This window comes from Chlamydotis macqueenii, chromosome 7 (genome assembly GCF_036417535.1).
Source record: "Chlamydotis macqueenii isolate bChlMac1 chromosome 7, bChlMac1.mat, whole genome shotgun sequence".
Taxonomy (NCBI): domain Eukaryota; kingdom Metazoa; phylum Chordata; class Aves; order Otidiformes; family Otididae; genus Chlamydotis; species Chlamydotis macqueenii.
The window spans coordinates 10,935,851-11,201,710 of NC_141562.1; the positions used below are offsets into that span (position 1 = coordinate 10,935,851).

General features: G+C 42.4%; 2 protein-coding genes across 3 annotated transcripts; both read left to right on the forward strand.

Annotated features, from left to right (window-relative positions):
- Positions 1-41,358: 41,358 nt before the first annotated feature.
- CABCOCO1 (ciliary associated calcium binding coiled-coil 1) lies at positions 41,359-87,376 on the forward strand. The gene is made up of 8 exons (XM_010129286.2): positions 41,359-41,394; positions 41,815-41,927; positions 44,422-44,591; positions 47,843-47,987; positions 53,005-53,077; positions 83,162-83,284; positions 83,709-83,849; positions 86,666-87,376. Exons 1-8 carry the CDS (start codon positions 41,359-41,361, stop codon positions 86,741-86,743), a joined length of 879 nt encoding a protein of 292 aa, XP_010127588.2. The 3' UTR covers positions 86,744-87,376.
- A 36,730-nt stretch (positions 87,377-124,106) lies between these two features.
- Positions 124,107-241,140, forward strand: ARID5B (AT-rich interaction domain 5B). Of its 2 annotated transcripts, XM_086752592.1 has the most exons (10): positions 124,107-124,183; positions 124,404-124,667; positions 137,873-138,098; positions 172,635-172,865; positions 205,782-205,894; positions 212,057-212,261; positions 214,630-214,682; positions 222,387-222,484; positions 234,640-234,838; positions 238,738-241,140. In XM_086752592.1, the coding sequence occupies exons 1-10, from the start codon at positions 124,163-124,165 to the stop codon at positions 240,886-240,888; spliced, it is 3,561 nt and encodes a 1,186-aa protein (XP_086608718.1). In that variant the 5' UTR covers positions 124,107-124,162; the 3' UTR covers positions 240,889-241,140. The 2 variants fall into 2 exon arrangements, with proteins under 2 accessions (XP_086608718.1, XP_086608717.1); XM_086752591.1 differs by lacking the exon at positions 124,107-124,183 and having other exon boundaries at positions 124,374-124,667.
- The last annotated feature ends 24,720 nt before the right edge of the window (positions 241,141-265,860 follow it).

Sequence of the window (265,860 nt, forward strand, 5' to 3'; positions counted from 1 at the left end):
CAAACTCTATTCCACTGTACCCCTGCAAGTCATAAACAGTAAGAAGGCTGTAATTTCTCAGGTGAGAGAGTTAAACTGCAGTGAGTGTCAGCGTGATTTATAGATCTTAATTTGTTTAGGCAAAGGGCAGTGTGTCTTTGTGTCATGTATAGGTTGTGCATATCTGCAGAGACAGTCAGGATTTGGCTTTACCCTGTATTCCTGAGTAACTCCGTGCTCCATGCTGTTTGCCTTTAGCAAACATTCTTCACTGTTTTGCATTAAGTATTTTCAGTGATTGATAGTTTTCTTGTTCTAGGATTGATAAATGTGATTCTGCTTTTCATCTTGGCCTAAAGGGACCCTTGATGGAGTGGTGCTTTTAGGGCTGTTTTTTTCTATAAGCTTTGAAAAGAGATTGAAAGACTTGATGTTGAGTCACTGGGGAACGCGAGTTACAATGTGTGGCTTGGTCTATCACTCATTATGTGGCATAATCAACTAAGTGACCAGTTCTGATGGGAATAAAAATCACTGTCAGTTTTCTCGGAGAACATCAGCGGATGAATATCCTTTGGCAGACTTCTAGCTAAACTCCAGTTTGAGAAACAAACTATGCTGTCTTTATGGGCGAAAAGCAAAATGATGGGATGCTTGTAGAGAAGCAGCGGAAAAAAGAGCAGTGCAGAGAGGGCATCTGTCCGCAGGTCACAGCAACCATTTTGCCAGGTCTTCGGTGGTAGTGGTTTTTGAGGTCGTCACTAACAATAGTGGTTTGAACTGTAGAGAAGCACATCTGCGAGGTGAGATGCACAAGATGTATGAGTCAAACCGATGGAGTCTGTCCCAGCAGCGCGTTACTGAGAAGGGAGCAGTGAGGGAGGGTGTGCTGATGCACAGTCATTCCAGCACTGGTCTGCAACACACATCAGCAGTCACTCCAGTCATTGCCTCCTCAGCAAAAGGCCTGCAGCACCCCAGCTGTTCCTGTGAGCCTCCACTGCCCCGGTCGTGGTGGCCAGCCCAGCCATGCTGTGGAGAGTCAGCTACTTCCAGAGACCGCTGGTGAAAAATAAACTAGGAAAAATATGAGGTGGACTTGTTTGAAGGTAAAGGGCCAGGAAGATAACTAAGGTCCTGCAGTCCCTTGCCTGCAAGGGAAATTTGATGTATGTGAGTAAGTTTGGGGGTAGTGAGCTTTTTATTTGTTGTGATATAGGGTTCAAAAGAGAATAACCTTTTTCTCAAAGCTCTTGCCATGTATCTAGAGTATAGTTCTATGGACTTCTGTGATTAAAAAAAAAAAAACCACCCACAAAATCACTAGGAAAAAATTAAGTCTCAACATAGTTAAAAAATCCCAAACAAACCAAACCAAATGAAAAAGGGTTCATACTAGTGCCCTAAAACTGAAATATGTAGATCTTGGAACATCTGAATATAGCTTGGGCAGTGTTCAACATAAGAGGAAACAATTAAATAAATAGATATTAAGGCTTAACATATAAGATGCTTATTTAAACCAAAACATCCAGGAAAACTTTAGCAATGAAAGTGAAGAGCATTTAAAGGAAAAATATCCCTTATCAAGTTACTAGGTTAAAAATCAAAACTTCTGATGATAATATAGCTTTTGCATCATAAAAATGTAAATGAGAAGTATTTATTGCTAAGCCAGTTTAAAGGCTCAGCTGAACATGAAAATACACTGTTACACTAACGAAAGAAAGTTAGCCGTGTCGCCAATGGACAACAACTATAATTCTTCAAGCTTAAGGTGGCAGCTTTGCCTAATCCCTGTAACCTCTTCCTTCTGTGCTGATGGATCCGGCTTTCCCTGCTGGCCTAAGAAATCTCATCTCTCTTGTTGTGAATTAGGAGGGGAAAAAGCAACCAGAGAGGTAAAAAACATTGATTACACATGAAAGAAACAGTGACTAAGGTAGCTGCTGGTGACGGTAGCAAAGCCAGAATGTAATGAAAGGTTTAGTTTCAGTATCATGCAAATGATATAAAGCATATAAACAACAGGACTGAAATGAAAGTATCTTGAAAGGGAGGTGGGCAGGGATGAGGAGAGTGGGAAAGAAAGTGTCTGGTACATACCACACTAGCTTAAATGGAAACATTCCCCAAAATAATCCTGTTTCCCCTGTTTGACTCACTTGTTTTTCATTTTTCCTTTTGCCCTCATCCTTATTTTCTGCCTTAACTTTTTGTGTTGGGAGGAAGCAGGAGTCCTCGGCAGCCCCACGGGCTGCAGTTATTCCTGTAGTACTGTGATTGCTTTCTTGAAAGAGAAAAGTAGCGTATTAATGCAGGAGATACTCCGGGCCACAGGAACAGTGGTTGTCGTGTGTGGGAGCAGTGAATCTCAGCAGCTGAGCCGTGTGTGTGTTTCTCATTTCCCAGGTGAAGGGACACCTTTTCCAGTATTAATTGAATAGTGGTGATTAAAGAGGATTTTCGGGTTAAATGCAAGTACTTCAGTTTCCTGTATGCAATGGTGGATATGAATTTCTAGTGAGTAGCTTGCCATCCATTAGATAGCAAACAAGTTTGCCATGGAAGGAAACAGCATCTTTTGAACCTTTTTAAATTGTCAAACATGTGTTGTGAGGTAAATAAAAGTTAAAGAAAAAAAAGTACTGATAGAAGTTATAGAAGAAACTATATACAATAGACATCTCCAAAGATGGTTTTGTTTTCTGGCATTTGGATTTCTCAAAGTAATTTCTTTCAAATATCAGTTCTGAAAATCTTTTGGTATGAAATTTTAAAAATGCATCAAATTTTGGAAGTTTCCCAGTGGATTTTCATTTGGGGAATGGTGTTATTTATGTATTTACTTGTCATGAAACTGAGCTGGTTTTTGTCGCAAGGAACAAACATTGTGGTCAAGGGAAGGAAAACCACATTTGCATTAGAACTAAGTAGTATTTGGTGTTATTGACTCTTTAAATCCAATAAATCCAAAGAAAAATATTTCAACTATTACATCTTAATGCAGGACTAGTAGGGGGGAGCATGTTACATTTGCTATTACTGGCAAGCTGTGAAATAACTTATACATCAATTTATGTTACTTTAAGCAAAATATTTCCAGGAGACTCTTTTAAAAAATAATTTCATTCCAATGTGCTGCTTTTTCCTCTAGAGCGAGTTTTGCTAAGGTATGTTTTTATATTGGAATGGGAAGGCAAACTTTGCTAAGAACAGTTGTTGCTAAGGACAAGCTTTCATGAATGTGCTCACATACATGAAAAATCAAACCGATTATTATCAAAAATAAGTCTAACATCACAGAAATCAGGGCAGCTACATAAGATAAAGCTGGGAGGTGCCACCCAACCCCTAAGCCTGTGAACAGAATAAAAAAAAAAAGTAACACACATGTGAAATGCCGCCAGTTGGACTCTCTGTGGGTTTACAGCAAGAATGGCCAATTTTATGCACGCTTTGAGATCTCTGTTGTTCCTGTGCAGGTAACATGGGGCTGGACACTGAGCTGGTTTGGCACAGGCCAGCACCTGACTCAGGAACCTGGCGTTTCCTCACCCTGACAAGGTGCTGAATTTATTCCCGCACAGAGTGGCAGTTCCTTTTCCTGTTCTTTGAGTCTTGTTGTTGTTGTCCTAACAACAGTGCAAATCTGACAGAAACTTCCATATGGGCCCACCACTCTTTGGCCATTCCTGGTTTGAACCAGTGCAGCTCGAGTGATTTCCACTGACCTGTATCTTCCCATGCTCAGGCTGTGTCTCAAGAATCAGACAAGATGAATATTGGTTGCTTAGTGTGCTACCATCCCAACTTTTTCTGGAGACTGAAATTTTACTATATATAACACAGAAAAGTGGAATGTAAGTCCTTTTTGCCTTTTTTTTTTTTCCACTGTAGCCTTTACCACTTTCCAGAGAAAAGAAGTTAAAATGACCAAAATGAATTTCTTAAAACCTTTAATCAAAGTATTGGAATGAAAACAGGGAGCTTTAAAACTCAGAAGTCTTATCTGCAGGAGGCAGCTAATATAATCTATTCTTTAAAAAAAAAAAATCATATCAAACTGTTGAAGTGAATTTTCTTAGGGAAAGGAATTAAAGTGAAGTAATAGCTTAGGGCCAAATGCACTCCTTAACATTCCTTGACTTTACAGAGAGGCAGGGCAGGTGCAAAGCAGCCAAATGATTACAGAAGATAAGAGCAGCAGTGGTTCAGGTCTGTGGCCTGCCACTTCATCTCAGGATCCAGCGAAAGCCTCTTCTGACTCCCTCACGTTTGATCTTTTAACAGGAACTGGGGAACAGAGCCAGGAGTAAGGATACTTAGCAGCCCATTTCTCTCACAGCCTTTAATTGCAGAAGTGGCAGATCCCGTTCCCTCCAAACTCTGCGAGGCCACTTCAGTCCTGTGCCTTTGGAGGGGAGATGAGGAGGGATGGGGGCTGCTGTGGGAGGGCAGGCAGAGCCCTCTGGACAGTGAACCAAGCCAAGAGGTACCGAGATACCAGGGCCTGCCAAACCCAGAGAGTAAAACTGGGGCTGTGTGTGTGCAGGATGAGAATGTAGGCTGTAGTTACTGTAATGATTTTTGTCTCAAGATCATCAGTAGCAGATAGAACAGCTGATGGAAATGTGATATTTAATCAAATATCCCAATACTTTTGGTTGAATGCAGTCTCTATTTGAGTAGGGAGCACCATGCTGAACTAGTTATCTTAACCTTGTCTTTCATGCACTGCAGCTTTGGCAGGCCAGCAAATAGCTCAGTAACACCACCTGAAATATCCTGGCATATATATGACAGCTCATTGAGAGAATATCCTGTAAAATTGATGACCTGACTCCATTACTCAAGAATAAAATTGAGTTGGTGTAGTGAGGTAAACATTGGTAAGGGTGTTTGGATGCTGTTACAGGAAATGAAATCCTCTGCATATATGGCAGTATTTATTTAAAATTTTGTGTGCTTCAATAGGAAATGAGCTCATATTAATCTTCTCTCTACAGCGAGAGGAATAGAGCTCCAGAGAAACTACAGCAGCAGTCTCCATTGTTTTCCATCTTAAAAAGCCAGATCCCTGTTGCATTGCCTTATGCTTCTGCATAGGATAGAGAGGGCAAAAGCCCTTTGAGATGCCCTTTCTGCTTGCAGGCTTACTTGCCGCAATATTGTTAGCGGGGAGAAAGTTGGGGAATCAAGAGTGTTCTTGCTGTGTAAGGAGCAAGAGCTCGCTCCCCTCCTCGTTTTTAGCAGTGGAGATTCACCCTGGATCCGGTGCCATAGCCCAGGCACCAGCATCAGGAGGGTGGGCTGGGAAAGGGAGCTCTTCTGTGGCAGATGAGCACAGACAGTATTTCAGTGCCTCACACCGGCCACTTCTTATGGAGGTTTGCTACTCCTGTGGCACGGATGTTGCCTTGGTCAAGCTCCGTGCCCCAAATCTCTAGTGTGGATTGCCCCAACACTGAAATTTCTTTTCTTTTGTTGTTAGGGAGCTTTCAGCAGCCAGTTCCTTTGCCACACTCCTACAATGACAAAACACAACTTAAAAAAACTAGACTTCATAAATTATTTCTGCTCTTGGCCTGGATAACTTGCCCTCATGACTCTCCTCAGATGTTTGGCCAATAGGACTTTTCTGGCTGCATCTTCAATGTCATCAGAAATAAAAGTACATAATGTATCACTCGGGAACATAGACATTGGGTAAACTTGGGACAACTCTGGACATCTTTGGGTACATGAATGAAATTGATGTTAGTTCTCACTTACTAATCAGTCTAAATAACACAATAATACAGAATTAGGAGGAAAAAAAAAGCCACATTTGTAACTTACTTTCTTTATTTCCACCCTAGGATCATCTTTCTGCATTAAAAATTAGTATCTTTAAATGCCTGTCTTGATCTGGTCCTGCTTAAGTGAATAGCAAATTGTAAGTTGGAATGGAATATAAGACTTGCTCTATTTCTTATCTTGAACTCATTCATATACTGCACTTTATTCTTCATTCATATGACTTTAGTGTCCAGGACCTGAAATCTTTTCCCCAGCAAAACATGGCTATCCTGTACAGCAAGCTATGGTTCAGGAGAAGTTTGCAAGTTTGGACCTTAAAAGGGAAAGCAAATAGTGGAACGGAAAATGGTTCTAGAGGTAATTGGGTAATACGTATTTGTCAGATATGTTAAAGTGACTTTTTACCTCCCTACTGTAACACTCAAAAATGTGGTAGTGGAGAAATTATCTTATCCTGTTTCTTTATTCCTAGCTCAGTAGTTGTTTGGTTCCACGATTTAAAAAGTGCTTTTTCACAGAAAGCACTTATCTAACACATGGACACCATCGCTGTGGTGACCAAATGCTTCATAAGCGTAAGTTGACTTTTTTTTTTTCACAGTAGCAACACCCTTGGTTGAGAAAGTTCTCAACCCTGCTTATTTAGCAGGTGGAGAAGAGGGAGAGAGAGAGGAAATGAAGAGCCTTTCTTGTTTTTCTCAGCTACCTGTTGCTGAAAAGCCAGTTTTTCCTTCCCTTGTCTATAAAGAGGCTGTGATTTTCATAAATGCCAGGAGGATCTTTCCTTTCCTTTCTGTGTGGTGGCAGAAGCTATGATGACCCAGCAGGGACACGGAACACGAAGCCACCAGCCCACCACCATTACTTTAAAAAGTGAATATTGAGCCTGGTGACAGTGTGGGCAAATGGGGCTGTAAAATATCTGGCCTTTGAGACTGAGATTGAAACTGGGAATATTCCGGTTTAACCAGGTTTAGCGTTAAAATCAAGTAGTGAACAGGAATGAAGGCAAAAGAGATGTTAGCTCATGCTCTTTCTTCCATCCCAGCAGCACCTGCTGGCCAGTATTTTTCTTCTAACATTTTTTTTTTTTTTTTTTTAGTCTACATGTTATATTAAAAACATACCTTAGGTTCTACATCAGAAACCTTATCTGGTGGTTTAGTAGCCACCGTTGTAAGTGTGACAGTGAGCCACCTTGTCCTGGCCAGGTGGAAGTGCACAGAAGCCCAGTGTGTGTCCCGGTCACTCTTGACCAAAATGCTGATGTGGACGTTGCAGCCAAGGCCACGTCTGCAGAAATGAAAGAGCACAAGTGGAATGTGTTCTGCATGTTAGTGAATTGTTACTGAGCTCCTTTTATCTTCCAAAACAAAGAATCTGGCCAATGACCTCCGTGTTACCATTTAAAACAACCCACCATGAGAGGTGGATCACCAGCTAGAGTTTCTCCTCATGGCTGGTGGACTGAGAGTATTTGACTGTACAGCCAGTGTTTTTACGCTATGTCTTTTCTGTATAAAAATATGAGTACACCAAATAGCTGTAATTAAGCACTCTAATTTTTTTCCTGAAAGCACCAAAGTATATAAATATGTATCCAAAATGTATTGTAAGTGGGTTACACATGTTTCCATTATGCTAACAACAAATACTTGATTTCTTTAGCCCTCTCTTTCTCTTCAACTTTACTTATCTCTTCATAGCAGATTCCTAAGAATAATGCAACTCTGTTTTCCAACCTGTCTGGAACCATGCCTTTAATTTTGTTTCCTTTGCTAATGAAAAGAAAAATAAAATCATTTTATCAAGCTACTGATAAAGTACAGAGAGCGTTTACTGTAATTAGGACATTGCATTACAGAAGGGATCTAAAGAATCCTGTTAAATGTCACTGCTCTTAGCAAAGAAACTGCAGAAGTTGAAATGGAAATGGAATTTTGAAAAGGAGAGTTGAGTAATTTACTTAGCTGTTCAGTCTTGTTCACTGAGGTACTCATGAGCTGTGTTTTAATTTAACAAGTTGGCTATTCTTTCTGCTGTAAAAGATTAGGATAATTCTTTGATATAAACCAGGTAATTCTATACTTGCCTGCTCTTTGTTTAACAGCTGTTACGCCACCCTCCATTCCTTTTGGCAGCTGGCACAATGCAGGTAACGACAAGGTGCATGATGACGAATACCTCCATTGTCTCATTTCCTAATGGTTTCACATGCCAGATTCTTCAAACCAGGACAGAGTAAACCCAGCACTGATCAGAGTCTAATTCTCAATCCTTTTGAAGTTTATTTTTAAGGAATATAAATTTCCTTCAGAATAAGTGCAGTCTTTCAGTCTTATCTATATGGATGTAGCCTATGGCATTAATTCACTGGACTAGGTACCTATTCTCTCAGACACAAGAGCTGCCACTGTTGATTGGATTGCAAGATTGGAGCCTAAATAAGAACCCCTGTATTCTAGAGAGAGGAAATATTGTATGATGAAGATCTACTGATCTTCTACTGATTCCCATTTGGGAATTAATCTTGCAATCAAATTGAATACAGGATTGGCTCTGAAACCCCCTTCTTATATCTGACACGTTACGCTAACCTACATTTCTAAGAGCCAGGCGGCTCCTTCAGGAAAGCGTACTCATTGTTCTATTGCTGGGAGTTGGCAAATACACAATGGTAAAGGCTTGGCCCTGGCTCCTTCTTTCCTTGCCTCAGAACTGGTGAGAGCAAGCCTGGCCTACGCTCGAGACAGAAGTGATTACATAGTTGATGGAATGGTTCAGATAAATTTTACTCTGCTTACTCATTCACCATGCCTGCTGTAGGCTTAGCTGAATTCCTCACACCTTGGCTGTACGTGTGAAATCCCTCATTCTGCAGAGAGGAATTTGACCTTCTATTCTTACTTTCCTCCACAAGCAAGATTATATCCTCTTGTTAGCACAACTGTGTAGCCACATAAGAGCCCCTGAGCAATGCACAATGTGGAGGTGGTGATTTTGTTTAAAGTATTTTATGTTTTCATCCCTTATAGAAACATTTCCTTAGATGCCAAACTGTCTGTATTTTATAACAGAAAAATCAAATGCAGGTTGGGTTGTGAAGGAACTTATCCCTGTAGACACAGAGTATAATACTGAATATATCAACTATATCTCTCCACAATATGTGCAGAAGTTTGAAAGAAAAGGATCAAGCAGTTCTTTAAAGTTCAGATCCTGTAATCGATAAATTTTCATCTGTCTCCATCTGCTCTCCCCCACCTGGTATCTAATGATCTCTAAATATCTTTAGACAGAGAAATGCATTGTAGTATTTTGGACTGACCTGGTTTGAGGATAAAGTACACTCAGCAGAAGAAACAGGAGAAGAAGTGAACAGAACACAAAGGCAAACGTTCGGGGGTAATCAAACATGCCATATTTGTAGACGCTCGGGATGTCAGGGTGAAATAGATTATGAAAGCATTAAGATCTGGCAATTAAAAGGGAAGTTAAGAGTGTTTTTTGATAGTTAAACATTGAAACTTTATTGAAAAGAGGTTGGGTTTGTAATGAAAACAACATCTGGCTGCGATTGCTAAAACTTGATTGCAAGAGGGAAAACTGAGTGATGTTATCTCACGCTGACTGACATTTTAAAAACTTGAAAAAATGGACATTAACAAGGAAAGTTAGACAGATGTAGCAAAGCAACAGCTGCTGGAGATGGACAAGCTTTCCCTGGGGACACATTGCCAAGGAAAAATAAAAGCCTTATTCTGATTGCCTGCTCCTGCAAATCAGCATTAGCTCCACTGAAGTCCAACCAGTTGTGCCAGTTCAAAACTGGCATAAGATCAGAATCAGGTACTGAAAGCTAAGCAAAGTCCTAGAATGTGGCAAATTTCTATCAAGAATCTAATTAGTTTGGCATTATTGTCATGTGTAGCTGAGTTTGTAACCAGGTTTATTTTTTGATTGATGAACATACTCAAATATTGGCAGCATGGTCAGATATTCCACCAGGTGAAACACCCAGGGGACTCTTCTAGACATACAAAGCAGAGAAATTGATAGGTACAGATTCCTCCTCTTGTACAGTATCTTCATGAGAGAAAATCAGTGCTTACCTATTCTCAGGGATATTTGGGGGTAAGATGGGGGCAGAAGGAAGATGACTCGAGCCTGCTGTGCTCCTCATCTTGGTGAAGGCTCCTCAGCAATAGTTTCCACTGATGGGGAAAACAGTGGATGTTCTACAAACCAGGATTGCCTGGTTTTGAGGCATAGCTAGATCCCCAGCTCTGGAGCACTCCAGGTTCTGCAGCCCAACGTGTTCATGCCTGTGCCTCCAGGCTGGAGGTGTGTGGGCTCTTGGCAGAGCCATTGGTCAGGTTCTGGGCGTGCTGTTTAGACTAGAAAACAGGCATGGCAGCTCCCTGCTGCTGTCAGCAGTTACAGACCTGACACCAGTATCTGCTCTGCTGAGCTTCCCTCAGTGTGAGGAACTCCTCATGTGTATAGGAGTTTCATCCCCAGCTGAGTTAAACTAAATAAACAAGTAAATAAAGTCTGCAAACAAGAAAAATATGCTTTCCAGCCAGCCTTCCATATGACTTTTTTCTAAACAGTTCTTTTGTTTTATAGGCAGTTTTTATTTTTCACTCTGAACTGTGACTGTGTGTTACTGGGGAGCAGTTTCTTAACATCTTTCTTAACTTACTCTAAAGAGTATGGGTGGGGGCTGCTGCATTCTGGTGAATAATCCCTTATTCTCTACATCATGGACAGACCCTGGCTGCAAGACAAAGAATTAGGAGTGAGTGTGAGCAGACTTATGAAGCTGTGGTAGGGAAAGGGGCATACAACAGAATTAGGAAGGGACAAAGTACTGGCAAATAGAAATGGATTTCCAAAATAATCTTTTAAGAGGCTGTTGGCAATGAAAATGTTTTAACACGGTGTTTTGTTCTGATGTGACAAAAAAAGCATATGCTCATAGCACTCTGATGCAATTCAGAAAGAGAGCAGGAATGGAAATGGTTGGGAGAAGGTCGATATTTAGAGGAGAATTTGCATGGTTTGCTTTGCATAGCTATCTTGCATTGGTAACTGAAATCAGAAACACACACACATGCCAGTTCAGAGCAGTTTCTTATGTCTTCTCTCCTACTTGCTGGAAAACCATACGGATCCTAGAGAGGCTAGCCCTCCAGCACAAGCACAAAGCTAGCTGCTCGGTCAGTGACAGTACCCTCTTCGTGCTGTCCCACAAGCACAGGCTAGCAGCACAGAATATAGTTCAGTTCCATTTTATCTGCTCTCAGAGAAAACCCAAGATTAAATAAGTCTCACCACTGCTAACTATTGTCTAACAGAAGAAAAGATGAATGCTCTGCCTCCCTTTCTCATCAGGCAGTTAACCGTACGCTTCCTTTGCCAACGATACGTACTTTGTGCTTCAGCAAATTTCTCTAAGCTGACAGGAATAGAAGTAATGTGTCTCATCAATCAGGCTTTCATCCCGTTTCATCAGACTTCTTAGGCTTCTTTTTACTCCTGGCTTTCTGATTTGTTTCTGAATCTTCTATCTCGCCCTCTTAGACCTCCTCCAAAGAGCGTGTTGTACAGTGGTTTCCTACTACAGAAACTAGATTTATGGGATTTATAGCGTAGGGGGATCTGCTTTACAGTGACCGTTAGCCCTTGGGTATCAACATATGCTTTCTATGCTAAGAAAAAAAGAAAATCTATTCACTTTTTGTATTGTGTGCTATTGTTCAAAGTGTGGTATCAAGATCAAGGGGGTCACTAAACGGAACGCTATCGCATAGTCGTGCTTTCTTGCTTTACAGACAGAATAATTTCCAAATAGATTATTGGCCCTGGTGAGAAATAGCTAAAGTGTGCACAAACCCTTAGTAAAAGATTCTTTTCAGGAATCATCCAAGTAGTTCTGAGGTTTTAAGTGATAAGGCAATGGGACAAAATGAATCTCCTCCCAATTTGGATCCATTTACGCTAATTGATTTTAAATCTGTTTTGTGATACCGGGATGCAGCAATCATGTCTGGAGGCCTGGCGCTGATGTTAGTTTGTTGTTTAATGCTGTCTGGAAGTCGGCCTTTTCTGCTTCTCTGAACTTGGGGAATCTCATCTTAAGGTTTATCACCTTCACAGAAATGTGCTGTAATTGAGGTTTTTGTAGGGTGGGGTACACATGTGGGAATCTGTCTGGTCATCTCAAAACGTATTAAAATGGCCAAGTGTAGGTAGCCCAGTGTGTGCTCTCCCCATCGCCCTAGCTGATGCCTAAGCAAATGCCAATCTGGAAATCATAGATAGGTTTCCTCTCCGTGACCCCAATACCACACTGGCGCAACTGCCTGGAACTGGCTTGCATCCAGTTGACCTGAAGTGCAACCAGAACTGCTTGTTTCCACAGATCTACCTTTACGTGCTCTTAAATTTGCTCTATGATGGAAATAGGCAATTTTGATAGCAAATATCACTCATACAGTGATATTTCAAGTCTCCATATTCTTTCTGACATTGCACATTGCCTAATCATTTTCTTGGCATTTACAGAAAACTCTTTTTCTCTTTATCCATATATCAAAGGTACCCAGTTCTGATGAATTCGAATTCATGGCTCACTTGGCCTTCATAGGAATCTAAAGAAATGATGGCTGCTCTTGAAGCATAATTTCAGTATTTAGTTGCAATTCCAGTTTATTACAGCTGGTGTCAGTCATAAATTCTCTCAGAATTCCAGCTCTAAGTGGAAAGCTCATCAAATTATTGATTTCCATTTGTTGTGTTTAGTGTCTGCATCTAAAATAGTTTCAAAACTTCTAAGTAGGTTCTAGGGAAAAAATTCCACTTCATTTCATCACACTTGAAACATGGAGATGAGTCTTGCAAGATCCATAATACATTGTCACCCAATGTTTGGAAGCAGTTTATCACTTCTGGCTAGTCTTCTGTTTCATGTACTTGAGCTCTCATCCCTTTCAGAAAGTCAGCATTTTTCTGCTTGCAACAATCACAGGGACTTTTTTTTTTTATATGAAGGTAGTGATGGATATAGTGTCAGATTGCATTTGATATTGCAGGTTGCAGTGTTATCATTGGGGAATTTACCTGTGCGATAATATAATTATTATTTTTTAAATTGTTTCTTAAAAGTTACTTTTTTTGTCAAAGATTACCCTTTGCAATTTGAGCAATGTCTAAAATAATCCTTGAGCTGAACTGGAGTGGCTTGCTTATATTTAAACATTAGTTGATAATAATTCTGTTCATCATGTACATCTTTACATAATGAAGTGCTTTGGCATTCATCTCGTGCAGTTGCATTTGCTTTTTGATGACAAACTAAACTGTCACCGGTGTGTGTAGCATTCCAAGTGCCCTCTACCATCCCAGCCTGATTTGCTTTGAACTTGCGTGGTTGTATTTTAAAGCAGGAATATAATGTTAAAACATTTATTGGAAATACCAGCTTCTGAATACTTAACCCTTCCCAGCTGGAATACCTGTGGGTTAAGTGTGGTTTTGATGTAAAGAAGTACTGCTTTCCTGTTGTCTCTCAAAGGACTTGCTCCCACAACTGACTTTGACCCTGAGTTTGCAAGTCCCCACTCTTCTTTCCTTCTCATATCCAGTGATCTGTGACAATAGAAATAATGTTCAACCTTGTTTTGTCTTGTTAGCAGCATGTGGTTAGAATATTGTAGTGCCACCTCAGCAATATTTTTACACTTGTCCCCTACTGTCTTGGCTGGCTGCCAGTGTGGTGATTTATGCTTTGTTTGCCTCCAGATGTGATTATTGCTCTTCTTTCCAGAATGGGCTATGGGAATGAGTTCTTCACAGATTAAAATGCTGGAGCTCTCCAATCAGGGACTTGCTTAAACTAATTTTCAGTGAAAATGAACATAAAAATTCCTAAAGGAACAGAAAACACCTGGACAAAATTTTCATTTCAGTAAGTTTTGAAACTGGGTCATCTTGGCTTTAAATGATGATGTAAGCTAGCAGAGATTCAAAACATATAATCTCATCTCTTAAAATGCAACCCTGGGCTGCATTTTCTAATCAAGGGAAACTTTTCTTTGACACTTACTGTTTTTAGTGAAAACTCACAACTTCATGGTGAAAACAGCTTAAACAGAACATTTTTATAAGCCTTTGGTTTCTTTCTCCTTTCACTTTAAAAATTACTTTGATGCCCACTTTAAGCTGTGTTGAGCTTCAAGGAAGTCAGAATGTATATTCTTAATCAGTGCTGCATTCAGAGCACTTGACCTTATAAATATCTCATGTTTGAAGTAAGACTTGCTTTTCTCCCCACCTTCCCCAAGTATCTGCAGATAACCATTGTTGTCTAAACAAGTTAAGATCAGGCATGTTGGAAGCGAACACAGAACTAATCATGCTTTAGCAACCAAAAAATAATAAAATAAAAAAAAAAAGATTAGTTTTTATCCTTTTATGAAGCTCCCCCCAATATACATGCTCCTCAGTTTCTTGGTTTTAATGTGTATTGCCTCTGACTTTGGTATGAATGATATACTAGCATGGTTTTCCGTAAGATGGAAGAAGAAAATGCATTATTAATTTGGAATACATATGAACATCTTTAGAGAAAATGACTTGAATTCAGACATCTGGAAAATGAAAGCATTATGTATTGACCCTGCGTAATTTGCTGTGATGCTGGTAATTTCCTAGTCATTTGCCGTGGTACCAGTGAAGAGAGTGTTGTATTTAAAAACAGAACTACGTATACTATATTATTTAGAACAGTGCTCCTAACTCAGAAACGACTGTGGAGAACCACCACAGCTATATCTAATCAAACAAAACACATTCCAGTTCTGTTGCCTTTAAGTGCACGGGGTCAACTTGTATTCATTTGCGAAGGCATCTTCACTTCTGTAGCAACAGGAGGCAGATCCCCTGTGGAAACCCATAGCAGTTAGTGCCAAAATGCCCCACCAGCTACAAGAAATTGGTGCTTTTTACAGAGTAACTGTAGCCTGTTAGCCTCCTAGAGTCCCCAACACAAGGCAAAAAGGACTTTTAAAAATTAAATACGAAACTGAAGAAAAACATGAAATAGCAATATGCATGTCTAGCTTGCAATTCTTTTTATTAACAGCAGAATTGTGCGCTGTTTGTTCTTTAGAATCTGTTTGTTCTACCTTCAATTATTTGCTGAGAGCTGCTCAGATCCGGCCTCCGTGTCATCGTTTGTATTGCACAGAAACATGAATAAAGACTGTCAGGCTTTGATGTGTATGGCAAGTCAACAGTGCAGTCGTTGTAAGTACTTATCAAAAACCCCTCCGTGTTTTCTACCAATGAAGACACAACAATTTTTGTCCCTTTGCTTGTTTTTGTCGCTCCGTGGAAGATTCCTGTAAAAGTGACACTTATTTGTCAGCTGGAAAAAATAATCTTGTCAGGTGTTGTTCTTAATTATAGATTTTGAGATTTATGAAGTTTACATTTTATTTTTCACTTCAGGACATAATGTCTCAAGCATAAAGTAAATTTTATAGCTAGCATTGCATTTTTACGTTTTCTTAGTTTGGCAGTTGCCTTATAAAATTCCTCTGCTTACAAGGAATCAGAACTAGGAATATTCCTTCCAGAAAGCAGAGGTTTGGACAGGTAGACGTTTACTGAATCCCAAAATACAGTTAAATACAAACTATCTTAATCTCTTTATAGGAGAATATTAAGCTGACATTGTCAGTTTAATTTAATCAAAGGAATAAATGTCCTGTTGCCCCAGGGACTCCAGGAAAAAGTATTTTGAGTTTTGGTCATTATGCCAGGCATAATAGTCTCTTTTCTTCTGAATCAGTGTTGTGATCTTAAAATAGGAAAAGCAGCAGCGTACAGAAAGTAATATATTAAAAAACCCTGTACACTTTAATTTGAATTCTCTCTACTGGACAAAAGCTCTGAGACAAAATAAAACTACGGTAAAATTCCAGCACTGAAAATTAGGAGATCTTTGTTTCTGTATCTAATACTGTTAATCTGTCAGCTTTCATTAGACCCACAAGTTTGGTTCTGCGCTCCTTAAAGTTGAAAGCAGTCTTAATTGAACAGTTGATGCTGATCTCAGAGTTTAAGACCAAATCTGCAGAGACTAAATAGGTTTGGATACCGAAACACTTACGTCATAGATATATGCAGGTTTTGGAATTACACATGATTTCTGCTTTGTGAAGAGCTGGCACGGTCCAGGAGAGAAATCATTGGGTTAGCTTAATTGTTCCAGCCATGCCACATGTCCTTCTTTTTAGCTATGACCATCCTCTTCCTCGCAGGCATTCCTAGAGATTGAAGAGATGGTTCCAAGAGCTGTTGCAGGGCCATGGGTCCCCTGGTTCTCTCCCTGTGGGACCCCAGGCACTGTCAGGAACAGCTTCAGGCAGAGAATACCTGGTTCTTGGCTGGCTTGTTCCTGCTTTCAGTGCCTGAGAACTGACCCGGTGTTGCTGGTGCTCATTATCTGCTCCTCTCAAAGGTTCCCCACCATAAGTTACTTCTCCATTCTTAAAACTAAATTACTCCCTTATGCTATAGGGTTAACCTGCTACAGCAGGTTATTTTCTTTAGAACAGGTCTGCAGTGAATTTCTGAGATGTGTACTCATTCATTAGGTGGTGGGTATTAACTCTGGTATTACTGTATTTAGATTCTCACCTACAGCCCATTACTCTGATACCTAATAATAACCAACAGCAGTCAATCTCTTTATCCCTTTTATTATATTTAAAACAAACACAAGAAGCTAACTATGTTGCTGCTAATGATATGTGCTATAAAGCTTCAACTGTATGCTTAGTGCAAAAAAAAAAAAAAAAAAAAGGAGCCACACCTACAACCACCCCCACATCGCCAGGCCCATTGAAACAACATGAAAAAAAACCCGCAGCTTTATATAATGCAAAGATTTCTCAATTTGATTTGATCTTATTTATTATTTGATCCTATTTGTTTAGGGGTTGGACTAGATGACCTTTAAAGGTCCCTTCCAACCCAAACCATTCTATGATTTCCAGTAAGTTTCACAGTCAGGAGAAAAAAAAAATAGTTGATCTGATTAAAGCATAATAATAATAATAATAAAATCGAATGGATTCATTTGCATTCTTCTATCGGTTATCTATGATTCATACTTGCATCTTGAAACACAATACATAGATGAGTCACACAGAGAAACAGCCTCTGCATAGGAAATTACACTGTCATTTTAGAGTAACATTGCTTTCCCAAACAGAAACAACGATGAGCCACTTGTAATCACAGATAAATCTTCATAGAGCTGGAGCACTCATTTAGAAAACACACTCCCCTCTGTGTCTACAAAACCAGAGCATGATTGAGAACGTATGGAGTACACAGTTACTAATTCCCATAGCTCTGGTGGTCCTGGGAACCTCTCAGGCTCACAATTTACATTTTTTCTAGAAACAAGATATCTTAAAGGACAGCTTGAACTTTGGTGTCTGAGTGAGCCTCCTTCCAGAGCTGTTCTCTCTATCTTGGAGCTGTATGTATGTCTGAAGTCAGGTACTTAGGCATCAGACTTCGTGTCTGGTACGTGCAAACCGTTTCAGAGCACACACTTAGCAGTTTTTACAAGCGGCTTGGTGAGAACTGCAGTGCCAGATGTATGTGCCAGGAGAAGGTCCCTCTGAGGTGGAACTGCCTGTGTGACAGCCCATGGCTGTCCCAAATTTGACAGAAAGGTGAGCAGTATCTGCCTGAAGAACTGCGGTTGTTGAAGCACACTGTCTAGGGGAGATGGAATTACTACTTCTAATGTAAGACCTTTGATGAAGCAGTGTCCTTTGTACATTAATGTATCCTCTTAAAATTCTAGAGGCTCAAAGAATAGCCTCGTCCTCTTGTGCTCTTCTGGACAAGATCATCATTTAAGACAGAAGGAATGAAGCCTAAAAGCTTCCTAGCTTATCCAGGATGCTCTGAATATTCCTGAATGATGGAAATGGTAAAGAGAGAGGGGGGGGAGGGGGGGGAAATCACACCAACAGCATCTGCTGACTGCCAAATGTGTTGTAATTCCCCAGCCTTTTAAATAAATGCTATTCATATGCATTGCAAAGCCTGCAAGAGGAGGAACTAAACACACCAAGATTTGAAGCTCTGTACTCAGGAGGCTGGGTATTACTCAGACTGTGGTTTCTGAGTCCAAATACAAGTGAAACACATATTTTCCCAAATCCTGAAAACACAAGACTGCACACCTTTAATCACTGTATATCATTTACCTGATTGAGTTTTCAAAGCATTAGTAAAACTCTCAGAGGGAAAACAGACATGAAAACTAGAGTGTATGCATGAAATATCAGTGATTATGTTATATATGCATCTGAGAATTTTGCTTTATTCAAGTTAGGATCTAATCCAGCTCCCACTAAGTCAATGGGAATTTTGCCAATGAAAACAATAGTAACAGGATCTGGCCAAAATAATTTAATCCACCCTCTTCAGCTGCTGTGCTCACAGCAAGAATGTTGCCATTAAGAAGTTTATATGGACATAAATACTCACTTTAATTTCCTAGAGTTTGTCTACTTGCTTAAAATTGCATTTGTGATTAAAAAAAAAAGCAACACAGTGTATTATGGCTGCATTTTAATCACTATAGGTTCAGGAATAAATAGAAAAACAGTTTAAATATTTTATACAGATTATATTGCAATCTTGAATTAACAATTCATTTTGGAGTTGTTTATTTCTTTTTCGTCCTCTGGTTTATTTTTCTTCTGTTAGTTCAGGTTTCCAAGCTACAATGTGAGAGTGACTGTGATGGGTCTGGATTTTTTTCTTCTATAATTGCATTCTGGAAAATTGTCACTATGCATGTTGCATCACTGAACCACATCTTGCTTCACGCTGCAATTCCATTCCAGGAGAAGGAAAGGTTTAGGAGTGTATCATACGGAGATTATTTTTAATAGACCACTACAAACCTTTGGAGGATGCAAGACACTAAGATGGGGAAGTCTCCAATAGCTGAAGAGTTTCAAAAGCAGCATTCAAAGGTTTGCAAAACCAGACTCTCCTTGTCAGTGCTGCACGTTGCCCATGAACCTCATCAGGAGCTGCCCAGGTTAGGAATTGCTCAGGTGTAGCTCCTTGGCTTAGAACTTCCTCAAGGAGGAGAAGATGCCTTGTTTGGAGACCCTGGTGGCTTTTCCCTCTATGTCTGGCATCTATTCCAAGCTGACTACACTTGAGTAGCTCTGCAACTCTGTGCAATTCTTTTTCCCCCATTTCCAGGGCACAACACAGAGTGGTGCGGTGCAGCTGCACTCAGCCCTTCACAGAGAAGGCGAGCGCTGATACGCTCCAACACAGGCTTCAAGATTTGTTAGGAGTGTTGAGAAAGTGTAGTTTTGCTGTTTGCTGGACATAGAAGGGAAGAGCTTGGGAACCCATAGGGGCAGACCTGGAATGGAAATGGGTGAGTGAGGGGCTGTGGCAGCTGCTTTTCCTGCTATCCGGCTACTGCCTCACTTTACGCCCTGCACTGTGCCCACCTACAGACACTAATGCAGGACCAGGTACGTTATGCCTCCTGAAATTGCTGTAGGAGCGCTCAGGATTTGCAATAATTCTCTGGTTTGTTTCCGTGACAGCTTGGGAGTGAAAGGAGGCAGAAGCAAACCAGTCGGTATGCACAGTGTCATTTAAGAGTAACCCGTGTGTCTAATCCTTGCACTTTCAGTGGCCGTTTCCCATTCCAGCTAACCTCAGCAAGGAGAATAACCTTATCTTCCGTGCCTCCCCACCTCTCTTCCCTTATTCCTCCCGATGCCCCCACAACCTTGTAATATCATCTTGTCCTTTGTTACTAAAGTTGGGTGCGGTCTTAGTGGTGGTATCCGAACCCTTGTAGTCTTTCTCTCTGCCATTTCTGCTGACTTTGGTACTGTGGTGCGTTTTTGCTTTCCCCTCCAGTCATGTCTAGTCTTGGTTTCTATGACTATCTCTATGCTGCGGTGTAGGGATATGTGCATTAGCTATGTGGGTTTTTAAAACATTAATATTATAACTGCAAAGGCTGTTACCCGGGAAATATTTGGATCATTTCACAGTGGATATCTGAATCCTATTAGTGGGTAGTGAAGGTTATGAAATTCTCGTATTCTCTCCTAAAAAATATTTGGAAGGATTTTATGCGTCTCTGCAAAACCATTTAATTCTGCATTCTGACTATCTGGTTATAAAGTTGATTGTGTATTAGATTTAGTTTATGAAAAAAGAGACAGCACAATTCAGTGGGTTGAATTAAAATTCTGAATAGGAAATGTGATATAAAAACATTCCTCCTGGATATATTGAGTTATGAGTTCTGTGACTGAACATTATTTTCTATTTATATATAGTGAATTATTTATTCCAAACAGATTAATTACAAAGATGACTCTGAAAACAAAACAAGATCTCTCAACATATAGTTGCTTGGTTTTGGGTTTTTTTTTTTTGGGGGGGGGGGGGCAGAGGGTGTGTTGGTGGGTTTTTTGATTACCTAACCTATTGATAGAATCCATGAATCTTTATTATACTACTTAATGGCCTGGAAACACATTACAACAACGTAGTAGCTTATTTATAGCCATATAAAGTTGAATTACTTTTAATGAGACATTTGCATACAACTATTGTAATCACACTGAAATGGAACAGCTACCTCAGCACATTTTTGAGAACTTTGACTGAAGGAGTCTGTGAATTTCCCTTTGCAGCTGCTGGGAAAAGTAAAGTTCTGAGCGGTTCTCCAGGATGCGGTACCTGCACTACCACTGTTTCTGGAAGGAGGGAGCCCGTGTTGTTCCAAATTAAACTGTAAACACCGATTCCCCAGAGAAGTCCAATAGACTCAGTGCAAAATATGAGTAACTAATGTTTTCATGGATGTCAGCTCTCATAGTAAGTCTGTTTTCTATTTCAATTAATATTTCGCATAAATCAGTGTCTCAGTAAAATAAGCATACCAGACTGAAAAGAACACAAGGCAACTGTAATTAAGCCACATGTTTAGTAATGTGCTGAACAAACAATGGAAAAAATTACTCCTTTGTTACTAAATCAATTGTAATCAACCTCATTCCGCCCACTCATCCACCTCTATGAGGGGATAATACAGCTGTAGATATCGGGAACAAATCCAGCAACTAAATTAATAAAACAAAATTGGAAGTTCAGCTACACGTGTTGGCATGAATGTATTACTCCCTACAGCTTTATCTCTACAAACATCTTTTTGATCCCAGAGGGCACTTAAAAATACATACTATTAAAAGAAATATAAAGAAATTACTCAGCCTTGTAATTATAGCATCTTTTATGGGTTTGTCTGCCTGTTGCCAAATAGTTCAAAATATGGTGGATTATTGCTAACAAACTATTTATCTCCTCTAGTCAAATATAACCTATGGGCTTCTATTGCTTTAATCTATATAAAGTGAATAAGGCTTTCAGAATATCTGGTGTTAGTTTGCTGTCAGGCAGCTTGTCAAGCTCAAAATGGGTCACATAATAGAGGGGATTTGGTGGCGTGGTGACTGCCATCAAATGGTACGGGATAACCAGTCAACGTGATTCTGCCACTCTGCTGTAAATACAACATAGCACAGGGTCATCGGTTATCAAACCTTCCCCAAAAGACGTGGCAGGGGAAAGGCATTTCCTGCCTACTAGAGTGAGGGGGAAGATGCAAAGGGGTGGGTTTATCTTCTGTAGCCTGGAGCCAAAATTACATTCTTGTTAGCTGCATGGAAGGCTTGGCTGCTGGCTGCTTTGCTGTGGTGTATCACTTGTTCCTGCCAAAAAGGAGTGATGCTGATAACTAGAAAAGCACAAAAAAAAGTGACTGCTCTGTGTCCGTGTGTTTGCAATAAGGAGGAGAGCGAAGGCATTGTTTAAGGCACTGTTACTCACGTACCCAAGGCAGCAGTGCTGCACCCATCCAGACGCCAGTGTGAACAGAACTGGACCACAGACTGAACCCTGACATTAAAATCTCTCGTAACACACAAACATTAGTGGAATACACACACAAAAGCTTTTACGATCCTTGCTAACTGCAACAAGGGAAAGTCAGCTGAGTTACCAGTGACTGTAGATTTGGTTATCTAGCAAAGGGCAGTATGGTATGAAGTGTTTGGGATTTCATCTCGGGTGAAAAGCTTGCAGAAAATGTGCTTAATGCTTTTCTCTTATTAACCTGTAACTATTAGTCAGTGAACTGTTTAAAGAGCTAAGTGCCATTTAAAAATAAAGGACATCCCCTTGCCAGCTATTTAGTATTCTTTGAAAAGTAGAGATGGCTTATGGGCATGAAAGAAAACAAAAGAAAGAAGCAAAAGTTTCAAATTCCTGGGCTGAAATTCCCTGGAGATGCTTATTCAAAGAGGGGAAATACAGATAGCCAGAGCCTGTTCCTACAGAGAACACAAAACTGCATTACTTTTCTATATTTTTCATGTAAGATTCCACTAATCAGGATTTTTGGGATAAATGAACATCAGCTAAATCTTAATTTGTGCAGGCTTCCCACAGAGTAGAGATTATTAAATCCAATAAATACTTCACACAAACATATATATGCAACACTAAAAGAGTAATTCTTATTGTAGGAAAAAAGCTTTACACCTTTACTTGTGGTTTGAACATATTAATGAAATACTTCTTAGTAGATCCTCGTGAACTTAGACGATATCTAGAAAGTGTATGCAATTATTACATAATGGAATGAAAAACTTGAAGGAAGTGGAGACAAATCTTGAAAGAAAATTCAATTTTGCCTGAAAGGTTCAGATAGCCACCTTTAGTGATGTTTAAAAACACTCTGAGGTCTAAGTCACATTAATGCCTTGATGCTTTTTTTTTTTTATGTTGATGCCTATTTTTATGTTGAAATCACTTTTTAAAACTCTGTTAGTGGCTTGACCAAAACCACAAAAATGAGTGAGAGGCAAAGTTAAGAGCTGGAAATGAAAGTCCTTATTTTGATTTTTAAGATCATTCTGCCATAACCAATCTGTGTGTGTACTGGACTGATATTGTTCCAGCTTTCTTGACTCGAGAGATATACAAATATTACCAAAGTGTCTTGAGGTGCCAGTAGGTTCAACTTTGAATGTTCAGTGAAATTATGCCATAAGAGCTGCTACAGTAACAGCTAGATAAAGAAAACATTAAATTACAGAGAAAGCAAAGTAGCCTGGGAGAGTTGTTAGTGGCTGTGGCTGCGTTGCAGATCTTCAGTGGGAAGTAGAACAGGACAAAGGCCCTACAAGCCCATTGATTTATTTCAACGTTGTTATCTTATAAGGTAGTTGGAATAACATAGAGCACTCAAATAATCCTGGCAGTGGAACACAAGGCTACTCCCTTGGTGTAGATTTGCTCTTTCAGGGAGGGAGTTGGGTGCAACAATGCAGATGCTGCTGCGCTCTGGAGAGACAGGTTTACTGAGGAGCAGCAGCTGGTCAAGGCAGGAGCCCAGATGAGTTCATGATTCCGTACTGGATAGGCGTTATAGGCAAAGGGTTAATATTAAGCCCAAGTATTCTCTCCAGAGCTGAAGTCATTGCAGAGTGAGTAGCAGCCTGCCACTGCTTTCATTCCACCTTTTCTTTATTGGCAAAATGGAGAGTATGTGAAGTAAATATTGTGACCATAGGAAATAAATCCAGGTGAACCAGTATCTACAAAGTTACCATATGGCAACTTGTTTGAGACATCAGTTCTGCGAGCTGGTAGAAGCAGTCACATTTGGTTTGGTGTCATTAGCTGGCACGGGGCCGAATGCACTGCTAGCAACCGCTTAGTGTTACGTTTACAAAAGCAATGCCAAGAAGTGCTCACTCAACTGAAGGATGGGAGGCTGAACAGGATGTGAGTCAGGCCCTGAGTCAGCTGTCCTCTAAACAGCCAAAAGCTGCTTTATCATTGCCAACACGCTTGAGGAGTTCCTAGCGCTCCAGAGGGACATTGGTTACTACTGGGGAGGGGGATGCTGGAGGAGCCGTTGTTCCCTGCCACCCTGCTAGTGGGTGGCTGTAGGGCCACTGTGCCACAGCCACAGCTCCTCTTGGCTTTTGCAAGCTGTACTTCAACCCATTTAAAACTTTTCTGTGTTACGGTGGTACAGGCACTGTGGAGCGAGGGATGCTCAGGGGAGCATCTGCGTCTCTCCCAGCTAGACTGGCGGCTGAGATGTGGGCTGTCGGCTACTTCCTAGGAGTGGAAACATTGTCCTACTGAAATCACACAAAGCTCAGTGGTCTCACAGTGTTTAAATGCATTTTAAGTAGAGTGAATCAAATGGAAATAAAGGCTAAAGAGAACAAATGTTGACTTCATCAAGATTTATAATATGTCAAAACTCAGGAGAAAAATTTGCAGTAATGACCTAGCAGATGAAAATAAGTTGCTTTGCATTACTAATGGACAGTTTGCATTACAAAGCCTCTATCCCATATTACACAATACATATACATTATATAACGTCCTCCCTGTCTCAAGTGGATAAATAGTATTAGCATAAAGCCAAGAAGATTTATGGCAAGAATGAATCTCTCTCTATTACTCAGACTACGTTCCTGTAAGTATTTTTATTGTGTATGAACTACTTCACCGGCCAAGCTAATTCCTGGAGTAGCTCCCTTGGCTCCAGTGGAAGCACTCCAAAGATGATTTTGTAGCTGTACACCAAAATAGGTCATACATTGAATAGATGGATGTTATAAAACAAAGTACTCATGCTAATTGGCGATGACATCATCCCATCACCCCAGAGCAAGTGGATTGCTTCTAGCCTCTGTTACAGCTGTTTCTATCAAAGGCTAGTCACTTCTTTATTTTCTTTTTCTATTGTTTGTATGCTAAAGCAATTAGCCCCTTGAAAACTATTTTTCCTTTCATTTGGAGACAGATTCTATTTCTGCTTATGTTTTTAGTGTTGCTAGAAGCTGATACAACTTGCTTGTTCTGATAGAAGTGTACCATTGTACTTACACTGCCTGTCACCTGGCAACTGAAGATCTCAAAGCACATTACCAATCTCATGCCTCATAACACTCTGAAGGTAAACAGGTACTTTTATAGATATTTAATAGGCAAGAGAGGTTAAAACTCTGTCTTGCCTTGAAAATTCTAATGGGTTTACAGTGCTTGCATGTTGGGAATGGTCCTTGTGTGGTCACATACCAGTTGTTCCTTTTGCTAGAAATCTAAACATTGCTTGGTGGACTATGCATCTAGACAGACTTCATGTTGCGGGTGGAGGTTACATCAGCATACTGATGGTTTCTGTATGGTCCTGGATCTGCTGCAACAAGCTGTTACATTTCTTCCTAACGTGTGTTTCAGATCACTGCAGAATTATCACATCATCATACAAATGATCGATGCTCTTTTGAATCCAGGAGGGAACCAAATATAAAAGGAAACTGCATATGCACAATTTCAGAATTTTAAATGGGAGCTGCTGCTGAAAGGCTCATAGGAAAATGCTGCTACATGCTGAGGTGAGAAACATGTCCTTATAGTTTTAAAACTTCAGATCACATTTTTCCAGTGAGCTCAGCAGCATTAATCAAGATTAAAAAAAAAACCCCAATGTTGTGTTAATTATGCATGTAGAAAAGTCCAGGAAATGTGGGAAATCTCAAAATTATGAGAAAGAGTTTGGTGTTCTATTTCATATTTAATTTCCTTGACACACCTCCATAATTAACAAAAAGCTAAATTGTGTCTGAACTTTTTAAAATGCATATGGACTGACACTAAGTAGGAACGTTTTCAATCTTAAAGGAATAAAATTGAGAAAATGGCAAGCAATCAGAAACAAAAGTTACATTACATGCCTAACTATTGTATCTATAGTGGCCACTACTACTCCTATTATAATACACAAGAGAATTTGAAAGCATTTAGATTTGCTTTTTCAGCTGACAATCTGCCGCAGGTGCTGCGCCATTATAAATAACTATTCAGCTGTTATGCATTATTTTCTAAATCACTATTTTGAACCTGAAGTATAAGCTGTACAACCCATAGATCAAATCTAAGAAATTGGCTCTTGTTTACAATGTAGTTATTTTAAAGGAAGAAAATACCCAGGAAATCAAACTCGCAAAGAATTTTAATTATGCTACTTGTTCCTAGGAGCAGTGTTACAGTTTTACATTCCAACACTGTGTGCATGGGAAATGAAATACACAACACCTGTTAACAATACGTACTCTGATGAATGCTTGGCTAAAAATTGGTTTCTGATTTTTTTTTTTTAATTATATAGGGTGGGGAGAAAGAGGATTTAGTTCATTCTTTCCATAACCAGACAAATATTATCAACTTGGTGTAATGATTTACATTTTATTAACATCAGATGTAATCATATAGAGAATTTTTTTTTTACAATACAGAAATAATTATGATTACTTTATCATTATGACATGAGTGATAATGGGATTCATGAATAGCAGCAAGAGGTGTAGGTAAGACTGGAAAAATGGTTTCCATTATAATCTCCTACATGTAACCTCTGATTTTTAGTTTTTATTTGGCATCAAAAATTTACATGGCTGAGTTCAACTTAAAAAATGCTTTATTTGGATTGCATTCAATTTCTCTATATTTTCAACAAAATAACTTTTCACCGTGGCTACGAGAAAAAAAATATTTATCCTATACGTATATAAGACATTGACTTACAGTTTATACTGTAAAACACAGCAGAGGCAGTTAAAATTCAAACAGTCATTTATCAAGAGTAATGTGTTTGTTGGCTTGGGCAGCATGGAAAAGGTAGTTACTTAACAGTAATGTGCGATCTGTGTGATAGTGTAAAAGCAAGAGGTAGAAGAAAAATTAGATTGTGCTTCATAGACTTAAGAGAGAAAACTTCGTCAGTTTTGGATAGGAAAGCTTATAATCATCTTTTGAAGCTAAATCTGGCTTTGGAGCTTGATCTTCTTTTCATCAAAGGGAGTTTCAAAATTTACATCAGAGGAAATAAAGAGGAAGAAATCACAGTTGAAAGAGCATCCTTGATCCTCCATTTTTGGGACTTTCTATTTTTACTGCATTCAGGCTCTAATTGCTAATTTTATAAATAAGTAAAGGCTCAGTCCTACCATCCTTGTGCAGGCTGAACTCTGGATTTTGCTGTAAATTGGTGAGCTGCTGTCCTGCTCGGGCGGCTGCATCCTGACTGGGGATGACAACAGGCAGGTGAGTTGCTGGTTCTGAGCAAACCGAAGGGCTGAGGAGAACAACTGGAGGTATTACTCATGCAGCCTAACAAAGCCGTGTGCTTCTGCAGACAAATGCTTTCGCTGCAGGGTTCCCAGGGAACAAAGGAAGCTGTGGCCTTTACAAAGTACCCAAATGGAAGAAATACTTGTATACAAAGTCTGACTCATAGTTCATGTAAAGAATATGACAAACTTTTTAATCTAATTCATTAACTCTAAATAATGTCCTTTCAAGTGCCATCCCCAGAAGCAGTTTCTATGGGAGCTATTTTTTCTCCTTTTGCCACAGATTGTTTTTAAAGAATTATGGGAAATGACAACAGTAGAACCAAAGTTCGATTTTTCACAGATGAAACTACAACATGCATACAGTAATGTAATCCAGTCAGACAAGTGAGTAAATTATATCTTGGTTGTAACAATGCACTTCTTGCTGAATATCAATAAGGATATGTTCTCTTCTTCAGAGTAAAATACAATATTTGCTGTAAGCGTAAATGGTTCTGAATGTCCCTGCCAGTATATGCACAGATGCCAAACAGCATTAAACTGGAGCAGAATCTCATACGTTTCGTTTGTGAGGAAGAGGAAGACTGTGTTCACAGATGTTAAAACAAGGAGGATGATTCATTTACATTGCGTTACAATAATGAAGCTCCATTAACTTCTATCATCTTCCTTCGAATTTCTATTCAAGTAAATGAGAAAAGCATAAGCTCGTGCTCGAGGAACACTGTCAAACAGCGCACTGAGGTTTTCATTCTGCTTCTGAATTTCCGAGGATAAGCATATGGGTAGCTCTTCTCCCTATGGACCGAAATATGCCATTGTTCTGCATAACTCAACAGTCGCAAGTATCAACAGAGTATGGCTGGGTGCTCAAGCTGTGGCAAAGACTGGTTGATGTGAGCTGTGCCCCATCCTTGTCTTCCTTTGAATTTTGAGTTCCAAGATACCGAAAAACTCTAGAATGGGTTAGAAAGGCTTAGAGTAATAGACTTTCACTCTCCAAGAGGCTAATTTTAGATTCTGCCGCAACTAAATAAAAAAAAAAATTACTTTAATAAATATCTTATGGAAGCATTTGACTCTAGTTCTAGATGAAATCCATGACTGTTCCTTATGACATCACAGGCAGAGCTGGTGTGCAGTTAAAGTTATATTCTTAGCGCAAATATATGTGCTGGCCTCAGGTCCTCTGCTCAATGAGTTTTATTTTTACTACGAGTAATATACTTAAGCTCTCTAGAGCTCTGAAAATTCATTTTTTACATGCAACTACATAATCTTTTTGGAGTGCATATGGACATTAACTCCTCCTTGCAGCTCTCTATAAACATCTGCTTGCACAGCAGATATTTCAAATTCAGAATCCAGGAAAGAAAGTGCTCCCAGGACTGATTACTGAATTATATACCCTTTTATTTTAATGTACTCTGCCAAGATGAGTCCGTAATCTCAGATGAGTCAGGGAAGAAAAGGGGAAGGGCAATAACAAACAGCTTCATTGTAATTTTAACCATATTGCCTAGTGATCACAGAATAACCTTTATGCTTAGATATTTAAGGAGACTACATGGATGCATTCTTCCCAGGTGTGCTCATCCACTCACTGGGATTTGTACTCTGTGATTCCAAGCACACAAAGGGAAGACACATGTGCCTTCTACTCCAATGTTATTACTTGGTTCTGGTGGCACAGACACTTAGGATTTTTTCACTAGACTGCACAGTGACAACTTTCAGTCTCTTGAATAGACCCCACTCTGCAGAGTGGAGATACAATGGCCATACTGACTCTCTGGGTATTGCTGCTATAGTTGTGATCCTGCGCCAAGACATCACTTAAACATTATGTTATGTCCCAGTAATTCAGGCTTGCCAGTCCATATTAAATAAGTAAAGAAATACCGAGACACCTTGGAAGCTGTTTGTATAGTCCAGCAAGCAAACTGTTCACAAATGTACAAAGAAAAAATACAGTTAATTTAAACTGGAAATAGCGACAAGTTTAAAGTTGCACACAGATTCAGGCTGGCATAAAAGTCACAGGGCATTTTTATTTATTTATTTATTTTCAAAAGACGGTTTTGTAAGCTGCAGTATACAAGCTGACTTGTGTCTTGGGTAATTATAGTCTCTCTATTGAAAATCACCCTGTAATTTCAGCTGGATGTATTTTTTCACTTACTGCCCTAAACTGTTATGTTATTCTAAAAGCTGGTTACCATCATATGGAGAAGGTGGAAAAAAAAATCAATAGAGCTTCACAACAAAGACATGAAAGAAGTAAAATATGAAATCTCTGAAAGAAATGATGTTCCCATTTGGAGGCAAAAGGGCAAGGACAATGGAGTCAGTGAATTTATATTCTTTTGCAGGTTTTGCTATGTTATTAAGATGTAATAATAGTTTCAGGCTTTTACTTTACACAGTTGTGCCTATCTTCTTTGGTCTGCCAACAGAATGAAACAATAGTTCAAACTGAAAAGCCAAGCTTTGACTATCAAAATGAAATTTGAAGACAGTTTGCCCAAAAGACAAATGTCTTGTCTTCTGCATAGAGTTTAATATTCCAGTTCACAGAAGTTTATGCAAACTTGTAAAGACTAATGGTAGTTTATATCTTTAGGCGTGAGATAGAGGAGATGGGAATCTGAGCTCAAAAGGTAGTCCAAAGAAATAATATATTAATTATATAAAAACAATATGTATATATGTTTAATATATAATGTATATATAATATATGTAAAATTGTATTTAACAACTTTTATCCTTGACTGCTATTATAATATGTTTTGTTGTTTAATTTGGGTTATTCCTTCAGGTAGTTTTCCTTACTACCTTAATTGGCATGTTCTGTACTTCTCTTACTCAGTATTAAAGGACTGTATTCTTTCTTATGCAAAACCTGCACTGAGTAGGTTGATTGAAGCTGAGGACATCAGCTTGTCCGCTGAAGAACATACCTCTCCATCAGAGAAATGATGCTTTCCTATGTGCTCTCAATAAACCCAAAGACCTATATTAAGCTTAGGTTAAATTATTTGATTTGTTCATTGTCACCAGTGTACTTACGGCTGTAGAAGGCTTAGAAAGCCGATTCCTGTCCCAAGGGGCTAAGAGTCACTCAATGGTCAGTGCTGTTCTTTTCTCTTGTCTTGCATTTGGGAACTCTTAGTGGATTGTCCTGGTCTGAATGCTGACTGTGAGAAGTCCTTTGGATCCTTTGGATCTACAAAGATTTGGGGTTTGGTTTAGCAATTGGTCACCTTAGGGGTAGGTAGACTAAAATAGCTGCGCTCTAAATTATCCATATTGCTTTATCTTATGCATTAGGTCTCATAGCTTAGATTCTTGAACTAAAAGGTATTTGGACAGAAAATCCTAAGCTTTCTTAGTTCATATTGATAGCATACTGGAATGTTATATGCACATTTGCATTACTTCTACAATGTAATACATAGTTAAGAGATTGTCTTGAACTACTGGGTTAAAAAAAAATAATATTTCTTCTTGAAGTTCTTGTTGGCAAGAAAAAGTACAGGTCCCCTGGAGATGGACTACATGTCCTTTTAAGTCTTTTCTATCTAATTTCTAGGATTTCTCTGAACCTCAATTCAATTTCTGGGCATTAGGTATAGCAGTCTTTTGGCTAAAATCAAGAACAGAATCAATCTAATATTTACTTTTATCCTCCATTGAGTCACTTCTATTTACAGGGAGAGGATAATGGAGTCATTGATAGAATACATGTTTTACTTCTTTTGTTTCTCTGTATACCTGTATTGTTTTGAATAATTGGAAAATTTATGTTTTTCTGAATTTAACTTGTACTTTCTTACTGCTGAGCCAAGTACTAATGTTAAGAGTCTCTCAAAATCACTGTCAAATCACATGGAAATTTTGCCTACCTATTAATTAAATAGACAGGGAGAGATTCTGAACTAGATTGTATTGAAGAATGATGAGCTCAAAGCAGCAGCATCCTCTCCCTGAGTAACTCGGGACTCTGTCCATCTTGCTGCTGGTACACTGAAGCAGTTATCCTCTTGTACTCATATCTTACTTTAATTGGAAATTGCCTGAGAAATGGCAGAATTATCTTTTTGTTTTAAAAACAAGTTTCTCTGACAAGCTGGGATTTATGTGTTTCTTTTTCTAGTACGTAACCATGCCCTGAATTTTTCTCTGAAGATATATGATATGTAAAACAGAAGAACATTACCTAGGGGGGATAGTGTTCCCTGGATAGAGTATCTGTGATGAATGTTATAAAGGAGCCAGGAGAGGATGATTAATTACTATGTTAATGCACCTACATACAATAATGCATGACTTGTTATTAAGAGCCACGTAGCACTAATGTACTGTTCCTTTCACAAATTATCCGTTTGTTTCTAAGAGGCTTAAACCCAAATACTGTGTGCAAGATCTCCCTATGTGCCCATGGGTTTTTGATCCTTGTCCCACAGGGCAAGAATTTAAGCAAGTTATTGTCATGAGGGCTGGCAGCCAGGGGAGCTGGATGTCCATCTGATGTTTTAACAAGCAAGGCTCCACTAGGCATTTCCATCTGCTTTTCCTCCTGAATTTGCCACCGTATAATTATTGTGCTTGGTGATGCTTAACTAAAGATGAATGGAAACACGTTTGGATTGAACGTTTTCATGGGATCTCTATTAATAGGAGGGCGTGTGAATAGGCTTGGAGTTTACAAAAACTTCGCATTTTAAAAGAAGGCTTCTGAAAAATCATTCATTTTCTTGAATTCGTAAACTTCATCTACTCTGAAATGCAAAGACCTCTGCAAACAAGTAACAAATCAGAGTGAATCACCTTGGTTATTAAAACTGGAGGACTCAGTGGAATATTCTGGAGCCCTCTTGCAGCTGCTCTTTCTGCTCCAATTGCAGGTGGCCTTACACCTTTAATGCCCTGGAAAGCATCACATGCAGCTCTGACCTTCTTTTCTGCTTCTGATATAGACTTGGGTGATGCAGGTGAATCTGCTCCTTGCCCGAAAGATGTGATCTAGTGAAGAAGAGGAGGAAAGTATTTCTAGGAAGACAGCAGTGTAGTTCATTGTGCAGCCTGGAATTGCTATATTAATGATGCTTCCCTGCATTATTAGCAAAATTAAAAAAAAAAACCATGACCTGATAAAAATTGAGGAGAGCAAGCAGCTCTTTGCCCAGCCCCTGCCATTCCTGTGTGTAAGTGGGCCATGTGGTGATCTTTAACAGGCTAGAGGTGGCCCAGGCACCATGAGCTGAAGAGCTTTAATCAAAGATGGAAAGGAGAGGAGGAGAGCATTCCCTCTGAGATACTCATGTGCTGGGTGATACTGGCTTTAGCAAAAAACCTCAGAAACCTGAACTATGGTTGCCTCTCAGGTAAGTAGAAGAGTCCTTACTGTGTAAGGCCAGATTTTCAAATATGCTCAGTTTAAGTTACACGTGCTGGAACCAGTACTTTCAGGGAACCTTGGCATCTAACACAGCTACGTCAGTGGAGAAGAAGGAGCTCCATAGCAGGAGCTTTTCTCCTTCTCTGACCTGGAGTGTCTGTGACCATTAGTAATCGTATAAAACTACGATGGTTACCTGTAGTAGGAAAGGACTAGATCAGAGTTTTAAGATCACTAGTTCTGTGATGCGCTTTGTCCTGCATTTGAAGGAAATTAAAAAGCTGCCTGAAGTACTCGTGTGGATACAAATGTGGGTTTTGTAAACATGAAGGATCAACATGAAATTAGAAGGAATGGCTTAGCATTACTGTTGAATTTTTTTTGTTGGTATCTTTTTTTATACCTAACCTTTGTGAGAATGACTATCTAAAAATTTAAATTGAAAAGTAGGAAGTTTAGGAGCTCACTACTGGAAATGTGGGCTGAGCTTCAATCAGCCCTCAGCTTCAATCAACCTACTCAGTGCAGGTTTTGCATAAGAAAGAATACAGTCCTTTAATACTGAGTAAGAGAAATGAAATTAGCTCCTCCTAAGGGCTTTGAGCCTTCATGTCTTTCACATTGAAAATGTTCATGGAAGTCAGTGGGCATTTTCAGCACCAGAGGAATGCAGAGTTAAGTCCAAAATCCACCTGATACCGACTAGGTAACATCAGAATGAATGTATACAATGTTATATTGCATCCAATTTAATTTCCCAGTTTTTACACTTTACTGCATTTGATGCTTGCAGCTCTGAATAATGTTCTTATTTGGTTAGATTTATATACGCAGTAAAAGGGGAAGTAACTGCAGCTGTACTGCTGTCAGCTACAGAGCACGGCACAAATTGTAGGAATTCACAGTGTGGGCTCTACAGAGAGCTAAGCAATTCTTTAAAATACTATGAATAATTCTACAAAACACTGCAGAATCCAGCTCTCTGAACCTCATTCAGATTTCTGACTCCTTTTGGAAGTATGATTGGTGTAGATGTATCAGTGATGGTCAGGATGTTTGAGCAGGAAGAGGAGTTATGTACATGTTGAATCTCAAACTATAAATTGGAATCTTAGTAAGTAATGGGCAGGTTCTCATCTCTTGTGACCCAGCTAAGACACAAGTGCTGTACTTAGTGGTTTGCACATTTTAAGGAACTGATGATGACAACCTTCAGAAAGTGGCAAACTACTCTGAAACAGTAGCAGACCTTGAAACAGCTGCAGAAATCCCAGGAGGTCCTTGCTTTATGTGGGGCACTGCAAAGAAATTGTTTTGTCATGCCAACTCCATCAGCCCATCAATAAACTTTGCAAAGTAAGTTAGCTTTTTCTTTGTTCTCAGTACTGTTCATTCACCAAATGCTTGCATTTTACTGGATCTTGCAGGTAAGTGCTATTACTCTGAATTGTTGCGGCTGCTGTGAGTTTCTATGGAACACAAATCTGACAGAGAAAATGTTTCAGCATAGCTTATTTTATTAGTCTTCCATGTTTAAAAAAAAATTTAAAAAAGAACAGGACAAAGAGGAGAAACAAGAAATGCTGATGTGTATCTTAATGAAAATGCAGTTCAGTCTCTAAGTCTTCTGCATACTGTAGCTTGTAAATTATTCCTAAATTGTACATAAAATAGGAACATTTAAGTCCAGATCCTTAGCTGGAGTAACTCTGTATCCCTCCATTGATCCCAACAGACGTGCTGATTTACGCCTGCTGACATCCGAGCTATAGTAATTGGTGTTGACATTCTTGGACTGTATTTAGGCTTAGCTATTTAGTTTGAACACGGTTTTCAAGAAGCTGAAAACACTGGGGTGTTGTTAGGGTAACTGCAGGGATAACTGCATGATTCTGTCCTTATAATTGTTATTCAAACAATGCTTACAGTAGTTACTGGCACTATGTGAATTAGGAAAATGGTAAGATCTAAATTTAAACAGGCATGGAAACATTGCTTCATGGTGCGTGATGTTCCTATGCCGTTGCCTCATAAAGTCTCTCCACGCAGGCCTTGAGGCGGCGGTCACTGGATGCGGAAGGCAGACGGGGGCATTGGCCCTGAGGTGGCCCGGCTTTTGGTGCACAGGAGTGCCCCAGGCCCCCTCTGCCACCTTCTCGCCAGGACTGGTCTCACAGACACCATGGCATTGTTTGTAAGTATGCCATGTCCTTAAGCTCCTGTGCCCTCCTTACAAACACCACGCGTGGTGGTTGCTGTGTGAAATGCCATTGTGACAGTGATTGGCAGGACGTGTGGCAAAGAACCGAGAGGAGGGGGTGGAGGCATGAGGCAGAGGGATCCCTCCTCGTGCAGGCTCCTTTCAGAGTGGCACCCAAGGGACCTGCAAGCTGTGTCCTTCATTTTGAAGGCAGCTCACCTGGGCCCCGCCTGCCCCAAGCCCCGGGGGCACCGCTGGGCTACTCGCAAGGCATCCAGCACTGAGGCTCGCCAACCTCCTGCTGCCGTGGGCAGCCTGCGAAGGGGAAAACCCCTGCGCCGCCCGCCACGAGGGAGCGCTGGAGGGAGCCCACCGGGGAAACAAGATGGCGCCCGGGCAGGGTGAGGGCAGGCGACAGCTTCCCGCCCGGGGGGAGGAGCTCCCCGCCCCGCCAACCGCCCGGGCCTCGCCCCCGTTCCCTGGGTGATGGCGACGCCGAGCCGCGGGCAGCATGGCGACGCCGGAGCAGGTACCGCCCGCCGTTGCGCGCCCGGGCCTCCGCACCCCTCGCCCGCCGGCGTCGCCTCATCCCGGGGGCCGGGGCGGAGTGAGGGGCCGCGGGGCTGGCGCCGCCCTGGCGGGCGCAGGCCCTTGCACCGCAGCCGGTGAGGGCCGCACCGACCGCCCACCCCGCTCCACAGCTGCCAGTCGGTTGCAGATTCTCGGGTTTAAGTGTATGGCTGTTTCTTGGTGTATTCGCGGTGGTAGGAGTCTCCTGATTTCTGATGGCGGAGGGAAAGGGATCCATATTCCTTTCCAAGGGTCCTGAGGGGTGGAAGCGAGCTCACACTTTGCTTTCAGCAACATTGTGATTGTATTTCTCACCTTTCCTTGCTTTAGGTAGCCAGAGTGCTGCAGCGGATTTCATTAATCCACCTTGTTCTCCTTAATACTTGTTTTTTTTTTTCCCTCATCTTTGGCCTCCTCCATATTTTTTTCTTATTTTCCTTTTTTTTGTGTGTGTTGCCATTTTTGACTTGGTTGACAGAGGTGTGATTTCTGACAGGCAGGCAACTGATCTCATGCTAGACTTCAAGAGAAATAGAAGAATACAAGTTATTCTTCCTAGGAACATATGAGGTGTTGTGTCAGCTCAGAATTTCTCCCTCAAGCCTGTCTGTATAGTTGTAGCTACTACGAGATAATTTTCATCTGGTTGAACTGCTTTGTTGCCTTCGATGGCCAGGGAGTTACTGTGGCTGTTGTGGAAGTGATTAACCGCGTTTAGCCAGTGTCATGGTCGCATCTGTTGGCACAAAACTACCCTCACAATTGTACAAAAGCTTAACGTTTAGGTTTCCTTAAATGAATAAATCCTCCTCCACGCGAAATGTATTATTAGATATTCTAAATGCTTTATGAAAAATATATGCGTCTTTTGCAGTGTTCTCTGTTAGTGTTCTCTGTAAATATTGTGGCAGTTGGAACAGCGTAACACTGGGGTAATGCAGTCAGATTGTAGTGGAAGGATGCAAGGTGTACTGTATGGGAAACGACAGGCTGTCAAAAATATATTGTACATCCATTTGAAATGTACTACTGAAATTTTCATCATTTTTACTTCATGGCTTTATAAAAGGAATCTTAAAAGGAATTCAGTGAATGGGTTTTTTTTTTTTTCATGTATTTTCTGTTCCTTATGTGTTTAACTTTACACATGATAACTTACCTTTGTGATATTTCCTACTATCCTTTATGATTTATTATTATTCTAAACTATGTGGAATTGTGTGGTTTTGAGTTAAATTACATAGTCTCCAGTTTTGGCTGAAGCTAGCTTTGCATGGTTTATATGTAAGCTGTAGGGAATGCTGTATTCTGCCACAATTTTTGTTATATTGTTTCTTAGACCTTGAGAAAAATTCTTTTGATTTAAATGGAATATTTTTGTAATTGTTCCGACTTGTAATTACTTTCAGCAGAAAACATGTTTGAAAGTCTGAATCCTGATCTTAGCAAGGCTTGCCTCTGCTTTATTTTTAACAACATTTTTTCAGTAAGTAGTCTGCAGCTGTGAAAACATGAGTAAAATTTCACGTCATAATACATTTGATCATCCATAAATCTTGGGTTTTGTACTGTGTTGAATCTTTGAAACGTATTTTGTTATTAAAAGGACACTATCAGCATCTGTTGTTTATAATGGTTCTCTGAAAGCTTCCCTTCCATATAAGTTTTATCTTTTGCATTTGATATATCTGCATATTTCTTTTTTAAATGTAGCTGAAATTAGTGTTACTATTTTGATTTCCTTATTTGTTTGACAACACAAGAAATATGACTAAAAGTAGCAACTATTGATTTTAACTTTCTACTGTGGGAGTGGACACGTGGGACTTTTTAAAAACAAACAGGAACAGTGAATGCATTTCTGTTTCTGCCTTAACTATTTATGTAGACTGCTTCAGGATTTTCTGCTTCTGCTGAAGTATTTGACAGCTTGATAACAAAACGCGTATAATAATACAAATAACAGCCTGTGTTGCTAGTGTGGCGTGGTTTTTTTCGTTCCCATTTTGATTGAAGTTGTAACTGATACGCAACACTCTTTCAGGGTACGTCTGCACTGCTGTCAGCAGTGTTGCTCTGACAGAGGTAGCTGAGCTAGCTTTAAATGAACTAGCTCAGGTATTGGAAACTATCTAGCTGTGGCAGCAGAGTTTAGTCCAGTCGAATTTCCCTGATGGAATGAGGACAGGAGGATCTCGGGTTCTTTAAAATTCAGTATTTGCTGTAATTTAAGACAGCTGGTAAGCTGTTCCTTTGTGAGTATATTTTTGAAAGTCATGATTTTGCAAAGCATCGTGTTGTATTGTCAAACAAATGCAAATAAGTAACATCTTCAGCCACTGCTGAGGGCTCATCCCAAAGGGCAAGGTTATTTTCCTTCAGGAACACTGGTGCTAATTTCCATTGTTGTGTTTCAAGGTTTTGCCACTCTGGAAAGGCCCTCACCAAAAATGCAGACAGTGGGGCATTTTTTCTAGCCAGGGATGACTCACTTGGGGTTTGGGTCTTTAGGAGAGTGTTCTTCCCCAGCCCCCCAAACACAGAGGTTTTTTGCACTTTGCTATTTAACTGTATCATTCTTCTGCTAATATTTTCTGCTTTGTAGTGATTTGTGAGCATTGGAAGGAAGATCTCATTCTTTTGCTTTAGATTATCTGGTTTAATATTTTGATTTGATGCTGCTGACAAGAGATGCCCAAAGCCTTTTGAGTAACGTATAGAACAGCCAGAAACATATTATACATTCAGAACAGCTAAAAATTATTTGAAGCAAAATAAATCAGCAACAAATAGTTCTCTAATAGTAGTCTGTATTTCAATAGGTTAAGTCTGCTGCTGGGAGTGTTGGGAGGATTGGTTTGTGGTTTTTTTTCCCAGCACATGAGGGTAGTGTTACCAGAATTAACTCACCTTGGATCACCTCAGTCAGTCCCCACAGTCAGCAGTAAAATGAATGGTAAATTCTTAGACATCAGTCAATGCATATATAAAATAACTTCTCTTTGAATTTTCAGTGGTGGTTAAAGACAGCAATCAAAAGACAAAACAATATTCAATCAAAATAATTATAAGCTTTTAGTCATGTGTGTGTGTAGGTTCTGCCCAAATCGAAACTTCTCACAAATATGGGATTGTTCAAATGATACATGGACTTTCACTAGTTTTTAAAATTAGAGGAAAATTGATAATTTTAAAAATTAATTTCTAAATTATTTACTTTCTGTCCTGTATTTCCTTATCTGTCATTTGAAACAGCTTTTCTTATTATCTGACACCTGTGCTTGTTGTAGTGGACAGCAGTGCCACAAATCCATCCTTATCATGAGCAGTAACAAAGATGATAATGCATTGGTGAGGGTCGTTGCTACTGGGAGTATTGTTACAGAGCATAGAATCATAGAATCTTTAAGGCTGGAAAAGAGTTCCAAGATCATAAATTCCAACCATCAGCCTAACACTACCTGAGTGATGAAACAGTGAAATGGGAAGGGTTCACCTGGCCATGTAAACTGTCGGATTTTGATGTGCCGGTTACAGATCCTTATCTGCAATACTGAATTACAACAGCTTGAATATCTCTTACGTGTAAACTGCAAACTTTAGTTGTTAAAGAATACGTTTGTAATGCTAGAGGATCTTTAAATGTGTTGAAAGAGATTATAGGTGACTGAGTGCAAGGCACCTGGAGTTATTTTTAAATAAATTTTTGTAACCTTCTATAGTTTGTGTATTGCTATAATACAACGCTACATTCTAAGACTTCAGCAAATTTTCCCAGAGGTCTCTCTTGCTGTTTGTAATTCCGAGAATGATGTGAGCCTTAGCATCAGCATGTTAAGTGCGCTGGCCCTGACAATATCATGTGGGTTAGAAAGTTTCATACTGTAGTAAGCCAGGAAGATACTGGAGGCAGGAGAAAATTCCTTTTTGGACAAGCTTTTTCTTACATGATGGATGTTGTCTGGTACCTTTCAAGAAACAGTGAGGAATAAGTTTGGGTAGGATTCTTGGGAGTTCAGATAAAAAGTTGCTTTCCAGAATGTTCAACTTTTTGCCTACTAACCTGTTCCTTACAGCAAGACATTTAAGCAGTGGGAGGGAAAAAAAAAGACTTCTGATGCACCTCTATTTACAGGGCTACTGCTGGGATCTTGAATGGTGGAGGACTGTCGTGCAGGTGGTTCTGAGTGTTACGGGGGGATCTTTGTTCTCACTCACACCTGGCCTGTAACCACAGAGGAGAAACTGGAAGAAAGCTTGACGAGAACAAAAACACTGTGCCTTGAACTTTCTCTGTGCTTTTCTTTCTGATACAGTACTAAATTCCTCATGCTATACTGACAAAGTCCATCTGGGGTGATACCAGTAAAATGTTAGCATTTGGCCTTATAAAGAAGTGTGGTCAGTAAGGTGTTGACTGACTGACCGGTAATATGTCATTTATATAATGGTGCAAAAATACATAGTAGTGTATCCTATATATTGGACATCCTGAGAGAAAGAGATGAAGTGGTATTAATTCACTTTCCAAAGCATCAGTATCAGTTATTCTTTTAGTTCAGCTCTCACTACTTTTAAAGAATCTCTTGTTCAATGAATTTCTGCCACCACTGGTCTCTTCAGGAAGGCATTCGTATTTTTTCCTGATATTTGGAAAATATCTTTCAGTAATTGTATAACGTTAGCATGTTGCACTATTCATTCTTGTTTGTTTGTTTTCCCTAGCTATGGCATGCAGCTTCAGTTGTATCAACGTTACTGACTGTAGGAGTACTTCTTATTGTACAGCATGAATTCTTGCTAATAAAAACAAAAGCAAACTAATGGAATGCTCCTAACTATGTGAAGGAAGCCATCAATTACTTCATTCCTGTTATTCTGATGAGACATTGTGTCTGAGACTGACTTCTTTACAATAATAATCTTTCATGTTAAAGTACAGGTGAAAGTACTCCAGTATTTCATTAGAGGAGAAAAAAACCTACTCAGTTCCACTAAATGTTCTTTATTGCTACCAGTCTTGTTGCATCACTCTTGGATGTTGTAATTCAGCTGCTCTGAGTTTTAATACATCTTGCAGTTTGGTAGCAGCAGGGGGAGTAGTGTAGCTTTATTTGGGGGCTCTCCTTGACGAGCGCTAGAGTTAGTTGATTGTTAGCCCAGAACAATGCTGTTCAGGCTCAAAAATCAGCTCATGTTAGGAAATCTTCCACTTCTCTCTCTTTCTAGGTGAGCTAGAAACATTATTCTGCTGGCTTTGTCTTGCTACACTTCTGTAAAGCCCAAGTCCCACGGATGTAAAAGTGTACCTGCTACGAGTACTTTTTTACTCAGACTTTTTTGTGCCCTGATGCAGAAGCAGGTGAGGCCAATTGGGGTCACAGTCATGAGGCTGGAAGGGATCTTTGGGACAGGAGCTGGTTCAGCTGCCTGCTCAGAGCTGGGCCAGCCCTGCACACAGACCAAGATTTTGTCCAGTTCAGTCTTGAAAACCTGCAAGGATGGAGATTCACCTTTCTGGGTAACCTATTCTAATGCTTAATATATTAATGGTGACATATTTTCCCTTGTGCTGTCCCATGCTAATGTATTGTAGGTTCCTTCTAACTGAAATATTCTATTCTGTTCTGTTCTATGACTGTTGTCCTTGTTCCCCTGCCATGCATCTCTGTAAAGAGTCTGGTTCATCTCACATTTTATAGTGTGCTTTGACACTTCACTTTGTTGCCTATTCTATTGTAAAATGGGATTTTTTTTCCCCACTATTTTATTTATTTCATAGATTTCTTACTGAAGTGTCTAGTTTAGTGGTTTTGGTCAGTGACACACACCAAATAAAATATCATCAAATGTTCCTGTTTTTTGTAAGACCAGTGTGTTGTGGGTTCATGCTTAGTTTGTTATCCCCTAGAACATGTACGTCCTTGCATTTCCTATAAGGAACTGCCTTCAGTATTACAAATGTACAGACCTTCCCTGAAACAGGAGTGTCAGGTCCTTGTACGTGTGTAATTGTGTTGCAGCAAGCATCTTGGACTTTTTTTTTTTTTCAGTTAGGGAAGGAGTCAGCGTAGACAGTAAATTTGAAAATGCAATTAAGTACAGGGTGGAGAGCAAATAGCACAGTGATGTGTATGTGTACTCATAATATCTTAAGCAGACACTGATTTTAAAATTTAATTACCATGCAATCTAGTATCATGTTGGTCAAATCTAAATGCATGCATTTTTTGGCACCTTTGTATTTCTATTGTTTTTACTTGCAAGTTAATTTAATCTTGTGGTGCACATAATATGTCACTATGTTCCCACATGAATTTAAGATAAAAATATTATTTTCCATGTATCTGCCTGGCTTTTCTCTAGTGTAAATGTGTTAGGGTATTGTGTTGCTGCCATGTAATTATAGCTGTGTTACATTTTTGGCACTTGTTAAATTAATCCCTTGCATACTTCCTCAAAATAAAAATGTTATTTAGATAAGTTACTGACATAATAAAATAAACCTTTAAAAATTGTGTTCCTGTATACATATGTGTGTCTAGGAAGAAGACCGAGTTCAGGATGCCATAGGTGGAAAGAAGATTATTAATCGGACGTTTCTTTCTCTTTCCCAAATTACTGCTTTGTCAGAACAAAAAGTAGAAGGAGTTCAAAAGTAAGTGGCAGTGATAACAATGCTAGAAACAATATAATAATGAAATAAAAATTATAGACCATTTGTTAATTTATTTTGTGATGAGTCATTACTCTTTAATTGTTCAGTTAAATCATTGATATTTAATATGACTCATGAAAGATAGGAAGAAATGCTATTGATCTGAGATCCACTTTGTTTTACTTTATGTATATCCTATATCTCCTGATTTTTCTTCAGCTTTTTTTTTCCACTGATATTTCCCATTGCTATGATTTCTGACTTTACAATAGTATTAAAGACACTGTAAATGAAATAACCAGGATGTAAATATGAAGAGGCCAATACTGAGCTTTTTTAATAAGTCTCAATTAGTAACTTTTTTTGCTAAAACATTTAAGATTTTGTGCTGTAACATGAGTTATTAAAAAATCAGAAAGGTTTTAAAAGTTCAGAAAGGAATGGAAATCTTAAAAAGGTATTAGTGGGTAGCCATTATGGTGCACTGGGGAAATGGGAGGCAGCCAAAGACTTCTGATGTAAGCCCATCTTGTCTTTCCTGTAGCAACACTCTCCCTTATTATTAGTGCTTAATAGCAGCTAAATTTAGGAGGCCAGGAGGTCAACCTGAGACTGTAGACTTATATTTTAAGAATGGGTTTTTTCAGAAGTGCCCGAATTATTTAAGGGCAGTTGTGTCCCCTAGCAAATTGTGATTAAATTGAAAGCCAAAGTTTCTTCTTAGTCTCAGCTGATCACATACATATTTTTATATATATACACACTGTACAAGTGGACTGTAAAGTATATACTGCATCTGACCAAAAAGAGAATAGTTACGGGGTATATTATGCACTCTAAGCAGTTTAGCAGCAGCACTGAAATTTTGTTAGTTTACCACAGTGCATCAACACAAGAGCAGTTTGAAGGCCACAGGTAAAGTTAGAAAATCAGAATAGATCAAAATTCTCATACTGAATCAGATGTCCTGCGTTCCCATTTATCACAGAGTTTTATACTGCTGTTTGTCTCCGTAGGACTTGAGCACCTTCCATGAAGGAAGAAATAGCAGTTGGGGAACTAGGAAATCTAAATGCCCCATCATTTCCCAGTCATTTCTAGATACTGTTGTCAGTGACGTGCCTTACAGAATATTGAAAAGACGAGTACTGGCGTTGTTAGCAGCATCAGAGAAAATCTAAATCCCTGAGAATCTCTGATTATGAAAACACTAGAGTTGGCAGAAGCTTCAGAAAGAGAGGATATGGACTGTTTCAAACCTTGGAAAGTTCAGCTGGCCACGTTCCACTTCTATTTCAGTACACAGTTAAGTGTTTTTAACTGACTTGCATGTGTACAGCTGTACAAATTTGTCATGCAGAACAAAGGAATACATGCTTTAAATGAAACTGATTGGATTATATGCTTTACTTTGTTAGCTATTGAGGCTTTAATTAAAAAAAAAAGAAACTCATCTTGTTTGACAGTCTCTACTGGCTTGGTGAAAACCCTGAAAAAGTAATAGTTGCCTATCTGTAAGTCTGAAATTAATGCCCTTCCTGGGAAGAATGAGAAGCAGGACGGGAAAAAAGACTTTGCTCTTTTAGAGGGGCCTAGAAACTGTGATCACAACTGGCACCTGTAATATCAGGTATAGTTAAGAAGCCAAGGATTGTTTAAGTGTAAAACTTAACTACTTGAGACATGGCTGAAGTTATACTGGAAGAACTGCAAACTGAAGACCTAGCCCTGATCCCCTCTCTTTATGTGGAAAAATGTGCACAATTATTTTAAAAGACATAACTAATGCTATGTTTGGATAGAGTAGACGTAAATGTGTCAGCAACAGCATGGTCTCCTGCAAGGGAGTCTATTTTTTCATTACTTTTTCAAGTTAAAGTAAGTGGAAAAATTTCCACAGTGTGCCAGTAAAATGTGATGAGACTGCTCTTAAATATCTTGACCATTAAGAAAATGGAATTTAAACTTCTAATATTTCAGATACTTTAAGTAATTTTATATTATTTACATTAATTTTCAAATGTAATTTTTCTTTGGAGGCTACGTGAAAACTAATTTTGTAAAGGTAGCAAGATCGTTTTAGTACTGTAAAACGATCTCAGGGTGAAAGAGTGGTTGTAGAAAGTGGAGACTAATTGTTCCATTTCATGCTACAAACTCCTTCCTGAACAAACACTGATTTTTCTCTTGAGAGGTTCAGTGTGTTTCTCTTTCTTTTTTTTTTGTAATGCTCTTATTTTTGTTATTTCATTAATCATATCTTAACCATTAAATAGTAACTGTTGAAACCTCTTTGTTTACCTTTTTCAGTTAATATGTCCTCTGATAATAAACATTCATATCTACAAATTGATGTAGCTGAGTTCTAGGAAGATGTATATGTCTAATATCATAATTGTAAATATTACAGATGTAATTACCAGCAGACTAAGTTAAACTTGGAATCTGTAATTTATTTTTAAATTTCATTATTTTACTCTGCAATTTCTTCTAGAAAGCTGGAAGATTTTCTGAATTTTAAACAATTAAAGACTTCTTTGAAAGAAGCTATTTTGCTAGATTATTATACTGCAGGTTTTTGGTGGGCTAAAGAAATGAATTTCAGTCTCATACAACTCTCAGGATTCATGGATCTATTAAATTTCCTGTTGGAGAACCTCAGTGGTAAGTATAATTAAAAATGGTAAAATAAATATCTGAAGTGGAAGGCAAGAATGTTTTCCCGTCATTTTAATAAAGTGATATTTAATTACAAGTGGTTGTAAAATTATTTATTTTCCTCTTGAATGTTGGCATGTTATACCTCATACCTGAAAATTATTCTTATTGGCAGATGTTAAACTTTCATTAGAGAGGACTGTGGTCTTTTTAGAAGAATATCCCTCATTCTTTGTTTGTACAGTACGTGGTCCTAAAGGGCCAGGTCCTGAAGAGACCTCGTCTTTGCTATAGTAAAATAAATAATAATTACAGTAGAGTGAGAGCAAGGAGCTCCTAAATTCCAATTCCCGCTGTCTCAGTGACTGACTCACTGTAGCCTTGGGCACATTTCTCTGCTGTTTGAGATACTCAATACATCCTGTAGCATTACAGCAGGTGAATTACATCTATTTTATCTTTAGAGGTCAACTCTCAGGCGGTTTTCTATATGGCAAATGCTGCACTTGTGGCACAAAATATATTGGTTAACTAAAGATTGGTGAGGGAAGTAAATTGGCGTCACTGCTAAAGATGAAAAATGACAATGAAAGGACTGTAGCTCCTGTGGGTGTGAGGAAGTTTGCAAGAAAGCATGTAGCTTGTGTCTAGTGGGAACAAAATAGCCAGAAAAAAACAGTAGCAGCATCCTCTAAAACCCATTTTTCAGAGCTCACAATGCTTGCTTAACATTCACTTTGAAGGTGATTATGTTGAGAAAAGTCCATCCCAGAGGAAGAGCAAAAGAACTCAGTGGTTCCATTCAAAGAGAAGATGAATATTTAAAATCAAGCTCATAATAGTTGTTATACTGTTTCATTGTAATTTAATTCAAGGGCCTTTCTGACTTGGAATTTTGACAGAATATGTACGTGCTTTATGATCATTGGAATTCCAGTTGTCCTTCCTGTCTCCAATGAAAAAGTATCTTAACATATGCTAACTATATTAATATAACAATGGAGAAGAATGGAAACATGTCAGAAATTAGTTTTACGAGACTGTATGTAACGCATGTGTACTAGACAGGCTGGTAGCACAACCGGTTATTAAAGCTGACTGACATTTTTCAGGAATGTGATCTTAGTTGCATAAAGCTTTGCCAAACTTTAACTCTTTAAGCTGAAATTTTCCATAGCAGTGTCTGCCTCTGATTAATTTTTATATATAAAATTACAGCTAAAACAGTTCAGTGGGCTTGCAGAGGCTGTGGCAGGAAAAAAAAAAAGTATTATTTTGTGCCTTTTTTTTTAACTGCTTTTATACCCCTATGCTTTGAAGTAAAGACATAAGGTTTGCCAAGCTAGTGTTGTGAATTTGCTTTTTGCTGTCCTGTGAAAATTCATTATTTGGCTGAGATACATGGCTTTTAGGGAAAGAATATGCAGTTTGTAAATGCTTACAGGAGACCATTTATATTTTTTTCACAGCTAAGTTCCCTGAATAATCCATCTTATAAAGTATGCTGTAGCCCAGGGCTGAGATGAATTTCCTTGTGATCACTGTTCTCAGCTGGTGCAAATTCCAAGACCAAACATTTCAACTAAGAGCAAAATGTTCATGTCTTCTGTATTAATGACCATTTCCTTTCCCTTCCCTACACTGGACCCAAGTGGCCTGGAGAATTAAGCTGATTTGACCATAATAGCAAGAATAGCATGGAGCAGGAAGAATGGATTTAGAGGAGGAGGGTAGTGGAAACTCATTTAAGGATGGTAAAGGAGAGAGGAAAACTGAGGTTTGGAAACTGGAGGCTTTGGTTGATTTGGAGCTGGAATGAATTACTTTTGTGATCTGATTGATCTTGTATACATTGAGGGTAAAGTGCTCCTTACCTCGTAGAAGTGCTGTGAGAGCCTTCCTGGGGGAGGTAGCTGGGCCTGAAAATCGGTTGTGCGGAGGAACGAGAAAATTTGGACCAGCAGGTGACAGACATGGGCCTGGGTGTTGTGACTTCTCGTGATCTCGTTATGTGTCTTTGCTTCCCTACTAACTGTGATATTTATGCGTCTGTTGCTCTTTTTGATTTCCCATGGCTTTGCTTCTCTTCTCTTCCTCCTATTCATTCTGTTTCCTCCTCATCCTCGATTTTTCCTTCTGGTTTCTTCCATTATGATTATTTATATTGTGCTAAAATATATACTGAAAACTGAGGTGAAATTTTCAGAGTTTTGATTGCTGTAGCACTAAAGGGCAAAGCTATGAAGACCAGAATCTTGTAAGTTTTAAAATTTGTTTTCTGTACAAAGAACCAAGGAGCAGATCAGTAGAGAATTAAAACAATAAGGAAAATAAGTCTTTCGCTACTGATGGATATATCCCCATTATCTACTCTAGATTTTTTAGACTTAAAAAGAACAAGTAAATTGTGTTTGAAACTTTTTTAAACTCCACCATGGTTTTAGTGATGGTGCACACTGTAAGCGAATCAGAAAGGTGAATCTTTTATCTTTTCTTTTTAAAGGTTCAGCGAACATTTATATATTTCAAATTTTACTCTTTGTCAAGACAGTTAACAAAAATAATTTAAATTTTCATTAAAAGCAGTTTTGGCATTTGTTTTTGATTTCCAGGGTAGTAGTTAAAGTAGTAAAGTGGTTAAAGTAGTTATCCCTTTTGGGGGCGGGGGGGGCGATGCAAAAATGTCTCCAAGTTTGATGATACATGCAGAATATTATGCATATTCATGTTTAATCAATTGTGACTGTAAGCACTTAACCCAAATTGTTACCCTTTTTAACATCTGCTCCTGTGTTACTGGTTTATATTGCAAGGAGCACAGTTAGAAGAACAATCTTTTACAATGCATAAACAGCAGTAAATTTATTTTAAAGATAAACATACTGAGCATCTCAAATTTACATACTATTCTACCTGTGGTTATTTCTGTGTAAGTAAGAGGCCAAGCTGTGGAATTTTAAACACCCGTTATTGTGATCCTTGCATTGTGAAGGTGGATCAGTGATTTTGTAAAGAAATTTTGATGTACATTTTATTGATAAGAATAATGGCAGCAGAAAAAAAAATATTTGCTATTGCTTTTGAAGTTTCCACATGGCTGGTTTTTGGTTTTTTTTTTTTTTTTTCATGGCTACATTCTTTCTATGTAATGTAACATCTTAAACTTTAAGAACTCTTATAATTAAACTGTGCTGTAAAGCCCCACCCCAGCCTATCATGTTTATACTTTGTTTTTGGTTTTTGGGATTACTTTGCAGACAAACATATGACCTTGGGAGATAATTTAAAAGAACTTGGAAAAGCAGTGGCTGGAATAGGAGAAACTGATACAGAAAGAAGTGGTGACTTGAATGTCTTCAGCATTGAGCAAGCCAAAGCAATAATTGATTACTTGAATATCAGGTATTTATTTCTACAGGATACGTTATTTCTTATTTGAATAATTTAATGTGGTGGGAAAATGGCTGATAAAATAAGTTAAAATTATTTAATTGCATATGTTCATACTGTGCCAACATACTGCAATCACCACACTTAAAACATTAAAAAGAAACAGGAATATGCAAGTGACAGTAAAGATCTGACCTCAGATGTCAAAGTCCTGGAAATAAATTTAGACTGGAAGTTTATCAAAATGCAAAATTGTGCTGAAAAGCTTCCTTCTGGGTTTTGTTTTGGGTAATAAAAGGGAAAGGGGAGAGTAGTGTATAGAGAATATTCTTGGTTTGCTGTTAAAACATTCTATTTTTAGATTCCAGTTGAACAAAATCCTAGATCTTTTCTGTAAATTTAAGCATTTGTCTAGACTTGAAAGCTGTAGTGGACTTCTTAAGTGATTTGAAGTGATGTACTTTACAGAATTAAGGCTATGGTCATATGAGGCACAAAAATGTTGCGTTTCAAATTTAGCAAAAGTTCAAGTATCTACATGAAAAGGTTTCATGACAGGTCTCAACTTTTAAATAGAGACACAAAAAGACATGCAAACAGCAGTAATTCCGTTATTTATCTGAGGAAAAAAAATTAAGGGTCTGATAGCAGCCAATCACACCTTTCCATATAAAGTCTTAACTACACAGTAATGTATGCAGACCTTTCTCCACTGAAGTGCTGTAGGTAGGACAGTGGCTGTGCTCTTACACCACTGTTTCCAGTACATGATGGACACAATGATTCTCAAGCTGTTGTATCACCCATGAATGTCAGGGGCAAGGAGATGGAAAATGGAAATGGTACTACTGTAATATACATTTGTGCGCTGTACTACATCTGTACCTTTCAGCCTATTTTCTGGCCTGATGGGGGTTAAGAGGGAGAGATTTTGTGGCAGATGGTGTAAAAAGCGAATGAGGTAATGACTGATCCATACATAGAATTGTTGGGAATTTTCTGACTGTTCTTTTGCTAAGAAAAGTTTAATACATCAAAGAGGGTTTTTAGAGTGTTTTCTTGGATGCAGAAAAGTATTTCCTCTTGAAGAGAGACAAAAATACTAGGACAGCTGATAGCCTTCCAGTTTAGACGACTCAGGTTTAAATCCCCACTCTGAATCTATCAGAACTGATTTCTCTTACATTTGGGCAATAAAGTTTGTCTCTCTCTTCTGCTCTCTCATTTTTTTTCTTTTGTTTCTTTTTCTTGGAAAATGTAAAAAAACTTCAAGTTTTTCCCACATGAAATGAGAACATCTTTTTAAATCTCAAATTTCTGTAGTCAAGGCAGACCAATGTCCTGCCAAGTACTAGCCCTAAACTAAAAGGAAACTTGGCATTTAAGATGTCTCACTCAACTTCTTTTACTTCTCCCTTCCTGTCTGTGCTTTTTGTATATTTATTTGGAACAAATGTTCTTTCCAAATAGCATTTCTGTAGCTCTTCTGTAAATTATCCATTGAAAGGTATCTTGTCCATGAAGTAATTCCTTCACAGTCACAAGAATTTCATCCAAGAGATTAGCTGCTCCATCTTACTACCACCAAAATATTGACTGGGTGGGAGTACACTCAAGCCACAAGACTTCTGCAGCAGAATGGTATTTTGGTCACCAAATATGTGGTTGTATGTTCAAACTGTTCAATTTATTGCATGCATGTGCTGTTGCAGGGTCATGGATATATACCCATACGCTGAAACGTGTCATATGTGTCCAGTTTCTACAATCTATTATTTCAATCATTTGAGTATTTAGTTTTTTTTTTTTTCTAAATAAGAACTGAATCAGCACTTTTCTTATGCTGCTATATTTTGAACTTTATAAACTCAGAAATAGGTTGACTGAGTTTTATTACAATTCAAATTAACATATTCAACACTTTTTCTTGTTCTTAACTTTTTTTGTTTAATTTTAAATGATAGGCCTATAGCTTTTTTTCTACTCAAGATAGTATGACATGTTTTATTCAGATCCCATTTTTACAGGTGAGTTATAAACCCATAGTGTTTATAATGGAAATGGGCACAAATGCTTAACTGCATTGGCACAAACTGTGCAGCAACTATAATGACACCTTCAGGTTTGGTGGAAGGTGACAGATATCATCTTTTTATCTCGTCTCCTTGGGGAAACACACATCAACGTAGCTCTTGACATTTTCTTTCAGGAAGCAGTGGAGCTAGGGAAATATGTCATTGTTAATCACCTTCACGTTCTCATATGACATCATAAGAGGGTCTATTCTTAACAACCTTACTTGCAATAGTAATTATTAATTGCAAAAAAAATTGGCATGTAATCTTTTCATTATTCACAACAGATACAAACAAAAAGTTATTTTATGTAATGCCTGACAGAAGAAAGCAAGCTATGCTGTTGTTTGAGAGTAACTACATGATTTGATTTAAAGAGCATTAAATGGGGAATTCTTTCCTTGATATAGGATTAAGGGTGCCAGGTTGACCAGAGTCCTGTTTAAAAATAAATAAATAAAATTCAGAAATTACAAAAGTAATGAATTCTATTTTGGGGAATATTATAAATTATCTGTACCTGTAACACAGTCCATAAAGACTATCATAACATGTTTAGAGGGAAATTGAAGAGCTGATTTTCAGATGCTGTAAATCTGTTTCCTTTCCAAGGCACTGGAATAAATAAAAGGAAAAAAGTTTGAAAGATTAAGTTCTGCCAGTATGATTTGAAAGAGAGATATCTTATTTCTTGTGTGTCTGTAATGTTCATAATTTTTTTTTTGTCTTTTTCAAATAATCTCTTGTTAGAATTCTACCAAATAATAGGTGTGCATGTGAGGGGACACATATTTTCATTAATTGGTGTGAGTAATTTCTAGGTTAAGTCCTGAAGTCTGCTTAAACATAATTCCTGTATCGTTACTGAAACATGGCAAGAGTTTTGTTGAAGTACTGTGATAAAAATGTACTGCAAATGAAATGGCAAATATTCTAATAAATAATTGCCTATATGCTTTAGGTTTAGGGGAAGGGAACTTGTAGTTTATGGTAGCCAAATTTCTTATGCAAGTTGGTAAACGAATTTGGTTTTTAACTAATGGTAATTGAATGACTGAATTAAGTGTAACTATAGAATAAAACTTTTATATGGCACTTAAAGAGCCAAATGTTCAATGAGGCTGCCATAATACTTCTCACCAAATTGGGAAATGCATCTGTACATATGTGCAAAAATGTCTGCGCCCGTTTGGGTAAAACTGTGTTTGAAAGTTTCACAGGTGCATTTGGCTAACTGCTGGAAATGTACTGTTGTCACGTAAGGGAGGCAGGCTGTGCTGCCGTTTGTCTCCTAATTCTGAGTTGCATTCATGGGCTGGAAAAACCTCTGCTGTACATTAGTCGGCACTTTAGCACTGCTTAAATAAGAGGAAATTATCCCTGGTCTGCAGTATTTCGTGGAACCTCTGGTACTGTGGCAGTGTGTAAGTACTGGTGGTGATTCAGGGAAGGGCAGTCAGCTAAAATAATGTGTACTGAGCATTGACTTCCGCAGCTGGCTTCCCTGTTACCTCCCAGTGCCAGGATTGTATTTCAGACACCTACATCCCACCGCAGCAGCCTCTTGCTTTTAACACAGGTGGCTGGTCCAGCCCTTCTGCCAGCTGTGCCAGAGTGCAAGGCTGCAGAGTGGGAGAAAAGGCTCAGCATCGCGGGGCAGCCAGCCAGGGTGGCACTGGAGGGGGCTGGCTTTCTGAGAGCCTCGGGCGGTGCCGTGTCTCAAAGAGCAGCCTGTGCTGGGCTGTGTGGCCAGGTGCTGGTACTGTAAAGACATTTTCATAGCATTTGCATGATAACCTGCAGCTAGTAGCAGTGTCTTTAACATTCGCTAGATAATTACATATGTTGGGTGTAATAGGTACTTTCATAGACTCATAGAAGTATTGAAGTTGGAAGAGACTTCTGGAGGCCATCTAGTCCTGCCAGCAAGCCTCAGTGTTCCAGATGTGGTCTTACAACTGCCAAGCAAAGAGGTATTGCCATCCCACTTGATGGGTCTCTTGAGAAAAGTGCCCATGTCCTGTCCTTAGCTGGAAAGCACAGGAAGCAGTTACAGATGTTCCCTGCAAATACTGCTGTATCTTTCATGGGTACACCAGGCAGGAGTGTTATAAACTCTTGGAATCATTCTTCAACCTCGACTTGCTATGAAATCACAGAGCTGTGTTTTAAATCATATGTCAAAACGACATGACAGAAGCCAGGAGTTCTGTACCGTGATTTTAAGACAACAAGTAATTGTAACAGATGGACTGTGACAAACCCAACCTTTGATTAAACAAATGCCATATCATTGATCATTAGGAAAGGGAACAAGGAAAATTATTTAAAACATGTGAGAAGGAAAGCTATATATATTTTAGGGAAGATAAATATTTTAGGCCATTGAGAAAGTCTTCTTAAAGTTACTTTTGTTGTAATACACAGAACTCCAGTGTGTCAATCTAGTTCTTTAGTTTTTCTTTGAGGAAATACTACGCTGATTTTGAAACATGACCTTGAGGGAATAAATGCTTCCATTCTTTGTTGTTTTGATGTTCCAAGATCAAACTTGCTCCCTGGACTGGCAGCCCATCCTGGAATCTGAAAGCTGATTTGGCTTTATTTCCTTCTTGTCCACTATTGCTGGTATTAAAGGCATAAGTATCCTGGTGATAAGTGTTTCAGGAATTACTTTTTTCAGAGTAGAACTTTGTCTTCTCAGAGTTCAATTTCATAAGGACAAAGTGGATGTGTTTTTAAGTATCATACTGTATTTTTTTACACCCATCTGACAGTAAATTCTGTAAATTTAAATATTCTGCATATAGTACCTGCAGTTAAACAGCCTTTTCTTTTTAAAATTTTGAGTATGACCATGCTGGAGAGGAACTCTTAGTTTAACAGAATTTGAACTATTGTTACTTTTCCAAAGATTTACAGCTATAATAGTACTATATTCTCTTGTTTTCCAGCTTGTTCAAACACTATAAACTGTATGAATACCTCTTCCACACTCCTACAGAAGAACTTGTGATAAGTAGTGAGGTAAGTCATTTATATAGATGGAACTCATTATGCAGAGTTATTTAATGAATGCACAGTAGCATATGTTTTATATTGCTCAAAGCAACTTCATGTCAACATTAGTGCATTACTAACGTAAAACGGCTGATTAAAGAATACAAGTTAGATGTTTTGATCCTCATGTTCAAAATTAATTTTGGATTTCAAAAAGTGTAAATGCATTGCTTGGTTAAGATGTTAGTTGTGTGAAATCAGGAATACTTTTGTGTACGTATTTATAAGTTGATGCATGTAATTTGAATTAGTAATGCATGAGTCTAAATCTATTTTAAAATCAGCCATCAAAATCAGAAAAGGTTGTGTACCAAGCCTGGTCTGACCACAGTCCTAATATTTATGTATGCATGTGTATGTACAGTTTTGTTTCTGCTGTAGCCACCAACAGTTAATTATACTGACTGTAAAGAAACAAGCTAGCTAGAAATTCAGCGGTTTGAAGCATTCATTTAATAATAGTGAATTGGTTTGACTGTAAACTTTGTCATGTACTCTAACTTACATGTGAAAAAATACATAGGAAAATACATTGCTGCAGGATGTGGCCTTTAATCAAATGGACAGATTCAATTCATCAAATAAACCTTCCTTTAGCCTGATTATGTGTTTTGAGGGTATGTGTTACAATACATTGAAAAGAATTTACATTTATAATTTATATTAGGGGACAACTGGTTGCTCAGAGAGACACGGTAGTGGAACTTTTGATGACACTTATATTTTAGCTTATCAGCATGCTGTGAAGTTAAAGTTAATGTGCTGGAAAATTTTATTTACACTTTAAGCTGGTGGTTTCACTTTGTGAATGATGTGGGATAATTTCTTCCCGTGTTGCTTTTAAATGACCATATTATAAAAAGAAGGACTTTTCTTGAGATGGGTGGAAATATTTGGAAATTATTCTCATCATTTGTAAGGTGGGTTAAAATCCCAGCTGTGGTGAAATCACTGACAAAACTATCATTACATAAGTACAGCAGGACTTCAATGTTACTGTGTTAGGGCTGTTTGTTTTTTTTTTATTAGCTAGTCAGATCAATGGCTGGTTAGCACTTTCTAATTGGTAAAATTATTTTTAATGAGGCTTTGATTAACTAATTTGTTGTGTAAATTTAGGTAATGTATCTTATCAGTTGTAGACTAGCTTAAAAGAGATGTCTTTGTGTTTTCCTAAAACCCATATCTGCATGGCTGAGTCAGTGTGTGCTGTCCCTCCCAGACACGGAAGAGGGGCTGCTCCACACAGTCTGTCTGCTGGGCAGTACTGCCTCTGCTGAAGGGACCGCCTCCGCTACGGAATGGCAGAAGCATGTTTCTGTGGATTACTTTGGTGATGATCCATCAAAGGAGAAGTGCAATCTACAATTATAACTGTCCAAAAACCTTCATGTCAATTTTCAGCCGTAACTCTTTTACGGCTGTTTCTTACCCATGCGCCAGTTCAGTTTAATCCATCTGTTTTTGTGTCCTGAGTTCCATGGCAGAAAGTAATTTGTCCAACCGCACTGCAATGCTGGAGAAAATCAATACTTATATTCCTGTAGAGTTTATTTTGATAGGGTGATGCATTGGTCATCAATAAGTAACAGGTTAAGGCATTGAAGCTACACTTAGAAATTTATGGCATTATTTGCAGTTGCTTTATGTGTTAAATGTTAAAATGTGATGAGAGGTGAATCCAGCATAGACCTCAAGTTCTTTTGTTACAACTTTGTTATATTTAGAAATGCTGATCTGTAAAGGAGATCATTACCTTCTATCTTTGCAGTCCCTTAGATGGACAGCTCAGACCCTGAGAAGTTAGTGGGGTGGATGTGGTTGGGTGTGCGTGGCTATGGCAGGAGCACACCTGGAGCTACCTGCTCTGCAGCATATCTGCTCAGGGAGAGGAAGGGGGCAGGAGATCAACTGGGAAATCTGCCTGCTGAAAGTAGTCGATAAATCTGTGCTGAATGGCTGACGACTGTCTTGCTATGTAGATCAATGTCTTACAAAAAAAAAAAAAAGCCCACATAAACACACCGTGGCCAACAGCTGGATGTGATCCTTACTCTAAGCTGAATGCTGCTAATGGCTAACAAGTTTCCTTTTAGCCTCAGCAATAAAAATGTGTTCTTTTGGAATGGGAGACTGTAAATTGTAATGGCCAGATTTGCTCAAATAACAAGGACCATGGTGTTCTAAGAGCTTAATTACAGTATTATCTTCTTTTGTACATGAAGACTTTGAGACAAGTCAGTGAAATTACTTGCTTCAACTGAAATTATTTGCTTTGACTGAAATGACTTGCTTTAGCTCAGTGAGTAAATTTGTGCTCCCCGTGTGCTGAAAGTATTACCTACTGAATAAAAGTGCAATAGCCTAATGAGAAGACCTACTTCTTTAAAAGAGATGCAGCTACAACAAATAAAAGCAGTACTTAGTGTTGTAATGGATATCCTTTTAGAGAAACCGCAGTATGTGTTTTCCAGAGAAATCTTATAGCAGTGGATTGTAAACTCATTGGGTTTTATTTTTTCTCTAGCACAGGCAATTATACAGTGTTCTCAACCAGGTTTCCTTTTTGATCTTTCGCTGCAGTTATTTCCAAATGACCCTGTCATTTCCTGTGTAGAATAAAATCAGACAAGAAAAGGGAAATGACTCAAAACTCAGTTAGATTATGCATCCAATATCTGTGGCCATGGCACTTAACAAAATTTAAGTTACTTAAATGTGGCACATAATTAGTGGAGCTTCACAGTCTGATTAATATTCTGTGCTTGATGCAGCTAGCATAATAGAACCAACTTTGTAAAATACAGACAGTATTTAAGTCTTAAAAAAAAAAGTAACAAATGCCTGGGTAATTTAAATATATTTTTATGTTGGCTAAAGCCTTTAAACCAAACTGCCTGAGGTGATCATATTCCTAGGAAAAAAAATAAAGAGGTTAAAACTGAAAGACATGAATGCTTGGTTAGATGATAAAACAGACATCATGCATCTAACCTACTTTGGCAGTATTTAAAATTTAAAACTTTCCTTTCTAGCTATCAAATCCCTTACTTCTCCTTCATTCCATGTCTACAAAGACCCATATATTGTGTATGCATGAATACCTGTTAGAAAACATGATGGTACAAGGAGTTACTGATAAGTGTTAAGATTGCCAAGTAAATTTGTTGGGTTTTTTTTTCTGTTATGAGCAGTTCCCCACATTCAGAACGATTACAGAAGAGGCAGTGCTTTAGCTGCTCGGTGGCTGTGATCCAAAATAAAATGCATGTAGTGCTAACATACTAGAGTTCTTTAGGAATACTGTTGTTAAAGATACTGTTTTTTCTTTTTGCTTGTTCTGGAGGTTTTACTCTGTAGCTGTGATTTAGTACACCTATATTAGCCTGCAATTTCAAAGAAAGCAAAAAGAATACAGACTAAATCTTGATGTGCAGGGATTCAGTGGAGCAATTCCTATTAACACGTCAGATTTTATAACAAAGGTTTAAATTGTTAATACATGAATTTTGTAGAAGTTTTTATTCTTTTCTATTTCTATATTAATTTATTTTGCTTTGATAGGATGATACATTACAGCACACCTTGTATTTTTTTTCTTATGTTTACAAATTGTACTTTATACTGCAGTTGATGTTTTTTCTGCTCTCTGTTGTGTATTTTTGGATGGAATGAGGCTAAGGTCTTTTGGGATTATGTCTGCTTTGAAACATTTCCTAATAAAAATAATGTGGTTGGTAAATCTAGTTTTATTCCTAGTTGCTTTAGCTGGCCTGATGGAGTAATCTGCTATTTTATGGCCCAGATGACTAGCTAAGTTTGACTTCTTGAAATAGTAGTGTACAATGTAATTTTCTTTAGAGATGTCATAGTGGGTCAGGTTGCAATAAAAATATCGAAGATTAAGTTTAATAGCAGTACAGATTCAGTATTATAGCAGTCACTAGATATCATCCTCTGTACTTAGAGTTCCAAAACATTTTCCATTAATGTCTTCTTTCCATGTACTCCTTACTTGCTGAAACATTAAGCTTTCGGACTATGTCTGGTCTTTATCCAATTGTGGGTTGGTTTTTTTTTTTTTTTTTTTTTTTAGAGTTTGAACAAAATCCCTTCTGTGTTTGAATTTAAGGGGGTGGATAGGAAGAATATACTCTTTGAAAGCGAATAAAGCTTTTTTTCTGATTGCAAAAGACCTGAAGTCTGGGACTTGACTTTGATATGTAATCCTCATTAGGTGTTGCATATTTAGAATGGTTGATCAATCATTGTTTAAACAAATTTGCTCAATGATTTCTTGAGAACTTCATTTTAAAGATGTATGAAACCAGAACATTTCCGAAGCATATCAGTTCGAACTAGAGAGATTCGTTCCCCAGCTAATGGAGTGCATGCTTTCAAAGCCTGAAGGTTTCAAATATTTCTAATGCTTAAAAACCACGGAGTTGATTTTCTGTAGCTTTGTTTTGTAAATATCACCATGGCAAAGGCATCAAGACTGCTTTGAAGGAAATAAGAGCATAGGACTGGAAGGAACGTCTTCAATTGTCAGCTCTAGTGCCACTTTCTCATAGGAAAACATAATCTTCTTCAGAAACTTGTCAAACTCTGGCTTTAAAAAATTAACCTTTTTGTCTTTACTGTTCCAGTTAGAAAGCTGCCCGGGTGCCTGGTTTCTGTAATGGTTATGAAACTTCTAATTTCCAGTCGAAGTGTATTCATGACAAGCTCACATGCGTTTGTCCTTGTGCCAATTTGTGCCAGTATTGACCTTTAGTTCTTATTCCATTGCGAGTGTTTATTTTTTCCACTGTATAACGAGACAGCAATCTTACTGTCAGCCTTCATTTAGCTAAACTCGAAAAGCCAGCCTCCTCTAATCTTTGCTTTTTAGGTAGGCTTTTGATACATGCATTCTTACCTACGGACCAGCCTCCAGTCATCCTGTTGGCCTTTTTCTATAATTGTTCCACTTTAAATCAGTTTTGTTTGAACATAAGTGACCAAACTGCACATAATATTGTTGCTGAGATAAAAGCAAGGCCTTGCACAATATCAGTACTGCTTTCTTGTTCTCTGCTGGGAGTAGCCGACATGATAGGTCCTAGATCAGTCACACATTTTATACCTGTATCGTGTGACTGTCTCGTCACAGCTCTACTGTTCTAATTCTCCTTTATTACTGTATTTTCCAGCTGAGGTAGTCCCAGTGCACAGTAAGCTTTAGAAAAATTATGTCCCTACAATGTCACCTCACAATTTGTAATTGAATACAAGAGTGAATATTCTTCAAGGTCATTCAGTCCCATCTGTATGGTATTCCTGCCCTCATGAGTTCATGTCTTTCTCATCTCTTTTGCATAGAAAATTGGTTATCTTATTAAATAAACTATGAAATAAGTCTGGCATCATGTGTCTTTGATAAACCAATGTTGTGTTATATCCCATTTTTCTTTAATTTCCATGTCTTTATTTATTTTTTCCTTCAAAACATGTTCCTCAAGCTTTTGCTGCTATGAAGATCAAACCTACAGCTTCAGGAATAGGTTATTTTACAATTATGAGTGTTTAAAACTAGCAAACTGGTACTTGGTCTTTTGATGTCTGAGGGGAAATTTTTTATGTCCGTTACAGAAGTGTGTAGTACCCAAGACTGGATTACTGAAGTAAACAGCTGGGGAGCCAGTGGGTTTGGTGACTAAAATCACTGATATTCGGTCCTTTGATCTTGAAGTTTGCTATGGTTATAACCAGAGAGATCTTGAAGGACTTGTGATTAGTCTGACTGGAAAGCAGGGTCTGTTGGAGTTACATGTATTATTACTTGAAATATTTTAAGCATGTCTTGCCCAGTAAAATCCACCCTTGTTTTTCAAAGGCCGTCTTTAGTATACTCTGTTGCCAGTAGTGGAGATATTCTGAACTTTAACGGTGTATGCTTCCATGTAGGTCATGTGCTGATGGTCTTCTACAGCTATTTGAACATTCCTGAGTTTTGGTAGCTGAACTGTGCTGCCCTGAAACTCCAGAGAATTCATACGCCGATGCTGAATACTTTTGCAAATCTTCCTTTAGAGAAGGATTGACAAAATGTTTTAAAAATTATTTTCTTAGGAAACATCAAAAACAAACCAGACCCACTTTTTAATTCAGTAACATGCGTGAACTCATGAAAGTAAAACTTAAGGCATGAAAAACACTGAATAGCTGACATAGGGTATGCCTTCAGAGTGCGGAGCACTATGGTTCTGACCCAGCCAGCGGTTAAACAAGTGCCTCTTTTTAAGCAGTTGGGAACTTTTATTTCAATGGACCTATTCATATATACAGAATTAAACTGAGAAGTGACTGGGGTCACATTGCTTAGCACCCTGGAGGATGAAAAGCTAAAGACTCTAGAGCAAAAAAAAATTTTGAAGCTCATCATAACTTTTTATTGCGGTTGTACACTTGACAAAGCATCACATTTTTTGACTGTGTGATGTTAAATAAAAGAGAGACAGAAGAAAAAAAAAGCTTGAATTGTTGGCAGTAAAACATTTCTGGAACTGTGCAGGAATTAATATATACCCAGATGTGCTGAGATTTTTAATTATTTATTTAGAAAGTGGCTTAATTTCTGTATGTGTGTGTGTAAACATACATAGTTCTGATAACAGCACTAGTGGCTTGTTTATTCACTGGAATGCAAGTCAACGAGAAATTGCAGGCTTTGCCTGGAAGGACAGACAGTATATTAGTGACAGCATGTTTCTGCTACTCATCAGAATGTCACAAGACCCAAATGACTAACTGCTGTATCAGCAGACTACAGTACACATTTAAAAATATTTGTCAATTGGTATGTAAATTTTAATGGAAGACTGGCAGAAACGTATTGACTTGGGAAAATTTTAAAGTGGTTAAGTACCTGAAGGTAGACTATTAGGTTACAAATTTTGTTTTACTTTTCTAGTAGTCTTGAATAGCTTATTCTGTTGATGCCCTTTGGGAGTTGTTGTTTTACTTGACCAGCATAAAACAAAATAGTTGGAGCTGAGCAAATATCAGTTGTTCTTTTTTTCTTTTCAAAGAAGATTCTGAGATTTTTGCAGTTTGATTTAATTCCAGTTTAAAACAAAAAAATAAACACTTTTAACATAATTGTTTTTACATGTCTCTGTTGAAACTCCCTCACTCCAAAGCAGACCTCTTGAAGGCCCTTACAGAGCCCACACTCCATCCTGGCGCCATACAGCATAGTTGGCTCTGCTGGAGGAAGGTTCACGTGATTCTGGGGTCTGCAATGTGCCCTCAGCTGTCCATAAGGCATGTTGTTGGGGAGCCAGGAATCTAGAAAGCACATTGCCAACATGGTGAACTGTATCAAGAGAGCTTTGTAAGCAAACTGGTGAGAACCAGGTAGGCTGCTGCTTGCATGTTGGTAGAAAGTAATTTGCAAACTCCATCCTAATTTTTTAGGTAGTTCCAAGAATAATGTTTGTAAAGAATCTGCCAAAAAAGGGCAGATTTTCTCTGATTTATCCCATTGCATTATGTCCACTGCAGAACAATACTATTTTTTGTTAAACTCTTCCACGTAACATATAATGGATCAATGAGTTATTCAAGAAAGTACTTTTATATTTTTCTGGTTCAAATGTAGCTTTTTTTTTTTTTTTTTTCATTATTGTTTGCCGACAGGTACGGTTTGTGTCCTTGCTGGTCCAGTGTGACTTACTGGAGACTGGTTTGCCAGAGCAATTGCCCTGTTTCCAAAATTTCCAGCATAGTTTTTGTTAATTAGCAGGCAGAGAGCCATTAACTATTTTTGTACACCCTACCTTTATCTGCAGCTTTTCATCGTCTTGAAGATCAAATTGTATTCATAAAAGTATCTGTGGAATGGACAAGTGATGTGGTATTTCATGGGAATGTATCCCCACGGGTGAATTTTATATATCAAATTCATGCATCTTGTGACCTTATGTTATGAAGAACATGTTGACCTTCTTCATATAAATAAACAGTATAGCATTTCTTTACTATGATGATTTGTAGTCAGTATACATTTTTTATACATTTTTATTCTATTAGTTGGTATTACGAGAACAAATGTATTCAAAGTTTAAATAAAACAGGTTTTGCTGTCCTTTAAAGTTCCTTTTTAAAGTGCACCAGAAAGATTGTATGTTTTCTAATTTCACCTTGAATTTTACAGCTTGTCATAAGAGACAACATAAAATATTTTTACTGAACATTGAATCTGATGTATTTGAATATTTAATTCATAAAAGGTTATTTTGATTTTCTATAAATATGCTAAGCTCAGCAAAATGCCATGTTACTGATTAGAAAGCTGAGTTTTATAGGATGTCTGGTTGGTATGTGAGGTAACTTATATTGCTACTTAGGCTTACATTTAATAAACCTTAGCTAGGAAAATTGTTTAAATTTCAAAGAAAAGATAATAAATAAAATGAAGACATAGAATATTAATGTGAACTGTGCCTTTATTTTTTTTAAGCATTCAAAGTTAAATAGTGGTGGTCTGTTAACAATCTAGGGCTATTTGGCAAGCCTTTAAACTTACTCAATAATCAAAACATAAAAGGACAATGGAAACTTTTTACAATAAAAGAAAAAGGAGTTGAGTACAGAAACCAAACAAATTATTCTCTGCTTTTTCTTGGTAAGGAGGTGAACTTTATAGGAAGGGCAGCAAGCTCTGAGTTAGGGTTGCCTTTTCCTGTCTTTGTTATAAATTACATCTGTCTGTGAAGAATCCTCTCCAGTTACTTTGTGGTTCGTGGTTATGGGGGAGGTGTGCGTGTCTATCTGGAGTGCTGCAGAGAAAGACAGATTAGGGGGGAGCCTTATTTTAATTTTACTGGGGTTTTTTTCACTTAGGAAATGGCAATTCTTCACATTAATTTGCCTTGCTTACTAAATATACAGATGGATAAAATTCCTAAGATCTCAGCTGTGTAAATAGGATATTAACAAAACAACTGTTTTCCTCAGTGTTTGTATTATTTGCTCTTTGTAGCTTGCTAGATCTTTGGAAGACTTCAACACCATTTAGGTTCAGTGTAATCATTCAGAATGTTTTTATTAGGGCTTAAACAGGGAAAACATTTGGGAAAAGGATGGACTTCATCCAAAGCATAATGCTTGATTCTTTTATGTGAGTCCGAATACAACTGCAACAATATTATAAGGCACCAGAAATGTGGGAAGAAGCTACCAAATGATCCTGGAAGGAGAGCCATATACTTGGACTTGGTGCGCTCTTCATGACCTCCTTTCACCGTACCTAGTGAGCACCTAAAGAGAACAAGCTGAGGTAGCCCATGTGCAGCTATGCAGATGGGAAAGAAAGGAGCTGTGACCAAGTTTCTATGCTATTTCTTTCACCATTTGATCCTGAAGTAGGAGTCATTTACAAGTTGCTAGCAACAAAGCAGAGGGGGACGTTTTGTCCTTCCAATCCCCTTCTTCAGTTTGGGCTGATGGCCAACTCCCACCAGCTCCAGCCCACTGAGCTTCACTATCTCTTTTTCGTCTGTTTTGGGAAATAGGTTCCTATCTGTAACTTTCGTCAGCCTTAACTAACCTCGCGCTTTGAGTCTCCCTCCAATCCACTGTGTTGCTTATAGACACCAAGAATACACTATGTATTTCCAGCTATTGCACTCAGAAAAACAACATTGAATAAGAAGACAATATTGTATCTCCTCAGGCTGGGCTAGAAAACACAGCAGCTGGAGTCTCTTATAGTATTTAATGATTAAGACTGTTATCTGAAGTACTTTATGGTTTGGCTTTCCATTGGCTGTTGAAAATTTGGTAGGGAAGTCATCTCAAGTCTCCTCTTGACCAGAACTGAGGAGAACTTCATTGTTTAAACTTAATGTTTGCTTTTTCTTTCTTGTAAGAGTGGCCAGAATCTTTGGTTGACCTTAAGATGCTAAGGTGGTGAGTATTTGTATGAACTTTATTTGCTTGCTTTTTTTTTTCCTGACTATTTTTACCCTCAAATTTGTCTGTCTTGGATTGCAAAGTCTATGCCAGAGACCCCATAGGTTTTCCAGAGTAGTAATATAGATGATGCTGTGTCCAGGATAAAACCCAAATGAACATGGATGTTTTCAGCTGAAATATGTCAGCGTTGTGCTCTCCACTTTTTATGAAGAGTAGTCCTTCTGATATTTTTGGTTGGTTCTACAAGAATCCAACAATACTGTAAAAACATATTGCAATAAACTGTTGTTACTGCTCTCACAGCACAGAACATTTTGCATGAATTATGTGCTAATACATGTATTGCTCTATTTTCTTAGTGTCAGAATTTGTGTGCTTGGTAAAAGTTCTGCTGTCTCTTTGTTCTATTCAAATAACACTACAGAAGGAACAATATCTTCTGTGCAGTTGCTCTGTAAGTTATTTTGGTTGTGCATATCAAATTTGGCTTGTGAATACAGTCTAAGGAAATGGCATAGATTCTGAGTGATAAAGATGAATGTTGCAGGCTTCATTTATAGTGAGGCCATCCGAATATGGTCTCAGGGCCATGAAAACACCCCGTGCTTGAGAAGTCTTCAATTCTGGATTGATCAAAGCTTTGGGCAAGATTCAGGCAGTAACTGGCTGGAATTCAGGTCTATATCTTTAGATACACTGGATGTTGTGCGTTGTGAATAATTTGCAATACATTGCGACCATTGACAATGTGTGTAGACTCTGCGTATTACTCTTTTTTAATAAAATGGAGGAGCGATAGAGATGTTCCTTAGAGCTTATTCTACTTTGAATATCTGCCAAACGTTCTCTCAGAGTTTTTCTTAGCATGCATTTTATATTCATGACACTCATTTGTCATTTTCATCTCTCAGTTATACATTTAGGACTCTTAATGATTTTCTTTTGTTCTAAGGAAGATACTTTGCTAGCTTTTTGTATTCTTCAGGAGTTAGGATGTAATTGAAGATTTACATTTGGAGAAGTGTTGTATTACCTGTAATGAGCATATTTCTAATGAAGTATTTATAGGTTTTACCCTCACTTAGGCTTGTTGTGGGAGACTATTTCCAATTTTTAGCATTACTGTTGTCCTGTAGGCCAAGGTTAAAAGAAACTGGTGGCTAGATGTTACATTCTAACTATTTTTTTTTCTTTTAAAGTCCTACTGGTGGTGCTTTGTGGTGCCCTCCGGTGGGATTTGTAAAAACACAATTACATTGCTGTGGATTTTGAGAATGACCCCTTGAGTCTATTGATAGGTGCATGCATGCTGATATGTAACTCAGTACTGAACTATTAATTTCTGTTTAATAATCACATTTTGTGTGAGAAATCAAGAAGTTGTCAAGATGGAAGTAAGGAGCCAAACGTTACTTATTTTGCCATGACAGAAATTTTGTCTTTTGTCCCTCCCTCTCTGCTGTGCTTGCAAATGTAGCTCTCTGAATTACTGAATGTAAAAAATAATATCCTTTCCTTTGCAACCCTGGCACAGGAAAACACAATAGGAGACGTTAAAGACAGGATTTCAGTCTTATCTCCGTGTTTCCTAACTACTGTGGGTTTGACTTCAGTTCCTACTCTTGTTATTCAAACTGTTTTTATTGCTGTGTATTTAATTGTCTCTCTTTGTTCTGATCAATCCTCAGTTAAATGGGTAAATAATAAAGAAAGAGGGTACATGATGAAATTACCAGAAGTAATTGGTTAGTTCAGGCATTACTGGAAGTTTGTAATGAGCAGAAAGAACGGGGCTTTGGTATCAGAGTCATAAAGGCCAAGCCTTGAAAACTGACAACGCAAATACATTGGCACATTTTTTGTGAATTTAAATTACAAATTATTGTGTGTAATCAGAATCAGAGCAACTGAAAAATCATACAGCATGGATAGACTTTATTAATTTTGGATACAAATGACAGACATTAGACAAGCTTAGAAGTCTGACAGACTAGGAGAATCTTAATATTTGACAAGTGCAAGATAAAATGAGAACTTGTCTAGTGGTTTTTTTTTTTCTTTCATAGTAGCAGGAGCATTACACAAACTAATAAGCAGCAAACTGTATGCATAAGAATAAAATGTACGAGTCTGCGGTAAGGGAGCTTATTTAGGAAACAAGAAAGTTTAAAGACTGAATATTAAATGGACATGGTGTATTAAACAGGGGACTGTGGCTTGCTCTAGGAATTGGGAATTACACACTAAAGTTTTTCAGTGTTTGAGTGCCATTTTAATACATTTACCACTTTGCAGATGATAACATGAATTGTTCCCCTTTATCGTGAATAAATACAATTATTAAAAGACAACCTGCTTTCTTCCTTAACACTTATCTGTTAATGTACTACCAATTTTAGAAGCAAAATTAATGGCTTAATCATGTAGGTGTCAATAACTCCAATCTATGCAGAAATATAGAATTTTATTTTTTAGTTTTATTTTCCCTTTTCTCTTTCTGCCAAATCAATTGGGGAAGAATGGATGAAGAGTAAAGAAAAGATAGCGTGACTGTTAACAAACTAAACATTGCTCTATGGAATTCAGTGGTATAAAAGGCTATTTTTATAGATTTCTGCCACTTACAGGATTCTGTGTGTCAAGTCCAGCAAGATCAGTATGGCAGGGGGAATAAGTACAGATTCTCCTTAAGAGTACACTAAACTTGGCTGGTGCTACAGTAAACAGTAGTGGTGCAGTGGGGTATTGCAGCTTCATTTTCACTTGGGGGGGCAGATTGACTCTGTCAACTGGTTCTGTGTTGAGACCCAATTTACTTGGGCTGCATAAAAGCTTCAGTGTGGTGCTAATATTCTCTTGAACTCTGTCTTCAGGAAACAGTAATTTGTACTCATCAATGACATCTTGAATTTGAAATTTAAATAAATTGTTGAGATGGAGACTTGGACAAATGCATCATGGGATAACCCATGAGAAGGCTTTTAATGACTGCTGCTTTTACTGCTGACAGGTACACATTTTCAGTGTCCAGTTAGGATCCAATTCAGGTATCCTCAATCCACTGTACCCTATGTAATTTCAAGAGATCTACTACGATTGTATCTAAAATAGACACTACATGACCATGGTACGTAGTGGTAGGAAAATTGTGCCTCAAACTGAAAATTATTAAATTCTTGAACAAATGCAAACATCCCATATTTACAGCTGTATAAAGTACTGCTATAGATTTGTAATGTGTGCATGCATAGGTGGACTAGAAGTGCTGTATTAGTTCATCTTATGGATCTTTCCAAATAAGACTTCATAACAAAAACATTTTTAACTAATTTTGCTTTGTATTTTCTGTAGTAAATTAAGGACCCTAGTTAGTTTTCAACATTAAGAGAAGGTTGCTGCAGTATTTCTGCAATATAACAGGAATTATATTTGTTAATATACTTTGGGAGCATTTAAATTCTAATCACACAGACGAAAAGAAATTGCAAGTAATGGCAAGTAAATTTAAATTACACAACAGTAAAGACTTTCATACCTTTGAAAATATTTCAGCACTGGCTTTTTTTCACTCACTTTGATTATCCATGATCACAGCAGCAGAATTCTATTGCTGTTGCCATAATTTCTAAAGCATAACTGTGCTAACATGAAATATGTATATATAGGTACATTTGCCAACTTGTTTTAATTTTTTCATTCGTTTTCTACCTCGTGTACTGGGAGGGGCTGCTGATCAGTACACTGGCTGAAGGAAAATGCAGAATTGTTGCAGGAGAAAATGGAGATATGCAGGCAACATTTGCAGAAAAGTGTGAGCTTTTTTACTGTGGTTTCAGAGTGAAGAAAATTAATTTCCATCACTTAAAACCTGCCTCTTAGACCTCTGGGATCCCTCAGTACTGTAGCCAGCATCTGCTGGCCGTGCACTTGCAAGTGTCTCACAAGCAGTGTGTAAGAGTATTTTTATGCCACATAAATGTGCCAGCTTTCACCCGTGGAACACTATTCTGAATCAGGCCTCACAAGCTGTGTATGTTTAGTAATCTAATTCACATAGCTTGGCTCCTTCTGCAAGCCAGGTCTTGGCTAAGATAAAAAGCTGCAATACACGACACTTTGTGACCGTGGAAGGGAGGAAGATTCTGTCCAAGGAAGTCCACCCTTCTCCAGCTTGATGCCCTCCTGGCATGTGACTTTCCACCTCTGCAGCAGCACCTGCTTATTGTAAAAACAAGAAAGGGAAACTAAGCACCACCATGACCAAAAATAGAATTCCTCCTTTTTTTTTTTTTATTCCCGTGTTTAACCTCTGCTCTTTTAATCATGTGCACAGCAGGAGAAAGAGGATGTGCTTTAACAACTTGTCAGGTATTACGCAGTGCAAATTTTTAGCTAGAAATCATGCTATTAGATGGAAGTAAACAATAAGGCCACATATATTTAATTTTTAATAAATTTTGTGTTATGCTATTCTTTTAATTACATTAATCAGGCAGGCTCCAACACTGCAAGCCTTAGGGCTTGAAGTGCAATTTCAATGCTTTATAATAAATTTGCCGAACTTTGGAAAAAGATGAAATGGCTTAATATTAAACATTTGCTTGATTTAAATTTTACTAACCCATGCACTTTATAATTCATATTTTTTCAGTGCAATGTACTGCCACAGCAGAACAATCATAATAGTAATTGTGAGTAAGCGTTCCTTCTGCACGCAGGTTTTGCTTATAAACTAGATGAATAAAGAGGCCTAGAGTATCAAGGGAATGCTAAAAATCTACAGAGCCTTTCACTTCAAGGTCATTGGTTCAAGCACACATCATTAAAGACAGAAAGTTAACATCTGACTGCTGCTTCATAATATACATTAAATGAGTTTGTGGTGTCAGTGGAGACAAGGAAAGGATACAGCCATTTTAATAAGAAGAAGAGAGCTAGGACTAATACATGTGTCCAAAAAAGAGGAGGAAACAGGAGATACCAAATTTACCAGGCTCCTGTCTTCCCCTACATGCAGTCCTAAGGGCTGTATTCATTCTGGAGTCTGGAAAGGTTAGAAAGATTGGAGCCACCCTACTTGGTCTCATTTGATGTCATAAGCTTAATTGAGTTGAGCTGGGTAAGTACTAGGTTGGAAAGGATGGAAGGAAAATGCAGGTGGAAGATAGTTGATGATGAAGTAATACTGAACCTGGCTGGACGCTGCCAGGGCACTGCACAACAGGCTCTTTGACAGAAGATGCAAAACTGATATCCTGACCGCTTGTCGTTACCTCAAGCGTATAAATCGCAAGCAGAGAGCTGTTGGCCGTGGTGTCCTCATGACTGCCTTCCAAGTGAGTAATTAGAGCCTGCCAGTGTTCATTCTCCAGTGAAGTTAATCAAACGAGGTACTCTTTCTTTTGATCAGTTGTGCATTGTTATTGTTGTTGAAGGCTTGTTTAAAGAAGCAATTGCTTTTCAGTGATCTGATCCCTTTATGTGAGACCCCTAAGAAGATTAGGTGTGTTTAGAGGAAGGAGTATGTGTAACATGGCAGTGATTTTTATTAGCCATTTCATATTTAGTTGTCAAAATGAAGTAAATCACTTCTGCCTACTGTTGTAAAAAGTGCATTATTTTTCCCTTTTTTTCTACGAACCATTGAGATTTTAAAGGGTACTGTTCTGCAGCTGTCTTTTCTCTTCCTTTAGTCTTGTTGTTGTCACTGTTTGTTTTGAAATCTGGGCTGAGACTGGACCCAGAATGTCTTTGCTTAATATACATGGGTTTTAGTCAAATAATTTATTTCAACCATTGTAAAAGAGCCCTGTGATTTCTCCTTTCCATAGTGGCTTTAGTTATGAACATATACAAAAGTAAAAGAAAAAGCTTCATGTAAGTAGATACTTTATTAATAAACTCTCTTAAAAACATTTTACGAGTAAAAAGGGAAATAGAGTGAGAAAGACCAGAGAAGAAGAAACTCAGCCTCCTAGACAAGGGGAGATACAGAGGAGTTTGTGGGTAAAATATAGAGATACCAAATCAGGGTTGTGTTTATTTTGTTTCTTTTGCCCTTTAGCCCTTGTTACTCGTACATGTAAAGCTTTTATACCTTTGGAAGAGGTTTTAGTCACAGGATTTTTATGGTTTTAATATGTGTATCCATTGAAAATATTTAGTCGTATTTTATATTTAATGCGAGATTTTCTTTTTATTCTCAACACTTGTGTGGAGCAGAAGGCATTTTTTTAAGAACTCTTACCTGTCTGAGCCATTGATTTAATTTGATGTGGCAGTTGTTAATTTATAGGTGGCTTCACTTAATTGTAGTGGGGAAACACCACTGGAAGATTTTGTAATAGAATTTTGTGAATTAAATCGTGATTTACTTGTAAATAAGTACATGAAGCTCAATGAAAGGATCTCTGGAACTTTCCTGAATTTTTCATTCAGTCTGAGCCCATGTTTGTTTTTATGAGGAAAGTGAAGTTCCAAGTATTTCATTGAAGAGGCTAGATGTCCTTTTGAGTTACTATGACAAAAGATTCTTTATAAAAAATACATTTCAACCTCTAGGTATTCACACATTGCAAAAGTATTATTTCTTTTCATAAAAGATTCCATCTAAATTCATGTCATAACTTTATTTTTGGCAGTGACGGTTTAAAACCTCTTCAGGGTTGAAAAAAGGAAGGAGTCAGAGGTCAAAAATTACATATTTTTGCAGCAGTCCAGGGGGAAATGTGTGCAGTATATAAGTGCTCTTCCTGACAGAAAACATAGTAATTAATCCTTCACTTTGCAGCTTGTTTTTTTCACCTCCAAATTTGAATACAATTTTTTTTTCACATAAAAATCAGGATTTAAAATTGTTTTCATCTCTGTATAAAAAGTGACACCGATGAAGTAATTAAAAAAAATACATTCTTCTATCACAAGTCCTAGCAACCTGTGATATTTGGTTGGAGGATTTTTAGAGTTTGAAAGAAAAAAAAAAAAAAGAGTCCAACAGAACTTTTACATTTCAAAATATTAGTGCATCAACTTTATTGGAAAAAGCTGAAATTGTTCAAATGACCTCAGTAAAACAATTTGGACTACAATTCCCGGAATGCTCGTGAAGCTGACATGTCTACATGTTCTTAAAAAGTCATAATCCATCATTCTGATGCTAGATCGATGGATTATGACTTTCTGATGTCAGATCTGTGAATTAAGGCTTTTTTGAGTACAGCCTGCTATCCAATTATTGCCCCTATTCATATATTATAAATCATTATTCCTTCACCAGGTAGTCAGCAGTTTCTATTTCCTAATGTTTCAGAGCCTTCTTTTTTTAGCCATTGTGGCGCTCCCATTGAGCAATCAAAAATGGAGTTTGCTGACCTGAAAAATAAAGCTCCTATCACAGCAAATTGTTGAGGGAACAACATTCATTTCTAATTCTTGTAGTTTCTGTTGAAATAAAGGGAATTAGATTAGATTGAAACGAATCTCATCCCCTTCCTGCACAAACAAGCAATATAATAAATTAGCACAAAAGTTGTTGGCATATATTGACTTAATTTTTAAGCGCTCATGCCTGAGTTTCTTAAAAATGATGCTTGCTTCTGATAAGTTGATTTTTTTTTTTTAATATGACGACAGATTGGCTTCTGATTTAAAGCTGAAATTTGCCAGCATACTGTCTTAAGTGATTGTGTCTATTAGGTGCTGTTAAACTGAAGTTCCTTTGAGTGAATTATTTATAGAGTAATAAACTTACTTCTAATGCAATGGAGTGTATGATAAAAGTAGAAGATGCTTTACTGTAACCAGTCTGGGTGTTTCAAATCAAAATGCATCTTAAATAACTTTATTAAAAGACGTTCTGAATTTTTAGGACCTATCATGCACCCAGATAAGTCATTAAATGAAACGTAATCACGCTATATTGAACAGTTATCTCAACAGATTTCTCAAGCTAAGGGAATTTAGGTCTAGTCTGTATGTGGATGGAAAAAAACAATAGTATGATCTCGTTGTTGTTCTTTATTTCATTTTAATGTACTGATAGTTCTTCATTAGGATGCAGTTTTCACACTAGATGGCTGTGCATAAAATATATCCAGTGAGTACATTGCTAGCAGAGTTGTTGTCAAAAGGGATGGTAATCAATGAAGGGGAGGGTGGTGTAATGAATTGGTAGAATTCGTCTGTTATTAACTATTTGTTCTAGTGTGTCATGAGAGAGTTGTCAGAGCGCTGGCTTGTGCCTCAGTTTCTCCTTTAATTGAGTGGTCACGTGCATTCTAAAATGTGTGTCCCAAAGACTGTTTCCATGGCACTTTCCTGAAAAACAAATTTCTATATCTTGTGTTACCCCGTTGCTATTCAGTGGAGGATGTTATCTGAAATGGCATGGGAAAGTTAACGTAGCATGTTGCATGTCCTGTCATCGAGTAGTCGGGGGAGTAATGCTGTAGTTTCATTCTTCTTGAAGGAAGGCATTGTCTCAGCATAGTCATGTCATTCCTTATTGTTTATTTCAGGAGCTCTGGACATTAATGGCATCCTTGCTTTCACCTTCCTTCTCCTGTTATCTCTTTTACTTTTTTGGCCATTTTGGCCATTAAGACTTCCAGGGTGCTGCAGAGTGTTAGAAAGAGCTGGTTTGGCAGGAGACCACAGAAATAGATATTGTATGAATGCTTCTAGAGACAACATGATTTCAAGGGCAAGCGCCAGGACAGTGATGGAACCACCAGCAGGGCCTCCAGGCCTTTGTTGCTGTAGATAGATTTCCAGCGTGACACAGCTTTAGAGCCCAGTTCTGCTGGGACTCTAGCGAAGCCCCTGCCATCCATGGAAGTAGGCTCCAACCCATTTCCAAATTTCCTCTTAAATGCAGATGCCCACTAGATGGAGACACAATATTTGATACGCCGGTGCCTATACAGATGGTGATCAAACCCACCAGCTGCTGCCTGCTCTTTCCAGGCACCTCGCCAATTTGCTGGCAGTATGTTGACTGGGAAGCAGACAGTGACACACTTTGATCGAAAAGCTTGTATGATGATTTTTTTTTTGTTGTAATATTATTGTTTTTTAAAAAAATGATAAAAGAGATCAAGATGTGTATCTTGATCAAAGGGTACTGCTGTCTGCTTCCCCATCAGCAACTTCTAATTTATAGAAATCAGATTGCGTGGAAAGCAATCAGCAAAGGTTTGAGGTCTTTCTTGTTCTCACTGCCAAGAGATGCTGACAAGTGAGAAAATTAAAATCAGAGAAGGTAGGGAGAGAAGTAGTAAAACACTATTTGAAATATAATTATTTAAAGTTCATAATTCTAATTATTTTAGGACTGTAAAAAAATTCAGTTAAAGTGCTCAGATTGGCTATTGTGTGCATTATAAGAGCACCTTAAGATCTTTCACTGACGGAGGATGAACTTTGAGACTAATTTACCATTGAAAGACAAATATATCTGTAAAGTTACTTGTCACGGAGAAATAACCTGTCTTTGGTTTTGGGGACAAATTTTTCAAAGGTATCTCCTTTTTCTTCCACACGGAGCTGTGCATCCAGTATGATTTATTAGGGTATACACCTGATACAACGAACACTTGCAAAGAACTCACTTAAACCAGTCAGTCCTATAAATGTGAAGATAGTGTGTGCAGAGGGACATACTGAAAATTTGTCTACTGTATTTGGTAAGGTCTTTCTTTCTTTAGGGTCTCTAGTAGGGTCTTTTCTCTTTTAAGCCGGATATAAATTTCTTCTTTAAAAGACTTTTTTGTTGTTGTTTGGATTTTTTAGTCCTTCTAAGCTTAAACAACAATTAGCACTTACAGATGTATGTATCCATGTGTCTATATGGATTGTGTCAGCTGGAGAAAGACTGTGTTTCGGTGCATGGGTGGGTACTTCCAGCCAATGTAAAAACACAAAACCAGTGGCAATGATGAGAGTTGCTTCACATTCTGCCACATGTTAAAATCAAAATAAAGAATCATATGGCAGGAGAACCTTGGATATGTGATGTTTTGTCTAGATGGAGGAAGGGATTATCGGAGGGAAATAGCCTGATGTAGGTAAGGAAGTGTATAGAGCTTGCGGAAAGTCTTTAGAGTGTCATCTTTGGGTTATGGATCTGTTGGAAAAGGAAGTAAAAATCTTGGTTTGGTGACAAGAGATACTGTTGGAGCCACGCTAGATATTCAGCTGCTCCATGCAGTCTGGCATGCTTGGCCATTGGGGCCAAAGGGGAGACTGGAAGACTAGGTGTGACAGTTCAGCATTGCGCTCTGCTGCTGAAGTGGTGAAGACAGGTCTGTTCAGCTCCACCGCCTCTCCTCCACGTGCCAGGCATTTGGCTCTGTTCTTAGCTGCTTCCCATCGCTGCTGCTCTCTTCCCCTGCACATTGACCCATGCTTTCCCCTGAGCTGCTGAATAAGTCTTTCCTTCCGCAGGACCGATTTAATTCCTGTGTCACTCTCCTCCCCACCTTTCTCTCCGTTGCCAGCTGAGCTTTCCAGCCATTAGTGATTTTTCTAGCCTCTCCTCAACTACTCTGCTTGGCAATCCAGAGCCATCCGATGTTCCTGATAGGTGTTGTCTTCTGAGGGTTAGATCAAAAGACAGCAGCTCCAGAGTAGGCAGCATCATGTTTCTGGGGATAGCTGTGTGTTCTGAAGAGAAGGTGCTGCCGTTTGGCATTTGCTTCCTTTAGGCACTTATGTTGTTGCTGCTTAAGAAAGCTGCCAGGGAAAGGTGCTACTAAAAGGAATAAAGACATAAATCTCTTTGACATCATTGCTTCATTATTTTTTTTTTCATCAAAAGCTGACCATCACAGACACATTGTTTTTATCTCATCAGGCAAACTGTGTGCATACTTTGTGATCACATTGTCTTTGCCTGTTCTTGTAGAACAGTTTCCCGAAAAGATGAAACATGAGGGGAGGAGAAGAAAACCGATAGTGTACAATTCAACCCCATACCCTTAGTATTCACTTATTCTATAGCTGACTCAAGATTTTCACTTCAATATTTGAAGTGTTTACTCTCAATCCTGCATTGTGTTAAAATTCTATATCATTGTGGAAATCTTCTTTGAACAAATTCCAGATTTTTGTTGCTTTTGTTACTTGTGTGTGTAGTAATTTTCTAAAAGATGAAGTTAATGTAGAGTTTATAAGGCGTAAGGACCTAAGTGAGTGTTGGTTTGTTTTTTTTGTTTGGGGAGAAATTATTCAGCAGAAATGCTTGTTTCTTCTCATCCTTTGTTTAAACAAATTTTGAAATATCCACATTTGCTTATATGATTTGTCATGAGCTTCCTAACAAGTCAAAGCAGAATGAGATTAATGCCTTTTTCACCAGAAACCATTTCATGCCCCAACAGAAATGGAAATTACTCTTCTTCTCAGAAACCTTCCAAGTTGAAGTGGGAGGAGATAATCTGTAAGGAGATGATACCTTCTCCAAAACAGCCTCACGTCATCCAAGGTGTGGTTGGCTTTGGCAGTTTACCGAGAGGAAACTTATTAGATTTCAAATCACCCACCAAGCCAAGCTATGCTGAAACAAAGCTTTGTTTAACTCTTGAGTTCACCGGACTAACTCTGCCCCTATCCACAGCTGTCTCGTTATTTAACATGAATGACAGCATTGTAATATAGGGTTAAAACTAACCCCAGCGTTCAAGCTGAAATCCAGAATAAACAGATTTATGAACACGTACTGTAGTAAGGAGAGCTGTTTACAATGGGATATGAAATTCAAGTGTGATATAAGGAAGGGGTGGTTTCTTTTGACAAACAGGCTGTGGTGAGAATACTGCAGAGTCAGGTTATGTAGAAATGCAATTGTAAAGTACTGATATCTTGGACTTTTGTGGGGTTTTTGTGTGTACTGATCAAATATTTTGGTGCTAAAATAGGCTGGTTTCACATAGAGAGGTGACTGAAAACTGTAACTCTGAAATTTGAGAGAGAAATTGACTTACTTCTGCATTTCCAAATTGGAAAATGTATGTTGTTAACTTCATTTTGATGATAAAAACATGAAAAATAAGTCCCTAAAATAATGTCGAGTCAATTTTCTGATAAAGTAAATTTGTTTTCCCATTTGTGATTAAAATGACCTACAGTAAGATTTTTTTTTTTAAACTAGGTATTAATTAAAAATATGGAAATGGATTTAAAAAACATTTCAGTTCACAGTGGTAGAATTACCATAACTGATTTGTTCTCAGAGCAATGGCTGTTTTGAGATGTTTTTAAGATGTCTAAGTTACTGGTTGTTTTTCTGCATGATTGTTTCCAAAGCAAAATGTGATTCCAATAAAAACAGTAATTGAATTTACAGTCCACAGGACAAATTGTTGTTTTAACAGAAACTTACACACTCAGGCTAAGACTTTGTTTTAGGTTTAATAACAAAGAACACAAGCTCTCCATTTTTATGTGCCCATATATCCTGAAAAGTTTTATAATGTAGCATATTTTTAAAAATCTATATTGTAGTTTTTAAATTGTGTGAGCAATTTTTTTTTTCCTCTTAGCTTAGAATCAATATTCTGTAGGTTGTTGGGGTTTTTTTAATGCAACCTTTTAAATCTTAGAGCAGCCTTTTTTTCCGTAGCATCAGCTAGGGGTGGATCAATATAGACAAAGCCTGTTCGCATCTAATGCACCTGACGGCCGAGAGGGGTTCAGGGAGAGCTTGTTCCTTTGTCGGCTGGTGGTGTGGGAATGCACAGAGTATGGAGGGGCTTGGCCGTGACCAGTCTTGCATGGAGAAAATGCTGGTTTTGGAGGAAACAGCTAGGAAGGGAAGGCTGTTCAAGAGTGGCAGCAAACACGGCAGGTAGTGGGACCTCTGTCCAACCTGTGGCAGTGGTTACGCATCAGTGTATCAACAGTAAAAGATTATTTTTCTGCTGTCAGACGTTTTCAGCAGGAGCTCCCAATTGCTTCTCGAAGCATTATTGTTTCAAAAGTTTATTTTAATTTTCCTAGGTTTTTGGGGGATCTACTTGGTGCCTTTCTTTCACATACATGATACTCAAGTTTAGAGAAAGCCTACAGGCTGTCCTTAATGAACTCAGAGAAGTTTGGTGGGGTTACACGCAGCTCCCTAGACGCATGCCCGCTCGAACTGGTGCGTAGAGAGCGTGAGACATGCCAGAGATAGACATGCATGCTGGAGACAGGCATGTCTACATCAGCATTTCTTTGGCAGTCTTGGGGCTGACCTGAAGCGCTGTGAAGCAGGAATATTGGTGAGACATATCTGCATCTCGGATGTAACATGAGGACAAACCAGCCCAGGATAGTGCCAGCAGCCGGCTGACTTTCACCATACGTATGCAGAGCTGCAGGAGGAGCGCATGGCGCTGTTAATCCGTGCTGAGTTTCTGCAGTGATCCTTTGAATAAAAAAGGGAATATTTTGTATTTCCCAGCACCAGGCGAAGTGGGGAGCCTGAGTGAGGAATCCAGCTTTCCTAGGATCCCTGTATAGTCAATGGGAGAGGGAGCAGGCTGTGCTTGCTGTGGTGCGGGGCAGGTATATCAAGCAATTGTTAGGTTCTTAATTTATCTTGGTTGCTCTGACTGTCTCGCAGGAGATACAGTCTTCTTTGCACTTACTACAAGAAGAGGTTTAGGGGGTTGACAAAGCTCTTAAAGCAGGTGTGGTGAATGCCATCTCCCTAAGCAATTGAGTTCTTGTAGGCCATTTTGTTTCCAAAGGCACATGCTCTCATGCAAATTGATTTTTCTGAGGGTATGAGGCTGCAGCAAGTCTTTATAAAAGGTGTGGAGCCTTCTGCCAGAAAAAGGTACCAAAATGCAACTGGCCAGTATGCTTTCACATTTTTATCATAATGTTTTGTTGTCAGCATCCATATTGGATCTTTCCTGATTAAATGATTTGGAAAAAGAGATGTGCGACAAGGAAATGTGCAGCTCTGGCCTGACAATGTGTATGCCACCAAAATATTAGACTGCTTGTTGTGCATTGGGTTCAACAGAGCCTACTTTTATGGTTTTCTGATGTGATCATATGAGTAATTTTTAAAAGCCTTGCTTTTTTTTAGTATTTGTAGATCCAACTAGGTGGCTACTGTGGGAAAGGTTCTTGTGTTGGGTTTTTTTTGTTGTTGTTGGGTTTTTTTTTTAATGGCTTTAGATCCCTGTTGAGTGTAACTGTACAGCCAGAATAGGAGCTGGCTCCTCTTTGCTTCTTTGATGGGTGCCCTTGAAGTGGAAAGGGGGGCTGGCACTTTGAAGAGTCCTGACATGCAAGAGTTGCACTTTCAGGTAGTAAAAAATCAAAATCCCTGACCCATTCTCAAAATCTGTATGCATTGTTTTTAAAAGGGTTGTGTTAACCTTGGGCCTTTAAAATGGTGAGACAGATCCCAAAAAATCATGAGACTTGCTTAAATTGACCATTCCAAGGTGAATCATTTAGTGATGTGTCCTCAGCATGAAAGTCAACTGGGAAGGTTTTTTTTGATGTCTCTTATTTTGTCTTTCTAAATAATTGGAATTGGCAGCAATAATTTGAAGCTTGGTAAAAGCAGAAGTAGATGACTACAGCCCCGTAAAATCAGTATTAATTTTTTTCTTGTATGTTAGGATATTCTTACAGAATCTAGGTATTAAGGACATTCTGCATTAAAGTATCTCTAGAGAGGAAGGCTTTGGTTGTTTTTGTAGAAGCACCCTTTTCTACTCAGTCAAGCATTAAAATTGGCAGCAGTTCCTGGAGAAGCAAGAAAATCCTGGTTGTTGCCCTCATATAGTTACTGAAAACAGTAAGAGGATATGTAAAAGCTTTAACTCCAAGGAAAAATATTTATAACTGTGACAGTGTGTTTCCGTAGAGTAATTTATGGGCAAAATGTAGGAAAGGAGGAACACAAGCTATAAATAATATTCCGTATGTAAACATAATGGCAGTAGCAAATTCTTTTTATTTAAAAATTAATATTGATGTTCATTAATATAAATTACCACATTTCAGATGACTCTGATGTCCTTGAGGCCAAATGTCACTGACTGATTTACAGCTTCCTGGGGGGAGGAGTAGATCCTGTTTTGTCAATGTAGGCACCAAATTGCTTCAGATGGCTATTTTGGACTAGATTAATTACTGATGTATTGTCAACAAAGTTGATTCACATCTCAGCTCAGAAACATGGAAAACTCTTTTTAAAACCTATTAACTTGAATTCTGAAATGCAGAAAACAGTGCATAAAGTATACCTTTGACTTACTGAACTTTTGTCTCATTTAAGGAATAGTGGTTTGAAAACTCCTGCCTAGGAACATGCACGCAGAATTTCCATGTGCATCATTAGCAACTGGGGAACATACTTCAGAGGCCAAGTTTAGTCCCTCATTGATCTTAATCTTATTTTAAATATTAATACAAATGCGTACAGTAAGGGCGTTCAGAAAGGAGCTCTGCTGTCTTAGTCACACCGCGCAGATCACATGTCTGGATTAAGTTTTTGAGTATTTCATAATATCCTTCGGTCCTTTGGACCTCATGGGTAGTGCTGCTGCAAAACAGGGTGGCAAATGTATTTGTAAAGCAATCAGCAGCTTCCTAGAAACCTCCTCAGCTGTGAGAACACTGGTGGGCAATGCCTTAGAAGGTAAGTAGGGAGGATTTGTTGTGTTTGCATATGCTGGCAGGCTAAAAAGGGGGGAAAAAAACCCGAGGTAGGCTGGTTGGAGTCTGTGAGACAGTGCATCTCTGTCCACTAGTTATTCATTCAAATCTAACCACATGAATTACAGGCAGCTAACAAACCGTATCTTGTAAATGCCTTTTATTCCAGCAACTGAAATTCGGTGCATTTGTAGGTTTGCAGCTGGGCATGCTTAGCGTGAATGGCAAACTAATGTAAATCCTGTATTAAATGTTGGGGTTCATAGCAAATCTCACATATGATCATGTGTGAGAGAGAAGTCTGTAGCGTAAGATCCTACAACATACCGTTAGAAACTACACAGATGATAGAATATTCAGAATAACACACAAAGAACACCTTTTTAAAAATGCATCTGTCATTCATATGAAATCAAATCCACGTCCATTGAAAGGTTTTGGAAGATGTTACAAGGCTTTAGAAATGGTCCATGCTGAACATGGGATATTTTTCCAATCCTTATAAATAATTATTTTGCTACGTTTGGTAAGATTAGCCACAGAGAATTTATGTAAAGACTCTGTGGAGAGGAGTACAGAATTTCAGATAATATTAAGCTGAAAAGGTGGTTTTAAAATGTTTCTATGATACAAAAGCCTTGTATCAAAGATGCAAATGCACCACCCCCTCAGTCTCTTTTCTCATTTGTGAAATAAATAAGCACAAACTATAAATTCTAATTTTCAGCAAGTCTGTTAGTAAGTCCAAACTGACCTTGACCTTAGCTTTGCTAATTTCCAAACTCTGATATTTATTCCCCAAGTAGATTGTTTCCCTTCCTACCACATACATAAATACTGCAAACCTTTCCAGTGACTTGAATTAGAGTGTAAGTAAATAGCTGGTTTTAATCTACATAACATTTTGAGAGCAGACGTTCTGTGCTGTGACTATTAAGACATACCCAGCAGCCATTTGTATAATACTAAAACCTCTTACATATATTATTAACAGTAATGCTATCAGCCAGGGCTTGTTTTATGCCACAGAAACTTAAATAATAAAATACAGTGTGGATAAAATCTGCAATAATAGTAACTTAAGCAAAATTAATTCAAGTAACAGATAACATCTGGGGGAAAATGTAATGGTATATTGGTAAGTTATGCAAAGCTAATTTTATAATAACTACCACATCTGTGGAACTCGTTTATTAGAACGCTTTACCAATCTTCTTTCCTGCCCTTATTCTGTTTTAGAAATGTTCCTGTACACTGTTTTATTGTCTTTGCTCTGCCTACATTTGTAAAAACGTAATTTGCTAGCTCTCAACAGCAGGAAAAGTATGTGGGTTTATATACAGAACAACATGACACTTTTTGTACTTACCTCTCTTTATGCACTCTTTTACTAGAAAGAATTCCTGGGAAAAACTGTGGCATGGGGCTGTACATTGGGAACAACGCTTGAACACCAGCGACCGTTCTCAGCTGCGGCTGTGCTGGGACCTGGCGCAGCTAGGGTGGGAAAGTGAAGGCGAAGCTGAACGGTATTTCCCACATGAACCTCTGCGGGATGTTAGAGCAGCCTCCAGCCTGCTCCAACTTCTCCAGACTCAAGTGGCCTTTTGGCACCTCCCCACACCTAGGAATTAGTTAGAATATCGCATTTAACTTCTGCTCCCTCCAGCCTATTTCAGAGCTTCCCGTTATCTGCAGCTGACACTGATGTGCCCTCTACATTTGTGTGACTGCCTTACGGTTTCTTTATTTTTGAATTCTCATGGACCTATTGGACTGCAGTTTGCAGGAAAATATTGCCAATTAACTTTAAGGCATTATCATCTTGCCAAACTGTTTCTCGCATTTCGATAGTTATATTGATTCAAGAGGACACTCTGAGTAATACATCTTTGTCATAGTGAATAATGCTCACATAATGACAAATCTTCAGGAATTAAAAAAAAGGAGGATGAATTTTTTAATGTAGGTCAGTGGAAGTAATTCACCATAAATTTACTCAGACTTCAGAAACCAGCAGCATTTTTAAAGCCACTGTAACTGTATAAAACTTACTGTGTCTCCTTCTCTGTTTTTAAATAGATTTTACTACAGAGCCATTGGTGCTATTAAACATGAGGTTTTGTTCAAAGGAAATACAAAGACTTAATTGTATTTTTTAAAGGAAAGTATTGCATCAGAAGGATTCATTTAAATACATTTGTTGGCTTCGGGCTCTCACCACAATTCATTCGTTCTAATTTTCCCCTGGCCTTGTTAAGAATACAATGTATAGGAAGGAGCAATGCAGAGTGGCATTTTTAGGTCACTATATTTTGGCTGTAAACTGTAGTACTGCTCATAAACTTATTATTACTAAACAAAATACTTCATATTCTACGTTGAAGTTTCGCAGTCTTTAAAAAAAAACTTTTGGCTGAACGTTAAGACTATTATGGCTCATTAAAGAGACTAGTTCTGCTGTAATTTAGTTATTTCTTAATGATCCAAGGGTTATTATTAGACACGGAACAGATGAGTAAAGAAAGGCTCTCTTTAAAAGGACGCAGTGAAGTAAAAACATTATTCTAAACCAGAACCTCTGAAAATCTAACCCATGCTACAAAAATTTATTTGATCAACTAGGAATTTATTTTAAAAACTGGTCTAGTTTTTTTACATTATTTCATTTTTTGACATTTGGATGGAGGGAATAAATAGAATAATGATTTAATCTAAATCAAGAAAGTGTTTTGAGTGAGTAGTTGACTAACTAACCAAAAAATGTTATTTTAAAGAAGCAGAAAGTAATTGTGAATTCTCATCCCATTCAGCTAATATTTTAAATAAGAAAATATAAGATAAGAAATCAGAGAAAATGGAAATATTTGATAAATCAAAAGAGCTCTAGTTTAGAAAAAAAAAATCAAATTTGAAAACAAAGCTTCTTTTTATTTTAGAAATAATAACATTTAGCTCAACTTCAGGGTTTTTCATTTTGATGCAAAACCTCAGCTTTCTGACTATTCCTTTTGTGAGTCTGCAGGCACCAGCATAGTGCTGTGAAATTTGAATCACAAGTGATACAAGAAAATGCTTCTACAACATCTGATTTTCTCCTCACTTAAAATCTGGAAATCTTTCTGTCAGACCTTTGGGTTCTTGTAAACATGGGCTAATACAGTCTGCCTTTTTTAGGAGGGTCACACATAACAGGGAATCTTGAAGGTAATGACAGAGTCCAAATGTAATTTCTGAAAAGCTTTTGGGACTACAAAAGATATTTTAGTGCAATAAAGTACAATGCCTAGGTCTCACCGTTTATTTTCAATTTTTGCTGTCACTTTTGCAAATGTATAGCACCTTTAATAATTTTCGCATGTTTAACTGTAGCAAGTAACTAAATAAAGCAAATATCGACCTAGCAATGATTTCAAAGCATGAGGAAATTAATTAATGGGAGCTGCAGTTACCCTGATGTGAGCTGATGACTGACACCCTCCAAGCAAACCCTGTTTGTGATAGCTGACAGAGCTGGAACATCCGCCTGCTGTTCTTGGTGGGCACTTCCCGTTGCAGAGGCCCCAAACAGGCCATGTTAGTGTTACATCCTGCTCCTCGCTCGTTCAAAAACGCCTTTTGTCACCCTGTTTGGTGTGTACGTTCTGCCATCCATTTTCTAAAAAAAAAAACACAAACCACAAAACCTTATCCCTTTAGAGGACTCGGGGCCTTCTGTGTTGCCGGCGAGAGCCCAAGCGAGGACTGAGTGCTGCATCCAGCTGCTCTGAGAGGGGAGAGCCATTTCCTTGTCCGAACATTCCCGGAGCCGCAACTCTCACACCAGTAGAATACCAGCGTGGTTCCTGTGCTCACAGGAAAGAGAAGCGGGAGCAAGTTGATGAAGCAGCAAAACTTGGACCGTTAGCAGTTCTTAAATGATAGTTAGGTATTAAAATATTTTTCTTAGGGCTTTACTTGATGCAGTGTTGCTCCAGCTTGACTCCGGCTGACTCCTTTTGAAAGAATACCACAGTGGTCAGCTAGGCCCTTTAATTCCAAAATGCAACAAGGTCCCTGCTCAGAAATGACAAATTTGCATTGGGAAGAGTGCATGTTACCCAAGCTGTGTGTTTCCTAAACTTAATTATCCACATGAGTATGAAGCTGTAGTGCTATGAAATTATGAAAATCGTCTGTTCTTTCCAAGTATTGTAAAGAGGGCCCCTTGAGATGCAGCTAGAAATTAAAGCTGATCTGTAATCATTTTCAGTATGCTTTCCAGTTCTGAGCACCTGGATGGTAACAAAAAAGGTATTGTTAAAGGTATTGGTTTTTGTTGTTTGCCAGCCATTTCATTTCCATTTAAAAAATCTGCGATAAACCTCTGAGCAATAATTAAACCTGAATTACTTTTTATTTTCTCTTTTTTTTTAATACTGCCAGTATGTGATTGAACTTGCCCAGCCTGCAGTTCCCTGCTTCCCTGCTCTGCTGGAAGAAGGCACACCTTCAGATACCGATTCATCGCTCATAATACCACCAACAGCTGCAGAGGGAGAGTCTAAGGTATAGAGTTTTGTTCCCTTTTTTTTTTTTTTTTTTTTTAAAAAAAATAAAAAAAAAGCAGCTGTTTTTCTATGAGTCTTCTACCTCATTTATTCCCATTGGAGGCCAGTCACTAACCATATTTATTCCCCAGAATATGGCATGCATTCTCTTCTAAGATTGAATGAAGTTGCTTTTATTGCATTAATCAGTCAACAAGAGGACATTTGAGTCAGCATCTCTGGGTTCTCGCTCCATGCTGCTTCATAACCTGAGGATCTGCCTGGCCTGGGCAGTGAGAGACAGTGATGGTCTCTGTCAGAGCAGGAGGTCTCAAAAGCAGACTTCATCTATTGTTGCATGTCTTTGGGCTGACACTGTTTGGTCTTGTAGAAAGCAGGAGGATGTTCCAACTCACATATTTCTCGTGGTTCCTTGTTGCCAGGGGTCTGATCAAGAGGGTTACCTGAAAGACCCCTGTCCAGAGGTAGAGTCCTTGGAGGCAGATGCTGCAGCTGGTGTCACTGCTGAAGATCAGAAGTCTGCAGTGGGTGAAATCCCAAGTGAAATTATTGGCAACCTTGAGGTACTATTACTAGAAAGTTATTCAGTAATTCTGTCTATGGTTAATTAGCTAGCTCAGCCTTAATGAATATAAACTGTGTTCATGCTAAAGCTGGCAAAAAGCACATCCATATGCTGTAAAAATGTGAATTAGGCTCTATAAATAACTCTAGTTTAGTCAGCTTACATGTGATAAGACAAAAAATCTTCAGTATTACAACAACATGTACCTTCAGCATTACTATGTGTTAAGAAACATAGGCCAAATCCTGCTCTCAGTGATGTCAGAATTCCTTTGCAGGGTTTCAGGATCAGCTGCTGTGATGGAGCATATGCAATGTGTGCTTAAAATAAGTTGTTAGATGCATCTATGTTACACACCCTTCAATCTTTGTAAGAAATAACACATTTATGCCAATTCTAGACTTCATTTGGTAGGTGCATAACTGTACAAGAGCTGTCTTAATGAAGCAGGTCAGATTTCAGTATGTGGTCTGCAGACTCTGAGTAGTCTGTGAGTTCTTTCTGTGGAGTTAATGAAAGGGAAGGAAGCTGTTGTCAGTGGACTTCACATTTGTTGTAGAGTGATGTGCTTCTCTACAGGGAGGTCTATAAATTGAAACATGTGGAAAGCCAGCAGAGTAGATCATTGTTATTTTGTAAACTGCTCTTTCAAGCCTAGGAAATTATTGAAAGCAAACCAGCTAGAACTCAGTTCTACCCAGGAATGGGTGGAATTTGGTCTTGTTTGCAACAACCAGGTGGCATTAGGCAATTTAAACTTTCGATGCAGCGCATTGGACACGGTTGACCAAGCAGCAGTTTATTAAATATCTAATATTGTCTGAAAATAGTGTGATAGTTGTGAATTGCTTTACATGGATTATGTATCAGTGGGGAATATAAATTGGAATAACGATGCCATCATTAGATCGACCTATTTGATTTCATACTCCATTTCAACATGTCTTTAGAAACAGGAGGGAATCTGGCCTATGTTGTCTTATTCCTGTCCCTACCTACAGAGAAAAAAAAAAAAATGAAATGCCTGGTTTTCACTTGACCTTGATTTCATTAGCATCAGTGCCAAGAGCTTTTTTTCTTTACAAAACCTGCACAGATTAGAAAAACGCCTTTTTCTTCTTCTTCTTTTGCAACTCTGGTTATATACACAGGAAACAATTTCCTTTTAGTTTTTACAAGTCCTCCACTTTTTCTTCTTCTTTTGCAACTCTGGTTATATACACAGAAAACAATTTCCTTTTAGTTTTTACAAGTCCTCCATCAATGTATCACTTGATTTCTCAGTTTGTTGACCTCTGCAGTAATCTTATCATTAGATTTTTACCTGATATGTGGCCAAACTCGTATCATTTTGTTGTGATGTGTGAACTGTGATTTCATAATCTGCATTATGTCTCCAGGGCACATGAGGCATCTCTCACTTTAGTTGAGTCTAGAAAATAACTTTCAGTCTGAAATCACAGTGCTGACGCTCGGTGATCACAACAGCAGCCATAGTGAGTATGGTGGCAGCTGATTTTCACTGAAGATAAAATCAGAGGGACATAAAAAGTGAAGAAAAGGCAGCTGAGGTGGCTGGGAGAGGAGTAGCGGGGAAGATCACTGTCCCACAGCAAAACAGCTAAGTGTACGTATAATGTAAAGGGACAGGGACATATTTGTTGATACTTGAGGATGGATTGAAGATGGTGAAGGCCATCTCTAAAAATACAAAGTTGATACAGAAATTCCAGCTTCTTTATGGTAATCTGAGCTACTGAGAGCTTTGAAAACATTTTAGCTGTGGTTCTGCATTGATAGGTTGCAGTTTAGCACTAGTAGGGACTTCTAGGACTGGCAAGCCAAAAAGTTCCTAACATGGCAAGTTACTGCAAGTTCTTCTGGACCAAATCCATTCACTTTATCAAAATTCCATGAAGTCCATGAAGAATGTGACTCCAAGTTTTGGATCAGTTTATGTGGAGTCTGTAAAGGACCTTTGAGCCCGTTCCAGTTGTTCTAACAAAACTTTGCAAATCCTGGAAAGACTATCCTGGTACTCCTTCCACTTCTCATGTATTTTTGCGGTGATGAACGCTGATATTGAGAAATATACACAAATTCCCCATAAACCCTCAGGATTTGTGGCCTTTTTTTCCAGTGATCTCACATTGCCAAATGCTATAGAATTAAAGGATCCTGCACACTATCACTGCCAAAGATTTCACTAAAATATGTCGCAACTCATGTACCCTCCCCACCAATGTTACATTGCAAATTAAACACTTGATGTCCACAGCAGCCTGGCTTTCCAGAGTGAGATACACGTTCATAATTGTGTTTGTGATTGAGAAAGACAAGCAACATCACAGAAATATGGCTTTTTATTGTTCATTTTCAGTACTGCTTTTGAATTCCAGCAATGTTTCAATAAAATGTATTACATTGGAGAACAAACATCTGCAGCAAAGGAAAACAGTGGCAACATCCAAATCCCGAAGCAATTTTTCTGATTTGGTGTTTATTGGTAAAGGCTGTCTGAGAATACAGGCAAATTAGCCTATCTCCCAAGACAAGTTTACAGGAGAAATGGCTGTCCCAGCTCCCTTCCTGCTCATGGCAGTCGTACCATGCATCGGCGTTGCGCGCAGTAATATGATAAAGTGTTATCACGTAAGTACAGGCTGAAACACCGTTATGTCTGCAAAACAGGAAGGTGTGTAGGATAATGTCTGCTTTGCTGCACTACAGCGTGTCAAAGCCACAAAGACAATGTGCAGCCTAAGATAGCTCCATCATAACCACTTTTTTTTCTTCTTCTGATTTTCTTTACAGGCAGAGATAAATGAAAAGCTGCAAATGCAAGAAGCAGTGTATACTTTGAGAACTGAAAAATTAGAAAGTCCTAAATAGCTAGATAAGAAAGGTGATGTCGAATTTTACAGAAATTGGACAGCAGGAGATGGCGCGCACAGAAGACTGGCTCCCTGCTTGAACGTAATTACTTTTGTATAAAGGAAAATGGTTCTGTTAACATTTACCTAGAAATAGTTCCTCATATTTGCTGTGTTCTGACAGTGTTGTTATTTAGTTTAGACTTAAGTAGAAGATTATGAACTGAAGGATATGTAATTAAAACACGTTGAAGTTCAGTTTATTTCTGAAGAGAAATCCTAATTAAAAAAAAAAAAAAATCACTGTAGTTTCATTCTCTTTCCTCTTTCCAGTTGTGACATATTTAACAGTTTCACTTTACACCTATGGTTTTTTTCAGGAAATTTTGCTAGAAAGAGAGAAAACATCATTTTGAGGCACTGCAGACATAATAAGGAGAGAATTTAATAATGTGTAATTACACGCTATTCACTGTAGTTATTCATTAATAATATGTATGTTATTTCATTTTTAATTGCTTCCTGAGCTTTAAAATAAGTTTAATATCTTACAGTTCTTTATTTCCACCATATTAAAATTGCATAAATGAAGAGTTTGCACTTTTACAGCATTCCCAAGAAGAGTTCCTTTTGATTTCAGTGGAAATTTTTCTGGAATGCATGTAACCTTTCATCTGAGAATGTTTCCATATTTTGTCAGACATTATAGAAATGTTCCAAACTCAGAAGGAACCTAACTGAATAAATAACCTCAGAAGAACCGGTTTAACATCTACGTTTCAAAATCGCAGCCTGTACTAATTGTTGCATTACAGAACTCAGTGCCCTAGAAAGCATCTTGACTACAAGTTGTGCTTTCAAGCGTAAAGGCTGGATTGGATTACATGTTTAATGGAATATTTGAGAAATAGAATGTTTTATTCATTACAGCCTCGTATTTGTTTCCCATTAAGTAAAAAGTTAGGTTTTGTTTCGTTTCATACTCGTTTTTTATGGTGATAATGAAAAAAGTTTGCAAGCCTGACTCAGCCCAGTCAAAAAAAAAGAAAATAGCTTGAAACAGTTTCCCTAAAAGCTCTTGTTCGGTGCTGCCAGCTGTGCTGGGAGCCGAGCGCAGGGCCGGGAGGGGCATCGCCTGCCCGCAGCTAAGGGCAGCGTCCGGTACCGGCCTCTGGGCGCCTCTTCAGAGCGCATCTCGGATGGGGCACGGAACTCCTGTAAAGCAATGGTTTGAAGTTTTAGGTGGGCAGAGTATTTTACTTGGTCTATGCATCAAGAAAAATGCTTCCCCTGGTACACAGTCAGAAGTGAGCTCTGTAACGATTCACTTCCAAGTTTTCTTGATTGCTCTTTCCAGCACTGGCCAGCAAATTAGTGAGAGCTTCCTTTCAGCTGTTAAAAGCTAACTGTTCTGCTTTAAACACTGAAGGAATTCATGAGGAATTATTAGTGTTACCATTAAAAAAAAAAAAATCTTTTAAAAGTTTTTTAAAATTGTTAAGATTTCCTGGTTATATTCTTTGCTGTCTTATTGCTTTGAAATGTGATTTTTTTTGTTATCAAAACTTTCTGAAATCAAAACACCCTTTATTTTGATACATCAATTCATCTCCCAAGACATTATGCTAATGTCACAAGTTTCCCTGGTTTTGAACTCAAAGGTGAGAACAGATCTTCTGAAGAGAGCTGTCCGTATGAAAAAAAAAAAGAGTATTTTAAATACTTTTTAGTGAAAATGTGTTATTGGCAATTTAGCATTGTTTAGCACTTCTGACTTGAATCTGAAGACTACAACATTCCTGCTATAGTACTAAGCAGAAAGGGACTATGATTTATGTTAAGACCAGCACTAAACAAAGGCTTTTGCCTATATCTCTTCCTCCCTCTCCCAGATTTTGTAGAACCTCTGGGAAATTTTAAGTGCTTTGAAGATGAGAAATTGTATATGAACATCAAGTATTACTGCAATGATTTGTTAGCATTCAGTCTTAGTACATATGCATAACAGCTGAGGTATTGCAGAAATCCAAAGTGAAGTTCAAATCCCACAAACTGTATTTGTAACTATCTTCCTGCTGAACTAAATAATGCTTCCAATAAAAATAGCCCCAGGGATTTTTTGGGAGCGGGAGGGAGGATGGTTTGGAGGCTGAAGAAGGCAAGATGAGTAAAAGGTAGACATAACGTCTCTGAGCAGTCAGAGTGCGTGTTCTGACACAGCATACGAACATCAAACTGAAGAATCCTTTAATGTCTTCAGAATGTTAATATGAAATGCAAAACGTCATGCTTTGGATAGATGGGTAGGAACAAAATGTTCAGATGCAATATGGTGCATTAAGAACAGTCTCCATTCTGCATTCCTGGCTTTTCCATGGGTTTAAATCAGGCTTGTTGTTTCTCAGGTCTCTTGTGTCATGTTGAGTTACTGCTGTAGTCATCTCTAAAAATAATTATACTGTCATTCCTGGGACCTATACTTGAGGCTTTGGTATAACAATCTTTGAATATTTCCTTTATAATATGCACTTAACATAGTTCCTAACAAGTTCCAACCCTACGGAGGGTTCAGTTTAAATCGGACAGGTCTTGCAGAAAGGACAGAAAGAGGTGTTATGTTCTACTTTGTCTGCCAGAGAAATGGTGGTTTTCCAGGGGACAGAGAAAAGATGAAACACTACAGTTTTTCCTATACAAGGTACAATATTGATGCTTTTTAGTGTCTTTATGATAAAATCCTGGTCTTCATTAGGATTTTATAATGAGACAGTGAACAATTAGTAAATATCCTTTAGTGAAAGAAAAGCTCTATTTTCAGGCAGTGCTTTCCTGTGTTATACTGACAGAGTGATGGAAGTTTAGAAGAGATGGAAAGCAGTTTTTCTAGTAAGAAGCTGGCTTGGAAAATATGAGAAAGGAGATAAAAAAAGAAAGCAGATTCTTACCTGTTTCATAGTTGTTTGCCATGACCTTTTCTTCTCAAGCCTTACTTCTCCTCTTCAGCACCAAAATTTGATTTGAATTTGAAAATTACCACATTGTTTCCTTCCTAAAATTGTAACTGGCATTCTTAGAAAATTTGCTTTCCCAGAAAAGCCACTGTGCGTAGGCTTCAAATTCAGCTTTTCACAAGTCGGAAAAAGACATTTTCTTCAGTAACTTTACACTACCAACTTGACCACAAAATGTGTGCATTGGTCCATTTAAATCGGACTCTTAAGTACGTGCTTCAGTTGACCACCAAACCACATATGTCCAGGTGTACATATCACACTTATTTGAAAAGCCTCAAGAGCATAGGTTTGATCCTGGGCTAACCCAGAAGTGTGTAGAAGAGAGCTGCAGAAGAGAACTTTAACATGGCTTATGTACGTGGCAAGACCGGTAAAGAAGTCATAGCTAAGACCTATAGATTTACTGGGGTGTGAAGGGGATGTTTGTACTCTCATTAGCACCAGGCAGTGGGGCATGTGGTGCAGCAGCGAGAAGTACTGCAGGTAACTGGACAATTCACCCTCTTTCCTCTCCCTCCTCCCTCATCTTAGGGTAATGTTCTACCTGCCCCTGCCACAATACCCAACCACCTAGTTCTCCTGTACGCTGGCAGTCTAGGGAGGGGTGGTGTTCAAGGTGAAACCACCTCCACTTCTCTGCCATGGCTCACAAGGAAGTGACAGTGGTGACAAAACACGCAGGCAGCATTGCTTGCCAAAAGCAACTTAAACCTGAATGTAACGTTTCAGCCCATTTTGTTGTGGCACTTCAAGTGTGCAGGGCAAGCTTCAGGCTTCAGCAGTTGTGGATTCAGATTACATGAACGTGACAAAAAAAAAAGGAAAAAAAAAATCAAAGGATAGTTGCGGTGACTCATGTAATTGAGAGTCCCATTCAGATGCAGAGCATTAAACAGAACCTTGAATTAGTAATACTGTAGAAGGAACAGAATATAAAGTATTTCCAGGGTACAGACAACCCGACTTTTTACATAGTTGACTTAGTAGCCCACTGCTTTAAAGCTTGCACTGGCACTGTCGCAAAAAAAAAAGACAGCATTAAACATGAGGTTTGTGTTCATGTAGAATTCTGCACTCACAGTGCTGCCTAGGCCTGCTGGTAGCTGTACGTATTTTCCATGTTTATGCAGCTGATTCAAAGAACAAAAAAAAGGAAAAGGTGAGTTGCTTTAAGCACCCCAGGCAGGTAGCGTAGGGGAAGCACGAGGGAAGACCTGAGGCCTGACAGAAGATCATTTTGAGGCTACGAGGAAAAATGGTGCATAAAAGTTATTCACCTAAAACAAGTGTAATCCTTCTCTGTTCCTGGAAAAAGGCTACTGGAGCTGTATCAGTCTGGAATGCTGATATGGATGGTGATTCGCGGTGGGAGCCTCTGCAGGGTGCTCTGAAGCACATTCTAAATGAGCCAGTTCCTCCAGTGACTGCAAAGGTGGCCTTGGGATTTTGCCTTCCTCCACTGAGGTTAGTCTACAAGAATATTTCAAAGTTTTCATTTAGCTCTTTTTAACTCTTTCTGAGGATGTATCATACAACACTTTCTTAAAAAAATCTTACATCTTTAAAACTCCAACCCCACACAATACTCTTGTCCAAACAGTCTGTTTTTATGATTGCATTGATTATAGTGTAAGAAATGTCATGTCTGCAGGATCCAAGTGTCCCAGGTCCTTCCTTTGACATTGGCAATGGGAGATGCTTAGTGAAGAGTATTGGAGCAGGTCACTCTGAGAGTGATCCACCATGTGAAGGCATACCCTTCCGTTGATCTGTGCTTTAGAAACCTGTGAAGCCAAAGTATGTACCCAGACCCAACAGTGGTTTGAAATCAAAGGACATCTCCTCCATGAGTTTGTCTAGTCCTTGTTTGAATTCATTGGTACTCCTGGCCACCATACTATCCCATGGCAGTAAGTTCCACACTTTAATTTTGTTTTGTTGATTAACCCCAGCTGGAACAGACACAGGAGGCTCAGGATTACTCATCTCGGAGGCTCTCCAGGTCCTCAGTTTTATTGGTCGCTTGTGTGCGTTGAGGTGGTGTAAGTGGTTAACCACAAAGATGCTGACTTTTCATGTACTCCAGGAGCAGCTGGGATCCAGGTAAGAGAGAGCATGTGTTCTTCTCTGCAAGACTGAGCCTACAGTTCTGCCACCTGCCCTGTTACTTTTTGTCATTTCTTTTTGTGCCATATCTAACTTAGATTATAAACTTCCTGAGCAGAGGTGCACCAGTCAATCTTCATCTGTGCATTGAGGGACTCACACGTGGCCCTGCCTGAACAGAAAGATACTGACAAAGGGAGGAAAAATGGCCATCTTTGGTCTGTCAGGCAGACGGTGGGTATTTTGCTGTCCTAATCATCAGAGCAGAGAGTTTCTTTGGAGCATATAAGTAATGAATTACCATGCAGCTCCAAAAGGAAAACTTTGCCCTTTGATTGTTTTCCAAAGAAATGTTCTCAGTTTCTTTTCTGCCAAATTCATATTACAGATCATACTGGCAAATTTTCCCAAGCCTTCTTGACCTCCTCCCTTCTTCACAGCAGTAAAAGAAATTTCACTCATCACTGAGAGATGTTGAAGATCGCTACATTTTGCTGATTTAGGAACTGAGTGAATGAAACAATCTCACAAAAATGTAGATACCGCATTGCAGAATGCAATTAGCTCCGTTAATAAGAAAAATGGAATTTGTGATATTTCTGCTGTTTCACAGCACGTTAGTAAATCACCTGCTAACGCGTTATTAGGTTGGGGGTCTGCAGGCCCTCCCTCGTGTCATGACCAGAAGTGTGCATACAGTGCTGGGGAGTGCTAATTTGGGGAAGAATTATCGTGGTGTTTTTTTCCCTTCTCTTGCCCCCAGCAAATCGGGGCCTCGTTTTACCAAAACAAGACAAGGTAACAGCGATGCTTACTGCGTTGCTGTGAATGAGATGTTTTATTTTGATTGGAGTTCGGCGTTCCCAACGTTTAGTGGCACCAGTTCCTCTGCTACTAAATCATTTGTAGACAGCTGGGGGAGCCTGCCAAGCCGCTCGCCTGAGTAAGGGTTTTTGGCTTGTTTGTTTTCTGAATGAGCAAGGTGAGAGAAAGCCACCTCTTTCCTTCCCTGCTACTCACTGTTACAGTCTGTAATTGTACAGTTGGACAGTTTTGCCACTAACACCAGTTTCTCACTGCAGTTTTCTTACCAGGTGGCTGTTGGGATAAAAGCAGGAATACGATTTTGTGTTGGTTTTGCTTTGAGATCGTTCCAGCCTTTTTTTGAAATGTCACGTTTCAACTTACAAGTTGCCAGTTCACGCAGCTCCAATGCCCCAGAAACCATTTCCAGTGACGTACTATAAAGCAGAGCTGATACAGATCTCTTGCGTGCATTTCAAAGACAAACCTTTGGATTACAGGGTTGCAGATGAGATTTTAATTCTGAGGAGCTCAGTGGAGAGATGTTCGTTTGCTACCAAGGCTCTTGCTTTCATTTTTTTTTCTTCTACACTAGTTTTCTGTGAGTAATGTGGATATGGGGGCTGATCTATTGAAGTAGTCAAATCAATTACTCAATTGAGTTAAATTACTATCAGTGCCAATATTCCTGTGAAATTATTATTGTGTGTGGCTACATGAAGGTATGTCTTTGTTATATATGACAGCTTTTGATACTGTCTCCCAAATATAAATTATGGGACTCATTTTTAAGCCCTTAATCTCAGTCTTACTAACTCCCTACGCAGACAGAATGCTTCTTGATCCCAATAGGCGTATTTACCATGGCGTGACTCAGGTCTAACAGTGGTGTCCGTGGGCTGCTTGAGGCCGTCAGGCTCGGACACCAGCAGCAGCCTGTGATGAGACCCAGCCCCCGGCTCCCCTCGCTGCCCCGCTGCCCGCACCCACTGCCCCGTGTGAGGCGGGTGCAGGTGCTTCCATCCGATGGGGGAGCCTGGGATCCACTGGTGGCTTTCCCTGAGGAAATGCAGAGCTTTAAACCTGAGTCTGCCAGTCTCAAAGCAGGAATTGGGATCTGTTTGCACAGCTCTGCACTGTGCTCCTAACAGGTTAAGCATGTATTTGTGTTAGGTTATTGAGAAATGGAGTGATTTAGGTGGATGCACATTATTTCTCGGCTCTGTGTCAACAATCAAAAATGAGCTTTTGGATTTATTAGTTCCCAATCTTGCGCCTATCTTAAATCATTACCATATAATAAGAACTCTATATGGTGCATTGTCAATAAAACCTAATATTGAGAAGATTACTGATCGTCTAGTGCAAATGGAGAGCACTGTAAATGATTTAGAGAATACGTGTCAAACGTTAAAGCTATCTAATACCTCCTAAAGTAGGTTGATACTCATAAATCTAAGATAAATGACCTGTAAAACCACTTAAGAAGAAATAATACTCATTTAATCAGGCTTCCAGTGGAAAGGCTAGGTAGAAGAGAAATTCATAAGGAATTATGAAATCTCTTCTAATTCAGTACTTTATTGATAGAGAATGCAAACCTACATTTGATAAGCAATTTTAGTTACCTAAAACTACTGTTGTAATAACACTAAATTATGACCCCACTGAAAAAAAGACAAGACCAAAGGGCATCTCTTTTATGGTTTTCTGAGCTCTCATTTTTCCAGGTTCAGCACTGTGTGTATCAGATGGAGATATAAAGGGTATTTATTGGAGTTACCATTCTGCTGGATGACAGGAATGGGGTGTTGGATTGGCTTCTGTCGGTGTGGCTGTTCCTGTTCACTGATAGCAGCAGGTTTGTTTAATGCATTCCCCTGGGAGGAGCAAGATGTCATTTACTGGGACAAGCCTGGTTAAAATTATAGCGAAACAAACTCCTGTTGTCCCATAGTTGAGTAGTAACTTGTACAAACTTATTCTGTTGAGTTTAGTGGCATTTTCTGCACTTTCTTCCTAAGAAAATTCTGTTTCCTTTTCTTTTTTTTTTTTTCTCAGACCCATTTGAAAGGTGGCTAAATGCGGCTGGTGGAAAAATTAAGTCATGATTTTCATTACCGAAGTTCTGACTCTTCAGTTCTTGTGCAGACGAAACTTCCATTCTCTTCAATAGGCTTTTAAGGCCACTTGTTAATTCCTGTTCATCCTTCTGGCTTTATGACCGCGCAAAGCTCAGCATCACTGCCAGCATTTATTAGAACCTGACGCAGAGCTTTTTTTGAAACAACTGTAATAATATATTTAGCCATGGAGAAATCTTTCCGAAGAGCAGCGTGCTGTGACTCATGTGATTCCGCTGTTGCTCTGTTGACCCTAGCAGACTTACTCATCGTTTACACAGTGGCAAACAAGATCAGATTCTGGCATGCTGCCTTATTTCACTTGATCCAATAAATGTGCAACTTGCAAATGCATTTTACTTCACATTTTTTAAGATGAACTGGGTATCCAAATTCTTTCCTCTTATTGTGAAAAATAAGGACACTTAAATGCTGCTCTGAGTGGAATTAGTGAATGAAATGTAAATACATCTGACCCATACATAACTCATTTATACTGCAAAAGTAACGAGGGGATGGCACGGTTGTGGTCAGAATGTATTGTCACCTCACAGAGGGCAAAACATACATGCAAGCATCACGGCTGTAGTCGTACCAAGTTGTAGCAGTGGTGTTTGAGTTGATTGGTTTTGCAACAGGGCTGCAGCCTTGGTAGCAAATTTCCATTGGCTGTGAATTTTTGAGAATCTGAAGTCTATCTGTAAAAAAAGCTTGTTGATTTACTTTCTACTTTCTCTTCAGCTGGCATAAAGCTGGAGTCATTTTACTGAAATACCAGTTAAACTGAGCATACATTAAAGAAAGATCATTTCAGAAATCTGTCAGCCTTGAGAACATTGCTTTTCCGTTTCCTGAGGACACCTAGGAGTGATTGGGTCTCCTACTCTGCGACAGAGCAGCTGTTGAATGCGTAGGTTGTGTGTGTGGTGTAGTTGTTATTAATTAAAAAAAAAAAATAAAAATCAGAGGCAACAGCCGGACTGACTTTTACCTGGTGGCAGGTGGTTACAGGCACTGTGGTGTCTGGCTGTTGGCAGAGAGCAGGGAGAAATTCCCTCATGATTGAGGACTGGGAACGGGAAGCCTCTGAGAACAGGAAGCTGAAGCCTTCAGTCATATGAAATGACTTGCAAAGGGCAGAATTGCTTGGAGCAGATCAATTTTTATTTTTATGTCGGTGCTTTTTAAAATCTATGGTTTGGGTGTTTTTTTTTTTTAAAAAAAATAACACCAAGGGATGATAGAGGATGATGTTGGGTGACTAGTTATTTTATGGTAGTCAGGTAAAAGTTATTTTATGGTTGCCAGGTAACTAGTTAACTAGTTATTTTATGGCAGTTAATTTGTCAACAACTCTGGGAGACACAGATAGCCCAGACCAGTAGGAAATGGAAGGCCATTGGCGTTGTATTAAGTATCCAGAGTTTGCACTGTTGAACCTTAAGGGGCAGCTACGCAAGCAAATAGGATGGTGGGGCACAGCCTCCACTTCTGCCAGCTGCAAAAACTGCATCGGGGGGCTTTAGGAAGGCTCATGCCAGCTGAGGACCTCCCCCCTCCTCTTCCAGGCTACGTACGGGAGAGACCCTCATTCCTGGCTTATAAGCAGGCTGATCACACACGCATGAACACTCCTTGGTTATAATTAAATTAAAATCTTGGTAATTTGGAAGCATACCTATCACGTTTTCTTCTAGGAAGAAACTATTATTTCTTCTTTTATTCTTTTCTGTTTGAATTCCAAGCTATCAATGGCTTTCAAAGAAAAAGGAGTTTTTCTTTAGAAAAAAAAGTCTATTCAAATTATTCATGATTTATATCAAGAAGGGACCTTTCCTCTTTCAACTAGCAAAAAAGAGGGAGTTTGATCTTCCTCGAAATCATTTGAGAACCTTGTACGTTTCTTTCCAAACTAAAACTTTCTTACAAAGCTTCGGATATTCGGCAGAATAATGACTATTACATAATTGAAGCTCAATACAATACCATGGGGCTAATAAATGGTCTCCTAGCTCTATAGAAAATGTAACAAATCATAATAGCGCTTACTGGGACGGGGCCAGGCACAAATGACAAAGCTGCTTTTGAAAGTGAGTTGTGGCCAGAAATACTCTTGGACCAAAACCATTTTCTTGACTGTCAGGGGGACATTTACTCCCTTTAATTTTCAGCCTCAATTTTATGTTGATCCTGCAACACTGAATAAAATCAAGGCTGACAGAGCTGCTACTGCAGCTGTTACAGATGTAAATGTGAAGAAGGCCGTTTAAGATGACTCTGTTTCCCTGAATATGTTATTTGGAAAGTATGCAGATTATATTAAAAATGGCTTGATATGTCCTTACTGTGGGTTTTTTAAAGGAAGCAAAAGATGTTACACTATGAAGTGGTTTATTAACATTTATGATCACAGTTCTTTTACTTAGAAAATAATTGTTCTGTTGTGTGCTGTGAAGCTGTCTGTAAACAACTGGCAAAGGGGTATACTGCTTTGTATTCTCCATGGAGAAAATATCAAATTCAATTGATTAATCAAAGGGGACATTCTTTGATGGAAGGGAACCTTTTCAAACTTTATTAAAAATATTGAATAAACCATGAGCAATCAAAGTTCATAATCTGAACTCCTGCTCTGCTTTCTTGGTTACAGTAAACCTTCAAAATAACTCATAAAGCAGGAGATGAGATGTTTTCAATAAGGAAAAAAAAAAAACCACTCCTCAGAGCAGCATAATCCAAACCTCTATCTTGATTGTGATCCCAGCTACACCATTGCAGCTCCACTGATTTTACTGGAGTCACCTCTGTGTTTCCACTGGAGAGACAGATAATAAGAATTAAGCCTTGGACCTTTTTTCAGTGACTAATTCAGAAGCATCCTTGCACCCTCTGTTTTTGTGGAGGGTTTTTCCCCAATTCTGAAAGAAGAAATGAGATTGCCGTCAGTGAAGCTGCCTAGTGATTAAAGATAATCTAGGTATGACCTGCAGGCTGAATGACCATCACGTCTATCCCAGGAAGAAAGCAGTCACGTGGCCAAACACAGGATGGCTGGTGGGAATGAAGACAAGTGAGATGGAAATTCCCAGAGCTGAGGAGAAAACAGAACTCCAACAGGTAGGACTAGCACGTCTCTATCTCGCAGTTGGCCCCGAAATCATAGGCCCTATGTGAAATATAATGTGTAAAGCCATTGTGCCATTCAAGATCAAATTCAAGTGGGCGTTAGCAAATAAAATGCTCGTATTTAGTAGCAGGAAAAGGTTATTGGAATGCTTCCAGGTTTTTTGATGCGAAGAAAAAAACAATTGAGGGAAAGAATAATTGAAGGTATACAGGCAAAGAGTGAATGAGAGGAAGTGAGCATGCTGATTGATCCTGACACAGTAATCTGCTGCCATGTTTAGTCAGGTCACAAAGCAAAGCAAGCTCAGAACAGGAGGCATTGAGTGAGGGGCAGGTGCCCTCTGTGGCCACAGGGGCTCAGAGGTACAGATTTGAGTGAAACCCAGGCCAGCAGTTAGCCCAGGTGGCCATCTAGGGGGAAAAAAAAAACCCTAAAACAAACCAGAACGAAACACCACCATGAGAGTTTTTAGGCCAGCACTCTTACCTGAAAGAAGTGCTGGGGTCTGTCAGCAAAGCTTCTGTCTCTGGTTGAGTCCTCCTTTGCTCTGGAAGTGAAGGCTGTCCCTGGGACAAGAGAGATTTTCAGTGAAGACCCTTGCCAGTCCCCAGCCAGGGTAAATACCAAACCTCTCAAACTCTGAGTCATTGCTTGGGTCAAAAGAGACCATACTATATAAAAAGCAGCCTTCCTACATGTCGTCCCGTCCTATGCAGTACTGCTTTAGAAAGGGCGTATCCTAAATACTCCATTCTGATAAGGCAACACATTAAAAAGAAAAAAAAGCACTTTATTAAAAAAAGAAGCCCTTTCACAGAGTGACAGTTGAATGTAGTGACAGATTGATATAAATTTTAAAACCCGAACATTATCCTCCAAGAGGAAAGAGCTCCTAAATACGCATGCAAAACAAAGATGGCAGAGAAAAATCTCAGACAATGCATTGCACAGAATAATTTATTAGGTCTCTGTAAGTGATCATTTACATGAAACTTGCATTTAATCTAGTATTCAACCATTCCCTTTTATCGTCTGGCTGCATGCGTTTGTGGAGACAGTGGTCCCTCACCCTATCTCATCTCCCTTCCCATACCAAGCTGCTTTTTTTTCGCGGGAGTATGTGTGCAAGGGGATACAGGGCAGAGAAGGGAATTTGAATATCCCAGTTTCAACAGGGATCCGCATGTGTGGCAATCACTGAAATTGTTGCACTGTGAACTTCGCTCACTACCTGCTTAAAACTGTTGGGTTGAAATTGAAAACCGTCTTCTTGACCTGGTCCTAGAAGTGATTTGCCCAGGGAAGTTGGCATGATATGAAAGTCTCAGAAGAACATTGCTCACAGCTTCTCTAGGCCATGCTGACACCTCTTGACAAATGTGGGTTGATGGCTTGGTTATGATGTTTGCTTTGGAGATCTCTAAAAATCTGGGCACTTTTTTCCTCATATATTCCCTTGTGGTGGGTGCCCAGCTGCCCTGCTAGCCTCCACTGCTGATTTTGTGAGTGACAACCAAAGGCATTTCACACTGAAAGGAGTTATTTAAATACTGTCAGGAACAACAGATAAAATGACCTCGAACAATCCCACATAAAGTCCTTTGTTATTTTCAAAGCACTTCCCCAGCTTGACACCTTTTCTTTTTTATATCCAATATAAAATTCAAAATGTTTTATTCCAGTTCAGGACATGAATATAAAATATAAATATATCAAACCTCATGTTGCCTTCTTTGTGCTACTGCTTTGAAAGAAGACCTGAAGTAAACTCAGTGTAAAGATCGAGAAAATTATCAAGAAAATTCCACCTCTCAAACTTCTGTTCCCTGTTGTTGTCCTGTATGTGTTGGGAACGGCTTTTCTCAAGCAAGCGTGCTTACCGCTGCAAGGAGCAGTAGGAATCTGGGCAGCTGAGCACACAGAGCTGTCGCAGGTACCCCTTGCCCTGGGGTCCCACACAGACGAACTCGCTGTCCATCACCTCCCCTAAATGAAATGAAATGGCTTTGGAATTACCCTGGAGTAATGAGGTACACCTCTGGGGCCCGTGTGTACGCAGAAATGGAAGTAAATCAGTGCAGAGATGTTTGGAATAGGCATAGCTGGCAGCGTGCAGAAAAGTAAATAGTTGGGTGAATTTGCATCTTATTTAGTATGTCAAAAAAAAAGTTTTAAGCTGTAACTTGGAGAAGTCAAGCCAGGAACAATAAGCTTGTCTGGAGAATTCTGGTATTGGAAAGTAAAGGATCCGGGCCATGTCCAAGGTAAATATTGACGTGACTCAAGATGAACTAGTAAAACATTTAATGAAGCTGAAAATAAGGCATCTGGGATAGATGTTTATTGTTAAAAATGAAACATTCGAGCAAAAGTAGCATAGTGATGATGGAGGTTATTCATAGGGAAGCCAAGCTGGGGAAACAGCATCATCTGAAAGAAACTGACTCCAGCTATTTGTGAAACATGGAAAAAAAATAGAATTATAACAGAGCTAAAAATGTAAGTGAATAGCAAACAGTCATTATGAACACTCAGAGTGGATTTTGGAGACTGAATCATACCAAGGGACAAATTGCTCAGGTGTCCAGAATAACTCTGTTGACTTTGACGGATTTCTCTGTATTTGCCTTTGTGTAATTGAGAGTTTACTCCCTTATGCCGTATGAGGACTGAATATTAAGAAACTTTGAGAAACAATATTGACTTTCGTTCATTCCAGTATCGTTCTCTTGATGACAGAGAATAAGTCACATTAACTCCACAAGACATTTCAGGAACATATTAGGAGCTTTTCCCTTTTGTGCAGCAGGGAAAAAAACCCCTTACACAATGCTGTGGAAATAATCAGAAAGGCTCCATTAAACTGGAAATGGGAATAAATTGTGCCACTATATTAGAAGTCTTGCTCACGTGTAAGTCTACAGTGTTATCAGAATGCTCTGTTGTAAAAATCCACCGAGCCAGGCTGTGGTGAGCCAACGTTATGTTCATGCATTCACCAGTGATGGAGATATTGGGGAAGAGATGCCAAAAATTTAAATTGCCTGCTTAGGTGTGCTCAGTAAATAGGTTGGTTTTTTTTACCTTGGAAATCCAAGACTAATGCATAGGGACTCATTAAGTACAAAAGGTACACTTGATCTCTTCCCATGTAGCATGCCTCTGGTTGTAGTGGCATTGTTATGTTTTATAGATATATAAATTCAATAATAGTTTATGGTGACTATACACATGCAGGTGCAGTCCCCTAGATGGCTTCATAGTGCAATACAAGGACGCCCATTCTCCCAGCCCCAAGGCACAGCATCATCCGTACGGCTGAGCACGTGGCAGGAGGAACACAGGCGGGGAGGGATGCCCAGTGAAGACAGCAATTAGGAGAGCCTGCCATGCTGGGCACCCTTGCTCCTTGGCTTGCTTCTGATGGATTCAGGAAAACAGCAATTGTAGTGTTTGGCTCTGCTCCATCTCTCACAACCTTTATCCTAGGAAGAGGCGAATGCTACAATCCCTCTTTGTCCTCGAAACAATCTTTTGGAAACCTGGGATCCAAAATAATTTAAGACTTTAAGCATAACCATCAGCTTCTTGGAGTAGATTTAGAAAACCCACAGACAACCCATCCGCTTCCTTCATCTCCTGTTTATTGAGAAGGTTTTCTTTGGCTAGCCTTCTTGTTAAGGCCACAATCCAATAATAGTCGCCGGTAGATTTTATTACTAACATAAACAAATAGCAAGTTATTTTGTTATTGTCCCGAGCTTCAAAGCTGAAGCTGGTCTTAGCATCAGTAGGTTCTACCAGTACTGACATGCAATTGGAATACAAACGAGATGTTGATAACATAAAACATATGTTGCTTATGTAGATCCCTGAGCGTCACCTAAACGCTCTCTGCAAAGCATCTCAGTATGTTGATCCACCAGCAACTTCAGCAAATTCTTTGAGATGCTGCACAGCAGCACACTGGCATCCCGAAGGCTGCTCCTCCCAGCACTGCTGGCCCCGGAGGAGTATGCTGACATGAGTGGCAGGTATGTAGGGTCATTGCTGGCGTTGCTCTCTGAAACTCATGTGCAAAAAAGGTCTTCTCTGGGCATAGCAGGGAGGATTTAATGAATATAAAAGTACCTCAAAAGCAAATAAGGGCTTTTTTCTTTTCATTCCTCACGCACTACTTTATTGGTTTTGTGCTCATAAAAACATCAGCTGATTAACTCACTATCAGAAATGCAAAGCTGCTGACTAAAAGTTGTGTGCAAAACAAGATACGCGTAATGCCTTGGTAGTGGTAGGGTGAGATTTTTCTTTTAACTGCTTCCTTGCTTTTAAAAATCAGCCAATATAACTTTTTCCTGTTATTGTAACATTTGGCGCTATTCCCATATGGACAGATTGCAACATCTGCAAGTTTAAAAAATTAATATAAAGTTCCATAATTGTATAAGCCTTGCTCATTTTAACGGTCCTAAGAAAGCGACTTCGCATTGGTGCAAACCAAGGTGCGGTCAGTAGATAGAAAGCTCTACTCGCATGAAGCAACCTGCTCCAATGGGGCTGGTACCTTCATGTCCATGTACTTGAGACTCATGTGGATGATGGGCGCAGCGTAAGGTCGTGCTGCATGTGGACTTCAGATGCTGACACACGAAAACTTAATGGGTTACTAGTGAGTAGAATCATGGGTGATAGATTGCAAAGCGATTGCATTGATTTGAGGAAAGCTAATTTCTGTCACCCGCTGTCTGAGATCCAGCAGGAATGTGTTCACAAGTAGAGGGTGACTTGTCATCTTCTGCACTGCTAGACGTTTTGCCATCATTGTGCAATGATCACAAGGTGATGGACAAGCAATAGGAGGCTTTGTGGGGAACAGAGTCATGCAGGAGATGAAAAAGCAGGCTGTGAGTGTCCTAGCTCTACTCGTTAGCCCAAGTCAACACTGGGCAATGCTGTACTGATCACAGAGGAGCTTGCCCAAAACAAAGGGAGAGAAACCTTGTAACTTTCCAAGTTACCATTTATTGTGTGCTTCTTTTTGCCATATGGCCGTAGTGTTAAAAACAGAAAGTTAAACGTTTAAGAGCTCTTTTAATTGTGCCTAAAAGTATGGTGGCCAGGTTGCTGGTAAGAATTTGCCGCAAGAGAGGGATTCCTGGAGCTGCCTTTTGTCCTACACCGAGCAGCTTGTTGTCCCCGTGACACATGCTCTGGAAGCAGACAGGCTGGATTTCCAGCTCTAGCACAAGTCTGTGCTGCTGTAGTCCATGTACTTTCCTCCAGGGTCTTCCTGCAAAGAGGAGGCATAGCATCAGCGTGGCTGATGTTATGGTCCAGATACTTAAAAAGTTAAATCAAACAAGAGCATACATTGTGGGCCATGTGAGAAACAGGACAAGTAATCACTGTCACCCATCTTTTGGCTTCTTTTTTTTCATTTAATTCCTGTATTTCCAGGTTTGGCCTGTGAGGTTTCATTTTGTCCGCCTGAAAGGTCTGAAAAGCACATGGTGTGTGGATGTGTACTCGAGTGTGCACGCACCTTACTGAAAGCCATGAAATGACCTCGTCACTGCAGATTCAGAAGTGTTGCAAGTATGGCTCAGCATTTCCAGGTTTATTGAAGTAATGGTCCCGCATTTGTTTTTCTAGAGGCAGGGAAAGTAGAAACATAGCTGTGAACAATAACATAAACTTTGCTGTTACCAAGCACTTGGCAAGCAGTTTTGGGAATGCTGCTGCTGCTGCATCTGCATAAAGCCTTGGAGAACTCACTGACTGCAATGTATTTCAGCGTAAGGGGGAACCAGAAGGAAAATCAGGCCCTGTATTTCCTGTGCTCAGTAATGGAGGGCTGAAATAGGAAGAGACAGGTGCTTTTCTGAAAAGAATGAAAGATCGGAGCTGCTGATTCATGGTGAAGCAACATGGTTTTAGCTGAGAAGGTTTATTGTAGCTGAACCTCATGCCATCCCTCTAGCCAATATCTTAGATGAATCAGCAACTCGCTATTTTTATCTCAGCTGTACCAGTAGAGTTTATAATATTGTTCTGTCAGTGCTATTTATACATCATCACACGCCTGACTGCTCCGGTCTGTGCTTTTTTTCCACAGGCTTGGATGATGTCATCGTGAAGTAGGCAGTTGTATTGAACAAAGGCTTTCTTCAGAACAGCAATAATTAATGCTTACAGCAGAGTATGACACCAGACGCCGTTGAAATAGAGATAAGCTCCTGTTTTAAGGTAGCTCTGGACAGGGCTTTTGATGCCTCCATAGCTGGTACCGCTGTGGAATGGCTTGAAGAGAAGTCCTACAGCTGCCAGTGCCACACCTGGCCTTGGAGACAGAGATGCGTGGGGTGCAGGGTGCTGTCAGGTCTGGGGCTGCTCTGCATGGAGGACTTGCTAATGGTCTAATAATTCAGAGGAAGGGAAAAAAAAGGAAAAAAACCTCCTCCAAGAGGGAGATTTTCTACTGAACCTGTTCTACATCTTCTCAGTCATCCACAAACAAAGAAATAGGGTTTCTCTTTTCTCTTCTTCTGCCTGAAGATATTCACCCAACTTAAATGTTTTTGCTGTATTGGGAGGTTTTGAGGATGCCCATGCGGGCTTGGCCAGCTTGGAAGCCTGCGGCCTTGCCATGTGTATCTTCCGGAAGCCAGGGGACTGAAGCCCATTGTAGTATGAAGAAGTGAAAAATCTACAAATGATTTGCAAAGGAAGAATTCAGTGTCCTCAGTTGATCGCCTTTCCATTTATGATGTTCCAGCGAGCCTGAAATTCTTCCCTCTATCCCTGTTCTTCAGCGCACCATGTGCATTTCCAGCTGCTTGCCATCATTCCATAATGCCAGCAGCATGTCAACATCAACAGCTGTGGTGTTCTCATCTGCTCCTTGTGTTTGAGCTCTGAGGGTTTTAACCACCGAAACTGCGGATCAGCGCTATTCAGACGCGGTGTCTACAGCTTTTCCCTAGGAGCTGCTTCTCAGGAGCTCGGTGTGTTCTCCAGCCAAGCCACGACAAGCACGGCACTAGGTCACACATGGAGGGCAAAGGAAAAAAGTGTTGCTGCCCCACCCTCTTATACTTTCCAGTATGAAGACAATAACTGAGCAGTTCATTTCAGAAGTACTCGTTTGTTGGACGCAATTATGAGCTACCCCAGAGACAGAGAAGAGACATATTTGTGTTGTGGTTTTCAACCTCTCTTCATTTGCACACCTCTCCATCCCTTTTCCAGCGGACATTCAGACGCAGGCATGGAAAGCTGCTGCCAGCAAGGTTAGTTGTTTCCCTATCAGCCTTCACAGACTCCCCAGTGTGTTCCATGGAACCTCGGGGCCCTGCCTCCCCCAGGCAGGACAGCACTGGCCTAGCCCTGGGGAAAACTGGCCCCGTTGCCTTTTCGCAGTTGCAGTGGCCACCCCTTGCTTGGCAGTGGCCCTCCCCAGCGCTCTGACATTTTTGAGCTCCCCTTAAATGACTTCTTTCCAAAGCCTCCTTCCAAAGTCTGGCTCTGCACGAAACATGTCAGCATCTGATAAAGGCTCAAGACAGAAACAGAATGGTATAAATAGAAATTAAGTAAATGAGGAAGAGGTGCCAAAGCAGCAAAACCCTAACTATAGCTGGGGCTGTGCGTGCAGTGCGGCTTCCAGCACTCGCTCAAGTGCCAGGCTGCCCCTCAGTATTCTTAGAAACATATGCGTCTGCTGTGTCACTGGCACTGCCAGCCTGGCCCTGGACTGGCTTTCGCATCTTCTCGCAGACTCTTTAGAAAGCTTGGGTTCGTGCGGAGATGTGGTGCCAGAGCCCCAGCCGAGCCAGCGGCAGCCTCTCTGCGGCTCGGTATTTTTTCCAACACTTGGTAAACTCTGCTTGTGCTGTCTCGTCAATGCAAGTAGCCCTAGCCTCCCTCCAGCCAGCTTTCGTGGAAATTGTGGTCTACCTGCATTGTCAACTCACGAATTACGCTGTATGGTTTATTTCCTTGGTGAACCAAATGAACCTTGGGCCAGATTCCCAGCTGGTAAAAATCAACCTGACTAAGGTGAAGTAATTTGTACCACCTGATGGGCTTCGTTAGAGCCAGGGCTGGAAAGACAGAGCACATTATTTGCTACTGATTCATTATTGATGCCATTTTTCCATAGGGCCATTGATCACAAGTGAACAGGAGATAAATGGGTGAGAGCCATTCCCTCTAAGCAGCATAACAAGGCTGGGCTCCAGGCTGAGGTCTTTCCAGAAATGGCCAGTGGTTTTAAAACGGTGTGTGTGGTGCTGGGTCCGCTCAGGTAGCCCTGAGCCCCTTGGCCATGCTCCTGCCCTTTTTTTGCTTTTCCATGGAGGCCAACTTGCAGTCTGGTGCCCCCGAAGCTATGCTGGAGGTCACCCACCCCAGACTTTGTGGGTCTCATTTTTCAACCCTGGTTCACTTTATTCTGCAGATTGGAACATGCCTAGTTTGAAAATAAAGTCAAGGTTTTAGAAAACCTTTGGGATGATCAAAGGATATGGAGTCAGGGGAAGAGAAATGAAACAGAATGTCCCTCCTGCACTGCTTAGCCTACATGTACGTTTTGACCCTAGCACATACTGAATTGAGGACCTGTGCTTTTGAGGGAGGAAACCTGGAAATGGTGGGTTCTCAGGTTTTATGGGATGATGCCTTGCTTGAGTTTATGCCGGCACAGGTTGCCTGGTGCTGAACCTTTGTGGCGTTTTGCTGTGTCCTGATGCCCTTCCTTGCCAGCTGGGCTTGCAGGTACATAAGGAGGGACTCTGGGGCAAGGGAGAGGTAACAGTTGCCCTTCTGTGAAGAGCTGGTGGTCTCCTGAAGCTTGGAGGAGTAGCCAAGTATGAGCACAGTCAAACTGAATATCTTCTTCGATGCTGCAGAACAAATGGTGAAACTGTTAGGCAGTGTTTTCGGGAAAGGTAACATCTCCTGTTAGACCAGCTGATACACTCGGGAAAAAGCGGACAAGGTTTTAGGCAAAATAGTTCTGTGTAATTAAAAGGAGCGCGCTGAATGAATGGGTCTGGAGTAAGGGAGGCAAAAATAGAAACAGCCATCTGTTAATATGCTACCGGATGGCTAATTGGGAAGCCTTGGGTCTCAACTGCTAAATGTCCTGCCTCATTTCCTTACGGAATAGAGACAGCAGAGCAACCTCTCCTTGGGCACTGGGTACAGCTCCGTGCAACGCATCGGGGTGAGCTCCCCCAACGCGTTTCTGTGGCAGGTAGGATGCTGCCGTGCGTGCTGGGAGGCGTTCCTGTCCTGAGGACCACTGCTGGGCGAGAGGGAAGGTCCCCGTGGCAGAAAAGATTGATCAAGATGAGATCCTTACATTGGTTTGAGATGTTACTGCAACAAATGGTACCTGAACATTATAAACATACATGTAACACGTACTTAATGATCAATTTTGTAGTCGCCACACACATTGGAAACATCCTTAACGTGATGCTGTAGACAGGAGTTAGTCCAAATTAAAGGCAGGAAATTCCAAGGTATTGTTCTTATGGAAACTGTGACAGCTGAATTGTATAGATTTGTTGAGGAACTAAAGATAACCCCATTCAGAGTGGATAAAAACGTTAGGCACGAGCAAGGAAACTGAATTACAGTTGCGGTGGGAGCCATAAGTCTGAATATCTTGACTGTCGTGTGCAGTAAATGGAAATTCAACCATGCTGTTAGATTAATTTAGTACTTCTTATTTAGGGACAAATCTTGAAATTCTTCGCCTTAAAACTCCAGTCAAGGTAATGGAGAGTTTTAAACCTGGAAGGATTCAGACATGGGGATTCAACACCTGGTTCATCTAGGTAGGATGAACTTCCATTGTTTCTTCTGTCGGGTTTGGTGGCGGGTGTAACTGTGGAAAGCATGTGAGTTGTCTTCAGAATGTGAGGAGACTGTGCAACCTGTAAACGAATACTGGAATTAATTTATTGGCAATCACAGCCTCCTCTTCTGGGACAAAAACCATGGCAGGATCCTGGAGAATAAAACCCACCTGTCAGCACCCATGGCACAGCCTCGGGGGCCCTGCACCCTTTCCCAGCACAGCACGGGCTTTGTCGCAGACAGGATGATGCTGGTTTTTCCAGGGTGGCTGTGGGAGAAGTTTTGCTGTGATTTCATTGCAATGCCCCTACCTTGCCACTAGTTTTCCTCCTCTGAGACAATAATCGGTCTAAGTTTTGTTGCCATAACGTTACGCACATGGAATTCGAGACATTTTGCTTCTGCTTTGCTTTGTTTTAATTAGACTTGCTTGAAATGTCGTATTTAAATGAGAAAAACAGCAAGGCTGCAGAAATCTCAGCCGTAGACTGCGAGGCAGTAACTGTGTACGGAGCTTGGCACGAGGTACCGGGGCTACCTGAGACCTCTAATTGCCACCTATAAATATCAAATATCAGTATGTGTAGAGAAGGTGAGTGCAGAGGACAGAAAATAGTTTTACTCTGTGCTTTATGCTTTTACGATCAAGATTAAAAGTCTCTGTTAGGTTCCAAACTATGATTTTATTTTCATTTACATCAAAGGATTTAAGACCCTTCAAAACCCAGCATTTTTAAAAATAACTTAAAACATACTGTCTGGCAACGCGAGTCCCAGTTAGCGCAGCAGCAGCCAGGCTCTACCTCATATAAAGCAAATAACTGAAAATCAGAATTAAATAAATGCCTTGTCCTCAATTTAACTCTGACAGCTTGTATTGTATTTTTGTTTCGGGAAAAAGACTTTGTGAAACGTGGGCTCGTGTAGCCGGGACATAGCCCTGGGTGATAAGCCCTACAGATCAGCACAAACCATGCACCATAAAAGCTGCTGCAAAGAAGGTTCAGAGCCTTGATTTGAATTTTGGGACTTGTTTGTATTTCAAAAGCAAAGCCACTGAATTGCATCTTGAAAACTGTATTCCAGTGCAGGTTTCCTCAAAACACAGCCCAGGTTTGATCAAAAGGTTCTCAACTCTGCAAACCTTTGACAAACCCGACAAATGTTTACACTTTCACAGTGAACCCCAAACCAAATGCATTTGCATGGGCTGGCATCTTGTTACGGAGATTTTAATTTATTTTTTTTTTTTTCCCCTCAGTTCTTGCCAAAATCCCATCCATGCCCTGGGACTGAGCTTTTGAGGCTGGCATTCTAATGTTTTTATTGATAAACACGCCAGCAGGCACAAAAAATAAAAATCTACACCCAAACAAAATATTTAGCTGTATTTGTAAAACCCCGAGTAAAAAGCAGTTTTGTATTTCGGTTTAATTTAATGTCCATTCATGTGGATCAGACTGCACAGTGCTCACTTGTCCAAACCACTACGATAATCCTTACTGCCTATAGAAATACATTTTAATTACGGAGCCATAAATATTGTGTCCTTTTTTTGCCGTATGCATTTTTTTTTTATCAGCAGACAAAAGCTGACATTTATTTTACTGATAGCCCTATATTTCCCCTCCTGCTACCACCGCAGCAGAATTTCCCTTGCCCAAGGAAATGGAGAGGATCAGAGCACATCTGATGTTCCATTAATTTAAAACGGCTGCCAGGACTTGCATATTGTAGCAGCTTTAAAGTGATTGAATTTGGATTATTTCAAACTCTGGAAAGTCCTGCCGTGCCTGACAGAGGCGTATCAAGTGACAAAATAAAATACGACCCCGCTACGAGAGTATCACTGCGTACGTACGTTCTCCTCCTCGTGCCCACAGCCTTGCAACAGGCAGATTAGAAGAGATGGAAAGAACAACCTTAATTTTTACAAAAATTAATTTTTTTTTTTTTTTTTTTTTGGTAGCAGGCCCCTTTTTTAAGCTGTAGCCCAGCTAAGTGGAGACACCTGGTGTTTGCTGTGGCAAATTCACTAAAAACGTGGGAAAGGGGGAGAGGAGAGGAGGGGCCCAGCCGTGGCGCACCCAAATTGCCCCCCAGGGCAGGCTCTGCCAGCATCCTGCTGCCTTCCACCTCCTCCTCCTCTTCCTCCTCGTCCCGCGGGGGCTGCTCCACGCGAGTTCTGCGTGGTCGAGGGGGGTAAAGCTTCCCCCCACCAGGTGTCAAATTAAAGCGCTCGCTTTTGGGCGATAGCCGTTTCGTAATGCTCAGCGAGCCGCTTGTGTAACGCGGTTCCAAAAGCAGGAGAAGTTTACCCACGGCCAAAGGAATATTAACGTTTCACTACAAAAGAAATATCGTGGCTGCCAAGGCCTGATTACTCATAAAATCCGCAGCGTTATCACCATCCATCACTGCCGTGCTTTTAATGACCAAACTAAAAAGAGAGACATCAAAGTCGGGGTGGCAGCGTCGTCGTCATCTTCCGAGAGCAGGGTTCCCTAAATATAGGACGAATACTAGAGCTCGACATATTTTTTGACCGAGGAAACTGAAAAATCATTTGAATGAATCACAAAACATATGTTATGTTTTGCTGTGAAAGCCATGAAGTTTATGCAGCGCTCTATTATGGTGACTGCTTGGCTTTTCATGCATTCCTAAATTACCATGTAATCTAAAACCTTGTTTTCAGCTGCTCTATATTGGAAAGTCCCTTGCAATAATCAGGATGATTACAGGCTAGCGCGGAGAACAAAACTTGTTTGTACTATGGCAAATAGGAATGCCGTTTATCAGAAATTTTACCTTTTCAAGGAAAAAATAGGAATAATAATAATAAACAGCGACTTTCTCTTTTCCCTTGCTGGAAATATTGTAAGCGTGGAATAAATTTTGGCCACTCTACGAGTTAAAAACACATGGATACTTGGTGTAAAAATAGGTTTCTTTCCTGTAGGGACTTGACTCTAATTGGTGTGCCAAAACTATCTCACAGAGATTTCATTGTCTTATCTACTTACATCATCTTAATGCGATTTTATTTTACTTTGTCAAAGTCCCATTAATGTAAATGTGTTCTTGATAGCAAACAGAGTTCTTTTTTTATGCTAAACGGGATTCAGCTGCCTCTAATAAAACAGCTTGCGATCCATTAGACTATAACTGCAATATAGTTATTTTGTTTCCCAAATAAAGACCGTGTCAGAGAGCTGTATGAGGATTTTTGTCTTGTTTTTCCACAATAATTGCTTGGGTGGGGTTACGTTCTGATCTTTAAATGAATAGTATCGCTTGGAACAAACACTTCATATATCTTTTATCTTCCCCTTGCAATACAGTTCTGAGTTTTCTTTGAAAATGCAAAGCTACTTTTCCAGATAAGTCATCAAAATGTTTCCAAAGTATTTTAACTGCCAGATTAACTATATCTTGAATACAAAGATAGATGGCTTACATTCTTTATGCAGAAATCCTGCCAATGCATAGCAACTAGCAACAAATTAATTTCTTTTGCAACGGGGGGGGGGGGGGGGAGAGAACAAAACCAAAACCCTGCTTTGCTATGCAAAGCTCAAAAAGGTAAATAGATATTTAAAAAGAAAATAAGGTTGCTCGTTCTGAAAGGGTAATCTGTAAGCAAAGAGCAGAGGATTAAACATACATTTGCTCTCTTTATGGAATCTGTGTCCTAGCCTTCTCTTAATGTATTCAGCTAATTAAGGACTGCAGTGACCTTGTGGCAGATTTTGAAATCTAGGAATTTCTATTTTTTTAATTTTATTTCCATTTCTTTTAGTGCTGCCTCCCCCGCAGAGCTTAATACAATCTGTTTCAGGTCAAAGTCTGTTTATGTCAGCAATGTTCGTACTACACGACTAAAATGTTTTAATGCATTTATCAACTGGAAAATATTGCAAACATTTCATTTCCTTTGATACAGACACAAAAAACCCTCTGCCTTCATTGCAAATTCTTGTTCATATGAATCACTCTGAGTAATATTTGCTTTAACTTTCGTGTGGTTCTACAAACAGCCTTTATATGGCTGGACTTCAAAGCTGCTAGAAATAAAGGTTAGAAATGTGATAGGAGCAATCTATTATTAGGCATGAAACATTAAACCACTTTTAGTTATAAGCCTTAAAACCTGAATAATCTGGGTTTTTAACTTGCTGCCTATTTATTGTGTTTTCAGTTACTTAAGTCATTTAGCGTGGAGGGACTGTTTTGAACAGAAATATTTTCCATAGGAATATGAACCACAATTGGGTTTAATTTTTCCTAATATTTAATTTAGAAAAACTGCAATATTATAACAGACGTCTCGTATGTCAAAGCTGAAATGCTCTGCTCGGTGCTTCTCGCCGTGTAAAATTAATCTCTTACCAGCGTGCTGACCCGAAAGGCAGGTTTTAGTGCAACAGGCATGGGGTGGCGGGGAGGGAAGATAGATAAAATCTCGTTCTTCAAATAGCGAGGAGGGGGAAAAAAAAAATAACGCAGAGGAATGTCTCAGCCCGCCATTGACACCAGACAACAAAAACCGACCCAAATGCGTCTGTGAGAGAAGTTTCTTTGACCGAAACACCCAGCTGGTTCATCCCCAGCTGCCTTCGCATTGGGGACGTTCGTCGTGGGGTCTGCGTGGGGGCATTGCGTGGGGGCTTCGCCTTCGCCCCTTCCCTCCCCTTGATGCGTTTACGGTGTGAAGAACACACTAAAGGTCCAAGAGGAGCCGGATGTGGCAGGCGGATCGCGATGGGTTTGTGGGACGTCAGGCCGTTCAGCTGGCGTGGGGCATGGCTTACTCAGTGGCAATTTGCCCATCAGGGAGTGGAAAACTCTCACTGGCTGTTTGTGTTTTGGTCAGTGGAAGAAAGGGGCCACACCCCCACATCTCACCAGTATAAAAAAAGTCATTGACAGCACCATAATCTCCACCTTTGCTTCTCCAGCGTGCCTGGTCCTGAGCCAGATGGGTTTAATAGGTTACCCTGCAAGCGCGGGGGCTGCGGCGCTGCGCAAGGCCGCGTGTTCGCAGGAAGCGTATGTGCACCAAGCCGTAACGGTTGCAGACCAAGGAGCGACAGCAGCGGCGAGAGATGTTGATATTGCTGGGGAAGGTGAAAACATGACTGGATCTGTTTATTTGGGTGGCATGAGGGACTGAACAAGGCGAGCAACAAATATCTGTAATTCACTTGTCCTGGTCTTGCAGACTTTTAATTTGTCCTACAAATTTGGTTAGCTGGAGAACATGTAAACACCGAGAACTGTACAGGGCGATCCATTAAACATTAACTTATTGTAGACTTTAAAGAAAATCCCCACTCTTACGATATTAAAAACATAAGGGGAAATGGATGCCAGGCTAGTGAATGAAGCCAGCTGACTGCTGAGAAGAGGCTACGGTTTTGCTCCACAGCTTTGCCGTTTTCAGTAATCTGACTCACTGAGATATTTTTAGACGCAGTAACAACTTCCATTGTCAAGTAATTTTTCATTTGAATTTTCTTCAAATTATGCTGTCCTCTTGGCCCCCAAATTCCTTTCTTCAGCGAGGCAGTGCTGCCCTCTGTGCCCCGAGGAGGAAGGGGAGCCATGGAGGGCTCTGATGATTCGGACCACATGGTAGAACAAGATAGATCTCAGTGTCAGGTTGGCAGGATATTTCCCTTTCTTCAAAGGTCTCCAAACCCAGCAAGCTTTTCTTTGATATCTTTCCAAACGGATTTATCAGCATCGGGGCATACATTTGTTTAGATTGTTCCTGTAGGGTGGGACTTTCAAAAGAGCAGAAGAATGCCAAGCGCCAAATTCTCACCAAGCTCTCCATAAAGATTTCCTCAGCTGCCTTTGAAAATCCTAGCCATGCTCCCCATCGCCCTGCGCATCCCTGCTGGAAGGGTGCCTGCGGTACCCTCACAATGTGGGCACAAGGGATACAGGAAAGATTGTGACATTTCGAAAAACAGGCGGAGGAAGAACTGGCTCTAGACAGAGGAAATGCATGAAAATGTGGAGGTTGGGGAGGAAACAAAGAGGGAAGTGGAGACCAAATTCCCTGGACCCATCATCTTTCTTTTTTTAATCCTTCCTCTCCATTTATTCTTTCTCTCGACGTGTCTTAGTTAAAAAAGAGGTGAGCGTACACTGTGCGTTGAGAGCATGGGCAGAATTCGGGCCCCACAGTCACCTTCTGCTCATGCTTGGGGCCTGAGTCATGCCGGAACGGACGCAGGTGACCTGACAGCGCCAGGCCTTAGTCTGGTCCTCTGGGCTCCTGAAGAAAAAGCAGAGGCTGCTGCCCAAGGGCAGAGGCCGCAGGGAAGTCAGAGGTTTGGCAGCTGGCCATCCGACGTACTTTTCATAAAGCAGTAGCTAAAACCTCACTAATTTTAATGCGCTATCTCAGAAGTCAGTGAGAGATCTACGGGGAGCTGCGTGGAAACGTTCCGGCGAGTAGCTGCCGAATAACAAATGCACTGATGGCCAAGCAAGGACTGCCAGAGCTATTTGTTCTCCCGCCCTGGGGAAGGGCCTGATGAGGGCTGGTTGGAAACCATGTCAGGGAAGGAATTTTTATTTTGTGAGTAAGGAGATACAGAGGCTATTTCTGATCTGTTATAGGTGCGTTCATGATTTGTGAGCTACAGCAGGGTTTGTGGGTCCTCTGGTTTGTTTGCAGACTGAGAAGATCCTTCCAAGTTCTCTAACGCCGTATTTGTAGTCACGTACCTGGCTGTTTTTTTAAAACGGTGAGTACCTAGAGATGGCTGAGAGCCGCAACGTGTCTTAAATCTAGTTTGTCCTTACTGCCTCTTGGTTTCCAGGTGGAATTTAAAATATGTTGATTTTGCCTCAAACCCCCCTGGTTTGGTCTTGGAAAGGAAAAGCGGTTCTGTTAAGGTTGGTCTTGCATCACCAGCTAAGCAAGCCTCAGCACACCCCTTCTCCTCCCACGTGGATCCAAGGATTAGACATCAGCTCCCTAGTTCCACGAGGTCGGGCATGGACCCGCTGCAGCAGCTGTGCCCGGTGCTTCTGAGGAGGGCAAGGGCAGGGGGGTGCTGAGGTGGGGAGGGCACAGGGCCCCGTGGCCCCACATCACTTGTGGAGAGCTAGGAGAGCAGAAAGGAGAGCTTGGAGGGAGCTCTTGGAGAGACTCCCCAGTTTGTCACCGGGGCGCTGGACAGGGCCAGCATCTGGCCTGGGAGGTCCTCGGATCTTGGCACAGGAACTGGTTTCTGAAAGGAGCTTGGTTGGCTGCTCCTGACTGTAAACTTTGGGAAATTGGAGTTTCCCTTTGATTTATTTCAAACGTTCAGCTACCAAGAGTAAGATAGGGACCTTTCTTACGTGTTTTGGAGATCTAACAAAAGTCCTTTGCTGTGCGCAGTTAAATCAGCATTGCAAATCTATCTGAACGTGGTGCTCCAGCATCAGCCTCCAGATGCCATGAGACGCACTTGTGGTTTGATGGGCTCCACTCAAAACCCTGGCTAAAATATTTTTATCTTTAGATTTATTTTTAGAGTTTATGGTTGAAAGATTCCAGCTCTGGGCAGCCCTTCCCGTGGCTTTTAGCAGCGACACTTGCAGTCGTGTTTCACGTAATTAAACAGCCAACAATACTTAATGAAGAAATAAATAACATCAATAAAGTAGTAAATAATTATACGCAGGCAAACAGCAAAGACATTATCCATCAGGCAACAGCTGCGAGCATTAGTTTTGATTAATCAATAATGTTGTACAATAGGAGCAGGAATGCTGGCCAGGCCTCTGGGGGAATCACCTCCGCTTTTCTGAGCAGCGAGCTTTGCGGTTTTCAGCAGAACTTTCAGCAGAACCCTGAACTGCATCCAACAGCCAGGAGCTCCTCCACCAGCAAACGCCCCGCTTCGCAAAGCAGACTGAGCGGCAGGAGCTTAACCAAGAGGGATTTAAGGCCCCGTCTGTAGTTCGTGAGGTTTGCCGATACGTCTGCGTCCGGGCGATGCTAATGGGTACTGCGTTAGGTAAACCTGCAGCAAGGGGCCGGCGGTGCCTGGCTTCTGCTGCCCAGGAAAAACGAGCCGGGACGTTTTGGCTCTGCCTGCGGAAAGGCAGCGGCAGGGCACAGCTGCCCAGCCTGTGGCTGGTGGCTGTGGGGCCGCGTCCCGGTCCGGGCAGCTATCAGAGAGAGCGCCTGCTCTCGGTTTTGATTCAAAATGTAAATACGGTTGAAATTTTGCACGCGGGCTGCAGCTCCTCAGGAACCCAGCATGGGCGGGTTTGTGCCGAGGTCGGAGAAGTCTGGTTTGTCTTTAAACATGCTTTCTGGATGGAGGAGCCTTAACGAAGCTTTCAGGAGAAATGGATCTCCTCCCAAGAACATCCCTCTTCCTGAGCGCTCCTGCCACCAGCCCATTGATTTCTGCGGCACCGCTGCCTCTGCGGGCAGCAGCCCTGAGTTGTGCTGAGAGGTTCCTACCCAGTCGGTCAGCTTCTTCCTTTCCTTTTTATTTTTTTCCTTTATTTAACTTACAAAGAGCTTAAAAGAATGCAAACCTTTCAGAAAGACTGATCACGGCGCTAGATCCTAGCCCAGATAACAGGCACAAAGTTTTATAGCTCTTACCCCATTAAAAGGGAAAGAGGAGAAGGGACAGGAAGGGTTTCTGGCGTGTCAGGGACAGGTTTCCAGACCTGTGCTCACATCTTGAGGGCTTGTTCCTCATGAAGCCGATCGCTGACTACTTCTTGGCCCCAAAGGGGCCTTTTTTTCCAAACCCTATCAGAGGGAGGACCAGGAACAGAAATCTCCTTCCATGATAATTGCTGATAGCACAACAAAACCCGGAGGGTTTCCTTACCCGCTTCTCAGTGTGCAGGCACTAATAAACCTCTGTGAAAGTGTTAATATTCCGGAGAGTCTCCGTGGGCTTCTTCTCCCGAACGTGACTCTCGTGATCCTTGGTGAACCCAAGGTAAATCTGGGGGCGTTTAAGGGCGTAGCCTGTAAATGGTGGCGTGGCTGCCTGTTGACGGCTCCTCATACAACCCAATTCCAGTGCGTCGGCCAGCCAGGTGCCGTAGCGCAGACTGCACTCCTGGGGTCTGGCACGGCAAACGGGTACTGCCAAATCTACGCGAAGCCGGTTCGGTCCCAGATAAATGACACCAAGTGAAGTGTGCTCCGAGTCCCTCTTCAAGATCGGAAGATAGGATTATGGGTCTCCTTCACCTGTGAGGTTTACTGGGCTTGCTTGTCCCAGCCCTGGGCAGAGTCCACGGTGGGTTCATCAGCCCCCCACTGTCTGTTGGCCTGTTTTTAAATAATTAGCATGGTGTAGGTAACCTGTAAAATTCACAGCTTTTGCTTTCCCTAGAAGACAGGAAGGCATACCAATAAGCCAAAAGTAAGGGCAGGGTTTGGGATTTTTTTTTGAGTTCTTGGTCAAATTTTTTCACAGAGTATCCCCACTGGCTTCAGGGACAGTATTTATGGCAAGTACTAATTTGTTCAATGAGATAAATTAAAAAAATACAGGGAGAGAATAAGCTTTTGGTAAGATAGGGATCTCTCCAGAAAAGCAGCGTCTCAATAACAGATAATATATTGACATGACTTCAGAATGAATCCTTATTCTAGATCTGGTTATAAAGTACCTTAAATAATATTTTTTCTTAACTGGAAGAAGGTTTCTGCTGACCTTTTTTCCCAAGCAGACAATATTTGGCATCTTGTGTGCTGCATCAGACAAGACGAGTGGATGATGCTCGGGTATTTCTCTGCAGTCCTGTTATTCCTGCTTTGTTTTATTGGGATGGAAGTCCTAAACCCACGGAGGGCAGATCTCAGCAGGCCACTTCCTTCCACGCTCTCCTGAGCCTGCAGTTCCCATTGACTCTGCTTGAAACGGGTTGCCCTTTTCTGGTTATTTTCGTACGGGGGGAAAGCGATTCCCCAAGGTGTGCAGGGCCAGGCAGGCCGCTCTCGCCTCCCGACCCCGGGCTGCCACCGTGGACCTGACCATCCTCTGACTTCACCAAAATTCAGGGGTTGGGAGTGAGATAGTTTTGAAGGACTGCAATTTTCAGAGCCCTTTTCCTTGTGAAACTAGGTGAAGCACCTCTGAAAGTCATTATTCAAATGCGGCATATGTTTTGCTGCGAATTTTCAGTAGAACTCTTTCCAGTGATTTCCAAAATAAATGAGGCTTTGCACAGTACTTGTTCCGTATTTAACGTTGCCTCCCCGGCGCTGCAGCCAAGGCTTCCTTTTAAAGGCATGTGCATGAGATTATGCAATTGTAGTATTCCGGATACCCGGAGCAATTAAAATAAATCAGGCTAGGTATAATGAAGATGAGCCAAAGCATCTGCTTCTCAAGAGGATTTAAAAAACCAACAACAACAAAAAAAAAAACCCAACCACCAACTCCATCATCCCCAGAGGCTTGGATCCACAGTGGTTAGACCTCAGAGATTCTTGTACTTCGGAAATGTGTCCAACGCTCACTTGGGAGCTGGAAAGAAGGAGAAGACTCTGGTATGGCAGATATCTGTGCTCCCTGGAAGCAGCAGCCAGATAACCCCGAGTGTTTGGCAGAGCAGGACTCGCAGATCAATTCCTTTTCGCTTCTGGTATCTTAGCTTGACGCACGTACCTGAGTTGAGAGGATAAGGAATGATTTCCGCATCCTCTCCAGTGTTCACCAGACAAGTCTGGCGTTGGCAATCCGTAGTTATTTCAACCCGGCTTTCAGGCCGGTTCCACAGGAGGTGCAGAAGCAGCCGTGTCCCCCGCCGCAGCTGACGCCAGCGCCGGGGACCACAGCGACCCGGGACAGAGTAGCGCTTGTTTGGTGAGCCCGTTGTCCTGTGAGGCAAGAAACATTCTTCAGGCTGTGGAGCTGAGCTACTGGAAGCTATTTTGCCTTCTTTCCCCTCTGCTGCCGCTTGGCGCCAGAGGCCAAAAGCCTTTTTCAGGCACAATCTGGGAGGAGGCAAGTTGCTGGGCAGTCACAGCAGATTGTTTGCTGAGCTGCCTCGAGTACGTACTGACGTGGGAACGGCTTGGAGACTGCTTAGCCAAAGGTGGCTAAACTGCACTAGGTGATTGACTCCTCCGTTTTGTGGCATTTGGGACTTGGATAAAGGATGAAGACGTGGGAATAAATGCGTAGGAGTCGCTGCGAGGGGAAAAAGGCAGGGGTTGAGTTTGGCGGCTGCACCCTTTCCCTGGGAAACCCGCCTTGCCCTCCCCGGCAGCACCGGCTGCTCCCTCCGAGACAGCTGCGTGCTCTCCTCTGGGGCCCACCAAATTTATTTAAAAAAAAAATAATTTTCTCAGGAAAAAAAAAAGCCACGATGGCTAAGACCTGCTAAGTGGAAAGAGGCCAGCGTGTTTACTTAAACCGATTTAAATCTGGCACACCGAGAATAGCAGCTTGCTTTGACCACTGACTTGGGTAAATACGGCCTGGCACTCTCCCGACGGTATTTCCAGCTCCCGCCGTCCCCATCACGCAGGGATATATATACATACGTATATTTTCTCTAAAAACAGTTGAGGTAAATTATTTGACGGGAGCTGGATGTGAAATGGCTGGTGTGCCTGTTCCCTGCGCACCCTTCGGAAACTGAAGCCCGTCTACCAGGCGACGTCCCCTTCTGAGCTCTAGGAGTAAAAGAGACAGAGTTTGGTCGCATTTAGGATCGATTCCAGTGGAGAGACTTCATTTGGGATTTTGTGAGAAGGCAGCTATTTTTAGCAGCTAAATTAGCATGTTTTCTGCAGCGATACAGGCAAGAAAGGCTAGCCGGGGACGGCTCGCCAGCCAGTGACGGTATTCCAGCTTTGAAATGACAATTCAGCCCTTGCGACTCGACATGAAATGATCTCCGCGGCCCCGGCTCCCTCTTTCTTCCGCAGCCGTCCGTGCTCCCGCCGCACGAAACAAGGCATAATTTTACATAAGTAGAAGAGTGTGCTGTGAGCCAATACACAAGTCATACCTGACTGAATATTGCCATTTCGGAGCCGCCGTCTAATCACATTTTTTCAGGCTGTGTGAACAAAATAATGTTGTTACAATTACACACGCACTGTTTGTGTGTGTTGCGTGTGTGTAATGACATTAGGGTGATAATATGGCTGTTGCTATTAGCTCTGTAGTATTAATAAGGTACGACAGAAAGTTATTTGATACCATTTGAAATCCCACTTGCATTTTCATATTGCTCTCAGATGTAATTCAGGGACTTGATTTTTATGAGTTACGGCTCTGATGTCACTTGTATTTTTGCCCGTAATAGGTCCCGCCGGAGCAAAATTCATCAGACTCAATTAACAGCATCTGAGAAGTGTGTCTTGGTTAGCAACCGGCCAGGCAGAAACCGCGCGGGCACCCTCCTCGTTTCCACGTTTGGGGGTGACCCGTCCCCACTTCTTTACCGTTAAATCTCTCGATGCTCCGTGACGACTATTTTTCTTGACCAGCCCGGTGCGGGAGCCCTGGGGCACGGGGTGCCTGTGCCGGGCGAGCTGCTAGCAGGCTGAGAGGGGAGCTTAAAAACACGACACCAGGATGAATAAATAACTTATTTATTTTATTTTATTTTTTGCAAGGCAAATTTTTTTTTTTTTTTTTTTTGCAAGGTAAATAAACCCAACTCCAGAAGCACACAGGAATCCAAGGCTGGGGTTTGATGGCTGATCGCACGTGAGGTGCTGGGATTTTTGGAGGGAAGATAAACGCTCTGACACTGGGTGTTTTTAATGCTTCCTGGCGATTCAAACGTCTGATCTAAAGGGCTCCCGAAGCGAGAGGCTGATCCCCAAACTTCCTGAAGGGAACACGGGGCCTCCTGCCCCACGCGCCAAGCGGGTGCAGGGGCTGCCACTGCCCTCGCAGCTCCATCTCCCACCCCGAGTGCCCCCAGTAAAACTCCTCTGTGCCCTAAAATCCTGGGAGAGAAAAGCTCCGGGTGGGAAATCAGCAAGCGAGCTGAGGCACCCCAAAGCAGAGCTGGCTCGCCGGCCCCAGCGCACGCTTTGATTTTTTTTGTTTCCACTTTGGCTGTTTCTGAGGACCAGTCTGATTTTGGCTTCTGCGCATTCACTTCCAGCTAGCGCTGTCTGATCCCACCTTATTTCCCTTGTAATCTACAGATCTGCCGTTGGTACCATCGCTGCGTTTTACGGGTTTGCGTTGCTTTATTGACTCAGCGTACTGTAGCTTGCTTTTTTTTTTTTTTTTTTTTTTTTCCCCTCCCTCCGCTGAAAATAGCCTTTTATGAGAAGCTTAAGCAAAAGCCTGGAATGTCTAAAGGAAAGCACAGAAACATTACAACATTTTGCACATTTCTTTGGCTGGAGAAAGTTACAAAATATTCATAAGAAGAAACCTACCCAGTGCCTGCAGGGCAAAAATCTGACTTTTGATTATATGTGGAATTTCAATTTTGGCTGTAAACAAGCTGTGTAATTTTTTTATTATTATTATTATTTTGAAGCATAAAGAGTTTTTTGGGGGGAAGGCGCCATGGGGATGGAGGGTAAACCCCTTCTTTTGCTTGTGCTGGGCCCCCTCCCCTGCCCCGCGGACACCAGGGGGGTGGTGGGGAAGGGACCGGTGGGGCGACGGGCCATACGCACACCTCATCCTCTTCTGACGGCTCCGTGCGCCTTCTCTTTGAGCGAAGGGCACCCGAACCCGTGGCAGGGTGGGTGCCCCCCGCGAGCGGCGGCTGGCCCTTGGGAATTGCCTCTGCCAGCGTCTGAGGCGTGAAGCTGGGCCACCAGCTCAGACTGGACACCAAACCTGCAGATAAAGTCAGGTGAGAAGAAACCAACCTACTCAGGGGACCTTCTAGATGCTGGAGATCTGGGTCCCACGGTGAACGGGATCGTCCTGCCATCGGAACTCCGGCTTCAGATGTAACCCGTAAGGATGCAAGCTCCAGTATGGACTTCGGAGGAGCGATGGAGTGGTTGCCCAGCCTCACCACCTTCCCGACAGCCGTTACAGCGCCGTGGCTCAGGGGGACGCCCGGGAGCGAGGGTCCGTGCAGCGGGCAGGAGCGCAGGGCCAGCGTCGAGGCCGGCGGCAGCGCCTGGGCCGGGGCTGCCGGGGCACAGGCGGGGGGATTCGGGCACAAACGGCGATGAGACGCGCTCCGTGCTGCCGGATGGTGTGCTGTGGGAAAGGAGCAGCCCCACCTGCCTCCGGATAAATGAATAAACAAATAAAAACCCGTTTGCGCCCAACGTACTGTAACAATCGTGTCAGGGCGGTTTATCTGCGTGAGAATACAGCCCCGATTAAACGCGCCAAGGTCGGTGAAACGAAGGTGAATTGCTGGAGAAATGCGAGTTATTCCGGCCGGGAGCGAGCGCGCTAGGGGTGAAACGGAGCCGCACGCCCAGTTCAGCGGGGACGCGTCGAGGTGTGAGTGTCGCCTGCATCACCTCCCAGCCCCGCCCGGATGCGTCGAGGACGTCGGGGCGACGTCACCCACCTGCACGGCACCATCGCGAGTGGGGCCCGAAGTCCCGTCCCTGCTCCGCGCCTTCCGCCCGTGGCCAAGCACGGGGGTCACTCCTTATTCCTGGACCCCAAAAATCATCTCCCACGGCTGACAGCGGGGTGGCCCCTCGCGCCCTGGCTGCTGGCACATCACGTCACACGACGTCACGCCCCCCTCGCTCGGGGCCCCGTTGTCCGTACGCGCCATAGGGGAGGCTGAGTTTCTGGAAGAGCCCGTTTCCGGACGAAACGCACCCAAAAGCGCGGCGGCGGCCCCGCGGGCGGGCGCCAGGGGTCGCCCCGGCCGCGGCGGCGCCGCCCCCCGCACTTGTTGCGCCGCGCGGTGTCGTGGTGCACGCGGTGCTGACGTCACCGCTGCCGTCATTGTCAAGGATCGTTATTTATTTATTTGCTTGTTTATCTATTTATTTCCCTCCCCGCTGTTTCGCGGCGGCAGGGCCGGACCGGCTTCCAGGGGGTGCATGTGCGTCCCCCCCGGGACCAGGGTCGGCAGAGGGGACTTGGGGGGAGTGAGTCAAAAAAAGGGGAGAAAGAGTCAGTATTGGTGAACGGGGGGGGGGGAGCGGCAGGGCCCCGCGGAGCCGCTTCGCACCGCTGCACCCCGCGCCGCCGAGCCCCGGTTGGCTGCGCTGGCGCGGAGCGGGACAGCACCCCAGGAAAAAGCGCGGTGAAATGACAGAACTCACCCCCGCAGTGACCCGCCCGGCACGGCCCGGGTTGGGGAGGGGGCTCCGCGGGCGCGGAGGGCCGCGCACCGCCGCAGCGGCATCTACCTGCGGGGCTGCGGCTCGCGGGGACCCGGCTGAAACTTTCCCTGCCCGGCGCTGCGGGCGGCCCCGGGTCTGTGCGCGGCGGAGGCTCCGCGGGACGCGCAGAGCCCGCGCCTGTCCCCGACGTGTGCCGCCGCCGTGGGGCGGGGCGTGGGGGGGGGGGGTGTGCAGGTGAGACACCCCCCCCCCCCCACCTGCACCTCCGCGGGGCGCGTAGCCGCCCTGCCCGCCAGCTCGCGCCCCTCCGCTCCCGCGAAGCCAGCCCCCGACCCCGCGGCGGCGCCTCCCGCTGCGCGCTCCGCGGGCGCGGAGGGAGCGCGCCCATCCCCGTGCCCCCGCCGCCGTTAGTTTTTTGATTTTTTGTTCCCCCCACCCCCCCCCGCGCCTCGCCGAGCCGCGTCTCTCCGCGCATGAATATTGATGTGTTTATATAATCGATAACCCACTTTCCTCCTTTCCCGGGGAAAAACGATAAATAAATTAAGGACGAGCCGCCCGCCCTCAGAGGGCCCGCCGGTGGGGCTGGCCGGGGCCCCGGGGGGCCGGGGGCAGCCCCGCTCCCCGCTCCGCTCCGCGCCGCTCCGCAGGGCCCGGCGGTGGGGGACGCGCAGCGCCCCTCGCGCCGCAGGAAATGGTCTTTATATTAGACATATACAGGCAGGTCCTGTCAGATCCGCAGCGCGCCCGCCCGCCCTTTCGGCTCTCCAAAAATCGCCGGGCGCCGCGGGGGCCCCCGCCGCCGTCCCACCACCCCCGCGCCCCCCCGGCGGAACCCGCCGCCGCCCCGCGGCATTTTTGCCGGGCCGGGGCGGGCGTCGGGGGGCCGGCCGGCGTCGGGCGTCGGCGTCGGCGGGGCGCGGCGGGGCGTCGGCGGAGCGTCGGGGCGGGGGGCGGGCGCCGGTGGGGGGCGCCGCCGCGCGCGGCGGGGCGGGGGGGCGCCGCCGGCGGCGGGGCGGCGCGGGGGCGGCGGCGGCGGGGGGCGGCGGGCGGCGGGGCCGGCTTTGCCCTGCCAGGACCTGCCGGGCTCCATTCACGCCAACAAGTTTGGGAGAATGTTGAGTTCAATCACGCCGGAGCCGCGATGGAGCGCAGCGCACTGCAGGTACCGCGCCGCCCCGCCCCCGCGGAGCCTCCGCGCCCCTCCGCGCTCCCCCCCACCTCCTCTCCGCCCTCCCCCTCCCCTTCCCTCCCTCCCCTCTCTCCGCTCCCTCCCTCCTCTCTCCCCTCCCCGCCCTCCCCTCCGCCCTCCCCTCCTGCGCGTTGCTGCGCGGCGCGGCGCGGAGCCGGCGCTGATGCCGCCGCCGTGTTGTTATTCCCCGCAGTGGGTCGGCGCCCCGTGCGGCTCGCACGGCCCCTACGTCTTCTACCGGGCGTTCCGGTTCCAGCGCCGCGGCGGCGGCGGCCGGGCGCGGGTCCTCTCCCTCGGCGACTTCTTCTTCGTGCGGTGCCGCGCGGAGGAGCCCGCCTGCATCGCGGAGCTGCAGCTGCTCTGGGAGGAGCGCACCAGCCGGCAACTTCTCTCCAGCGCCAAACTTTATTTTCTCCCCGAGGACACCCCCCAGGGCAGGACCAGTGACCATGGCGAGGTGGTAAACGCAGCGGCCCCCCCAGCCCCCCACCCCTCCTTCCTCCGCGCCCGTCCCCACCTGCATGCCCGGGCTTCGGCTGCACCCTCCCCTCCTCACCCCCCGCGTCCCCTCTCCCACCCGTGTCCGTGTGTCTCGTCCCCCCCCCCGCGGCTGTGCGTGGCGGGGCAGCGCGGAGGGGCCGCGCCGTCGGGGCGCTCCGGTGAGCCCTGCCCGGGAACTTGTGCGGGCGGGGAAGGGGGGGTGAGGGGGTGCGGGGTACCCCCGGCCCGGCGAGCAGTGGAGTGTGTGCGGGGCTCGCCCTGCCCTTCTCCGGGCTCGTTAACAAAAAGAAAAAAAAAAAAAAAAGCCCACACAGAAAAGAGGCAAAAAAAATAGGTTGGGGAAGGGGGGGGATTTCGATATTGTTCGGGGCTTTTTTTTTAGTATTCGATATGTTTAAGAGGGCGGAAATTACGAAATGGAGGCTGAGGGAGATCAAAAGCTGTGGAGCTGGCGGGGACGTGTTGAATAAAGTGATAAATGACAGGTACGGGAATAATGCATTCAAATAACTCGCAGAGATGCCTGGGCGTATTTCGGAGCGGCCGGCGCAAACGCGCTGCGCACCCGCACCGCCCCGCTCCGCCCGGGATGGGGCCGCGCAGGTTGCGCCCCCCGCCCCGATCCCCGCTCCCTCCCGTTATTGGCTTTTCAGATCTCTTGCTTCAGCGCGGCCCGTGCTCTGGGGAGGGGGATGGAGGAGGTACCCTCCATCCAGAAAGGGCTGCGGGGATGGGGAGGGTCCCCGAGGTGGAGGGGGGGCACCAAGTGTTTTGGGGGAACTTCTGCTGGAGATGCCGGGGGGGGGGGGGCAAGGGGCACGCGTGGATCCAGGTGCCGAGGTAGCCGTGTACCCCTGCCCGCGCGTACGCAGTGGGAACGCGTTTCGGAGCCACCTTTGCCCGCTGCCGCCGCTTCACTTTAATTTTCTGTGCGTGCCACCGAGATAAGGGAGCCTTCTCCTAAGAATCGGGGCGATGACAGTGAGCAATGGATGCTGTGGAATTGCCCGTGGTGACTATTTAAAACTGTGCCTGCGCGTGTCTCGTGTGTGTGTGTGTGTGTGTAAAATGAAAGATATTTGGGGGGGGCGGGGGGAAGGGACACAAATCATTTTAATACGCCTTAATGATCAGCTCATGTTACTGTGGTAAGAACATCAGAGAAAATTAATCCTACCATTACGAATAAAACGCTGCTCCGGTACGAGAGTTCTCAGCTGCCTGTACCTTCCTAATAATATGCACAATTTTATTTATTTTTACATGCAAACACCGCTGGTAATTAGCCGTGTGATTATACTTGCGCGTTTCATTGGGGCTTTAACTGATGTCATTCTGCATTATTCAACCATATGAAAACAATTTTCAATTAAGATAATGGCACGCCTTGAAATTATGCAAATGCCGGTCGTCTTGTGTAGAATAATTATGACGAATGTAAAGCAGGTAAAAAGTTTCCTGATGCAGTTGTGCTGTACACCCCGGTGATGTCATTTCCCCCCTGGCCTCAGTTAGTCATTCATTAGCAGAGCGGCAGCGGCAGCAGCAGCAACAGCTCTGAGTGATACTTCTCTGGCAGGGAGCCTACAGAAACCGGCACTGAGAGCCAGGGCCTAGAGAGGGCAACATAACACTCCCATTAAGAAATGTACTTTGTTTTCACTTACTCCATTAACTTGTTTATAGACATCGGAATGATTTTTTTTTTTCTTTTATTTTTTATTATCGATTTTTAGTAGTTTGGTACGATCTGAATTCTGCAAGCAGCCGACAGACAAAAGGCTGCTTCGCGATGCGCTGTCCGTGGGTAACTGACTTCACCGGCGTGCGGGGCGGCTGTTTCGCCTAACCGCCCCGCCGTCACCTTCCTTACCCAAATGACATCCCTGTCTGTCCCCAAAGCAGCCGGATCGCAGGGCTTCCGAACTCCGGGTTGCGCTCCTTCTGCGGGAGGAGAGGCAGCTCTCGAGTGGGAGGCGGCTGATAGCCGTCGGGGTGGAACTTATTTGTGGCGTGGGACTGTCGAGGGGGTAAAACACCTTGTCTGGCATTCAGGGAGCGGGGATGTACCGCAAATCCACGGTGTCCGAGGCAAAAGGCAACAGGGGCGTGGATGCTGTCGATAGAACTGTTGGTGAGGGGGGTGTGGGGTCAAACCGCAGGCTTGCGATCGAGCCCACTGGAGGTTTAGGCACAGTCGCTAGCAGCTACCTGCGCGAGCGGCGTGATTAATAGAAGCAGCTCGCCGCCTGTTTTCCGTAATAGCAGTGTTAACACTATGACAGCGTTCAGCTAGTGGCTGCGAGAAGGAAAGAGAAGCGAGGAGGTATGTAATGCTTCTCTTACTCAGAAATCTCTGATGGCGTATTTTATCTGATTGCCAAATGTTTGAGCTAATCAGCGATAAGTGTAAATATATGTCTTTTTATAGCTAGCTGAATTAATCATCCAGACTTAAATATAACCCTGACTGCTGCTAAAACTGGCTGTTTTCATGTGCTGGGGCCCAGACCCAGCAAAGGGTTCAAGCCCAAGTGTGCGTACACTGAGGTACCTGTCCCTCCGCCTGAGGCTCAGCATCCCCGTAAGCGCGGCAGAGAAACTCTCCTTCGGCCCCAGAAGACAGCCGGAGATTGCTTCTTGGGGAGTCTCAGTGCACTGCAAATGTGGAATGGGGACCGTCTCACGCCGTAGGTACGAGTGCTCCTGGCCCCCGATGCTCATCGCATCCCAAGCAACGTGTGTGGAGAGGCTGGGATCGACTGGTATTGGGTTCGGACCAGTGGTCTTACTGCACAGGAGCAGCGGAGGCATTTTTCTGAGAGCGATGGTGCCTTTGGGGATGCTGTTAGGTGAGCTGGAAGAGTTTTGCTCTACTCCATTGAAAACTTTGTTGCTGCTTTTAAAACACAGCAGCCCAGATGTGCTGCCTCTGACCTTGCTGTCAAGCCCAAACGCTGCAGCAGGTGCAGCGCTGGCCGGAGTGGGAGCAGCCTTCTACCCCTTCCCTCCAGCGGGGAAAAAGTGTCCGTCCTCTGTTCCTGGGAGGGCCACCGTGGAAATGGAGAAAGCATCTGTTTTGCTGGAGGAAGTCACCACCTTGCCCTGATTTTTGTCAAGCGGCTGCTGGGCTGGAGTGATCTCCTGTGTCACCTCCCGCACGGGATGAAGAGAGAGACCTTGGTGGTGGCAGTCGAGGGCACGGGATTCGGAGGATGATGCTCGAGGGGCTGCGCAGGTGCAGAGGGAGCGGCTGTAAGAGCATGCTGTCGCGCTTGAGACTGTTTTGCGGGGCGCATGTGGAAAGCAGCCCCCAGCTTTTCCGGCACCCGACTGTGAGAAGTAGATGCCGGGTGGGTGCCAGCAGCCAGCCCCTGCCCAGTCCCCTCACGCCTGGACCCGCAGTGCTCCGGGGGCGCGAGGTGGGCTCAGCCCCCGAGCCCTGCAGCCCACGGGGTCCTGGCCGAATGCTTCTCTGGCTCATTTACTCCTCTCTGCTCCAAGGGGTGGCGTGGGGCTGTGGAATGACTGACCTTTGCAGAAGCAGTTCTAGAGCAAAATGCTTGTTAGTGGCTTGTATTTTCCTGTTTTTAAAGGTGTTGGCATTAATTAAGCTGGGCTTAAAAATATGTATCAAAGTTGGTGCTCGTTAAATCCAGAGGTGGTATTTGATGTGACGTGTACAATTCCTAAAAAAACCCCAAACAAGCGACTAATTTACTCTGTCCAATATGACGTTCCCTGCATTGCCCTGCGTCGTTACGAGTGCTGCTTCCGCTGAGGCTGGACTGTCGGTGGGGATCTGCCTTTGGTTCATTCATCAGGAGCTAAGCTTACTACAAACTCATGTTGATTTCATCTCTTCTCCCAAACTGGGGATCTGATGCAATGCTTTTCGCCTTGCAAATAATCCTTACTCATGCAAGTAATTTACATGCGTAAGCGTTGCTCACACAGAGGAGAGGAGAGAGAGAGTTTCCTGTAATTATTTCCCTAGCAGTATTTTGCATTTTCAGACTAATCGAGAGGAAAGAAAAAAAAAAAAAAGAAAAAAAAAAATCATACCATAAATGTATGTCATTTATAATGGCAAAAGAAGATTCTTCCAGAAAGTTGAGAGAGCCAGTGGGTGTGTTGTCGCTTTGTTTTGGGACAGATGCTCACAGCATCCCTCGAAAGGCTCATTCATTTCCGAGGGGCTGGGGAAGTCCCACCCCAGTGCGTAAAGGTAGCGCGGGCTGGCCCAAGTGCGGTGTCTTACAGCGCCAGTGCTTTATTGCCACCCCCCTTGAAAAACGTGCTACTCCCTGTGCACAGAAATAGATTTTTTTTTTTTTTTTTTTGAGGGAGACATAGGAATCTGTATGCTCTTATTTGAAATGAGATCAGCCCCGTTTTCGTCTCCACGGTGTGTGCCTTATGCTCGTATCTGTCAACACTGGGAATGACAACGCGCTTCAAACATGCAGATTGTGATTATTAAAGGGTGCTTTAAAAATCATGCTAATAGCATCAATCTCCACTGTACGCTTGCTCAAATTAATTCAGCGTTGGAAATCAGGCGCACTGTAATAGCAGTGTTAGAGGAATGGCATTTGTCATAAAATATCATGGTTTTGGTAATTGCGTCTCCACTCTGTATGTTTTTCTCTCTCTCGCCACCAGCAGCATATGCTGGCAAGGGAAGGAGAGGGCAATGATATTGCTCAGAGAAGCCACATGTTGCTAGCCATTAGCCAGCAATCTGGCATAGCTGGTCACTTAAGGCAGATGCCCTTCTTTTTTTTTTTTTTTTCTTTTTCTTTTTTTCACTTTCCCTCCGCTTCCCAGTGCATTCAGACTGCAAAATACACCCACTGCTCTCCAGAGTTGCTGTTCCCAGTCTGATCAGCGGCACTAAACATTAAACTCTTGTCTTTGGAGAATAATAGGCCTCACATGGTACACCCTCAAGCATGTTGAGATACTGTGCAGGCTGGAAAATAAAAATGTTCTAATTGTGTCTTTTAAATAAGCATAGGAGTGAATTAATTAGACTATATTTTGTCTTTAGTTGCTTAGTTACACAATAGTATTGCTAAGCACAAGTAAGATAAATTGGCTCTTTTTGTACTGCTTGTCCCTTAATCGTAATTACTGTATTGCTCAGGAGAGTAACGCGTACATAGATTTTGCATTTTTAATAATATTCAAACAATATGCGGATGATATAGAAAGTACGTTCTGATTCAAGCTCTTATGTGCTTTTATTCGGGAAGAAGTTCTAGTGCTGTGGGAGCAATATTTGCATTAGTTGCTCAGAGATGTAGTTCTGGGAAATACATAATTGAAATATTCTTGCAGTGCTTGTTCTGGCCCTTTCGTTCGCATTCAAAATAACAATGCCTTAAGTCTCCGAACAGTCATCCACTCTTGATTTAAGAGCTTTTTTTTCCCTTTGTGTGAGTGTGTGTGCGCGCTTGTGCGTGTGCAGCGTGGGTTCACACCCAGCGTTAACCCTGCCGAGAGTAGAGGCTGGCGTGATTCATAGTGTGTATCAAGTTGAGCTTTTTATTTCGTAGCTAAAATGCAGTCAGGAGGTCAGATGAACATCGGCGTTTTATGGCATTAATCCAATGACCTTAATGCTTGGCGGGCGTCCATGTTTCTGTGCGAAGGTGCCAGGGTTATAGATAATAAAAGAGTTTGTTTTCGTTTTCTGGATATTTTAATCTTTCTTTGCAAAGCGTAGCTGCGGGTCTGGGGGGCTTGAGGCTGCTCCCGGGGGCCAAAACTTTAATTTCTTCCTGGGTTATTGAACATTAGCTGCTCATGATGGGCAGATTGATACAGATGCTGAACAATGGAAGGTTCTGGCAAGAAACCCCGTAGACATGCTCAGTGGATGTATGTGAAAATTGGCTCCATTGTTCTGCTGTATGAAAAGCAAGTAAATTATTTACAGATATTTGCTAATTAAAGCACATATTGTTTTACCAGCACAATAGAACACAATATAACAAAAGACAAAAGAATAAGCTTGCATAATTTAAACCTGCTAATGCAATGTACTCCTTGTTAGGAAAAGTGTAATTATGTAATCTATGAGGAAAGCTTTTCGTACTGTAACTGTAGTAGGCAAAATTAGGAATGAATTGCTTGTCGACTTGCCTAAAACAACTCTTCAAGATCTGTGAGCTATCTGACGGGAAAACATTTTGACTGAAGCCTCTTTTCTCTCTGGTCAGAACTTCTATCTGCAATGACAGATATAAATTCAATTTGAACCTCTGCTCGGGAGCGGGAGGAGGGAGAAGAAACCACTCCAGAAAGGAAGGAGGAGGCTCGTGGTAGAAATGTCACGTCTAGCTGCATCTCAGCCATCCCTCCGTGCGCTCCATCTCCACCCCGCTTCTGGCTGAGGTGCACCAGTATCCCACAAAGCATCCTACAAAAACGCGGTGCTGCCCTGCCCCAGGACATCTTGCGCGTCTCGCTTTGGAAATACCGAGTCACACAGAAAAAGTTGCTTGCTGATACAGGGGAAAGCGAATACCGTAGGGCTTCACGCCCTTCACCTGTGTCCTTTATCTTGGTCTCTTGTTTTGGGTTTTGGACCCCAGCAGACGGGATGAACACGCCGGGACATAGCGTTCTCGGTCGGCCTGAGTTTGACAGCTATGTGCGGCTGTGCTTGGGCTGGGGAAATAGCGCGGTAGGCTGGGGAAATACCTGTCACCTGAATTTAACAAGATCGTTATAGCCCTTTAAAGTAATTAGTGAAGGATTAACAGATGAAAGGTTCTGCCTTGGCCTCTTAAAAATTCTCCTGTGTGCCAGGTAAGTTCCTGGGCTGTGCATGTTTGCATTCTCAAGACTTTCCCTGTAGGTTCATGAGTGGAGGGCGGTGGTCTCTGTAGGTCCCTGCAGGCTGACATCTCCAGGGAGTGTTGCAAAGCACAGACCCCAGCAGTCAGCTCCGCTCCGTGCATCCTTCGGATACCTCTATCTGCCCTGGGCTAGGGGATGCGGGAGAAGACAGCACCAAACGAGGCACTCAGGGCAAGGAGGGGCAACAGAAAGGTGCCCCTGCCCATGCCAAGCGCTGGAGCCTCTTGCGAGGCTTCCCCGCCACTCGCTGATCCCTCCTGCAGAATGGGAGCAGCCTGGCAGAGCTGTGCCCTGGATGCCCAGGTCTGCAGCCTGCCTAGAAAGGTTGGTCTGGAAGAGCAGCGCGTAGTGAGGGAGTGGATGACAGAAGAGTCCTTCCTGTGCCTTGTAGGTCACTTCCCAGAGACAGACGTCTTCTACGATGCAGCCACAGTTTTTTAGCTAATCTGTGATCCTGCAGTCTTAAAAAACCTCACATACATGTGCGGAGTCTACAGCAGGTGACAGGGACACTGGACCTTCTTACTCCAGTGAAAGTCTCTGAGAGCAAAGCAGTCCTGTACAAACGTTCTCTACCCCTTTAGGGCTGAATCTGGTCCCTGGAGGAAAGCTTGGGTGAAGTGCTGCTTGCAGGAGATGACTCTGGAGACCTGGGTTCAGGTTCCTGAGTGACTTTTGGCGAGTGGATTAGGACTGAATTGAGATGACCTGGTGTCCACCGCTCTCTTGGAGCCCTGGTAGCATCTGTATGGCAGAGAAGAGCTCTGGACTATAGACTCTGCTGACAGGGCCTTTTGGATTGACTATGCTGTCAAGTAAAGGTGACGGTACTTTTCTCAAACACCCAGGTAAATGCATTGCTACGGGAGTGGGTTGTCTTGTAAATAAGCCCCCTCCTTCCTTTCTCCACCTCCGCAACGTGACCTTCCTCTCCTCAAAGGGATCTAAGAGCAGGGAACTGGTCTGGGGCAAGAACTGCGTTGTTGTGCAAGGTACCGGAAGGTCTTTTTCACCTAAATCACAAAAAAAAAAAAAACCCCTAAAAAATACATGGGATGTGAAAAACCCACAGAATAATAAAGGCCTTTATGCCCAAATGAAATATGTGGTTCTATTATCCTCGGTGAATGTAGTCCGTAAGAGTCACACTGTATTTTTTGCTCCTGTGGATGAATGTGTTTTCATCAGCAATGTACTGAGTTGTAAAATACGTATCCCCAGCTATCTGCCGCGCTAAAGGTTTCTGTAAAAAGGCTTGAAGATGTTTTCTAATGCAAATCGCACTGATCAGATAAATGACACACCGTGTCTTCTGTAATTATCGGCAAGAGTTTTTACAGTACGTCTCCTGTTTCTCTCTAGGCCACGCATTTGATTTTAGGAGACAGCCAAGCAGGTGTTCGACTCGCTCGCGCCCTCCAGAATTCCTTAAATGACCTCTGGAAGTACTGGAGTGAAAACATTCTCAGCATGTCAAAATTTGGAGATATCTCAGTCGCCGTAATTCTTTTAAGGCTGCCTCAGCGTCTCTAAAATATAAATCTTTCCTAGTTATTGGCAATGAGTGAGGAGTTGTGACATACTGTATGCGGGCGTGCAATCAAGATGTACGACCTCCCTGTGCTGCCCTGTGACTCCCTGCCTTGTAAGAGTTAATATTTCTTCTAAAAAATAATTATCTGCTTTAAACTATTCTAACTACCTGACCTCTTTCCATGAATGTAAGTATTTCAGCCATCTGCTGAGTCAGGCAATATAGCATTCTGTGCTTTCGGGAGACTGTGATGGTTGCTTAGACAACAGTGACATAATATTTAAGCATAATGGCTCTCGAGGAGATGCTGTCCCCTTCTCACTGGATGATTTCTCTGAAAATGCAAATCCAATAAGCTCTTAAAAAACAAGAGAGGGATGAGAAGGGTTTGTATCACCGTCTTTCTTAACCATCTCCCCATTTCCCACTTGATAGTAAAAGTATCATACTTTGCTCAGGAGTCTTACAAGATGTGCTAAAATTATAGGCTGACGAGATACCTGCTTTTATAGAAACAGAAGAAAAAGTGCCTCTTTTTATAGTCAGTACTTATTTCGAGATTTAGACAACTTTGTGGCTGGGAAAAGCGTTGCCATTGGTCGGTCAGCATCCAAAAAGGCACATCTGAGATAAATCTTGTTCCTGAGCAGAGCTGAAATTGGCGCTGGCTCTTTCCTCCTGCAAAGCTCACCTTGCTGTAGCGGGGAAAAAACTGCAATAAAAGACTTAACCGCTCAGTGAAGACCTCATAAAGATAGCACTTCAGAGCATAGCTAATGCACGACAAGTTGATTTTTGTATAGATATATATATATATATGCACTGTATGCAACCTGGGTGGTTTTTTATGTTTACACAGAGATATAATTATGAATGACATGAAGGTTATACAGCAGATTTCTTTAATCTTCTAAAGGTTTGTTAGTCATGTGTCACCATGTACCTGGTTTTTATTTATTCAACATCTGTATTCCTTTGTCATCTCACTCAAAGGGTTTCTTGAGGAGAGCTGCGGCAATAGGAGCGGAGCAGTTGATATCAAATGGCTATGGGGGCTCCTCTGGCTCCCAAAGCAACTTTTATGTGATGCAGGGCTGTGAGACAATTTTGTCTAACAAAAAAAAAGAGAGAGACTCTTTTGTCACCTGCTCATCCAAAAAAAAAAAAAAGATAAAAACCCCTGTGACTCATAGTTTGGGTTGGAGTGCTGGGAAGGGTTGCTTAAAGATGTGCGAAAGCTTGACAAGGCGCGTCAAAATCCCGGAGCTGGTGAAATAGTTGGATGACCTGTGTTTGGGTGGCATTGGGACAGGTGGCCTCTTATGTTAGCCAGCCTCTTTGGAAGCTGCCCATGGCTCAGGCTCCTCAAAAGGAAGGGGTTGAAGCTACCAGCCATGTTTTGCTGCCTGACGGTGTTGGTATGATGGGGCACCAGGGTGAAAATATCTCTGGAGATGCGATCCCTTGCTGGCAGGATCAGCGTTGGCAGTGGCCTGAGGAGGGGGACCGCGGTCCCACTCGTGACTGCTGTGGTGCGTGGGGAGTTGGGGAGGATGTGGCTGGTTGTCTCCACATTGGGCCGAAAATGAGCAAGAGCTCAAAAAATGAGTGGCGAGAGAGAGCAGGTCCTGTGTGAAGGGCAGGGCGGCCCAAGGCAGGCCCTGGAATACATAGGGTAATTTTTCTGTTTTCTGGCTAAAAGTGAACTCAGCCGTGTTTCCCTGGTGCAGCCGTGGTGATCACTTAAGGGTACAAGGGCAGGAGATGAGGCCGGTGCTGGTGGCTCCCAGGCGCTTGGAGAGGCCATGCCAGCCGGCCGCCCTCATGGGGTCTCATCCTGCGGCCATAGCCTCTGCAGGCCAGGCCCAGCTCCGCCCCGCTTCCTTCGAGGTGACCCTAAAACCCCGCAGCAGTGTCCTTAATGTTAGGAACAGCTCTTCCTTTTGTGGGGGTCGACCGCAGCGGAGCTGGGGTTAGAGCAGGCGCGAGATGGGCCCTCTTGGCCCAGCAGCAGTGAGGCGAGTCCTGCCATTGCTGGGTGATGGTGCAAGGCCCAGCCTAGTAGCTGTGGGTGCGAGGCCTGCGATCAGCTGCCCTCCTCAGGGGCTCACAGCCTATTTGGGGCCAGCCTGGCGCCCTTAGGGACATGGCTCCCACAGGGGTGACGGGCACCGGATGCCCTCAGGGACACTGCTGTCCCTGAGGGTGATGGGGTGGCCCAAACAAGGGGCCGTCACCCAGCACTGCCTGCATGGGGGCTTTCGGCCTACAACCTCTGTCATGGCAGAGTGGCAGCCTGAATTTCTTTTGTATTCAAGCAGTCCGCTTGTGTGCTTAGCTGCTCTGTGGTGCCGTTTGGGGCACACCTTTGCACCCCGGCGCCTGTATTTAGAGTCCCAGTGCCATTTTGTGAAGAGCTGAGGTTAGCGCATGATGGCCTTTTCACAGGGCCTTCTCCCGGCCCCTCACTTGGGTGTGGGGATGCTGAACGCGACGTGTTTTCGTGGCCGTGGTGATGCTGGGGTCACAGAAAGCGTGTGGCTGAGATGTGCTCTCTCTTGCCCCCCAAAAGCCACCTCTCCCCCTGCCTCTCTGGTTCCCGTTCAATGGCAGCCTGGGCAGAGCCAGCGAGTGCAACGGCATCTCTTCAGCCTTGTTACAGTAGGGTTCCTTTTTTTTTTTCCTTTTTTTTTTTCCTGTGTACACATCGTGTGCGTGTGTGCGAAGGTTGTATTCTCAAAAACAAGTTTATTCATTGATGATGTAATAGTGATTGTACTTTTCTTTTGGTTAATAAATTGTCTGCTCAGCTTACTTTGTATGCTAGCCAAAATTAGTCATACCAGTTCTTGGAAAGGATATGAAGAAACTAGTAATTGAAATCATAATAATTTGATCATGAGAGCTATTTGGAAAATAATATTTTAACCAAAAACATGTCTGATCTCCAAGTCAGGTTTTTATTAAAACTGCTGCTAAATAGATTTCTCTAGTGTTGAGTATCAGAAATTGTGTAGTAGCTGGTGATGGTATTTAACATCCCAAAAGAGAACTTCACCCAGAAACTGCTGAGACTGTCTGCAGGCAGTCTGATATTTATATTTTTTTTTTTTTATTTTTTCCATCCTGACATTTAATAATCACCATGTAATAGCTATAAAATGCATAGCAACTACAGCTTTTTTTTATTTCAAGTGGATGGTGTAATGAAATTGGGTGAAACCATCCATTGAAATTGTACTTCGTAGTACCCAGTGCTTGTTTACAAAGTATTGACGTTTGTCATAAACAGAGATTTAAAACATCACTGTTGTTGTTTGTTGTGCGGTAGAAGCTCTTACGCTGTGCAGTGATAAAGGGAAAGATTTTATTACAAGCTTGCTTAGCATACAAGCATGCCATTCGTTTCTGACCAAATATTTGTTATTGCACTAAATGTAATGAAGGTGCCTGCTTATAAAGCAATTTTTGTGTTATATAAGGGAGAGTGGAATATCAGATCTGCTTTTTTACCAGAGATACTTCAGGTTTTGTATTGTGTGTAACTTATCACAATAAAGCTTGCCTTTTTTTTTTCTCTTTTTTTTTTTTTTTTTTCCTGTTGAGCAGTATTTTATTTCCTGAGGAATGTGTTCAGTGAGGGGAAAAAAAAACACACAGAGAGAATCAATCATGCTTTTTTCTTTGTTTAATAACTCAAAGAATTTCTCTCCCCTTTGCAAATACTTGCGTTTATTTGAGAGAAAAATTGGATTCTAATTTATTTATTTCAAGAACCTGTAACTTTATTTAGCACTAGAAATGTGTGGTGTGCAAGGTGTGGTGTGCAGCCAGCTCTCATTACAATATAAATTATTTCTGCTTTTAACTAAAAAATCTGGAGTGTATCTTGCTGGATATGTGTGTATGTTTGTTTGTTTATTTTTGGAGGCTTTCTCGAGCCCTTGCTCACTGGAGTCAGCTATAAAACATTCTGCTTATTCATCATGACTGAGAGGAGTTGATTGTTTCCTGGAAGGATAAAATTCAGCAATTAGAGCTGTTTAATTTGAGTGTATGTTCTGGAGGCTAAACTAAGTTTAAGTGCTTTTCTTAGAATGTTATGTTTAAGACGGGGGAAAAAAAATTACAGTTCTGATCTTGAAAAAGGTTTTAAGAAACATGAGAATGTGCAAGTTTCTTTTGGTGGGAAGCACATAACATTTATGTAGTATTTCTTTTGGGATTACATCACAGTTTTATTTAATTTTTAGGACAAAAGTTAAATTCAATATTTGTGTATATTATAGGGAAAATGTACCATAAACACAGGAATTTTCTGGTGAGTCAGAGTTCCAAGAATCTGAGATTTACTTAGTCCATTTATTTCAGGACTAGCTATAACCATTAGTCATCCAGCCATGAATTTTTACATTTGCAGCTAATTGCACCTAAAAAACAAACTTTCCCTCAAGGCTTTGGGTTATACAGAATGAGATTTGGCAGCCTGCATTTCAAATGCCTTTTAGGATCATTGCCCCGGTCCTAGAAATTTTCTTTAGATCATGTCTATTTGTTTCAAGTAAACAACTAGTGTTTCCTCTTAGGTGGCAGGAGGAATAAATGAAGTACGAGCTTTTCTGTGTTACAGAAAAATTAATCTGCCAACAGCAAGATAGGCTTTTCCCATAGCGTGGAGGGGGCCAGCATTATGGGTTTATCAGTCATCGTGGAGCCTTGCGTGACGTGTTGTATTCTTGTCTGACCACTTCTTGCAGGATGAAGTTATTGCTGTTTCAGAGAAGGTCACTGTGAAGCTTGAGGACTTGGCAAAATGGGCACAGTCCGATTTCTCCAAGTGGAAGTGTGGTTTCCGGGCTGAGCCGGTCAAGCCGATGGATGTGGGGAAGAATGGGCAGAAGGAGGCCTTGACAAGATACAGACAATCCACGCTCAACAGCGGCTTGAACTTCAAAGACATCCTGAAGGAAAAGGCTGACCTTGGTGAGTATCCCTTACTTCCTCCCGTGGGGAAGGGCCTGTGGGTGTCTTTCGAATGTCTTTCGAAGGCGGGTGAGCCTGATCCTGCCCAAGCCACTGCCAATTCCCAAGGTATGTCTGTGCTTTGGGCAGAGGTGCGGTAATGAGATACCCGAGTGGGCTGGGCAGTGGTGGTGAGCTCATCGCAGGCTCCTTCAAGATTTGCGTGGGGCAACTCTGTGATACCTGTCTGCTCTGCAGACGTGTCCCTGAGCACTAGGCTCAAACCCTGAAGATGTGTGCAGAAGTAGAGCTGTGCATTGTGGGCAGAGGAGCCTGAAACATCTTCCCCAGGCCTCCTCTGGCAGGCAGGGGAGAGCAAAGGCCTTTCGCTTCTCACATCCCATCTTCTGGAAGGGCAGGATTGTCACCTGCTTCTGGTGCTTGTCCTGTCTCCATAAGGTGAGCTTTGTGTCTTCTTTGGAAGGGAGATGTCCCTAGTGTTTCCTAGTGAGCTTTATGTTCCTGAAGGAGATGGTAGCTCTGCTACCTTGGATGGCTGCAGACAGGCTTGCAGCTCTGGGGCTGCTTTTGTACCTCACGGACACTTACACCTCTAAAATCCGTGGTGGGAGCCCAAGGTCTGAGGAAGATGGATCTCCTATTGGTAAACCTGCCTGTTTGCGTTATTAGGATCTGGGATGCATAGTAGCTGTCAGAGATGGCATTTTAAAGTGCATCCCAGAGATGTTTCACTGTTGTACCAAGCTTTTAACAAATGTCCAAAGTTTGAAGAGCATCAAATTGAGGCCATAGTGGGTGGAAAGATAAGAAATTAAAAGCTAAGGCTGATGCCTGTGAGGGAATGCTTTTGAACCTGTGTGAACAGGAGATGCAGGGCCAAGTTCAGTTTTATAACGGCACGACTGTGTTGGCATCGAAGCCACGTTACACTAAGCTGAAGATCTGTCTTGGAGAATTTATTTTCTGCATCTTATTTTCCTGATCTTACCAAATGGTGGAGTGACTTTGTCAGTCTCGCATTTCACTGTTAGGTACGTAGGTTGGAAGATTAAAATACAGTTGGAAGTTGATCTTATTTTTCATTACATCTCCAGGAAAAAAAAAAAAACACAAACAAAAAAAACCCGTGCAATTCTTTCTGTTTTCCTTTGCATTTCTGTGTGGCTTTTTCTGGTTCATAATTACATGCAGTAATTTTCTCTGCTATTGCCCTGGCATCTTCTTTACTCACTACATTTATTTGCATTTGTTTGTTGTGTCAAAATAATCTTAATGTTTTTCAGACAGAACTTTTGTGTGTTAATGTTTCCTTGTTTTTGTTTTTAACAAACAAAAAAAAACCTTGTGGTAAGTTATGAAATTGCTCTTATCTACCCTAGGAGCCAAAGAAAATTATCTTTAAACCTAAAGACTGTAGTTGCATGTTAAGCCTTTGAAAGTAGAGGTTATACTGAAAACGCTTATGGAATGCAAACTGCATGGTATAATTTTGATAACCCACATTCTGATGTTGCTCTTTTTTGTTTGGTGGCTCTGGCTTTATTGTTGTGTCTTTTTTTTTTTTTTTCAGTAGAAAAGGGTATTTTGTCTAATGTTTGATTATGATTGCCTTTTTCTTCATCATGACTGGTTGGTGGGAGTGAATCAAAAGGTTTGAGAAGACTTAGAGCTGATGAGGCACGTTGATACAGACAACTGATCTGGCCTACGAAAGGCAATCAAAGAAATTTCTTAAATCTAGTACTAAGATGATTTTTTTTTTTTACTGTTTGAAAGGCCCAGTAATTTAAGCATATTTTGCTTCCTGGAGCTGAGAAAAACTCAGAACGGTGATCTTTATGGCTTTTGAAGGAGCCCTATTTGGTTGTGTCCAGTAGGCGACCCATGAGCTCTGGTGTTTGGCTTAACTATGGGGTGCAGGTTTAGCACGCACCAGATGAAGAAGATTTACTTCTCTCATTCTGAGTGGTTGGTCAAGGTTGACATTGCGCTCTGGGAGTTGTCATCTTCTGAGCTGTAGGCGAAGGTGGTAGCATAACATGCAGTGTCCAAGGCGTAGATATTTGGGCTGCCAATGTTGCATCTTCTTGGCTGTCAAAATGGCAGGTTTACTGCCTGTTATGAGGTATGCCCACAGACCTTTTCCAATACTCAGCATCTTGCCAACCAAGCAACACTCAGCTGCAGTGGTCAGAGATTTATTAGCAATAACATCTGCAGTAGGTCTCCAGCACAATGAGATGGGGTAGTTTTTCCCTTAAAATAGAACCGTAAACTGTGAGGGAGCACAGTGCGCTGTCATGGAAAGGCCCCTCTGGTGAGAGCATCGGCACAGCTATATTAGTTAGGCTAATCAGCCCAATCGGAGAGGTGATCTGCACATCCACCGCTTCCCAGCACCGCAGCGCAGTTCCCCTCCTAATCGGGCACTCAGTGCTGTGCCCATGGGGGTCTTTCGCAAAGGACTTTCCCATGGGGCAGAGTGGGGCAGCTGCGACTGGGCAGACCACTTTGTACAGAACTTGGGTCTGAAGGGAACAAATCCCTGCTTGTGCGAGTCTGTCGGGCCATACATGAGTCTGAAGTGATGCCCACGTTTAACCCTGGCTGAGGACGAGGAAGTTGCTGAACCAGGTGTTGAGAAGGCCTAGATAGACAAGGTGATCTCCTGGACCCCTTTTTTCCTATGAAACAGCATGTTTTCATTACAGAAAAATCCCATGAAAGTGAGTAGATTCTGAAATTTTTCCTACTAGATGTTTTTGAACTGAGCTGCAGAAGGAAATTACATCTCTACCAAAGAGCTCAAAAAAACTTCACAGAAGAAACAAAATCGGGTTTCACACACCGTCCAGGAGTGGTGAAGGGTGAAATAACCCGGATGAAATGAAAACATATCTGATACAGAACCACAGAAGTGGCACGGCGCAAACATACTTAATTAAACACGTTGCTGCTGGGAGCAGGGCAACTTTAAACAATAACAGGCCAAGTGAGGCCTCGTGTGAGCAGCGTGTACCCTGTGCCATACGTTCTGTGGCACTTGCTTAGCCAAAACTAAGGCAACACTTGGTTAATCCACAACCCAGAGAAGCCATGCATCTGTAACTGAAAGTTCACCTTAATTCAAATTTGGTAGTTCTGTCTCCTATTTTGTTCTTTCCTTTTTTTCTTCTCTTTTTTTTTTCTTCTCTTTTTTTTTCCTCTTCTTGTCTCTTTTTTCTTCCTTCTTCTTTTATCTTTTTTTTTATCTCTTTGCCTTTCTTTTCTGTAGAAATTGTCCTTTTTTTTTTTTCTGTAAAATGCCATTGTTTTTATCGCTAGTGAATTATGCAGAACTTTTCCTTAGGACTGTATTAAATAAAAGATCGAGCAATGGCATTTTTTTTGTGTGAGCTTCCAAGATTTCAGCCTGAAAAATGATCTTTAAGAATTATTTTTTCCTGCCTGTTGAGATATTTATGTTATACATTCTGTCCCTTTCTACAAATATGTCAATATTGAATGCTAGCAGTTTATGTCTTAAGACTATTTATAGCTTTCTGAATATTTCTTTCAAAGGTTGAGAAAAATAAAGAGTAACAACAATGCAGCATATAAAAATAGAGTTGCTCAGGAATGTATTATTCATAATGAACATGAGAACCTGTTTTTCCAGAAGAATTGGTCTGATTAAATCATTCACTACTAAGGCCGCTAGTTATTTATTTTTGTCTTTAGAATTATTTAGGGGATTTTTCTTTGTAATAAAAGGACTTGTATACCCATATTTGGTAAACCAGTGGGAAGTCACCGAATGAGGAATTATTTCATTTAAAAAAATTTTTAGCAACTAAGCAATGTAAACAGTATCAGTTAAATATGGCAAAGTTGCATATTTGTATTCCTTGGGCTATCGTTTGAAAAAAAAATTCAAATTATTTTATATAACACTGCTTCTTACAGACTTCCTTTAAGTGAAGTATGAAAGCTGCAGTGTAAGCTTTATTGGCCTATAAATATGTCATTATAGTTGGACTACATTTATATGCTTTGGATTGTTGTTTAAGCCAAGAAAATATGTCTCTACAGGTTGACTTTTTATTGAAACCCTTTGAGGCATACAACAGAATGTATTTTAGGCCAAGGTTATTAAAACAGCATTTTCATTTTTGCAGCAGACTCATTGTCAATTATGCTGCCACAAACTGTCTGTGGATAGGCAGTTATGAATGGTTTCATCTCTAAATGTGTCTTTAGAAAAAGAAATAAAAGATAGAGGAGTCAGAGCTGAAATTGAGAGAAGAGGCTGAGGGGAAAATGACTGAATTTAGTGCTCGCCAGCTCTGCTGGTTTGGGTTGGGCTGGGCTGCGGCACTGCCTGGGTTTAGCCCAGGAACAAATGGCCCCTGTGCCTGCGCCGGGCCGGGGAGGTGGGAGCCACTGCTGCCCTGGCCGGGCAATCTGCACCCCCCGGCTCACGAGTCTGTCCTGACAGGGCTTGGGGTTTGGTCCCCAAACTGTCACTGCCACTTTTTTTAATCCATCCTTTGTGCGTCTTTATCACCCCAAAATGGGTGGTTGAGGTTGCCGTGTGGCGGGCACTCCCGTTCCTGCACTGGCAGCGTTAGTAATGGGGATGGGCGAGTTCTCATGCTTACTGAAGGGGTTTTTTTTGCCGTAGTTACTGCTTGTTTGTTTGGGTCCAGTGAGGGGAAACCCGAAGAAAATGTGACAATCAGTCCTGTCCTGTCTTTCATTCCCCACAGTCATGCGTTTGGGGTTGTAGACTCCGGATTTTTGTTCTCTGAGAAATCCAGGAAAATCAAGTACTCCTTCTAGCTGAGGTTTATATTTCAGCGGTCACCCTTTTCTAGTCCATAGGTGAGTTTCCAGCAGTTGTTCCCTACTTCGCTCTTTTGAACCCTCTGGTGGGCAATGCCAGGCAGGGGCTGGGTGCTGCAGGACGGGCTCAACCCTTTCATTTCCTTCTCTTCGTTACCAGTCTCATAATTTGCATAACTTCACCCGAGAGATCACAGCTCCTCGTGGGATCTTGTGTGGCTGTCTAAATTGGCCTATCCGCAGCAGACCGTAGTGAGTCTGGAAGGAAAAGCGGAGCGGGGATGAGCTATTCTGCAGGAAGGCGCTGACCCCGCAGTGCCCAAGCAGCCATGGTGCCCAGCCCCAGCGGGCACTGGGCTGTTGTGCCCTCCGATTTCAGTTACCAGTGGCCTTGCAGCAGGCATGACTTCTCCAGATGAAGATTATCAAGTCGTCATGTAGTCAAACTATGATATTATTGAAACTGATAATCTGCAGCTGTAGTGTGCTCAGACGCTTGCGGTGACTTCTGAACTGAGGCCCACTCTCCTTTTTCGTTGTTTGTCGCGTGCTGCTGAGTTCAGGCTCGCCTGGCTTAACTTGATGCAATAATTTTCTGACCAACTAATTGTTAGGTATTCAGAGTACAGCTACTTTGGATACTTTGTGCCTAAGTCATGCCTCTAAGTCTCTTCCCCTCCCCTTCTTCTCTGTCTGCACTCTTTGCCTCTTCCCTGGGCCTTCCTGTCCCCATTGCCCTAGCTGAATGCCATTTTGATCTTGATAAAGCTCCTGTAAGTGTCCCATTATCCCATTTTCCCCTCTCTGCCCCTGCGCACCGTATGTTGGGTTTTTGTCTCGTGGGTCAGAGTGACCTCTCTAACTCATTTTAACCAGCCCAATTGATACAGCTCTTTTGGTGTAGATGAGGCTATTACATGAGTTGTCTGTTGTGCTCCACGGAGCCCGAATGGAGGAGGACGGCTCCCGTGGGGAAAGGGCCTGTGGCCTGGCATTTTCTTCTGTGTTTGTGCAGCTCCTAGCACGTGCCAGCACTGCTGCAGCGGTGCGAGCACCAGCAGGCTGTGGAGCAGCACTGCTGGGATTGCTCTTCAGAGAGGCCGTGGAGAAGGAAGGCTTCCCTTCCTTTGGTTGTACGTCTTCTTTTGGTTTAATTACTGCTTACTTTTAGTGTTAACATGTTTGAGATTAGAGATACTCTGAGGTGCTGAGCAGAGAGACAATTTGTTTGGCCTTGTGTGAGGAGGGCAAGATAAATGTTTTGTTTTATTATTTGTCAACCAGTTGGTTAAAGATAACTAATACTAGTGCCTTGCTGGCTTCAGTTGCTGGCTGCCTTTTAAATACTGAAAGGTGATGCTGCCGTTAGGAGCGATGTGCCCCCAATAATCCTGTGGTAATGATGTATTTTCTTCTGACGGTGACCCTATCTCCAGTAGCATTTTGGGCCTCTGCCTGCTCACTTGCCCCTCTCTCGAGCCGCTGCTGCTCTCCTCTGCACCTTCCCCATCCTTCCTGCGAGGAGGTTGGCAGGGTCCTTGGGAGGTTGTCTGTAGCCACCTGGTCCTTCCCAAGGCCATGTGTTTGCCCAAGCAGTGCTGGGATGATTTAAGTGCTGTTAATTTCTTTCTTTCTCTGGGGTCGGCCTGCTTCATCGCAGAGGAAGCGTATGGGGGTGACAAAAACATTTTAATATGCAGCACTGGCTATGGAAGCCTTTCATTTGCCACTGGAGTGTTGAGCCTCATCTATTTGTGGCTCTTGAAAGGAGTTTTAGCAGCACGTCTCAAACTTCAAGCATGCCTTATCAAAGAGAGAAAATTTGGATTTCTTCTCAAACTTTGACCCACCTTTGAGCTCTTATAAAAGGGGGTGGTAGCGCTGCCCCTGGGAATTGAGGAGGTGGGTATTTTGTTCTTTGAAATTCAGAAGATCTGTCAAGAAATGTAAACAAAATCCCACGTAACTTCTCTCTAGGTAGCCCCTAAATCACAGTGCCTGTTCCCCACCCCCACCAGTTCCTGCAGCAGGAGCCAGCTAACATGATTATCAGGATTGCGCTGATAGCAGTTGTCACTGTGTCAGCATTTTCAATTATGTATTGGTATGACAGGGCACTGGTGTAGAGCACAGCCGTTTGCAATTGCAGTTCTGAAACATGAGGGAGGGATTCACTTCTGCAGAACAGGAGAGGAGGAAGAGTTAAATTTTATTGCCTTGTGAAGCCCCACGTTCTCCTAAAGCTGAAGTTGCAGCAGTTTGCACCATCAATAAGAGTTCTGTTGCAGCCTCTGGTTGGAACAGGAGTAGCCTACGTAATTCAAAATAATTAGATAAAAAATAAAGACCGTTCACAGATGGTGTCAAAGCAGCCAGTGTGGGACAGTGTCCCTTTAAAAATGTTTGACGGCTTTTTTTATTTTTGTCTGTTTTTAGCACCGAGATTGACCTTGCCAGGCTGTGTAATAACCCACATGTGTCTGCTCTCCAGGATTTTTTCCCTTCTAGTCACTGTTGGATCTTGCATTTAATTCTTACTGACCATGAGGTTTTGTTCCAGTAACTGAAAACGTGTGCCTCCTGGTGCAGCGCTGCTGTGCTCTGAGCCTGACTTTATCTCAATGTCTGCCTTTTTTTTTTTTTTTCCCTTTTTTTTTTTTTTTTTCTTTTTTAGCTTTTGGGTTTAGAGGGTGCTGTTTTCCTCCCCAGCCTTCCCTCCAGTTTCCGTCCCTGCCCATATTGTTTCTGGGTCCCAGGGGGACCCAGTTTGGGACATCTATTGTTTTGTGTCCCTGTGCTTCCCTTGCCCAGCGCCGTGGAGGGAGGTGATCAGCAGACTCCTCTGCATGCCATGTTTGCTGGTTAGAGCTGTTGGTCCGTCATAGATCATTGACACCTTTTTCCTGCATTGTATCCTTTCCATGCAGCCAGCCAAAAATTGGCTGAGTACCGAGATCTGTAAATTGAGCACCTGTATAACATTGTGGTACAGTTGGGTGGGCCCAGAGGACGTCCTCTTTTTCCTGCCTGGCTGCTTTCTCGCGCTGTAATTCTGCGCTGCTGGAGCCCAGGACTTGGAGTCCTGCGGTCATCTTTGAGCACTCCGTTAATCAAGTCGAAGCTGTTTTCGTACCAGCTCATGAATCATTCTGGCTTGCGACCTGTGCTGCCATGCTGAGGTGCTCAGGCTCTTCTGTGGGTGCTGTTGACATCATGGCCAGATCTGGGTGTCGGTTCCCTTTTGGGAGAGAGGAGGAAAGCCGGACCCAGCTTATTCAGCAGCTCCCTTCCAAGTTACTCATCCGAGTTGCTTCTTCGTTAGTCCCGTGCCCAGAAAGTCTCAGTGTGCCTTTTGTTTTCAGGCGCACTGCGACGTACCTGGTCTGTCATCGTCTCTTCCTAAATATCTTAGTCTGGTTCTGACTGCTTTGTTGCAGAAAGGCTGGTGCTTGTTCTTTGAGATAACAGTATTCATCTTATGGATGGTCTATCTCGTGCCATAGGGTTTTCTCAGAGAAAGCAGCCTTTGTGCATCTGAAATTGAAGGAGAAGACTTGCTTTTTCTCCCCCTTCTCCTGTTGTCACAAAATGGTTTGCTAGGACAGAGGCACAGAGGAGCAAAAGCCGGGCTGCCCCCCCCAAGCTGTGTGGGGCTGTAATGCCAGCCCATGGCCATGTTAGCGTTTGTGGGGCCCTCAGCAACAGGAGATGATGGGCCCTCAGCTTGCTGAGGTGGGGCTTTGCTTAGGCAGGCAAGGGAGGGTGGGAGATGGGCTGGCTAGAAAGAAAAGGAAGGTGTTGGACAAGAGTGTGGCAAGGGGCTTGGCTCCAGCAGCTGCATGGGCAATGGCAAACCTGCCTGCCCAACGTGGGCAGGCCTGGGATCTCCCACAGCGAGATCTTTGTGTCGCCTTTGTGAGCACCAAGAGCAGCTGTGGGATTGTACTTCTGTCATCTTTGCACTTGTTAAACCGAGTTTTAAGACTCTGGATCTTAATATTGAGACAGCTTAATCTCTTTTGGTTAGTTCTGTTCATGCTTCTCTTTGCTGGCTTGGTGGTCCTTGCATGATGAGACCGTGCATAGATGAGGGTGTTTGGGAAGGGAGGGGTTAAAGCTAGTATATGTGTGAATTGGAGTGCAGTTTGTGGGAGTGGGTGACAGAGAAAATGTGTGTTTTTAAAAATGTCTGTTTAGAAAAAAGTAACAGCATGAATTGTAACTTACTGGGTAGGTTTTGTACTGGCATAACCTTTATTTACTTCATTTAGTAAAATCTGTACCGTGTAAAATAAGTTCCTCCTTAATTTTACTGCTAATAATAATTTGCTTGTAAAAATGAATCCTCAGCACTGTAAACCTCCAGCTTGGATCTCTCTTGCTCTGTTACATTGTGAAGGACAAATACTTAAAGCCATAAAGAAGCTTTTGTTAGTGATAGATAACATGTATTATTTTAGCAGGAGTATATTTAGTAGCTTGTGAAAAATCAAGGTGAATTTTTACGTCTGCGCGCTGCTGCATAGTTGATATGTGTAGAAGCTGAAATTCAAAATAAGCTTCTAGAAGAGCACACATTTGATTTTCCTAAATATATGTATCACGCCCTCATTTTAAGGTGCCGGTTAATGACTTTATGAGAATGTTGGCAGCCAGAGCATTACATGGGGTTTGAGAAATGTGTCTGGATATGCTTGGTAAGCAGTATTGTTCTGACAGTGTACTAAAGGCCATCTTCAATTTGACTGTGCTCTACTTTGTTATGCTGTGAAAGAAAGAGATAATTCAGCAGAGCATTGTGCTGTCGGCTGGAGACACCACACTTCAGAATACAAATATTACTAAGGATAAATGAATCATTAAAAGAACAGTAGCATAAAATATCTGATGAATGAACTCCAGGAGTCTCTGCTGGAATAAATTCAGCATTCATGGACAGTACCATAATATGTGAAATAATAGTATCAGTTCTACAGTCAGATGCCAAAAACATTTATGGACCCAGAATAATTGTGAATTACAAGGCTATAAATACAGAGAGGAGATTTGGTGATATCATAATAAACCATGAGAAAGGCGCTAGGCTGGTTTCTAATGTTACCAGAACCTTGAGATGTATTTACAACCTTCTTCACACTCCTGCAGTTTTAGGGGGCAATTCTCCTCTCGCAACACGTTTGTCATTCCCATTAGTGCCAAGGGGAGTTATGCATGTGTGTCATGAGTGGAATAGATCCCCACGTGTTATACAATTCAAGGATCCTATAACAAATTGAAAATCTAATTTAAGAAAAAAAGTGGGAAACCTTCCCTCTCATCCTCCTCCAGGTTCCCTCATGTCCTGTTCTGCTCCTATGAACGAGGCTAGTGAATGGAGAACAGGTAAAGGATGACAGGGTAGCTGCTGTGTTCCTGAACATTTTATCCACAGCTGCATCATTTTTTCTCACTTTTTATTACTGAGAAACAAAACGACCAAAGCCCAGATGTTCTGGTCCCACGTTTCTTTAAAGTGCAGGATAACGCGTTTTAAAAGTGTGTTGTAAATACACAGAGAAGGCTGGTGTTGTCAGCCTGTCCACTGAAAAGAGGCTTCACTGTTGTGATACCAGATCCGTGCCTGATAAGAACATTTAATTAGGAACTGGGGCCGAACCTGATGTGATATTCAAGAGCTTGTTCAGCTTTCAGCATGTCCCACGTCACCTGTTTGTAATTAAGCCTGGTGTCCCCTGCCTTCCTGAACAGGGGCTGTGACAGAGCCTCCACAGGTACTTAGTGTCGGTTCACACATCTCAATATTAGATGGGTTACAGCCCCGGAGCTGCAGGACCCCTTCCCCTCCCAGCGTCTTTCCCCAGCCAGCTGTACAGTGTTACTGGCCTCATCTTTCTTGTAAGTCATCAGCAAAATATGCATGTTCAGCGCAGCACAGAGCAAGTCTGCTCAGTAATTCCACATTCCTTAGTGTTGCAGGAGGTCTCTTGACTGACCAAGCTGCAGTCTTTCTGCTCATCCTTCTTGCAGATTTATGCTCCTGGCTGTACATCCAGCCCTTCCAGGGCATCTGTGGTATTCACAGTGGGAAGGGACTATGGCTTGGTTGATGTTCCTCCATGCGGTTCCCATTTCACTTTTTGTGTCTTGGTAGACTAGCCCCCTGACATCAACAGACGAATCATGTCCTTCAGATACATCCCGGACCTTCCATCCTTGCCAGCTAATGAAGCGAAAAGAATATAATTACAGGACCAAAAAAAAATAACAATGGAGTGATTATCAGCAAGGGGGGGATCCTTGTCAGGTTCGTAGGTGACTTTAGGCTGTAGCATGTGTCAGTGATAGGTCCTCACCCAGCTACTCACTGAGCCTGGATTTGCTTTAATCATCCCCAGTTTATTTCATTGTCTGTCTTTCTTGGATTTGTGTGTGTTTTTGCTATGGCAAGGTCATGGGATTATTGATTAATTGTTTTTATTAATTAGTGGTGACTTTAACTTGATATTCTTAGCAATATCTGTGTGAGCTCTTGTGGCAAATCCGGTAGACAGTGTGTAATGCAGTCTTAGTGCATGTTTTTTGTCTTTAATTATTTTGAAACCACAGTCTCCACTTTTCTTTCACACTAAGTATTTCCAGATTAAAAACTTTGTGGGATGAAAATTAAATGATAAGGTACTGTAAAAATCTATTTCAAGAATCGCAAATGTTTCAGCTCCATCTTTATTTTTAGTTTTCTTACTCCCTGAATGACCCTTGCTTGTGACAGTATGTATCACTATACACTTCTAGTTTTGTTGCACAAATAGCTGAAAAAGTCCTTTTATGCCTGTGTTTTTAATCCTCTGTTCAGATACATAAAAATGTGGCCCTGTAAGTCCTGTGGCACAGTAAAAAAAAAAAAAAAAAATCAACCCAAATAATTTTGGCAGTTCAAACGCAGAAACCAAAAATAATTTAATCTGCAGTGTGAACATAGTTTCATATTTATACTAGCATCTGGCCTCAGGAATTGAATAGTCCATTCTTTAAATAGCTTCACTCTGGCTCTTGAATGCTTTGTGACTAGAACATTACCCTACAGTCATACACCTTGTTTACATATTTCTGTTAAAAGGCAAAAGAACTTACAGTACTTCAAAACATTGGTACAAGCTCCCTCCTCCCTTCTCGCCTTGAAAAGAGAAATTAAAAAGAAAAAAAAAAAATGAAAGAGTGGTCTGAAAGTCCATTTTAAATTTAGTTCTTTCAGTTTGCTGCTGGATACATATTTTACTGCCATTTGTATAAAAAACTGGAAGAAAAATTTTCCAAAGAAAATGTGTGCCATTCCAGATGCCCAACAGTAGTCAAACACAAATTTATGTATGCTTTGTTTGTATGTTTGTTTTTAATCTGGCAAATGTCTTTGTCTTTAAAAACGCTTTGCCTAGAGGCAATGGATCTTTTTTGTTACCCATATGGTAGAAATAAGGAGTCGGTCCCTGCGAAGGAAAACTATCAGAATAATGTAATAAAAAGGTAAACACTATAAACGGGTGGCTAATGATTAGCTTCTTGCAGTCTTTAGGGATAAAGTATCTTTTTATAGTTTTATGATCCTTGCCCAGCCCGACTTCAGGAGGAACTGCATTTTCAGGATTATATATTTGAAACTTCAGCTAAGCTTTACAAATTTAGTAGATCCCTATTTAGTGTCTGTTGGTGAATGTAAGTCCAGCCTAATATTCTTACTGCTGTTTTTTCATTCACATGTCTTGAGGTGAACCTAAGAGCAGAAGGGAAAATATCCCGTTTTTAAACCTTAATCCAGAATCCATTTATATGAATCACTGAAACAAAATCGTAGTGGTTTGGCTAAAAAAGGCTTCGTGTCCAAAGGGAATGTTTCTTAAAATGCTGGCGTGTTTCCCACAGTGTTTCTTGAATGTGTTTTATGTGTTGTCTTTGTGCTGTTGGAAAACATCAAAGATCAGACGCTGTAGTTTTGTGTGTGGGAGGCTCCTGATGTTTCAGTGGACTGGTCAGCTTGAACGAGGGCAGGGGGCTTGTTCCCTTGAAAGGTGTTTGGCCCCATCCGCTGCCTGCTCCGCTCCTCCCGTGGGGGAGCCTTCCAGCTCAGGTAGGAGAAGCTTGGAGGAGCGTTTCTTTTTCGCGTGGTAATTATTTAGTGTTGTACTATGGGCTTAGGCTTACTGCTGTGATGCTCAGTACCAAACCTTGCAGCAATGCGAGTGGCAGAAAAATCAGGTCCTGTGTGCCCTCGTGAAAAATTTCAAGAGTTGTTTTGTTTTTCCTACTTACCTAGTACATCCCTCAGCAGGAAAAGAGCCTCCAAGATAATCATCCCACTCAGGCTTTGGGTGATCAGTGCCGTTTTCTCTAGGCTTCAGATTAGCCTGGGATGTGTGAGCAGGTCAATGTGGAGGCCATACTCCACCACGACCTCCAGCTTTGCTCCAGTGGTGGAGCGAGAGAAGGGTGGAACAGTGCTGGAACAGGAGCAGGGAGGAGGATTGCTGGAGATAGCAATAAGGGCTACCTCTCTGCCTTGCCTCTTGGGTTTTTTGGTGTGTGTGGTTTGGGGTGTTTTGTTAGCCTTCCCTGCAGGGAAGGTTCTGTGCTCAATTTTTACTTTGTTTTTTTAGACCTGGGCCCTCTGACTTGCTTATAATTAATGTGAATGTCCCAGGATTTAGCCTTTGGTGGTTTCAGATACCATGTGATTCCAAGGCAGAAAACATGTGATTTATTGGGTAAAGCCTATTTAATATCTTAAAAGCATAGACTAGGAGATCAGATGTGAGCGCAGCAGCCTTAAAATACATTCCCTGACAACATACTTAGGAACGTTTAGGTCTGTATGAAATATACAGGAAATGAGGCCAATTTTGTCCCTGCTATTTTGATGGCAGAGTGCGCAGGAGAGACTGAGAGAGTGTAGACAGGAATTCATGTGTTTGATAACGTGCGCCTGGCATATTTGCACAAATGGAATAGGAGCATTTTTCACCCTCCGCAGTAGAAACTCTACTGGTAGTTTCTCTGCCTTGTTGAGAAACTTTTAACTGATCTGACATATTGGCAAGTCCATATAAGCTAATATGAAAAGTCATTCCCTCATTTTTGGCCAGTCGTATATGGTGTTTGCACAAAACAGTGCTTATTTGCCACTTCTGTCAGCTTGAGGAAGCACAGGGAGCTGATTCTTAACAGACAGAGATGAAGAAAAGCTGCTTTTCTGTATTAGACCGTTTTTCCCTCCTCACCTTGTAGACAAAGTCAATGTAACAGTAAGAGAAGTTTTACATACTTTTTTAACGGGAGAATAGTTGTTGAGGGTTGCCTCTGAAACAGGAGACCCTCATGAGCAGTGCAGCAGAACAGCAGTTGCCAGAAGGACCTGCAGTCATTTCTGATCATGCTAGTGACTGAACGTTGTCTTAATGTGAGGCCACTAAGTGTATGGCTGATTTTCTTAAATAGGCACTTAGCTTTCTACTTTTTAGGAAAACAATGCAATTTTAAGTTCTTATTTGAAGAAGAAGATTGTAAGAACAGTGCTGAGAAATTTTATTGTCCAGGCTCTGAAAACGTTTTGAGTGCATTTGTCTAAAAGCATCATTTATACCTCGCTGGGCATGTGTCAAATTTGTTAAAGTCATGTGACACTTCTTGGGCAGCAGGTATTTTTAGTTGGACCTGTAACTAAAGTTTTGCAAATGTTTGGTTGGGCGAGTAGAAACTTGGAAGATACGCTGTGGTGCAGGTTCCTCTTGTTTTTGCAGTGGTTTTGTCACTTTTGCTTCTCATGGTCATGGCATCTCCAGCTGAAGCACAAGCTCTCAGGAAACAAAAGTCCTTGGGCCCAGTCCCACAACGTACTGAGTGTCACAGGTAGTGTAAGGAATGCTCTGAGCTCAATGTGACTGACAAGGCACTTCGTCATCATCGCTGAAGGTTATCAAGACGTGACAGAATGGGATGGCGTTCGTAGGAAAAAAATGGGACTACAGTTTCCTTTTTTTTTTTCTCCTTTTTCTTCAGAGTGTGTCTTCGTGGATTGCATGTAAGACTGGAGTTTTGTGTGTGCCTCATTGAGATCTTTGCCCCAACTATTCATAAGAATTTCCTACCATCTCCATTTTCCAGTCAGTTCACTAGCCAGACTGCCCAAACCAAAACAGGACACGAGAGTACTTGGAGAAGTAGCTACAGGAACAATTTTCTTTGTCCATAAAGTGACACCAGTTCCATGCTAGTGGCTGCTGACTCTAAAGCCTAGAAGCACTCTCATGTGTAACAGCCTGAACACAGAGATCAGATTTATACCAGAGTGAACCTTCAGTTTCATTTGGTGCAGGGACTGTTTTGGTATCTCTGCCTAAGACGCAGAGGCGTAACGGTACCAGCAACAGAGCTGTTGTAAATCCCTGCCGTTGCGTCCCCGATTTGCAAACTTGTAGGGATAACAGGTACCTTACGGATGCTGTCCTGACAGCTGCTGACAGAATTAGTTTACCTACATGGCTGGCATCAGAAGAAATGTAATTGCACATAGTAGACTTGATTTTCCTTTCCAGGGTCAAAATGTTGAGGTGACAGTCGCTGCTAGGCTCTCTGAAGCTCAGGCCATCCTGCCACAGTGTCTCAAAATGAATGTCCCGGTGTGTCATTACATGTTGCTGGCTAAGTATGGTCTATTTCCCATTGAGCTTGGGTGTTGGTGCAGCAGAGCTTGGGTGATGTACTCTTCCAGTATCGGGAATCCACTGCGCAGCAAAGAGGAGTAGCTTCTCCAATATCATTCCTGGACTTAGCTGCAAGGTCAGCAGTTTGGGAGAGTGATTTTTCAATTGCTGTTTAAGTGACAGAGGTGGAGCTTCTTCGTCCTATCAGTTGGAGAGGTGTGGCTTGGCGGTCACAGTGAGGACCACACTGTAGCACACACTGGCTCCAGTAGGAAAAGATCCATTATTTGCCCTTCCCCTTCTAATTGTGACTTTTTCAGACCTTACTCTCTGGATACCATCCCTCCTTGTTTTTCAAGGGTTGAATTGCAGGAGTGCTGTAGCATCCGCAGGCTTGTCCTGGTGCTGGTGCAGGAGGAGGCAGCCCGTGGGCCAGGAACAAAATGCTTTGCGTCTCTTAGAAATTCCGATCTCGCTTGCATCTGGCATAAACACACCCTGCAATTTATTGAGTTGCTCATCATGAGCACCATGGTTACTATGCAATAAGCAACTATTCTTTTGCATATTCTGGTTTTGCGGGGCACTGTAGGAATTAGTGCATCAGTTGAGTACTCACAAGAATGGCTAGATGAGAGAGAAGTGTTGTGGGTCATTAAACAAACAAACAACCCCACCTTCATTTTATTGAAGGTACCTCTAAATCTCACCAGTTTTCTTCTTTACAGCTGGTTGACCCCAGGATCTACGTGAAAGATCAGACTGTTAGCTTAGGCAGGTTAGATTGCTTTAAGCAGCTGTGAACTGGTTTTGTAGTGCTGCCAGCCTATTTCGTTTCCAGAAAGTGAAAGTTTGAAGTAGGTCCCAAATCTGGTTTCTCACACACGAGCTCATTTTGCTACCTGTGACCTAGAAACCAACAATGAATGTATAAATTACAGGCAAGAAGTAAATTCTGAATTGACTGTAAGGTGAATGGAAGTTGAATAATTCCCTGAACTTCAACTGGGAAAAGAAAAAAAAAAGATCACTGAGCTCTAAAACAGAGTTCAATATAGACAAAGAAAATGTTATTTTAGTATAGATTAAACTTATGACTAAGATATAGAGGAATTATTGTGTCTGTTTCAGATGTAATTTCATGCCTGAGAATTTACATTGAAGGCAAACTGGTCTGGATCACATTAGCAAGGGCCCTGTTTTGCTGTCAGTTTAATTAAATGGAAACTGCTGGCAAGGAGACCCGAGTAGGTTTATAGAAGCAATACTATTTTGTATGTTGGAACAGGAAACTGTTCGGTCTTCCAGTTTGAAAGGGACACAAAAATGAAACCTGTGATTCATTCTTGTTTACAAACTCCCAGCTAGTATACAATGACCTTAGTGATAAATTAACTGCAATTACACGTTATATGCAGTGGGCTTTACAATAGCTGCAGACTTCGTAGTTATGAAAACCATGACCTTTGGCAGGGAGGTTAGAACATGAAGTTTTTCCAAACAGTGCCTAGATCTTCAAAAGTATTCATGTTTCCTTCCCTGTTTCATGAGAGTAGATTGACAAGATGTGCGGTGGGTGTTCTGTTTGCTTGCTGCAAGATTGTTGTCAGGCAGAACCCCCCCTCACCCCCCAAAGAAAAAAGCCCGCCCTTTGGGAGCATTGATTTATCTGTTAACCGTGCCTGGCATGCTGCCTTTTGGCTTTGATTTCAGAGAGAAACATATTTGATTACTTTAATAGGCAAAAGCACTGAACCTGACTTGTAGGGGAAAAAATTGTTTTCTTTCCCTTTTTCAGTTCTGTTTATCGTATCCTGACATTCTGTATCGTAAGTGTGCAACAGTTCCAAGTTGGAGTAAAGAAAAGTAGAACTGGATCTCAGGCTCCATCAGCCTCATTATTCGAGAGCCAGCTTTTCTGGGTGACTCAGTGGGACTGAAAATGAATGTTTATGCCAGTTAATAGCCATCCTGTGACACCAGCTCTTGAGAACAAAAAAGCTTTGATATCATCAGTTGTTCACGTCACTTATTTATATCTCCTCTTTTTGTTTATACTTGTTTTTGTCTTTTAGAAATTTTTGCTGAGCTTAACTTGGCCTGCCTCTTCCACCCCAAATCTGTTAGTTCCCCCTTTTTTGTTTATTTAGACGTATTGAAAGAGAAGGGGATTTTCTTCCTCTTACGCTTTGACCAAATAAATTCAGGTCTTACCTATTTTCAGCTACTTCTCCAATATATGATGTCACAGTGTGGAGGAGTACAAGTTGAGAATTTGAGAAAGTAAGGTTTTTAATCATGTTACAGTAATTGTATCCTTTTTTGTGCATGTATATATATGTGGCTATCTGTGATGAAACTGCAAATATATATGTGTGTGCATGTGTGTTTATACGCAGCTATATGTGTTGCTGAGCTCTGATGCCGATAAAGCACTTGGCCAAAAGAGAATCTTTATGAAAGACTTAACGGTCTTCACAGAAGTATCAGAAATAATAAAATACATTGAGACCTTCAAATATCAAAAGAAAAAGTAGGGAGAAAAAGAGATTTAAAAAAAAAAATTAATAGCAGCAACAAAAACAGAACAAGAAGGTTCTGAGATCTCCGTCCCTGTGAATGCAATGTTTTGGTTTTTTTTCCAGTGAAGCTGTAGGAGTAATCCATGTTTTAATATTAACTTCAGTCATGCTGTAGCCCAGTGCCTCCAGTGAGCATGAAGGTCTGCATGGCTGGAAGGTAGGTGGAGATGAGATTTGGAGAACTGTTGCGTAGCTGTACGTGAGGGGAGGGAAGAAATGCCTCACCCACCATCAGTGCTTTTGCCTCTTACAGTAACACAAACCAGTCCACCCCAAAGCACTCCGTGGTGTTTTCATATGCTGAGGGGAGGCACTGGAGGGCACGTGTGCTCACCTCTGCTTGTTCCTCTGCCTCAGCTGGGCAATGGTCTCCCAAGGGCCAGCTCCCAATGGCATTTGCTTAGCAATAAATAAAAATAAACCAAAAGGCAGCAAACTCTCTTCAGATGCAGCAGCTATCTGTCAAAGCTGCCCCCTGGATCTCACTTATATGTCCTGGCGGTAGAAGAAGAGCAAGGAAGGGTCGGTTAGTTTTGATCCTGGCTGTGGTGAGGTAAGGAGCGCAGAGAGTTCAGGGAGGAGTTAGTAAATTATTTTTTTTTTGTGGATAAGTAGCAAAATATTTCACAAGCTGGGACAAAAATTGCTCAGCTGATTCTGTTTACACAGCAAGGAGGGACTTAGCTATCTCCCTCCAGGGCTTCTGGCATGACCAACAGCCCCAGCAGCGATGGCCAATACTCTGCCCATGAACCCGTGGCCCACCAGGCATTCGGCTGGCTGCGGGGGGTTCAGATCGCTTTGTCTCTTCCAGTTCTGGCTCCCCGTTACCCTGGTCTCAGTGGTTGCAATGCAGACACATCCGTTGTACTACGGGGTTGCAGGATTCCTCAGTGCAGCCTTGCCAGTTGTGCTGGAAAGCTGTAAGGAAGCAAAATCTTTCTGGAGGAGATGCCTTTCAAGGCAACCTAGAAAGGAGAAAGACTTTCCCAGTTGGTGGTGAGACTCAAAGCTGGTAAAAACTTTCAGTCTCTAGAAGGGAAAATGAAATTCTTTACCCAACTAGTTTATTTTAATTTTTCTTTTCCTCTTCTGCTTCGTGACAGAACTTAAAATAATCATGTTGATTTATGATCACAGGTATTTTAAAGCTGTAGTATGCTGTAACAAAGCAATGCCAGCTTATTGTTTCTGGCCCTATCCAATTATACAATTGAGTTTAGGCATGTAATAATGTTGTAACAGAAATATCCATCTTGATGGATTGAATTTCATGAAGAATGTCCCAGGAATATTTATAGCTCCATTCTTAAAGCCAGTTTTGGGTCAGAATATGCCTCCCTGGTATGCCTCTGAAACTTTTCTCGGTCCAGCCCCTAACCTACCCCAACACATTGCCTACATGGGAAGGGGGGGTGTAGCTTGGTCGTAAGCAGAAAATTATAGAAGAGAGTAATTATTTCCGCTAGAAAATGAGGATCCGGCATTATTTGTACAGTAACACAAAGTCATTATTTGGCTATGCCACTGTAATGAAACAATAAAGATCATACTTAATTTAAGTATCATCTCCCAAGAGACTTCTTGTTCTCCTTCTACCATTTTGGCTATTAAAACAAATTTAAATTGCTGGTCTAGTTTCCCACTGCTTTTTAGAGAGCCGAGCGGGCAAAGTCTCCCCTCCTCCCAGCTCTGTTTAAATGTAGACCTTTGGCATTCCAGAAATCTGACCTTGTTTGTAGGGAACGGCTCATTTTTCTATAATGTAATATGAAGCACTCTTGTGTTTTGATTCCATGAACCAGAGAGTTTAATGTTCCAGCTTGCCATGATAAGGATATGATCTGGTTGAGATAGAAACACTAAAGGAAATTAGCTATTGTACTATTCTATAACATATTGTTTGCCTAGCAGTTTCATTTAGAATCCTTCGGAATAATCTTGGAGTACCTTTTAAAAAGGGTTTTCTTTTCTTGCGTTTTAATTTTTGTTGTTGTTGTTGGCCCGGATAAAAAGTGAGGCTTTAAGATATTTCTCCGAAAATAAATGTGAGGCCGCCTCATTTATAGTCAGCATGCCTTGATTACTTGCAGACATGCTGGAAATTTACATGCGCTTTTCTCCATTATAAAACACTGATCTGTTCAGATCATTAGCTCCCTCATGACTAGAGCTTGGCGGCGAGCCAAGGCAGGCTAAATCTGTAGCTGTAAATCGTGAGTTGAAATAGCAGAAAGTGGATTTGTAACTTAAAAAGTGTAAACAGTTTGGAAAATGAAGTAATTTTAGAGTATGATTGATTGCCTTAAGATTGCACTTTAAATTAGCCTAGGGTCTCCGATGCAGATATAGGCACTAACTGCTCATTACGTATTTTCACTTTTCTTTGGAACAATAGCATTGTTGGTAGGCTTCTAAACAATGTACGCTTCTCCTAGAGTGACCTTTGAGGAAATGAATAGTTTTATTGTGTGTCCATTACTTTGCCTGAAACAACATTTTTGAGTTATTAATTTGCCGTGGTCTATAAATAAAGGAATCAAAATGCAAAGCAGCTGCATTATGCTGCATATAGTTCATCCAGCTTGTGCTTAAACATCACCATTTGAGATGGATAATGCACTGCATAAATAATTTTGTCCCCACTGAAAATTAAGTAATGGTTTGCGCAGCCTGTAGTTGCTGGAGATTGGTCCTTGAATCCCATAGAAGTAAAAATTAAGGTTATTTCTAGCACAAACAATTAGTGAATGTTCTAGAGGACCAGCACGCTGCGTTCACTTTTCCAAGGACCCTGGTTCACTTAATTGCGTAGTTGAGAGTCAGAAATTCACTGACAAGGGTGTCTGGAATACGAAATGTGGGACTTGTATGGTCAGCACTGTTATTCACTCATCTCCACCTCGATCCTGTGTGTGCTGGAGCTCTCGGCACCTCTCTGGAAGGTGAAGCAGGCTCCTCCATCCTGGCCAGCGCTGGGCTGTTACCGCGGAGGTAACACCACTGGCCTGCCCGTATGAACAGCGAGCGCACGCCAGTAGTGTGTAGTAAGGTGATCCCGCTCCCTCGAGCAGGTGAGATCAGGCTCTAGAGCCTGTGACCGGCAGTAGTCAGTCCCGGTTTCTGAGAAGCAGGCATTGCTGGGGAGCGAGCCTTGGGCTGCGGCCGCCCGATACTGGTGACCCCCGGCAGCCGTAGCTGGAGAGAAGGAGCCTGGAGGCACTGGGACCCGATGTGGTTGCGAGGAGTCTGTGGTGTGGGGGCCTGTGAGCTGAAAGGGAAGGTGTCACTGAGACACACGTTCAGGAATATGAAAAATGTGTATTAGATTTGGAGTCTTAAAAGTTTAAGGCATAATCTGCCCCGCTTGCTCGGTGCTGGTCGAGAGGAGGAATAGTGGGCGATACAGCACGCTGTTGGCTTGGGGAAGCGTGTGCCATTTAATACCCAATGTCTTGCAAGTTCATGAGCAGTGGCTGAAACCGTTTGGTGCTCTTTCCCAAAGAGATGTAAACTCCATCGTTTATGTGTTCCTGCCTACCAGGGCAGCGTGGTGTCTAACTCTCAAAGGTCTCTGGCCTGGAACAACACCTCAGTGTAACTCTGTGGGTGTGGACACGTAAATTACACATAAGTACCAAGTGTATATATTCTGTTTGTCCAGGACTGCTCTCTGCTGCCCTTGCACGTTCTTTAGACTCGTGACCATGGTAGAAATCAGGAATCTGAAACTATTTAACTGACATCAGTGGTGGTTACAGATTGGACTGCTTGAAGAGCCTATATAGCAAGAACTCTTAAAATTTTGTATCAGAGTGTGTTTTTCATCTCTCTCTTTGTCCTAGATTTGGTATCTAGCGTTCAGTAGATACAAGGCTCTGTTTTGTTGTTCTTCTGGAAGCTCCTTTCCCAGAGTATTTTTATCACGCCTCCTTGATCTTCCTTCCTGTCTCCCTCCATGTTTGAAATGAAGATTTTGCACTTACGAAAGAGGTACGGCTGAGAGGTCTGGGCACAGGTCTGGGAGCCAGGACCTGCTGAGAGCTGAGCTCAGTGACTCATTCGGTGGCCTTAAGCAAGTCAGAACATCTCTGGTGAGGTTATTTCGTATGTAAAACAGGAGAAATAATACTTATCTATCTACCTGCCTCATAGGAATGCCCTGAGGACTAATTAACGTCCATTAAGTGCTTTGAAATAGACAGTGCTATCTATTATTAGAGCACGCTCCAGACTAGTAGATAGTAAGTTAGGATTGTTTGCAACTTGAGAGCCTTCCTCTCTGCTGGGTGTCGGACTGAAGCCCATCGGGAGCGGAGCACAAGCCGCCTGGTGTTTTCTGGAAGACTGGCAGCTCTCTGCCAGGCCCTTCCTGGGCAGATTCGCTGAAGACTGACGCTCTCGCTGAAAACTTGGAAAGAGAGTTTGCCTAGAGAAAAGAGTGGGAGGATAGTTGCTTGTTCTCAGCTCATAGGCATGACTTGTCCTGAAATCCTTTCTCACCCTGCCTCCACCTGAGGCCTTTTCAGATAATTCAGGTAGTACAGCTTCTCCTCTTCTCCAGGAATTGTTTCCTGGTCCTGCAGAAGAGGAAGAGAAATCTTGTGTTCTCAGGAGCAGCGTGGGGTTGGGCTGGTAGGTTCCCATCGCAGGGAGCCCTTTCTTATTTAAAAGGCCATTCCTCTTTCTTGAAGAGCAGATGCTTATATTATTTTCCTTCATTGGGTAACAGACTCCTCTGCAAAGTCCTTGGAAGGCAAAATCTAATTTTGGGGCTAGGATAGTAAACTCTGCAGGTGTGTGTCTGCTGAAGTCTGGGAGTCTTTTCATCATCGTAACGAGGAGGGTTGTCGTCTGACTGGCAGCTCCTTTTGTTCTCTGGCGCATCTTCTCTCACCGTATACTTTTGTACCTCTCTTACAGATGCCATAATAATCTAGTTCAAAGGACCCAGCCCTGTTCTCACTGAAGCCCACAAACCTGGTCTTTCTACCATTGAGACTAGGACTCAGTCCAAATTGACTGGAGAGAAGCTTTATTTCTCTCCATTTGCTCCTCACGCGTCTCTCAGGCCATGAGTAATGTGCAATGAGACGGGAAAGTGTGTGTGAAATTTTCCAAGGGAATTTTCTGTGTTTTAATAACATTAATGAAATTGCTTAACACCTCATCAGGTTTTTCAGCGTATGTTGCTAGGATTTTGATGCCTCCGTGTTTGGGCACTATGATTTTTCTTCAGTACTAGAAGACACTTCCCTTAGAAATGGGACTGAGGGCTCCTATGAGCGTTTGGTCCAACAATTGAACCTTAGCCCTGCAGCAACCTTTTTGGCACAAATATCGGTAGATACCATTTTGAGGAGGCCCTCTGCACCTCCCCTTGTGCCTGCAGGAAGAGAAGGGGATCAGGAGCAATTCGCCCGCAAGCTCTCACATGCCTGCGACTCATTCTTTTTCCACAGAAATGAGGCTGTGCCACAGAAAGACCTGATGATATGACCTTGGTCACGCAGGAAGGCTCTGGCATGGCTGAACTTCCACACAGTTGGTTTCTTCATCTTGCCCTGCATGTTGGTTTTTGGTCCTTGTATCCTAGACGGGGGAGAACGTTAGCTCCCTGTTCCTTTACGTCTTCTTCCTGTTACTCTTCTTTGGCTTGAGTCTACTTTGCGGTGATGCAGAATTGGATTAAATGAGCAACCACAGAGTTACTCACGTACCTGTAACAGCTACTGAAGCTACATTTAGTTTGTTTTTCAGAGCAACAATTGGGGGGTTATTTGGTGCAACATGAGAAGTTCAGTTAGAAAGTGAGACTCCCCAAGTAGCTGGGGGAGCTTGGTGTGAGGGAGCTGAGTCAGTGGCCTGGAGTTTGGCAACTCCCAGCTGGCCTTTCCTTGTGATAGTCCTCATGTTGAGTTTCACCTCATCACCAGGAAGGAGGGGAATCAGAGTAAGGTTGTATTGGGGAACAGGTATGTACTACATTGGAATGAGATAAAGGACAGCACGTTATTGGGAAAAAAATGTACGGCACTAGCGTTTTTGTAATTGCAATTTTTTTTTTTTTTTAAGGAAATGGCATCATACTAATTCTAATTCTGTGCCACTCCTGGATCGAAGCATTATTACACTGCAGACAATAACACAAGTTTATCTGTAGAATTCTTTAACTGTGGTTTTTGTTTCCCAGCTTGACTTCTTTTTCTCTTCTTGTCTTTGATTGGCTTCCAAAAAAGTTATTAACATGTTACAAAACAAATACAAGGGGCCGCTGAAGCGTATTAAAAATGGTTTCTTTTGTTCATATCTGGCAGTTGACAAATTGTCTTGTGCTCTATCTTACCTGCTCCCGTGTGAAAGGTTACGTGAGAAAATGGCTGCAAATAAATTGCCACTGAATGTTGTTGAAGACAAGCATACAGCTTCTCTATTAAGGACCTCTTTTAAAGCTCTCTATTCAGGCTCCCCCCTGCATGTCTCTCTAACACTTGTCTGTTATATTACGTTTGGCACAGAAGGAAACATTAAATAGAAAAGAAATGTCTGACTGTGGTGTTTCTAGACCCTATTATCCCTCTGTCAAATGTCCACATGAGAAGGGTACAATTTTTGTCCATATTGATGATGATTTCTGAAGGTTTTACTAACTGTCTTCAGAGTGAATTGCCAGAAACAAATGAATTCAAAAAGCATATTTTTGCAGCTTTGGAAGTCTTACTTAAATCATTGTAATGAGACGCACTCAGTAAAATGTAATTATTCTCACTTCTCCATGTGTCAAAGAAATCAGCAGTATGGTTAGGGAGCGGAGGGTTACAGTGAGCTTGTTATTTTTGTACGGAGCCAGATACTGCTTGCGTGTAGTAAATTGTAAATAGTAGATAATGCAGTTTTTATGTGTGCTAAATACCCTGCAAGAATTAACGGGGTTGTTGCTTCATTAAGGGTTTCAAAGAGGGCATAAATGTCAGAAGCAGAGCTCGACTGTTTAAATCACTGGACCATTTCCACCCTCCACCCCTCGTGTCACAGCTCTGGGACCGGCAGCTTCTGCCGTTGCTATTTCAAGGAGGGCGCAGTTCCTCCGAATTTTCAGAATGATAGTGAAAGGGCCCCGTGTAAAACACCAAGATAAGGCTTTTGACTCATACTTTTGCGGGCAATGGAAAATGAAGGCGATTGATTCTGCCATGTGGAAGAGGTGGTGTAACAGTCCCTTGCAAGTAAGACTGCGTATGCTTCTCTCTCATGTATGCTTGAATGGTGTGCAGAGGTGAAAGAGAGAGGAGACAACAGAAGAACTAGTTACTTTGATATTAAGCCCAGTAATTCAATTTAACTCTCAGTGGCTTTCCATTTTTTTACAGTTTTTCATGCCTTTAAATTTTCCCAAGCAAGTATGGATTTGTCATGGACCCCTTCAGCACATAACAAATAACAGACCACAAGTTTAAAATTCATCAGACTGGAGAATATCTGTAGGAAAAAAAGTTTCAGTCTTGGGTTGGGGAACCTGTTACGTCCTTGAGCTTGTTGTTCCGGTGGTTAATTGTCATCGCTGTAAAAGTGTGTGCCCCTCTCTTGCCAGTGGCTCGTGTTTCTCTGCGAAAGCAGTTTTTCATTCTCCAGTGTTTTCTCTGTGCAGTGCTACACTTCAGAAGAAAGGGAAACCAAGGCACATAATCATAGTGACGGTAATACCAATAAAGATGGTGAGAAGATGTAGGAAAAACTACCCCCCTCATGAAGGAGCTTTAGGGAATGTGTAACTTCAGACACAGCAGTGGCAGTTCCTTGTATTTGAAGCATAACTCCATGCTCAAGTATTTGCAGGATCAGGCTTTATGTATAAGTACTGAAGCGTAGTTCAGTGGTATGTTGGATGGTGTTCAGAGATTGCTGAAAACGGTGCATTAAACAGCACTTTGAATTGCAAAGTGCTGGTTCAGTTTTGTCTATGAGGATGATAACACTTATTATCTGATTGTTCCCTGTGCAAATCTCACCTCAGGAAAAATTAAATTATGTTTGAATTCAGCTAAAGCAAAGTATATCATTATTTCCTTTCGTTATTAAAAGAGACTTTTACTGTTTATTTGTTAAAACTGAAGCAGCTGCCATGTTAGAGCCTTAGATTATTTAAAAGCAAATACAGAGGCAGAGCCATTTACAGTACAATTGGCTTGTTTAATGTGATTTAATTCCTCTTCTTGGCTTTGTCATATTACCAAATTATATTTTCAGCCCCTCTCCCCTTTTTAATTCTTTTTTCTTTTTGTGGTCAGCAGAATTGAAGCTGCTTATCAGTAACCACGACAACCAGGATAAATACTTGTTTTAAAGCTGATGCACATTCAACCTGAATGGTCCACATGACCCAGAACATTCAAGAGAACAGGCAGCATGTGCTCCCTTCTACAATCAATCTCCCCCTTCCTCCTGTCTCCATCTGCTTTAGAAAGCTAATAGGACAGTTTAAAAACCCTTTATATCAGAGCGGTTTTCCATAGGCATCCGTGGCTGTTTGGACACAGGCTGGCCCATGGCTGTGACCTGAGAAGTAAGGAGAGGAGGAGGTTTTGGGAGGCAGGGAGGTGATTTCACAGCCCAGCTCTGAACTTGGCCATATCCCCAGCACCAGCTCACTTTTTTCTTGCTCCTCCAGCTATCGTTGCGGCAGTCACCTGCCATTTGGCAGGAGGGCGAACCGCTGCTTTGCAAACCCTCCGTGAAGGGGGAGGATAATCCCAATCAGGCAGCAGCTAAATAAAATGAAGGAGTGACTGGGACTGTGCAGGACAGGAAAAATGGTTGTGGTAGGAGAGAAGCCTCAACACAGAGCCCCTGCCTGGTCCATCGCCTGTCTGGCTGGCCGGGGTGGTCGGAGATGGCGGCTTCCCTTTTGGGGAAACTTAGGAAACTCTGACTTACCCAGAAATCCCCACCAACAAGGATTTCTGCCTGGCCTGTTTGCTCTCTCCCTTCCTCTCTAAGTTGCTTGATGCTGTAGAATAAATCCTTTAAGCTCTCTCTGTCTCAGTTTCTCTCTCTGTGTAATGGGGATAATAATTTTTACTCATCTCCATAAAGAGTTTGAGGCCTGTAGATGGAAGAGTTATATAAAAGCTGGAAATGACGATTGTCAGTCACTCTTCTTTCGAGTCTAGAAACACCTCATAAAGTCGCTTCCTAAGGCGCAGGAGGATCCTGGGAGCCCAGGATAGAAGCTGCAGTTATGAGGAGCTGAATGTTGCATTAGAGTATGAAAAAGGGTGTTGAATGCCTGGTTGGAAACTTTTCCAGTATTAAATTCCTTTTGTCTTCTTCAAAAATTGGATTTCTGACTTGAATTCAGAGTGATTTAACGAAATAAATGTGATGGGGGATTTGATTATATGGACCTAGTGTCAGTCACCAATCAGCATACTCTGTTTCGTCCCCGTTAGGTAGGAGTAGAACAACTCAGATCCAAATCACCAACTGTAAAATGTTCTTCAACCACATGCTTTAAGTACGCGTTAGATGGTGTTGTCTTTTTTTCTTTTTTTTTTAATGACTGTATTGCTATTGAGTTGAACAGTAGTTTCAATCTCCAGTAGATTTGTAAGTATTCTCTTTCTTTCAAATGTTAAACTAATCTTAGGAATTCTTTGAACGGCTGATGCTCTGCTGGCACTGTGACAGAAAAGAGGGCTGGGGAAGTGACACGAAATTCTGAGAATTAGCTCTGTCTCCTCCTTACAAGGGAAGAAATACCTGATACATGCAGAAAGGCTGCACGTTTTATTCTGTCTGTTGGCAGAAGTGGCTTTTGCCTTTTGATCAGTTTAAAAGCAAAATCAAGCAGGCAAATGTCCACCTAAGAATTACAAGCAACTTGTTAACATCATTGTTATCTGGTAAACACAAACGTAATCACTGTGTTCCTATCCTGCAACATGTTGCCTTTGTTCATGATTGCATTAGCATTCAAATAGAGGGGGGTTCTCAAAGCAAGGATGAGTAGCATGGGTCCTGCCAACAAAAGGGTATCCCTGTTGTGTCAATAATTTACTCATATTTATTTAAACCCAGGCCCACAGATTTCTTATCCCATCTTACGGGGTTAAATCATACTGTATTTGCATTTATCTGTGAGAGAAATATGATTCTTAGATTAATATTTTTAGGTCTTATGATTAATTAGTCTGCCAAGGCACACCAAGTGGCTTTACTAGAGCGAACAAAGACCGTGGGAATGAAAAGGCAGGGTGGATTGGAAGAGCTGTATTTGGTAAGTCTCCCCTAATCACTGGAGAGAGTGGATTGGTGTGCTGGAGCATGTAGATGTAGTTTCGTGACGATGATGCAGCTATGTGAACTCCTCGACTCTTGCTCCTAGATGACAGCAGCCTGGTGCAAAGGGACATGGATTCCTACTGGAGCTCTTAGCCTCGGTTCTGGAGAGGATTTGATGTGAGAAGTGGTCAAGCAAAAAGCCAGCTGTAATTCTCCCATGAAGGTTTTCATTGGGAGAGACATCTTTGATCTCTTAGGAGTACCCAGAGATGTAGGTGGTGATTGGCATTGCTTCTTGGCCAGCTGCAGTCATCCGGGCGATGATTTGGGCATATTTGGCAGTCTGTGACTGAATGGTGATATGGGAAGGTCTTCTCATTGCAAGAGTCCTCTTAAAGGTTTTTAGGTCATAAAGACCCAGTTTCTTCTTCCTTCTTCTGGTTATTCTTTCATTCTTCTGCTGTTTCTGTTGCTCTTGGACTTTTTGAGGGGTTCAGGTTTTTTAAGTGATTGTGTAGTAAGTTCGTTTCTGTCTGCTAGAATGCTGTGCCGTTTCCCCTTGGGATGTTATTAGAACAGGCAGCTTTGAGATGTGCAGAGCCTGTCTGACCTGCAGTTGTTGGTTTTGAAGGGTCAACTACACACAGATTCGTCTCGTCTACACTTGTGTTCATGTGCCTGTACCACAGAAAGTCCTTGCCAAAGGAGTAAAATAGGGGAAGAACTGGATCGTATCTTAAGAGCTGGAAGAGCCAAAGTCCATTGCCTCAGATAAAATCAACCTTTTTTATCTTGATGGGGAGTGTATCTGCTAGGAGGGGATATTTTAGCATGCATTTGGACCATTGCTTTGGCATAGGGCAGGCTGCATTGTCACCTAATTCTTTTCACTCACTCGGTTTGATCTGCAAGTTAAGCCTCTAGACTGAGCTAGTTGTCATTGATGAGGGAGTGGTAACTCCAGAGAGTGACGTGATCCGTGTCTTACAGAACAGCAGGTTGGAACAAGGTCTCTCTGACTACAGAGGAATCTGCACAACTGTCGTAGACTGAAACTGTGTTATTAGGTTAAATGAGTCCCGTCATGTGTGCTCCGGTGGGTTGATGACAACCATTCTTGGGAGGGCAGTGACATCCTATCTTGGGAGTCGCAGAGGTGTTTATTCAGCATGGCTAACTTCAACGTTCCCTGTCCCTCCGGACAGCCAGATGCATCCTCCATTACCCCTGTATCTGCTGTACGTTGATGGTATGGTCAAAGCCATGCATGCAAGCAATGATAAACTAATTATGATATGTTCACCCCCTGGGAGACCCCCTTAGTACCTGCAGGTAATGAAAGAAGGCAGAGTAGCCAGGGCACCGCGCGGGAGAGGAGCCTGACGGACAGAGCCCCTGCAACTTCCTTTGTTTTTGTTCTATATTCCAAATAACTCCCTTGCTCAATTTGCTACCCACACACCAAAGCACTGTCCCATTTTGTCTGGTTCCCCTGGTACCTCCATTGCTTGTCTTATGAAGATCTGTGTTAACATTTATCAAAACAAATGGCAAGCCTGGGACCTTTTAAGTAGTTTTTTTAGTTAATAAAACCGATCTTCTACTTCTGTTATGTTAAAAGTACATTATCTTTTTATTACAAACTCTCTACAGCTCTGTCTGTTTTCCTTCTTGGCAATTTCATGAGTGCTCCAGTTGATTGCTGTATGGAGAATTACAAAATCATTAAGGGTGGGGTTTTACCAGCTGACTTACAGTACAAGCCATTTCTCAAAATAACCACAACAGTGCAATACTGATGTGTAATTTACGTCACAGTATGTTTTTATGAAATAGTTTGTGGCTTATTCATTTAGATTTAGAACTGAGTATCTCTTCTCTCGCTTTTTAATCAAGCTTTCTTCTTTTTTTTTTTTTTTTTTTTTTTTTTTTTTTTTTTTACTTTTTAATATTTTCCACTCCTAGGCTTGGCTTGCCTCCAATTTACCAGCTACAGTGAGGAGAAAAAAATAAAAGATAATTTTTTTTTCTTTTGCCTGCAGTTTAACTGCAAGTGTGTTTTCCTCTTTGATGTGTACCTTTGTGTTAACTGCCTCAGAAGAGGTAGAATATATTGCACAAAGGTAGAAAATTGATAAGAGATGCAAAAGTTTGGAATTTCAAACCGTAGCAAGCAAGAGACGCTGCTTAGCCTCCTGCTCTGGTACATTTCCTTTTTAAAAACGACTTTCTGTATAATGTCTTGTAATTAGAACAGGAAATCATTGAGTAACTGTAAGAAGAATAAGAGCACTTAAACTGAAAAGAAAATTACCTTCCGAGAAATTATATTCACAATTTTTTTTCCTTTAATTTTTTTTTTTCCCTTCACATTACCATGTTGCTAATGACAGTAACAGATGTACGTACCCTTATCTCTATCATTGTTCTGCTTGTGTTTTCGGGGGGTTGCGGGGGGAACCCGTTTTCAGTAATACAAAAAAATGAATGGACAGAAAATGGGAAATGCCTAATTACAAAAAATATTCTGTGTCACAACAGTGTAGCAATTAAATTGAAACTTCAATATAATTATCAATAACAGTCGAGCCTGGAAGGGTGCCAGGTGCGTAAAGTTGGTGCTCAGCCTTTATGTGGTTGCTAGGAGCACGGCGAAAAGTATAAAGCTTAGAGAAAGGAATGTCTAATGCAATAAAGTAACAGAAGGTAGCATAAATCATTGTGAGAGCAGTTCATATTGACATTATTTTACTTAAATTGGGTCGAAACTAGACATTTAGTCTTACAAGAGGCACAAATTCATATTTCTTCTGCAGAAATAACTCTCTGCTTTCTGGGAAGAAGTGGAGTGCTTTCCTAGCACCAGCCTCGTACATATTTGGAATCTTTTAAGCAAAAATCTTTAAATGTTTGTTTCTTTTGGCATCCAAATGCATTTGCACTAATACGATTAAAAGAACTAAAGGGCAAAATACTTGGCAGCTTTTGCAGCTGAGGTAATTAGGTACAGGAAGGAACATGCATAGTTTTTCCATCAAGCTCTATAAAATCCTGGTGTGAAGGTCTTTTTAAAGAAAAAAAAATGCTTACTGATGTTGAGAGTAGATTATGGCGGTTAGCAATAACATTATAGGCTGATGTTTCCGAAACAAGCAAACAGCAAGCCGGTTACAGTTTTGTATTTCTCTGCTCTCTCTGTAAACAGTTCTGGCTCTAGACGGATTTGTTAGGAATTCGTGCTTTTAGCAGGCTTTTTTTTTTTTTTCCCCTCCTTTTGAGGCTTTTAATTGTCTTGCGTTACATATTAAAAATGGTGGTGCTGATTTGAAAAGTCAGTTCTTGCATAGATTCATTGTGTTTGGCATTTCATGCATCTCTTCCTTACAAAGACAACTTGAAGAACGTGTAATCCAACATAAATGCCAGGCTGTGCCAAATCCCGGCTCTCTTTACCCCTCACAAAGGGAACTGTGGGATTACATCTACGCATATATCGGCAGCGCTTGGAACGCAGGGGTGGAACCTTGCCTCCTAATTACAGTTTCTCTGTTTTCAGCCCTGAAATATATAAATAAATGAAAAATTGACATTGGAGGGGGTTATTAAAACACGCCATTATGATATAAGCATGGGATTAGAGTAATTTCAGTTGAGCCTTACAAACAGTGTGCTGTAGGTATTATCTTTTACCATGTTCTCTCTGCTGAAGCTAAAATGAAATTCGGAAGCACAGCATCTCTGTTTTCTAAGATCTCAGTCAAATGGTTTTAGAAATGATGTTGTTTTTCTTTATTTTCGTGGAATGTGATCCACGTTTTGATCTCTCCTCCTCCTCAGAGTAAACTCTTTCTAACCGTATTTATCAAAAATAATAATCAATATACACTAATGCCAACATTAAATCGCATGTGTTAGATCTTGCTAGAAGAAAAATGCTACTTTGGGCTTGCATTTTATTAGGGATTGGTCTACTTTGATTTCTCTTTTCTCATGTGGGCGTGGTTGAGAAGAAAAGTCTTTGTTCCAGGAACACTCTGTTTGTCTTTCGCTAAACAAATCTTCAGTTTATTCAGCCTTTGTTCATTCTTAGGTTTATCTGTTCGACCTGGAGTGAATAAGGAAAGGAAACAAATGCATCATAAAGTACTCACTGGAGTTGCACAAGCATGTGTAAAGGTGATCCTGTAAAAAATGACTTGATTTGAATTTATGAGAGGAAGCTGAGTTAAGTCATCAGTTGTCAGGGGTAGAAAGTTTGTGTAATTCTGCGCAGGGCCTTACAGCACATTTGTCTAGAAACTAATGGTTTACTACAAAGGCACGTGGGACATACATTTATATACACCCTCTTTAAAAAGCTGACCACATCCTGGCGTAAGAAAAGTGCTGTCAGATCAACAAATTCAGCTCACCACTATCTACACAAAGGTATAAAGTACTAATAACTGTTGTGCAGGCATATATGAAGCTCTGAAAGTAGCTAAAGGATGGATCGTGTGCTTGTTAATTCCTAGAACAGTTTTCCTGATCTGAATTTTAGACGTTCCTAATAAAGAAGGGAGCGCCTTATTCCCAGGAGCAGTTGGCTCCGTGTGCTTTTGTGTAGGCTTATGGGATACTTACTTGTTGAAAATAAAGAAAAGCGTGACCACATCCTTATTGACCAACAGAGGTTTTAGGCCATAAATTTTATTTTCTTGGAAAAGTAATGTCAATGCTGTTTACCAAAATGTATTACTCTTACTTTTTTACACAAATTCTGATCTTCCCCACGTCAGGGTAGTGGGGAAAGTTCTGAATTTTTCAAAGTGATGACTTTCAGGAGCTGTGCTTGTAAAAACAGCAGTTCCAAAGTCCATCTGCCGTGTTGATTTTTTTGCAGCATTGCATTTACCTGCAGTGATGACATTCTAGGCGATGCATCTGCTTCCAGGTACTTCTTAAAATTTAGCCTTTTATGTGTCAACATTTCTGTTGCTTCACACAAATCAAAATGAGTTGGGCCATCGTATTCAATTGGGGAGAACTGGTCTGACATTTCTTTCAATATCGAAAGTGATTTTTACTGTAAGGGTAAGAAAGATTATTTCAGTATTGGTAATGGCATTAAATAGTAGACCTTTTGTCTCTGACAGAAGAAATAGCTGAGTTATTCAGTAATCAGAGTATAACAGAAAACATAAGCTGAATGCACTTGCTTTGTCTTCATTGGCATGCATGGAAAGCCACGTTCAGTTACCCCACCTGAGGAGATAAATGAGCATAAAAAGAAGTGCTGTTAAGTACTGGCTGCATACCTGCAAATGAATAATTTCTCATGTTTGTATCTCTACTTGTGGTTCTTTTTTTTTTTCCGTTGGGTTCCCTGCTGGTTATCATATAATGAAACTTGATTGTGATATTTCAAAATCTGCTGCTTTTATGCCTAATATCATCTAAAATGTGGGGCAATGCAGAGGTCTGAGCTCTAGATTGCTCTATATTTTGAGCCCACATTTCAACAGTATGAGCTGTTGGGAAATTCATTTGCTCCTTGTGCTCGGTAGGTGTTTTATTGAGTCCTGCTGCATTTGCAGTTAACGTGAGAAAAGTGATTTCCACCTGTTGGGGTGGCTTAGCATCAATGGCCAGGTCAGATCAGCCCACCTCCCTGGCCCAGGGGCCCTTTGGCAGTTGCCAGTATCAGATACCTCAATGGAAAATTAATAGCTGTATGCTCTGGGGCTTGTATATTATTATTTTTAAAAGACATTGGCTGCTGTAAACATCAGTTCAGTAAGGCTGTATAGGGAGCTGAGTAAAAATGACAGATAATATTTCTACCAAAGCAGCCAAGTTGGCAAAGTGTGGAGAGCACTTTGATTCAGGCCGTTGGCCAACTTCTGCAGAGCAGTGTTTTCTTATTCATTCAGGTAGAGTCCTTGTGGGTAAGCATGGGAGAACTCAACAGAAAGCCAGAAAATGATCTATTTCAATAAAGTTTAAAAAAATTTCTGGTTTTAACCTTTCTTTTGAAAACCACTGTGCTATAAAAGATAGGTCTTGAGAAAAAGCTGAACCAGTAGGCCATGGATTTTCTGACATGCTTGAGTTACAGACCTTGTTTTGTATTTTTCTGACATACTAAGAGTATATTTTCTCTTCTTTTGTTCTTCCAGGTGAGGATGATGAAGATTCAAACCTGCTAATTCTCAGCTACCCACAGTACTGTCGATATCGTTCTATGTTAAAGCGCATTCAGGACAAGCCTTCTTCAATACTAACAGACCAGTTTGTTTTAGCCCTGGGCGGCATCGCAGTAACAAGCAAGAACCCCCAAATCTTCTACTGTCGGGATACATTTGATCATCCTACTCTAATAGAAAATGAAAGTATATGTGATGAATTTGGTAAGTCACATTACAGCTATTTTCTTTTTCTCACAAGTAAAGACATTTTTCTTCTTTTTAAGTGTCCACTGATTTCCAAGGGGGAGATGTGATTCCTTTGAAGTGAACCAATGCTATTCATGTTTGAAATGCTAAGTACCAAATGTGCTCTTCCCTCTGTGAGGCTGAAGGCTTCTAGCCACTAGTGATCTCGATATTGCAACTGGAGTTTATCACAATCAAAGACAGTGTTTCTTGGGTAGAGTGTGTGGCACAGTTACTCAGTATGAGTGAAAGGATCCCTTGTCTGGAGTTGAAATTTATCTACCTTAACCATTCGCCTATAGCCTGTATCTTTCCAGAAAGTTTACAAAGCGTGTTGTTTCGTTTGTTTTTTTTTTTAAAGTCATTGCTGGTGCAATATGCTAACAAATGCAAAACAGGAGAGACTCCCTGCGTGTCCCATTGCTGTTACAGAGCACTCATCACCCGCGCATATGCTCCCAGGGCACTGAACAAATGTCAGCTATAGCTGGTCAGCCAGCCTTCCTGAAACCTGGGCTTTGTAAGCAGGGGCTTTGCTGGTGCTAGTTGCTCGGTTTTACAAGTGCAGAGGCACTTCTGGGAGGTGACCTCTTGATTCAAAGGGTGTAGAAAATACTCTGCAGCTCCAGAGGAGCATGCAGCACCCTACAGCTGGGAGAGAGGGCTGCAAGATTTGACTCCTGATAGCTGCTGCCAGGTGATTTCGCACTTTTTTTTTTTTTTTAATGTGTGTGTCAGATCAACCCAAGGGCAGCGGATCTGCTGCTGAATGTGTGGCAGAATGCGTGTTGTATACACACCCAGGCTAACTCCAGTAATGGGTCCAGTGTAATTTCTTTAGCAGGGTACCTATGCTGTGAGAATTAAGTTTTATTACCCCTGTCACCAGACGGATGAGCACTGCTGCCAGTGCTGGCAGAGCGTTTGCATGGCGGTGGGTACACCTTTGCTGTGTGAGATCACTGTGTCTCTGCTAGGAAGCTCTTGTGGCCTCTTAGAGAATTTCTGATTATGCATTTCACATACAAGAACAGGAGTGAGCAGGAAGGGGCCCAGCTGATGCCTGTGATGGGAGAGTCAGCTCCCCCTTTTTCCTGACTTTAGCATGCTGGCTTTGAGCTTGTTGCCCAGTCCAGGCCCTGTTGTGTTGGCAGAGAAACGTCAAACGACCGATGGCATTGGGGCATTTTGTGAGTGTCCTGGTTCTGGCTGGAATAGAGTTAAATTTCATCTGAGCTGGGAAAGGAACTGGAGCTGGTGGCACCTGTAACTGGGGGACACAGCTGGGATAGGTTACCAATTAGCCAACAGCTGGGATAGTTTACCCAAATTGGCCAAAGGGCTGTTCCCCACCTTTGACACCATGCTCAGTATGTAAAGTGGAGACGGTGTTGAGGGCGGGTTCCTGCTACTCAGGAGGAAGCTGGGCATCGGGATCCACTGTGAGCTATTGTGCTTCAGTATTTTCTGTTACTGGGGTTTTTTTGTTTGTTTGTTTTCCATCTCTGTTTTCTTTTCTTCTGTTGTTCTCTTAACTTTTGGGTTTCTTTAACCTCAACCCACGAGTTTTGCCTTCTTTTCTTTACCAGTTCTCTTCCCTGTCCCACTGGAGGGTGAGGGGAGTGAGCAAGAGACTGCGTAGCTTGGTCCTGAGCGGGGCTAAACTATGATAGTGAGGTCCTCTGCTGCTGCACTGATCAGCTCCCAACAGGCAGGAGAGATCCTTCCTTACATGGTGGTGTCACTGGAGCACATTACTGCCGTGAATATTTTTAATTTTGTGCTCTCAAGCTTTTGCTGTATCAGGCCCAAACTGTCAAGTCCACTCACACAAAACGTTACAGGCTTTGAATGAACTCTGAATACAAGCGTTGGTTGCTCTTAGAGGGTGGGGGTGGTGGAAAAAAATGAATGAGATGCCCTGCAAGTTTAGTCCAATAACACAATAGTATCATGTTGATTTTTATTTACTCTGAGCTCCAGCTCAGACTATAAAGTTCGGTTTTAATTGACTTTCCTTCTTATGTGGGAAAGGTTATTTTGGGCTTGAAGGCATTTGATGAGCGTGCCATCTGCTTTCTGTGGAGTATTCTATTCAGGGTCGTTCCTTGATTACAGGTTTGTTGAAATAGTTGGATCCATAATGTGAGTGTATCATGGAATATTAGTAGTAGATGAATCAACGAGATGTGGAGTGATGCAGAAACTGCGCTTAGTGAACCATAGCAAGTGCTTTGTTCACTCTCTGAAAACTAACTATGCCATTCTCTTGACCTTTGCGAGGCAATTATCTCATTATCAAACCAGAGCCGCAGAAATCTTAGCCATAGAAATTAATAATGTGTATTTAAAATTTAGTTTGGTTTAAGCAGCAAATTTTTTAAATGCCTATACAAACAAAAAAAATGCTGCTCTTTATAAGTATTTCTTATGAAAATAATGACGTGGTAAAATTTTCAAGCCCTGCTGTGTTAGGAAGAAAAAACTGGCGAATGTGTGGTTCCATTTCCGTGTTGCAAAATGTATGGTGTCAATTATACTACCTTTGTTGAAGGCAACAGGCAAAGTGCTATTTCATCCTTTTCTTTGCTGGCAGGACAATAAAATGTACAACACTTGGTTATACAAACAGTTTACGTGGATATCATGTAGATGGATGTCACATGTGGAAAGTGATGACTGTTAAAGCTAAACAGAGGCAGGGTGGTACAGTAGATAAATGGATTACTCTAAGGCAGTGGTATTTATCAGTCAAATCTGGGGGGAGACTAGCTTACAGAAATGTGACTAAAATACTTAAAAGGTGTCTGTAAGGAGGTCCAGACACATTTAATTTGAAGGGCTTGACTATTTCTTACTTTGCAAATGAAAAGATAGGAATATGTATTTCTCCATCACCTGAAATGCTCCAGACTCCAAAGGAAGAACAAAATTTGGGAAATACGGTCTACTAATGTCTTTATGTGGGAAGCGCTGGCTTCTGGTACGGATGCCAGGTCTTCTTCTGAAACATTGCTGTTGGGGAAGGTGTTACCCGTTCTCCACACGTTGGAGTACTGTGCGACAAATACAGCATGTCACAAGTGAGACACCAAAAACACCTTTACAGAGAGCCCCATTCACCGCAGTGTGTAAGCTTTTGTTCTTGTTAGACAGTTTTAATAGAGACAAGTGTTTTTTCAGGAAGTATTCGCTCTTCTTCTATTATACATTTCTAACAAAAACGCTTTGTTCAGCTCTTGACTCCTCCTCATACTCCCTCCTTTTTTTCCCCTGTTCTGTAGGGTTTACAAAAAATAAGCAGAAACTGAGGAAGAAAAATTAAGTTTTATTGACAATTTTTTTTTTCTTTTTTGGGGGGGATTTTTTGCGTAGAAGGGGTATATAGATGCTGTCTGTGAGCTCCTGCAGATGTGGCTGGAAGAGATGCTTTGATGCTTCAGGCTGTCCCGTGTGGATGGCCTCTGTATTTCCACAGAGCTTCTGCAAGGTTTAGGGCTGTGGTAAGTTTCACCTCTGGCTTCAGCGTGGGCTACCACAGCCAGTACCTGCTGCCGGCACCGTGGCTACCTGTGCCTGCCTCTGTCCTGCCTGCGCGCTGCTGTACGGCGCGTGCCCCAGTGGTTGGGGCAGGAATATTCAGGACCAATTTTCTCCCTAAGTCCTTTCCCGCTTCTCCTCTGACTTGGTTCAGTGTGCTGCTGAGTCCTGCTGAGGACGCCCTGCAGAAGCCGGCTGCCGAGGAATCGGCTCGACAGCTGGAAGACACAGACATTTGCATCTATTTTTTTGCAGCCTGCCGTGGAAGGACTTGCTCTCCATTTACAGAGGAAAGACTGCTGTGAGCGTGAAGCCTCTCACTCCCGTTCTTGTTGATATAAGTACTGATTAGTTAATCTAACTGCCTTGGAGGGTTCCCTCCAGAATGCAAATAGGCTCAAAAGCTTGCTTCTGTTCAGAAAGCAGAAGATAGAAGCCGTGCTTAGATGTCTTGATAGCCGCAGTTCATGGATATGCCCGCAGTCAGACTGTGTACCTCTTCCCCTCCTGAAGCTACAGCTATTAGAGCTCCTCACCAGCACAGAGCACTCCAGGTGGACAATGAAATGCCTCGTTGCTAGCTAGGAACAAGAAATCTGGGATCTTGAATGTGCACCAGAGGCTGGAGTGTGGTTGTCCACAGTCAAGCTAAAGCACAAAGGCTTGAGCCTTGCCCTGTACAGGGTTGCAGGTGGCACTGAGCGAGGGCTGCGGGGAGACCTCGGGCTCAACTGAGGTAGCAGTGGCAGCGGGGTCCTGTGGGTTGTGTCTGCCTGCCCAAGGGAGGGACCGGTTGGACACAGCAGGGTGAGCAAACAGGATCAGTTCTCTTCATGGCCTCACTTTACTTCTCTGCACAGACTGGAGTTCACCTACGCATTCCTTTATCTAACTGCTCCCATTAATTGGCATGTGGAAAAAAACAAAACCCTATTTCCTCATTCCCCTGCTCCCTTAAATAAAAATAATATGTACCAGCTGAACAATTCATTTCTCTTCAACTTGAGATCACTGGTAAAGACATTTTTCAAAATCCTTTCATTTATCAGCCTCTGGGGTTACTGTTATTGAATAACTTGTGTAAGTGCGTATAACTTGCTAGCATTTGCTGTGTGGTCATATGTGCTGTGAGAGAGAAGGCATGAAAGAATAGGGATGCTAATAATTTTAATTATAGACCAAAGAGATCTAGCTGGAGGGAGAGCTGCCTGCGTAGTGTCCAGAAAATGTATTTGAGGGTCACTGGGCAGAAATCAGTGTGCAGTTATTGCTAGAGCAGCACATGTCCTCTGCACTTTCTTGTCCAAAGGAGGTGACTTGTGCCTGTTCCACCGCATGGAGTGACTTCCAGGGTGCATTGATGAGCGTGGATCCTTTTGTGACCCAGTTGTGGGCTGCATTGCCAAATGCACGTTGGCCCCTGCAGCAAGGTAGCATACAGATGTCTCTGTCAGCATGACCTCCACCTTCTCCGCGCCTGGGGACTCACAGGGTGGCGCAAACAGTCGCACAGCTTAGAAGCAGGAGTGTCAGGTGCTTGGGTGATGGTGGATTTCTACAGTTCCATCAGCTTCCCCAGGTGAAAAATCTCACACAGAAAGATTTGTCATGGTGCTTTGCTGGATAAACGTTATAAATCCTGCCTGCTAAAGATGAACCAGAAGGCTTACTTTCATTTGTGAGCATAGGGTTGCTCTATCTGTAAACAGGAGTGTGAGAGAAAATGGAATACCTTATTTCTTACCAATTAAAAAAAAATAATCTTATTTGGTAAATTTTAAATAATTCTGGATTATTTTTATGGCGTGCTGGGTCCAATATGCCATTAAACAAGCTGTTTGGTCCCTGGGGTAGTGTAAACACTTGTTCACCCCCAAAAGAAGGTTAAAAGTTTCATTTTTGCATGTAAAAGCCAATTTTTTATATATAACATTTCATACCAAAAAGTGAGAGAACTACGTCCTACTGTGGTGTTAATATATTTTTTTTTCCTCTTCATTTTACCATAATGAGCAATACAGAGGGGAAACTGTTCATTGAAAAAAATTACGTGTAAAGGTTATGAGCGAGGGATGACTTACCTGTCCTCCCAGCCGCCGGGGTTTCTGAGCCAGTGGTTTCAGAAGGACTTGCCTTCCGTCTTGTCATGGACCAGGGAAGCCGTGGCAGGACAGCGCTATGAAGAGGAGGAGACTTTTTTTAAGGATAGGGCATGGGCTAGAAAAAATGTGTAAGATGAAAGCTGATGACTTCAGGGTACAGAGTGGTACGGTTACCCCGGTATAGCTGCAGTTTGATTTTTGCTTTCATTCTACATCTCAGTTTACAGAAGTTTGTGACTCACAGATAAAATCAGTTGTTTAGGGGAAAAACGTAACAAAACAAAACCTTGGCGGGGAATGACACTTGCGGGGGGGAAGGGGGGGAAGCTTCCAGTCTAAATGAAATAGTTTTCCTGTTGGTGACTTTATTTGTGTGAGTCGAAACTGGGTTTTCTTTTTAAATCAGCTCCACTACAAAAATTGTACTTAAGCCCGAAAGGGTGTTTTTTAGTGTTTTTCAGCTGACCTAAAGTATCAGCATTATTGCTATTGACTGTTTTGGCTACCTGCAGGATAATTTATATCAATGAAATTCAGAAAACCCTGAAGTTTCCAGACAGAGGCTTCAGGCTTTTTTGTTTTAGCACAAATGTGATGTTAGAGTGGGATCAGTGTTAGAGCTCCTCTGCTAAGACTAGAACGTTTAAGTGTTTAGAAATGCGATAGGAAGAGTATGGAGGCTTTTTATGAGTGTGGGTACTGGGACCTCCTTAGATGGAGCTTTATAGTGGCATCTCCAACAGTCTGAAAAATATGTAAATCTTTTCCAAGGTCCTGGGCAGGGTGGCTTAGCTAAATATTTCAAATTTTAACTCTCTCAAAACAAAAACAGGACATAGCTGCAGGGGAAGTAACGATTAATGCATAATAGTGCTATATACAATATAGATAAATGTACATTTCCTCTTCCCTCCCACCCCACCTCTGCAAACATAAGCTCTTTGCTTGAAAAAGCAAATCTGGAAATGTTTTGGATTCTGGTCAGACTTCTTTCTTATTTTGTTACTTCAACTGTAGAGTAAGATATTAATGATCCCCAGATGTTGTTTATAATGATTGATTTTTCAGTTGTGAAAAAATACTTGCAGTTTTTTTAAACAATTGATATTTTCTAGTGTGCTCTGCAGTATTTGAATAAAATGTCTGAAGGCAGAGCTGTTTGTGTCCAACATAATTGCTTCTGTTAAGTGATTTCTTCATTCTTAACATTTTTAGCTCTAATTGCTTTTTCCCCATGCATCTAAAAATAAATATTTGCAAGTTTTGCATTCTGTCACTCATTGAAATGCATAAAATATTTGTATACTCAAAGCAAAAAGGCACTGATAAGGGGTCACATTCTGTCTCACTTGGTGGCGTAAATCCAAAATAACTCGATCCACTTCAGTGGCTGTTACTCAAGATTTTCACCAGTTAACCAACAGCAGAATCTCACCCAATGTTAACAGCAAGCTGTTAAGTGAACATAAGTAATGTGTGGTAAAGTAAGATAAAATACCTTCCTGTCTGCAAGAACTTCAATAGAAATAAATGCTGTTAGCCTCTACTTCTTTCTTTTTTTTTTTTTTTTTTTTTGTACATTTTCACTAGCAACCATAGCTGTAACCGGGATAAATATTAAGATAGGTTAGGTTATTTTTCAGTTTATTTTCTAAACTCCTTTGTGGAGAACATCTACAGAATTGCTGGTTTCATTGGGAGTTGCATGTTCCAGCTGCCTTCAGGAAAGCGGCAGATGCTGAGTGGAGGGGCAGGTGCTGCCTGAAAAGCTGCTTCTGCCCGTTTCCTCTGGCCCCTTAGCATCACGTCTCAGCCGGGCTGGTGGTGGCTGTCTGTCCGGCACGGAGTAGCGAGGTAGCTGCCCAGAAGCTCTCAGTGGCCGGTTGGCACCACTGTGAGAGGATGGCTCCCATGGTGAGGACGCTTGCGAGATTGGTATGGCTCCTTACTTCTTTGGGTGCCCTTGTGTGGCAGTCCAGGAGAGAGAAGTGTGCCACCCGCCTGCGGTGCTCCTGGGCTGCATGTGGCTGTGACGTGGCTGCTCGAGGAGGCATCAGGGCTCTGAACTGTGGGGTGGCCAGTGCAGCCTCCCTACTGGGACAGCCCAGGCTCTGGGGCTCTCACGGGACGGGAGGTGAGCGCTCGTGGCAGAGCCGAGAGCCTGGGCGTGCCCACTTCCACGCTGGTGCTTTTAACTTCTCCTTCTTAGTTTTTAATTGAAGAGTTGATTTGCAGGGTTTACATGTTTTCTTGGCCAAAGTTTGGCAGAGAATTAATGCGTAATTCCAGCAAACAAAGAGTTAGTGGGTGAGCTGTTCTGTGCCTGATGAAAGTAACTGATCACATGCATCTTGTCATCTATTACACACGCGTCTGTTTTGTTGGTGTCTGTTCACTAAATGATTGTAGATACAAATGACTAATTCCTCCTATATAGGATTTCCACTTGATGGCCAGTTTTATGATTCACTTTTTGTCATTCTAGCAAAAAGTAAGGCAGGCTGTGTTCGTCATGAGTGTGAGAACCATCTCCCTCATACATGTCTTCATTTCTGGAGCCGTCTTTCTTTTTTCAATATGCCCTCATTAGAGCATCCTTGTTTGACTGTTCCCCTAGTTTTGGTGCCTCCCTTGGAGCACCGGGCCTGCCCAGACTTTTGAGCTGTCTCAGGAGAGCTTTTGGTCCCCCAACGTCCCGAGCCTGGTGAGCCGCGTCCCTGTGGTGCCGGGGCTCGGCCGTGGCCAGGAGCAGGGGAGACCTTTGCGGCTGGGGAAGGGCCCCTGTTCCCGCGCCCATACGGTGGAAAAGAGAAGTGGTTTATATCAGAATATGGTCACATTCTTCTGATTAAACCCACTCAAAAAAGACAACATTGTAATATTTTCCAATGACTGTTTATCATGAATTACGTCAGCCTTAGTTTAAATTGCTATTATTTCTCCTTAATGCTTCTTGGTGCCTGCATAATTTACAGCATTGGCAGCTGCGGGACTATGAAATAACCTTTCACAACCACCGTACAATAGTAAAGAACATGAAGTTTTTGTTGTTAATTATTATGGGACTCCTTTAACTTTTTTACAAAGTGACATAAAATATTGTTGAGGTATTTATGGTTAAAGCTACTTTTACATGGATCTATTTTGCTCCTGGCTAGTTCTTAACTAAAGCAGTCATTTGTGGTTATTATGCCTTGGGAGATATTATGTCAGAACTGGTTTAAGAGTATTATTATGTATCACATGTCATATATTACATGTCAGCACTTGAGGCTGTCTTTCAATAAAAACAAGTGTAATTTTTGTTAATGGTCTTTTAGGTATAGGCCATTTGTAAACTTACCTGAGTTCAGCTGAAGGCATACTAAAAAGCTTTGTTCTCCCGGAGCGCACTTGAGTCGTTTCATTTTGGCTTCAGCTGGGATTTCCAAAATATTTGTCATTATTTCAATCAGAGGGTGCTGCCTCTAAAAAGCAAATAGTTTCCCAATGCCGAGGTTAATGTACACACGTGAAGGAGCTGTAACTGTTACTCATTACTTTGTTTACTTTTCCCCCTTTCCAAGCTCACGCTTCCCAGGTTCCCGACTGGTCCGGCTGACAGTAGTAACCCCGGCAACTTAAGCCACCTAATGATGATACTTCCCTCTGCTGCTTAAATGAATCGTTTATACCTTCTAGATGATCCCTGGGTGAAGGGGGGTGCAAATTAAAGGCGGCAGGCAAGTTTTAGGTTTCCTTGAAGTTTCACTTCAGATCTGGAAAATGCAAACTTAGAAGGAGCAAACTTTGAATCAGTATGTCGTTCCCCTTGGTTCCAAATACTATGCATATTTTCTGGTACTTACTTATTTAAAGCAAGAAATGAAGCATATAGGGTGTGCCAGAAATTTTACAAAGAATGAAAACACATAAATGACTCGTGAACTTTTTCTGATTTCTTTCTTAATGTGTAATTAGTTAATTACTACTAAGCAACAAAAAAAAGGCTTGATTTCTCTCCCCCTCCATCTATGTTTGAGCACCATGAAAATGATCAAAGTCTCTATTTGTCTCTAGTTACATTTTCCTCCACGGGACTGCTGCTTTTGGTGACTCTATTGTAGGGAACAGAAACCCTGCTGGGAAAAAAAAACAGTCTCTGTCCCCCCACAAATGCTGAAGATGTGAAGATGCAAACATGAAATTAAAAAAGCAAAGAGCAGAGTGAGCATTTTGTGTGTTGCTAAGTTGGAATCTAAGAAGAGGAACGTAAAATGGAGCTAAACTTGCCTGGATGCCACAAGATTTTTTAATATTAGGCAGCATGCTTGATTTCCCTGGAAATGAGTGAGCAATCTGAATTTAGAGTTGTTTGGCAGGGGGGAGGGGGCGTTCCGTTCTCTTTTTTTAATCAAAGGCATTTCACAAGCCGATTACGAGTGAAAGAGGAGTCTATCATTACGTAAGAATGTAGCAAACTTTTCCGTTTAATGAATGAATATTAGGTATTTCGGGAGCAGATAAAAGATGGTAAAAGAGGGAAACAGAGCTGACGTCTTAGAGATTTAAATAAAGATTGAAGTTAGCAGTGAAAAGGTCAAAGTGCCATTTGTGGAGCCCCTGCTCCTGGCAGAGTTTCAAAGCTGGCGGGGCTGACTGGGGGGCTGCGGTGGGTGTTAATGAACAGTTGTGGCACTTCACTGAGATCATGGGTTGGTCACATGAATATATATAAAAGATATGAGTGAAGATCTTTTTTTTTTTTTTTTTTTTTTCTTCCCCCTCCTTTTTTTTTTTTGCTGCAGTTCGGCTGTTGGAAGGACTAAACAATTAAAAGAAATGTTTGAAATGTTTGAACACCGCATTAAGTCCCCTGGTCTGTAAGGAAAATGAGCTGTGGCTAATAGAATACTGCTCTAGTTAAATATAGTTATTCAAAATTGGTTTTAGCTACAGATGTTATGCCATTTTAGAAACTTAGACTAAATAATGTCAGATCTTGTTTGCTTTTTTAGTATGTTATTCATTTATTGGGAAATTTAAAATTTAAAACAGCTGGGAAAGGGTTTGGTGCTCACTAAGTAATCTTTAAAATGTGTACATTTCAGACTTGCTCTCATAGAGCTGTTTAGAAATGACCGAATTGTATATTATAGTTGTAAAGTTCTGTAAACATGCTCTACCATGTAGATGACAGGGAAACATGAAATGGGAAAATGAGATAATTCTGGAGCCAAATTTTATGTATTACAGACTTGGTAGAACAGCAAATGACTTTCTCAATTTAAATAATTTGTAACTTTCCAGGAACACGCATGAGTGTTATGAAGAGTATGTCTAAAATAGCAGCAGAAAATGATGTTCATTCTCCTTTAATTCTCCCTTTGATGTTTATGTCAAAACGAAGGAGTTAATTTATCTAAGAGTTTCGCTGCATGAGTTGGACTGTACAAAGCCAATCATGTAGAAATAATAGACTACCACTGGAAGTGCTGTACTATTGCAGTTTTAATAGCTCTTCAGTTCTGCTCAACAATTAGTCCATACATTTTATAGCTGTGTCTTTAAGAAACTGGCACACTCAGCAAAATCACAGTAATTGGGAGATGATGCAATGTGGAGAGAAATCAGAGGAAGAAAATTAATTGAGAAATAGTGTTTTGTTCAGGTTTGAGTTTGTTTTCTTTTAAAATTTCAAACACTGCAGTAGTAATTACTGGTGGGTGAGACTTCTGCAGAATTTAAATTCCATGTGGCTGGTTTTTTTTGTGAATTTGTTTTTTAAATCAAATTGCAAAGGAGGCAAAATAGGGCATTAAAATTCTTACTGTAGTTTTCTCACTCTGAACTCAAGTGAGGGCATTAAGGGAGAGGAGGGGTTTTTCTATTAACACAAGTACTGTTTGAGTAAGTTCTTATTACCTGTCAGTATCTTTGTAAGCTAATTCACATATTTGTTGTGATCTGTCTGATCACGTTTATCGTTTATGCAAACGGAGACCTCAGTAATCTGTTTTTGCTTGTGTGCACTGGAGAAGGTACCAGTCTTCCCAGTGATAGCCAGTGGGTGCTGGTAGTTTTTTTGTAGGACCTTGGTTTTGTGCATAAGTGCTGAATATGAAGGCAATTAAAAAAAAAAAAAAAGGGTTACTATTTTTGTAGGTTTGTCATTGGCTATTAGGACTTTGTAATGTTTTTAATTGATTTATTGTCCATTATGGGCAAAGGCCAGTGAAGCAGTGAGAGTTTACATTTCAGCTGATGTTTGGGCCTTGGTGTTATATATAGCTGTATCTTAGTCTTTTAATGATCAGACAAGCATTTCCTTGTGCCTCAGGGCTGCAGTATTGGTCTTAATGCCATAAATTACTTGAGGGTAATGATAGATAACGAATTGACGAGAGCAGGAGAGCAAACCTGGTTCTTAGATGAATAAGCAGGATGAAATACTGGACAGGCTCAAGGACAGACCCAAAAAACAATTCATGGCACAGAAAACTTGCCTTCAAGTGAAAGACTAAGAAATGTCAATCTGTTTAGTTCATGGAGGAGAAGACTAAGGGACCCGATCGCAGTCTGTTAGTGCGTCCATGAGGAGAAGACCTGTGATGGTAGAGGCCTCTCTAACTTGGGAAACAGACACATAGCAGGACCCCATGCTTCAAAGTGGAAGCAGATAGATTAATGCTGAATCTAGGGCACAATTATCTAGCAGTGAGGGGTAATTAACCATGGGAAGAACTTAGCTAGGAGTAACACAGATTCTTTATTACTTGAATCTCCTAAATCAAGACTGCTTTCCAAAAGACATGATCCTTACTCAAGGAAGAGACACCATCTTCATTCAGTTGCCACGCTGACTTTGTATAGGCAGTATTTGCAGAAAGTGAACTAGACACTGATATCCCACTAATTCCTTCTGGCCTTAAAACCTGGTACTGTATTAATATATGTAATTTGTAGCATCTGGGCTGGTAAAGGCTAGATTGTGCTGGATCTTGTGTCCATTATACAGTAAAACAAACCTTCCTAAAATTTGCTTATGCTCTTAAGTAGACAAGGCAGAGCTCTCCATCTGCCCTGTGGCCCAGAGGCTAAGGAACAGGGTTATGGAGGAAGCTGGTGCTTCAGGAGCTAAACACCGGTGTCTTCACTGGTCCACCTGGGTGTCTGTTGATACTCCACGTCCTCTTTGTTCTCCTTACCAGTCTCCATCCACCATGAGCAGTCACCTGTCTCGGAGCACTGACCAGGCAGTGTGCTCCTCTGTTCTGGTCGCTGGGGGCTCATCAGTCCCTTGCCTGTTCTCTGTTGGTGAAATCACCTCGGGGAGAATTGCGTCTGGTACATTTTAGGCCACTTCACTAACTTCTACAAAGGGCTATCTCCTCAGTTGAAGAATGGAAAATGTAACTCAGTAGCTTCTCATTTAAATGTGCAGTGATGCACTGCGAGATGTCTACAGGCTTACTGTACTGACTTTGTGAGTCTTCCCTGATGGGTCCTTCACAGATGTCTCCAGTCGCCTTAGCTTTTTACGTAGTACCTTTAAACAGCATGTTAATTAGAAAGCAGGTGTTAGCAACAAGTGAGTAATAGAAGAGGAGGAATTTGTTTGAAATCAACAATTTCAGCCCACAGAAAGGGTAAGAGAGTTTGTGAAAAGGCTAACGGTGGTCACCCTGCTAACGTGGGTGACATTCACTGATGCTGCTACTGCTTCAACAAAGAGGTTCTGTGCAGCCTTCCAGCTCTGTCGCCACCCTCTTGTGTTTCACTCTGGATTTGCAACTGTAGTAGAAGTTAAACTCCTAGTGAAACCAGCTCTTTGCTGTGGGGTGGCCTGTTTACCTTAAGTAGGTGTTGATGACTCTACTTTTCACTTCGTTGATTAAATAAGTCATTTCACCTTCACCTTAAAGTCTTACAAACCTCAGTTGAACTTTGCTTAGATGAGCCTGTGTCCCATTACATACTTTAACAGAGGTAGAGCACAAGTTTGAAAAATGGAAAAGATTATTCCCGGGGTCTTTAGCAGCCCTTAGCTCAGAATGCCATGTTCAAAGTTAGCAGTATAGTTGCCCTCATTTTTTTATAGCATCCTGATTTTGCAACGAACCATAATTGTTTGACTGATTTGCTAAAAAAATGATGGTTCTTCAGGGTTTTTTTGGTGTTGGTTGTTTTGAAAGGCAGCCTGTCATTAAGTGAATACATGTACACTGTGAATGTTTAGTTATGGTAGAGATGGGTTTGTTATAAAACAGAAAAAAACCCCAAAATTACCTAGCTGCAAATCCTTGCAGTTGTTTAGTTTAGAAGTTTAAGTCAATTTATGGAAGTCTGTGTTTACTGTCTTTAGAGCTTGATCATGACATTGGAATGTATTTTGGAAAAAAAAAAAAGACCCTATAAAATGAAATCCACATTTATGGGTAAGGAGCACAGAGCACTTAGGATCAGCAGTGAGCCTACAGTATCTCTTTGAAGTGTAGCGAAGAGGAGTACTTGCCCGTGCTGTTTTGGGTTTAGAAGGTAGGGAATTGATACACTCAGTAAGTTCTAATGCTGCCTGTAACAGCAGCTGGACCCAGCGCCATTAATTTCATGAAAATGTGGACTGCGATATCCTAGTGACAGCAGTCAGAAGATAAAACTAGATCTGAAGCACTTCATTTAAAATAAAACTTTATAATAAAGTCAGGTCTCCTAAGACGCTTCTTTTGTGCTGCGCTGCATGTGAGTAATCTGGGTGACTCATCTAGCCTCTGACATACTGCAGCCATCAACATTCCCAGCCACGAGTGTTGCCCTTCATAAAGGAAATATCCTATTTTTGGGATGGCAATGTCCTCAGTTTTAAAGAATTTTCCTCTTTTAAAGTGCTCAGACAATTAATGCCTCATGCATGTATTCAACAATAGTTGCCTAGCAACCATCAGAAATATTCGTGAGAGCAAAAGAAGCTGAGATGAATGAGCAGAAATGTCAGCTCCAATTTCAGGTGAGCTGGAGAAGGCGTCAGGGCCGCACTGACTGTTTGGGTCTAAGCACGAATATCCGTGAAAACCGGACGGTCCCGAAATAGCGAACAGGAGCTCCAGTTTGCACCTTGGTCAGATGCGGAGATGAGACGAGTCGTGCAGCCAGATGGAGCTGCAGGAGGTTGCAGTCGGTTGGGCTTTCTTAGTTTCAGAAGCCTAGACCAAAACAATGTAACAATCGTTAAAATAAATCATAGGATGTCAACAAACACTCCTTAATGGCTGAGGAAAGTTTTACCACCTTGTGTTGTGGCATTCTCTACATCTGCAGGTAGAGAATGGATAAAGCTCCCACCTCCTTTGGTGGAGGTTTTTGGGCGTGGGTCAAAGTGCCAGGCAAAGCCCTTGCATGGGGCTGGGCTCCAGCCCTTCTCTTGCATTGCCGCCTGGTTCCCACTTCTTCTCGCTTTGCATTTTAATTCTGTCATAACTTTTACTCACAGGAGGTTTTTTCACTCTTCTGAGTTAAGTCCTTGATGCCTTTTTTAGCAGTGAAAGATGCCATTTGAATGAAATGGAAATCTTTCCCACAGTAACAGCCCACAGCCACTATGTGTCTGTTTGGATTTTGTCTTTTTTCCTTTTTTTTTTTTTTTTTTTTTTTTAAATTGGGAAGATTGAAATTAAAAGCTTGTCTAGGTTTGGAAGGGCTAAACTTTGTCGTGCTGGGTTGACATACTCTTGGGGACAACTCTGCCACAGTGATGCTAATGTAGCTGTGTCCTGTGCCCATCCCTTTCTCCAACGAGGTTTGGTGCTGCTCCGCAGTCTCCCCAGGGACCATACCGTCGCAGCAGCTCAGGGCGCTCAGCGCTCACTGCTTGCCGTGATGGGGCACGGGAGCACACGGCCCTGGGACACACAGTTCAGTCGGACACGGTTCAGTGTCACAACTGCTTGGGACAAAAGAATTTCCACCTGTAGAAGTGTTTCCATTTGGTTTCTTTTATTTAGACACGTTAAAATTAAAGAGCCTGGTAGTTGCCTGCTAGTGTCGCTCAGAACTTTGCTGCCCTGATTTGAAGAAAATGATGAAATTCTGACATTTTCCTGTTGGATAGAAAAATCGGATTTGTGACCATCTCTACTTCAAAGGTAAAGGTTAAGAGCAAGATTATGATCTCCTTTCCACTCATGTAAATCCACAGAAGTCAATTACTTGGGATTGACAGGGATGTGATTTAGATCAGAGTCTGGCATTAAAGCTTTTTGGGGTTTGCTCCGCATCCATTGACTTCAGTGCCACTTGACGACCAGCTCTTTGCTTTTGGTATGTGGTGGTGGTATTTGCATGTGGAAGTGCCTCAGGGGCCCCACATAAAGCACTGGTTCACTAGCTTTAGTGAGGTTTTTTAGATTAGATGTTAAAATGTTGAAATAAAAATATGTAGGGGGTGATGGGGAAGTAGCACATGCACAATGGTAGTCAGAATAATGTGATATTTGAGATTGGTATCGGGTGACTGAGAGATTAAAATGAATCCCTTCTGTATCTTGGAGGTCTGAGACTTTTACTCTTTCTGATTATAAAAGGCATTTATTTCTGGCCTTGATGGTTGATGAGATATCAAACTTAAAATATGCCATGATCCTATAGTCTGGTAGTGCTTTCTGGCACTGGTCAGCGACTAAATATAGCCAGTTTTGAACCGCTGTGATAAACCTGGAAATAATGTTCAGCAGAAAATTCTCAGACAGTTCCATAGACAAATGTGGAATATGAAATGACTTTTCTGGATCGCATCTGGCTTGTACTGTATAAGCTTTTGTCCCCCATCTCTCTCATCCCCGTGTTTTCCAAATGCTATCCTGCAAATGTTTTGTGGTAGGGATAAATCTTAGCTGAAACATCTCAGTGGTTCATGTTGGTTCATGCTAAAGCAACAAATAACATAAAGGATTTTTAAACCCCAGCTATTTCACGCATTCCTTTTGGCTTTGTAAACCATTTTGCCTTGTTTTTACGAAAAGAAGGTGTATTTAGGGGGGGGGGGGGGAAGCATGCATTTCCAAAAAATCACTGATTGTCTTCAAGCGAATATAGGCCAGGAACATGCAGATTCTTGCATTGTATTACGGGATTAGTGGTATTCATCTGTCATGCATAATGTGAAGGTGATATTCAGAGGAAGAAAAGAGCTTTTTTGAAAGGATTTTTTTTCTTTGTTGTTGTTTTTAATGATATACTCACATTTGTTTTCTTTTTTTTTCTCTTTTTTTTTTTTTTTTTAAACTCATATATACTTCTACCAGGCTATGTTTAATTTCAAGATGGTGTCTTTGCTAGAAGGATAATCAAATGTAATGTCTTGCACAAGCTCTTCATACGCATGACTGCATAAAGCTCGTGTAACAGTTTATTATTATAAAATTAGTATAGCATAGCATAGAGCAAACTGGGCCCCTGGCCAGATGAGCTAGACAATGAATAGTTATATAAGGTTTTGAAGCACATGTATTAGAACACAAGCGCCCTGTATTTTCTTCTCAATTGTCTGCTGTTTGTTAATGTTTCCCTTTCAATGTGATTGCATCTCAATTTAATAGCACTTGCCATTTCAGGGTTTACTGTGCCAGCGCTCGCATAGTTACATCCCCTCTGCGCTGCAAAGCCTGCATGTATATTAAAACTGAACTAGGCATGGTTAGCTAATGGGCACTTCGAGAGAGATGCACTTATAGAATTAAGTGACGTATGTAATTGTTAATTTTGTGTTAACAAGTTTGAGAAATGTGTTTCACCAGTAATTGTAGTGCTCCGTTCTGTGCAAAGTGTGACATTTTAATTCTTGTTGAGCAGTTTCCTACCTCTGCTCTGTGTTTTCGTGGCAGGGTATTATTTTGTAATCAAGATAAAAGCATTATTTATTAAAGTTCTAAAATATTACATTAGTGGAAGTTTCAAGTTGCAAATCAATCTCCTGTTTCATAAAAGCATTCCATTGATTTTTTTTTTTTTTTTTTTTTTTTAATTAGTCATTGAATTTAAACTTGGGTTCCACATTATGGATTGCATATGATTCCAGAAGCAGGGGGATGTTTTAGTGGAGACTTGATGCTGTTTTAAAGGAAGCGGTGTACCTGTCGCAGAACTGTGGGAAAGGCTTGCGTTTGGCATATGTATCTTTGGGACTGTCAGATCCCAGCCTGCTGCATTTTTGGCACAGGGAGCCCATTGACTTGGGCTGTGGGAAACCTACATTCAGCACTGTCGGTCCTTGTGCCTTTTTCTGTGCTTCCAAAAGAACTTCTGTTAGAGACTTCACATCTTTGGGAGTCAAATAGCAGCTCCTTGATGCTTTTGGTGGTGCAGGACAGCCTTTCTGTGGTGAGAGGGTGCTCAGTAGCCTCTGGCTGAGGTAGCCCAGGTGTCACCTGGTGGAAGAGTCAGACCTTCTGCCTGGCTTCGTGGTGCTGGATTTATTTGCTTTCTGTGTCAAATCCAAACAGCCCGTGGAGCTGGCTTCCCCCTCTCCCCATTGTTTTAGTCCTCCTGTTCCTCCGTTCCTTCTGCCAGGTGCTCCACCTTCACCGTACGGTCCCATTCGCATGCCCGTCCCTCTTTGTTACGCCAGGATAATGCCATTTGTCTCATGGCAGCCCTTGGTGTTTTGTTCGTGCCACTGTAGACACGAGGCCGAAGCCTATTTTTTATTCCCTCTCACGGAGAATAAAGTAATGCTTCCATCCCTAGTACACCGAACTGCAAAATTGCATAGAGCAAGGCTCACATTTTTCTTCCAGCTACCAGGGACTTCATTTGCACATTTGGTGTCATCTCATCTACAGAGTCTGACCTCGTGCAGACATTTTGGTTGCTAACCAGCGAGAGAAGGCAGTTGAGAAGGGTGGGACCACCGCCATCCCCCACGGAGTTCAGGAGCAACTATGGCTAGGATTTGAATTCCCACCAAAGTAAAATTTTCCCATTTGCCAATAAAGATAAAGAAAGGGCAAGGTGGGAGGAGCATAATAGGCTCAAAACACAATAAAAATAGCTAAGGAAACAAACAGTTTGTGCCTAATTTGAAACCGGCTGATCTCCATGGTGATAGCAACAAATCTGTGCTGTGCTTGACTGTTAGTGAAGGCAAAGGTTAGAAACAGGAGTTCACCCGCCATGTTAGACTGTTTGAATGGAAGGGTTGGTACCTTCCCGATCGTTGAGTGACCGTGTGAGGGTGCTGAGGGGAATTTGGGGAATAACCTCGCTGAAACTCTAGAGGATTCAGGTGCCTGCCTTCCTCGTGCATCTTCAGAAAAATCAGCCTTCATGAATTTCCTGGAATTTTTGTTTTCGACAGTGCTGTTCTGTGGAAAGAAGAGTAGGGCCATGGCTTCAGACAAAAACAGCATGGTAGAAGACCTTCAGAAATCAGGCATTAAGCTTGAAACCTTAAATAAATAAGACTAATATACTTGCCACGGTAAATAATAGGACTGTAACTCCCCCAAAGCTCTTGATTGACATTGTCTCAAAGTAGTTCCTTATGTGAAATAGGAGCCTGAGATAAAATTTCAGCCTTAATTTACAGATATTTGAGATGAAGGGAGGAGTGCATTAATCCTTACCAAAGAAGAAATTCCTGTTCATGGTAGTCTGAAATGCTGTCATGTGATGAGTCAGAAAGTTTTTATTGTTCATGTCTTCGGAGGTCAGGGATACTGAGTTTTGGTGTGCAGATTGGACAGATAGCATTTGCAGATCAACACATCTTTTGCTGAGGCCATAGGCTCCAAAAGATTCTTGTTTGCAGTAGGTGTACGTGAGCTGCTTTTTTTTCTTAAATACAAATTTTAGAAGGGATAAGATAATACTTTTGAAATCCTTAATCATAATGAAAAGATCTCCAGAGGTAGCTGATCAAGACACTGAGTGTATGTTACACTGCCTCAAGATTTAGAGTTTCTTGAGTAAATATTGACCAATTTGACCTTTTGCTTTTCCTAAGTCAATATTTATCTCTCGGGACAATGAATCTTCATATTCACCTTAGCTGAAGTCCAAGTCTACTTAATAGTGTACTTGGAAATCCAGGAGAGGTGCTGATTTGTCTTGGTGCTACTTGTGTATGTTTAAAATTAGGTATACAGAAGGTTTGGCCACTCATGTCACACTGTCAGGTTTCCTAAACAAAGCAGCGTCAGGTCATGGCTGGTGGGGAGGCTTCTAGGAAAAACCTAGATCCGGCAGCACGCAGAGTGGATGAATCTGTGTGTGGAGCAATCCATTTATTGGAAATGAGGAGGAGATTCCTGTGCAATGTGAAAGCCCTTCTAAATGCTATCAAGAGGAGGGGACTGACCAGGATTAGTCAATAAAATTATTGCTGTGTATTTCATGAGACAGAGAAAAGAAGTTTTTGAGCTTTCTGAACTTCCTACAGTCTTCCAGCAGCCTAATTTCACAGAGCACAACATCAGGTATTGTGCAGAACCAAAGAAAGGCACAGCCCAGGGGACCAGTCTGCAGGCAAGGGGGACAGGGGCTTGCCAGAGGTCCCACCGTTCCCTTGAGGTATGGGTCTGGGACCTTTTACAGGTCAGTATTAAAGGTACACCCCACTGCTCCCCACTGTGGGGCTTGTTATGTCCCCCCCGCACTGACAGGGCATCGCTTTGGGGTAGAAAGGGCAGTTGCTGTGCTGGCGAGCCACACTGTGAGAGCGAGAGCAACTGGAAAGTACTGTTCAGGCGGTGGGGAAAGGCGGTGTCTTACAAATATCTGCTTATGCAAATCAAGTCATTTGTCTTTTCAAGTGTTCATTTTGCCTTTTCCCTGATTATATTTTCTGAATTGCCATATGTACTTCTTGTGATATTTCAGTCTTGTCAAATTAAGAAGAGAAAGCCTTATAATTAACTTAGGATATATACCAAATGAGGTAATGTTTGTCATTTTTAGTGTGTGATCAGTCAATAATATTAAAGGTGGCCTCTAAGTTTTAAAAAAAAAAAAAGTCAAGCTTGTTTTTGTAGTCTTATAACTATCAAAGATATTTGTTTGGGGAAAAGGCATTGAGAAAGAAGAGAAATTTAAAATTGCACAACTGCAGTTGAAAAAAGCAGAGCAGGCAACGTCATGTGTTTCTGAAGAGCACACTGTTTAATTTTATAGTAGCAGTATTTTAAGAATGCTGACGGTACACAGGAAAGAAGTGAATAATTCTTGTTGCAAAACCCTGATGGTTTGGTGTATTCAAAATGTTAAGACTTAATCAAACCTGGATTTCTATTAGGAAAAACAGGACATTTGGGGGAAGAAAAAAAAAAAAGGGGGGCGGGGGGGCAACTGAAGCCATAGTGATTTATCAAAGCAGCATTCAAATAAAATGAAGGTTTGGCATCCTTACTTAGGATAGGCTGGAAAATGCATTTATTTTTTCATGTACCCTTTTTTTTTTTTTTTTCCTGATGTGCCTGATTGACTTGTTTTAATACCAGTGTTATTTACATTTCAGGGATGGGCCTCTGTTATGCAGGAAGTTGTCCAAACCCCTACAGCTGTATTTTAAATTAAAATGATTTTTTTTATGAAGTGATTGTGCAGACTTAATTTAGTAATCTATTATTAAATTTATCGTTTCAGGCTGTATAAAGTCTTTATATAGAATGAAAACGGGCACATATGAAGATCTATGCTATATATACACCTGGTTCTGTATATTGAATCTTTTACATATGTTGTCCATTTTCAGAAACAAATAAACTGCTGCTTTTGAAAACTCAGCTTCTCTTCCATATTAGGGAATTCTGCAGGCTCCCTATGTTCCTTAGCTTCAGTATAATGCTAAATCAGTTTGTACGTTAGTCTATTTTTAGTTATGAATGAACTTTATGGAGTGCAGCACGCAGAGCGATTTTGGAGATTCTCGCTCGTAAAACCCGTGTCTCCAGCGCCGCAATTACAGCCGTAAACGTTATGCAAGCTCTGGGCTTCCAGGGGCCCGAGCCCTGAAATTTCCAGGAGGGAAAGCATTCCCCCCCCCCCCGCCCTTTTATAGGAAATACTACACGTACAGTAAATGTGATGGGATGAAATCAGGGTAAATGGAGTGACCTTGGCTGCGGCCGGCGGGCTGCCTGGCATGGCAACCGGGTGACACTAGAGGGCAACTGAGAGTTTTCTTTAAACTAACCGAGCTGGAGATGGTTTTAATATCAGCTCAGCCTTTAAACTCGGTAAGGATTTATTTTCCTGCCTGCAGATTTCACATATGTAACCTCTGAGTTTCCAGTGACAGCAAATAATCATCCAACTGAAGTTGTTCTGGGGGAAAATTCAGCGGGAGTGGGTCAGAAGGCTGCTTTTGCCCAAATAAGGCTTTTTTTTGCAGACTCCGTGTGTTAGATAATGATCAACTGACAGCCGGTCATGAGTTAATAATGCTGGATGCTGAAATATGCATACCATGTGGTATACAACAGTTCTGCGGGGAGAGACAAACAGGCTATAATTAGACATCTGAAACACAAGGAAGTGTGTAAATTGTTTAATAGCCCCTCCACTTAATTCACTCAGATCATTTCCTAAGAACCGGTATTGACTACGAAAGCGTATTGCACAACCAACTTTGTATTTAGTTTAAATCCTGCCTTGCTCAGATAAATTAATGAATACAGCTTGGTTTTATTTGGATTTTTCTGAGTGCTGCAGATTTACTGGGGCTGTAACAGAGACATGGGCTCCATTCTGTTTGTGTTGATGTTTGGGGCGATTACACCGAGTTCACGGGGTTTGCGCTCGTTTAAACTGGGCACTTGATCTTTCCTTCAGGTCTTCAAATCCACCGTTTTTTGAGTATTTTGGCCGTTAATAGATTCCCTTTCTACTTGTACACCATCTGACAAAGTTACTGGGTTCCACCACTGGTGAAAAAGTGCAGTTCCCTCCTCCGCTTGGCAATGCTGAGCAGCATCACCTCCACACCCTGGCATTAAAGCACTGTGTCAGGTGTGCGCAGGTCCCCAGGGAGCCAGGGCTTTGTCCCAAGCTCTTTGTGGAAGCAGAGTTATCCCTGAACTTCTTTGTGCGCTGAGGTGGAGTGCCTGGCAAGGCCCTTGCTGGTGACACTGGTGATGATCCAGAGATGTGAATGGGAGCAGGGCTTAGGCTACATCTCCTGCTCCTGTCTCCACCAAAGCAATGTGTAGTCCTCGTTGTGGTGGCAGATGAATGTAGGTATCAAAGGGGAGCTTACTTTCTAGTTTCTGTGTGTCACTTTACTAATATCTTAATGTGGGCTGATTGTGCCTAACAAAGTTTGATTACTTCGCAGTGCAATGATGAAGTGCAAAGAAAAAAGAAAGAAAATTACAGTATTCTTACACTAAAAAGAAAAAAAAAATCTTTCTTATAGAATCAGTTACAAATCAGAAATGCAAGATATTTAAATAATATATTTATTATTGTCACATTGTGCACAACTGGATGATTGTTGCTTCCTACCTGCTATGTCATTCCCAAAAGCAAGGTCTCAGGAAATCATCCATTTTATGCTTCTTGCATTAATCTGTCTGTTTAGATTCATTCACAGTGTCCATCCTTTACCAGTCAATTAGCCCATCTCATCTGTCTATCTGCGTGGATACGACTGGCTACGTGTCTATTGTATTTCCGAGGTATGTAGGTCACGTCTCCGTTGGGTACTGCTGACTCTGCTAGACAGCAATTTCACCAACGCTGGCTTTTACTGGAGAGAAAAGGAAATATTGCTAGGAAGGCCGCCTTAAGATTTGTTGTGTGCTCTTACTTGCCTTTTATTTTCTGAAGCCCTCTAATAGGAAGTCTGCCTTGGGTGTTCTGCTGAGTTTTGGTGAAACTGGTTGACTTTACATGGGTCTGCAGTGCATTTTTGCTTCTCGTTGCCGTGCTTGCGCTGCTTTTGTCTTGGCTATTACATAATCTGTTTGTGCCTGCTCACTTTTTCCTCTCTTTACTTTTTTCCCTTTTTTTTTTTTTTTTTTTTTTTTTTTTTTTTTTTTTTGAACCTAGAATATTCTGAGAAGTCAAATTGTGCACTTCTTGAGTATTGCTGTGACCCTCCTACAGAAAGCAAAGCCCATGTCTGCCGGGTGCAGCTTCCCAGGCGGTGACCTCTGGGGGCAGAGGGCTTGGAGGCTGGAGGTTGTCTGCAGATTTCTGAGGGAAAGGGAAACTTGATGAACCCATGTCTGATGCTGCCCAAGCACATGGAGTTTCATGATGAAATATGACGATTTCTTTGTTCAGGGCTTGAATGCTTTTTTTCCCATTAGTGACAGAGTCATGCTGGCTTGGTCGTGTTCGATGCTTAACACAGGCTCAGCCTCAAAGATGTGAATAACCCCAGTGAGGTCATCAGAGGTCTTTGAGTGCTCCAGGTCTTTACGAGCTAGGCATGTACTTTGCTGAATCAAGGCTACAGCTCTTCACGTTCCTTGTCCTGCACAGCACAGTACTTTACTGTGTTTGATCCTATACGCATGCAGTTTCTCACCAGAAGAACCACTGAGTCATCTAATCTGGTATGACCCCCAAGTAGTGGCTCATCAGCCAAAATTACCGGCAAATGCTTTCATCCAGTTCACCACCTTTTTTCTGAAGGAGAAGGGAAACAGCTGTTTGAGCAAGGACCACAGCCAGACAGCTGGACGCCTCCTCCGTGCAGGCAGCCAGGCTGCTGCAGCCGCCCGCAGTGGCGAGGCTCTCGCGGCAGCAGCCTGGATGCAGCTCTCGCCATGGCCGAGGCGGGACGCCCAGCTCTGGTCTGATGTCTTGACAAAGACCCTCAAATTGCGTGCGTTTCTTCCTGCACTCTGCATGCCAGCTTGTGTCTGGCTCAGGCTTTTCCTGAAAGGTCTTCTTAGAGCTGGTCGTACGTGTGCCTCCATATCGTGGCATTAGCTCATATATGTGGACTGCAGTGCTTAGGCGTGCCTGGTTGTGCCTCCTCACTTCGAGTACCAGCTTTTTCACACCTTTGAGGCACTCACATTACCTGGCAAGGTCACTTCGCAGTCATTTTTGCTCAAACCCAGCACAGCTTGAGTAACTCAGACCTCCTCCTTGAAGACAGACCTCCCTTTGGCCGCGGCATCTTCCTATCAGGGTATGCTAAATTTCCGGTGCAGGGTGGCCTGTGAAGTGTCACCTTTGGCTCGGTCAGTGGGACCTGTCGTCCTTGCTCACAGGTTTCACACTGGAGCTGTACTGAAGAGTGTTGTGTTTGCGTGGTCTGTTTTTCCTTCTGATTACTCGTTTGTATGACTCAGTGTTAGCATTGTGCCAGTCCTTGTGTTACTGTCAGGGACCTTGTATTTGTTTCACTGACGAAAATGTTGAATAGTAGCAAGGCTGTGGAATCCCACCAGAAATATTTTCTTTTGATAGAAATTCCCCGCTGGTGCCTGCTTTTAGCTCTATCACTTAGCCAGTTCTTAATCCGTTTAATATGTGCTTGAATAAAATTATGTAGTGCTGTTTTTTAATCAAAGTGTTACCTAGTATTAAACCAGCTGTCTTACTGAAAAGCAGGTAAATTCCACGCGTGCAGCTAGTTTCTCTAACCAAGCTTATGGTTTCAAAGTGTAAAATAAGGTGCTTTGTTTGTTTTTCTTTTCTGTTGTTTTAAGATCTGGTTTCTGTAAAAGCAAGACAATTGACTGGCTTTAATTATATTCTTTTGCAAGCGTATCATCTGGCTTCTTTGCAAATATGGAACAAATATTTACCAAACACCTCTGCCTCTTTTTGAATCATTAATAACAATCCTGTCATCTGTAGCCAGTAATAGGCCTACACTGGATTTTTTTATTATTATTTTAATTTGCTCTAAGGTCTACTTGAATGTCATATATTTGTCGGGCGTAGATTTTTCTCTGAAGTCTTCAGTTTCCCTTTTCGATTTACCACACTTCATAATTTCTAACACATGTATAGATTTTGTCCCAAAAAAAAAAAACCCCAACCTTTTTCCACTTTTTTTTTTTAAAGCCAAATTAGTCAGCAAAACATAAAGAAGCCCAGATAAAGCAGAAGTCTTAACATCTAACCATGATGAAATGAAAAAATGAGACTCGGCATCTTCCTGAATCTTGTCCCATCTTCCACGGAAACAAAAACCATTCCATTTTTGGCATCATTGGCCAACCTGATATTTGCAATGCCTCTAACTTTTCTATTAAAAGCAACGCTAGTCTGAACTGTAATCCATGAAAAATACTACCTTTTTGCTTTTTTTCAGAGATTGTCTGGTCAGGAGGGGGGTCAAAACAACAGTCTGCAGCAAGTCATGTGTCTCCACATTAATCCACACAAGGAAGTGTCTGTTTCACTTATTTCCAAATGAGGAATGTTTTCTTTAGAGAGGTAGCAAATTGATTTTCCCCACATGGAGCATGGGATATCTCATTTCCAAAACAAAACTTTCAGAAATGGCTACACAAGTTTGCTCTTTCTCCATGTGGGTTAGAAAGCAGCGTGGATCCACAAAAGCAGTTTCTAGGAGTTTCCCTGTCAGGTCTGGAATGTTCAGTTATAAAGAAAGGAATAAAGAAGTGTTTGCATTTAGAAAAAGTCTAGTAAAAATAATTTAAATATTCAAATTATTTTATGTGCAGCTTGAGTGAGCAAGAGGTGTGTGTGGACCTCCAGAGCTCAATGAGAGCTTTGGTTGTTGGTAGGTGCTCATTGCTGACTTCCATAGGTGTACTGAGGATCCTGTAGACAGTTTCCCCAAATTCAGTTGACGCTGCTGTTTCCTAAACAAAGGTCTGTTGTTTTGGGGTTGTTTTTTAGTGCAGTTTCATCTTCTGCTTTATTTTCTAGCCACTTTATTTTCTGACCCTTTGATGCAGTACTAGATTGGTTGCAACTTGCTTCTCTTCACCAGCTCTATTCAGTGTGCCTGGGCAATAAGTGCCCCAGGCGCTCCTTCTTGGACCCTGTTTCCAGGAGGCAGAAGCTTTTAAATAAACTTTGAGGAGTGAAAGGAAAATAAATGAAATGTAAGATCCTGAACTCAGGATGCAGAAAAGGGAATGAGGTGAAGGAGAGAAAACAAAGAGATGGAGGTGACGAGGAAATCAAGGAAGCAGCTGGGACTCCAGAACAGTGTGGGAGATTAACTGACCTTTGAATAGTTTTTGAGACCGTGCTTAAATATAGCAATATGCTTTTCTTAGCTGTCAGATATTGTAGGATGCCAGAAGCCCCCTCGAGGGGTAAGTGTTAAAACCATTAAAACTGTTAACTTTCTATTCATTACACTTTAAAAGGTGCAACATGTAAGCAAGTTCTTCAGCCAAGAGCTAACTTTTGCCAGGCTGCTTTAGGAGTGTCCTCAGCAACCAGCTATTTGCTACCTGCCGGCAGGCATGGTTGGTTCATGGATTTTCTGGAGATCTGGGACCATTCTTCTCACCCTGACTTTGATGGTCAGGCACCTCCGTATGCCACCTCCAGCTTCTGTTTGGCACCTGAATCATTAATAGCTCTGTGATCCGACACATCTTGCTGTTTCCACCTGACTGAAAGGAGAAGTCTCCTAGTCTGTTCTGTATCTACTGATGGGTTTGCAGTTTCGGGCCAAGCATTCTGATATCGCAGCTTGTGTGTGTGTGTGAAAACTGGAAGACGTACGAAGGACTGGCACAGTGCAAAAGGATTCTGTGAGGAGATGTTCTGCAAGGTGTCCTACAGGGAGGAGAGACTGTTGATGTATTTAGCAGGAGCACCGCAGCTTATCTCGTGCAAGCACACTTCTCTTCTAAACTCACCACCACACTTACATCCCTGTTTATTAACTTCTTGCACCTTCCAGTGCTCCACCTTAATTCCAGTTTTGTGATCATCTCCCTCTGGTACACTCCTGCCTCTCATGTTTAGAGTTCACCTGACTGTGTAGGCCCGCCCTAAATGTAGACCCAGTTCTTCCATTCACCCTTCTTTGCTGATGGCCCTGGACAGTTTTACAAGCTCAACTGGGGTTTTTTTTTATGTTGTCTTACTCCTACAGTTGACAAGAATGTTGTTGCTCCTTCCTTTCCCTTCATCTTTCGACAGGACAGAAACATGGTCGCAGAAACAACAGGCAGCCAGAATCTGGTTGGCTGTGTAAGTTGTAAGTACATTGGCAGTGCTGAGCAGCTATCCCAGTACACTTCTCAGCGAAATACGGTGATGGCAGTCCTTCTCTTTTCCTTTTTTTTTCTCCCACTTTTGAAGTGTTTTTGAGAAACTAGGGTACCAGCAAGCCAGAATCAAGAGTCATATCAGGAAATAGTTGTGGAGATCAGAGGCCTCGAAAAAGCGAGAACTTTGATCATGGGCATTACAATTGCTTAGATGTTCTCTAGAGTAAGTAATGTGGAGTGAGCAAGAAAAAGGTACGTGTTTTAGGCATGAGTACAGTACTGTTTACTTACATGGTTTGTTGAGCAGCCAGCAAGGTCCAAGGTTATTTTGGACTCAGCATGAGTAAGTGATCCAGGTATGACAAATGAGGTAATGCATTCCAGGCTCATTAAAAACCTCTTGGCTACACCACTGATTTTGACAAAGTGCCAACATAGCTTGACCTCAGCTGTGTGAAGGCCACTATTTATTTAACACCCTCCCTATAAAAATGCATCTCTTACATCAGCAAAAATACATGCGTCTGGAGAACAGTGTCATGGGGAGGGTTGAACTCATTGGGCTTCCAATGATAATCAGACTCCTGAAAAGAGAGATAATTCTACTGTAACTAACCTGCTAAAGAGATGGCAATAAGACATATTCCAGAATGGGAAGAGTTGTTAGGATACGGTTGTCATCGTGGCTTGTGTAACTGTTGATATTCATGACATATCCATTTCACACGCTTTCACTTAATCGGGAGCACAAGACTTTTACAACCAAGTAGTCGTCAGCTGAAAAACAAAGCCCACGCCACATGCATACTAGCTAATAATCACACCTTTTGTTCTTTACGGTTACAGATATTTGTGCTTGAATTAGATCTTCATTCATCTTTTGATTCTTGCTTGATTCCTTGTGAAAACCCCATGTTACAGCCTCAGCGTCCTCTGCAGCAGTAGGCAGCATTGCAAGCTGTGGTGGTGGTTGCATTGCAAGGCCAGCCAGGTTGGTGGGCTCTGAGGAACAGGTTTGATTAAATGGCAGCAGCTAGATCTGTTGCTCAGGGAAAACAAGGAAGCAATGTGCTGATGTAAAACTGGCATGCAAGGAGTGCTGAAATGGTGCCTCTGGACCCCTGTTGATGGGTAAAGGTAGCAGGCACAATGGTGATGTATATGGGAAAGATAACCAGCCTAAGGTGGGAAGCATGCCCTCATCTCCTCCAGCTCTCCGAACATGAGGAGTGTTAGCTAGTACTGGGCTTGTTTTGCAGCTGGCTGTGTTTTACCTGGTCATACCTGAAACGTTTCTCAGGACTCAGCAAGTGAAGTGGCTTTCCCTGCTGGGCTCTAGGTTACTGTCGCACCTACAGATTTTTCAGGGAAGTTTCTTGTGTGTTGCCATTTTCTCAATGTACTTGCCCTTTGTGATGACTAGCAAACCTGGGATGAGCTGTAATCTTGAGGCTCCTTGAGTCAGCAAGGCACAGACATGCGTGGGCTTCAAGTAAGTGAACGCCCTTCCGCTTCCGGAGACTTGAACTGGGAGGTTTGGGCCATTTGTTTTGTACCGGGTGTACGTCTCTGCTGACAGCCCTTCAACACCTGCCTGCCTTGAACAGCAACAGCCCTGCTCTCCCAGGGTGTCCTCACCTGCTGATCGCAGGCATGGGGGTGTTCCGGTTTGCATCCCAAACCTCGAGCGTACAGGGCACCTGTGCTGTGCTAATATCGATCCTTTGAATCGCACCTAAGCAGAGGCGAAAAAAGTTCCCAGCAGCCCATCAGTGTCCCAGTGGACCTTTCAGTAGGTGAGTTTTCCCCTCTTTCAAATACTTCAGGAGCCAAAAGGAAAGAAAGGAAGGGAAAAAAAAACACAAACTGAGAAAAACAAACATGTTGTCAAATGCACAGGAAGGAAAGTATTTAAGCTGGTAGTATGTTGTATCTCTCCTGCTCCTGTTTCAGGCACTTAGACTAAAGAGGTGAGGTGCACGCTTTTTTCTGTACTTATTTGTTCAGTTTTACTTTAATTTGCTTTGCTTATGTTCTCACCTTCTGGGAATGTACAAGTTACCAGGTCTCACTGTCACAAATGCTTTCACAAAATGAATTTGAAAGCCATATGCACAAATGTGAAGAAATTTAGTTCTTTCAGATATTCTTGGGTAGTCATGCTAGAAGTCATTGTCCACCAGAAAACAGGAAAAAAAACATGGGATATTGCCATAGCTGTCCAGTACGCACTGAACATCCATTGTCATCAGGAAAACTGACTGGGACTAAGCCACAACATGTGTGTAAAATTGCTCTAAAATAATTATGAATAACAAATGCAAGAAATGCACAGTGTGCTCATGAATATGTCATAAATGAAACAAAAAGTGAAAAAAATTGAAACAAGTGTGTGACTGGTAAATTATTTTTTCGGTCCTAGTTATATTCCCTAGCTCAAGAGAACAAAATGGATATAGCCAAAATATAAATAATCTTCAAATAATGCAGTTATTTATAATAATTTAGGCAACAAATGTTAATGGCTTTGTTTCAAGTGTGACTGGGGCTATTTCAAACATTTTCTTTATGGAGTAGACACTAGAGGCAAGGACCTTCTCTTCTGGTATTAATTCCTATTGCTGCTTTCTTGTTAATTGTGCCTCTGATCTGGAACGGCTTGAAGTGATTTAACGTGGTACCGCGGGCCGTGTGGGATGGTCCTCGCGCGTGCTGCAGCCTGACCTTCCCGGCTGCAGTTCCGGAGCCGCGGGGAGAATGCAGATGCCCCATGGCACAGTGGGTTTGTGCCAGTTCTGCTGTGGAAGGCTCCAATTCAAACAGGGTTTGTATGCAAGCCCAATGTACCTGGAATTTAGGAACAAATGCCTTCTTGCTTTCAAAGCTTTTAGCAAAACATTAGGAGTGCTTTATAGCGTGATGCAAAGTACAGTGCCAAAACCCGGGATAACAAGTATGTTTGGAAAACATTGAGCCTTGAACTAGTTTCTTCATTTATTAGGAGAAGAAAAAAGTAATTCACAGGCAAGTGTATACGATCCTAGCTGAACCACATCTCTCTCCAGCCGTTGGTTGGACTGGGTCAGGGATCCATTCGTTCGAAGGTTAACATTCTAACGTGTGCCAGGCTGTAGGAGATCAAGGGAAGGCTTCTCTTTTCTTCAGTACCTGTTTAGAGAAGGTGCGACTGCTGTGGCCGTGGTGGAGGACCTGTCCATCCCATCCAGGTCATGTGCAGGAAAAAGTAGGCATGGGGAAGGCATCAAAGGCGGAGGGCTGAGCGGGGTTTATAAATAAGGCAGGGCGGCGTGGCCGGGGCTGGCAGTCTGGCAGCTGGCTCTGGAGTCCTCAGAGCTCGTCCCACGCTCCCGCCGAGTCGCTCATCTCTGTTTAGATGAGTAATGGAGCGGCTGGGGGAGGGGGTTTGTAAGCACGGAGCAAATACTCTCAGTGTTCATTTTGTGTAAGACTGACATCCACACCAAGTCGAGACTTCCCGCGACGTAGTGTGCAGTCACATGCTGTAGCATTCATGAGTACAGATATAAATCAGGCAGATGTTTGTCGACTGGAATGGGTAATAATTTCTTTCTCTCTTTTGTTTGATCTTGCATGTTAGCCTCAGATGACAATTTCAGAATTGCTTTCTGCAGTACTTTTCAATAGGCAGAATGTGCTTCACTGCAGATAGATGGAGATATTTCTATAGGGAGATAAACATTTTTATATAGACACAAATACGGGCTTACCCACATACATATATATGTGTGTGTATATATATATTTACCATGTGTCAGTGCTGGGGGAAGAAAAAGGATGTGTCTTTTGGACTTTTGGTTTTAAACCCACAGCTTTTTTTTTTCTCTGAGCAGACCAAATATGACACTGTTAGTCAAACTATAAAATCAAATTAGCACCCTTTATTGTGTTTGCAAACTAATTAAAATGTAAAATGTCCTGAAACTACTGGCTTACTGTGTGACAAATGTAAGATTAGAAACAATTAGAAGGCACTCAAGAGGTTTGTGGTGTTTAGATTTCTGACATTGTTCTAATCATCCCTTTAAGTAATGAAAACAATGGTTACCTAGAAATTAAAGGTTTAAAGGAAATTATCTTATTCGGTACAGTTATTAGTTAATGATTGTTTATCATTTTAAATGTTGCCATAGTAGTTGGAAGCTGATTTTTAAATCCAAAAGCAGGCAGGACATGTAATAAAGAGCAAACATCTGTTTTGTCTGTTATTTCTATATGTGAGCGTAATTTATATTGTAATACCACTATTGAAAGATGAGTCTGATATTTTTTTACGATGATCCATATCCCAGTCTATGTATGGCTCAGCAGTTAGGATTTAGTCACTGTGTTATTTCAGAGCTGTTTTATCTTAAGAATTGGACAAAACTGAAAGTGATTCATGTTAATTTGTATGTGTGGTATGTAACCCTTATGAAACAATCAATCACTTATTTCAGGACTTGTCAACTTCCAGAACTAGTTGATAAGGGTGGTTTTTTTTTTTTATCCATTTCAGGACTTCAGGGGGTATTTAAAAAAAAAAAAAAAAATTTTTTTTTTTTTTTTTTTTTTTTTTTTTTTTTTTTTTTTTTTTAGAACTTTGACAGGAATGACAGGATATATAAACATTTCTTGGAGCTGTAAGGAATTTGAATACTTCGGAACATTTTCAAAACCAGATGTTTGCCAAAGTTGGAACTAGTAATTTTTGCTCTTGCTTGAAAATTAGAAATAATAAATGTAGTAGGCGGATTATTGCCAAGTTACCTATTCATATTCTGTTTTGGCTTTTTTTGTACCATGGAGAAATATTTGTACTTTCTCTGAGTCCTTCAGAGACCAGCGTTTGGCTTTATATTAATTAGTTAGGTGAAAGTAGAATAGATTAGCCTTGGGGGATATTCTATAGAAACGTATAGTGTGCCAAGATGTAACCCATGGAGGATGGGAATCTCACAATAAGCATTTACTGTAGACAGATGTGTACATTTCTGTGACTGATTGTAGTGGAATTATTTATTATGCTTTCAGCTGTTAAGAACTCAGTATAAGACAATGCACTCAAATTGTTCTCCGTTAATTTTCAGCGCCAAATCTTAAAGGCAGACCACGCAAAAAGAAGCCTTGCCCACAGAGAAGAGATTCATTAAATGGCATTAAGGATTCCAACAATAATTCTGAAAGCAAAGCTGTTGCCAAGGTAAATCACTTAATAATACTCTTTTCAGTACACTCTCCTTTTTAGGTACAGCCCTGCCTTTGTTTCCCAGCATGCTGTTTCAAATTTAGAATGTAACTTTATTTTCTTGGGGAGATAAATGTAATTTTTTTTTCAATAGTTTTATTTTTCACTTTAAATCATGTCTGTGTTCTAAGTTACCAGCAACTCTAATCACCTAACAACCTAATGCTATCAGCTTGTTGGTCACTGGTAGTGCTTAAGCTTTCTTGGCATCTAGTGTTAGTTTTCACATTCTGTGACACACAAACATAGTTTGTGACAGTATCTTTGAATTAAAAATAAACCTGGGAGCAGCTCACCCTGTTACAAAGTACTTCTAAATATAAGTTTGAAGATAAACAGACTATGAAACAAGAGCCACTTCGGTAATGGTTTCTAAGAAGCACACACAAACGACATTACCCTGATGTTAAGATCTCAACTTTTTTTAAATTGGAAAAAGAAAGATAAAGGCAGAAATTCAGTACGAAAGCTTAAAAAAAAAAAAAATCTGTGCTGTTTCTTTAACACTTAGTGCTTAGCTTCATGTTCCAGGGTTTGTTGAACAGTGCATGCTTTTACAGTCTTCTGTATGTGCTGTAGTGTTTAGCCCAAACTCTGAGTAAAAACTAGATCTTTGATTTGTGTTTATAGACTTAATCTTTCAGATATTTATGGGTTTGTATATTTTTCTTAAAATATTTTAAAATTGAGTTTCTGTAGTGTGATTTACATCCTATTTTCTATGTTGTCTGTGTGATTTTAAATAGGAATTTGGTTTTATCTTTTTAAAAAAAACCAGCACAAATGGCTCCTTTCAAGATGATTTAATTTGAAACTGTAAGATGCAAAGATGGAAAATTACTTAGAGCAGTACTTGTAGATTTTTATCTGAGGCAAAACTTTGTCATTCTGATATTTTTCAGCTAAACAGGTTTGCAGAGACTGAATTTTTAGGCCAACTCCTACCAAATCCATTGCTTCAGTATATTAGATGGATGTGTATCTGAAAAATGCTTCCATTGTTGTGACCATCTCTTAGGAAATACAGTGAATCTATAGATCCATTTGCGTTGGTATTGTTGTAAGCAGTGAATGTCCTGGGAGATTAGGAGGTTAAAGAGGTCAAGTGGAAGTGTTCTGCTCTCAGTTTCTCATAGGAAGGCAAATTAAATTCCACCTCCTCCTCCTCTTTCCTTGGAGTTCAGTTAAAATTGTGCCTTCTCTTGATGACGATAAAAGAGGCTGAAGTTCATGATGTCTTTAAGTCACTGTTTCTCTTCTTTTTGTGCCTTATTGTGCTCGGCTGGGGTCTGTACTGTGGTATTAGACAGGCATGGGAACGGGCGATGGAGCCTGGTGTGTTGAGTGGCGCAGTCCTGCCGGATACTATAGAGTTTGCCTGAATGTTTTTGCTCCGTGGAAGAACGTGCAAAATCCACAGTATGAAGATGTCTCAGTTTGCCTCCTTCCCCCAAGCCATTTTTCATGTTAAAATACTACCAGCAAACTGCGGCATGGACCATGTTGTCAAAGCACCCCGAACGGTGGCCTGAGTAGTTATGCTTCTTCAGCACCGGAGATGTAGGTATTAGGTAATTAAAAACAACAGTAACACCTCATACCAAATTGTTTATCCTCTTTGTTTACATTTGGGCTCACCCTACTAGTTAAATGGGAGGATATTTCAGATAAGAAGTAATTCCACCTATTTATCTAGTCGTACCGTGCTCATCATTGTGCAGATATTAATAGCATTAATTATCTTGGCCAGCTTAATTTCATTATAAATAATAGACATGCTCATGATATGATGTCCTTGCATGTAGTCACACTGACTTCACTGTGGCCCTTCACATCAATCTGTGTCTCAGGGCTGTGGATATACTTTAATAAAAGGAGGACAGTGAATCAGAAACCCTCTACAGCAGATGCATTGCCTTTTATACAGGCCCTGCCGATGGTTTTGTAGGGAAGGAGAGGAAGTGTATTTGTGGAAGGGGGAGAATGGAGATCCACCTACTGTCTTCTCATTGTTGGGAACAGTTGAGATGTTAAGCCATCATCTTAGGCTCCATGTTGGGCTTCACCATTGGTTTTCCTCTTGCGTCTGTGCTCTATCTCCAACTAATGCTGACAATGGGTCCGTGAAGAGCATGGTTGAACACCACTAGTGGAAATGGAACAAACCCACTTGTCAGATGCTGAAACATTTTGGCAGTGGTCCTAGCCGTATTCCTATTTCAGCTAAAATCCCTTTTGACCAAAAGTTGTGCTGCTTTCATCTTCAGATCATGGCACCCAGCGTCTGACAGCAGCCTCATTTCTCGGGTCGCAGGGCAACGGCTCTGGCAGAGACGCAGTGGCTGTACAATTTGGGTCAGGAAATGGCAGAAGTGGCATTCTGAAGACTCTGGTTTTGAGCCTCTCAAGACCAACACAGGCCATGTGCTTGTAATAACTTGCTGGATTTCACGTTCTCAGCTACCAATGACTAGAAAGCTTTGTACCTTCTTTCTCATTAGGTGTGTTAACCTTGAACCATCAGCAGATAATTTTGTAAGGCTTTTACTGTTACCTGACACAGAAAAGCATTTGGTTGGGTAGGAGCAGCTCTGAGTAAATTCCAGGGTAGGTGGCTTGTTAAAAATAGAGTGGTATTGGGACAGAGAATGTGGGTCCTGGACCTGCAGGTGCTGCTGGGGGAAATGGGTCTTTCGTTGTACTCCTTCTTGCTTTTGATCTCCTTGCTGGTCACTGCATCCATTTGAGTACCTCCTAGGGAGGATCTCAGGGGAGTACCCTGCCAGACTGGAAATGTAAAAATCACAAGAATATAAGGCCATCTGCTGAGGCAGGATCAGCTCTCCTGGAAAGGCATGTATCAAGCTCTTCTCTCTGAAGACTCCTAGGACTCTGGAGGCTTTGATACCTCACGTGTTATCAGTGCTGGACAGGCCTTTGGGACTTGCAGGCTCCAGCATGACCTCCGTTGTACCTGCGGAATGCTCCCAAAGAGCATTCCCATTCAACGTGTGCAGAAATGCACTGTAAAGCTTTTTAAAACTGCCTGATCTGACCATTTGGAAGAGCTGAAAGGATTAACTGGTTAAACATGGAAATTGTCCCCAAATGAATCTACTCATTACATCTCCTAGTGCAAATGCTGAAGTAAATCTTTCGCTTCGTTTGTACAGCAAGATCTGGGAAATTTGTTTGAAAGTTGCCAGGATATGCTTTTCCTGCGGCCACAGGTGGCCTGCTGTGCTCTCAGATCTGGAGATTTATTTGGAGCGCCCTGGCCGTTACCTGATTGAACCTCTGAAACGCAGGTCTGCAGTGGTCTGTGCTGCGTGACCTCTGGCAGGAGAAGACGAACACACAGGTGCACCCATGAGTGTTCACCGGCCATTTGGTCATGGACTGTACGCCTCTGATGGAAGATTCAAAATAATGTTTTGAGAGAGAAGGGCAGTTTGTGGTGCCTGGTGTAAATCTGGCATCACTGGTACGTTTATGCTGGATTTACACCGGTGTTGCTCAGAATGGTATTTGGCTGTTTTGGTTCTCGTTAATCATTGGTCAAGGCATTCATCCGTATCTCTGTTAAACAGTGAGGAGGTTCCAAAAGCAAGGCTTGTGCCTCAAACGCTGAGCAGATGAAGCATTGCAGCCTTCATCAAAGCTTTGTTGAACCTAACGCTGCTTGGAGTCTGTCCATTGCATTTTGGCACCTTTGAGTTCTGCAGGCACTGCGACCTCGCTTCTCTGTACACTGGAGAGGAGAAGGTTGTGTGTTACCTGGGGTTTTCTCACTCCCAGTGGCTTTTAAAATGTTATTTTCTTTGTTTCCTTTTCTCTCCTTGGGAGTAACATCCCTTGCCATTAGTTTGCTTGCGTAGCAGTGAGCTTTGATTTCATGTAGCGTTCGTGCCCAGGCCATCTTTGCAAACATAGTTCTGAATTGTCCAGTTTGAAAAAGAAAATCCATGTAAAAGATTGATTTACTTTACCTAGCAGGTGGATGACAAAACTGAAAAATTGTTCCCAGGTTCAGTGAATTTGTTCCAAATTTTAGCTTGCAACAAATTTCCAGCATAAACTAAAAATCCTAAATTTATTGAAATCCTGGGTTCTTATTGGGAGTGCTAACCCAGTCTTTGGTATAACATTGAAAACAATGACAGGGTAATCTAAACTTTGTTAAATAATTTTGTGAGGAGCCAAAGTAAAAAAGTCAAAGGGTTAAAGCTCTGAACTGAAAAGTGGATGGGGAAATACAAAGTTCATTTAATAGGAAAAAAAATCCCATTAGCTCCGTTGAGTTTTGGATGAAACCCAGGATCTTTACAGAAATTTAATCAATGAACATATCTGTTACTGAAAGGCAAAGCGTGGTGTCGTGGGCTGTAGGAAGACAATATCTCTTTGAACCATGCAACCAGAGAATGTTGAGTAGTACGGTGGACGTACTTCAGCAGCAAGTGATCAGGAAAAGTCCTGCAGGAAGTCCATTTCCTAATCCCTGCTGTGTTACCTGGAGGAGCAAGCCTTTACCCTGCGGTACCCAATGGGGAGATTTTTCAGCAGCATCGATTACATTGGGAAAAATTGTGGCCGCTTCTCCCCTGTGGTTAGAAGCTAGTGTTGCTTTGTCCAACATCTATGGAAAACTATGGAGGCAGCTCATCTTAAGTCAGTGCTTTCCACAAAGTTAATCCCCTGGAGGAGTATAAAAGAAAAGATTTTGCTTTCCCTGAGCCTGAACACAGGGTAGCTTCATTGAGACAAAATAAGCATATCGTGGTCTTTCCAATGATATGTTTGTTTACAAGCACTTATGTAATGCTCTTCATAGCAATTGCTTCCAAAATGTCAACAAGTACCCAGGAAGCACCTGGTTTAGAAGCAGGGAGAGTGAATGAGTCAATGGCTTACTTAACCAAGAGCTCCTGCCTTCCTGTTCAGCAAGAGACCCTGCTCTCCTCTGCTGTCCTCCTGAAGGACCAAATACTGTCTTAGAGTCTCCTGCTCCTTCTGGGACCACAAAGGATGTGTCTTGGATGGGGTACAAAGCAGCCAGAAGGCTCCTCGCAGCACTCAAAAGCATTGAAGGGACAGTGCAAATCCAAAATAAATGTAACCACCTCTACTACCTTGTATTAGAGGACTTCCAGTGTTTCACTGGAAATGTATTCATCTCATCTTGGTCATGGAGAGCTTTTAAACATCTGTGTGCAAGGTTCTGCTCTTTCAGTTTTTGTATACATAAATTATGGCAATGCTGGAGTTGTAGTTTGCTTGATTCAGTGAGAGGATTATCTTCAGGAGGCCTGAAGGATTAAGCTATCCAGTCTCACTGGATATTTTTTCCCATGTTTGAGTACTGATGAGAGGTAAAGCGGTTCCAGTTTGTTGACTTCCTGACTGGCACACGTCTGCCGGGGAGGCCGGTGGGAGACCTGGAGCTCTGGGACCTGTGTGCATTGGGGCTGCTGGTGTCTACCAGGAAAGGCTCCAGCTAACAGCCTCTTCCTTCTGCTAAATGCTTAGGGCTGTGCTTAAGTTTCAACAGATGCTCAAACCCACTTGACTTAAGTCCATGCTACAGTAGAATCTCCACTCCTGTGTGCTGAGAGTTCTGCCTGGGTAAGGCTTGCCAAGGTTTGCATCTATTTTGGTGGGCCAAAGGAGAGAAAAATACGTCGTCTCAGAGCTGGCTGCAGAGCGTTCCTGGAAGGGGCTGAGCACCCTTAGCTCCAAGGGTTGTCTACGGGAGTTGACAATGCTCAGTGTCAATCCTGTAACGAAGGTTATTATTAGACTTGCTAATGGCAAGTGTATGTGAGAGATGGGAGCTGTCTGTGACATAGCAACGTATAGTCATAAAAATGCAGATCTGGAGAGCATTACCAATGGGTTATAATGATTTAAAGATGTGGCTATTTAAAAATGTTGTGACTAAGATTCAGAACAAGACATTTAGCTCTATAAATAGCTTCCTTTGTTTCCCCTCAATCACAGTTGCGTGGTTTGGCCTTCATTTTTTTCAACAATCCATTCTGCCAGGAGAGGGTATTTATTCCTTAAGTGAAAATTAAAGGTTACCCAGATCTGATATGACATCTTTTCTTTTCCCAGGTAAAATGTGAGGCTAAGTCAGCTTTGCCCAAACCCAAGAGTAACAACAGCAACTGTAAAAAAGGCTCAAGTGAGGATAAATCAAAGATTGCCGTAGGTGAAGAATGCAGAGCTGATGAGCAGGCTTTCCTTGTGGCTCTTTATAAATATATGAAAGAAAGGAAAACACCAATTGAACGAATACCCTATTTAGGTTTTAAGCAGAGTAAGTATCCTTTTTCTCACTTTCTTGTTGACATTTTAGAACGGTTTGGCTTCTCTGGAGAAAGTGTTTGCACACAAAGCCTATTTTAAAGCCTTATGGATGGGGGGACCATGTTTGTATCTACACATTTTCCAGTGCAGGCACTTCACTGTCTTATGCCTAGATTTGCATCTCTTTCTTCTGGGGTAGTTGCTGCTGGATATTTATAGGTTTAAATCCGCTGATTATGACTAGAAATAGGCATGTTGAAAACTCTCTAGTTTTCTGTTTTGTAAATCTGCAGCGTCTGTAATGCCTTTCTTCTGAGTTAATAATATGACGTATCTTTATTGTGCCCAGATGTTCTTTATGAAAGGACAAATATTATGGGAAGACATTTAAAGGTGGTCAAGAAAGGCACAAAAGGGATTGTATTTTTAAGCTCCAAAACGTGTTTATAGTTAATAAATTACTGCCTTTGGAGAATATAAAACCAGACTGTATCTGTTTAATACAGAATGCAATGTTTAGAATTGCCTTGGCATGTACAGTTTGTAGTGCCACGATCTGTAAAGCAGTTGTTGGTGGAGAAGATGCAGTTGTAACTAAATTTTACGTATTACAGCTCAATGCAGGTCTTTCACAGTTTCCAATAAAAGCTATACGTGGGGATATTTTTCCTCCTTATCTATAGATTGAATACTTTATTTCCTTAAAGGGAGAACTCCATGGATTGAAATATTATTTACTCTAATTTATCTCCCAGATTAAAACCATGTGTTATTTTGATGAAGAATGTCAAACCTGTATGTTTTACATAACAATTTACATACCTAATAGCAATTGGCACTGATTGCAACAGGCCTCCAGCAGCCATTATAAACTTATATAACTCCGAATGATTACAGTGTTTGTCTGAAAACTGGCTGCTTGAAATGGAAGTAAAATTAATGTACTATGAACAGCTTCGTTGCATTATGCATTGATTCAGATTAAATCAAGGCCTCAGCAAAGCTCTTGATAGCTTTGAAACAGCACGAGGTTCAATGAGGCTTTCAGAACATTTTGTGTCAAAGAGGATTTTTTTTTTTTTTTCCCCCTCCATTTTTTTTCTGCAGTCCCTCAAGCATGGGGACAGGGTGGGCTTGAAAAACATGCTAAAGGATTTTTTCTAAAATTCCCCACTGGAGTCAGGACCCTCTGCTAACATTTAGCTGAAAGACACCAAGAGTTGCTTGACATTCATTATAAATTAAGGGGCCTGATCCGGCAAATACTTAAATGCCAAGAGTAAGTATGCTGAGAAGAGCAGAAATGTTTGCAGGACGGGGCTCCATATTTGGCCAGCAAGACTTGTGCAAACATTGCCAATATAAATAGGTTAGTGGGGAGAAGCAGTGTGTACACTACAACAGAGCATCACCCCACGGAGGAAGAGATCCCATCCTCCGTGATCTGCAGCGTTATTGCTGAATCTGGCCTGAAGTATCTGTAGAATGTCTATGGGGAATCACTGTTTGTTGGTGGAATAGTGCATACATCTTCTGTAGAGCTGTGACATCCATTTTTCCTCTAGCAGTTAAAATAAGATAAAATAAAAATACAAATAAAATAAAATGAAGTGAGACACCAGCAGCAAGCAGTGGCCCCATGGGACAGTGGGCCAGGGTGAAAAGCATGTGAGAGGGCAGAAGTTCTGCAGAAGTAAGAAGCATCTCCCAACACATCTTTTGAATTGAGTTGCTTCTGTTCTTCTCACTCCACAGCCGTGGGCAAGGCACAGCCACTCATACCATCATCGTTATGGTAATTTTCGTTTGTGCTCCCCCCAGGTTCATTCGCACAGGAGCCGTTAGAACGCAGCTCACTGTTTATTGATCGTGGAGGCCATTATCTGAGCTGCAGTAAATATTGGATATTGTTGTTTAATCAATAGGCTTTCTCTGTGAGCCAGTGTGTGGCTTGTGCTTGCTTGCTAATGAAGTCACTATTAAACAAATAATTAACAGCAACATTCTTCCCAATGAGTAATTTTTGTTAGCAAAGTTATGGAAACATACTACAGTCATTATACCGTGCCTCTTATCAGCAAAGTCAAATGAGCCTATTACTTTTGTCTCAATGTATTTTTCCAGTCCCATTAAGGAATCTAAATGTGTTCTCTTATATGTAATTAAATATATATATATAGTATGGGCTAATATTTACTCTTCAGATTATGTAAATACCTCTTTGGAAAATGTTTCACGGGAGCTTTTTCAGGGGCTGTGAGCTTTTTTTCTCTTTTTTTTTTCTTTTTTTTTTTTTTTTAAAACTGTTTAATTTACATTTCTTTGAAATATCTTGGTTAATGCAATGCTTATCTAAATACTTATTGTCCCTCTAACAGTTAACCTTTGGACTATGTTTCAAGCTGCTCAAAAACTGGGAGGATATGAAACAGTAAGTGTTTAAGTAACTTAAACGAAATAATTGTGCAATCTAACTTTTCCTTGTTAGAAAAAAAATGTAAAAGCAAACAATCATTTGCTGCATTTTAGGCTAGCTGTACACATTATGGGTTTATTGGACCATTTTTGGAAACGGTCCCAATTAGTTCCAGGTTTGGCAAAATTGTAAACTTGTTGTAAAAACTACAAGTGGAAAACATATGTAACTCTTCCCTGTCAAGGAAATTAGTTGGGTCTGTAATTTTTTCCCATGTTGAGAAAGGGCTATTATTGTACAACAAGCCAAGATTGCATAAAAGAAATTTCACTTGGCAACATCCCTGACATCTGTTCATGTCTAATATGGGAAATGTATTAAAGGCTTTCAAAAGTAATCAGCATTGTCCATTAAGGAATAGTATGCTGCAGTATCTTCTTTTATTCCGAGTGTAAAAGATCTTTATTAGACAAGGGTCAGTACCACATAAACAGGAAGTTATCAAAGTAATTCAGAAAAGTCTCTGACACTTTTTATCGGCTAACCATATCTGACAAGAGCAGTTTATTTTTAGCTCACAGGAAAATTTGATGGCCATGGATTTTACAGCATGTATTTTGAACCAATAAAATATTAGAGCAACAAACTTAGATTAAAATCTTGAAATGAGAAGAAAGAGCTGCATTAATATGGCACATCAAGATGACATCTGTAATAAAAACCAATTGACATAGGAAGATGTCGTCATTGGAAATATTTTCTTTGCACACAATGATCAGATTAAGTTGTTCAGTTCCTGCCGCAGTTGGATGAAAGAAATTATTTTTGCTTTGTTTGTGAAGTAATCTGGGACATATCTGTGCTGTAGAGAAATGACAAGAAGAAATGCACTATCAGGAAACTGAAAGCCGTTTGAATCAAAATACAAAACTCAGTTTTCCTTCCATACAATAAAGCATATTGTTCTATAAATCAGCAGCCTCTGTTAATTAGCATGGGTGTGGCTGGGATTTTGTGAAACATGAAATCTAACGTTCTCCACAAAAATATATGCTTGATTTGGCTTTTATTGTTCCTTTATTTTTCATTAATCAGCACATACCATGCTTATGTACAGGGGTGTGCGTAGGTGTGCTCATGGGTATTTATGAATGAGTAGTTCCCCTAGATAGATCGTTACAGCAATTATGACCCAACAGTAATTGCCGTGAGTTGTAAAGTGCAATGAAAATGAGGGCTAAAATCTTGAACTTGAGCCAGAGCACAAGGGAAGGTGTGGAGGGAGTTGGAAAGGTAGAGTGGCATGTTCAGGGTGCTCAGGGGGGTGGATGATTTTCACAGCAACGTTTCGGATCTGCTTGAAGGGACCGAGGACAGAAGCAGGTATGCCAGAGCGGTGGCTTGCTGGAGAGAGCTGAGTTTTAGTACCAGAATGAGAGGGAGAGGGATGGATTTAGAGATGCTGGAGAAGGTGAACCTGTGTGCCTGAGGCAGAGGCAGGGACAGGATGGTGGGTTTGTGAACACAAGGCCAGAGAGCCAGGTCTACCAACGGTCGTAGAAACGTGAGAGGATCAGAGGGGAAGGATCACAACTGTGAGAATGTCATCCAGAGCAGCATGAGTCCACCCTTGTTTCAAAGCTCCTGTCCTTTTCTCAGTGACAAATGTTCTCTGTTGTTTAGGGGCATTTGTCACCTTTGATGAAAATGTACCAGTGCTGTTTATTCTTTACAGAGAGGAAACTAAGCCGTTGCTTGCCAGTCAGTAAATGGCAAGGCAAGTACAGCTCATGTCCTCTGACACACACATGGGAGCCCAGCTTTGGTTTGAGAGTGGCTCTGGCCGAAGGGATGGGCCTGACCCTGTTTTTATTATGTGAATGGTGTCTGTGCTGTCTTCAGAAGAGCTGAAGTTGGGAGGACCGTTGTGGTGCAATTTAAGTTGTATATGGAGCATGAGGTTTCCTGACCTCATTCTCTTCTGTTAACATTCTCTTCCTCAGTATCGATCTACCTTTGCTTTACATTCCATGAATGTTAAACCAATAGCAGTTGCAATACTTTGACCTGTGCACACCCTGGTTTTTATTATTTTATGACCAGTTGATATGCATTGAGTTTTCCAAGCTGCATTTGTCTGTATGTATTTTATCGTGGTGAGCATTGCTGAGAGGTTTTTGTGTTTGATTGGTGTCTCATTTTTCAGCAAAGCAGTGGATGACTGAGGTGACATGGACCTCAGTATCAGTTCCAGAATCTTAAGCAGGTCTGCTTAGATGTAGAAATTTTAAGTGAGTGCTGTAATTCAATAATGATGAAATCCACTGCTCACACGCACAGTGCCAATATCTATTGATGATGATAAGTCACATGCAAAGCAAAGGCTTTCTTGAACCTACCCTGATTACTACACATCTATCTGTACGGACTCTTCCATCTCACTTGAACAAGTCCGATTATAAGGGCTTCATCATCTTTAACTAATTTTAAAATTTCACAAGTTTCTGATTTGTGCGTTGAGATAGAAATGGGTCTTTTCTCTTGGAAGTATTGTAAAGAAGGGAATATTTAAAAGTAGGTATTTGGTGTCAGCATGTGGCAGCCATTTTATGAACGCGAAACAAAAGATTGGTCAGAATCACGTATGGAAACTTAGAGTGGTCAGGTGATTAGTTTTTTACTAGTAAGTATAGAAACTTACTAGTGTAAGTGTAGTTAAAGCAGTTGCAAACTTTACATCCTCATGTTTGGCAGAACAATGATAGTCAGCCCATTTTCAATTTCATCCCCTGCCCTGTCCACCTTGTCCATGTACAGATGCTTTGATGAGGCTTTAAAACCACATTTGAGAAACAGGCAGGTATTATGTATGGTGTTTTCCAGCTTCGGCTCAGATTCACAGAGCAGTGGAAGACTTCTGAGTCCAGTCATGTCAATTAAGCATCTAAAAGTGCTTAATAACAAAGCCAGGGGATGGATTTGAGGTGCAGAGAACAACTTTCGTAGCCATCTGTCTGAACTTTCCTTTATTGTCATGTATCAGGGGCTGGAATAGATCCAGTGAGGTGCGACAGCGTTACCTGTACATACAGCATACACATACAGGCTATCCAGTAGTGGCAAGTCATGATTGTGTGTCGTATTTAAGGGCTTTCCAGTTAGAGTACTTGTGAGGGTCATTTCTCGTCTGTCCATTATCTGTTTGACTACTAATTTTTAGTTAGTTGTCATCTATAACTGTGTATTACCACACTCCCATGTACTTCTTGTTGGACATAATACAGGCTTAATAAAAATAGCAACCTGTACAAATTGGTTTAAGTCCTACAGATGAAGCTGTCTCTTTGGAATTGGTGGGATCATGTTTCTCTTAAACAAAGATGCATTAAATGAGCATCTTTGTTACTAATAATAGGAGAGTGCATTGGAAAGCACTCTCTATAGCAGACCTTCACAGTATGAATGATTTAAAATGTCCCCAAATCCCTGGATGAAATAAAAAACAATGTCACGTTCTAGGGGGCTCCGCTACAGTGGCATTTAACAGCCATTAGCTGGAATTCTCTTGGTCACCCTAAGTCAAGTGAGTGAAAGGTGCAGATGTTCATAGATGGGGAAACTTCCAGGACTTATCTGGAGAGTTGTCCTTGGCAAGTCATCAAGTGGCATTTTTCCTTTTGAGCCAACACAAAAGGGAGTGCCTTGGCATGTTTGCAGAAGGCTGTGGTGCTGAATGGGCTCTACCTGGAGATGTCTTAGAAAGATAAAGTAAAAAGAAAATGAGGTGGAGCTTAACCTTTGGTGTGTAGCAACTTAAATTTGCCAGAGATTGGTGGGATCCCATTTAGCTGCTGCCTCCTGGAAGCAAGAATAAAGTGCTTTAGTTTTTAAAAATTAATGATTGACATGTACAGCAGTCCTGTGTCTGGGCAGACCCAAAGAAACTGATATATCAGTGGAATGCAAAGCTACTTGGGTTTGTTTCATACAGAGATAATACCCAGAGCTCTGTTTTGAAGAGCATTGTGAACATCGCATACCATGACCAGAAAATCCCTCATTAGATTTGTAGCAGGAAATAAGCAAGAAATCTTTTCACGAGGAAGGGAGTTGGGATTGTAATGCAGAAGACCTTAAGGTTTCTCAAAGCAGAAGACGCCATTAAAAGCATGTGTGTAAACAGTCTTTTACTTTAATAGATAAGATCATTGCTTTTATTTGGTTGTTCTTGAGTACTAGTCACTGCCTGATACCACGCTTATAGGAACCAGATCACATCTGCTCTCAGGTCCCTGGGCAGACCAGTCTCTTGCTTAACTCCAAATTCTACTGATTGGGAAGGATGTCACAGAGGTTTTCAGAGCTCCTGGCTTCCAGTGAGCCCAGCTCTAGGATTGTGAAGCTGTAGGTTGGAGCAGATTGTGGGAGGTGTCTGCAAACCAGAAGACTACTTTAAAACTGAAGCCAGCATTGGAATGGGAAACTGTCAGAGATGAGACTGGCCTGTGCAGTTACCTTGGTTAATGGGTGAGGCTGGAACATCCTGCACTTTCAGAAATGTGGCAGCTACTGGGAGGGATGTGTATACTGGTAGGAGTAGGGAAAAACAAATTGGAGAACTAAAGCAGCAAAGATTCTTTGTCTTCTGGATGTCTTCTACTGGAGCGGGTTAACATATGTCAGGAAACTGAAGCTGAATTAATCACAAGTGTGAGATGAAAGTGCTCAGGACATTTGTTAAAGCTTTCGCAGGGTCTAAGTTGTTTTACCTTACTATGGCTCCATGCCCTTAGAAAAACCCACCACTTTGCTCCTGAATGTTTATGGGAAATGCCCTGCCCAGGCAGCTAAAATATTTTACCGTTTTCATACCTTTTGTTATCTGCCTTTCTGTTCCTCATGTGGCCTGGTCATGGACGTGTTACTAACCGGGAGCACACATGAGCCCTTTCGGAGTTAAAACTGCCCTGTAAAAGCAGCCGAGGCAGGTATTTTTGGTAGGAGCAGCAACCATAAGCAAAGCATTGCCCAGGACTGCCTTTTCCTTGCTCCTCAGAAAGTTCATAGTCACTGAGGTGGCTGGAGGGACTTGTAGGAGAGAAGAAGGCAGTCCTCGGTTTGGATGTGGCCAGCATGAGCATCCCGCTTGAGCAGTGCTGCCCTGCATGACAACTGTGAAGCTTCCACAGTGCAGCATTTTGGTCAGAGTGTTTAAGGGTGTAATTTATCAGTTACTTTAGTCCTTTGAAGTTTATTAAGCATAAAAACTAAACTTTCCAGAGCAGGGGAAAACTCAACCCCAGGCTTTATTAGAATAACAGTCGTTTCAGGGAATGTCAGATTTAAACTTAGCGCTGTAGGTGGGAGGGCACAACTCTGCCAATTGCCAAGGAGATCTGGTCCATTGCAGAGGCAGAATTGAACAAAGCTGGGCAAATGTTAGTGTAAATACTATTCTTCTAAATAGCCTAGAGGAGAGAGACACCAAAAATTATTTCAAAGGGATTCCTTTTTCTCCTCAAAGATGATTGTGTTTACTGATGTTTCAGCTTGCATATCGACTCTTGAGTCAGCTCATAGTTAATGAGACTTGGGCTCTGCGTTTACCATTTTCCTTTTAAAAATGCAGACCATGCTTCTTAGGCACATCAGGATGTTTAAAAAGGGAACTTGCAGTAGTCCTCTTGCTGACTAATCCTTTCATGTATAGCTTCTGGACACCATCGCTGTACTTAGCCAAAGCATCAGGTCCTGGCCCACCGCCTTGCAAGCCAGCCAGGCTGTGCTTGCCAGAGGGCCAGAGCATGGACCCCAGCTTGGCTCTGTGCATCTTTGTTCCCCTAGACTGTGGGGCTGCCAGACACTTTGATTTGATATAAAGCCATTCACAGCAGTCCTCAGGGGTTCTGTGATTTTTGGGAGCTACCAGAAGGCAAGGGCTGTCTGGCCGTGCCTCTGTCCTTTTCCTGTCCCAAAGACTGGTGGAATAGGTGTGGGAGGTAGGTCCAGAGGTAGCTTCCCATCCAGGCATTCCTCCACAGCAGGGTACTTCATCCAACTCTTTTTTGACCTTTTGGGGTGCAGAAGGAGCATCTGTTCGTATTCTCAGAGGTGATGTTCTTTATGGCTTTATAGGACTCCAGTTCTTCAACACCTTTAGTGTTAATAGGTAAAAAGTGTGGGTAGCCTGAGGAAGAGACAGAATAAGAATGTAAACAAAATAGACTTAAAATGAACTTTTCCTCAGATGAGTGTTTGATTTTATTTAAAAATTTCATTTGTGCAGAATTTATCCTTGAATTGTAGTCACTCTCTCTTATGCCTGTGGTCTTTGGGTTGGTTACAGAAGACAGAAAATAAGATTAGTGAATGCAGTCAGTCCATTTTGCTTTAAATGAGTTTTAAGATAAGATACTTCCGCCTCACACCCTCCCTCCCCCCAAGTACCTATAGGTGCAAACTATGTACGGGTACTGAAAGTGAATTGGAGCTGCTAGTGTTTTGTAAGGAGAACTGTACAAACAATAAACTTGGAAGAAATTGTAACATTGTAAAATGATAAGTCACCAGCCAGGCTTTTGGCTTCAGAGAATAATTTCTGCAAAGGAAGGATTTGGTTTTTATATTGAGCAAAAAAGAAACACCTCTTACCCTGTAATATTTAATGACAGTAGCTATCTTCTCTGTTTAGATTAAAATTACAGGCCTCAGATTGCAAGTGTAATATTTGTTTTCTTCTGATTGCTGCCTTTAGCGCCTCAGTAAATGCCATTGACTGCTCTGTGGGTAACTCCGAAGAAGCCTCCGGGGCTGAATATATTAAAATCCACAGCATTCCACAGAAAATGACAAAATTCTCCCCGAATTGCCCCCACAGTTTTCCACTGGCCTTTTTTATGAGCTGCAGGCAAAAGAGGGTGATCTGTTGTGCTTGTCCTATTCCTGTTTTTCTTCCTGTTTTAAATATAGCGGAATATATAAAATAATGAAGTGGTATTCAGAAACAATTCTTTTGCCAGGTCTTCCATCTGTTACTCTGTATAATCCTAATTTCTGTACAAAAAACCAGGACTGTGGTATGCAATTCAATATGTTACAAGATGTTTATTTTCATCAGCATGGTCCAATAAAGTACATAGCTCAAATATTAACATTGGAGTATGTTAAGATTTCATTACTGTTTGATCTATATATTTTACTGACATAAATGGATAAAAATAAACAGCTTGTAACATATAGAGTTACGGACTATGCTTTTGTGGATTTACAGAGTTCTGTGGTGGATTTGGGTTTTGCAGCAGATTTATTTTCTCTAATTCAGTTAAAATAACTATGTAACCATTATTTGTGCTGAGTATGGTTTTGAGCTTCATTTTCATAATTCACGGTGGGATTTGTCTGCATAACTTCTGATGGTTAATGACCCTGTATTGATTGAGATTCTCTTTTGTGAGGCTGTACTGCTTGTGACTTGATAATGAATCAGTCAGATCACTCCATTTTAGAGAGAAAGAAAACAGACACAGTGTTAACTTACCAAAAAAAAAAAAAAAAAAGACACCCAAAGCTCTGTGAACTTTATATATTCTGTAGGAGCTTTTATAGTGCTTGTAGTACATGCTGTTCTGAAAGTGTCACACATGCATTTGTTGTTGTGAACTCAAACGCTGTAGAATCTGTAAAGATGCAAGATTAAATTTTCCATTGCCATTTTTACAGATAACAGCCCGTCGACAATGGAAACATATTTATGATGAATTAGGTGGTAACCCTGGAAGCACAAGTGCTGCTACATGTACTCGCAGACATTATGAAAGGTAAGATAACAAATCTGAAATGCTTGTTTAATAATGAAAAAATTAATTTGGAGAGCCTTCAAAGCGTTTTGTAAAGAATTAGAGAAAGAGAGGCAGGCTTCTTAAAGATATAGTAAATATTCCCCTAACAGTTTAGTCAGATAATACATTGTAATTTAAACCAGAGTGTATGTCTCCAGTGACTAAATAAATAAAACAAGCATCTGATTTTTCTTTGGTACATATCTTAATTTTTACAACAGCTTTCCAGTTAAAGAAGCTGAAAAATTGAGCAAAACATACTCAAGGAAAAATAAGAAATGACAGCTAATTGATGCAAACACTTGTCTTCTGTCATTTTTTAGGAATACCAATTAAGCAAATTGTGGTTGTGATCAAAATAATGGGGTGGCCCACAATGCAGGGTGCTGTTAATGTTGTAGGTCATGCAGAGCGTTGCATTCCTCTTCTTCATTGCATTCCTTCCCTCCTCCCTGCCTGCGAGCTGCTGCCAAACACTCTTTCTCTGCAGCCATTGTTGCTGGTCAGAACTGTTGATTTCTTATTCTTCCCATGTAGATAATAACTTCCAGGGCTTGTGAAGCCAGCACGCATTGAATAAAATACTGGAGCTGGAATGTTGTTTTGGTTTGGTATGGTTTTTAGAAACAACTCCTTTTTTTTCTTTTTTTTTTTTTTTTCTTTTTTTTTTTTTTTTTTTCCTTAGGCAAGCAAATGTTAATAAAACCTCTGCAATTTCAGGCTCAGATAAGGAAAGTCCAGTCTCTTGTTCTTGAGCATAAACAAGTTACTTTGCTGGGGTCAGGAAGAGATTGTAATTGCCTGTGCACAAGGCAGCACAGCAGAGCTGTGCTCCATGGGCAGTTTTCCACCTTCTTTTAGTGCCTTACGTGTTGTCCACTCCAAGAGGGACACTGCCCCCTTCGTGGAGATGGAGGGAGAGGTTGATCACCCTCATTTACAGGAGACGTTTCCAACATGAGGGCTTGGATGTACAAAGGAGTTGCATGTAATGCCGCTATAGAAATTAGAGTTAGCAGCTTTCTGGAGTTGAGCCAAGCAGCAGAGCAAATTGAGTGAGTTGTTGTGCACATTAGATGGGGCTTTTGCCTTTGCATTGTGGACAAATGTTACACATTGTTGTAACTAACTTGTCGGATTGTGGATATTTGGCTCTTCCCCTCCATCATTACAGCCCTGAGAGGCTCAGGGCTTCCTCTTGCACCTAAGCCAGCTGATGGGTTTCAGACTGGCAGTCTGGGTCTTCCCTCACCAGATGTGCTTTGTAGGATGTTGTTGTTTGACAGAGGAGACCCAGGCACACGTGAGAGTCAGGTCTCTGCAGGTTTAGGTCACACAGGGAACAAGCGTTGCTGGGTTTTGTGTTGAAATCCTAGAGTCACCAAGAGCATGTGTCTCTTGTAGTTTTGGAAAAATAAATGAGCCATTGAAAAATGTTCCATGAACTCTCTCTCTCTCCTCTGCTTTCATGCAAGTGTTTTTTTGTTGTTGTTGTTTGATTTTTATTTTTATTTTAACATACAGATCCCTTGAATTGCACTCTTCCTGATGCATAGACTCGTCTGTGTGACTTACTCAGCAGTTACTGAGGGGTTAGCATACCTGAGTAGACCCACGATGCCTTCTAGATTCAGAAGTTTTTCTAGGCAACCCAAGCATTTCTGCTTGCCTTGAGCCAGTCTGAGGAAGTGTTTTAGTTTATGATTAACATGGGTCTTAGCCCACTGAGAGCTCATATCCAAGTTCTTGGATGCCAGATTCTGTTGTGTAAGTTCTTGGTTACGTCTGATGTGAGGCAGAACCTATTAGCCAGGTTTCTGTGGCAGGCTGTCAAAAGATCGCATTTAGAGGAAAGATCTTTTAGGATTTTTAGGTTAGCTCTGAGCTTACCTAAAATATCCTTTACCAAATCTGGTCTGAAAAAAAAAAAAAAAAAAAAAAAAAACACCCAACCAAAAAAAAGTAGACAAAACCCCTCTGTCCCTGGTCCAATCTCTGAATTTCTAGTGTTAGGCATTTTTTTTTCCACTACAGGAAAGCTATATTAAGCCTCAGACTTGGAAAAAAGTAAATGAAATTGTCATGGTTTGTTTCAGCTGGTAATTCTAACTACAGCACCTGTAAATGTAATGCTCATTTATAGCCAAAGTGCTCAGATGACATTTAATCTAAAACTAGAGCTGCACTGCAGGAATACACATTCGTGATTCAGGACACACATACATTTTCTAACTTGAAGGTGAGCTGTAAAGCTAAACTGGAAATTGAATTAAGCTGGGAAGTAAATGCTGAATAAACCTCATGATTTTTCCTTTCTGAATCCCACTGGTGTTTCCATGCTTACTGGAGGCAGAACAGGCAGTTCCCTGGCTGCACTGGCCCTGCTGCTGTTTGACTTATCCTTGCCCATTCATCTCTACAACTAGATCTCAAGGGCATCCATGTTGTGTTAGCTACCTTTCTTCCAAAATGATGGAGAAGCTACTAGCTATTTGCACCGGCTTTAACATATTTAGACTACTTAGGAGGCGGTGAGCTTTCAGGGACATCCTTAGGATGATGAGAAGTGGAGTGGCACATATGTCCCATTCAGGTACTGCATCCCAGAGTCCTGCCCTCTGCAAGGTGGAGTTTCACATGCAACTTCGAAGAGGAAAGAAAGGGGAAAAAAAAAAAAAAAACCACGAAGAACTGGAGAGGACAGAATTGCCTCTCTGTCTAGCAAATCCCATGAAGAAGTGTTGCTTTTCTCAAAAGGTGCTTGTAGTGTCTAAAAAGCCAACACGTTGCTGCATGCCCATGGTACCAAGGATGGCATGAAGAAGCTGTAGCAAAGACAGATTTAAAGACTGTGGGGAATGCTTTGCTCCCCTCTCGGTGCCCCCCTGTTTGGAGCAGAGGTTGTGGCAGTTGCCGCTGCTGTGCTATGGTAGGTGGAGTGCTTCGGTCAGTGCGGTGTTTGCTTTGTTTCCCTAGCAAAAGGGAAAGAAAGATTTTGCGTGCATTATCAACCGATTCATTTTTCATGTAGTACGGTTTGTGTTTCCAGTAACTGGTTTCATTTTAAAACAGGGCGAAGCTGCCAGTGTTTCAGTAAGTGTTATTTGTGTATTAGTTAGACAACTTCTGTTTTATTAATGAGTATAATAATGAAAGTGCAGGTTGCTGAGTAGAAGCAATGGGTGTTTTTATTTAAAGCATAGCAGGCATCGCATAATGCCAGTGAATGCATGATTGTCACTGTAAGCATGGCTGATCTGAACCTGCCTCTGATTGGGTTATTGCAAATAGGCCCAAGCACTTCATAAAAATGTCTTTGTCAGCCTAGTTTTCCTTCCAAACCTCTTCATCTCTGTCAGTTTTTAATATTAGTACTAGGCTCTTGGCTATAGTCCATTAGTACTGTACTTAATTGCTCGTGTTACAGATGATTACCAATACAAAAAGCATTAATGTTTTCCCATCGTGGGGCTGTTGTTCTGTGCACAACTCGGACCATACAGAATTGTTGTCGTTGGTCGTTACTTTCTTCATTGGCGCTCCGTTAATGCACTTCCCTTGCACGCTCACAGAAAGCTAGAGGCGTGTGTGGTTGGTGTGAGCTGACTCAGCCCCAGCCTTTCCTGTGAAATTCTTGCAGCCCTTGTCAGTACCCTACATCTCTCGCTTATCGAGAAACCCTCAGAAACGGCTAATTTTCTGCGAAGCACTCTGCTCCACGCTGCTTTCCCCTAATAATGCAGATGTGGTTTTCACATGCAGGGTTTGAGGTTTCTTTCGCTTTTACACAAAACACATGATGGGCAGCTTTAATTTTCCAGCGTGAATGATAGGCTGTGTTTCTGTAGTGCTGATGACGTTGTTGTTAGGGTTTTTTCATAAATATTACACCACCACCACCACCCTTCACCAAAAAAAAAACCAAACCAAAAACCTACCCTGCTATTTTGCAAGGTATATAAAGTTCCCAATAAAATGCATTGAACAAAACAAAAATATGACTCTTTGGAGCCTTTTTCTGCCTCCAGGTCTGGCCACGATTCATCTTGGTTTCCTCCAAAGCAAGCCTTGTACATGAGCTACGCACAAACACACATGGGCCAGGGAATTGTGGTGTGCAACGGCATGCAGTAACGCACCTTGGCTGCTTTGATGGGCAGATGTGGCAGTGTTTGAGGGTGTCATGGCAGGCAGCTGGACATTCCCGTAGACCAGTAGCCCTCTTGGCCTCTTCAAGTGCTGCGGGGAGCCTGGTTCCCTTGGGGTCTTCAGCATGGATGGACCCAGACCATGCCACAGGCCATGTCCTACTCTTTAACAGTGTGTCTCATATCCTGGCCCTCAAGAGTCACTAGCGCCTTGAAAACCGGACTGTCCTAGTGAAACCCAGCTGGAGAATGGTTTATTAGGCTTCCCGCTCTTGTCAAATTCAGGCAACTGAGTGGGAAAGTGTTCTGCAGAGCCACAACCACCACTTGATGAAGAGCAGACAGGTGAGATGGGTCTCCAGAATGGGTTGTGGTTCTTCACAATCCACAGGGTGTCTGTGCCCATGCGATGGACACAGACCTGCGGAGGGTTTTGTTCTGGCTGTGAGTGTGGCCCCTGGGCACTGGCAGAGCACTCTGCACATCTGTCCCCTTACCAGGGGACTAAACCCCAGGAGATACAGTGTCTTATACAATTCAGAGCCCATTCTGCCATTCTTCTGTCCAGATCACCCACATCAATATTATATATTATCAGAAACACAAGACGGGTCAAAATAAGTCCCTTGTATGGTTTCCATTTAACAGCCGTAAAGTCTCTCTGCCCTAAGGATAATTGTGCAGTAATTCAATATGCAAGAGAGCCCTGCATTCCATGCAAATGCTGTTTGGTTTTGTTAAAGCGTTTGGATAACTTTGGTAATGTGTAAGCATTTCAGTGGAGTTCTGTAGGAAATAGCAGCCAGTCTTTTAGAGGGAACAAAAAATAGGAGGCTAGTATAGCATCTACGTGAAAACGCTTATGGTTATCTTTTAATACACAATGTAATTAATAGAAGGTTTTGATTTACACTGTTAAGTGTGAAAACATCCTCAGGCAAAAATTAATCAAGTGTTATGTCATGCTGTAAACTACAGCTAGCTCTTTGTTTGACCCAAAAAAAAACTTGCCAAGCAGCAGTTTTTTCTTGTCCTACTGACTTGGTTGTTTTATTTTCGTCTTCACCCCACTTTCCTGCCCCCCTCCCGCTTCAGCTAGTCCCAGGCTCCCAGAAAACTTCACAAGTTGCAGATTGTCTCAATAGTTTTCCATCAAGCACGAATTTAAGCCTGAAGATAGATGAGGTGTCTCAGTACTCTCTTTCTTTTCCTGGGTTTTTGGTTTGGTTTTTTTTCCTTTTTGATAAATAACAAGAGGTTTCTACTTATGATTTTCTGCCCTCGGGGCTTTATCATTAAGATTAAATAACTGTACTCTCAAGCATACCACTGAACAAACATCTTTTCAATTATGTGAGTAACAGATGCTTTAACAAAGGAGCTATTGAAAATTCAGAAAGCTTCCCCCCTCCCCAAAATTTAAAAAGTATCAGATGACAGAGGAATGTAATTGTTTACCATTAAAACAGATCCTTAACTGTCCATTCAAAACATCTGAGAACACAGTTTTTTCAAAATTTCTTCAGGACTGGGTTTACAGCCTCACAGACTTACTGGCCACCAGTGTGTCCTTGGGTGCAAGAGTGCTGGACAATTGGGCACTGCCTTCCAGTGCCTGGAAACAGATGATATCTCTCCTGCCACATCCTTCTTTACACCTGGGAGTTTGTCCCAGCAGAACTGGGGGATGCCATGTCCTCCCCAGTGCTCCTGGTTGGGTTGCCACCCAAGCAGAGGGAACTTCCCAGGTGTGCCTGCCGTACACGTGTGTGTCGGCGCTTACTGGGCGCTGAGGCTGCGTGGTGTGCCCAGTGCTCTTGGCGTCCCAGCACTCCTCACCACTGAGTTGCTATGGTTGGTCAATATCAGGCACAGTGTGTCTTGTGTGGAACCTAATTTCTTGACATCCAGGAGTAGGGACAGACTCTGCACACAAGGACAAGCTCCTTTTCCTTTCTGGGAACTATATTGTCCCAGGAGGGCGCTGCGCAATGGGAGATGTGCCACTCTCCTTTGCAGGAGCAGCACCAGGGATGGAGAGTGAGATCTTTGCCCTCAGATTCCGCAGGTCCACTGGGAATCTCCACCTTGTGCTTTACTGTAGGACTTTGCTAGTGTGACAGGAGTTGCCTCTGCTTTTTTCAGCTTTGTGCAATGTAGATATAGCTCAGAGGTCACAGAGAGGGTCAACAGGATTTTGGAGTCCCTCCAGGAGGCATGCACCCCACAGGCAATGCAGAATGGTGTCTGTAAGCTCATCTGAGCGTAGGGACCAAGCATTGCAAAGACTATATGGACCTACCAAGCAAAATGCATGTCTGCATTCAAATGCAGAAATGGTGACTGTGGCCGAAACAGCTTGCAGCGATTTTGATAGAGTGATCTGGGGAAAGCTGCTCAGTCCCCGTCACCTCTCCTTTGAATCCTTCCCGTGCAGTAAATCTGCACCGAAGATAAAAGTCTGGGGTTGTTCCTCTCCCCCTGCTGAGCCACAGGATCGAGAATGCCTGAGCTTCCCTCGCCTGGCTGTGCAGCTAAATCAACAGCTGTGTTTGTAATGTCACTAATTTCCAGTTTATTTAAAACAAAATGTCTTTGAATTCTCTTACAGCAGCGCAGTTCCCACCTTTCAGCAGTGAGCCATTCTCGTTACCCACCAGCACTCCCAGTGGGCTGTGAGGAAAGTTGTTTGTGAAAGGATGAAAGAGCCATTTCTTTTAAGGAAGGAAAGTTCTTTGGGAAAAAAAAAAAAACTGAACTCAAACATATTTTGTCTTTGCTGATAAAATATGTGCCAGTTTTGTACTTCAGACAAATGCAAATAAACCTATTGCTATTGTGTTCTGCACAAAGGCACGTGAGGCTTGCTTTTGTAACCCCTGCATTGTACAATGCGGTCTGGGGAAATCAGGCTTGAGGAACATGCCGCTTGATTTCCTCAATGTATTTTTTTTATTCCCATTTTGGAAGACAGGCTGAGACCTTAGAGTTTGTGTTATTCCTCGCCCCTCTTCTCTGATGGGGAATTTGTCGCTGGTGCCTAGGAGGGCTGCCTCCTGCTCCTGACCATCCCCACCAGCTCATTGCTGTTGGAGGTGCCTTGTTTTCCATGCTTAAACTGACACCATTTCTCCAAGATTTATCCATTTTGAGGAGCATCAGAGTAAAAAAGACAAGACAGGCTCTGCCTGGCTGCTGTTGAATCAGGTGGTCGCTCTGTTGAACCAGACAGATCAACCATCTCATCCCCCAGCTCCAACAGTTCCTTCGGAGGAAGGAGCAGGAGCCGCTGTGGCCATAACGTACCCAGGAGGGAAGTGTTTCCCGAACTCCTACCAGTGAAGAGATGTATTGCCCGTCCCTTTTCAGTGTTTTTGAAACTCTAAGAGCTTAATGTTCTCATGATTTACATTAGCATCTAATCCTTGCATAATCTCACTAATCCCTTGGCCTCAAGATATCCATTGGCAGCAAGTTCCACGGGTTAACCGGTTGCTGTATTGATTTGGTGGAGCAGATTTAAGTCTTTTTCCATTTGCGTTGCAATCAACCTCCTTAACTTTCTGGCCGAGCATGGGAATGGGGCAGCATCTCCCAAGGAATGGGCTTCGGTATTTTAAGTCCTTCCAAGATTATTCTTGTGGCTGAGAGGCTCCATCGCACGCTGTTTTGTGTTGGGCTTGGAAGCCTTGAGAAAGCAAGATGATGTCAGTGGGAGACGTGCTGGAATATTTTATTCTGCCAGAAAGAAAACAAAAATAAACACTGAAACAAGCGATGTAAAAAATACTGTAGGAGTTGTGCTGAACTGCCTCCTTCACCCTGTGTGTCCTGGGCATATGGTTCCTCCCCGGCCCGAGAGCCCCGTCATATCCATACACAGTGGGGAGAATTAAAGAGGAAACTGGCAGTCTTAACATTTAATTTCCTTCCTCTTTCTGGGCTGGTCAGATCCTTTGCATTATTGTAACTACTTTTTTTATCATGTCTATAAATAGATGTGCTCTCATGTGTCCCGTGAAGCGGAGTCTGGCCAAAAAAGTCATTCATTCTGCATAATCAATACATGAAAATGTAGTGGTTACTGGCTCAGATGAGATTCTGTATTGTTAGTTCTGTAGCTGGGAAAAAAAATGTTGACTAATAAAGATTAAGGGCTTTTTTTTCTTTTTATGAAATGCTAATGATGAAGACATGTTTGATATACTGTGAAATACATTTCTCTAATGTGAAGTTTCTGCTTTTTGTTGGGAAAGAGATTCAGTCCCTGGAGGATTTTAGAATTTGTAAATATAAAATTATCTGCTTCAGTGTTTTTTAAAAAAAGGTTGGCAGAAAGCCAGATTACTTACATTACTGTAATAGATTTGCTGACCTCTGACATCTGCTGCGGAGAAATACATTGAATTTTTCATAATATCAGATGATGCAGATCTAAAAACTGAGTACACTCTGCACCATTATTTAATTCAGGACTTAGTAAAGCAAAATCTTTTTTTTGAGTAGCAGTTTATACGTGATTAAACTTAATATTGCCGATTGTAATAAATCAGGATTAGTATAGTACTGATTTGTTAATCTAACTTGTATTGATTTTAAGTTGTCTTTATTTAAGGGAAAAAAAAAAAAAAAGAGACTGGCTTTTCACAGTGACTGAATTTAATAAGAAGCCCTGTGATAGCAAAGACTCCCCTACTGTTTCTGCTCTTGGCTGGAAAATGTTATTCTTGTATTATTCCAAGGGAAAAAAAAAAAAAAAAAAACCTCATGCTGCTAAAAATCTGCTGCCTGTGGAAAGATTTTTTTAATACACTAGTGCTTACATATTCTATTTATGTTAATTCACTTATAAATAATACATTTTATTAATCTTAATATTGGAATCTTGATCATGATAAAGACCCTTTTATTTGGTCTCCTTGCAGGCTTTACAAGTAAATATTCTTTAGACCACAAAATATTCCCCCTCTTTTCCTTTTTTATGAGTACTTTGATACTTCCCCCGCCATGAAATACGGCCACAGTTCAAAGCGACTGAAAACACGGTTGTTGTTTCCAAAGTGCAGTACATTTGAGGTATCTGGCTCCATTTTTTTGGACATCATCTTTACCTCTCCTTGCGCAAAGATTGATTAAATCTTACCTGTGCTGCAAATATTTGAAAAAAAGAAAAAAAAAAAAAAGCTCGGGTTGGTTTCAGACATGTCACATTCTGCTAAACTATTTGGCCAGCAGCAGATCGCATTCTTCCTGTGTTGGGCAATATTGACCTTAAATTGGCTAAGCCGGCTGCTTTCATGGCGTGTGAGCCGGCTGCTTACATGTTCTGAGAGCTGTGTTAGCTTTATTACTCCTGCGCTATAAAAACTTCTAATAATCAAATGATAAGATCATATCCTGTGGGTAATTGTGTTGTACCGTGACAGGATAACTGAAAAAACATTCAGTGAAAATTGCAACCAACGGAAATCTCGACGTGAAACGGCAATTGTTGGTGGTGCTTGACTCGGCGCTGCTCCCTGGGGTCTCGCGGCCCTGCCCGGCTGCCCCCCACAGCCCCCCATCTCGGCGGCAGGGAACGGCAGCCTGCCGGCCCTCATTCCGAATGAGGAGGGGAAAATCCTAGAACAAGCCATCCTTGTGTTTTGATTCAGTTTTACCTTAGTCATGCCGCCTCCCCGATACGCGAAACATTTAATTCCAGATTTCCTGCCGCTGGCTCCGGGCCTTTGACCGGCTATGTGAAATGTATTTTTACTGCTGTCCGCCTGCCAGCTGCTGAGCTCAGTGAAAAATAACTAAAATGAAAACCTTGTACTCCCACATGAACCCTTTAGATCAGAAAAGGAAATTTAAGCCACGGTTACTAATTAGCACCAAAGCTAATGAGTTCTGGTGAGGTGCAGCAGGGGGAGGAGGGGTTTGCGTCCCGCGTTACCCTACAAGGCTCGTCGGAGAGCACGCAAGCGGTGATTAATTGTGTCGGCCCAGGCCTTGCTCCCGTCCCGGATGTAGCCAAGGGGGTTAATCGCGTGGCATCTTTCACAGAAAGCCCCCATTCCTGGGCCCGGAGCATCTCCGTCTCCCGTGGGGCGTAGGACAGCGTCTGAAACCTTTACGGATGGAGTATGTAGATTTTTAATGGACGACGTGTTCCCATGGAAACAAAACAAAGTCAAACACTCCCTTCACAGTGCTAACAATTATTGTAATAAAATGTGTTTTTATTAAAAGCGATTTAAACTATTTAACACATGGCGGAGCGGCCTCGACGTTGCCCTGCATGAAACCCAACCTTGCCTCTAACGAAGTCCAAAGCGCTTTGTGCAGCGCGGGGAGGAATTCGGTATTTTCACCAATATTTGCTTTTTGCGAATGAAATGTAGCAGCCTCAAGTATGAACAAGATTATTTTTTTCCTTATTCTGCTTAGTTATGCTTTTTATTATATAAACATTAACTGTAATATTACAGTGGGAAGCAGGTATTTGGCAACTACGTATTATTTTGCAAAGTTTGCATAGAGGGAGCAGTTTCCAGTTTTAGCAGCTGTAACATGTTTAAACTCAGTTTGTAATGGGATCTGAAGATGAATATTCCCTGTGGGCTCTGCTTAGCTTCATTACTGGAGCCCTGCCAAATTCAGGGCTAGAAAGTATTATTCACGCCTCTTTGCACATACCATGTCAGAGCATGCTCAGTTAATGAATTTTGTTTCTAATATAGCATAAATTAGGTTTATATTTTAACATAAATTATGTTGTATTTTATTAAAATGTAAAATATTATGATCATGAGCAATCTAATTTCTGCTCTCTTAAGCCCAAACTGTGTTTGAACATCTAAGTATGTAAATCAAAATTGCATGCTTAGAAACTGATTCTAGGATAACAAACGAATATCTGAACCAAAGAGCTTTCTGCCTTGGAGTCTTAGATTAAAGATAATTAAGGATTCCTGGTATTTGAACAGATTTATGTTGTTTATAAGCAGAGTACATTTTCTTCATAGAGTCAACTTGTCTTTAAAAAAAAAAAAAAAAACAAATTATGTTTGCTATATTAAAGTTCGTATTTTTAAAGTCTGAGTCTTGTATTAGTCCCACAGCGAGTCATTAATCATACCAAATGTGTTATAAAAACTTTAATCACTGAAGTTGAAACTGGGATTGTAATACAATCCATCCCTTTTAATTATATCAGTTATTTTTCCTTTCAGATCAAGAATTGGAAAGGGAAAACAGATAGGTTAAAACTCAGTGCGTTTGATGTTTTTGGTGAAGGATATTTTTTGTTTGTGTTTTTAAAGCGATTTCGTGCGCTTTGTGGAGGACAGTTAGTTCCACGGTGAAAAATTCCTTCGCTTTTAACTCCGTTCCTCTCCTTACTCACAAAAGACTGGCTGTCGAAGGCAGGGACTGTCACTATGGGCGCATTGCAGGGTGGGCTGGTGCTGGTGGGGCACACCAGGTGCCATGCCCGCCGCTGGAGGTTTCCGGCAGCCCCACTCTCATCTTCGGCCAAGTTCCTGGCACTCGCCCTTGCGCAGAGGGGAACTACCAGCCTGGAAATTGTGTAGCTGTTACCAAGTTGGCTGTGGCTTTGTAGGTGTTTTCCTGGGGTTTGCTGCGTGCTCTTAAGGGTAGAGAGGGAAAATAAAAATAAAGACTTGATTTTTTTTTTTAATCAGTCAAAAACGTCATGGCTCATATCATCATCTGGTACAAATTGGTGTAGCCACATAAACCACTGCAGCGTTACTGACAGCTGATCCACACCAACTCTAACTCCACTGAATTTACGCCACATGATAATCTTGCCAAATAAATTGATTTATCATACTTGGATTTGTAGATGTAGATTTTACAGTGTTGCTTGTATGCCATGGAAGAAAATGGATTTATTAAGTAAACTGCTCGTAGTAGATACATTTTGTTCATTGCTAGAATGGCAAAACCTGATCAATTATTTGTTCCTTAATCCCTTAGATTAATCCTGCCGTATGAAAGATTTATTAAAGGAGAGGAAGATAAGCCACTGCCTCCAGTGAAACCTCGAAAACAGGATAACAGTTCCCAGGAGGGTGAAGCGAAAACAAAAGTGTCTGGAACAAAACGCATCAAAAATGAAAACCAAAAAAGCAAGAAGGAAAAGGATAATGCACAGAAACCCCAAGATGCATCTGAGGTTGGTTGCTTTTCTGCTTTAAATTTTTCGTTTAAAAATGGGCAGCTTTAATCAGGTGAAATCCAATGATAAAATGCATAATTTAAACTGGAGAATTCCAGCCAGTTGGGCTTTGAGATTACTCAGCAATGGAGATTTAGTTGTTGCGGTCCTGTCTGCGCCGGGATTTTGCTGGCGTGCAAGCAGCAACCAGTTAGCTCCATATTGCATAGCAGTGATGGCAGAGGACCAAGCGCTGGATGTAACAAGTACCGTTTCTGCTCATTGCATTATACACTGGTCACCACTAAAAGACCAGCAGCTGCCAAAAGGAAACCACACAACTGCCACAGTTATTTCCTAATCTAAGTATAGGGTGCAGGAACCTCTAATACTGTTGATAATACTGTGGTAACTCTTGGACACAGCTGATTTTTATAATGGTAACCTCTGAATCAGCCTTTCATGCTCACAGATACATGCACGTCTGTCAAAATCCAGATCACTTCCTAGGATTTTTATCATGTTGTACTAAATTTCTCTTTGGACTCAAAGGTTAGATTTTTGAGGGAAACACATTCTAAGACCTAGCTGAGACTGGCTTCCCTCTCACATGGCTCAGATGGTTTTCAGCTGAGATAGGTTCCTCTTCTGCCACCTGCTTCACATGGGCAGGCCCCCATTTCCGTGTCGAGCTGCATTACCTGCAGTCGTAGGACAGCCCTCGTGGAACAGATTTTGTGTTCGCAGCCTGGGGTAAGCTAGAACAGTAGAACTCATATTTGTCTGCAAATAATAGTTAAGTTTCACGTGTTGTTAAGTGATGTAAAATCAATGGGGTAGTTGCTCCGGTGTCACTTAAGGACTTCCTTTTGCACATCCTGCCCACTCTCTCCTGTGCTTTGCTTGCACCCTGTGCGAACGAGGTGGTGAAGCTCCTCACACAACCCCTACACAAGACACTGCTTTTCCTGTCTCAGTCTGCCAGATCACAGCAGCCTTCAAGGCATTGCAGCGAAAGTAGGTATTTAAAGAATGTCGAAACACATGACGTGCCCAGCAGACTACAACCGCTTGCTTGACTTCATTGCCGTCTGGCAGGTACCTGAGTCCTGTTTCTAAACCAGTTTGGAAATTGGTATTGAGTCAACTACCAACCATCTTCCTCCTCATTGTTTAAATAAAAACAATGCAGGACCAGTAAACACAAATGCTTCTGAGACTTTGTGTACCCAGTTTTGAGAACAGAAAATTTTGATTTTCATATCCCACTACCTCTTTAAGTTGTGCTTACAAGGACAATTTCATCTCCTGTCCAAACCAGAATTTGTGTTTTAATTTGCCTTGATCAACAGTACATTTAATATCTAATGTAAGAGGGGAGGGTTTTTTTGTTTTCTTTCTCGCTGTAATTTTAAAGCAGGGAACCCTGTTGGGGGAAAACCCCTCCACTTCTGATGAAAAGTACATAGAGAGGAGCGTGCGCACAAACCTGCCTCAGTCACTGGAAGGCTGCAACACAAATTGCCCAAAGCAAGGAGATGTGAAGTGAAGGCTTGTGCTCCTTTCCCCTGTCATTCCTTCGTGTCTGGTTATTTATTGAGGGGTCTTGGATCAGCAAGATACGTTACACGCTATCCGTACTGCCACCGCTAAGCACAACATAACAAGTCAGCAACAGAGCGTCAGCCTTAACTTTGAATTTCCTTGCTTTTGTTGTTCCCTATCTCAAACTTCCTGCTGCTTGAACTGCAGTTATTTTTGTGTGGTTTGCAGGAAGAATTCTTAAGCCGAGCTTATCGGAAATGTAGGCAGCCTAGACGAGACAATAAAAATGTACAATTACAGCAGTTTCCTATTGTAAAATGGTACTTTTTATAGCAGAATTAATGTCTCATCCTGATGTGTCCTGCTGCTGTTTAATCAGGGTGGACGATTAAGGACCTTCAGGCAGGTCACCATATGGGTAGGTGGTCACACAAAGCCCGAGCAGGGAAGGGGCCCGCAGGGGTGGACAGTGGGTGCAGAGCTGCAGAGCTCATCTGTTCTCAGCCAAGGGAGGACTCCATGCCCAGGACATGGTCCTTACAGGGCCAGCAGAAAGGAGATGGCCAGCTCCTTTGGGTGGAGCAAAATCCAAGTCTGCTGGAGCCAGGCAGAAGGTTGCGTGTCCCTCTCACCCCAGCCATCCCCCAGCAGTGCCAGGCTCCACGTTTGGGCGCAGTCCTCATCCAGGCACAGCAGGGGTAGAGTGCTGCTCACAGGGAGCCCCTATAGCCACACACGTAGATGCGTAGGCATGGCCCCAACCAAGCCACCGCTTAAACTGCTTCTGCGTGTGGCTTAGGAGCTGGCCATAGCCCTTAGCTGTAAAAGCGTAATCGAGTTACAAATGTGCGGTCCTCTCAATTGCGTGTTCAACTCGTACACCATGAGAAGTATGCAGGGAGAGAATATAACTTTAATTTATTAGGGTTGCATTTGCTTTTGTGCTCGTAGCACTGTTTTCCTGCAGTCACAATGACATTGTCAGTGTAACGAGATACCAGACAAAATGCTATTAGCCTGAGACTGCGCATTTCCTCACAATAGCTGAAACTTCAATCAAAATGTTGCTTAACAGAAACAAAGAGCAGAATGTACAGTTATTAAATATGATTTCTCTCTTTTTTCCTCCTCCTTGCTTTGCTCATCTGTCTGGTATTTTCCTGTAATTTTATAAGCTCAAGAGACTAGCGATGGTACTTTGTAAAGGACCTAATGATGGTGTTTGGCTGCAAAAGGCAGCTATGAGTTTAAAAAGAAGTTAGGATGACTAACAGACACTGTAACTAATGGGCCAACCAAACAGACAGGAATATTTAAAAGCAGCTGTGAAGAAATAAATCTCTGAGAGGGTTAGATTCGTTAGGACCTTCTCTGATCCGCCGCTCCTGCGACAGACCATAAAGCAGTGTTTAGACGATAACTTTCTCGATGCATCTTATCTTTACAACGGAGAAAGAAAGAAAACAATAATAATAAAGGGCTCACACAATGCTGCTGTTTTATGACTGTCTTCTACCACGACATGTCAGAGGAGAGTGACAGCAGTTTTGAAAAGGGCTGTCAGTCAGCTGGATGGTAGATGGGACGCTCTGGTGACCTCCGCGGGTCACAGTTCAGCTGGTACATAATGGGATGAATAGCGCGAATTGTGCACACAAGCTTTATTAATGGGGGAGCAGAAAGGGCTGCGGTCCCATTGACGATAACGTATAAAAGCCATGTTTGTAATAGCGGGCACACACACTTACTGAATGTTGACAACTTCATTTTAATCCGTTAATAAAAAAATGTGTCCCCTAGTTAAGCTGTGGCGGCGATTTGCTGCCTACAATAGGGATTCCTAGTATGCCATTTCTGTCATTTTCACACTTTAATGCAGAACCGGGTGTGAACGATCTCCTCTGTGATCACTGAATTTTAAGATAGCTCTGCTGAGGAGACTCTATGTAAGAAAAAACATGGGAATTGTGTCGTTTTCATAGGTGCAGTTGACTAGCAAGAGAAGTTTCTATAGCCTTATCATTTGTGTTATGAAATCTGCTCTCCTGCATTTGCCTAATTAATTTTAAGAATATTAACCTCAGCACTTATCTGTCTGGTTCGGCTGCCAGTACCTCTCATCAGGTTACAAACATCTGCTGTTTTGAAATGCCTTATTGTGACCCTGGCAGGGACAGTGTATTTCTTAGTGTTTCCAGGAGGTACGTTTCTTTGTCTGAGTGCAATACCTGGTGTTGGAGCCTTCACGTTCCAGCAAGGTGATTGACAAGAATTTCTCTAAAAGTAGCCAACGGTGTACTGTGTATGATCTTAGGAGCAGTCTGCCGAAACGCACCGCGTTCTTATTACTGTCTGTTGAATCATTTCATTAGGTTTCATCAGAACAAGAGAAGGATCAAGAATCAGCAGACCAGAAGAATTTTCCTGAACATCCTACAGTGGGAGAGATGAAACAACCCATGCAAGGTCCTCCATCTCTTTTACCAGAGACAGCTCGGCCACTGCCTCTGGAAAAGACAGACCTGACGGAAAACAGCATGAACAGCGAGAAAACCAAGGAGGAGGTTCAGCACTCTTCCTCTCTCTCAAGTATATCCGTGCTCCCAGAAGAAGACACTGGGCTGGACGCCACCGTCACAAAACGATTACACCCCCCAGCAGATGCCATGGAAGACGCAAAGCCTGAACAAAGACTACACAAAGCTTTTACTGACAGCTTAGAAAGCGAACCTCCAGAAATGCCCTTCACCACTTTCCCAGTCCAGCTGCCCACTCAGAGCGACACAGAAGATGACAAATTGCCCGAGATGGCCGATTACATCGCAAACTGCACGGTGAAAGTGGACCAGCTGGGAAACGAAGATATCCACAACGCACTAAAGCAGACGCCCAAAGTACTGGTGGTCCAGAACTTCGACATGTTCAAGGAAAAGGAGCTGCCTGGGTCTGTGAACGATGACTCCACTTTCGGTTACACGCCGCTGCTCTACTCAAAGGGCAATCCTGGCATCATGTCACCCCTGGCAAAGAAGAAGCTGCTGTCGCAGGTGAGTGGGGCAGCCCTGTCATGTAGCTATCCTTATGGTTCTCCTCCACCTTTGATCAGCAAAAAGAAACTGAACAGCAGAGATGAACTGTCCTCGAGCATATCGCAGGGTCCCCATGCCCCTAATTCTGATCCTGTAGCAATTAATAGGCCCTCAGTCATACAACATGTACAGAGTTTTAAAAGCAAGGAAGAAAGGAAATCAATTAATGATGTTTTTAAACATGACGTGCTAAGTAAACCAGATCCTCAGCGCTGTGATTTTTCCAAACATCACCTCAGTTCTCTTGCTGAGTCATACATGCCGAAGATGGATATCCAGGACTGCAAGGATAAAATGAGTGAGAAAAGGGCACTGCAGCACTCCCATGTGCCCGCTTTCTTGGCAGATTTTTATTCATCACCTCATCTACACAGCCTTTATAGACACACAGAACACCACCTTAATAATGAACAGACATCAAAGTACCTCCCCCGGGACATGTTCAGAGAGTCTGAAAATATTTCTACTTTTACTCAACACAAACACCAAGAAAAACTAAATTTAAATTATCGCCTGTCTTTGCATCAGCAAGAAAAAAAGGCAGCAGTGGAGGCCTCTTCAGATGATCAGCCAACAGATTTGAGTCTTCCAAAGAGCGTTCACAAACAGACTGCAAAGGCTCTGGGCTCTGGCCTCCCTCATTCATCCCTGGCCCAGCAAGAAGGCAAAGGCATCTCCCCGTTCCACGCTGTGAGCAGCCAGGCGGTGAGCCTGGACTGTAACCCCAAAGCTTGCCGGGTGTCCCCCATGGCCATGACAGCCCCGAAAAAACACAGCGACTTGCTCCACAGGTCCGGGAAGCAGCAGGCCCAGAGGCTGGAGAATCTGAGGAAGATGGAAGGGATGGTGCATCCTATCATCAGCCGCAGAACGAGCCCTCAAAACGTGGGGGCTGCCCGGCCTTTGAAACGGAGCCTGGAGGATTTGGACAAAGTCATTTCCGAAAAAAAAATCCGAGCTGTCTCTCCTCTGCACTTACCAAAGGAGACCCCGGCGAAAGACAAGGTTCCCGACCCAGAGGGGGAAGGCAGCAAGCCGGTGCACGGCCTCCATTCTGGCAGCGTGCTGGAAAGCCACAAATTTCCCCTCTCGGCCCCCATCTTCCCAGGCTTGTACCCGGGAAGCCTGTGCACGGGGCTGAACAGTCGCCTCCCGCCCGGGTATTCTCACCCCCTGCAGTACTTGAAAAATCAGACCGTGCTCTCCCCACTAATGCAGCCTTTGGCTCTCCACTCCTTCATGGTGCAGAGACAATTCCTCACGTCCCCTGCAAACTCTCAGCAGCTGTACAGACACTTAGCTGCGGCAGCACCTGTAGGAAGTTCCTACGGTGACCTTTTGCATAACAGCATCTATCCTTTAGCTGCTATAAACCCTCAAGCCGCCTTCCCACCTTCCCAGCTGTCCTCTGTACATCCCAGCACAAAACTGTAAGCCCCCTTGCTCACAAAAAAAAAAAAAGTCTGAGGAGAAAAGTTGCAACATTCCTCCCCCTGTGATGATGTCTCGCAGATTTAGCAATCTGTGTTTTTGTCAACCGGGATGCAGTCGTACCCCGCCCAGCGGAGCGCTTCGGAGTTCGATGGAGACAGGACTGCTTCTTTAATTCTGGCTCCCACATCAGCCCCCTTGTCCCTTATCCCTGTCCCTGCAAAAAAAAAAAAAAAAAAACCAAAACAACAAAACCCCAAACAAAAAAAAAACAACAAAAAAAAAAAAGAAAAGAAAAAGATCATTGGATTTTGCGTGTGTGTTTCCTGAAGGGACTTGTCTATGGTAAGAGCAGATGTTCAAAGGGAGCCGTGGAAACGCGGGCCGGGTCCTGAGCTCAGCGAGATCCCAGGTGAGGGCGGCGCTGGCCCTTCGCCGAGCCGAGGAGCGGAGGCCCCGCGTTGGTGCAAGTGCGTCAAGGACTCGACACGAACCTGGAAAGGAGAAGCGGGCGGAGAATCCGTACAATCAGTGGATGTGCTTTTTTGGGTAACTTTTCCTGACTTTTAAAGATTCAATCAATGCAATGTATAGTGAAACGGCAATAGATTTTTCATTTTAACACTATTAGAACAGAAGGGTAAACACTGTTTAATTTGACTGTACATATCCACTGCGAAACTACCAGTGTCACAGTTGGTCACAGTAATTTATATAGTTCTGTTTGTCCAGTATATTCTGTGCTCTTTATGTTTGGTTTTTTTTTTTTGTTTTGGATTTCTTTTTTTTTTAAATTAAACAGTATCATTTTATCTGCAACTTTTTTTAAAGGCTGTGGCTGTCCTAATTTTTTTTTTAATGTGTTTGTAATTTTTCCAGTTTCTTTATACTTTTGAGCAGCGTTTTTGTTTCGTTTTTGTGGTAACGTTTACTGTTTACAAACTGAAGCAACTGGTTCAGATTAATCTTAATGGTTATAAACATACTGTAGGTGATGTGATGGTGCAAGGATGCAAACAAGGTTCCTTTCCCCATGGTCCACCCCTGCGAGGTGCTGAGCACCTCTCACCCTCCTGTTGTTGTTGTGATGGCTCCTGCGCTATTTCTCCCCTCCCACCCAGCTTTGCTTTCCCGTATCGTGATCCGTGAACTTGTCGAGCGTTGTACTTACCTTACCTAGGCTGTGAAACCCTCCTGCCTACCAGAGAAACGGTCTAGAAAACAAACCCTCCCTGGCACAGGCTGCTGGATGACAAAGGGGTCCAGAAAAACGGATTTGTGGTTTGCGAGAATGTTGAGAATTTCAGAAATTAGGACAGGCGCCAACGTTGATTTGGATCAGAGGCTCACAGAGCCTGGTAGGATGGGTAGGGGGTTGTGCGCGGGGGTCGGGACGATCCTCCCACACCCCTGCGGGGACCTCAGCCTCTCCCCGGGCATCCTTTCTCCCAGGTGGGAAAGAGAAACGCCCGGGCGTGGAGGGGCTGGGTTTTCCTAACGGAAGAGCTCCCTGTGGATGTATATTCACTTGAAGGACATCACCACCACGCAGCTGAGCATAGACGTCGATAAAGCGAAGTGTGACTTGGAGGCTTTTTACAATGTGAAAATTGGTTGTGATTCAAACCATCTCAGTTACTGTTCAAAGACAGCATAATCGATACGAAAAGAAAAATGGAAACTACTAAGAAACACTTTGCATGCTAGGCATGTCGTTAAATTTTCCCGTGATATGAAGCCAAATACAATATATAATGTATCATACTTAATATCCAAAGGTGGAAACCAGAATAATATACTCGTCTACTGTTAAAGATCCAGCTTCTTCAATTAAATACTTTATATGCCTGTGGTAAAACTATATTTAATTGATCAATAAACAGACTAGTAGAGCTTAGAACATGGGTGTGCCGGTGCAGAGCATCCCGCTGCTCCACAGACCGTGCAGGAAGCAGAAGCGCAGGCTCAGCCGGGCAGAGGCCGCAGCGTGGAGGGCATCTCCAGTAAAGTTGCACTAGATCTGAATCACGTGAGAATCAGGGGTCTGGGGATGGGGGGCGAGAGGGCGGGGGGAAGGGGAGAGAATACGAAAATCTGCAGCAAACGCAAACAGCAGCTTGTCGTGTGTTTGGCGAAGCAAACGCTTCTCGTTCCGGTTAAGTTGTGTGTCCCGGAGTCGTGCATTTGTTGACGCGAGGTGTCTGATTTCCCTTTGGGTGACGTCCCGTTGGAGTGTGATTGTAGCCTTTCCGGAGCCGTGCTGAGGCGGCGCAGGGCTGGGGGACGGGGAGAGGGGAGGAAGGGTCCTGGCTCGCCCCACGAGGAGCCGGGCCGCTGCTGGCTGGGGAAGCTCATCATACACTGGGCAAAACCAGGGCGAAGGAAAAGAAATGGAAGCATGAAACACCAACAGAAGCAGTGCATTATTTGTTTAAAAACTCTTAACAGAAATCTTGGAAATCTTTCAAAAGACTATTGAATTCTCCATTGGCTGAAAAGTCTTTTTTTTTTTTTTTTTAAATGTCTTAAATGGGGCTTTGTTTGCATTGTTTGAGTTCAAGGGGCCTTATTATTGAATGAAATTGCACAAGCCTTTCTTTGTGCAATCAAACCATTGTTATTGGTAGGTTTGTAGAGGAAACTGTGGAATCTAATTGGCAATAGAGTCGTAAATCTGTTTACCAGGAGCCAGTTCCAAGAAATGTTGCAATTCAAACGCACTATGTCCAGGATTCATTAGGGATGCTAAAGGTTGGGAGATTCAAAGGAAACGGCCCGGCAGCGAACGACTCGCGTGTAGCTTCTGGCCACACGCTGAGCGGGGCTTCGCGAAACGTGTGGGAAGTGGGGTCTGGCTCCCCGTAAAATCCGAACCCCCGGTGAGGGTGGATGGGAGCAAGCTGGGGTTTTGCAGCAGGTCCATCTTGGCCGCCCCTGCCCCGTTCAATGGCCTCCACAGACCACCACTGGCGTCCCCTCGCCCACCCGCTCCCTTCCTTTCCGGTGGGCAGCGAGGTGGCATCTGGCCCGGTGCTTGCAGTTGTTGTGATTTTAATGAGCGATGGGACTTCTTGTGCTGGTGTGAGGCGGCGGCGTTGGCCACGCTGCCCTGAGTGCTTCCCGTGGTGTTTGCTGTACGCGTGGTTGGTATTTCACTCGTTCTCCTCCTCCTCCTCCCCTCTCCCCCCAGCCCCGCAGTTTTAAATATGTTCTAATAATGGCAGCATAATCTACTAGCTGTTTATACTTTTTTAACTTTCTTTTGTTGTAAATATTGTATACTTTTTGTGATTCAAGTTATGTAGCCTATATGCTCTGTAAGGTGATGATTTGTATATATAAAAATGGCCCAGTAATATTATATAGTTTCCCATTTAAAAGGTTATTGAGTAACCTTTGCGTTAGTTTAAACACTACCAGAAATAAAGCTGAGCCAACTATAAACACTCAATTTTTGTATGTTTTCCAAATTGTACTTATTAATGCTTTTGATACTGTATTATGTGCCAATAGTTTCCCAATCACATAGCAGGCAAAAGATATTTTGTACTTTTTGATCCACTGTAATATTTAATAAAAAATGTTACTATCTGTTCCCTTTTGTGTTTGATTAATAATTCTGTAAACAGCCCTTATCGCAATGGATTACATATTATCCCGTCCGACCTTTCAGCCCTCTTATATTGGCTTTTCTAGAGAAAATATCTCCTCCTGCAAATGATTAGATTAAAGAAATGGAAGTCTGCAATTTCCTAAAGGAGGAAGAGACAAGATCTCCAGTCAGTGCCCCTCTATTTTTGCAGTGTGCTTGCGTTAAAGCGTGGTCGGGTCGGCTGTAGGAACAGCTTTTGGGGGGGTAACATCCATGCTCAGCCAGTGGCTCTGGTAGCAGATTTGCTCCGTTTGCATCTCAGAGCAGCGTTTTTTTTCCGCCAGCACTGCAGATTTGAGCTGGGATCTGAAAATCGCCCTGCTCTTCCCAGACCATCAATAAGATCTTGGAGTCGGATGCTGACTAGTAATGTTGCCGGTGACGGGAAACAACCACCAAGTCAAATTAATTTGTACTCTGTTCCTTGACGGGTCAAGAAGCCCCCCTAAACCTGGTGGTCCTTTGAGAAGCCGTTGCGCAGCGAGCGCTGTCAGAGCGCTGTTACGCTTCTTGTCTCTGTAGCTGAGAGAATTGCTTGCCTGTGGGTCAGGACCGGGCACTGCCCTCGCCCCGCGCACCCCAGCAGCGGGCCAGGCGTGCCCCAGGGGCTAGGGCCACCCCGTCGTCCCGGCTCACGGCTTAACCGTGTGGTCCTGTGCGGGGTGTGTGCAGGGAAGCCGTCCCCATCCCTGGGGGTTCCAGGAGCTGAAGCCATGAGCCCGCAGCAGTCCCGGGGGCTGCTGCAGCTTCGTGCAGCCGCCCTGCACGCTGGATGGCAGAGTCTGGTGGCAGTCCCAGCACTGGCTGGTGCCTGAGGAGCTCTTTCCCGCTCGGCATCTCCGAGGGCAGCGCGAGCCACGGGCCAAGGCTGGGGTGCAGTTACGGTACGCGCTGCTGCCGGCAATGTAACCCCTGGCCTGCGGGGAAGTGGCGCGCAGCGGGGAAGCTGCTCCCCTAGCCCTGCTGCAGCCGGGCGAGCGCGGCCAGGTTGGCGTCACCGTGAGATGAGGCTTCCAGATAGGCGCTGCGGTTGAGGGAAAGTCTCAAAAAAAAGGATTTCTTGTGTGTGCTGGGAAATGAGGGGAAATAGCAGCTCGAGGCAGGGGGAAGAGGCCGTTGGGCACATGTGAAGCAGCGCAGTGCCGTTGAGTGCTGAGGGGCTGGGTCTGCGTGGGGGAAGCCGGGGTGGCACCTGTCCCGGGCCCACAGACAGCTGTGCAGAGCAGTTCCATGCAGCCCCACACGGCCTCTCCTGTGGGGATGGTCCGGGAGGGCAGGACGGGCACCCGTGGCATGGCCCATCAGTGTGACCCTTCCTGGGCCACCGAGAGGGTCACTGCTGTGCTTAATTGTCCTCAACAGGGCTCTCTTTTGATGTCTGAGTCTTCGTTCAATCATTTGCCCTTCAGAGCGAGCTGTGCAGGGACTTCCATCGTCTCACTATGTGCTCTGTACAAGCAGACAGAATAAACCTTCCTCTGGTTTAACCTGCTGGCTAATAATTTCCTTTGATGCTTGTTTATTCTTGTGTTGTGAGAAGCAGTAACTGACCACGCTGTTTGTGCCATCCCAACACCAGCCGTGAAGCCATGGGAGAAGATGTGACCCTTTGGCAAACCTCTTCCCCATCCATTGCTGTCTTCGCCAAGCTGAAACGTTTTATTCCCGTCATATGGAAAATATTGCCTACCAGTGAGCACCTGGAGGAGGTGGGGGGCCTGTGAGCAGCACCGAGGGGCCGGGAGGCTGCAGGGTCCTCCCTTGGCTGGGCTGGGCACCTCCAGGTGAGTTTGTCAGGGTTACTTGGGTGTCAGTGCACCCCTACGCACATGCAAGCGATGGAGCAGAGGCGTCTGGGCTAACATCACCCAAAGGGCTCAACAGGGGAAGGCAGGCGCCTCCTCAGGGCTGGGCCACCCCACCATGGGCTGGTTGGAGGTCCTGGAGCAGGATCCCCCTGCCCTGGATGGACCCTGGGGTGTGTGGCTGGTTGCAGCCTCTCCGGAGCAACCCTCACCCCCTGGTGAAGCTGACCTGTTGGGAAGGAGGCCCTTCCTCTCCTCCTCCACTTCACTGGCAGCGCCTCTGCTCCTCACAGGAGTTTTCAGGAACATTTTTAAGGAAAGTTTCTGCTACTGAGAGGAGCAGCTTGCACACAGACATCACCCGTAATCCTCACTTGCACGGTAATTGCTCTGGGAAATGCAGTGCTAGCCCACAGGCTTCCCGGGAATATCACTGGGCACCTTTGGCTCTTCCCGGAGCAGGAAAACCAGAGCCTGTGTCTTTGCCATCCCCAGGGTGGGCAGGCTCCCGACAGAGCTGCTCACAGTGCCTCCCCAGCTGGAGCGAAGCCTGGGAGAGCTGGATGGCCTGGAGGGGAGCGAAAGGAGCGGCCACCAAAGCATCTCGTGAGTTCCCGGACCCGTCACCACCTGAGGGTTACGTTTCTGCCGGAGAAAGCTGTGGCCATGGCCCAGGCTGTGCCCCTCCTGCCCCCCGCACGGGCGCCTGCTTTTGAGGCGGCGCGTGCCCAGCCAGCAGACAGGAGCGCGAGGGCTGCTGGATGCGACTTAATCTGTGCTCTCATTTAGCTTTTCAATTTATCCTGTACGGGATTTAAAAAAAAAAAAGAGAGAAAAAAAAAAAAAAAAAAAACCACCCCGAAGTATTTGCGATGTTAGATGCTCCATCTAGTGTCTCACCTGGGGAATGAGCCCCCGCTGTCATGGGCGAGGCCTGGGCTGGGCTGGACTGGACATCCCCAGCCCTTGGGTGGGTGCAGCAGGCGCTGGACCCCTCTTCCCCGCAGCGCTGGTGCTGCGAGGGCTGACAGGATGGGGTGCTGGGGACCAGCATGTTCAGAACTGGATTAGACAAAGTCGTGATGATTTTTGTGGCGGCTGAAGACCAACAGCTCAAATGCAAATGCAGCGTTCAGGGCACCCGAAAAACCTGGGCTGCAAGGGCCTCCCCGTGCTCGGCAGTGGGCAGGAGGGGCGGCCATGGGGACAGCCTTGGCCTTGGGTGCTGCACCCTGTGCCTCGTCTCCCCCACCATAACACGGGTCCACGAAAAGCCTGGTAGCTCCCTCCTCCTCCTCCTCCTGGAGACAGAGCTGCTCAACAGCTGCTTTTTTCAGTGATGAGCAGAGAAGTGTGTAACAAATTGCTAATTAGTCATCCCATGGCAATCACTGTGACTCCCAGCCCGGAGCCTGGTTCCAAGGGGTGCTGGGGGGCACCAGTGCCCGGCCACACTGCCGTGCAGGTGGGGTGCAAAGCTGGCCTTCCTGCGTCCCAGGTGCCCCCCAGAGCCTTCCCAGATGGTGGGGTGGCTCTCCTGGGAAAGGAGGTGGCTGAGGGTGCCCGGTGCATCGAGGTCTTCTTCAAGAAGCGGTGACAAGGTGCCACGAGGTGATGCCACGCTGCGAAGCATGCCGTGCCATGAGGTGGTGCCGTGAGGCGATAGTGTGAGGCGGTGCCATGCTGTTAGGAGATGCCATGCTGTGAGGTGACAGCATGAGGTGATGTCAGGCTGTGAGGTGACAGCATGAGGTGGAGAGGCGCTGCCATGCTGTGAGGTGATGCCAGGCTGTGATGCAATGCCACAAAAACCTCACATCTTGCAGAAGCTGGTAAGAGATGCTTTTTAGCCATTTTGGTGCCAAACCTGTTTGTTGAAACAGGTGGTTTGTGGCCTCCAAGCCCTTGTGTGCACAGTAAAGCCCCCCCCCCCCCCCCCACCCCAATCACACTGGGAGACGCCGGGGGATGAGCAAAGGGGCCCTATTTATTGAGGCCACACAGTACTAGGGCTTAGGAGCTGCATCACTGGCTGGCACTGCCGTGTCCCCAGGGCCAGACGGCGTGTCCCTCGTATGAGGAAGGCCCAAACCGGGCACCGTGGTGGGGCTGAGCTGTGTGAAACCCACGGGGAAGGGAGCGGTTTGCCCATGGGGGAGCAGGAGTGAAGGCGGAGGGCAGCCTGTTCCCAAAGTGCTGTGGTACAGGTGACAAGCACAGCAGGACCCCACGCCAGCAGGATGAAGCTACTGCATCTCTGACAGACTGTGGATGGTCCACGGAGACGCCTAAACACAAGTAATTGCTGTGAGCAGACGTCAGCTCTTCTCATTTACGTGTTACGTGTGCATCCAGCTGGGGTTTCCTCGCTGATGATCTGGGATGGGGAGCCCAGGGAGTGCGAAACCCCATGACTGTCCTGCATGTGTGTCCCAGGCGTCTGGGACCCCAGGGTGAGTCGGTGTGTGGTTACACGGGCAGGTGATGGCCGTGCAGCGTTCCTGGGCTGGTGCCCTGCTCTGGCCCCCTCTGTGCTCCAGTAGCGATGGGGGGGAAATATTGAGCCACTCACCAAACAGATGCACAGGGGTGCCTCATCGCCCCGCGCAGCGAGTGCCAGGCACCCTCCTCCTCTCACAGGGCTTCCTCCCTGTTGTCTCGCAGCATTTTTATTTGCAAGCTCCCCAAAAAGCAGCCAGGCAAAGTGAGATCTCCTCCCTCGGCCCTCTCAATGTCTGTGGAGCTCTCAAATTGAGGAATAAAGCCATTTGTTTCTAATTGTATTTGGCAGCTGCTCAGAGAATTTAGGACTAAAGCACGCAAATTTTTTTGCTCCTGATTAAAGCACTTGACCTCATAAGCAAAAGGCAAAGATTTCAACACACACCCCCACAAGTAGGCTAGGAACAAACTGCAGAGAAAAGGCAAAATAAAAAAACCCCTTTGCTTAGATACACAAAATAATTCATTATGAAACAAAAGGCAGAATAGTTGGTGCACAGCTCGAGCTCGCCTAGGGCCCAGCCAGCTGCCCAATCACTCCCTCAAAGCAGAGAGCGCCCACCCCAAGCTACGGCGCATGGCCGAGGGCCACGTGCTCCACTGGCTCCACCGCAAGCGCGTGGCCCAGACCCCTCTGCTGCCTGCGGGAAGAAAACATCTCCGTGGGGCTGCACCAGCCCTCCTGGCCCCTCACACCAGCCGGGAGGACAGCTGGGACAGGGGCCGCTGGCAGTGGGTACCTGAGTTGTCGTTGGGTTTGTTTTTTCTCCCCCCCATATTCCCAGGCTGACACCATTTCTGCCCATTGGAAGAAGGCTGCAGCATCCCTGGTGCCTAATTTCAGGCAGTGGCTGCCCTGGGGTGCCCGGACAGCGAGGCAGACCCTCTGTCCTTCTCTGTGTCCATCAACACGGGGTGATGCAGTGCCCAGCTCCCGTGTTTACTGTTTTCCCCGGCTTTAATAGCAGCGCAAGGATGTGTCGCAACTGCAGGAGAGTCAGCTGGCTCCCAACCAAGAGAAATAGCAATGATCTTGATGGCACCCTTTAAAATAGCAGAGAAACCAGCTCAAACAGAAATTAACTACCCTGCGAGGTTCTGTGGTCCATAAAATACTTCCCCCGGCTCCATGGTTTTAAAATAACATGAAAGAAATACTTTCCATTAAAAGTAGTTAACTAGCATACTGATTTTTTTTAGTCGTAATTCTGAGAGTCATACCCAAACAAAATAGTTATACAGGCATTAAATTATACATTAAAGAAGGCTGATAAAGACAGTGAATTACAGAGCACCCATACAGGATTTCAGATGCACAGATAGCGCGCATTATTAACATTTCTATTAAAGGTGACCTACAAAAGAGGGACAAAAATAATCTGTGCTACTTCTGATTTCTTGTGATGCAAGAGAAAGCGGCTGTGCAATGGCTCCAGCCCAGCTGCCACCCAGTCCCTCTGCCATTGTCCCCATCCTCTCCCCAAAAAATTAATGAAGGAAAGCAGAGCATTGCTGTCTGCTGGGACTGCAAATATCCAGGCCCATGTTCTCTGTTTGAGCTGAGCAACTTCCTTGGAGACCAATGTGTGGGGCGGCTGCGGGCAGAGCTCCTGCGGGGCTGTGGGACCCGACACCGACGCTTTGGAGTGGGACGCCCGGCCGTGAGTGGTGTCAGTCCTGCCCTGTCACTGCAAATCAAACACCTTTGTCCCATCAGGGATGTGCCTGAGGCTGGCGTCTCGTGCTGGTGCTTGGTCTTTGGCAGCACCGATCCTGCCTGTATAAACCACCTGTGGACAGGTTTAGGGGTCTTGCAGGAGTGCGAGGTGGTTTTATACCAGCTCCTCTGTGCAGAGCAGGGCATTTGGGATTTAACTTGAGGTTACTGATGTATGACAACTCTGGATTTCCAGCTGTAGCCTGTTTTTCTGTACCATTAGTATCTGCTTTGTGGAGAGCAGAGCATTTCACATAGCGCTGGTGTTTGTTTTCATCAGAATTTCCTAAATCTCATCATTCCCAGAGTTTCATCAGAATATCCCAAATATTTCAAGTGCGCCTAGATGGGCTTCTAGAAGGCTGGGCTCAATTGCCTCATGCTGAAAGCATGTTTGCCTTTCCACAGTTGTTCTAAAAGGTTTTTCTAGCATTACCTGCAAGAGCCTTGGTCTGAGGGCAGTGAGCAGACAGGCACTCGGCTGCAGCTGGCTGTCCTGCATGAAGGGTCCCAGTGTCCCCAGAGCTTGCGAGGTGGTTCCTGAGCTTCTGCCTCGGCTGGGCTGGAGATGTTAATTTTCATAAGCAACCGCTGGGCTGCCGAAGCTGCGGCTGAGCATCCCTCTGCTTTACCATCACGGACAGCTTGTCTAAGGACACGACGATCACACAATAAAATCCTGGTCCCTCCTGAAGAGCAGAATGGGGGGGTGTACAGTAAAAAACTGCTGCACAGGTCTCTTCATTTACAGCAGCTTTTGAATTAGGCAAAGCAGAGCATGCAGTCCGCCGCAGTTTCACCTGATGGGAAAGCAAGAAGCCACTGCAACTTCGTGGAGGGATGGAGGAGAGTGGGTGACATTATCCCACCTGGGGCTGTACTGCAGCCCAGCAAAACACTACCCAACAACTGATATAAAATAACCTTGAAATGAATAAAGTCTGACAATAACACACTCACTGTATTGTGAGTTTACCTTGGAGAGATCAGCCAAACCCGTTTTGGTGTGGACAAATCCGATCCGAACCAGATCTCGTATAAGGCTGCTGCTGCTGCTGCTTCTCTTCTCCCAATCAGTTCAAAACATCCAAAAAAGGTAGACAAAGGTAGACAAGAAGAGCCTGAACTTCTGCAAAGTGATGGGAAGGTGAAGCAGGAATGGGAAGGTGGGGGTATCTGTTCATTAAGGTGTTACGTATGTCAATGGGAGGGGGATTTTGCTCCTGGTAACTTAAAACGTAGCGTGAAGGGTGTTGAGGTTCCACCCCTCAGAGCGCTGCCGCCCCTCGCAGAGCCAGGCCCTGACCTCCCCGGGTCTGCACCCGCCATGCCCTGACCTGCTGGCTCCCCAGGATCTCAGGGAGCTCTGAGAAAGCAGCGATTGCCCCAACAGTCCGTCCATCTTCCCCTGCACCTTCTGCTTTCAGCTGCCAGTGGAGATGGAGGCACTGGTTGTATTTTCCACCAGTTGCAGTGGGAGAGTGGGTTGGTTTGTTTATCCCCCCATCTCAATAGCTTTGCTCAGAAGGAGCATCTGTTCCTCATTTAGAGCCAATGTTAAGCTACTTTTGCAACAGGATTGATGAAGGCAGAAGGAGGTCAAATGATTTATCCACGTTCAGAGGGAGTCCCACTAAATAGCTGCCTGTAGCTCCTATCGATTATCGCTCCTCCTCCGTTCAGAGGAGATGCATGGATTAAAGAATTGAAATCTGCATGGTGAGGAACAGCGGTTCCCACCTCTGTCCAGCTTCGGCTTTTCAGACAGACCCTCATGAGAGGGTCCCAGAGAGGACAGCAGGAGCCGCACGCCGTTAGAATTAGGCTTCATCTCCATACGGATCAGATGCAAAGGAATTACAGCTGTGTGCTGGCTACTTCAAACGAAGCGACAAGGTTGCTCAGAGTAGAAACCCTGTGGTCCCCGTCTCTGGTGGGCTGCTGAGCCCTCCCGGTGCCACCCCTCACCTTGGTGCCATCCCTCCCCTTCAGCGCTGCCCTTTGGTACAGCAGGGTTTGGGTACGTTATTAATGGGCAGTGGTTTCCCTGTACCCTCTGTGCCCTCCCCAGCCCAGCACACACCCCCAGATCGAGCAGGCAGTAGAAATGGGCACAGCCCAAGGTTTGTGGCCAAAGCCACTCTTCCCTCCGTCCTGGCTGAGCTTTCTGTCCACCAAAAAATGCATACTCTCCAATTTTCCCCTTTCCAAGAACTTTCTTTTTCTCTATTAATTTTTTGTGTGTGTGTCACATGACTTTTTTTTTAATTTCACTTCTTACTTACTGTCGAAGGAAGGACTGTAACTGTTCTGCTCTCTCCTGGGAGCAGGCAGAGCCTGGTGCTCTGAGAGTGCCCAGAGCAGCTGTGCCTGGTGGGACCAGCTGGGGCCAAGGGCTGCGTGGCACTTGCTCTGCGGCGAAAGGGTGCACCCACGCCGGGGCCCCTGCCCTGGGGTCCGGCACTGAGCCCTCGCTCCGAGATGGTAACTTGGGCACTGCTGTGAGCGTCCCAATAGGCAGTGTTAAAACTCTACATGTGTAGGCATGCACAGTACACAGCACAAAGACTTTAAAATGCCAGCCTCAAGTCAGTGGTTGTTATCTGGAGGAAGTACGGATGCTCTGTTCCTCCATCCCTCCTCTTCACAGCCCCTGGATTACAGCCCGTGCGCTGGAGTGGTGGCTTCTTAAACACGCTGGTCTAGGTCGTGCTGACCTGTAACTGTTTGATGTGGCTTTCAAACCTGTTTAGAAAGGTTTGCAATCTTTGGATAGTCGCACTGGGGAGAGTGACCAGGCTGCAGCCCTTCTGAGGAGTTCAGGTGTGACCGCTCTCTGCAAGGGCTGAGACGTTTCTGCGCTCAGGTATCATCTCCTGCGACTACAACCAGCTCTGCTCACGTGGGAGAGCTGCCGTGACCACCGTGAACAAACGAGGGCTTGCGCTGCCTGCAGAGATAACCACGTAAGAGCTGTGCTTTGCAATGACCAGACGCCTCCCAGCTTGTACCAGTTTAGCCTGGTGCTAACACCCTTCTCCACCCACAGTGGGAGTTTGGTGGTGAAGGGGTGCAGGGCAAAGTCGAGCTATTAGAAGAAAAATAATCAATACTACTACCGTCAGGGAGAGTGGAGGGATGTTAGTCAAGTTCAAGATTTCTTATGAAGACAATTCATTGCAAATGTCTCACAGCTGAGTTGGGCACCTCTCCTCTGCTGGACTCTCTCCAGAAAAAAAAAAAAGACCTGCTAAAGTACACGCGCTCCAGTGAGTTCTAATTTCAAGCAGCTTGGAGGCACCCTCAATGCAGTTTGGCTCGTGGTCAGTGCTATAGGAGCACGGGAAGACTGCGTGTCCACAGCCACGGCGAGAAACCTGACCGGCAACGTTTCATTGACTCCCGTCAAGGCTGAGAAGGGGAGGGCAGGAAAACAAACGCCTGACAAATCTCTCCAGGGCTACAGTGAGCATTGGTTAGCCTTCCCAGGGAGACCTGGATTTAGCCAAATGGCCTCATGGAGTTGTGAAAAACCAGATTTCACTGCAGTGCCCTGCTACGCGTCCCCCCTCCCCGCTGCCCTGCACGGCCCCTCCAAGCTGTGCGGCGGGCAGCACCCACCCTTGGCAGCCAAAAAACCTTCCAGCTGGTCCCCAGTTACTCAGGCCTGGCTGTCTGTTTTCTCCTTACGTGTGTGAACAAGCCTGGCGCTTGGAGCCTGCGGGCACAAAGGCGGTGTAAGCGAAAGCATAAACACGGCTGTTTGGTTAATAGCCGTGCGGTGCGCTGCGACTTACGCAACCCTGCTTTGAAGGAGTGTGGGGAATTCGTAGAATTCTCATAAATCTTGATCGTTTCACTTTCATTGAGGGTTTTTTTATTATTCCTTTTAAAATTTTGTTTGGTTTTTCCCCCCCTCCCATTAATCATTCTCTTGTTCAGAAGTTTCCTCTCTCCAGCGAGGGAGAATTAAAAAGCTCTGCTTGGCAGAGCCGCTGAACCGCACCAGCTGCATACTAACGAGGAGGAGGATGGCTCTCCGGCAGCGTGTGGGCAGAGAAGGGATGCGGCCACGCGATCCAGCACATAGCCGTCAAGGAAAACCTGGATATTCTTTGTGAGCAATGCGGCTCTTGGGAGGTGAGGTGCTAACCTTGGCCTCACCGGCTCGGGGGATACCGTTGGGAGCATCGTGATACTTGGCCATCTGCGTCATGCTCCGGCTGCTGGAGCCTTGCAATTAACCATATTTTTATGTGTATGATCTACCCCTTGGCTAACCTGTTCACTTTTAAAAGGTCCAGTACCTCGAAACACTCTCTGGGGTAACCACTATCACACCTTACAGAGAGGGGAAAGCAGAGGTGGGCTGGGAGGAAGGGGGAATCAGAGGATCCCGTTGGGACTCTGGGAGCCAGCCAGGATGGGGATGATGAGCAGGACAGGCCCCAAAGTAAGCTACAGGGGAGATGGGGCTGGAGGGGTGCTGGAGCAAAACCCTGGGGTGAAGCTGTAAGTGTGCCAGCGGGGTTTGCTTCAAGCAGGTAATTTGTGGGGTTGTGTCTAAAACCACCGTAGTCATAAATTTCAACTTTCGTTATAAAACAGCCTTGGAGGAGACGAGAAAAGCCCCTGCAGTGTGACCTGCTGGATACAAGTACTATTCCATGACTTTTTAAAAGCCAACTGCCTCAGCGTTAGGATCCGGCGCTGGCACAGGGGTGTACTCCTAGCAGAGAGCTGTATTCACAAGCTTGTTTTACCAGCACGTAGCTGGTAGCCTGCACTCCCAGCCAAATGGTTGACTCATGAAAAACAACGAACGAAGAAGCATCAAACTTGAGTCCTGCAGAATCCCACCGCCATTGTCTCTCATGCCAGCGGGACACTCCCCAAGGGCTGCCAGGGAGCCCTCAGGCCACAGCTGGCCCTGGGGCAAGGACCCCCGTCCCCCCAGCCCAGCCCAGCCCCCTTCCCTTCAGGGGACACGTGCCTCGAGGATGTCAGGACCGGCAGTGCGAAGGGGGCTCACCCTGGCAGCGTCAGGGGAGATGGTCACCGCTGAGCTCACAAAGGCATTGCCTCCTCCCACTCTCCAGAAAGGAAAAAAAAAAAAATAAAAATAAAAAGAGCAGATTTAGGCCATAAGCCTCCATGACCTTACAGCCTCTGACCACGCAGCACGTCACCAGCAGAGTGGCTTTGACATGTTCATTGCGCCAGCATCATGTGCCCTGATTATTTTATTTTTAATAGCATTAGGTGGTTAATTACCTGAAGGTTGCAAGCTGAAGTCTTATTTTTCATCTGTGAATTAGTAATTAAATTACCCCCGTTGCTCTTATATAATGTAAGTAACAGCTAAATTATTTTAAAAGAATAGTCAAATTTGACAGACAGTTCAGAGTAATCTCATTTTATATTGGAGCCTAATGCTGAGAGATTGCACAGAAAGCAGAAGGCAGCTGCCTGGAATAGTTTGAAATTAGCGTGTGGTAACCAGCAACTATTATTATTGTATTACTGCTTGTAATTCCCAAGTGGAGAATTAAATTTCTATAATAGATACAGCTTTTAACAAAAAAAAAAAAAAAAAGTTTTATTTTTCTGGCGAGGAAAACTCTTTAGGAAATGAAACCATCAATGTACATTTTCCAAGCGAGCAGGGAAAAAACCCCAAACTTGCAAGATTCCTTTGCAGGAAGCTTCGGCTTTCCGCAGATGCCACTGCAGGATTGTCTGAGGTTTCTTCTAAAGGGCTGGCAGAGAGGTAGATTTATTATTTAGAGATGAAAACAAGCTAATTAGCTTTTTAAGCTGTAATACACCTTAGCTGTAACTGCATTTAGTTTGGAATTTAGCTTGGAATTCAGCATTCATCTACCAAAAAATGAGCTGTTCGCTCTCCCCCACGAACCGCCGAGCCTGAGTGCTCGGTTTCTGCTTCTTAACACGCATCAGACCGAGAACAGTACGGCGAATGGCAGGGCTGGTGACCAGGAACACAGGATCACATCTCAGGCTCTTGGAGTTTAATATTGGCCGGTAAATTTTTGACCTTAATTTTCACAAGCTTTTACGTCTGCGTGTCAGTTTACATGGGAAGGCTGGCTCGGGCACAGGGACCTGGGCGCTAACCCGATCTCCCAGCCATCCCTAAAAGTAACTCAAACAATCAATGCATCTTTAATTTGAAATGCTTGATGACTAATCTCTTGTTTTCTTTAATTAATGATCTACAGTTAATCATTACGAATGGTAAATAGTCTATTCCAGCATTGATAGCAAGATTTCCTATGGGAAAATCTTCCCCTATACCTTTAATATATGCATTTTCACATAGCACTTACCAAATCCTTACCTTTATGATATCGCATGATTACAGGTCCATTAACTAATCACATTTGACAACTTGTTTATTGAGGGGAGCAACGATTTTACATCTCTTGCCTGGGAAAGAAAATACTCTAACAAACAATTATTCAGCGACTGCAATCATGGAGCACTGAATTAATTGCTTTGAAGCTCTCAGTCAAGAAGATCTTGATAAAAATCAAAGAAAATGTTGTTTGACAGAATGCATGAATGAGAGCGCCGGAAGGGACTCCGGCTCGGAAGGCTGCAGCCCAGCTCCGAGGAGCGCTCGATGAGAATCGCACCTTGACGTGCTGGACTTGACAGAGGAGGCAGCCATGGAAAACTCGTTTGTTCTTTTGAGCTTTAGTTTATCAAAACCAGAACTTATAACTTGATTATAGGATCAGGATGCTGCTAAAAGGGCAAACAAACCTGAGCACGATCAGGTCTTGGTATCGCTGTAACGGCTGACACAAGGATATTTCATACATGCAACCTCTGCGGCCGACTTCCCCCACCGTACAAAATAATTAACCCAGGGGGTATTGTGAGGCTTAATGATTATAAAGCACTTTAAGACTTTCTCCCAAAGGGAGCTGCTATGATTGAACTGGAGTGGGATAAAAGGCAGAACAAGGCGTGTGGGCATCTCAGCTCCGGACAAAAGCTGGGTAAAAGCGTCTCATCTTGGAGTCGAGCGCTGGGGAAAGGCAGCAGGGCTGGCACTGTTCGCTCTCTGCCACGTGTCCAGGGCAGCACCAGGAGAGTTTGCATCTCGAGTGTGCATACTGGGGCTTCGTTGGAAATAGAGCATCGTGGAAAATAGCGGGATCACTGCTGAAGGTTGACGCAGGTACTGAAGACCTTACTTGGAGAGGAGCTTCTGCTCCTTCTTCAGCTCCTTTGTCCGTGAGACATTCAATGGCATGACTGCTGCTCCTTCAACAGCACCAGGAGGATCACAGTGCCTCACAGGAGACAGTCCTGAACCTCTTCCACGGACAAGTCACAGCCTGCAACGCACCGGCCAAAGACAAGGCCACGCTTCCTTCTTTCAGCTGCTGGACCTCAGGTGCTTCGCAAGCCGGCTGACATTACGTTCCTGACAGATAAGACCAGTTCCTATAGTGACACTGAAAGGGAAGGAAAGCCTAAAGGTTCAAAGCCCTTTGTTGTAAGGGGTTTCAAAAGTGAAGTATGAGGACTAAGCAATATAATCTGTGAATATTATGTCACTACAAAAAGCTGAAGAAGTTGCCCAGTAAGCTGAAGGGCAGTGATAACGTCAGGCAGCTCTGCAGAAAACATCCTAATCGAGCTTCTGTGGGTCACATGAAACTCCTAGCACAGTCAGCTTTTCAAAACTGCGCTGTTCTTACATTAAAAATATCTTTGTTAGCCTCATCTCTCTAGAAACAGGGAGAACTTGAATCCTTTTCCCTTTCCTGCGTGCCCCCAGTTCAGAAGCGTCTATGAGGACAGCAGTATTTAGGCCACGGTCATGAAACATTGCAGTGTTTCGCCGAGTCCAGCACCGCTAAGGACTAATGCCTCAGAAAGTGTGGTGGAAACCAGTCACTCCTGTCCCTATTTTGAGGTGAAGAGCTGAGAAGCTGCAGCCCTTGCACTGGCTCTCGTTGAATACAGGCAAGAGCTCAAACGGAATTCATACGCTTGTAACTACGATGTGCCCCGCTTCAAATAATTGTTTCTGCAGGAAGCCCTTGGCTCTCTTTAATGCTCTAGTAAGAGACAGATGGCGCCTAACTAAATAATTGGCACTCTTTTCCTTCTTTTTTTTTTTTTCCCCAGGTACGGTTTAACAGAATTTGCCCCATTGAAGAAAACATGTAGAAAAAGGCAAGTAAAGAAATTGTTGCTGAGGTTTGCATTAATCGCTCTAGCAAGCTGAAGACTGATATGTTCTGGTTTTTCCTTATGAAAAATGTAAATAGCAGGTTATGCATTAATGCTTGGAAATCACTAACTTTACTTGCCAAGGAAATACACAACTATTTTAATGGATAAATGGAAAGGTGTGCACTGCTCTGTAGGCTTAACTTGTTATTGCTCGAGCTGGAATAAACCCGAGTTAGTCCCCAGAGAGCAGAGCAGTCCTTATGGAAGGATAATGATCAAGCAGGTATTTAAGAACCTTTCTGACAAGGTCATGAGTAACATGTGATGTATTATTAGACAAACAAATGAGCTCTTATTAAAATAATAACAATTATTGAGATAGCAAAGGTATGGTATAGTAAATCTGGTTTGACCTGGAGCAGCGTAAGGAATAAAATTATTAAGATTTGTCCTTAATGAAAAAAAAGTCTGGGTTCAGGAGAAAGAAAGGGAAAGATGCCGTAGGCTCTCGATTTTCCTACAAGCCAAATCCACAGGCTAAGAATCTGGCAGCTCAGTACTTTGATCCTTGTGACGCCAGCTGATACATCCACGCCATGAGAAGGTCAGTTAAACTGCTTTCAGTTTATTTTAAAAACTCTCAACCCTTGTGTACAGACATGAGGGACTGAAGAGTAATGATCACTCAAAACCAAAGGAAGTAAAGCAGCTGCTACCATCTGAAAAACAAATGTTGTGCGGCCAAAGCAGCTTACTTCTGCCAGCTACTCATCCCTAACTTTTTTTCTGCTATTGATAAATTCATAAGTCAGATGTTAAGCTCACTGTAACGGTGCTAGGATCTTCTTTTCTTTCCTCTGGTGCATCTGTCTTTAAGCACTGACCATTCTGGTCATAGAGCACGGAAATATTTTTGGGTTTTTTTGGTAGTTCGGAGTGAGCACCTGAAATGGAGACTATACTAATGAACATATTACGTTCTTGTAGATCAAGAGTCCCCCTGAGCTACAAGTGTACGTTCAGCTATGGGCACCCAGCTCGAGAAAGATATCGTCAAAATACATGTGAGATTTTGAAACAGACACTAACTAGAAAACTGAAAATATAATCCAAAGAAAGATGGAAAAGACTAGGATTGTTTGCCTTCAGGGTGAAAAACTTAAGCAAGGATAGTTGTATTTTGGTACCATCTTTATAGCCATCGACAAAAAAAGGAAGGTGATGGACTATTACTGACTGTCCCTCTTAGCAAAAGGCAATACACAAATTTTAAAGCTTTGAAAGAAAACCCTCATGGAATATCATAAAAATGCAAGTTCTACAAGTGATGTCAAAATTTAAGGGAATTAAAAAAAAAATACATTTTAAAACTTTCAACTGCCCCTATGAATTCATGTCCAAACACAGGCAAGCAGCGAGACTTGGACAGGACAAAAGGCTTCCCACGTCTGCGCACAGAAGAGCCAGTAAGTGCCAAGGGCGAGGAGGAAGCTGTCTGCGTATGAAACGCGGCTATCACGTTCTGACACAGGTAACACTGGACAATGCCAGAAAAAAAAACCCCAGGTGAGACAATCTGTGTTATAAATTATATTCTTTGGTAACTATTTTGGAAGAAGTTTATAGAAATGTGAAAAAAAGCCTTAACAAAATAAAAGACACTTCACCACTTACTGTATTTTTCTTCTCCCTTTGGAGGGGTACATAAAAACATTTAGAAAGCTATCTTGATATAAATATGTTGAAAGATTGAAAAAAAAAAAAAAAAAAAAGGATGGTATTAAGTACTATCAGTGGCTCATTTATGAAGTCACCTCACACAGCAGACTGAATGATGTAAAGCTGCTTCATGTTTTCTTGTGAGACGTAAGACAGCACCTCAAACAAAATGTTTAGGCACATTTGTGGAAACCAGGTGAATCTCAGATGGTTTCTCTAACTTCATGTATTCACTCATAGATCTGTTGGGTACATTGCACGACCAGTCGAGCAACCAGTGCTAGCTGCCAAAGTATTTTCTCTCCCTTCCTCCAGTTCCGAAACAGAGGCCAACACTGTTTGCTGTGGTCAGTACGAGCCTAGAGGGATACAATCAGCAGGCCCAGTAGAGAAGCAGCTACCCGTAAGTTCTCTGATTGTACAGCAGCCATCACCCACGATTTATGAACTGGAGTAAAGCCTAAGGTAGTTCTAGGATTGAAGAAAATTACACCAAAAGCTTTTAGTCTAGAAATGTTTTTAATTGCATATTTTAACAGAAATACCGTATGTTAGCAGCAAAAAAAAGAAGATTTCTGTTCTACAGTTTCACAACACAGTAGTTTCCAAATCTGCATTTTTCTATTAAGGCAATCTACATTAATTACAAACCAACTCTGAATACTACAACAGTATTTCCAAATATGTACAAACCACCGTAAAGTAAATAGTAATATAACGGACATAGAAAAAAATAAAATCACAATACTAGTAAAAATGTAAACATTTTAAGCTAATGTCTTTAAAATCGCAAAAGGTACCTTCTACCACTCCAAGACCAAGCGAATGGCCGAAGACATTAGGTACAATATAAAAAGTTACTAAATTAAGTGTTTGCTCAGTCAATATTTCAAAAATGTTCATGTTTTGTGGAATTTATACTCAAGTTTAGACTAGCAGTTTCTTTCAAGTTGTACTTCCTAAAAGAAGAGTTCAGGCTGACTATTGTCTCCACCTGACTTCCAGACAGCAATCCCATCACTTAATTCTGCTTTTAAGCAGCCATGAGTTCATTCCAGCAGTGAACAAGCACGTACAATTTTCAGAGCAGGCCTGGCATATTCCTCAGAGAAGTACCAAATCACATGTGTAGTTCAGCAGTGGCAGATGCCACCAGTGTCTTCACCACACCACACCGGGTAGTTTGAGCCATTGACCCTGCGGGCCGCGTCTCTGAACAAACACTGCTTCTCCATGGACTCCACTACCAGGCAGCAGCACGCCAACATGGGGCAACGGGACACAAGGGCTGGGAGAAGCCACAGGCCTCCTGCCATCTTCCAAGCCTCATCCCAGCAGGAGGCTGGCTAAGGTCACCTGTGCCTTTGCGAAACATCTCCTATTTCAGCATTGTTCACAGATGCTAATCAAATGACTTTTGGGTTTTGATCACTGGTATTTTGAGTCACGCAGTTAAAGCACCCTCGCGACTGAATGCACCTGATAAGATGGCTTAATGGGTACCTTCTCTTTCAGTGCCCCAAAAGCAGTTAAATGGTTTCCACCACGTTCCATAAGGAACAGGCTGCCTTCTCTCTGCCTCTAGACCCCCCCACCTCCACTCTGCAGGACCAAAGCTAACAGCTCCCCAGCCCCACACACTCCCCACAGACAGGCTTCAGCGGCTGCCTTGGGCCACGTCCTTTAAACCCCACAGCCTGGGAAGCGAATCAGTGCAAAGTCTGAAACATCACTGTACCCCACTGTGACATAGCTGGCTTCCGCCTAGGAGAGTGCTTGGGTACAAGCAATTCATTGGTCTTAATTCCTGTTTTGAATATTCATCCTTATAAAAGTCAGGAAAACTTGAGGGGGGGCAGCAGGGGGGGAAGAGTTCTAATTTCTGAACAAGCTTATGCAATGATAAGGGACCAGTATCAGTAATAAAGTATTACAATTTGTCACTATATGGAAAAGCCAAAAAATGCCAATTTTCCTCATAGATGTATCTTCTAATTATACTCCTAAAATTGTGCTTTGTTTTTATTCCTAATATTTATGTCCTCTGACGTAGACAAAAGCTGTGTACAAACGTATTTCCTGCAACTGACTTTACTGTACAGCTAACATCAACATTTGCTGGTAGCCTGCAGTTTTTATCAGTTACACCAGCTTCCTTATCGGAAGATACAAAAGCAATAATAAATGGCAATACAGAAGGGGAAAAAAAAGATCACATCAGTAACAATAAATACTAAAACCTGAAGTAAACTGATGCTTCATAACAGGGATTAAGAACAGAAGCCACATTCAGTAGCAGAAGCCTTTCCAGCTGTAGGAGCCTAAATGTGCAATTAGTTAAACAAGTCCCAACACTGCCATGGCAATTCACAGGACCTAAGAACACCACCGCTGTTCTGAAGGCGGATGATCAGGGTAATTAACGGCCTAGTTTGCTCAGTGGTGATCAGGGCAGTATAGCGAACTGGCTCATGTGAGTCTAATTTAAGGACAGATATAAAATGTCAATCAACACAGCCCCATGGAGAATAGGTCACGAACAACAGCTTGCATTTTACTTTTTGCTATAGTAAGCTCAGCGTGCGGAGACACCTGCACTGAGGTGTTACCCTCAGATCCTCAAGTCATTTGCTGAAAACCAGCTGAACATGTCATTTTCTTTAAAGTATCCGTACTAGATCAAATTAATATAGAATGTTCTGTAGAAGACAGAAAACTAATTTCAAAATGCAGTATTAATAGGGAATTAGCAAGAAGTATAGTTGTTTTCCATCTTACTCAATTTTGTAAAGGCTCTAGGAAAAAAGGGACACGAAGTAACGGCCTGTCTGTTTGCTTTTCCCCACCCCTCTACCCATGTCGCTGATGTAATAAAAACTTACCACCTCTCTCTACAAACCTTGCCTTGCATTCAATTTTAAAAATCAATGATCTGGAAGAAACTGTAAAAATCCCTTGCAATAAATCTGCAAAGGACGTGCAGACTGCTGGAGTAGTAAAGAATGAGGACAGGTCACTTACACGGGGCAATCTGTATCGCTTCACGAGCAGTATTGTAATGCTGGTAAAACACAGTGCATATTTCTAAGAAAAAAAAATAAGGTAGGATAATAAGAGGATGATGTACCGCATTCTTGAATAAGACTCTGAAGAGGACCTGAGCCATAAAAATCAGCATCCAAGGCAAGGCTTCCACAAAAAAAGCATAATAAAAATTTTTGAGGGAAATATTAACCAGAGTAAGAGGATCGCATTATGTCTGTATACCGTCCCGATGGATCACTATTGACATGTGGCACATAATTCAGATGTCACACTTAAAAATATTTCCATACATGAGAAGTACAGAGAAGAACATGAAGATTAATTAGTCTTGGATAACATTCACTGCCATAAGAAAGTTAAGGAATTCAGTACATCTCGTCAGAGAAAAGGTTAAAAGGGACATAATCATGATTTATAACTATACACAAGCAATTAGAAAAGCTGATACTACAGAGATCAATATAAGCAATCAGATGCATAAAAAGACCAAAATAATTAAGGTGGAGCTAGAAATGCAAATAGAAAAATCAAGTGAAAAACGTACCTGGGGTAATTAACTACTGCAACAGGAGGTATGAGTGAATTCTCATCACTTGAAGACTTTAAATTAATATTAAATGCCTTCCTAAAATATGTATGTTCAGTACAAAACAACGCCACTGAATTTAATAGAGAAACTGCTCATTGAAATTCAACGGCCTGTTGAATTTAAAAATAAATCCTCATTATGGTGCCTTCTTGCTTTATATATTTATGAGATTTATTGTGAAATATAACAACTAAATGGAAGGGAGTTACCAAGAAAAAGGTATTCTTTCTTTCCAGAACACAGTAACATTTAAGGCTAAATTTAAAGCTAAATAAACTGCATCTGTATTTTGGAAAATATGCTTTTTTTCCCCCCCTGTTTATTTTTTCCTATTTCTTGTTCAGAGTTGTACAGTCCACTTAGTCGACTGTGTCTAATTTACATAATCATGTAGTTATTCTCCAGTTTTTCTGTTCCTATTTATAAACCATTCACAAACCATCCACTTAAGTAACAGCATGATTTACTGTAAGAATGATTATGGTTGTTTCAGAGGGAAAATGGAATGTGATTAAACCAAGAATGAACAAGGACATTCTAGAAACGAAGGGCTCTAATCCTGCAAAAAGATTTGTAAATGAAACTCGCCTCTCAAGCCCCATCCCAAATAGCCAATGAACTACTGAGGGAATTCAGCAGATACCTTCACAGCTGTGCAGCCAAGAGCTTAGCAGAAGACAAAAAAAACCAGATAAACAAACCAACCGTGCACACAATATCTTCTGGAGAAATGGTAAAACTCCCAAAGCCATACGCGCTTTAGGAAAAAAAATAAAATTAATGAACTGTACGTATTCAGTTGTTGGCATGACTCTCAACACAGGTCCAAATACCAAGGCTCTAGAGGGAGATCTGCAAGCAGACCTTTGCATCTGAGATAAATGCATCAACCAAGAAAAGGGTCGGATATTTAAACTGTGGATCCAGGAGAACAGAATATTTTCCACGTGCAATAGAAGTTTTGCAGGTGCCACAGGAACCATAGTATCCCATGCTTCTTACAAAAACGGTGAGCAGTCTGATGGAAGAACATCAAAGTTCAATATTTTCACCTGAAGAACTTATTCTCTGCTATTTCAGAAAGAACAAGTGGCGAAAAAACCCTACTTGTTTACCAGTAACACTGCCGTGTTTACAAACCAGCTGTCTACCAGGAAGAGCCAAGAGGTTCCACAAAGGAGAAGCTATGCTACAGAGCTCCACTTGTCAGAAAAAAACAACCGTAAAAAGGAAACCCTGAATAGGTGCTCATACACAGTACTGCTTTTAAATGTTCATGGTAGTCCAAAACAAGCAGCAGTGACGGATCACATTCCTGCTCACACACAGATAATCCTGGTCCATGCAGACAGCACATACACCAGCAAGAACTTAAGAGATCCACACAAAATGGATAGAACTGCTTCAGAAGTTCATACGGAGTTATAGAACCATTCAGAAGAGCAGAAAAACTTTTCATAGTACATTAACTTATAAGCAGTGGTTCCCACACAGTGAGGGAAAGATAAGAATATTTTAGGTGAGGCCAAGCAAGGAGCCCAAGAAAATCAGCGTTGCAAGATCTTTGCTGAATGTGTGGGAAACTCCCACTTGAACCAGTCTGAGGAGCTGCAGACGGGCTAAGCTGAGGGGCTGGTGGAAGGCAATGGTAACATCCCTGCTGCAGGGACACTGAGTTACCCTGAGCACTGCTGCTTTTCAAGGGGACAATACCAAACCGCTCTTTTCA

Coding starts and splice junctions, on each gene's coding strand:
- CABCOCO1 (XM_010129286.2), top strand. CDS start 41,359: ATGCAATTAAGTACAGGGTGGAGAGCAAATAGCACA. Junction 47,988..53,004: donor ATTGATTACTTGAATATCAG/GTATTTATTTCT, acceptor CTTGTTTTCCAG/CTTGTTCAAACACTATAAAC. Junction 53,078..83,161: donor AACTTGTGATAAGTAGTGAG/GTAAGTCATTTA, acceptor TAATACTGCCAG/TATGTGATTGAACTTGCCCA.
- ARID5B (XM_086752591.1), top strand. CDS start 124,374: ATGCCGCCGCCGTGTTGTTATTCCCCGCAGTGGGTCGGCGCCCCGTGC. Junction 124,668..137,872: donor GGACCAGTGACCATGGCGAG/GTGGTAAACGCA, acceptor CACTTCTTGCAG/GATGAAGTTATTGCTGTTTC. Junction 234,839..238,737: donor AACCCCAAGATGCATCTGAG/GTTGGTTGCTTT, acceptor TCATTTCATTAG/GTTTCATCAGAACAAGAGAA.